Source organism: Meriones unguiculatus, chromosome 6 (assembly GCF_030254825.1).
Source record: "Meriones unguiculatus strain TT.TT164.6M chromosome 6, Bangor_MerUng_6.1, whole genome shotgun sequence".
In the NCBI taxonomy this organism is placed as follows: Eukaryota; Metazoa; Chordata; class Mammalia; order Rodentia; family Muridae; genus Meriones; species Meriones unguiculatus.
Genome location: NC_083354.1, coordinates 117,466,170 through 117,754,527, shown reverse-complemented (window position 1 = coordinate 117,754,527; position 288,358 = coordinate 117,466,170). Strand labels below are relative to the sequence as shown.

Sequence of the window (288,358 nt, the reverse complement as noted above, 5' to 3'; positions counted from 1 at the left end):
TATAGCTGGATCTTGAGGAAGTGCTATTCCTAGTTGTCTGAGAAAGCGCCAGATGGATTGCCAGAGTGGTTGTACAAGTTTACATTCCCACCAGCAGTGGAGGAGGGTTCCTCTTTCTTCACAACCTCTCCAGCATGTGTTGTCACTTGAATTTTTCATCTTGGCCATTCTGATGGGTGTAAGGTGATATCTCAGTAAGTCATTTTGATTTGCATTTCCCTAATGGCTAATGAGGTTGAGTATTTCTTTAAGTGTTTCTCTGCCTTTCAATATTCCTCTATCAAGAATTCTCTGTTTTGCTCCGTTCCCCATTTTTTAATTGGATTACTTGGTTTGCTGCTTTTCAGCTTCTTCAGTTCTTTACATATGCTGGATATTAGCCCTCTGTCAGATAGAGGGTTGGTGAAGATTCTTTCCCAATCTGTAGGCAGTCGTTTTGTTTTGATGATGGTATCCTTTGCTTTACAGAAACTTTTCAGTTTCATGAGGTCCCATTTATTGATTGTTGCTCTTTGAGCCTGTGCTGTTGGTGTTCTGTTCATGAAGTTGTCTCCTATACCAATGAGTTCTAGGGTCTTCCTCACTTTTTCTTCTAACCAATTTAATGTGTCTGGTTTTATGTTGAGGTCTTTGATCCACTTGGACTTTAGTTTTGTGCAGGGTGATAACTATGGATCTATTTGCATTTTTCTACATGTAGACATCCAGTTAGACCAGCTATCTTTGTTGAAGATGCTATCCTTTTTTCCATTGTATGGTTTCAGCATCTTTGTCAAAGATCAGGTGTCCATAAGTGTGTGGGTTTATTTCTGGGTCTTCTGTTTGGTTCCATTGATCCAACATTCTGTTTCTATACCAGTACCATGCAGTTTTTATTACTGTTGCTCTATAGTACAGCTTGAGATCAGGGATGGAGATACCTCCAGAAGATATTTTATTGTAGAGGATTGTTTTAGCAATTCTGGGTTTCTTGTTATTCCATATGAAGTTGAGAATTTTTCTTTCCAGGTCTGTAAAGAATTGTGTTGGTAATTTGATGGGAATTGCATTGAATCTGTAGATTGCTTTTGGTAAGATGGCCATTTTTACTATGTTAATCCTGCCAAACCATGAGCATGGGAGATCTTTCCATCTTCTTTTTTTTATTTTATTATTATTTTTTTATCAGTTACATTTTATTAACTCTGTATCCCAGCCGTGTTCCGATCCCTCATTCCCTCCCAGTCCCTCCCACCCTCCCTCATCTCCACCGTGCCCCTTTCCAAGTCCACGGATAGCGGGGACCTCCTCCCCATTCATCTGATCCTGTTTTATCAGGTATCTTCAGGACTGGCTGCAAAGCCCTCCTCTGTGGCCTAACAGGACTGCTCCTCCCTTGTGGGGTGGGGAGGCCAAAGAGCCAGTCATTGAGTTCCTGTTAGAAATAGTCCCTGTTCCCCTCACTTTGGGAAACCAATTGGTTACTGAGCTACCACAGGCTACATCTGAGTGGAGGTTCTAGGTTATATCCATACATGGTCCTTGGTTGAATGTCAGTCTCAGAAAAGACCCTGTGCCCAGATATATTTGGTCCTTGTGGAGCTCCTATCTTTTCCCCATCAGACTAACTCCCCTTCTTTCTTATGATTCCCTGTACTCTGCCAAAGGTTTGGTCATGAGTCTTTGCTTTGAAAACACTGCTAGTTAGAGTCTTTCAGATGCGCTCAGTAGACTCCTGTCATACGTTCAATGCACATCCCATCTGTCTTTCTAAACGAGGATTGATCATCTTACCCCATGTCTGCTCAATTGATTATCTTTTTTAGGTGTATAGATTTCATTATGTTTATCATATCTTATAGGCCTATATAAGTGAGTATATCCCATGTTTGTCTTTCTCCTTCTGGGATATTTCACTCAGAATGATCTTTTCTAGATCCCACCATTTGCCTGCAAATTTCATGATTCCCTCCGTTTTGATTGCTGAGTAATATTCCATTGTGTAAAAATACCATAATTTCTGTACCCATTCCTCCGTTGATGGACATCTGGGTTGTTTCCAGGTTCTGGCTATTACAAATAGAGCTGCTATAAACATGGTTGAGCAAGTATCCCTTTTGTGTACTTGAATGAACTTTGGATATATACCTAGCAGTGGTATAGCTGGGTCTGAGGAAGTGCTATTCCTAATTGTCTTAGAAAGCGCCAGATAGCTTTCCAGAGTGGTTGTACCAGTTTACATTCCCACCAGCAGTGGAGGAGGGTTCCTCTTTCTCCACAACCTCTCCAGCATGTGTTATTGCTTGAGTTTTTCATCTTGGCCATTCTGATGGGTGTAAGGTGATATCTCAGGGTCATTTTGATTTGCATTTCCCTGATGGCTAATGAGGATGAGCATTTCTTTAAGTGTTTTTCTGCCATTCGATATTCCTCTGTCGAGAATTCTCTGTTTAGCTCTGTTCCCCATTTTTTAATTGGATTACTTGGATTGCTGCTTTTCAGCTTCTTTAGTTCTTTGTATATACTGGATATTAGTCCTCTGTCAGATAAAGGGTTAGTGAAGATTCTTTCCCAATCTGTAGGCAGTCGTTTTGTTTTGATGACGGTATCGTATGCTTTACAGAAACTTTTCAGTTTCATGAGGTCCCATTTATTGATTGTTGCTCTTAGAGCCTGTGCTGTTGGTGTTCTGTTCAGTAAGTTGTCTCCTGTGCCAATGAGTTCTAGGCTGTTCCCCACTTTCTTTTCCAATTGATTTAGGGTATCTGGTTTTATGTTGAGGTCCTTGACCCACTTTGACTTTAGTTTTGTTCAGGGTGATAAATATGGATCTATTTTCATTTTTCTGCATGTAGACACCCAGTTGGTCCAGCACCATTTGTTGAAGATGCTGTCTTTTTTCCATTGAATGGATTTGGCTTCTTTGTCAAATATCGAGTATTCATAGGTGTGTGGATTTATTTCTGGGTCTTCTATGCGGTTCCATTGATCCTCCTTTCTGTTTCTATGCCAATACCATGCAGTTTTTATTACTGTTGCCCTGTAGTACAGCTTGAGATCAGGGATGGAGATACCTCCAGATGATCTGTTGTTGTACAGGATCGTTTTGGAGATTCTGGGTTTTTTGTTTCTCCATATGAAGCTGAGAATCTTTTTTTCAAGGTCTGTAAAGAATTGAATTGGTATTTTGATGGGAATTGCATTGAATCTGTAGATTGCTTTTGGCAGTATGGCCATTTTCACAATGTTAATCCTACCAATCCATGAGCACGGGATATCTTTCCATCTTCTGATATCTTCTTCTAATTCTTTCTTCAGAGACTGGAAAAGTTTTTTGTCATACAAGTCTTTTGCTTGCTTGGTTAGGGTTACACCAAGGTACTTTATGTCTTTTGTGGCTATTGTGAAGAGTGTTGTTTCTCTAATTTCTTTCTCGGCCCTTTTGTCTTGTGTATACAGGAAGGCTACTGATTTTTTGGAGTTAATTTTATATCCTGCCACTTTGCTGAAGGTGTGTATCAGCTGTAGGAGTTCCCTGGTAGAATTTTTGGGGTTATTCAGGTATACTATCACAACATCTGCAACTAGTGATACTTTGACTTCTTCCTTTCTGATTTGTATCCCCTTGATCTCCTTCAATTGTATTATTGCTCTAGCAAGGATTTCCAGAACTATGTTGAAGAGATATGGCGAAAGTGGGCAGCCTTGCCTTGTCCATGATTTCAATGGGATTGCTTTAAGTTTCTTTCCATTTAGTTTGATGTTCTTATAGGCTTGCTGTATATTGCCTTCATTATGTTTAGGTATTTGCCTTGCATCCCTGATCTCTCCAAGACTTTAAACATGAATGGATGTTGGATTTTGTCAAATGCTTTTTCAGCATCTAAGGAGATTATCATGTGGTCTTTTTCTTTCAGTTTGTTAATATGGTGGATCACATTGATGGATTTCCATATATCGAACCACCCCTGAATACCTGGGATGAAGCCACTTGGTCATAATGGATGATATCTTTGATGTGTTCTTGTATTCGGTTTGCAAGTATTTTTGTTGAGTACTTATGCACCAAAGGAGATTGGCCTGAAATTCTCTTTCTTTGTTGGGTCTTTGTGAGGTTTAGGTACCAAGGTGACTGTGGCTTCATAGAATGAGTTTGGTAGTGTTCCTTCCATTTCTATTTTGTGGAATACTTTGAAGAGAATTGGAGTTAGCTCTTCTTTGAAGGTCTGGTAGAATTCTGCGCTGAAACCCTCTGGTCCTGGGTATTTTTTGGACGGGACTTTCGATGACCACTTCTATTTCCTTAGGGGATATAGGACTGTTTAATTGATTTATCTGGTCCTGATTCAGCTTTGGTAGGTGGAATCAATCCAGAAAATTGTCCATTTCATTTAGATTTTCAAATTTTGTGGCATATAGACTTTTGAAGTAAGTCCTAATGATTGTTTGGATTTCCTCAGTGTCTGTTTTTATGTCCCCCTTTCCATTTCTGATTTTGTTGATTTGGATAGTGTCTCTTTGCCATTTAGTTAGTTTGGCTAAGGCTTTGTCTATCTTGTTGATTTTCTTAAAGAACCAACACTTGGTTTCATTGATTCTTTGAATAGTTTTATTTGTTTCTAATTGATTGATTTCAGCCCTGAGTTTGATTATTTCTAGCTGTCTACTCCTCTTTGGTGTGTCTGCTTCTTTTTTTCTAGGGCTTTTAGGTGAGCCACTAGGTTGCTGGCATGAGATGTTTCGAATTTCTTCTTGCAGGCACTTAGTGCTATGAACTTTCCTCTTAACAGTGCTTTCATTGTGTCCCATAAGTTTGGGTATGTTGTGCCTTCGTTTTCATTGAATTCTAGGAATACTTTGATTTCTTTCTTTATTTCTTCCCTGACCTAATTGTCATTTAGTAGCAAGTTGTTCAGTTTCTGTACATGTGTAAGCTTTTTGTTATTTCTGTTGTCATTGAGATCCAGGTTTGTCATTGAGTCCATGGTGGTCAGATAGGATACATGGGATTATTTTAATCTTTTTGTATCTGTTGAGACATGTTTTGTGACCAAATATGTGGTCTATTTTGGAGAAGGTTCCATAAGGTGCTGAGAAGAAGGTAAATTCTTTTGTGTTTGGATGAAAGGTTTTGTAGACATCTGTTAGGTCCATTTGATTCATGACCTCTGTTAGAGTTATTCTTTCTTTGTTTAATTTCTAGTTTGTTGACCTGTCATTTGTTGAGAGTGGGGTGTTGAAGTCTCCCACGATTAATGTGTGGGGATCTATGTGTGGATTCAGTTTTATTAACGTTTCTTTTACAAATGTGGGTGTTCTTGTGTTTGGGGCATAGCTGTTCAGAGTTGTGGTATCTTCTTTGTGGAGTTTTCCTTTGATGACTATGAAATGACCTTCCCCATGTCTTTGGATTAATTTTGGTTAAAAATCTATTTTGTTAAATATTAGAATGGCTACTCCTGCTTGCTTCTTGGGTCCATTTGCTTGGACAACCGTCTTCCAGCCCTTTACTCTCAGGTAAGGCCTATCCTTGTGCCTTAGGTGTGTTTCTTGTATGCAACAGATTGTTGGGTCTTTTTTACTTATCCATTCTGTTAGTCTGTGTCTTTTTATTGGAGAGTTGAGTACATTGATGTTAAGGGAGATTAATAACCACTGGCCATTAGATGCTTTGACTTTGTTGTTAGCTACGGTAGTGTGTTTGTGTGCTTGGCTACTTTTGGTTTTGCTGTAATGAGGTTATTTATTTTTTGTGTTTTCCTAAATGTAGTTAGTTTTCCTGGGTTCTATTTTTCCTTCTAGTATCTTCTGTAATGCTGGATTTGTGGGTAGGTATTGTTGAAATTTGTTTTTGTCACTGAATATCTTGTTTTCTCTATCTGTGATGACTGAGAGTTTTGCTGGATATATTAGCCTGGGCTGACATCTGTGTTCTCTTAGGGTCTACATTATATCAGTCCAGGCCCTTCTTGTTTTCATAGTCTCTGTTGAGAAGTCTGGTGTGATTCTGATGTTTTGCCATTATATGTTACTTGGCCTTTTCCCTTGCAGCTTTCAGTATTTTTTCTTTGCTATGTATACTTACTGATTTGATTATTATGTGGCGGGAGAATTTTCTTTTCTGGTCTAATTTATTAAGTGTTCTGTAGGCCTCTTGTAATCTTATAGGCCTCTCCTTTAAGTTAGGGAAATTTTCTTCTATGATTTTGTTGAAGACATTTCCTGGGCCTTGGAGCAGGGAATCTTCTTTTTCCTCAATTCCTATTATTATTAGGTTTTGTCTTTTCACATTGTCTTGGATTTCTTGGATGGTCTATGTCAGAAATTTTTTGGATTTAACATTTTCTTTGATGGATATATCGATTTCTTCCATTGCATCTTCTACACCTGAGATTCTTTCTTCCATTTCTTATAGTCTGTTCTTACCTTTGTAGTTCTTGTTTTCTTCCCTAAATTCTTCCTCTCCATGATTTCCTCCATTTGTTTTCTTTCATTTTTCCAATTCTATCTTCAGATCTTGAGTTGTTTTGTTTATTTCCTTCACCTGTCTGATTGTATTTTCCTGTTTTTCTTTTAGTTCCTTTAACTGTTTGTTTGAACATTCCTCTGTTTCTTTTATTTCTTTCAGTAATTTAATTATTTCTTCTCTGAAGGCTACAAACTGTTTGGCTGCATCTTCCTGTATTTCTTCACAGATGGCCATAATCTGTTTGATTTTTGTCTTCCTCTAATTCTTTATGTATTTTATTTGTTTCCTCTATTATCCTCTTCATCAGCATAGATGTAAGGTCATCTTCTTGAATTTCAATTATGCTGGGGTGTCCAGGACTGCTCGCCCCAGGATGGCTGGGTTCTGGAGATGCCATATTGCTCTGTCTTTTGTTGACTGAGCTTTTATGCTGACCTCTACCCATTTGGCTATTTTAGGTGTTGGTGCTTCCTGGAATCCTGGAGTAGGGAGAATCCCCTTTGCAGGAAGATGTTTTTTTTTTTTTTTTTTTTTTTTTTTTTTCTGAAGGAGGCCTCCTCTGCTTTTTGGGTATGGTCACTGTATGGCCAGTGTTTCCCAGGAAATGCCACTGTTCACCTCAGGCATATAGACCTAAGTAGTAGCTGTGGTCTTTGTTAGTCGGGGGTGGGGGGCTCTCCTCTCTCCCACAGAAGTCCTTGAGACAGCTGTGCTGCTGCTAGGTTTCTCGTTCTGAATTTAGTGAGCTGTTGTTTTTGTTTCACTGTTTTCCAGGTACAGCCCTCTTGAAGAACCTGCTGATTCCCTAGCTGTGTGGTTTCCCCCAACAGGGAAACTCAGTCTGGTACCCTGGGGCACACAGTTCTGTCTGGGAAGGTGAGAGGTATGCCCAGCAAGTCTCTGGGCCAGAGGCTGAGAGCTCCGCTCTGGGCTGGGAGACTGTGAGCCCAAGTTTGGGATGGCGGCCGGGGGTGCCACTCTGGTCTGGAAGCTCTGCGCTTGGATCTGGGCTGGCAGTGTGTGTCCCCTTCTGGGCCAGAGGGTGTGCACACCTCTCTGGGCTGGCAACTAAGGGCTCTGCTCTGGGTCAGACGCTTGGTGCCGCACTCTGGGCTAGAGGCTGTGTCCCCTGGTCTGAGATGGTAGCTGGGGTGGCTGATTTGGGCCTGAAGCTGTGCACACCGATCTGGGCTGGCAGCTGTGTGCCCAGCTTTGGGCCAGAGGCTGTGCACTCTGCTCTGGGCCAGCAATTGAGGTCTCCACTCTGGTCCGGAGGCTGAGCACCTCACTCTGGGCCAGCGGCTGTGTGTCTCGGTCTTGGATGGTGGCTAGGGGCACCACAGGAGGCTGTGTGCTCTGATCTGGGGCAGTTGGTGTGCCTACCAGTCCCCAGGACCTTTTCCAGGTATTGACTGGTGACCTGAAGTTGGTCACAATTGATTTCCACACTGAAAGCTTTCCTCTCACCTGGCAATCACAAATGCTGGTGTTTTAGGTCACAGAGTTCAGTCTCCTGGTCGCTGTGCCAACATTGCTGTCCTGCTCCTCAGACAGTGTCCTCCCAGCGCCACCATCTTGACATGAGAATGTTTTTGCCAACTGAAAGTTAGCTTATTCAGGTGTCACAGATGAACATACCAACAAACGAAGGCTAGAACCCAGTTAGTATGAACTATCTAACTAACCCAGCTAGAGGTTCTAGAAGCTCTGGAAACCTCTTTAAAATCAACAGGGTCAAGCATTAAAAAAAAGTCTCAGCCACTAAACACATACCAGTCCATATTCCTGTGTTCACATTCCTTCACACACTCAAACAAAAATAGATTAGCAAACACACACAAAAGCACACACTCATGCACACATGTACATAAAGCCATGTGCATACAAATGTACATAAATATGCACATACACATATACGTATTTATTCTCTCTTATCCTCGTAGTCATTTAATAATCGGCATTGAGGGAAACACTTTCAGGACACTACTTGACACAAAATCAAGATGGCTATCATCAACACAGGGGAAAGACAGGAAACATTAAGGCAGGCTGTGAGTTCATTTTTAGGTAGTATGGGGGTTTGAACGAAAATGGCACCTATAGGTTCATAAGGAGTGACACTACTAGGAGGTGTGGCCTTACTGAAATAAGTGTAGTCTTGTTGGAGAAACTGTGTCACTTTTTGGAGGAAGGGGTGGGCTTTGAGGTTTCAGATGCTTAAGCCAGACCCAATGTCTCTCTTCCTGCTGCCTGTCAATCCAGATGTTGAACTCTCCACTCCATCACCAACACCACGTCTGCCTACATGCTACCAGGCTCCCTGCCATGATGACAATGGACTAAACCTCTGAGACTGGAAGCTATAAACCCAACTGAATTGTTTTCTTTGTAAGAGTTGCCACGGTCATGGTGTCTCTTCGTGGCAATGGAAACCCTAATTGAGTCAGGCAGTAATAACAAATACTTAGGAAGGGGACTCAGATGCTCCTGAGTTCATTATTGCTGAAATTTCTTTGCATATAGTATAGAAGAATTTGATCACATTTGATTGGCAGCAAAAGCCCTTCCAAAATGAGTTGGCCTTGTGCATTTCCATATCTTTTTTTTTTTTTTAATTCTTGCACAGACACAAAACCAGGCAGGGTAAGAAGACCTTTCACCACCTGTGTAGTACAACTGCATGCTACCTGTTGGCTAATAAAGATCACAGAGAACTCTAACTTAAGTTTTAGTGGCCACATCCCTGCTTTTGATGACACGTCATCTACAGCTGCGCCTTACTGTGCTGGCAGAGCTGAGCAGTTCTGACAAATAATTTTATGGCCCGTAAAGTGTAAGATATGTGGTGTCTAGAAAAAAGATGCCACCCCCTATTCTAAATAATCTCAATTATTTTAGTTTTGAAAAAAAGAAGAAAAGCGCACAAAGAAAGTGCAGTTACATACCTGGAAGTGGCCCTCTGTGCACCCTTATAATGGGCAGTTCTTTCCATGTGTCCCCATCATTTTCACTGTCAGATATCCAGGAATCAACAGCTAAACAATGTAGTTCACGTGTGGCCATGTTTTCAAGTATAACTTCTTCCACGTACCATCTGGGATCCTCCCCACTGTTGTCATGACCAATGCGTACTTTATAGATTTCACCAACATCCTTAAGATTAATCTGTCACACAAAGAGGAGACGAAAAAGAAAAAATCATTGCCTCTCAAATTTGATTTTTTTTTCAAATGGGAAATTTATACTCAGTTTAAAATCAATATTCACTTTTAAAAACAAACACACACAAATACAAATAGTTTCTGTTATAAGTAGCTACTGGTCACAGATGAAAGGATGTTCTAGGCTAGAGTGAGGAGCATACCCACTGTGTGTAGAAACCTAGCTCTCTTTACTTCTTCGTCTTTTTAGCAACTCTCCCATGACTGATTTTGAACATGAATACCTTGCAGTAATTGTTGATACTACTAGTTTGTTGGTGAGACATGAAGAAATACGATAATTGAATTACTTGATGTAGTTAGTTGGATTTTGTTAGTAAAGTCAGACCTTGAAAAATGGAGAGTTGTAAACTAGATTTGATTACACAGCATTGAAACAGGCCCAGAAACACCAGATTCCCAAAAGAGGTAGCAATGAACAGATACAACAAATGATCAAATACATTATTCCTTACCCAGAATAATCAATATCTATCTTTTGAAAAATACAATAAGAGCCATATTTAAAATATGATCAGTTATATTCTTTATTTTTTTTTTTTACCTGACATAACAAATGACTACAATGGTAATAACTTAAAACCAGACCCATTTGTTTTCTCTTGTTCTGTGAAGCTGGATTCTGTGCACAGTGGCTCAGCTAGGGCCTCCTTTTTAAGGCTTCACAAGCCATAGCGTGTTGGCTGTGCTTGCCTACCCTCAGATGGGTCTGGAGACTTCCAAACTTTTCAGGCTGTTGCCAGACGCCAGCATAGCAACAAAGCCCCTTTCTACTCTTTTCCAGTCTGGAAAATATGAGTATCGGCAAGCACAGAAAGAATGATCTTTTGCAAGGGGGCACACCTGAATTCCAAAGACAGCTCAGGGAACACTCTGGCACTACAGAAATGTAATGCTTGTACAGCATCCTTCCATAATCATTTACAAGTAGTTAGTTTTACCAGCAAAGTTAACAGAGATTGCCAATTTTTTTTTATTTCTTCTGTGAGTTCTTATTTGATCCTTTCTGTTGGCATTAGATTAAGTTATATTCAGACATTTATTTTTCTTTGTTATTAGTACAAAATTCTGATTGGCTGAAGCAATAATTGCTAATATTTTTAGAGCAGTGGTTTTTCAACTGGTAGGTCATGACCCCTTTAAGGGTTGAACTACCCTTTCGCAGAAGTTGTCTAGACCATTGGAAAGCACAGATCTTTACATTATGATTCATAACAGCAGTAAAATTACAGTTATGAGGTAGCAGTGAAAAGAATTTTATGGTTGAGGGTCACCCCAACACGAGGCTCTGTGTTAAAGGGTTACTCAATTCCAATGTTCACTCTTAGGAACCAGTGAGTTTCCTGGGCTTCCTTGCAGTGCCTGGCGGAGTTTTGTACAGAGTGTGCATATTCCTTCTTCCCCAGCAGGCTGTACCTGGAAAGCCTGAACTCTGTAAGGACAAGCAACATTTTGTTGTTGGCACCTGAGGAAGTAGAGTAGACATTGTCTATGTCTCGCTGTGTGAAGAAATTTTAGCAGTAGTTAACCACATAGCACACATGCCTGAGTCAGCTCATTCCAACACGAGCTACGGCAACCAATCTTCATCTACACATCAGTCAATGGTTAAACAGTTTCAGTTTTATATAGCCAGCCAGGGTCACCTCAGCTTAAATCAAATGAAAATATAACCTGTCAAGGAATTATTCTTGTACATGATTGCTCTTGGATTCTATATTTAGTTCTCAAAGTTTGAAAATAAAAAGGACATTGCTTCCAAAATGTAGGATAACTTTCATCACAAAGATGTGCCGCACCACAGCTCAGCAACTTTATGTGCTCAAAGGAGACCATAGACACAGGTTAAAACAAATGGTTTCCAACTCAAGGAGCAAAGGGACTATGGTCGGAAAGACAAAGTCAGAGAAATCTGGAAATGTACTCCATTCCTGATGTTCTAACAACACATTTTGAAAATTGAAATGAATAAAGTGGAACTGGAGTGCACAGGAAATAAAATTGGGATGGAAGGATTCTAATTTTTTTTAATTATTATTGTGGTACTAGGGATTGAACCTAGGGCCTTGTACATGCTAGGCAAGCACCCTACCAACTGAGCTGCCCCCAGTCCCCAGATTCTAATTTTTGAAGTTGAAGTTCATTAACTTTTAAAGCCTCATTTATTATTATTATGAAGTGTGTGTGTTTGTGCATATGTGTGTGGGGTGTGCAGGCAGCACTGTGGAGATCCAGTGGTTCTGTCTGTCAGGAGGAGTTCTATATGGTAGCTGGCCTAACCTGGTCAGAGCTTGCTACGTATTGGAGAATAAAAAGAAAAGCGTGAAGCTGGTCACTGAAGAGTCTGTGTGGAAGCCTGTGGACAAAAGTGTCACCACATTTGTTTTCATTTTTGTCGCTTGTTATCAGTGTGTGTTCATTGTATGAAATGAAGAAGTTCACTATGATATCATCACCCACAGTTTGTGTCTATTTATATTCAGCCCTAATACCTTCTCTTGTCTCTCCTTTCCCCTCAGTGGATCCTCTGTCCCTTCCTTCCTGCAAATAGTTCTCCTTCTACTTTGAGCTAGGATATACACGTATGTTCTAGATTCCACATATGGGATAAAATTTGTGATGTTTATAATATGCATCTTTCTGAATCTGGCTTATTTTGCTTAATTAAGTGACATCCACTTCTATCCATTTTATTAAAAATTATATAATTCCTTTCTTCTTTGTGGCTGAGGAAAAATGCCATCATCTTCTATATATAACATTTTCTTTATACATTCAGCTTTTGACATTTCACTCATCTCTTTAATTTTCCTCAAGTGTGGCTATGATTTAAAATAATAAGTAATGTAAGGACCAAATTAGGGAAGCTTTAGGACACAGTGTTGTCCACAGATGTGTCATCTACACATCTGAGGACAGAGGAGGTAGAGGGGACATGGGGAGAGGTTTCTACAGTGAATCCAGAAAATTAATTTCAGCAGCTAGTGTTCAGAACACCACAGTCCTTTTCCTGGTGCTCATTTGATCGACACAATTGGGGAACATCATAGAGTAATTAGAAGATTACTCAAGAGGTAATTTGAAGATGAGCACAGAAGAGGATTTTTCCATTTGTTAATAAAAATGGAAATACTAGTGCATAAAAATAAAAGAAAAAAAAACCCTCAAGATTCTCACAGCTGAAAACTGTATCCCAATAAACTACTTTCTCTTGTCAAATTCCACAGTACAAGTACATTCTACATTGTCGACCGTGTAGGCTTTTCTTATACAAAATTTCAGATCTTATAAAATAGTCAGACTGAAAAATAGGAAGGAAGGCAAAAAGGATCTGTGACTATTTATCCAGGTTAGGGTTACTATTGCTGTAATGAACCACCATGACTAAAAGCAAGTTGGGGATAAAGGGTTTATTTGGCTTACACTTCCACATCACAGTTCTTTACTGAAGGAAGTCCGGGAAGAACATCAAATAAGGCAGGAACCTGGAGGCAGAAGCGGATGCAGAGACCATGGAGTGCTGCTTACTGTCTTGCTCCCAATGGCTTGCTCAACCTGCTTTCTTATAGAACCCAGGAACCCTAGCCTAGGAGTGGCACCACCCACAATAGGCTAGGCCCTCCCACAGCAGTCACTAATTAAGCTTTGAGGTTACCTACAGTTTAATCTTACGATACTGTTTTCTCTTTTGAGGTTTCCTTCTCTCTGATGATTCTAGCTTGTGTCAAATTTGATAGAAAACTAGCCAGAAAACTATTCATACTAACAGTTTATGAAAAAAAAAGTCTCTTCTAGATGAACATAATTGTAACTCTTTTTAAATTTTTATTTATTTTTTATTAATTACAGTTTATTCACTTTGTATCCCAGCTGTAGCCACCTCCCTAATCCCCTCCCAATCGCACCCTCCCTCCCTCATCTCCTCCCATACCCTTCTCCAAGTTCATTGATAGCGGAGGTCCTCTTCCCATTCCCTCTGACCATGAATTTAACTCTTAAACTTTCCATAGGTAATGACTGCTCAGTGGATTTTCCTAATGTGGATACTCTGAATCTCTCTGTGGGAAATTTCTTTTTTTTTTTTTCTTTGTAGGTACTACCTATATTACTTTATAAAATTCAATCCTAGATGGGAATCACATGTCACTCACAGTGTGTACTATATTTTAGGGACACCTTTTGATCTTGAATAAAGATATAGTTTTGTGGGGCTGGAGAGATGGCTCAGCAGTTAAGAGCACTTACTGTTCTTGTGGAGGACCTGGGTTCAATTCCCAGCACCCACACGAAAGCTTGCAATTGTCTATAAATTCAGCTTCCACGGGCACCAGGCATACATATGTTACACAGACATACATGCAGACAAATGAAGAAACAAATAAAAACACATCTTTTTAAAAACTGATAGTTTTGTGATTACAGAAATACAAACATCGTGGAAGTTGATATTTAACATGACATTTCTTTATCAGAAAGCAACACTCATTTTATGCATTTACTACCCATCCATAAACTATGCTAGCTCCTGTAAGAAGAAAAATATGTGTGTGCTGACTGAACATTTGAATTGGAATAATTTAGAAAAACTGGAATCCTTAGGTATAATTTTCAGGAAAACTTGCGAGTCCACTAAAAAAAAAAGCCACAAAAACAGCCAACTTTGTCAAACACAGGCAATTACAGTATACACGGCACAAAAACAGAAAATGTTTGTTTTTCTCCCTCCCTATATCATTTCCTGGGAGAAAAAATCTTGGCATATTCCATCATAGAAATATGCAAAGTAAGGAATATGTTCTTTGTCTTGGGGGTGCCTTCTCCTGGGGCCTTGCTGTACATCCCTCATTGACAGTTTTCTTGTGAGAAAACTGGAAAAAGAAACTTTTCTGGCTTAATGATTACATGGTACTTATATATGAATGCATTATTTATTTACTTAGTGTGCAGGCATAGTGACTCCCAAAATCCCCAGGTTTCCTTCTGAAATCAAACAGGAGTCCTGTTTCTCCTGCAAAAGGGTATTCTTGGTTTTCACACTGCACTCTAACAATAGGATGTGAAACCAGGGTAGGGTCACTGAGTGAAAGTTATATGGGACCATCTGTGCTATTCTTATGACTGTAAATACATAATTTTAAAACAAAAAATTGAGTTCAAGATCATTGTGCTTAGTGAAATAAAGCAGTCAGAGGAAGCAGTGTCATGTGACTTCACTCACATGGAGTCTGAAAAGGCAAAGCTCAAGGAAGTGAAGGTAGGAGGTGATTACCAGAGGTGGGCAGGCAGCAGGGTTGATCTGTGAGGACCAAGTTCCAGTTAGATAGCGAGAAGCAAACAACTCCAGTGGGCTGTGTGCAGAAGGGAGACCATTCATAACATCGACGTGTGTATGTCAAAAAGCTAGGAGAGGCATTGTGGGAGTTCTTTCCTTTCTCATTCCCCAGTCATCTTGTTGGAGATTGTCCCACACCTAAGGCAGGAAGATGGTGGCCGTAAAGAAGACGAAAAAGTCTCTGGAGTCGATCAACTCTAGGCTCCAGCTTGTTATGAAAAGTGGAAAGAATATTCTGGGGTACAAACAGACTCTGAAGATGATCAGACAAGGCAAAGCGAAATTGGTTGTTCTCGCCAATAACTGCCCAGCTCTGAGGAAATCTGAAGTAGAATACTATGCCATGTTGGCTAAAACTGGCGTCCATCGCTACAGCGGCGATAATATTGACTTGGGCACAGCGTGTGGAAAACACTGCAGAGTGTGCACACTGGCTAGCATTGGCCCAGGGGATTCTGATATTACTAGAAGCATGCCGGAACAGACTGGTGAAAAGTGAACCAGGAAAGTTTTCCTTTAGTAAAACTTTACCAGAACTCCTTTAAAGAAAAAAAAAAAAGCTAGAAGAAAGAATTTTGAAATCTTTTGTTGTGAAGAAATATTAATTTTTTGAGCAGATATAAATGTTTAACAGGATTTTGACATTATAGTGTTATCAAAAAATAATACAGTACTACATTAATTGTGTAGTTTTTGTTTGCACACACACACACACAATAATAATTGGTAAAACTTTAGGTTTTTGAAAGATGCTTATTAGCATTTTGTTGTGATCGGGAGCTTTGTCCAGGAGATGAGAACTGGTTTATGGCCAGCCCTTCCCGAGCCACTCGGCTGACTTGCCATTTGGAGCTCTGGGTAAGCTGTGTGAGCGGCCATGAAACTGAGGCAGGAATGTCTTCCCAATCTTATATAATTTCCTTTCTTGGACCCACATTTCAATGCTTATTCCCTCCCTTCCCACAAAGATAAAAACCAGTATATGTTGGGACTTGTGTACAGATACTTAAAGAAAGTTAGAATGTGTAATAGGAATCCTAGTTAATACATTTGCATCTATGGAGAATATTAACAATTTTCATCATGTAGAAAAGATGAAATGTACTCTCTAAACAAAACTGTTAATGATTCGTCTTTTTAAAATTTTTTTTATGCAGCAGGTATTATATACTATACTATGCTTAATGACTTTGGTATCATTATCCAAAGTCGTAATGGATTGCTGAGAACAAGATTTCTGCAGAGACACATGCTGCTCTTTGGGTAAATGTCTTCAGCAGCATTTCGCAGATTGTTTACATCTTTTATGGAAGTGAATTTATTAAAATTTCAAATGGTACAGGGCTTTACAGGAATTTCATTTATTAACATTCCTTTATTTATTAAAATCAATAAATAATTAAACATGTACCGTTGTATACATCCGTCTTTACATCTATATTTTGTACATTTTATATTCACTTTTCTTTTTTGAATATGATTATTAATTCATGGCCTTTCACAGTCTCCATTTTTTCAATTAACAGCTGTAATTATTATCACTATTAAAATGATGGTACTTGCTGCTTGCCAATGGAAGCCCCTTTACACTTGTGTTTCTGTCCTAGAACGGTACCCTTCACTGTTGTAGCTTCATTTTCTGTTGCTGTCATAAAATACCCTTACCACTTAAGAGAGAAAGTTATTTGAGCTCATAATTTCAGGTTACAGTCTGACATAGCAGGGAAGTCACAATGCCCAGAGATTGAGAGAATAGTCACTTTACACCCATAGTTAGAGCAGAGAGCAATAGATTCATTCATTCACACTTCCAGTGTTCAGCTTGGTTTCTACACTCATACATTTCAGGCCTAGGGAATGGTGCTACCCTCAGCGTGTGTGTATGTGTGTGTGTGGGGGGGTATCTTCACACCTCAATCAAGAGAACCACTCACAGTCATGCCCATCTAGTCATGCCTGATCTAAACAATGCCTCACTAAGATGTCTTTCTAGAAGATACTAAATTGTGTCACATTCACAATAAAAACCAACCCATACAATTAGTTTTCCATTCTATTTCCTCTGTTGTATTAGAAATCAAACCCAGGACCCTCCGCACTCTAGGAAAGCAAGCTGTCACTGACCGACATACTCAGCAGTGCCGTTGATGTGTTTTAAGTTAAGTTTCGATCCAGGCAAGAAAATTCTATTCCAGGCCAATTATGTGTGGAATCAACTTTTCTTCCAGATCCCTGGTTCTTTGAAGGGAGTCCAATTTTAGAGATACAGTATGGGCACTTCATAACCCATGAGAAGTCAGTATTGAGACAAAGGTGACATTAGAAAATGTGCAATTTTTTACACCATGAATCTGATGAGTTTTTCCAATTAAACCCATGAAGTTTCTCTCCTGTCCCCCTCACCCCCCAGATATGTGACTTATTGATCTCTGGACACATGGATAGCTTCACCCTCCCGACCAGCACATGAGGTTAAGTGTTTGTGGCCCTCTTGCACAGGTCAGAGTGCCTGCCAAGGTAGAACGAGCAGGCCTCCATTACTCAGGATAACACCATGCAAAGCTAAGTCCACAGCTCACGGACATGCCTTACACAACACAAGCTCATGGAAACTGGGCTGGACTGTGCACAGAAATTATTCGTATAGTTTGGCAAATCTGCCTCTCAAGCGGGAGAAAACCACTGAAATTAGCCAAAAGTCTACCCAGGTGTCTCTGCATGCATGGGTCTCTTGCCTCTGGCTTGTGTGGGACTTACGAGGCACATTCCGGTTTCGGAGGCACTGTCTGTACCTACAGCAAGTCAGGCCCATTTCGTTTAATGGTTATTATTGTGCACCCCTCTGCTCTTCTTCCAAAACACCTTGGTTTTTGTTCTTGACCCTGTACCCCCAATTTCTTTTTATTTTATTTTTTTCATTTTGGAAGACCATTACTAATTGAGTCCTGAGCAGGGGTCCCCAACCCTAACCCTCCCATGTGCAGCATTGAAGTTCAAGATGTTTCTTCATTGCAAACATGCCTTTCCCTTACATACCAGCCTGCGGATTCCTAAATGCCGGGTATTCTTTTACACTTCTGAGCACACCACCGACCTTCACGCGAGTGTGGTCTCAGCTATGTGTGACACGTTAGCTACCCCCTCCTCTCTGCTCTCCGGCGCCCAGCTCTTTCTTTGGACCCAGGGCAGTACTTGCTGTGTTCTTTCCTTCTGATTGGCCCAGCTTGAGTGCATCACCCTGGACCACCTTATCTCCCAGAATGCATAGTGCATCCCACCACTGCCAATTTCCTCTTGCTTGTTGCTCTGTGGTTGCTGTTCGGAGATGCTGGCTTGAAAAGGAAAAAGCAAATGGTAAATCTCATTACAGGAAAGTTTCGCACAGGCAGTGATGAGACACGGATCTTGGCTCTCAAGCTCAAGAAACTAGTACATGGGTTCTCTTAGCCCTTCTGCCTGCCTTTCCTTCAGCGGCCAGCTCTCAACAAGTGGAGCTGAGCCAGGACGCTTACCAGCTCTTTTGAAATCTCTCATCAAGAGACCTGCTGTAGAGTTTCTATGTTCAGAGTTTTGCCCTGTTTCTGATTCTTCATGTCGTGAGATTGAGGATATTTTGGACAAAAAGTGTCGACTTAATCAAATCTGATGGGCTTTTATGAAATAGCATCTCTTAGGGTTGATAGAAGTGAAAAGATAGGAAAGCTCCTGTCAGAGAAGACCATAATTAGCATAAGGCTTATTTCAGCAAGTTTGCATTTGTTTTTGAGGGTGCTATTTGTTGAATCCACTTCACAGTTGAAGAAATCAAGCTAAATGAGCCAGTTGCAAGTTTCACAGGAAGCATGCACAATGAGGAATTCTAGCCTCCAGTGAGCATTTTCTTCAACACCGTCAGGCAAGTTCACTGCTAATCAAAGGAAGGTAAGATGACCTTGGCATAAAAAGTACCCTCAGCAGTTAATCCACTGCATCTGCCATATGGAAAACGGTAAAAGAGTTTGTACATTTTTGTGGTTGCTTGTTGATTTTTTCTTGTGATTTTATAGATATCTCTGTGAAAATTATTCTGGGTCAAACTTAGTGGAAAAACTACTATTTCTTTCAGGGACTGTCAACATCAGGAATGTTAAAGGCCTTTGTGAAATAACATCAAGCAGACTGAGCACTAAGATTTTCTTTAGCAATAGAAGTTTGTAATGCTGCAGCCTGAATGTGAGCAACTGAAACAAAAACACTCTGTTACTTACAGAGGAAAATTATTTTATACACATCATACATATATGATCACCAGGAGATTTAGTCGATGAAATAAAAATACCACACTTCAGCATAAGCTACTAAGAAAACCATTTCTACATTAATATGAAGATTCTTTAGAATATAGTTATGGTGTAATTGTAGCATAATTCCTTCTATATTAAGCATAATTTTATTTTGCACGCAAACATGCAGAAACGTATGCTAAATTTTGTGTGGGAACACTGAACTTCTCTGTGTAGTTTTCAAACACTCTTCATCATGCAACTGTTCCTATACTATGTGGGTCAGTCCTCACTTACCTTCACTGCTTGGATGGGTTCATTTGGCAATAGCTCCCAAGCTGCAGGCTTTCCCAGTCAGCATCTTCCTTCCTCCCATGGCCCTGGGCTATGATATACACCATGTCTACCTTCTCAAGCCACCAGCAGGCCCTACACAAAGTTTTAGCTCCAATATGCCACGTCTTAATCCTCAGGACATCATCACTAGCCCACGTGGATCTACTGTGTCTTAGAACTCCCAGGACATTGTTGTTGCTATCACTCAGTTTGAAGTTGCATGCCAGGAGTCAATCCCAGGGCCTCTTCTACACCAAGCACATGATCTGCCATTGGCCACATATGCAGCCCAAATGTGCTCAGTTATCAATCACTAAGTCAGTTGGTTATCCAAAGTTTGAGTCTGTTATATGCCAGACATTGTTCAAGGCATAGAGAAGAAAGAGCAAGAAATAAAGTAGGCATTATCTGACCTTGTGGTACATAGCTCCTAGCAGGGTATGATAGACAATAAACACAAATAAGAGCAAAAGCAATGATTTGCTCAGTCCTAAGCGGAAATGAATGGGGAGGGATCATTTTAGATAAGCAGTTCTCAATCTGTGGGTCGTGATCCCTTTCAGGGGTCAAACAACCCTTCCACAGGGGTAGCATATCAGATATTCTTGATATCAGATATTTACATTATGACTCATAACAGTAACAAAATTGCAGTTAGGAAGTAGCAATGAAAATAATGTTATGGTTGCAAGTCACCTCAACATGAGGAACTCTATTAAAGGGTTGCAGCATTAGGAAGGTTGAGAACCATGGCTCTAGAATGTTTCTGTGAGAAGACAATGTTCAGGCTATAACCTCAATAACAGGAACACTTAGCAAATACTACAGGAAGAAATGATACGTACCATCACCTTTTAATAGCATAAGTCAGGGAGAGTTGGGAGTGCTCAGGTTTACAGCTGACTGAAATTATCTGGGTTGTCCAGATCCCAGAGAGGCACAGACTGAGTGAAGGACAACATAGAAAAATCACATTAGACAGGACTAGACCAGTCAGGGCTTTAAGCAGGAGAAGCATGACCTGGTTTCTTTGCTGTAAAGACTTCTCTAGTGTCTGCAAGGGAAGAAGAGTGAGCATGGGGACTATGAAAAGACTACAGTGTCAGTCTGAGTGAGAGAGGATAGGATTTAAAAGACAAATAGAGAGAAGGGGACGGTCCTGAACAGACTTGGGACACGTTCCATGCCACATATTTTTTAAATTGCTTTATTTTATGCCACTGAATCCAGTTGATTCACTTAGTGTTGGTCATCATTCGTATGGATTTTTAACCTTTCCTTTTCATTGTTTTTAGAACACAGCTTTCAAAGAAGGTAGTTCATCACAGAAATCAAATGTCATCATAATTACTTAATTAAATACTTTCTCCTTTCCATCACTGGGTTGTGAGAAATGGAGGGTCAGAGTTTTATTTTTAAGAATTAGCCTTCTGTGTAAAGCAGGTCCCCAAGGCTTCACATTCACACCTGTGAATGAAGAGAACCAGGTGACTCGGCAGCCATCACGCACCTAGCAGATGACACATCTCAAACACTCAGGCAGTGTGATAGTCGAATTGGAATGAATATGCTAAAGGCTTATATCCATGTCTCATTAAGATTGCTCAAGTACTAAAGTCCCAAGGAGCAAAAGTAACATGTGCATGTCTAGACATAAGCTAATCCCATTGTTATAATTAACTGTACTCTGGCCTAATATTGAACTCTTTCCAGAAAATATTGGCATTAGCAGAGCAAACTGGGAGGGAGGGAGGCATCATGATGAAAACTAAAGTATTAGCCTTTTAAAAAATTCCTCTTTTTCTCTACTTTCGTAAAAGTTCTTCAAAACTTTAAGGACTGCACAGGAGCTCATGATACTGTCAGAACCATATGTCAACCATGACATGATCTAAAACTGGGTATCACAGACTATGGAGAAAATTTTACACTTTCTTGGTAATTATGTCAGTATTCACACTATAGGCAGGAATGCCATCCCCAAGCTACACTGTCTGGTGTACTGGCTCTGTTCATAGGCTTGCTCTAAAAATGTCCCTTTCTTATTAAGTTTGTGCAAATACAAATTAGGATTTAACAGGTCATTCCTGTAATTCACTCAATTGAAGTACAGAAGGACTTTTCAGTTTTTATTTTGAATAGACTTGTTGAGGTCTGGCGGATTATAAACTCTCATAGGTTTAATGTCTATACACAATTTATACCTGTGGTGCTTCTGCCACTAACCTACCGAAGAAACATTCCTACTGGCCTTAAAAGCAGATTCTTACCTGAGAACTAAACTGTTTCTCTAAGAAGATGAGTCATTCATCATGTGTGCTTTGAAATATTTCTTCTACCTGACATTCAAACATTCTTTCAGAAGCAAAGAGCTCTGTGCAGTGGCTTTGATGGTGGAGTTGGTCCACGGAAAGCAGGGCTGACTCCTAGATTACTTAATCTCTGGAACAAACACTAGATACTAAGGTTTTCCTTTTTTGTTGTTTTGTTTTGTTTTAAACAAAATTTCCACTTTTTCGAATGGCACTTCTATTTTAGGATCAATGATAAACTTCTCAAAGCAGAGATAAAACACCCAAAGTGATTTGAGCATCACCAAACATCAGCTTTACAAAATTAATAATTTATCGAGTAAAAGAGTTAAGTTATGAAGGCATAACCAAAGCCTTTCCTTCACAGGCGAGTCAGAAGTCCACAGCACAGGTCACGACCTCTGCCAACAGCTCCATTTCAAGACTAGTTCACTACAAGGTGACAGAGCAAAGCCTCACAGCTCATGGTTAGAAAGCAAAACCAGAGAAGAGGGAGGAGCTGGAAAACCAAAACTCTTTGTAGGTTGTCCCCAATGACCTAAGGATGCACCTTCTAATTAGGGTGGCTGTACCTTCTTCAGGTTCTACTATTTCCCAGCAATAGCACTCAGGGGAATAAGCATTGAACATGTGAGCGTTAGGATAGCATTCAATGACCACATTATGTTAATAGGAAAGTTCTCAGAACTGCCAAAGAACAGCACAGTCCCTGTGAAATGTTTTGAATCTTGTTTGTACTTTAACTATTACCACATGTACTCATTCTTCCCTTACTGAATTTATTCTAAGGCTCATTCTTAATGTTTCATGAGTAGCTTAGATCCTTCTTCTGAGTATCATTCAGATGTACTCCAAGAAAACTAAGCCAAGATGTTTTACATGAAACTCCCTGACTACCTAATGGATAAGACTCAAGATCTTTCAAGGTTTCAATCTGCTCTGACTCCAGCAGCAAAGCCAGGTGCAACAGGGGCGATTTACACAGCGGGGGTTCTCTGTCAAGCTCTGTTCAGAGGCCATCACAAATCCCAGCAGAAACTGTTGGAGATACACATAATTTTCATCACTGCACAAGAAAGGAAACAGGGCTTCAGGTCATGTCATGTGCTCAGACTCCAAAGTTTAGGAGCTAGGACTTTGGGGGTGGAAGTCAGAACCTCATGCATAGTGAGCACTTGAAGCACCCTCAGAGCAGAAACTTGAACTCCCAACAAGATTCTATAGTACATTACCTGTCCACAAAAATGTGGAAAATTCCACCCTAAGACCAGAACCTGCTCTGTCTAGGAAAGCAGACAAAATAAAATAGAAACCTTCAGTGGTGTGCCCTGTGTGTACCTCACATCTCCAGCCCCAGCCTCCTGCATGGTCACCCACTGTGAATATACACCTTGAACTTCTCAAGAGGCAGTGTGGGGATGCAGGCATTATTCTGTTTGTGAGGTCTAGCTTGTAAATATCCTAGTGTTTCCCATAGCATTAGGTCATATTTTGCTGCTGGAATGCATTGAATTAACATGTGATTTATACTCACGGAATGGGAGGGCATACTTGGGATTCTTCTCTGAACAAAGTGTCAGCGTGCCCACAGCAGATCCCTGCTTCCTAGCCTCAGTGCAGCTGTGTCACAGGAGTTTATTTCTGTTTCCATTAAGGGCGGAGGTACCTGCTCACAGGCGCTAGCACCATTCCCGCACATTTCCAAGCTCAGCTGCCATGATGCAAAATTTAAATGGTGTGAATAAAAAGACACCACCTGGAGGGAAGAGCATCACCTTGATAACTGAGGGGAAGGCAGGATAAACACTGCACAGGGGCATTGAGGATTCACTGGCTCCTGAGCAGGCTCCTCATGAACTACAGATCCCTCACCACAATTACAGTGAAAGGAATTGTGAGCCAAGGAGATTCCTTTATTATTATGTGTTGTTGCTGTGGATTAGCACAGTCTCTGGATCCAGCTAAAAGAGAAGGGCAAGTATCCCACAGGACTCCTGTAGATACTGATTTGATCACCTACTGTTACTAGATTTAGGAAACTGCTCAAAACAATTCAAATATAATTAGAGTTCAAAACCTGAGGTTTCACTTTCATGCTTGAACTGTGACTCATCTGCTTGACCTTCAAGCCACAGAATTGGAAAGGGTTTCCCCTGACCATACTCTTCGCCATTACCCACATAAGATTCCCACAGAAAATCAGAACACAAACTAAAATTTGACTTGTGGCACAGAAGCGCTCCTACCAATAAAATCTGTTGGCCAGATGGATTCGTGAGAATGGGTTACGACAGGCATTTAAGAAGTTAGAATAACAAACAAGGAGCTGTAGGAGGCTGTGTAGGGTTATTGGGAACATAATTCCCACTTGCTTAATATGTAATTCAGTAGAGGATAGATGGATTATAGTAATTGTATAAGCTTATATGTTAGTAGAATTTTAGAAAGGCAAAATTAGCATATGCTTATAATACAAAGGAATTGGGAGTAAACATTTAAAATGCACAGTCTTTTAGATGTTTCTAAGTTTGATTCTGTGAAGCTATGCATTTGGGTTAGATATTTGAGCAGGCAGCTAGATATTATCACCATTGGAACCAATGCAGCTGACACTAGGTATGGTTTCAACAAGCAAAAGTTGGGTAAAGGTTGACATTTCTGACTGTGCTGATGACATCTGTCAGTTGTCCTCAGAGCCTACATGGCATGATGCTAGCACTCTGTTGACTGTCTTTAGAGAAGAGGCTACAAACTTCCTGAAAATGAATACCTTTATCTTGTCCTTTCATAAAACGTCCTTCTTTAATTACAACTAAGCTTCCTCAAAAGACCCTGGGTCAGATCTTTGGTGAGGAACAGTAAGAAATGGAGCTTTGAAGAATAATAATAAAACAGATGGAAATAAGGGGCAGAGGGGTTTTATTTGAATTTATGTATGTGAGCCTGAATTGTGCAAAAATCAAAAATGTCAAAACCAGGCATAAACTTGAATGGAATGAAAACCTGGAGACTTTAGCAAATGTTTCTCATACTAAGCCTTTTAAATCTCTGATGCAGCCAGCCCTGAAGAGACCTGATAGGCTAGGGTCAGATAGAAGGGGAGGAGGGCCTCCCCTATCAATGGACTACGGAAGGGGTATAGGAGTTGATGAGGAAGGGAAAGTGGGACTGGGAGAAGATGAAGGAGGGGGTTACAGCCAGGATACAAAGTGAATAAATTTTAATAAATAAATAGATAGATCTCCAGAGTCTACGTAGGACTCTACAGGAGCTCAGGAGCTGCTTGGTTATGAAGGACCTGCAGTGCAAGCATCAGAACTCTTTGCAAATGCTAGGCACTGTGACTCATATCTGTAACCCCCAGTATTGGTAGGCCAGAGACAGGCGCATCTCTATAGCATCTATTCTATTCTAGCAGTGAGCTCTGCCCTCTTAAAAGTACGGTAAAGGCCAATACAGGGAAATACACAATATAAGTCTCTAACATCCATAACATCCATACCCGCATGCCCACACGTGAGCATGCACATACAGACATGCACTTATACACTCACTACACACACACACACACACACACACACACATAAGTCATCATCGTCAGATAAACTCTGAAGTCAGTAATCAGAAGTTGCTATCTCCCTCAAGTTTACCCCTTTCCTTGATAGGGAAGAGGGTATCTGTCTGCTGAGTACTGAAGAGGGGCTCGGAAAGTTCCATGTCATTAAAATTACCAGCAGTGCTGGTGATAACACATGAAAGGTGGATTTTTGACAAAAGGCCTTGCTCTGGGTCCTAGAAGACTCGGCCAAAAAGCAGAGCAGAGACAAGGCCACCTTGAGCCTTCGTGTTTGTCCTGGCGGTTGGGCTGCTTGCCATAATTGAATCAAATGAAAAGAACCACCTGTGTGTTTGGTCAATGTCCGGATTCACCCCTTTTCTGTACTAGGCTTTAATTCTGATCTCTAAAGATAAGTAACAAGGATCACATTTCAGAGCAGAAGGAGACCTAAACACAATTCAACAGTTTCTTAACTGTCTCTACAAAGCTGTTTCCTAGCACCCAGGGATCAGCAGGTTGTGTTGGCCTTCTCTATTTGTTTTGGGTCATGTTACACAGGTCTACACAAACGCAGCAAACCTCTCACATTTGGCTGGCAAAAGCAACTGAGACTGCCTCTGACAATAGGTTCTTCCTTAAGCCAGGGGTTGGAAGGTATTCCCTTCCACAGTCCTGTGACCAGCCCCTTCCCAAATCTTGTGTAATGGCAGACAGGTCCTTCCTGCACCTCAAGAGCAACACCCAGCAGCAGTAGGGTGGAGCATGCAGGCATTGTGCTTCATCTGCTCCTGGGAAATGGAATCATGGGTACCAGTGGAAATTACTGGAATCAGTAGTTTGCTGTTGAATTATCAATTTTCCAACAGAAGGAAAAAAAAATCCAGTGTGGCAAGCTTTAGGCGACTGCATGCTCCTAAAGTGGCTACATGGAATGTGAATGGTCCCAGCGAATAGCACTATCACAATCGATTTCACTAATTAATAATAGTAAGGACAAGGAGCAAGCAGTAAGATGGTAAACATTTAAACATCTATTTAAACAATGTTCGCTTTCCACATGTAATGAAATAATTACCCCCCAAAAAGAACTAATATTAGGAATGGCTACAGAGACTCTCTTCAGCTTCCATGTGGGAACAGCACATTTGCCTGAGTCTTTCTCCACATACAGAACATTTTAAAGTACTGTTTAGCCCCCAGCTGGTACCAGATCCTTTCTAAAAACCACCACAGAGTTTTACATGGCACTCACTAGAACATATGGTCAGGTGCTCGATTATGAATGGTTACTCACATGTATGTCCCAAACATGTGTGCTCTCAGTTTAATGAGAGTCACTGTTCCAAGCTTGCATCGATTTATTTCTCAGATGAGCTGTTACACCGACTCTCAGCAGTATCGACCTATTAAAATGCTACCACTTGCCAACTGGAAAGCTGTCAAACGTTGTTTCCTGCCTTCTTTATTACATTCGCAATTCAGAAGAAAAGGCTTTCTACCACACTGCAACACAGATGATAGTCTAATTCCCACCACAGGAGAAGGAGCTGAAGTTGCTGCTTGATTGTCAGCATCTACCTGACCATTGTAAGTGATGAGCCTGAAGCCATTGGTGTGAAGGTATGCTACCTGCCTGTATCAACATCCCAGAGTTACTATTTTTCCCTAGCAAAGCCACAAAGCAAAGTGCTTCTCTATTCCTTTTATGGAACAATGACTCTGAAAGACATAGTCATCTTTATTTACAGCATGTCATTTTGGCATAAGGCGAAATTAAATGAAAAGATGTTTTGAATCTAAGGCATCTGTGAACAGCAGTATCCCATTCCTTATGAAGTGTGGGAGTCTGATTGGTCCAGAATTCAGACACCAACAGCAGGTCCCTCTTCTGCTGAATTTCTGTTGCTGCTAACATCTCACCAGGCTACCTTATTGTCCTGTGAGAATCATCCCTCCCTGGGAAGCATGCACATAACTCGCACTGACGTGATTCCAGTTGTGCATTGCTGCATAAAGAAAAGGAGCACACACACAAGAATACACCCTTCCTATTGGTGAACACTTATGGCACACCTACATTTTGGAGAGATCTTCAAGTTAATTAAAGCCAAATCAACCTGGTGTAGGTCCATAACACTGATGATATAAAAACAATGAAAGAAGTTAAATGTATTCTTCAAAATTTAAAAAGAAAGACTGGAGAATACAGACAAATTCTTCATAAGACTAATGAAGATGAACTACCCATGAAGTTAAAAGGTCTTGTGAACAGTAACTTTATGATTTATGGAAATGAATTCACTCAACATTAAACCATAACCACTCAAGACTCGGCTAGCAGTACATCTGTAGAAAACATAAGAATACCAAAGATGGCTTCCTTTGTCTTCATGGTAAAGGATGCTAGACAATAAGCAAGGGTTCAAATCATCTGTGATTCACATCAGACATCCTAAAAGAGCCTTCTAGAGAGATGAGTGACAGCCAGACCAGTTGGTGCATTGACCCTTGAGCATGTGCCATTTCCCTCATCCTGACAAATTCTAGGGACAGAGGAATTTTTTTGTACCTTTATGAATACCACAGCTTGTGAACCTCTGGTCATTCGGTTGATGAAAAAGGCATTTCAGAAACATGAGAGTTAATTTTATGTGACAACATAGCTGACCCATGGGGCCCAGATAATCTGTGGTCAGACTTTATTCTGAATATATATGAAGGTTATTTTAGGGTCAGATTTAATCAACAGACTTTAAGTAAAACAGATTATGCCCATAATGAAAATTGCTTAATGCAAAGAGTTGAAGGTTTTACTAAAGTAAAGACAGGTCTCCTTTAAGCTAGAAAAAAATCTGCTGGGAGATGCTCTTTGGATATTAAGCCCTTCCTTGCAAATTTTAGACTTACACCTCCACAATCAGTACAGTGAAATTATGAGCTTATTTCTTAAAAAGAAGCACACACACACACACACACACACACACCATATTGTATACATATATAGATACATACACACATATACTAAATTGCATACATAAAGACAGATGTGCATATATCATATCGATACATAGGTAAACTCCCCACAGACACCATATTGTATAGATACATAGATACATTGATGAGTATACATATACATATATAGACATATACACACACTATATTGTATATGTGTATATATATACGCACTATATTGTAAATACATATGCAATAGATATATACACACATACTATATTGTATACATATACAGGCACTCACACATTCCATATTGTATACACACAGACAGAGACACAGATACATATCCTATTGATTCTGTTATAAACACACCCTATAACTTGTGTTCCCTGAAGAACCATGATCATTGCATGCCCTTTCATTTGGTCACCTGTCTTAGTTGAGAGATGACCTTAAAGTCCTTCAGTTGAGCTGACAGAGATCGATGTGTCCAACATTTCATACACATATTGCATTTCTCATGCAGTAAAAATGGTGTCTGCACAGTAAGATCTTACCTCTGTCATGGCAGAGTTTAGCAAAGCAAGGCTCCAAACAAACAGGGTCCTGACCTCCATAGATTTAGAAGAATAAAACAGCACTTGGGCTTTGGTTAAGACTGTCATTTGAAGGAGAAATGAGTCTTTCCTGCCTCAGTCCCTCATCCAAGTGGGCAGCATGATATTGTAGAAGACTGATGCCCGTCCACAGACCTAGACTCACTAAGTGTGTGTCATTGCTCTTAACAAGGGCTCTTTTTACAGTCCATGTTTGGCAGATGGAAAAAAAATGAGATGAACTTTAAACAGACCTGGCTTTATGCAAGAAATTGATAAATTTTACTTTTCAAGCGAACATACAAACAAGAATAAGATTTCACCATATCCAAGATCACTCTTGTTATATTCACTTCTCTTCAGATGTAACTCTATATCACATTTGATTTCACAGACAAATGCAACATGTCTCCTTCCCAGCTGATTTTGAGCACATGGTCACTTGCTAACCTTCAGAACAGTACTGTTTCAGAGGGAAGAAAATTACTCCTCCCCCTTACCTATTATCAGCAACAATTTGTTTAAGATTGTTTTTCACAGAATTACAAGGTAGAAAATAGAAAAGAATATACTTACAGGATAGACAATAGGCTACCTTTGAAACTGTTACCAGGGTCTCCTGAAGAGAGGACCCTGTGTTGAAGGCTTAGCCCACAGATTGAGAGGTGATGGAAACTTCACAGGGCAGGGCCTAGTTAGAAGTGTTTAGGTTTCTGGAAAAAAAGATACCTCTAAGGGAATTGTAGGGCATGACCCCTTCCCTTTGCTTCCTGGCTTGGTCTGCCACGTGTTCGTGCTATAATACACTGTCTCACCACAGGCTAGGAGCAATGTGGCCAACAAATCATACACTAGAACATCCAAAACCATGAGCCAGAATGAACCTTTTATTTTGATTAGCTGATTGTTGCAGGAATTTTGTGATAGTGATGCAAGCCTAACATGATATGTTGACATATAACAAGACATACACTCCCTGGCATTGTGCTCGCGAAATAAATGTGGAGATGAAGAAACGACAGCTCTGAGAAATTTCAAACTTTAAGCCAGCACCAGATTGATTGCCAGATGGTAACTGCACTTCTTTGCTGTGATGTAGCCAAGGAAACCTTATAGAGATGCCTTTTGGGTTGATGTTAGTAAAATTAGCTCTACCTAAGACAAATATCTGTGATGGCATCCTGAAAGCACATCTGCCTCTCCGCTCTCCAGCTGATCCAAGTTCAGGCAGGATCCCAAACAAACGGAACATTCATCACACTCTTCCCTTTTGGTATGTGATATAATGTTCTGCAATATATAAGGTGTGTCCCTCATAAAATGAGTACTTGTCTCAGCACCCAGCAAGTATCCCAAACTTCCAGGTTCTTTGTGTAATGGCTGGGTTCTCCAACAGCTGATAATAACCATTTGCATATATCACTGATAATAGCCATTTGCATTCTGTGGCACCTCCAGGGAAAATACTCCAGAGAACATTTCCAGCCCGTGAGCAAACATCTGGTATCATTGCCAGGATGTTTTAAGCACTGGACAGACAGAACACTCAGAAGTCAGCGAGGCTCTGTGTACCGTCCGCTAGCATAACCTCTGACATTTGTTTGATCACAGTCCAATTAACCTGGCACAGTCTCACAGTATATACTACCTATAGGTAATGCCATTAAGAAAAATGGTATTCGTGTCAGAGGTGTGAAAGATATTTTTATTACTTTTGTTTTGTTTTTGTATCTCTACTCCCGTGCTAAAGTTAAAAGCAAAAATTCTGTTTTACTAGAGCCCAGTATTCAAACCTTGCAATGAGTGTCAATAGTGCCACTGTGAAACACATATTTCTCAGGAAGATGATTTAAAGTTAGAAATAGATAACCATCCAGGCATCTCTAATGCACAATAAATAACTAAAATATGGACACATTTATTAAAACAATATTCAGAAGATGGTTGAGTGATCAGAAAAGACAGAAGTCAGGGCTGCTTAGAGAGCTCATAGATGCTCAACCTCAGCATCAAACACTTTCTTGCCTTGCTTTGTCAGTGCAATTTCCTTGCTCAGGAAACATCACATGATGCTGAAGGTCACAGGGATGTGAGTGGCTTTTCAGACCTTAGACTGTATCTGAAAACTCCACAGATGTTTCAAATGACACTCACATATTTTTAAATTTTTTTATTTATTACAATTTATTCACTTTGTATCCCAGCTGTAGCCCCATCCCTCATCCCCTCCCCATCCCATCCTCCCTCCTTTATCTCCTCCCATACCCCTTTCCCACTCCACTAATAGGGGAGGTCCTCCTCTCCTTCCATCTAACCCTAGTCTATTAGGTCTCATCAGGAATGTCTGCATTGTCTTCCTCTGTGGCCTGGTAAGGCTGTCCACCCCTCAGGTGGAGGTGATCAAAGAGCCAGCCACTGAGTTTATGTCAGAGACAGTCCCTGTTCCTATTACTAAAGAGCCCATTTGGAGACTGAGCTGCCATTGGCTACATCTGTGAAAGGGTTCTAGGTTATCTCCATGCATGGTCCTTGGTTGGAGTATCAGTCTCAGAAAAGACCCTTGGGTCCAGACCCCTGGTTCTGTTGCTCTCTTTGTGGAACTCCTGTCCTCTCCAGGACTTTCTATTTCCCCCTTTTTTCATAAGATTCCCTGCACTCTGCCCAAAGTTTGGCTATGAGTCTCAGCCTCTGCTTTAATACCCTGCTGGGTAGAGTCTTCCAGAGGCCCTCTGTGGTAGGCACCTGTCCTATTCCTTGTTTTTGCCCTCTTCTGATGTCCACGTTTTTAACAACTGTGTGTGCATTTTAAAATATCTTTCCTGTTCACAGAGCAGTATTTTATAAAGAAACAAAAGATTTTTACCTTATTTTTACATTATTACATCTTGAAATATGGATACTTACTTTTGTCTGACCTGTCATGGAGTAAGAGTCATGTATTACTCTCTTTTAATCTGGCAGCTATTCAAAGCCCTGTGGGTGTGGCTATGGCTGTGCTCTGTGACACACTGGTGTTACCTTTAGTGAAAATTTTGCCATTGCTGAATATCTTTTCTCTCACTTAAGGTTTTTTGGCATAAATGGCTTTACTATCGGATTGTCGCCCTTGTTTTTCTTACTGGTTTGTTTGTTTGTTTGTTGGCTTTGGCTTTGGAAATTCTTTATCCCACATTGCACCAATAGTCTCCACACAAGTCAAATCACTGGTCTTAAAGTGGATTGGAATAATCCTGCCTGTGTGGCTACTGTCACTTTTACACATAGGCTCATGTGATGTCTTTTCTTTTTAGGGGCTCATTCCTTTTAGTTAATTATAAGACAATATTAAATATTTATGTGATTACAAGTTAAAACTTGAAAATGTACATACACACACATTAATCTTGCTTCTGTGCAGGAGTCCTTAATTTATAATCTATCAGACAGATAGATAATTATTTATTGTCTTATGGTTTGTTAGTTTTTATTTTTAATTAAAAACATTTATGTGCATTTGCATCTCTCTCAGGTGGGGTTTATTTTTTAAATATATAGCATAATGCATATATTATTAATTTTACCCAGCAAATAATCTATTATGTAAACAGTCTTTACTATAAAAATATCATTTGCTTCTGTAGTAAGCAATTCTTTTAAAGGAATCATCCCACAATACCTCTTCCTGTAGTATTTGGAGTATAATACTCAGTGATGACAGTATCTGTCATGCTTTGTACCCATACGTCAAATTTCAGTAACCTCAATTCCACTGATGTTAATGATAGTCAAAGCCATACACACAGTCTCCAGAAACCCCTGTTGACCTCTGGTGTCCCAGGCATGCCCTAGCAGTTATTTTCTGTGCTTACCCATGAATCCTCACTGCAGTAGCAACATGGAAGACTCCTATACAGCTCTCTTTCCAGTCCTTTCTATGAACCATGTCACAGAGTCTGAGTCTATAAATCACACAGAAACTCCCTTATAGCTACAAAAGATGACTTAAAAAAAAACAAACAAAATCTGGTTAATTATTGGTTAATGTAATGACCCATGAACTTTATACCACATTGTGCCACTAACAGTCTCCATATCCAGCTAACAACTTAATAATTATTCCTTCGTAAACAAAAATCACCAAAATGTATAGACTTGTAAGATGACACTTGGCAGCAATGGTTTTCTGGTAAGTTACAAACCTAGAAAATAGTCAGCAGTGAGTGGTTTCTGTTGCATGGGGCCAAGATCTGTGGAAAGCACAATGGAGAGCCGAGCTGCAAACCCACAACTTCTTTCTTTCCTGAGTTTGATCTCAGTAAGTTACCTTGACTCAAAGTGACATCTTGTACCCAGCTGAAAGGTCCATTAGTACCTCTATAGATTTTCCTTCACCCAAACTCGGAAGAGAACTGTCAGTCCTTTCCCTAGGCCTTAAAATATTCTGTAGTAAACTGCCTAATGGGCACCAACTCAACATTTCTGAAATCCTATCCTTGACATGTGTAAGGATCCTTTCTCAAAGGAGTGATTGCTTTGTTTTATGGTTCTACACTGATTTTATGAGCACTGTTGTGTAGAATGTGTGTTCTCTGGAAACACTTGAAAAACACTTCTTGAAATTGTGACATTCACCTTTAGAAAAAAGTAGCAAGGGGATGGGGCTGTGCTTCAGTGGTAGACTACATACTTAACCCTGAAACAAAAAAATTGCATAGAGAAAAATAATTATGTGATTGTCCTAAAATGTTTTATGAGCAGGTGTATGAAATGCTCAATTTAGATTTTTATCTTATTTATCTAGGAATCTTGATAGTGGTTTTCTGGTCTACCTAACTCCCTATTGGCATTTAAACATTTCTTTTGCTTTTCTCATTATATTTTTTAAAAGTCTATGTTCTGAATGTTTAATACTCTGAACTAAACACAATGGTTACACTGTTTTTTTTATAAATCCCATCTCTTGTTTATGTTTGATTCATCTAAATCAGGATATACTGAAAATGTCCAAATAAAATTGCTTAATTGTCAGAGGAAAAGAAACTACAATAAATATCATTCCAATATTTGTTTACCTTGACTATTTAGGTATTTCTTGAAATATTAATTTCTAGTTTTCATATAAGTAATTTGTACTCTTGTCAGAGAATATAGAGCAGAATTGACTTAAGTTTCTGCACAATAATTTGTGTTCTTGTGTATATTTCAAAATTGTATATAAGAGAGAAGTAAACAAATCTACCTATACATCTAAATATTCATTGCTCAGAAATGTAAAGTCTGGAAGAAAGTTATTGCCATAGTTTCAGAAAAGTAAAAGCTAAACAGATTGCAGTCAGTAACCGCATTGGTGAGCTGTTATCACTGTAATAAAATGATTGAGTGGCAATTTAACAGGAGTAGGGGTGGATTTTGGCTCCTGTGGTCACTTGGCTCTATTATTTTGGGCCATACTGGGATGCAGGGCAGAATGTCATGAAGACAAGCAATAGGCAGAACAAAGCTGCCCACCTCACAGCACCTGGGGAGCAACAAGAAACAGTTCCCAAGGACACGCCCCCAGAGATTTATTTCTTCCAGCTAAACCTCACCTCCTAGAGTACCCAAAACCTCCTGAATAGCACCACAAGCTGGGGACCAAGTCTTCAATATGGAAGTGCTGGAGGGACACTTCATATCAAAACTGTAACAATGGCTTTCTATGAAAAAGTGGGGGAAAAAAAACCCTAACCCAAGCTCTTGGTAGAGACCACAGGAAGAAACCAGACCCAAGGATTTGCTCAACAAGGCCAGGGGTCAACAGCTATCATATAAATCATTAGAAGAATTCACCAAGAAATTTTCAATAAATTGCTGAAGCCTGGGTGAGAGCCATACCCAAATTCTGATCAACCATACAGACATTTCCTTCCAGAATTCTGATGCTGCAGATGCTTTCAGAGTGGGTCCTTTCCAGGTGTTGGCTACCACTGTTAAGGCCTTAAAACACATCTCTGGTCTCTGCTCTATAGAAAGGACATCTGGTCTGCAGGGAGAGGAGCAGCAACAACATCAACAAAAAGCCCTTTAGCCATTTGGAGAAGTCCGCTTCAACACGGTGAGAAAAATGTGAAGAAACAAACCCTCTGACACACAAGGGGTGGTGGGGTCCATGCTAGGTCCACCTTTCTGGAAGGGGGTAGGAGCGCTATGAAGACAATGTCCTCCAGACTCGGGTTCCCAGAGCCTGTGTGAGACAGAGGGCAAACCACAGCATCAGAGAACATATCCCATTCCCCTTCATCACCACGCTAACAACTATTGGGTTAAAATACCGTAAATTACAACCAGTGGAGCTACGGTGCACATATCAAAGTGAGCTACAAGACTGAACCTAGCTGGAAAGCAAATATCAATGAATTAGTTTGTGTTTTAAGCATCAGGAATCAGTCCAGAAATGAGAAAATTGGGATACACTGAGGGAACCACAGCCCCGACACATGAGACGGGGCTGGAGGGTTGGCTCAAAGGTACCCACATGACAGCTAACAACCATTTATAACTCCAGTTCCATGGGAACTGATACCCTCCTCTGGCCTCCATAGTCACCAGACATACAAGTGGTGCAAAATATACATGCAGGCAACATGTCTGTACACATAAAATAGATAAATTTTGACAAAAAGAGAAAGAGAGGGAGAAAATGGGAACTTAAAAATGGCATTGCACTTTTGCACGTGTTGACAGTAAAGAAACAAAAGAGTGAAATGCAAGCTGGTGTTTTCACCTTGAGAAGACATGATATATTTTATGGAAGGAATTTGCAAAGTGTATTAGCATCAGAGTTGCTGTCAAGTGATGGAAGGACGCCATCTGGAACTAGAAAGAAAGCTTCACCCCCAGATATGTCTACCTGTAGCTCATAACACACACAGTGACCTGAAACAGGTGACGAACTTGAAGTGTGTGTGTGTGTGTGTGTGTGTGTGTGTGTGTGTGCATCCATGCATGCACAAGCATGTGTATGTATTTTCTGTAACCCTTCATGAACTACTTCATCTGGGTAGAGTTCTAGCATCCTCCTAGCATTTTTTCATGGGTAAAATGTGCAAAACAAAGTGGAAGTTTTGAGCCTATGCTCAAATTGCACTTCAATGCATCAGTCCTGTTGGAACAAACTCACATTTTTCAAAACTAGTATTTCAGCCAAAGTAAATGTGCTCTGTATCTTAACATCTGTTATTACATCTATTTCATATCCTAATTTCTCATCTCAACACTTAGAAGTGACATCTTCTAAGTGATAAAAGTGATTCTTCTGACTTTATCCTTGATAGTTGTTTAAATGCAAAGACCTGAACATTTCCCACAGAAAAACTTCTCCAACCTGCCAATCTGGCTGTCCATTCACAATGGGAATTCTTCTTTATCCTCTTGGACAGAGCCAGTCTTAATGTCTACCTTGACAAGCCTTCTCTCTAGTCACCTGTTCTTGTCTATAGTAAACTTGAAATTCCAGTGTTTCAGTATCTATAGCTATCATTTCTCTTCATGCTTGGGCAGATATGTTAGTACATGGACCTTATGCAGGGGCTCAGCAAGATCAGCAGATCAGATCTAGAAAGTACTGACACACCCTATCACCCTCCCAATCACACACACCTATCACACACTCCCTATCACCACACCCTATCACACATCTCAAGCCCTGCTGCAAATTCATTTCCTTCCCATTTGTCATTTCCAGCTTTGTTAGAGATGGAGAAATCATTGCTTTAATCAGGTGCTTTGAAAGGAGCTTAGTCAATAATTTATTTGCTTCAATTCTGGAGGCAGGGTACTTCTAATAGGACACTAACAGGCCCAGCACAATTTACAGATTCTATGCTAACAGGCCCAGCACAATTTACAGATTCTATGCAATCCCAGCAAAATATCTACAACATTCTTTAGAGAAATAGGAAAAAAACCCAAAACAATGACAAAAATTTCTGAGCAAAAAAAAAAAAAAATTAAAAACAAACAAACAAACAAAAACAAAACAAAAAACAGGCAATTCTGGAGAAATTACCAGTTCAGATCTTAAGACATGTAACAGAGCCATAGGATTAAAAACAATATGGTATGGGCACAAAATAGACCTGTAGAAATGGAACAAAATAGAAGAAGTAAACATTAGTACATAAAACACCTGGTATTTGACAAAAATACCAAAAACACACTAGAGGAAAGATAGTCTTCAGCTCCTGGTGCTGATAAGACATGGTGTTCACATGGAGAAGAGGAATTTAAACCCATATTTATCATCGTGCACAAACTTTAGCTCCAAGTGCATCAAGGCCTCACTTTGCAACCTGAAATGCTAAGCTTGCTAGAAGGATAGGCAGTATTCTACAAGACATAAGAAAAGACAATCTGAACAGGACTCCATTTGCCCAGAAGTTAAAGCCAACAATTGACAACCAGAACCTCAGACAACTAAGATGCATCTATTCAGCTAAGGAAACAATTGTAGAAAGGAGAAACTCACAGAATAGGAGATACTATCTGTCAGCTGCACATCAGACAGAGAATTAATATCCAGAATATACAAAGAACTCAATAAAGAAGCAGTCAAGAAAACAAATGACCCAATGAAAAATGGGCTAGGCATAACTGCGTTCTGAGAGGCTTCATCCAGCAGCTGATGGAAGCATATGCAGAGACCCACAGCCAAGCAACAGGCAAAGCTCAGGGAGTTCTGTGGAAGAGTGGGAAGAAGGATTGAGGGAGCCTAAGGGGTCAAGGGCACCTACATGAAGACCTACAGAGTCAGCTAACTTGGGCCCATGGGGGCTCAGACAGGCTGAAGCACCAGCCAAAGAGCATGAGTGGGCTGGGACTAGGACCCCTACACATAGTAGCAGATGTGCAGCTTGCTCACTGTGTGGTACCCCTAACAACTGAAGTAGGGGCTATCTCTGACTCTGTTGCCTGCCTTGGGATCCCTTTCCCCTAGCTGGGTTGCCTTGTCTGGCTTCAGTGGGAAAGGATGTCTTTAGTCCTCCTGTAACTTCATGTACTAGGGTAGGTTGGTACCCATGGGGAGGGGTTCCCCTTCTCAGAGAAGGGGAGTAGGAAAGGGGGGGAGAGAAGGGAGGGAGATGCAATCAAGTCTGCAAAATGATTAAATAAATAAATTAATGAAAAAAATTTAATGGGCTAGGGATCTAAACAGAGTTCTCAATAGAAGTAAAAATGGCTAAGGAATACCTCCAAAAGTGTTCATCGTCCTAAAAAATTAGGGAAATGGAAATCAAAATGCCTCTGAAATTTCATCTCATCCTAGTCAAAACAGCAAAGATCAAAAAGACAGTAAATCCTAGCACATATGAAGGGAAAGAGAAACCCTTAGTCAACATAAACTAGTGCAACCATTATGCCAATTATATGTTTTAACTCCTTTTCTCTATGTTTTCTGTATCTAGAACAGGTTTTTCTTCCTTTGTTTGTTATTACTAGATCATACATTGGCTCCTTTAAGATACCAGTCATTCTAAACTGGCTAGATCTCACAACCTCAAGAGATCAGTCCATGCCTTGACGCCCACTGCCACACCCACCCCACACTCTGGTACAGAGATTTAAGAAGCAATATTGTGCTGTGATTTCATGGGACCTAATTTATGGATCTATCCATTACCCGCATTCTCCATGTTTGTAGCCATTTGACTATGAAATGTCGTCCATAGTCTCAGACATTTGCATGTTTGGTCCCTTATTGGTGCTGCTAGTTGGGGAAGTTCAGTATATGTAGTCACTGGAGGAGGCTTTGAAAACTTTGAAGACACCTCACACCCTTTGCTGTTGGCTTCCCCCAATTTGTGCGTACAGGTCAAGATGTGAGAGCTCAGCTTCCTACTCCAGCCTCCAGTCTGCTGTCTGTCGCCAAGCTTCCACTCTCCCAGCATGGACTCTTTTCCCTCTGGATGGAACTGTAAGCCAAAATAAACTCTCTCTTCTTTGGGTCTCGATGGTTTTTCACAGCAACAGAAGAGTGACTAATATAATGCTCCTTCTCACATAGGCTGTCCTCACTAAATCATGTGGTACAGAACTTCTGGCCAGTCCATGAAAAGATATGGGTCAGATTTGTGTGTGTGTGTGTGTGTGTGTGTGTGTGTGTGTGTGTGTGTGTGTGTGGAATTCCTCTGAAAGCTCTCCTCTGAGCCTCCTCCTACTATTCTTTCCATAATGAATATCTCTATTACTCTTCCCTTAACTTTTAACTTTTACCTCTTAATGAAGTACCTCTCCGGGTTTTAAAAAGAAGTGCTTATTTCCGTTTAAGGCCTGATCTCTGCTGTGATCTATAATACAGTTTTAAAACTCTCTCATCTCAAGGTCCAATATTGACTCCCATGGCAACAAGGTCCTCTTCTCTTTCTTTTCTTTTTCTTTTTTTCCTTTAAGAAAGTGATTTTTTTTTATTGGAGAAAGGCTCTGAACCAGTAAAAGCAGGCTCTGGAAATTGGGCTGAGGGCATGGACTAGGCACCAACTGCCATTTCTTGCCACAGGGGTTGAGAGGAAGGTGAGGGCACAGCCACACCCTTACACACTGACCCCTTCTCTTAATAAAGTTCATTTCTGGATGATAATTGTATATCAGCTCCTTCACTAAGCTAACTTACTCAGCTTACTTAAAAAAAAAAAAAAAAAAAACAACAAAGAAACAGGCCCACCCTCCCAACAGTGATCTACTCCTGCCTCCTGCTCCTTTCCCAAATTAATCATTGATAAAGAAAATACCCCTTCAGACTCACTTGCAGACCAATATGATAGATGCACTTCTCTCTCTTGAGATTCCCTTTTTCCAATTGACTCTCTCTTGTGGGAAATTGACAAACAACAAAACAAGTAAGCGAACAATTAAAACAACCACAAAACCACAACCAAACCAAAAAACCTTATCCTTCAAGAGACTATGCTTTTTGGCCAATTAGTATAGCTGCTTGGATTAATTATTAGGCAGGGAGTCAGGCTGGGCTTGATAACCGTCCTTGAGAAGGACTTCAGCTATGTTCTCTGACAAAGCAGTGCTGTTAGCCAAACTCCACAGTCAAATGGAATAGGAGTCAGGGCTCTGCAGGCTACAGGTTGGATTCTCCGACTGCATGGAGCTGCAGGTCCTGCTTCACGATAATAACCGCTAACTAGGTTCTCTGCCTGTGCTGAGTTTGGTCTGTATGCTACAACCAGTAATGATTAGTATTAAGCTTCTAAACTGAAAACATCTGCAGATTATATGCTGCAGTTAGGCAGGACTGGCAGGCTGCGGTTTTGTATTGGCTTGACTCTGGCCTACCGAGGCTGTGAACTATACAATATAATCAGGCAAGGTAAGAGTTGGGTTTTGTGGGCTACATGGCCAAGCAGAATTTCTAGCCTCTCTCCCTGATCAGGAGCCCCAGAATTGGGAAAACTGACTTGTTTGTGACAACCATCACTGTCTTGGTCCATATTTAGGTAGAGCTTTAGACTAAGCTCTGTGACCAGTCTTGTACCAGTTTCTGGGCACCCAAGAAGGAAAAACTATGCGTGGTATTCCCTGGCCAGTCAGTTCAGCTTCATGAGGAAGAAGTACCCATGACTAACATCCCTGGTCAGGAGACAATAATGTCATCATGGGTGCAATTCTTCTCTCAAGACCTGTGCATGAGTACCTCAGGACCTTACCACATTTGTGTGTTCATGTTTGGCCTTAGATGTTCTAGCCCTGCACATTTTTCCCATTTTCCCTGTGAAATAAAACACAAATGGACATCCTACCCAGCATAGAACAATGGGATGTCTTCCCCGGATTCTCCTTTACCCACTAGAACTCATGAAGGTCCAGGGAGCCCTGTTTGTGAAGAGACGTGCACAGCTGTCTGAGGGGAGTAAGACACAGGCATAACTGTGTTGACATTTTTAATGCTCCTCTTCTAAGGATCTGTGTTTCAATGAGTGTTTCAGCCTCACCCTCAGGTTCTCAAGTTTTTACAAAGATATTTTAATCCATTGATAGTTGGGAACTGGTTTTCCTTTCAGCAAATATAAGGTTGTAGACCGGAAAGACCACCACTGAATATAGATAGATCTGCTTCAAGTTTCTATTGCCTTGATTTCCCACAATGATCAATTATAACCTTGTACTGAAAGCCAAAATAAGCCCATTCTCTATAAATTGCTTTTGACAAGGTATTTTATTACAGCAACAGAAAAGAAACTAACCAGTATCCATTTTGAAGTTCATTCTACATTAGAGAGGAAAAAGATCATTGACTTTATTGATGAGAACCCACAGGTTAAAGTTTGCTGGTTCGAGCTTAGATGCCATTTTAAAGTTTCAGCTTCTGCAATTGAGGAAAAAGCTCAAGGCAAACTATCTCTATAATCAGCTCCATCCAGCAGTTGGTATTGTGTATTAACAAGCTCCAAGCTTCGGTTTCACCAGACTGGGGGAAAGAACTTAAAAGATAAGATAAGATGAGAAGTTAAGGGGAGACAAGAAAAGGCATAGAAAGAAGAAAGTTGAAACACTGCCAAATCAAGACAGCATGCTGACATCTGTCTAGCTAATGGGCAACAATGTGGGTGCACATGAAAATCTAACTTTTAAACACTGAAAAGGCCTAGAATAAATGTTCCTGCTATTACTCGTGCACTCAATGACATGATCTATGTTGGACAACCTACTCTTGGCTTCCTCTATGCTTTACTCCTACTCAAGCCTCCAGACTCTTCTATACAGACCCCCATGCCAGCAATACCCACCTACTAACCATCTGCCAAAGCTGCCTTCCTGCCTTCATTCATTTAAAAAAACTGTCTAAAATCCCACTCCATCAACATCCTCTCCCAACTTGTGGGTAGGATCAAAAGAGTCAGTCTCAACAGAGTAATGATGTTTTATACTTTATATAAAGTGGTTTAATATTAACTCTTTTAGTCTATACTGCAATAACAGAAGAAATTATTGTTAACTACTTTGCATTAATTCTGAAATGATTAGTTGAGATCACTCTATAAGTCTGCTCTTCCACAAAGGAATAACAAAATTTTTTTTAAATTATCAAAATTTATCAAAGGCTACCTGAAAAGCAGTTATTTAATGATAATGAAAACTACATGCTAGTAAGAACCAGAGTCTGTGCACTGTAACTGGACTGACTCTCCCCTGACCGCAGGTCTTCATTATCATTGAAAGCCAATAACCCTGTATGCGTAAAGGCTGTAGAAACCAACAGTAAGGCGAACCACATCAACACAACATAATCACACCACTGACAGGCACAAAGAAAAGGAATCTTCTAAGTAGCACAGAGAGACAACTTATCACATACATAGGATCCTTGGTGAGATCATGAATGACTTCCTGGCATAAGCCATGAAGCAGCCAAGTCCTTTATGTTCAGGTTGAGATATTCTCAAATAAAGAAAACCTCGAATTCCCCCAGCATATAATTCTATAAGGTACACTAACAGGAAGACTCAGGACAATTTGGAAGGGCACTAGGTGCCAACAGGAATGCATGCCAAAACACTGAAAAGATAAAATGAGGTAAATATTTGTGAATAAAATATAATTCCAGAGAGTCATATTTGGACCATATGATCACTCATTCATTTTTTAAAAATCCAGTCAAAATGGATAAGAGACAAGAAAAGACATGTCTCAAAGATGCACAAACTATTGACAAGCACATGAAAAGATACTCAATACCAGTTGTTGGGGTTATAGTTACAGTTATTGGGGAAATGCATCAGAAACATGTTCAGATAAGACTTTGTCCCCACTAGGATGCCCTTTTAAATACAGTAAAGGCAATTAAGAATTTTGATGAGAATGTAGGAAAAGAAGAATCCTGCACATCCTTGTCAGGAATGTAACAATAATTAAACCACTTTTTTAAAGGACGGTCAGCAGTTTCTCAAAATGTTAAGTATGGTGCTACCATGTGAGCCAATAATTATACTCCCAGTGAAATGATAACACTCCAACAGCTACAACAACTTCCACAGGGATATCCACAGTAGTTGATAGTTGGAATTACTAAATGTCTAGCAGCAGGTGGATTGATAATGTGCATTGTATCCAGAGTAGAATATAATTTAGCCACAAGATAATGAAGAGCCGACACAGGGTCCAACATCGACTTTGACAACATTATGGAAAGTAAAAGAATTCAAACTCTAAAGTTCTATACTTATCACTCCATCACTCTTTTTATGAAGTGCCCAGAGCACGCAAATTTTATAGAGACAGAAAGTAGAATACTGGTAATAGATTCCCAAGGCTGAGAAATAAGGGATTAGAAGAGAAGATGATCCCCTATCTCCCAGCCTTAGAAATCTATTACCATTATTACTGCTTTTGAAAATGTCTTTTAAATATTATAGTGAAAACAGTCAAAAATGAGAGTGTGCTGATTACTGTACAAATCATTGGTATATGAAACACCATGAACTGGGGTGCAAACATGTAAATGTTATAACACACACACAAACACATTCCAATAAAGCTTTTCAAACAAGAAGGTAAGGTTTAGCTTTTTTGGTGTCACTGTCTGCAACTGGAAAAGGAACTCAGAAATTTAAGTTAGAAGGTATTAAACAGGGCATATGGCAGGAAGAGAGTGCACTGTGGCATGTAGCATGGATCGATAACAAAAGAAATTTGTCATTTGTTCACTGAATCCCACCAGGCCAGTGTGCTGTATAAAACAGATGTTTTGAAAATGAAATTGATAAAAAAAATTTTGATTAAAAAATACCATGTCTCAGATTTTGTTATAAAAAATAGTTTTGGATAAAGAAGGGAGAAAGATAAGGTTAAAGGCATATTTATCGCAACATTGTTTATAAATAGCAAAAACCCTGAAGCCACTTACATGTTCACTTTGACCAAAGCAATGGTTAAGAAAACTATGTGGGCTCCTTCCATGAGCTGTAAAATATGTACAAAAATCTGCTACACCATTACTTATGAGTTATAATCTTCGTCATAAATGGTTGAGCAGTTCAGGCAGTGTACTAAAGGTCACGAAATTGTCTCCTTGGAGAGGCAAGTTAAGGGTGAGACTGGAGGAAACAAAGGCATATGAAGTACCATATACAAGCCACCATGTTTTTAAGTATCAATGGTGGCCTTCCAATCCTGACCACACCACGTGCCTGTTTGGATCACTCCTTTGCCATATGCCTCTTTCCACCAAAGCATGCCCACGACTTATGGCAGGTACTGCTCTAACACTGGCTGGGACTTCAGCAAGGGCTGAGTAAATATTCAGAAACAAAAGCACTCAGATTACTGGGAGCGTTAGCAGTTAAATGTCATGCTGTGTTTGTAAGACTTCTATATTCGTGTGTTTGTACCTTCATTTATAGAAATAAAAAATGGTGAAGAGACAAAAAAAATCTTATATTCCTATTACCTGTTTCATTTCCAGACTGCTTTAACATAATCATTTTCATGCATTTAAAGAAGATGTAATGCAAACACATCACCAAAACAGTGAAAGTCTGTTATCAAGTCCATTTTAGGAAAGAGATAAAATAATATATCATAGCAAGCAATTCATGGGCAAGTGAGTCATACCTTGAATATGTCTGCGCTGTTGGGGTTAAACAGGTGGTGCTTTCCAGACCCCAAAATAATTTCTCCTGAACATCTTACTTCCCCATAGACACAAAGAGACACTGTTGCTGTGGTGCCAGCATCTTCAAGATCTCCAGTAACAACGGTCACCTTCCAGTCCCCATCTGCAAAGGAAAAGGAGAGTGATGGAGGAAAACCCCATTAATGTGAGAAGACAAGGAATTCTGCTTATCCGACTTAGTTGGGGATAAAGTTTGTGATCTAGAGGTGGTAAAATAACTGCTTATTGTGTACCTCCTCTTTGGAGGCTCGAGAATGAAACGGTTTTGGAAATGTTACAGCATGTTAATTACAGGACAAAGCACAGCAGTCCCTTGAGAACAATAGCTGCTCCTCTGAGGAACAAAGTGGCTGGAGTGGAGGCATTTAGTGCTACACATTTGGCCGAAACACGCAGAAGTGGGTTTCAGTGTCACAGTCAAATCCTTGGCTGGAGATAAATGACAGACAGATCCTGATAGACTGAAGCGAAGCCATTATCTGTTCCAAGGAATAACCTTGTAAAGCTGGGGTTAATGACAGATGGTGAGCTTGACAGAAGAGCATTAAGGATAGAGAAGACTTAAAAAGAGACGAAGACAAACTAAGATTTTTTTTTCCAGGAAAAAAAAAATGCTAAAGTCCCTTTCGAGTTAAAACAAAACCAGCAAATGAGGAGAAAGGTGGTTATAAATAAATAGAACCTTCCAAGTAGGAGGAGTTGAGCTGGAGAAGAATGTGTTAAACACACACACACACACACACACACACACACACACACACAGTGAAAACAGAGAAAGACAATGCATCCTGTAAGTAGAACAGATAATTGATCTCCTGCTTCGGGGAGGCTGAGCACAGAAAGGTTGAGACTAGCAGCACATGACAGGAAACTTCTTTTCAAAAGATCTGTGCATTGTTCTATGATTGGGAAAACAAGTTGTTTAGCATTTTGCTTCTTGGGAAAACCAAACCATCAAGCCCACAGCTGGAAGCTGCCCTGACTTTACACAAGGCATTGGGTCCACAGAGTGGCCCAGCAGCACTACAAGGAGGCAGTGTGATCTGCCTTTGCTCTGTAACACAAGCCCCTCTGCTCATCACAGTCATTCCCCTGAGGCAGGGACAACTTAAAGACATCTTTATTATCATTCTCACCTGTCCCATAAACACTCTTGGAATTGTAAAAATTCTACACAAGAGTGGTAACACCTGCCACTGATGGCCACTGTGGACACAGGGGTTCTCAGTACTTCTTCCACTAAGATGTCATCTTCCTTTGCAATGTTTACTTCTAGCCATTTCCCCAACCACATAGCCACAACGTGGATTTAAAGGGCTCTCGCCACTGTAGTGAATAAACCTCAGAACAGGTAAAATTTGCAGTGTAACATTTAATAATAAAGATGAAGTGAAGCCTCAGCTCCAAGTTCCAAAAGTTTAGCAGAACCTAACTGCTACACTCTACCCTTTAGCCTGTTTGTTTTGAGGATCTTGGACTTGTTTAAGAAATTTACCAGGGGATTTTCAAGATGCAATCCCATTGAGAAGCCTATGGTTATACTAATTCTTTTAGAAAACCTCACACCTGGGCTTTGATGCATAATCCAAGAAGGTAAAGAGTATCTCTTTTTAATTATTCTTTATGTTTTAGGTCTTCTTTCCTCCTGCATCCTTATCTCCTTCCCTCCACATGCAACAGCCATGTAATTTTCACCTCACACTGTCATGGAAAGAGGGACACACATGGATTTTTGTGCACTAAAATAAAGACGACTAGCAAGGAACTGCTGATTTATACAAAACTGTGTCCTTCTCTTTTGGTTCCAGCATGTCACCATGACATAAGTGTTAATGAAGAAACACTAACGAAGTTTTTTCTACAGTTACTTCTGCCGCTATTCAAATTTCCCTAAGCATAGTCTTCTTTTCTGAAGGTGGAAACTATTTCTCATAATTTCTATAATGTACTTTTAGAATGTGATAACTCCATTTTTTTAAGGATATCTCATTACAGAAAATACAAAACAGTTAAGGACAATTGTAGTTGAGTGGAGTGTAAAAGCACACAGCTAAAGCCCAGGCACTCTGGAAGCTGACAAAAGGGATCCTGAGTTCACCATCAGCATAATGATACTATGTCACAACACTAAAGGAATATTTGTAGAAAGGAAGACAACAAAACATTGAGTCAATATCGAAATGCAACTGTCCTGTGAAATAGTTTATTTATAACAGGGCTAAAAATACCCTTACAGTTTTTGAATTGCTTATTTGTCAAAAATTGCAAGTAATTTAAAAAAATAATTTTCTAATGTACAATTTCCACCAAAAAGAAAAATCCCCACAAGCTGTTTTTGTTTGTTTGGGTTGTGTGTGTGTGTGTGTGTGTGTGTGTATGTGTGTGTGTGTGTGTTCACGTTTCTCATTCTTCCGATTTCCACACAGCTGCTATGAGTTGACTTGACCTACTCAGCTCCTAGGCCTCATAAAAATGCTGTCCTCTGTTAATATCTTTTTGAAAATAATTTCTAATGTAAATTTAAAAACAAAGAAAGAGGATGGTGCTACAGCTGGGATACAAAGTGAATAAACTGTAATTAATATAAAAAATTAAAGTTAAAATTAAAAAAAAAAAACAGAAAAATACCCTGAAATTGAAGTCTAAATATTTACCTTACATTTACATGTTTTCTGACATGTTTCTAATGTCTTGGTTATGTGGTGAACTATGACTTGCTCATTAGCTAGAAATGGCCCCAGCTCTGTATCAGTGGCTTCGTCCAATACCCCAGCAGTCAGTGGCTTCATTTACAGACACCCCACTTTATAAAAGAGGATATGTTTTCCTTTTGAACACAGTATCTAGGAAACGGAAAGGTAGTCTAAACTAAGCTCTATAATCTTCAAATATTATATGATAAATTTGGATTTTGTCTCAATGATAAGTGAAATCCACCAGGAAGCTACCCTTCTTTGTTTCTGCTGTCATGCAGCCAATACAGGTCCACTTGAAGTAGAAAACCCCAAACTCCAGCTCATATAATAAGTAAAATCCAGTAATGGAGGACCAGCTGACTTACAGCTCTTATATGTCCATATTTCATGTTAAATAATAAAGAGACTCTAAGGAACCACATGTGTCGCAAGACCAAATCATACCTGGTACAATTTATAAATCTTACCTCATAACTAAGTTGACTAATGGTTCAGTAGCAACACATCAAATGTGCTTCCTTGGGAGAGAGATTAGAGAGCAGGTAAGCACATGGTAGCCCTTGGGTCAAAGCTGCTACCTATTTTGTCATCTGAGGTTCACTTACTTGGTACTGTGCTGTCCACGGGTCTTCCCACACCACAACAGCAGAATCCTGACAAAGACCACATGGCCCATAAACCCTCAGATGAGTACATCTGATCACATATCATTAAAGTTATCTGGGGGCAAGGAGATGGCCCAGTGGTTAAGAATGAGAATCAGAGGTGGAATTCCAGCACTCTGGTGTCTGAACATGGTCAAAAGAATGATCCATGGTAAACTGTGCCTTATAGAACTGTGAGAGAGGCTCCAGGATAAAACACAGAGGGCCCTTTCTCTCAGGTGCATTTTGTTCCCTGGATTGTTCTTGCATGTGATTTTGTGCCTCTCGTGACAAACATTTACACTCAGTTTATAAGATGGGTTTATTCTTGTTGAATGTCATAACATAGCTATAGAACCCAATTTTCCAGTGTACTCTGAGTTTGAATTTGGTCTTCTGCCTTGCTTTCATGCTTCCCAGATATCATCTATAGCATGTGCCAGGCAGTTGTGTTAAAATTGGTCTGTGTTAAAAAAAAAAAAATGTTCTGGGAAAGGGTTGCTTTGTTAATGTTTAGTATGTGATTAGTGACATTCATTTACATGTTTTTCTCATAATATTTTTCTGAACTCAATCAACCTTTTTTTGGATCATTGCTTTCTTTGTTACACGCCTCTATAAAAGCACACTATAACTGAAATAAGATTGTCTACAGCATCAGACTGTAGGCTGCCCCATTCTTTCAGGTCCTCAGATCGCAGGTCCAGCAGACAGGATCTGCACAGGTTGGCTTCAGGTTGTCACCCAGATAACAAGCTGGGCGTCCTGAAAATGCCTGCAATCCCAGCCTTAAGAGATCTAGCATTCACTTCTGGCTTCTGCGTATGCCCAGGACTGAACATGTACACAAACATTTATATATACTCGCAAAGGTTCGTGCATGCACACATGACAGAGACGTGTATAAACTCAATAAATCTTTTTTTAAATGGTTGTTTCTTCCTCTGGATACCACTCTACTTCAAAAATACCCCATCTGGGCTGTGTTGGGACATGTGCTTGTTCGTATTAAGTATTCAGGAGTTAGCAATAGATGGAGAGTTAGTAAGTGCTATTGATTACCATGCTTACTAACAGTCTTCAGTCATGTCCTATCCATCCATAAGTACCAGGTTTATTTATAATTGGCAAACTAAACAGACCACAGACATTCTGCCCTGGCATCTTACACTATTCATAAATGTCCTCAGTGAGGTTTGCCAACCTCCTTACTATTTTGCAAGATGTCCATTTAGACAGTGTTGTTAAGACATGAGATATTTCCATCTCTGTGAGTGAGAGGCCTTTGGCCAGTAAAATTCCACAGACTGAGATTCTTGGGGGCTAACGCCCCCTGGCTCTGTGAGAAGTTTTTCTCTGGTCTATCCTGTTAGAACCCGACGAAAACTCTGAATAGAAGAACTGGCCTCTGAGCCCCAGCCTCATCAACAGGCAGCATGTGCAGGGCCTCTGAAAGCCCAGCACAACCACTCCTGTCTGCAGCTATGTCTTACCCAACTAAAACCACAGAGGGGCTCCTTCAAAACTGCCCGGGGGAGCTATAACACCCTGCTGAATAATGAAAGAGAGTTTAAGCTAGGAAGTTTGGGGTGACTCTTCACATAGAAGTAGATGACTGGAAAAACTGATTTTTTTCTTTTTTTATTCTTTTATTATATTTATTAATTACAGTTTATTCACTTTGAATCCCCCCTGTACCTCCCTCACTCCTCCCCTCACAATCCCACCCTCCCTCTTCCCCACCCGTGTCTCTCTCCAGTCCACTGAAAAGGGAGGTCTTCCTCCTCTTCCCTCTGATCCTGGTCTATCAGGTCTCGTCAGGAGTGGATGCATTGTCTTCTTCTGTGGCCTGGTAAAGCTGCTCCCCCCTCAGGGGGAGGTGATCAAAGAGCAGGCCAATCAGTTCATGTCAGAGACAGTCCCTGTCCCCATTACTACGGAACCCACTTGGACCCTGAACTGCCATGGGCTACCTCTGTGCAAGGGTTCCAGGCCATTTTCATGAGTGGTCCCTGGCTGGAGTATCAGTTTCAGAAAAGACCCCTGTGCCCAGACTTTTAGGATCTGTCGTTGTCCTTGTGGAGCCCCTGTCCTCTCCAGGTCTTACTATCTACACATCTTTCAAGTGTGTTTTCCAAGTAAGGCCTCTCCATTGTCTTTTAATTTATATCTCCACCTCTTTTGTTCAACCCAGTATTCTGAGACAGATTCTCACTGAATTGCACAAACTTGAAATCATTGTGTTGTCTGGGAGAGCCTTTAGCTTATGTCAGTTACCAAGTATCTCAAATAATAGGCCTGTGCCACCTTCCTGGACCCCATTATCTTTTTACTTATAAATACTATGGTTTGCCTATTAGCATGCATGCAGGGGAATTTAGCTAAAGTGAGTCTCTTGGGAATGCCAAGTAAAGAAAGAAGGAAAAGAGAAAATTGCAGGCCTGCCACACGCGTTTCCTTCACAGTGTTCTTACCAACTGGAGGGTCATTCTCAGTATAGTGTCATTCTGGCACACCAAGTCCTTACAGCCAGTGAAGTTCCACAGTCTTCCCTGAGATTGTCACATCTTGTCTTCCCCTTAGTGTGTACAAGCTGTCGCAGAGGTTATGACTTTGCAGCTCAGGAAATCAACCTCTTCGTTGAATATAGAAACATGCGTCTAGACACGTTTTCACTGACTTGGCAACTTCCTGCTGAATACTCAAAGATGTGCATGGAAATTAAGCCCTCCCCGTGTATAACTGTTAGTTTCACCTAGTGAAAAAAAGAAAACCTCACAACTTCCTTCTTCAGGTCCTCCGTAGCACACAGAAGAACCTCCAGGCAGCTGCTTAGATCCAGCTGTGCATCGGGCAGCAGTCATAACTCTGTGAGGCTGCAACAGTGAGACCCAGTAGGCAATGAATTCGAGAAAACCCAGTGGGCTTCTGCTTCTGCAACCTTCTCCTGGTTGCAGTTGGGGTGAGACAGCCTGAGAACAGCCCTATCATGGTTCAGGGATTGCTTGTTTGGACCTGGTTGTTGGTGAAGGAGAGTATTGTAGCGGAGAAGGATGGAAAACTGCAGGTAGCTAGATCCTGTCTACCTCTAGGACTTGGTAAATGCCTTTCTCAGATTTCTGTCTCTCACCTCTCTCTCCCTCCTCTGAATGTCAGCCTTCCTCGTGCTCAGCTCACAAATTATCTGCCCATAGCCAGAAGAAACAACACTCCCTGGACTACTGTGAGTCCCTTGAAGGCCAATTTGCCCTAACTGTTTCTGCATCTCTGGTGTTTAATACAGTATGTACATAACAGCTCTCAGAAAAGGAACGAGTCACTGATGTCTAAAATGGCATGGAATCTCTTACGAAGTAGTCTAGAAAGCAAAAGCTGCATGTGTGAGGAAAGGTGTTCAAGAGAATGTTAAGAATTTTATCAAAATATATAGATTTCACCACTAACAAAGAACACACCTTGAGGGTGATGTTATTATACAATATACAAGGCCAGTGTCACTGCCTTGTAATTGGTCTTATTAACAGCGCAGAGATAATGGAAATACAAATGTCCTTGCATCACTTACATTTTGAAGGACATATAAATATATTTCAGTTAGATTAGCAAAGATCCTGTAAAAACCCAAGTTATATAATTCATTATAATTTTTATTATTTTATCACCAACAAATTCTGTGTATTTAGGCTCACAAGTCTTTCAAAACAATGACCTTTTAAGAAGATCATGCGATATTTTAAATTTTTAAGTACTTTAAAAATATATTTTGTTTTTTCAAAAGACAAATACCACTAATCCTATTACTTATATAAAGCAATGTATAAATTATGTGCTGATTTCCACAGTAGTTAAGATAAATGTGTCATGGGATTAGAAATGGTCATGTTTCCTAGTCTATAATGATTTCAAGCTTTCTCGATTATATGTCCAGAAATACAGAACTACCAGAACGCATTCCACTGTGTATTTTATCTTGTTATTGCTTTACTGTGAACCACATGTCATTCCTGTGATCCAGCTCACCGTCTGTTCCTAGGTGATGAGGGACACCCTGCCTTCTAAGGCTACAGAGAAAACTCAAGGTGCTAGAGACAGGCCAGGTGGGCATGCAGCCGCTGCAGCCAGAGAGCATGCTCAGGGAGACTGAAGCTGCAGGGCACAAGGCCAGGTACATTCTGTATACGAAGAGATAACCTTAAAGATGAGCATATTTCAGACATCTCAATTGTCCTAGACTCTGTTCAATGTCTTATAATTCCATCAAATTTCCACAGCAACCCTGAGAGGGTTTTTAATGAGGCCTTCATTATATATAGGATGTTGCCAAATGAAGAATTTTGCAAATAAATGGTTTGGTTGGGATTCAGAATCTATTGTCTTAACAGGACAGGTATTTGGGCCATTACACAGCAGTATCGATTTAGGCTAGCTAAACTTTTGCTTTAGCTGCCCCTCTCCAGAGCCTGCAGTTCCACAGCAAAGTGTCATCACTGCAAAGAACAACAGTGAGGCAGAGAATACTAAATTTGTTCCAGTGCCTCAAGCATCTGCTGACCATTCTCAGCCTAGAGATTCAAAACTGGCACGTCCACATTATCCTTATTCTAAAGCCCTTCAGGTTCAACCTGCATCATTGCCATCTTAGCTGTCCTGTGACTGTGACATCCTCTCTGATCAATACCTTTCCTTGGCTTACATGGAGACTTTGACTTGCCCCTCTGGTTTTTGTTTTGTTTTGTTTCTTGGTGGTGGTGATGGTTGATAGGCTAGTTTTTTTTTAATAAAATATTTAAGAATTCTCAAACATTTTGGGCTCAACCATCCTGAAAAATCAATTTTTAAGATCACTTTAGTATGTGCTGGCCAAGAAGGTAATATACTTAAGATGAGAGTTTTGGTTACATACTAAGAGTCAGCAAGCTCAAAGTCCTGCCCTGGTTGAGTCCATCTTTTCAGAGGAGAATGATGAGGTTCCAGAAAGACACATGGGACAAGAAGAGTTGTTGCAGTTACAGGCATTTGTAATTACATCTGCCTTTTTCAGACTTACCAATCTCAACCGTGTTCAGCAGCCTCTTCAAACAGGACCCTCGGTTATCAATGGTTATGGTTAATGGTTATCAATTGGAACAGAACTACTTAGGGACATTTAGTGATGATGAAGACATTAGTTTTATAGTCACAACTCTGTGTGTGTGTGTGTGTGCACATATGTGTGTGTGTGTATGTAGAATATCTAATATATATAAGCAGGCATTGCTAAACATTCTGTGTTTGAGGTTTCAACAGTTCTTCACAACAAGAGTTAGCCACAGTAACTCTGTCACTATCCCCAAGGTTTAGACACCTAACCTCTGATTCATCCTGAATCCTGTTGTGTTCCATGGTTTCTGTGCAAAAAAAAATCCATAAATGCAGATTAGTTGAGAAGTTGACTTTTGTGACTGTGTTTCTCCAGATGCTGATAGCTTATTGTTATGTTACCATATTACTGTCAAATCCACTCCATTGCCATGTTCATTTAAAAGTACTGTCTTAAATAAGGAAAGATGTGAAGAAATGCTCTAAAATCAATATCACCTAAGTGAATATCCAAATATTAACTATTGAATGTCAAGAGAAACAAAACAGGCCAACGGGCACTTGAGAAGCAGTGTGCTGTCCTGGCGTCTCATTTAACTCTTCTTGGCTATGGCAAATTATCTAGGAAACAAACTCTAAGATAACTCAAATACTGATGTTTGCTAATTATAATCCATCAAGGCTTACCTTCTTCCATCTTGATTCCAAATGTGTTCAGACACTGGTTACTTTTCCCCACTTAGCTTCCCTAGAATTTGTTGCCATAACTTCATGTTCTTTGTGTTGGGACTAAGGAAGCAATCCTGGGTCTTCTGCCATCTTAGTTTCTTACGATTTGACACTTATCTAAGTCACAAATCTCTCAAGTACCCACTCACTGTCTTCCTAGGCAAGAAACAAGAATGACCCACTAGGCAGAATTCTCCCATTCAGGAGTTCTGCGCACCACTTCACTGTTATCCACATCATTACAAAACAGTGTGGCCTAAATGACTCAGAGCAAGAAATAATTGAAAACCATCAGAATGTGTGGTGATAGTTTAGGATACTTTACATATTGGTTATGCTTAATGGAAACAAGTCGTTACATTTAATTTTCCTCAAGTAGACACTATTTGGGCACTAAGAATAACCAAGCATAGAAGGACAAATAAAATCTAGAGAACAGAGACAGTATTTTAATAGTCATTACATATAAGTCAAGGCAGGAGAATTACCACAAGATTGAGGCCAGCCTGGGCTATACAGTGAGTTTGAAACCAGCCTGTGATACATAATGAAGATTTTTGTCTCAAAAATAGTTAAAAAAAATCTAATACTAGTTCATCCAGTTACAAAATAGTTAATGTTAGACAAGGTTCTTTTACTTCTGAGCCAAGAGCAAATATTAACAGAAATGGGCTCGTAGGGGCCCCCAGACACTGAACTGCCTTGTCAAGCTGCAAAGGAGTATATGCCCTAGTCCTACTGCAACTTGATGTGTCAAAGCTGTTTGCTGTCCATGGGAGGATAGCTTTTCTAGGGAGAAAGAGCGGATGGGAGAATGGAGGCAAGGGAGGGGAGATGATGGAGTGGGAGAAAAGGAGAAAGGGGAAGCTGCAATGAGAATGTAAAGTAAGTAAATTAAAAGTAAAAATTGTCAACCAAGTTCTGTCTAATTCGCAGTTAGCTCTATTTTTAAAAATTATTTTAACTACAGAATTATAGAGGTTTAAGGTTCTAAGGTGTCAAGCTTAGATAATGTCTTAAATAATTGTGGGAATTAATTAAACATGGATAGATGTTTGTAATAATATATAATTGTATTTAGTATTAATCATGACAATATAAAATTAAAATTAATCCATTGATTCCCGCTTTTCCCCTACCATTTTCAATCTGAAGTAGCACTTCAGCTTCTTTCATCTACAATGGGATTGTACAGGAAGGTATTAATTACATGAACACATTGAACATCCTTTCAGAATCTTCCACTCCTTTGTTCTCATCTTAACAACAGTGATTCCTCCTCGATCAATATGCCACATACTCCTTCCCCATGTGATTTTCATAACACAAATTATTTCCTTTGTGTAAGCATGAAACTATTGTTTTCTAAATCATGTCAATAAATATTAAAATTAACTAATTTACTCTTTAATAAATTAATAATATTATTCTTCACAAATTTTAAATTAAGTAAGAGAACAATTTGCAAACAACAATAGCACCCCACGAACTAAGGCCTCTGAACAAAACACTTTTGCATGATCAAAATTCGTAAACTTAAAAAGGCTATTAAGTACCTAATTACCAAAAAGATACAAAAGTAGCTTACTCCAATAAAAAGCAAAGTTTATGAAACTTATCTAAGCAACTCCTCGACAAACAGTTCTGTGTAACACATCTTCATTCTGCTCAGTAGTGCAGTCCATACTATGGTTTACACAACTGTCATTTTTAGGTCTCATCACAGGGACAAAGCACATGGCACAAGCAACTTATAGAGAAAGAACTGATTTTGGTTTTGATAGGCTATAGTCCATGATAATGGGAAAGGCGTGGAGGAATTCATGAGTGCTGGGGGTGTGTAGCTGAGATCTCACATCTCTATAAGACACAAATTAGAAAGCTGGGGCCAAAAGAAACAACCCTCAAGGCCCACCCCACCAGTGATCTACTCCCTGTAGGTGTGCCTCCATATCCTAAATGGTCCACAACCTCTTTTTATTTTTAAATTATAGTTTATTCACTTTGTATCCCAGCTGTAGCTCTCTCCCCCATCCCCTCCCAATTTTCACCCTCCTTCTCTCTTCTTCTCCTATGCCCCTCCCCCAGTCCAATGATAGGGGAGGTCTTCCTCCTTTTGCATATGACCATAGTCTATCAGGTCTCAACAGAACTGGCTTCTTTGTCTTCCTCTGTGGACTGGTAAGGCTGCTCCCCTCTCAGGGGGGGATGATCAAAGAGCCAGCCCATGAATTCATGTCAGAGATCATCCCTGGTCCTATTATTGGGGAACCCTCTTAGATACAGAGCTGCCTGTTCCACAACCTCTTAAATGAACACTACTAGGTAGAATAAAGTGTCCAAACACGGAGAATGAAGGGGACATTTCATATCCAAGCTGTAACATCCAAACTGGTCCTTATGATACATTTAATACATCTTCATGAGTTCCCATAATCTTAACAGTGCTCACATGGATCAGAAATTTAAAGTTTCCTCTGGGACTGAAGGCTCATTCTTAACCATGAGACTCTAAAAAAAAATGTTCAAAAATTAAAAAAAAAGGTTATGTACTTCTAATACATAATACCATTGACTAAATAAAGAGGCCAGAGACATTGAGAAAGGACTAGAGAAAAACAAGATGAAAATCCAGCAAGGTTTGCTGCTTTGTAACTTCTTTAGCTCTTTATATATTCTGGATATCAGTCCTTTGTCAGATATAGGGTTGGTGAAGATCCTTTCCCAGTCTGTAGGCTGTCATTTTGTTTTGATGACTATGTCCTTTGCTTTACAAAAACTTTTCAGCTTCATGAGGTCGCATTTATCGATTGTTGCTCTTAGAGCCTGTGCTGTTGGTGTTCTGTTCAGGAAGTTGTCTCCTGTGCCAATGAGTTCCAATGTCTTACCCACTTTTTCTTCTAACCGATTTAGTGCATCTGGTTTTATGTTGATATCTTTGATCCACTTGGACTTTAGTTTTGTAGATGGACATTGGATGTAGGAGCAAACAAGTAACAGGACAGGAGCCTACCACAGAGGGCCTCTGAAAGACTCTATCTAGCAGGGTATCGAAGCAGATATTAAGACTCATAACCAAACCTCTGGCAGAGTGCAGGGAATCAAAAAAGAGGGAGCAGGGGGTAATATGACCTGGAGAGGACAGGAGTTCCACAAGGACCAAATATATCTGGGCACAGGGGTCTTTTATGAGACTGTTTCTCCAAACAAGGACCATGTATGGATGCAACCTAGAGCCTCTGCTCAGATGTAGCCCTTAGTAGCTCAGTATCCAAGTGGGTACCCTAATAAGGGGAATAGGGACTGTTTCTGACATGAACTCAATGACTGGCTCTTTGACATACACACCCCCAGGGAGGCGCAGCCCTGCACAGAGGAGGATTTTGCAACCAGTCCTGAAGACACCTGATAAACCAGTATCAGATGGAAGGAAAGGAGGTTCTCCCTTATCAATGGACTTAAAAAGGGGCAGGGAGGAGATGAGGGTGGGAGGGTGGGATTGGGAGGGAAAGAGGGAGTGGGATACAGCAGGGATACAAAGTTAACAAACTGTAACTAATATTTAAAAAATAAAAATTAAAAAAATAAAAATAAATAAATAAAATCTTTTAGGTACTAAAAAAAAAAAAAGAGGAAAGAAAAAAAGAAAATCCAGCAGGGGGCAAACAACAAACCTAGCTTCTAACCCAGCATCCAGAGCTCATAGCAGCATCTCCTGGGCTCTCATCCATTTGGGAAGCCCTGACCTTACAATGTTGCTGAACAGAACATGTAGACTCTTTCTGTGCCATCTGTACTCAGTGCCTTCCTGGGCAGTTAGTCCATGTTCCCAGGATCTCCAATATCCTAAGTCCTTCACTGAAACTTGGATATCAAATTCACAGCTTCATGTACAACCTACACAAGTGCTCCAAGCACAAAATTCAATTTTACTATGTATTTCATCTTCATTAGCTTTTGCTAGAACACTGGTACAAGCTCCATGACCATCAAATCTTTAATTCTTCATATCTCTGTAACTAGGAGCGCCTGGATGATACCAAGCCTTCTAACAGCTTGGAATTTATAAGGACTCCTTGGACCAATGCAGCAATGGCTTCTCAATGTCTACATGGTTTTATCTGAACTAGGGAGAATATTTTCTTAGGTGGCTTTCTAGTCAGTGTTCTACTGCTGCAGAGAGACACTGTGACCAAGGCATTTAATTGGGGACTTGCTTGCAGTCTCAGAAGCTTAATCCATTATCATTGTGTCAGGGTACCTGGTAGCATTCAGGCAGATATGGGAGCAATGCCTGAGAACTTTACATCCTGATTCACAAGCAGGCAGGCAGACAGAGAAAGAGGCACTGGGCCGGGTATGGGCTTTTAAAATCTCAAAGCCTAACCCTAGTGACACACCTACTCCAACAAGGCCATACTTTCTAATCTTTCCAAAATAGTTCATCAGCTCAGGACCAAGCATAAAACTGTATGAGCCTGTGGGAGCCATTCACATTGAAACCACCACAGTGGTCTTATTCTGTATAAATACAAAGGTTCTGATGCCCCAAGTATTATCTTTTCAGGTGTTCTCCTTTAAATACATTTGCAATTTTTTATACCTTGGAGACATCAAAAGCTGAGGTGCAGCCATCAAGTCATCTTTCCTGTTTCTCAATACAAAGTGTAATATTACTCTTTTACAGCTACTTCCATTTCCCACTGGGCACTCCTTCCTTGTGTGCAACTTAAAAGTCAGTAAGCATCTTTCTTCACCAAACTGTGCATTTTTACAATGTTCTGTTGCACATTCTGGTATAACTTTTCACTAGAAACCTAGATAAATGGAGTGAACAACAACCATGCCAAGGTCTAAATGTCTGGCTATCTTGAAATATCCTAAATAAAAAAAAAATGTTCCATAAATTTATCCTCACTGAAAGGTTCCTGAACATGGACAGAATCTAGCCAGACACTTTGCCATAAGGTACTATGAATAGCCTAAAGTCTAACTTCCAAGACAATCCCTGTTCCCTACCTGAAACCTCGTAAGGCTGGTCTTCACTGTACCTGCTTTCATCTTGGCCTCTTGTACTTCCACTAGGATGGACAACTAAACTCTGATTACACTATTATAGGGTTCCTTTACTCCACAGCTAAAAAAAAAATTCTATATTCTTCCCTCAAACTAGTTTTGAATGCTTATGAACAAACAATATTTTTATCACTCTGATGATCTTACTCCTTGTTACCAATTTCATATATTTGCTACCGTCCTAGTTTGCTTTACTAGTTCTATGATAAATACTACAGCCAAATGGAACTTGAAGAGGAAAGGGTTTATTTCAGCTTAGAACTTCAAGATCATAATCTGTCACTGAGGGGAGTGGGGCCAGAAACTCAAGACAGGGACTTGGGGAAGATGCCACAGAAGAACATTGCTTACTGTCTTGCTATCAGGCTCTTCTACACCCCAGGTCACTCTCCTAGGGTTTGAACCACAGTGGGCTGGGCTTTTCCACATCAACTAGTAATCAAACTTCTGCATCACTTAGTAATCAAGAAAATGCCCCCCCGGACATGTGCAAGGTCCAATCTGATGGAGGCAGTTCTTTAACCAAATTTCCTTCTTCCCAGGTGGCTTTCACTTTGTGTCAAGTTGAGTAGGTGTAGCTAACTATGACAATTATTTTCTGTAATAAAATCATCTGACAAAGGAACTTCGAAGAGGAAGTGTTTATTTGGGCTCAGAACCCGAGAGAGTACAGTTCATTTTGGTGAGGAAGGCATGGGGAAATTCCCAGTAGCAGGTGCACATAGGTAGGATTGCTTGTAGATCAGTGGACCAGGAAGCAATGAGGGTGAACCAGAGATATGGCTGAGATTTAACACACAGTGCCTGCTTCCTAGTGAAGTGTTTCCTTTAGCTGGACCATACCACCTACAGGTTCCACAAATTCAAAACAGCACCCTCAGCTAGAGGCCAAGTCTTCAAACAAATGAGCCTGTAGGAACTGTTTTACATTCAAGGAATAGTAATCATTGACAGAATGCTTTCACCATTTCAGCCATAATTATAATCTTCTGTTTAAAACTATCACACACATAGCAGCTCTCTAATTTTCAGAAATAATGCACTCACTTTCTATTTAGAATGCCAGTTTAAGAGTTATTATTTAAAGATTTGTAATTTGTCACAGATGTTTTAAATCCCCTTAGGACTACAAAAATTTCCCAGAACATTGGTGAAATTTAGCCTACAGTACATACATGCAAAATATTTTTTATAAAGTCATAAAAAGTAAAATACAACCTGAAGTACAGTTTCTAATGTAATTAAATTCAAATGTTAGTCTTAATGAAGCCTTTGTCTTTTAGTATAAAACCTGATGAATATAATCTTAATGAATGTAATAATATCAGCATGAACCTTGCCTAGTGCCTAATTACTGAAGAGCATACACATAGTCTTTATAATGTAGAGATTTATTAGCCTGTTATGCATACTAACAATTTATCCATTTCTTCAAGATGCACTTTAAAAATATAAGCATATTATTAACATGACTTCAGGTTGATCTGAAGAGGACCTGACAGAAAAAGCTAATCAAAAAGGACTAGCACAGAAAAAAATTAAATCAATACAAAAGCACAATTAATAAAAGTTTATAGAAATTAATTGCTTCAGAGTTTTAAAGGGATCCATTAGTAGCTTCTTAAGCCTGGTCTATAATAAATAAAAGCAGTCAGGGTAAAGAAACACAGCCATTTCCTAAGAGGCAAATGGAGGGAAAGAATAGGAAAACATGAATGAGGTGACAAAAGATTTAAGTAGAAAAGAAAGGAAGGAAGGAAGGAAGGAAGGAAGGAAGGAAGGAAGGAAGGAAAAAAGGAAAGAAGGAAAGAAGGAAAGAAAATTAATGTAAAGAAGTAAAAACAAACCTTATCCAGTAGGGAAATTTGGTATGATACTTACTCCTCCTACGTGGTGGTCATGATTTTAAATTGACTATGTCACCACTGATACATAGGAGTGCTGTCTCTGAGTACCATCCTGAGGGAGGGGCTTTTGCTTGAGATTGGTTTATTCTAGATACCTGGAAACAAGGGACAATTGCAAGGCAGCAAGCACTCCGACCTTGCCACTATGCCTATGTGGGAGATGGCTGGACCCAGAGATGGTTAGGGTCGGAAACAGGCATTCTGAGAACTTATCAGTGTTAGTGAGCTCCAGTAAAGGAGATGGTCATTGGTGACTTTATTCTCTGCTGTAAGTAGTAAACGCCAACTACTCATGATTACAGTGATAACCATGATTACATGGTTGACATCTCTGAGCCCACCATCAGGAAATCCTCAAGTTCTAGAACTGTGTTCCCGCTGTAAACTGTTTATTGTAGTGAGAATGGAAGCCTTGAGCCCCACATCCAATGTACCGCTCAATGTTTCCTGCCTCTACACCTCTACATGAAAAAACTGAGGCTGTGAAATAAGTGGGTCAAGAAATAGGTGCCAATATGCAAAGGTGCCAATATGTAAAAGAAGAGAAGTCTCTACAGTGAATCCAGCCTAAGGCTGACATCTAACCTGTGAGATAGCCAGCAACCAGCTTATACGTTGTTTTGATGCTGTTGGTTTATGAAATAGTATATACTGGATATTGATACTAAGGATTAAGCACACAAGAAAAAGTTGCTAAGAAGAATGTCAAATATAGCCAAACGAGATTTCTATCCTAACAGATGCACAGACTGCAAGTTAAAAAGATGAACAAGAGATATTAACAAACAAGGCAAAATGACCCTGCCAAAAATACACAGTCTGTCAATAACCAAATCCAGTGATACTGAAATGGCTGAAATGTCAGACAAGAAAATACAAGTTCTATTTTAAAAGTCACCTTTGACCTCACAGAGATAACAACAACAAAAAAAGGATAGTTTCTTCAATAAAAGGTTGTGGTGGAAAAAGTGGTATCTACATTTAGAAGAATGAATTTATCTCCTTATCACTCACACTATAAAAAAATCAATTCAAAATGAAACAAAGTCATTAATATGTGTTATTTATAAAAAATAACAAGTTTCATCACTACATAAGACTTGAAACGAGACTTAAAACTTTGAAACTACTAGAGAGAAAATACTTCAAGATACAGGACAAGGGAAAGACTTTCTAAAAATCAGTACTCCGACTCCTAGAAGATAATATCAAGAATTGACAAATGAGATTAGATAAAATTAGAAAGCTCTGTACAGCAAAGGAAGAATTAGTAGATCTAAGGCTACGTAGTTTGAGAAAGTCATTGCAGCATTCATGAGGAAGGGCAGTAATATCTAGGGTACATATAGAACTTTAAAGTAAGCGCTAAATGAATAATTAGTTCCTTCAATAGGTGAGTAAATGAACTCAGCAGAGAGTTTTCAAATTATGGAGTACAAGTGTCTAATTAGTACATGAAGACTGTTTTAACATACTTGGCCATAAAGTAAAGGCAAACCAAACTGTACCATCACCCTTATCTCACCCCAGTCAGAATGATTATCAAGAACAACAAACAAAACCACACAATTCAGCAAGGGTGTGTAAAAACGAACCCTATACAGGCTTGGTGTAAATATGAACTAGCTAATCACTTATGGAGAATCCTCAAAAACTAAAATTAGAAGCAACATAGGATTTTTCTATGCCACCCTTAGAAATACAGCAGATGAAACAAACTCTACACAAAATTGAGATACTTGAACATTGTCTTTCTCTATAGACTGGCAAGGCTACACCCTCCATGGGGAGGTGATCAGAGAGCCTGCCACTGAGTTCTTACCAGAGACAGCCCCTGCTCCCCTTACTAGGGGCCGCACTTGGAGACTGAGTCTAGAGACTCATAGCCAAACTTTGGGAATAGTGCAGGGAATATTATTAAAGAACAGGAAGACAGAAAGACCTGGAGGTGACAGGAAACCAACAGAGCCATAAAAACTGAGTCCTGGGGGCCATAAAGAGAATAATACCCCAACCAAGGACAATGCATGGAGAGAACCTAAAACCTCAGCTCAGATATAGGCCACTTAAAGTGTTTTTAATCAATTGTTTAAACTTACAGTAATGTACTATAAAAAATATGCAAAGCAAGATATCTGGAAATATTAAGAAAGTATTCTAGATGATTAGAAGATGAAAAGTACAACATTTACCATTTGCTTCCTCTTGTATTTTAGGTGGATGACTTATTTGCATTTCTGCAAAAGTAAAAGTGAAGTTAATATTAGATCTGTTTGATGGCATTTTAAGTGAGAACAACAACAACAATAAAAAGAAGTGTGAATTTAACTCCTTAACAGTGTCAAATCCTGCAGCTGATTCCTAACTGAGTAAGGCATAAAACATCACCAAGACACACTTCTGTGCATTTGAATATCCTCTGTAAGAAATAGCTGCCCATGTCACATTAGCAATGGGGACATTCTGGAACGATAGGGAGGTCATCTTCCTTGACGTCCAGTTGTAACAAAATCATCTTGCACCTTCTTTCACTGCATTTGCCTTAATCCTCACCTTGACAATACAGTTCAATTTCTGAATGCATTAAGCCTTGGGACATGAAGGGAATCCATCTGAAGAAAACAGAAAACAGAGAAAAGAAGGAAACAAAAGAAAATCATTTTCTTGTTTTTTATGATCAGCGTAATTTGCTTCTTTTCTGTACATTGAAATGTAACTATATTAAAAAACAAATTAAAAAAAAGCCTCTGTGGTGGCGAATGCCTTTAATCCCAGCACTTGGGAGACAGAGGGAGGCAGATCACTGAGTTCAAGGCCAGCCTGATCTACCGGGTGAGTTTTCCGGACAGCCAGGTCTACACAGGGTAATCTTGTCTCAAAAAACAAAACAAAAAAATATGCAAGCCCTCTTTGATCTCCTCCCCTGAGGGGGGAGCAGCCTTACCAGGCCACAGAAGATGACAATGCAGCCACTCCTGATGTGATCTGATAGACTAAGATCAGAAGGAAGGAGAGGAGGACCTCCCCTATCAGTGGACTTGGGGAGGGGCATGTGTGAAGAAGGGGGTGGGAGGATGGGATCTGGAGGGGAGGAAGGAGGGGCTGATGGGGGGATACAAAGTGAATAAGTGTAATTAATAAAAATAAAAATTAAAAAATTATTTAAAAACAACAGCCATTTTTGCAATGCCAGTCTCTTGACCCAGACTGCCCCTCCTCCTCTCTCTCTTCACATGGGCTGGCTCAGGGTCATGTTCATTCTGGACTATCCCATGTCACAGCATGGTCTGGTGTTTTGTATTTTATTGTTAACTGTTTTGCTCTCCTAGGTCTGCTTGCTGTCTTTTATGAGCTGACACTCATGTAACAAATGACATGTGTAAACTTTGCCTCCCAGGTTACCCCTGATTGGCTAAATAAAGTTGCCTACAAACCTGGGTTAGGCAGAAGTGAGGTAGGTGGAGTGAAGGTTCCAGGGCTTGCAGAAAAGAGGATCAGGAGAGGAAAAAGAGGGGAAGGAGGGAAGATAGGAGAGGAGGAAGAAGGAGAACTGCCTTGGGTTAAGCATGAACTAGAACCATGTGGCTAGAAGGAGCTTGCTCTGAGAATCTGAGGTGGAGAAAAGCAGCCCGGATGAAAAGCATGATTAAGTATTTACGGGAATGATGGATGTGGAGTAGCCCAGCTAGGAATAATTAATGCAAATGAGATGGTGTGGGGTGGGAGAGTAACAAGAAGGCTTAGGGAGTTTATATCTGCCCAGCCCCTTGAGTTTAAGGCATATTAAAATTTGAGAGCAACAGAACCAGAAATTTGAACACAGGGGTCTTCCCAGAGACTCATACTCCAGCCAAGTACCTTGCACGGAGATAACCTATAACCCCTGCATAGATGTAGCCCATGGCAGTTTAGTGTCCAAGTGGGTTACATAGTAATGGGGAGAGGGACTGCCTCTGATATAATCTGATTAGCCTGCTCTTTGCTCACCTCCTCCTGAGTGGGGAGCAGTCTTACCAAGCCACAGAAGAGGACAATGCAGCCACTCCTGATGAGATTTGATAGACTAAGATCAGAAGGAAGGAGAGGAGGACCTCCCCTATCAGTGGACTTGGGGAGGGGCATGCGTGAAGAAGGGAAAGGGAGGGTGGGTTCAGGAGGGGAGGAGGGAGGGACTTATGGGGGGATACAAAGTGAATAAAGTGTAATTAATTAAAAAATTTTCAACAGATGCCTGTGTTTTTTATTGATATGAGAGTGGGTTAAATAACACTGCAATAATAATTATATGTAATTAATGCTAGATATTAATAACATTTTATACAACAGATTTCTGCCTCTGCCTGTTCTCTCCCTTTTATCTATAATAAACCTTCTCCATGACCATACCTAGGAGCAGTCAAGTTCTATTTTTTTTTTTCATTCACTCATCATTGTACTTATATTGTAGCTGTAGCTTGTGGAATCAAATGCCCCTCAGCCTAAATCACCAACTCCCACTGAAAGCCACAGGAACTGCTGCAAGCTGCACTGAGCCAAACTAGAACCCAAGGAAGTCTAACCCACTCGCTGCCTGTGGGAAACTTTTCACAGAAAAATGAAATGTCACCATTTTAATGTTTCTTCTGTGGAAGTCTGTTTTGCTGTCACATGCCTTGATGTAAAAGTTTTTCCTTAATGACTAAATAATATTACCTTAAAACACATTGAAACCATAACCAACTTGGGGAATGTGCATAAGGTAATAGTGCGTGCTAGCAGCACCCATCACCCCACTCCCACACATCAACCAAACTTCTGTGTCACAAGCTTTCTGCTGCAGAAAGCTTCTCAAGACCGGTCTTACCCAGATAGCAGGTCATTTTTTCAGTGACTAGATTATAAGGAAGAAGACCAGAATGTTAGCAATAAAGAATAGAGGCAAGCAAAAGTCCTTCTTGTATGGTTTAGCATCTTTTGGATATATGCCCAAGAGTGCTATAGCTGGATCTTCAGGTAGCACTATTCCTAATTTTCTGAGAAAGCACCAGATTGATTTCCAAAGTGATTGTGCAAGTTTACAGTTCCACCAGCAATGGAGGAGGGTTCTCTTTTCTCTACAGCCTCTCCAGCATGTGTTCTCACTTGAGTTTTTGATCTTAGCCATTTTCAATTGGCATAAAGTGGAATCTCAGTGTTGTTTTGATTTGCATTTCCTGGATGACTAAGGACATTGAACATTTCTTTCAGTGTTTCTCTGCCATTCGATGTTCCTCTGTTGAGAATTCTGTTTAGCTCTGTACCCTCCAGGTTTTTCTATTTAATTTGATTGCTTGGTTTGTTGTTTTTTAACTTCCTGAGTTCTTTACATATTAGCCCTCTGTCAGATGTAGGGTTGGTGAAGATCCTTGTTCAGCTATGTTCATAGCAGCTTTATTCATAATAGCCAGAAGCTGGAAACAACCTAGATGGCCCTCAACCAAGAAATGGATACAGAAATTGTAGTACAGCTACACAAAGGAATTCTACTCAGCAATTAAAACCAAGGAAATCATGAAATTTGCAGCCAAAATGGATGGAACTAGAAAAAAAATCAAGCTGAATGAGGTAACCCAGAAGCAGAAAGCACACATGGTATACTCACTTATAAGTGGATATAATATAGGATAAATAGACTAAAATTGATTCTCCTGAAGAAGCTAAACAAGAAGGAGGACCCTAAGGAAGATGCTTAATCCTCATTAAAGAGTGAAAACAAGATAGACATCGGATGTAGGAGAAGACAGGGAACAGGACAGGAGCATTCCACAGAGGGCCTCTAAATTATTCTACCCAGCAGATGCAGAGACTCATAGCCAAACTTTGGGCAGAATGCAGGGAATCTTATGAAAGAAGGGGGAGATAGGAAGACCTGGAGGGGACAGGAGCTCCACAAAGAGACAGATAGAACCAAAAAAATAAATCTAGACCTGGGGAGGGGAGTTCCTGCAGAAACTGATGAATCAACCAAGACCATGCATGGAAAGGACACAGACCCTTGCTCAGATGTAGCCCATAGGCAGCTCAGTCTCCAAGGGTGCTCCCTAGTAAGGGGAGCAGGGGCAGTCACTGGCATGATCTGAGTTGCCTGCTCTTTTATCAGTTCCCCCTGGGAAGGTGGCCTTACTAGGCCACAAAGAAAGGATTCACACAGTTCTGATGAGACCTGATAGGCTAGAGTCAGATAGTAGGGGTGGATGACCTCCAATGTCAATGGACTAGGGGAGGGATAAGGAGGAGGAAGAGGGAGGGAGAGGGAGAATGGGAGTAGATGAGGGAATAGGCTAAAGCCAGGATACAAAGTGAGTAAACTGTAGCAAATAATAATAAATAAACAAATGAAATAAATGAGGAAGATAGGAAAGTTTGGCTCAGAAAGGCTTTCACAAGCTCTGACTTAGGCCAAGCAAATTTATTGAGAATCACAGAATCTTCTTTTTTACTTTATTTTTTTAATAATTTCAGTTTATTCACTTTGTATCCCAGCTGTAGTCACACCTATCCTCCCCTCACAATCCCACCCTCCCTCCATCTTCTCCCATGTCCCTCTCCAAGTTCACTGATAGGGAAAGTCCTCCTCACCATCCATCTGACCCTAGCCTATCAGGTATCATCATGAATGGCAGCATTGTCTTCCTATGTGGCCTGGTAAAGCTGCTTCCACATCAGGGGGAAGTAGTCAAAGAGCCAGCCACTGAGTTCATGTCAGAGAACATGTTCCCCCTACTAGGGAAACCCACTTGGACAATGAGCTGCCATGAGCTACATCTGAGCAGGGATTATAGGTTATCTCCATACACTGCCCTCGGCTGGAGTACCAGTCTCAGGAAAGACCCTTTGCCCAGATTTTTTTGGTTCTGTTGCTCTCCTTGTGGAACTCCTATCCCCTCCAGGTTTTTTTATCTCCCCCTTCTTTCATAAGATTCCCTGTACTGTGCCCAAAGTTTGGCTATGAGTCTCAGAATCTGCTTTGATACCCTGCTGGGTAGAGTCTTTCAGAGGGTCTCTGTGGCGGCTCCTGTCCTGTTCCATTTTCTCCACCTTCCAATGTCTACTCTGTTTGCCTTTCTTAATAAGTATTGAGCATCTTACCCAGGGTCCTTCTTTCTTAGCTTCTTTAGGTATACAGATTTTACTATGTTCATCCTATATTATATGTTTAATATCCACTTATAAGTGAGTATATACCATGTGTGTCTTTCTGATTCAAGGATACCTCACTCAGAATGACCTTTTTTAGTTCCCACCATTTGCCTGCAAATTTCATTATTTCCTTGTTTTTAATTGTTGACTAGTATTCCATTTTGTAAAAGTACCACAATTTCTGTATCCATTCCTCCATTGATGGACATAAAGGTTGTTTCCAGGTTCTGGCTATTATGAATAAAGCTGCACAAACATGGTTGAGCAAATGTCCTTGTGTACTTGAGCATCTTTTGGATATATGCCTAGGAGTGGTGTAGCTGGATCTTGAGGAAGAACTATTCCTAATTGTCTGAGAAAGTGCCAGACTGATTTCCATAGTGGTTGTATAAGTGTACATTCCCACCAGCAATGGAGGAGGGTTCTCCTTTCTCTGCAACCTCTCCAGCATGTGTTGTCTCTTGAGTTTTTGATCTTAGCTCTACTGATGGATGTAAGGTGATATCTCAGGGTCGCTTTGATTTGCATCTCTCTGATGGCTAAGGATGTTGAGATCTCCTTACGTGTTTCTCTGTCATTCTATATTCTTCTACTGAGAATTCTCTGTTAAGCTCCATACCCCATTTTTTAATTGGGTTACTTGAATTATTGCCTTTTAACTTCTTGAGTTCTTTATATATTCTGGATATCAACCCTCTGTCAGATATAGGGTTGGTGAAGATCCTTTCCCAGTCTGTAGGCTGTCATTTTGTTCTACTGACAGTGTCCTTTGCTTTACAGAAGCTTTTCAGTTTCATGAGGCCCCATTTATTGATTGTTGATATTAGAGCCTGTGCTGTTGGTGTTCTGTTCGGGAAGTTGTCTCCTGTGCCAATGAGTTCTAGGCTCTTCCCCACTTTTTCTTCTAACAGATTTAGTGTGTCTGATTTTATGTTGAGGTCTTTGATCTACTTGAATTTTACTTTTGTGCAGAGTGATAAATGTGGATCTATTAGCATTTTTCTACATGTAGACATCCAGTTAGACCAGCACCATTTGTTGAAGATGCTGTCTTTTTTTATTGTATGGTTTTGGCTTATTTGTCAAAAATCAAAAGAACTCTCCTATCAGTGGACTGGAGGAGGGGCATGAGTGGAGAACAGGGAGGAGGGTGAGATTGGGCGAGGAGGAGGGACGGAGCTACAGGTGGGATACAAAGTGAATAAACTGTAATTAATAAAAATTAGAATTAAAAAAATCAAGTATCCGTGGCTGTATGGGTTTATTTTAGGGTCTTCGATTCTATTCCATTGATCCATCATTCCGTTTCTATGCCAGTACCATGCAGTTTTTATTACTATTGCTCTGTAGTACAGCTTGAGATCAGGGATGGAGATACCTCCAGATGGTCTGTTGCTGTACAGAGTTGTTTTAGCAATTTTGGGTATTTTGTTTTTCCATATGAAGTTGAGAATTGTTCTTTCAAGATCTGTAAAGAATTGTGTTGGTATTTTGATGGGAATTGCATTGAATCTGTAGATTGCTTTTAGCAGGATGGCCATTTTCACTATATTAATCCTATTGATCCATGAGCATGGGAGATCTTCTGATATCTTCATCAATTACTTTCTTCAGAGAATTAAAGTTTTTTTTCAAACAGGTCTTTCACTTGCTTGGTTGGAGTCATACCACAGTTTGCAGGCATGAATTGAAACAGAGTCAGCAGAAAACTTTCATCCAGTGGTACAAAGCCAGTCAAAGCTAATCAACGTTGCACAAAGAGAACACGGGGTATCTTCTGTGTCACTGACAGAACACTAATAATCACAACCCTTTAGGGAGAAAGAGTTTGTCAGGATCTTAAGCTGAAGCTCCCCCAAGATCCTAGACAAGGACCTGAATTTCTCCAAACACCAGGGCCACAGGGAAGCCTTAGATCAGCCTGAATTCCAATACTATACTCAGAAAATGAACTTTTTTTTTACTGATTTGTGTCCTGTTGGGACTTAGTGTTGCTGACTCAACTATCTGCCTCATTCATAAAACTGCTGTCAACCTGAAATGAAGACGCCATTACAAGGATTTTATGTGCTATTAAGTAGAACAGAAATGTCATTATGGTACTCTGCCCCCTCAAACCACAGTTACTACTACTCCTTTTTCAAATGTGCATCTATTTTCTTCTTCTATTTGCCTGTCTGCTCAGTAAAGACTTAGAGTGACCATTTGTGTGCCAGACAATGTGATGAATACTGAGGCTATACTAGCAGCAAAAACGTGGATACTGACCTAGAGTTTCCAGCATCACAGCAATATAAAAAATATGCACGACAAAAAATAGTAAATGTTTTAGGAACTACAATGGAAACATCTAGTCTCCCTTGCTACTTACAGTAAAGAAAATGACCAAGCCTGAATGGCAGGGATCAAAGGTACATAAAAATCGGCAAAACTATTTCAACAAAAAGGCAACATATAACTACAGGCTGAACAATAAGCAGTTGCCTGACTGGCACTGGAGAGGCCAGAAATGGTGCTACAGAGTGAGGCAGCAACAGTGGCAAAAACACATACTGGTCTGGCTTCATGTGCTAGAGCTCAGGAGTAAGACTGTTAAGTAACAGCCTTATTCCTAAAGCACTGGAGAGTACAGGGCACTTGTGTGGGGAATCTAAGAATGTCAAGGGCCAGAGCTACAGGGCCAGTCTACCACACTAGCCTTGCGGAGACCAGATAATGGCCAGATGGCCAGTTCATGCTCCTACATGAACTGGGAGCATGCACAGTCCTAGCCAGAGGTCAGGATCACTTATCTCTCCATTTGCAAAAGCTACAAGAGATCTCATTTCCTGATTGCTGCAACTCATACTGAGATTATTCTTTATCTGCTGCAATCTAGTCACACACACACACACATATATATATACATAACTAAAGTATAACATACACACACATATATATATATATGTGTGTGTGTTATACTTTTAGTTTTTCCCAATTATGCAATAGTGATTAATTAGATGGGTTTTGAATGCTTGTACCTCCATCTTTCCAGAAAGAGTGACTCCACAATAAATTTCAACTACTAGGTGTAGTAAACCCATTATCATTCCTGCACTCAGGAGATGGCGATAGGAGAATAGTGAATTTGAGAACTGAACTTCATTGTGAAATCCTGTTTAAAAAATATATATACATAATTCAGGACTAGGGATGAGGCCCATTTGGTAGACTATTCACACACACATAAACTGGGCAGGTTTATGAAAGCTGTAATCTCAGCATCCAATTCAGCAAGTGAAGGCAAATCTTCAGATACACCGTGAATGCAAGGCCAGGACTACATTAGACCTTCTTTCTTAAAACACACACACACACACACACACACACACACACACACACACACGCACGCACAGAGAGAGAGAGAGAGAGAGAAGGGACAGGGGAGATATGATAGGACCTGGATCTCTCTAAACCTCGGTTTCCCTATATGTAAGAAAAATAATCTACCTATAAACAGCAAAATGGGATTAAACAATATTAATTAATCATTATTTCATAAAGTTATAAACAAGTGATACTCTCAAGTGTCATTGCCAAACACAGTACTTCATTCTTAGTTGACATTACAATAAATATACTCAGGATGATTGTTAGTCAACTAACAGAAACACATCCTATCTCATCCTATGAAGAGGCAGAGCCTGGATTTTGCTGTCGGGCAGCACCAGGAGACATCTGGCTTAGTCAATCAGATGGTCTCTCTTAAGAACTCAGCCTAACAGGCACAGAAAAGGTGACCAGATGCACCTCAAAAGGAGATTCCACAGTATTGCTGAAGCTGATTGAAAAGATGAGACCAAAAGCCAGTTGTGACTCAACAACATGGGAAAAAGGAATCTTCCCATACAGAAAAAAATGGAGATTATTGTCTTGGCAGAACACCACCACCCAGGCAACTCATAGAAGAGTTTATTGAGGCTTAAAATTCAGAGGATGAGTCAAGACCATCATGGCAGGAGCATGACACCATGCAGGCGAGTAGGCAAGTCATTGGAGCTGGGAGCTGACACCTTACATCCTGAGACACAACCACAAGTCAGAGAAAAGGCTAAGTGGGAATGTTGTGGGCTTTTGAGACCCCAAAGTCCAGCAACACACATCCTCTAACAAGACCATACCTCCAAATCCTTCCCAAACAGTTCATACAACTGAGGACCAACTATTCCAACCACAACAGAAAGCTTTGGTAAAATGACAACGCTGACAACCCAAAGGAAGTGAATAGTTTTTTTGATGTTCTAATATATAAAGACTTAGATCTCTTTCTTCGACCTGAATTACATGACAGTCCACCTTCAAGGTTATCTTTCAAAAACTAGTTTTACTAACTTTTGCACTTCTGACTCCAAATCAGGGTGTATTGGCTGACTTTTTAAAAATATGCTCTTTGGCTTAGCCTCTTGGCCCATTTCTTTTGTCACCACTCACTCTTTTCTCTGAATAGACAGGATAAAAGTGGTATAGTGACCCAAAGGCTACAACAAAGCTTGAATATTATTAGATAAAATCCCCTCTAGATTCTGCTAAGTTCAGACTTGACTGAAATCAAGACTATTACTTAGGATCTTTTTCACTGGGCATCTCATGTAAAATAAATAAATTTCTCAGAATTGATTCTAGGGAATTCTTAGAAAATGGTTTTGTATGCTAGACACTGTAAAACGTACCTGTGACACAGATAATCAGAAGGCTGAAAAAAGAGGATTCAGAGTCTAAGGCCAGCATGAACTACATAATCAGTCTCTCTGTCAACCTGTCGGAGTTTTTACTTTACCTCCAAGTCTTCACTCCAGAGTCTCTGCTCATGAAGACAAGAGGAGGGATTGAAGCTGCCTTAGAATGATCTGTCTGAGTATATACCATGTGTGTCTTTTTGCTTCTGGGACAACTCACTCAGGATGATCCTTTCCAGATCCCACCATTTACCTGCAAATTTCATGATTTCCTTATTTTTCATTGCTGAGTAATATTCCATTGTGTAGATGTACTACAATTTCTGCATCCATTCTTCAGTTGAGGGGCATCTGGGTTGTTTCCAGCTTCTGGCTATTACAAATAAAGCTGCTACAAAGGACAGGGTCTCCACAAGGAGAGCAACAGAACAAGAAAATTTGAACACAGGGAACTTCCCAGAGACTCATACTCCAGCCAAGAACTATTCATGGAGATAACCCAGAACCCCTGCACAGATGTAGCCCAGGGCAGTTCAGAGTCCAATTGGGTTCCATAGTAAAGTGAAGAGGGACTGCCTCTGACATAATCTGATTGGCCTGCTCTTTGATCACCTCCCCCTGGGGGGGGAGCAGCCTTACCAGGCCATAGTAGAGGACAATGCAGCCACTTTTGATGTGAACTGATAGACTAAGATCAGAAAGGAGAGGAGAACCTCCCCTATCAGTGGACTTGGGGAGTGGCATGCATGCAGAGGGAGGAGGGAGGGTGGGATTGGGAGGGGAGGAGGGAGGGGCTTATGGGGAGATGCAGAATGAGTAAAGTGTAATTGATGAAAAATTTAAAAAAAAGAGAATGATCTGTCTGCAGCAGTCACCTCAATCCTTTCATATGTGCACTACTGCACGAAGCCAAGGCTCTCTAGTCTTTCACATGTCTGCCGCTGCATGCCTGTCTAAGCATGCAGCTAAGCCACTCTGTGCATACTTCAGTTTATAGATCAGATTGTCTTATGAGAAAGCCCTCAAAAACACCAAGTTCCTCAAAGCTCCAAACAGAAGTGTTGGGCAACTGAGCTTTGAGGTGAAAGTTTGTCTGAGAAAAGCACTGAGTCAACGATTAAACATGCTTGCTTGCAATGTAATCATTATAGCTTACTATATTCTGTTCTGTGAGTTCTTGGGTACAATCACTGTACCATGTATGTAGAGTACAGCTGGCTAGATTCTGTTTGCTCTTATCTGTGGGACTTCTGGAGAAAAACAAAAGGGTTTTTGATCATGTAGAAGAAAATGTATAAGGAAATGACTTAACAATAAAAGACTGGGATTGACTCTCTGCTCCAAGGAGAGGGAGAGAAGAAAAAGAAGAGGAAAAAAAAATGAGCAGACATCACAGAGACAGCTTCCAGAGAACAGTCTCTTGAAATGAGTCATCTGTCAGCTTGTACCTGCTCCCCCATCCCCCACCCCATGGCTGAAGTAATTTTCTTTTGCATCCATACATTCCTCCCATTCTCAAGACTCACAATTGGCTGACACTGGTCCCTGGCACTGGGGATCCCTCCTCCTACCCTCAACCTCTCTCTGCCAGGGGCTGGCCTTCTACTTCCCTTTCCTGCCTGATCCCCTCTATAACAGCCATTTTGGCTACGCCAATCTCTTGGTCCCTTGACCCAGGCCACCTCTTTTTTTCAATGGTTCTTCTCTTGCTCTCCCTCCCCTCTTTCCTTTCATGATCCAGTTTGTCTGCCAGCCAAGTTCAGTTTGGACTCTTCCCCCTGACTGCAATATTCCTTATATCTATAATAAAATAAATTTAAAAAAAAAAACTTCTCCAGACTTTAGTGGCAGTTGAAATGCCCTCCTTTTGTTTCATTTTTTCATTCAATAAGTTTTCAATGGTGAAGTGATTACTGGTATTAAAAATAGTAGAAGCAATACTTGAATCTATGTCTCTGCCCCACCTCCAAACTGAGCAAGACTGATCCCTGTGCCTCATCCTGTCAGTTTCCTACCAAGGAATGGCTCCAAGTGACAAAGAAGAGTATGAAATAAGTGGCAGCCAAACACATGCTTAGAAGAGCAAGGGATGATTAATATTGGCCTTTTACAGAAAAGTCAGTGAAGTTAAATGATTGCTCACTATCTCTTGATAATTTTTATTATTTTTTTCTCCCTATAAAAAAGAGTATTTTACATTTCTGTACTTTATCAAAATGTCTACATTTAAAAAAAATCTATATTGCTCATCATTTTTCTCTATTTTCAGAAAGGAAAAAGGTAATGATTTGTCCATAAGTTATTATTTTTAAAATAAGTAGCTGCATAAAATACTTTTAACTAAATACCTGATGCTGTTCCTTAGGTGGAGAACTAACACAAATATGTGATCTCTAAGGTTTCCCAAACTTAGGATTCTGTGGTGCTCACCCTCTCCTTCCTTCCTTTCTTCTCTTATTTTTTTTCCAGAAATACTGACTAAATCCCTGCTTGGTACAAGAAACCATGCTGCAAATTAAAATAAAATGCATGAGGCCCTGTCCTTAAGAAGCTTATCATCTGCCCAAGGAAAAAAACACTTTCTCAATGACAGTGATACCATGTGGTACATACTGAATGGAGTGCAAATGAAACATTTGGGGATTTTAAGGAGAATAAACATGAGTTCACTCCTGGTGAGAAACTAGGGAAAGTTTCATGGGATGGAGAGCTGCCTGTCTTGCACATGAGAGGATGAAGACTTCAATAAAAAGAAAATAATAAAATAAACAACTACAAATGAGGTCTTGAGAAATGACCAGTGTAACACGGAGAATGTTTAAGGAAGGGTGCAAACTGTACTTTACTGGTAGGAATTTAAAGGCTAGAAAGTCAACAGCCAAGGAGGTCGGCTGATTCTTTTGAAACTCATCACTGCAACTCCTGCACACAGAGGCAGTCCAGTTATAAGGTCCTCCTATTAAATGGACTTATGCAAAAGAAGGGCACAGCATCAAAAGGGCTGCTCTCAGAGTCTTGTCCTGTCTGCACATCACAGGACTGAGCCTATAACTTATTTGTAAGTTCTCTAACCTAGAAAACACTTCCTGAGCACCCATGATGTTTTATCTGTCCTATGAATAAGCTTTCTTTTTACAGTATCTTGCAGGCATAGTCATTTTCTGTGATCTTCTGGTAATGACCTCCAGAACTTGCAAAGACATTAAGCAAGGGAAATGCTTTGTACATCCAAACACTGGGAGTTGATGGGGGTAGGTAAGGGTAGGTTGAGGGTAATAATCAGGCCTAAAGAATGTCTTGCTCTAAGAAGTAGCCCTACCTGTACTCAGGGGCCTTCCAAGCACAGAATAGGAGTGGAGAGATAGTCATGGGAGAATGTCTCTTGCTATAGGTTAACAGATGATTTCCAGTTTTCAAGATTAAATTTTCCTGAGACAAATAATTGTGCATTGTTTAACACTTTACATGAGCAAGACATCAGTCTTACCTTTTTTTTTGTAATTTTAAGAATTATTCGTGGGCTTTGTTATTAGCACTTGAAAATAAAAATTAAATGATCATTTTGTTTATGAGTCATAGTGAGATTGAGAGATAGTTAAATCTTTAAGATTTTATATTCTAATTTCAAATATTTGCCATGATTTCCATTAAAGATCATGGTGTCCTGAGTGGCCTAGTATATTCCAGACAAAATGGTAGAAACTGAAAGTAAGAAGAGACGTTTTCTAACCTTGAAGGAGTTATTGTCAGGTGAAATAAGGTAGGGAAATAAGCACACACATCTGGTTAAAAACATCAAGTTCTGTATCAACAGCCTGTGTTCTGTGAAAGGTGATGATAGAAGCCACAAGACATCAAAAAATGCCTCTGGAAAAGGTTATATAGCTTCTAGAAATGCCAAGTGGACTTCAGGCACCAGTGCCAGGAATTGGGCAAATATAGAAAGACGGCACCGACTGGAAAAGCTGAAGGCCAAAGAGCAGAGAGCGCTGTCTACAGCAGAGTGTGCTTTCTGGTCCTGCTCTGTGGTGGGGGCAACTTCAGCTTCAGCGGCTCTATTAGCCTTCCTGTCCGGAGACTGGCCTCATCTGTCCACAAGGCCTGCAGCTATTTCAGGTAGACAACAGACTCTGTACAACCGTCAATAAGTAGGTTCCAAGGAGATCATGGCAATATACAAACTTCAGGTCTTGGTAATTTCAGCATGTGGTGTTTTTTCATTTGAAGAGTTTTATAATAATGTTAATTCTAAAAAGAGAAAAGAAACTGAGGACTGTAGAGGGATGTATGGGTTAGGACCCAAGTAGAGAATACACACTATACCCTAGGATTTAGGATTTGCAGATGGTTAGTCTCATCAACTGCAGAAACCTCTTTCTGCCTTTTCTTTTTCTTTCATGTTTACCCAAAGTATGTGTTTTTAACCTTTCTCAAAGAGAAGAAGAAAAGAAAAAGGAAAAGAAGAAGTAGCAAGAGATGGAAGAAGAAAAGTAGAAAGATGGAGAGGAGGAAGTGAACTAAGGCAAGAACATGTGCCATTAAACCTAAGAAGCATCCTCTTTTATAATATAATTTTTTATTTGTTACAATTTTTTCCCTTTGTATCTCAGCTGTAGCCTCACCCTTATTCCCTCCCAATCTTGCCCTCCCTCATCTCCTCCCATGCTCCTTCTCCAGTACACTGATAAGGGAGCCCCTCCTCCTCCCCTTACATCTGATCCTAGCCTATCAGGTCTCATCAGGACTGGTTGCATTGTCTTCCTCTGTGACCTGGTAAGGCTGGCCCCCTCCTCAGGGAGAGGTGATCAAAGAGCCAGCCACTGAGTTCATGTCAGAGACAGCCCCTGCACCTCTTACTTGGAAGCCCATTTGGAGACTAAGCTGCCATGGGCTACATCTGTGCAGGGGTTCTAGGTTATCTCCATGCATGGTCCTTGGATGGAGTATCAGTCTCAGAAAAGACCGCTGGGCCCAAATCTGTTGTTCTCCTTGTGGAGCTCCAGACCCTTCTCCAAGCAACATTCCTGAGTCTCCCATTGCCTCTCTGACCACAGTGTTTGAGGTCCACAAACCTTGATCACAACCTCTGAGGAGAAAAGGCTGGTGCTGCTGCTATTCCTTGAAAGGTCCATTTAGTTTTTTAAATGAGTATCAGTTATTTTTTGCATTTGCCTTTAAAATGCCTTTAAAAGCCCTACCCCAGGTAGGGCTTTCATTTCAAACTTGTTTTGTGCAGGTTCATGTCAAGCCATCTTAGAAACAGGTAAAGAACATCATGTCTGATGATGGTCACCCTGGGAGTCTTGGCAATGCTGGCCTTTAAGCCGATTAGGTTACCGCAATCATAATTGTGAATCACAGTGTTTCTATTAAATATATACTAACTCATTTTTAATGATTTCATCAGAATCAAACATTCATAATGCTTCATGACTGTTGGTAGTTTAGGAAACTTGGAGCTTTTCGTGCACAGTATGTTGCAAGATTCACTCCAGTAGCATTGTGGAGGATTCAAGAATCCTCCCAAACACCATCTGTACCTAGAACCTCACAATATTCAAAGCAGGGCCTGTTATATGTAATCATTAAGTTCTCGCTAGAGTAGGAGAGACTTAGTCCAGTGACTACTGTGTTATCAATAAGACACAAACACTCTTAACAGCAAAAGTAACATGACTATGGCAACAGGTTCCTGAGTAATGTTGCTAAGATCTGAGGAGCATCAAGGATCATTAGCAACCATCCGGAGCCAGGAGAAGCCAGCAGGAATAAGATCCCATAGGTTTCAAGAGCAGCATGGCTTAGCCAACTCCAGAATGCCTAAATTCCTGCTGTTTACATCTACCAGGTTTGTTAGGTCAGCCAAAGAAAGGTAACACAAATAGTAAATACATTTCATAGTATGCATTTTCATCCATGTTACACATACAAAGGGAAGCATAGAAATAAAGCAAAACCATGCATATATGGGTGTTGAGGGGATATGAAAGTGATGTGAAATTCCTAGGAAGCCTCTACAGTGCAGTAGCCATGAGTGATGCTCTGTGTTTTACCTAAGGATTTCCATTTGGCTCTCAGAAGGCACGAGCAGCTGGCAGTCTTCCACCCACATGCAGTTTCCCTGTGAACGCTTGCTCTCTTGGAAAGCTCCAAGGGGCATGACTAAGATGATCTTGCTTTTTTCTTTTGTGATGTGGCAACCTGAGCATTTCCATGCCACATCTCAAAAAAAAAAAAAAAAAAAAGGCTCACTGTGTATCCCACCCAGTTCCTAAGGCCTAGACTATAAGGACCTCCTGCAGGCCAGTTCTTGCTCAGTTGCTGGCTGCTCCCACCGTGAATGTCACTTTTCAGAATTCATCTGCCCAGGCTATTTTTGATGGCTTCTGGGTAATCTCTTTTGGCTGTGGTTTGTTCTATTTCCAGATTTTCACTCCTGCTTCTTTCAGAACCAAGGAGGCAGGCTATGTGCCACTGCTTTGTATCTTCAGAGTGGGAAGGAATGAGCATTTGGAAGTATGTTTCACATCAGAGTATTGAAAGGATGAGCACTGGCCATCAGTCCTTCAAGACTTGCTCCATTCAGTCATCAAATATTAACCTTTGCTGTTCAGGACATCAAACACTAGTATTTGCTATGTAGCATGGTATGTATCGTTTAACCACCTTTTGGCTGCTTTATATGTGATGTCACTAAACTTATCATAGCTCCAACTCAGTTGGCACTAATTATCTCTTCCTTTCAGATGATGGTCTTTCAGCATCATAAACAAGAATAAGGAGATTTTCCCATTGGAAAAAAATCACCAGAATTGGTACGACTGGTAAGACAGAGTAGAGGAAGAACATGAAAACTGAGGGTCAGGTGAAGTACTCTCCAGCCCTCTGATGTGGGGTGTGAGATGGAATTGCCCACGAGACCTGGAAACCGTGGTTGGAACAGGCTGTCTATCTTCAGTGCTGTGTGCTCCTGTCACATGGAGAGGCTGGTAGCTTCCAGTTGACCACATTATGCTAAAGGTCAAGTCTGAATGAGGCCCTAAAGGAGGAACTCCTTATGACAAGAAAAGGAGAATGAGGAAAGGAATTCATTCCATGGGGCATAAGCAAGGTAGAGCAGGGCCTTTTTAGGTGATAAAAGATGCTCTTAATTCACAACATCTTTCTTTTTTTATTTTTATTAATTACACTTTATTCACTTTGTATTCTCCCCATAAGCCCCTCCCTCTTCCCCTCCCAATCCCACCCTCCCATCCATTTCTTCATGCATGCCCCTCCCCAAGTCCACTGATAGGGGAGGGCCTCCTCTCCTTACTTCTGATCTTAGTCTATCACATCACATTAGGAGTGGCTGCATTGACATCTTCTGTGGCCTGGTAAGGCTGCTCCCCAGTCAGGGGGAGGTGATCAAAGAGCAGGCCAATCAGTTTATGTCAGAGGCAGTCCCTCTTCCCATTACTAGGTAACCCACTTGGACACTAAATTGCCATGGGCTACATCTGTGCAGGGGTTCTAGGTTCTCTCCACGAATGGTACTTGGTTGGAGTATGAGTCTCTGGGAAGACCCCTGTGTTCAAATTTCTGGTTCTGTTGCTCTCCTTGTGGAGTTCCTCTCTACTCCGGATCTTACTATTTCACACTTCTTACTTAAGATTCCATACACTCTGCCCAACAGTTGGCCATAAGTCTCAGCGTCTGCTTTGATAGTCTGCAGGGCAGAGCCTTTCAGAGGCCCTCTGGGGCAGGTTCCTAGGTTGTTTCCTGCTTTCTTCTTCTTCTTCTGATGTCCATCCTCTTTGCCTTTTGGGATGGGGATTGAGTCAGAGTCCTCTTTCTTGATTAGTTTCTTTAGATGGACAGATTTTAGGTTTATCCTATAAGTCTATATGAGTGAGTATATACCGTGTGTGTCTTTCTGCTTCTGGGACAGCTCACTTGGGATGATCCTTTCCAGGTCCCACCATTTACCTGCAGATTTCATGATTTCCTTTTTTTCATTGCTGAGTAATATTCCATTGTGTAGATGTACCACAATTTCCGCATCCATTCTTCAGTTGAGGGGCATCTGGGCTGTTTCCAGCTTCTGGCTATTACAAATAAAGCTGCTACAAACATGGTTGAGCAAATGTCCTTTTTGTGTACTTGAGCCTCTTTTAGATTTATGCCTAGGAATGGTATGGCTGGATATTGAGGAAGTACTATTCCTAGTTGTCTGAGAAAGTGCCAGATTGATTTCCAGAGTGGTTGTACCAGTTTACATTCCCACCAGCAGTGGAGGAGGGTTCCCCTTTCTCCACAGCCTCTCCAGCATGTGTTGTCACTTGAGTTTTTCATCTTGGCCATTCTGATGGGTGTAAGGTAAAATCTCAGGGTAGGTTTGATTTGCATTTCCCTAATGGCTAATGAGTTTGAGCATTTCTTTAAGTGTTTCTCTGCCACTCTATATTCCTCTACAGAGAATTCTCTGTTTAGCTCTGTTCCTCATTTTTTAATTGGATTACTTGGTTTGCTGCTTTTCAGCTTCTTTAGTTCTTTATATATACTGGATATGAGTCCTCTGTCAGATAAAGGGTTGGTGAAGATTCTTTCCCAATCTGTAGGCAGTCATTTTGTTTTGATGACGGTGTCCTTTGCTTTACAGAAGCTTTTCAGTTTCATGAAGTCCCATTTATTGATTGTTGCTCTTAGAGCCTGTGCTGTTGGTGCTCTGTTCAGGAAGTTGTCTCCTGTACCAATGAGTTCGAGGGTATTCCCCACTTTTTCTTCCAACCGATTTAATGTGTCTGGTTTCATGTTGAGGTCTTTGATCCACTTGGACTTTAGTTTTGTGCAGGGTGATAACTATGGATCTATTTGCATTTTTCTACATGTAGACATCCAGTTAGACCAGCACCATTTGTTGAAGATGCTATATTTTCTCCATTGTATGGTTTTAGCATCTTTGTCAAAGATCAGGTGTCCATAAGTGTGTGGGTTTATTTCTGGATCTTCTGTTTGGTTCCATTGATCCGCCATTCTGTTTCTATGCCAGTACCATGCAGTTTTTATTACTGTTGCTCTATTGTACAGCTTGAGATCAGGGATGGAGAATACCTCCAGAAGATCTTTTATTGTAGAGGATTGTTTTAGCAATTCTGGGTTTCTTGTTATTCCATATGAAGTTGAGAATTTTTCTTTCCAGGTCTGTAAAGAATTCTGTTGGTAATTTGATGGGAATTGCATTGAATCTATAGATTGCTTTTGGTAAGATAGCCATTTTACTATGTTAATCTTGCCAAGCCAAGAGCATGGGAGATCTTTCCATCTTCTGATATCTTCTTCTAATTCTTTCTTCAGAGACTTGAATTTTTTTTCATACAGGTCTTTGACTTGCTTGGTTAGGGTTACACCAAGGTACTTCACACATTTGTGGCTATTGTGAAGGGTGTTGTTTCCCTTATTTCTTTCTCAGCCCTTTTGTCTTTTGTATACAGGAGGGCTACTGATTTTTTTTTTAGTTAATTTTCTATCCAGCCACTTTGCTGAAGGTATTTATCAGCTATAGGAGTTCCCTTGTAGAATTTTGGGGGTCACTCACGTATACTATCATATCATCTGTAAATAGTGATAATTTGACTTCTTCCTTTCTGATTTGTATCCCCTTGATCTCCTTCAACTATCTTATTGCTCTAGCAAGGACTTCCAGAACTATGTTGAAGAGATATGGAGAGAGTGGGCAGCCTTGCCTTGTCCCTGATTTCAGTGGGGTTTCTTTAAGTTTCTCTACGTTTAGTTTGATGTTGGCTAAAGGCTTGCTGTATATTGCCTTCACTATGTTTAGATATGTGCCTTGTAACCCTGATCTCTCCAAGACTTTAAATATGAATGGATGTTGGATTTTGTCAAATGCTTTTTCAGCATCTAAGGAGATTATCATGTGGTCTTTTTCTTTCAGTTTGTTAATGTGGTGGATCACATTGTTGGATTTCAGTATATTGAACCACCCCTGCATACCTGGGATGAAGCCTACTTGGTCATAGTGGATGATATCTTTGTTGTGATCTTGTATTCGGTTTGCAAGTACTTTGTTGAGTATTTTTGCATCAATGTTCATAAGGGAGATTGGCCTGAAATTCTCTTTCTTTGTTGGGTCTTTGTGAGGTTTAGGTACCAAGGTGACTGTGGCTTTATAGAATGAGTTTGGTAGTACACAACATCTTTCAAGAGGGTCAATATCAGGGCAAATAGAAAGTGTGGGTGGGTGGAGTTGAAGGGTAAAGCTTCTAACAGTCAGAACAGCATGGGGTTTTTGTTTGTTTGTTTGTTTGTTTTGGTTAGCTTTGCTTTTTTGTTAGGCAATTAAAATTGCTGAAAATTTACAAATGTCGAGTGCTGTAATTAAAATGCAGCTTTCAGAATATGTCCCTTCTTTTTTATTCAAAAGTTCAAAAGGGAAACTTACCTTATAAGATATTAAAATTCAAAATTCAAATTACAACAAAGAACATTTTAGGTGATGTTTGAGCGATGCTGGTAATCTTGACAGTTGATGTTGTATAGTTTCTGCTGCTCTGATAAAACACTAACCAAAAGCATCCTGGGTAGGAAAGGCCCATTTGTCTTGTAGCTTACAGACTATTATTGTACTAGGCCAATGCAAGAACCAAAGCAGAGGCTATGGATGAATGCTGCTTACTGACTTGCTCCTTGTGGCTTGCTCATCCTGCCTTCTTATACAACCCAGAACCACATGCACAAAGGTGACACTGCCTGCGGGAGGTTGGACACTCTCTTTTTCAATATCTTCCAAGAAAATGGCACCACAGATGTGCCTAGTGGTCAATTTAAAGGAGGCAACTCTTCCCCTGAGATTCAGTCTTTCCATGTGACTTCCTGGGTTGATGAAAACTAACCAGCTTAACTGGATAATTGGTTTGGAAGTGGTGGGTAGGGTAAGAAAGAAGAAAAGGAAGCTAATGAGATGATGATTGTGATGATCTAGTATTGAGAAAACAAGGACATTGGTCAGGGTGGAGGTAGAGCACAGAAGAAAGGAACTCAGCAAGGCTTCACAGAAGGAACTGACTGAACTTAGTGAGTGAAGAGGAAAGCAAAAGAGGGGGTCTAAGAAGGGTCCTCTGCTGCCACTTCTTCCCCACTGCTCTCCTGTTTTCAGACTTCCCTAGACTTCCCTGGCTTTTATCATTAGTTGCCTCACCTCCCTAGTTTGGGTTCTGCAGATACTCAAAAGCTGTCTTAGAGTCTCCAAACCTGTGCCCTTGGGTTTGCCAATGCTTTCATCCTGACTCTCTCAGCAGCATTCCTGCTGATTAACCATTAGAGATGGGAAGTGTAGGGAAACTCAGGACATTGGATATTCAAAATTTCAAGGTGGGGCTGTGAATGTAGCTCAGCTTGCCTCAGCATGAGCAGCATCACAAAAGCAAAAACATTCAAGTCAGGCACACAACTTTCCAATGCTGCGTTTATGATATTTTGAGGCTCAATACAGAAGCTACATCATGTTCTTGAAGTTGAGGCCTGATAGGTGACTGCAAATGAGAAGCTAAACAATAATTAACATAATGTCATCTTTAAGTCTGGAAGTCCTGAGGTGGAATGTGTATGAAAATATCTGAAGACCAAGGCTGCCTCCTGTGTAAAGGAGTGCTTTCAGCAAGGAGATGTGGTTTTTTTTGGAGGCCCTGGGATTAAACCAGTGCTGGCTAAGGAATGGGAGGAGCTGCTTTCAGCACCCAGGAAAGCATAGGCATTAGCCGGGTATGAATCTTTGTCTACCACATACTTTGTTCTGGAAGTTCCCTCTAGACTCCATTCTTCATCTCCTTACAAAATTGCTTTGACTCTACAGTTTTAGTAAAGACTGCAATATTTCAACAACTATTCTGACTGCTCACATAATACATTCCAGGGTTAAACATTGGACCCTTTTTTGACGTATCAAGCAGAGAGCCAAAAAAAAAAAAAAAAGAGAGACGACTTTTTTTTTATTCATAGTGAAAGAGCATTTACTGAGGCCACCAACGAGTGGTCCATGATGCCCAGCCCCAGGGAAGGATAAGACCCATGACCTGACAGGGACACACACTGGCTCAGCCTCAGCAGCGCACTCCTGAAGAACATCAAGACCAGATTACCTTTCACATGTGAAGATGAACTCTGAGGCAGCTCCTGGCTCTTTGACGATGACCTTCTCACAGTACCAGTACTGGGGTTTCTCTCTGGCATCGCAGCGTAACAGCACCTTCTGCAGGTTCCCAAGGGAAACTGCTTCTATTTGAAATGTATCAATCTGGAGGACAAAAACGAAAAAAAAAACGTGGAAATAAAGTTCAACAAATGACAAAATCTGGCAGTAGGAGTAGCCCAAGGCTGCCAGGAGCAGCACAGCACTTGGAGAGAAAAAAAAAAAAAAATCTTACCTCAGCTAACAACAGAATGGTAATAAAGAAAAGAAACATAAGCAAATTACTTTCAATTGATTAAAATACATTTCTGGCTGTTTTCTCTTTCCAACTTTTACTTTCTTCATTGTCCTCTCAGATGTGAAAAAAAGAAGCACAACTAACAAAGGGACCTCTGGGTGCAGACCCTGGAAAGCATCTGCTGACAGCATGACCCTTTCAATGTGTGCTAGTGATTCCTGCAAAGGCAGGAGGGACAATTTGGCATTCCTCAGTTTCCTTCAACAATACCACTCATTTGCCTTCCTTTGGCAATGCAAACAGAGGGTGTTCTAGAGTTTCTTGTGAGAGTGCACCCTGTAATCTTCATTCCTAAATAGAATCAGTTTAGCACATAAAAAATGTGCTGACATTATTTTACAGATGCAGGACCTTTATGAAATGTTCTGTTAATTAGAATAAGGAAGACTCCTTTTATAGGCCTTCCTCGAGACTACCTGTTGATATGAGAAAAGAGTCCTGAATTTAATTAAATTCGGCAAGTATCCAAAAAACAACAGCTGTCTGTTAGCTATGGTTACTCTATTTCCTGGTTAAACGTGAACTCAGAATTGCTTGTGCTGCCTTGAAGGGCTATGTGGTATTAGCTGTGGTCTACGGTGTCACTAAGTTAAAGTTCAACTTAGTCACTGCAAATACATGCCTGACTCTGAACTGTTGGTTGTGATTACTAAACACCTTCTCTTGCTTCAGCCAGATTAAAGCTGCAGCTAGTTCACTGAGAATGTGTCTCCTCCTGAGTGTGTTTTGGTAAGCTCTTGCACTGTCCAGGACACATTTTGAGGGGATATTTCATGACAAGGGTCACTGATTGCAAGCATGGCCAGCAGACTTCTTAACCCTGGGTGGCAAGTCCTTCATGTGCTGTGCACTAAAAGAAACACTTTTTAGAAAAGGATATGCTCTACAGTGAACCAGGAAAGAACAACGTTTATTTGTCTCTGGTGGTAGACTTTAAAGATGATGCCATTTTCATCCAGAGAGCAACTATGTCACCTATTCAAGTTCAGTTTCAGCCCAAGGTGCACTGTCCCTACTCTGTAGGAAACACTGTCCATAAAGGTGAACTGAAGAAGACCAATTCTAAGCCTGACATCTTGACTAGTTCACTTGATGCTGTGCTGTCTCGTCAGCTGTACATACCAGCTGGGTGCAATGGTTCCCTTACCATTTATCAGAAAGCAGGAGGATAGCAATCTAAACCTTATACAAAACCAGTCAATTAATTCAGAGGACATTGTCACTGACCACTGAGAGTAAGAATAATAATAGAACATTTACATTTCTGTTTTGTTATGAATTAGTTCACAAACGAAAGCAAAAATTGGGCATAACACTTTTGGTTTCATCCAATCAGAACTCATCCTCGTGGCAGTCCAAAGCTGTTCTATAACATTCACTAGTAAAAGACATAAGTGAGTTTGACTCTCTGTGATGTTTCATAATTCACAAGGCAAACAAGTCTGAGAACAGCAGCATCAACCCCATTCAAGGTCCCTTTCTCTTAGGAACACAACTTTGGGGAACTTTCCTCATTAATTCCATACTTCCACATAATGTTTTCTTTTCAAATACAACCAGGTTTTCAGGAGTTCAGCCCCTAGAGAACTTGCAAATGTTCAAATACACATTTATGTAGGACAAAGGGGACTAACATGGGGGTTGGCTTTATTCTAGTTGTCTTAAAGGGAGGACACTGTAATAGATAGGACATGAAGTAAGTTGCAAGTTCTTCTGTGGTCTGACCTTCATAGGAGTTTTCAACTATGGGTCACAATCCCCTTGAATCACAGATCAGATATTTATATTACTATTCCTAACAATAGCAAAATTATAGTTATGAAGTAGCAAAAAAATGAGTTTATGGCTGGGAGTCACCACAACATGAGGAACTGAATTAAAGATTCCCAGCATCAGGAAGGTTGAGAACCACCACTCTAGAATATTGCTTTGAGTCTGTTAGAAGCATGTCCACATATATTCTCCTTTAAATCTTTTCAGCTCAGTTTGTTCTTTTTCTCACTCAACTAATTTAATGCATTTTCTTTGTTCTATTGTTTGCTATAGATTTAGTACTTCCATTTGTCTTTCAAGAACAACCTCAAAGAAAAACTTTGAAAATGGATAAAAGCAAGACCCTTGAGTAGGTAAAGTCGGGACGCTTTAATATAAAGCTGCTCTAAAGCTCAGTTAAAGACCACCAAGCGACTTTCCCCTTTGAAAGTTCACATGGCCCCACCTCAGAGATGGCACTGCACAAACTCACCTGTCCTCTTTGAAACCTTACGGGCATGTTGGATGTGTGCAACAGTCGAAGGCCAGAGTCTCCCCTTTCGCCATAGAGACAGAGGGAGACCTCAGACTCTGTCTCAGCTTGTTTCAACTGCCCAGTATAGACATCAACACGGTATCTCACTACTAACAAAGCAATGGGTGGGGGGGGGAGAAATCAAGAGAAAACCTATTACTTCAGAATCCAAACAAATGGAGCCTAGATTTACATGTTCTTGGGCAATATCTAGAAAACCTTACACTGCAGATCTGTCTATATTTTTGACCTATTGAAAAACCTTTGATCCTTGGATTTTAATTTTATTTTTAAGTAGACATTTTTCAGATGGGGAAACAAAAATTACTTAAGAGGCTTGCATACAAACGACATAGAAAGGTACTTTATCCTTAATGAGGATAAAATTGAGATGGCCAACGTTTAAATGATGCCAACTGTTCTGAGGAAATAAATCAAGATTGCAGTGATGGTGAGTAGCTGGCTCTAGGAAAGTCAGACAAAGCACATGCATGACATTTCTTATCTTCACAACCTTAGCTTTTGTGACTATCGATGAACCATAAGACCATTTTGAGATATGCTTAATCCCGTATCTACTCGTGACTAATGCTGTGACGCTGAGTAAGTCACTTCTTAATAAGTAAAACAAGAATCTGAGAAGCAGAAAAAAAAATCTTCAAATGCATAGTTCAGAAGTCAATTCTAGCACCTATAAAACAGTCAACATATGCAACAATGCTACCAAATATCAATAACATACATGGGAAAACAGGCTCTCCATCTTTCATTACAGGAAGCTCCCAGACAAGGTCCCCATCTGCCCGGTTCTGAGAGAGACACATGTTTTTGACAAAATTTAGGGTCTTCTTGCTCTTTATATGTTCCATTGTCACCTGGGATTAAAAGGAACAGGGGTCAAATAGAGTGCTTTATAATTTTTCATCCATCCCTACGTACAAAACACACAACAGACATTCCTTGAAGCAGTTACTGTGGTTGCAATTGGCTGGTTGTTAGCAGTGGTTTGCTAGGAATATTGACCAGATCTTTATTTGACAAATGTTTCACTAAGTGGCTTATTTTCATCTTAAAAAAAAAATTTAACCATCACCAAGCAGGTTGGTAACATTCTTATAATTTTATCAGTAAGAAAGGAGAAACTTGGGCATTTGAAGTGGACTCTGTCCAACTGGACTCTGCCTTCTGTCTGTGGCAAGTACCAATAGTGTAAACTACTGGAGAAACTCAAAAGAATTCATCTTAATCACCAGAGCAAGCCACACGACAGAATGTTTTAAAGTTTCTAATGTGTTACAAGCTCACCCCAACACATGCAGGCTACAGAGAAGCCCAAAAATGTCTGTTCGTTGTAACATGGCCTCAGCACTTTTGCCTCCCCAATAGAGGAGGATTCTCAGAAGAAGCCTTGCCTCTTTAAGCCATATCCCCATGTCATTGTCTTCATTGCCCAGTAAGACCCAGCACAGGTCTTCCAGAAGGAACTTCACAATTGTTTGTCTTTCCATCTACACAAGAAATAAAATGCCCATCTTTTCAAGACTGGCTGCATCCTCTTCCTCTGTGGCCTGGCAAGGCTGCCCCTCCCCCAGGAGGAGGTGATCAAAGAGCTGGCCACTGAGTCCATGTCAGAGATAGTACCTGCTCTCCTTACTAGGAGCCTACATGGAGACTGAGCTGCCATGGGCTACATCTTGCAGCCAGTCCTGATGAGATCTGATAGTGTAGGATCAGATAGTAGGGGAAGAGGACCTCCCCTATCAGTGGACTAGGAAAGGCGTATAAGGGGAGAGGAGAGAAAGAAAGGGTGGGACTGGGAGGAGAGGAAGGGGCCTACAGCTGGGATACAAAATTAATTGTAATCAATAATAAATCAATGTTTATAAAAAGAAATGTCCATTTTTTGATGACTTCCCCGGGGATGATCTCTAAGAGGTCTCATGGCCCTCTGTATCCACTGTTTGTTGTCCTCTGCAAGAGCAGCTGCAGCTATCCCTGAGGCTTCCTCTGAGACTCCTCTGTTGGAACCCACCTTCTGCTTTATTCCAACACTGGTATATTATGTAGATCTACTAATCCAGCTCACTTAAGGAGTCTCCTTCCAGTGGCCACTTTCTAAATTCCTGACAGCTAAAGGGATTTTAATTTGAAGATAAAATTAGAGATATGAAGCTAGGACTAACACATGAGAAAGAACACATGAAAGGAAATCTGGCACTTCCTCTTCTTTGACTATCTGCTTTAATACATGTGTTTTCCCTTCTATTTACCTGAAAATGGAACAAGTGCTGGAAAAACATTCATTCATTCATGAATTCATTCAACATAATTCATTCATGAATTACCACTTTGTCATTCATTATTCAATAATCAGCTTATAAATTCTAGACTGGTTACATTTTCCAGCTATTTAAATTATGGTTCAGTTTCTTTTTAAACGTCCAAAGTCTTCCATATCCAAGACACTAGAACATAGGATGAAGGATATAGGCTCTAGCTTACTTCTCTATGTTCAATGACTTGTGTGGATGTTGTCCTCACAATGCATCTCCCCCAGTGCCACCCACCACCCTACATTCAGTCTGTAGAGAGCAGGCCACTGTCTTAGAAACAGCCCAGGTGGTTTGAAGGTTTCCAAGAATCCTCCCACCCCTTGACCAACAACTCAGCTGAATGCAACTTAGTCCCAAAATTGGAATAAATTGCAATAAATGATAATAATAAAAAACTAAAAACAAAAACAAACAAACAAAAAATTCCTCCCCTCAGGGCTCAGACAACCCACACTGAAGAGGAGGCAGAAAGAATATAAGAACCAGAGGCAATAAAGGAGACGAGGAAAACAAGACCCTCTGAATCAACTGAGCAAGGCTCATATTAACTTACAGAGACTGAAGCAACAAGAACAGATCATTCATGAGTCTGCATCAGGTCCTCTCTCTCTGTCTCTCTGTCTCTCTCTCTGTCTCTCTGTCTCTCTGTCTCTGTCTCTGTCTCTGTCTCTCTCTCTCTCTCTCTCTCTCTCGTATGTGTGTGTGTGTGTGTAATAGCTTTCAGCTTAGCATGAATGAATGGGTCTCTCATTCTTGTCTCTACTCTTGGGACTATTTTCCTTCTGTTGGGTTGCTATGTCCAGCTTTAGTGTGCTGGTTTTCATTCTATTATATCTTATTTTGGCATGTTTGACTGTTGTGTTTTAGAAGCCTGTTCTTTTCTAATGAAGGACAGACCGGGAGTAGATCTGGATGGGAGGACAGGTGGGCAAGGACTGGGAAAAATAGAGAGAAGAAAAACTGTAACCAGGATATATTGTATAAGAAAAAAAATCTATGTTTAATAAAAATAACAATAGATAGTGTTTCATTGAAAAATCCAAAGTCTCTTTTAAAATTCAAAATGAGATTAGAATTTTCAATTTGGGGGATGTTTGGGGCTCCTTTCTAATATCTTCTTGTACTGTGCAGAAATTACTTTAGATATAAAGGCAATTCCACACCAACACATTTGATGAACAGTTGAAGTATGGAAGACATGCTATAAGCTCTGGTTCTAGGTGGGGAAAGCCAGTGCCAAGGTCAGGGATTAACAGTTTCTTTCTGGTGTCAGAATGTGAAAAAGCCACAAGACCTTAACAGCTCTTTAAAACATTTTTATGTGTCCTTGCAAATCAGATGCAATATCCGCCCTGGATTCTGAAGACTTACATTTCCTTTTGTACCTCCTGCTACTCCCATTGGTTTCACGCACTGAACAAAGAATCAGCAATGAATGGATGGTGACTCTCTCAAATGCACAAATTCATCTTTGCTTCATATAACCCAGCACAACTTTGAGAGTGTGTCTATAAATTGCTGGAGTTTTCCAAGATTAAACTTTTGACTACAGATTTTCTGAAAAGAAGCGTTCTTCCTGCTGCTCACTGAGCCAAAAACTATTTTTCTTACTGCAGTTTGCTACTTGATCTTTTCTGTCAGTGGATCTTTCTAGAATGCTGAAGTGAATAAGTAACCAAAAAAAAAAAAAAAAGAAAAAGTGGAAATATTTATGAGATAATTCAGTTAAGTCGGAAGATTCCCTGGGGTTCATACCAATTATATTATCATTTCATGTAGTGAAAGTGCTAACGGAGTCACCAAATCTATGACACGGTTCAAAGGCTCAGAAGAACTGAGAGGTTCCCAGTAGAGTTTTATGTCATTTGAGTTGCTTGATTCGAGTACTGTGTAGCAAAGGCAGCTAGCAGGTGGGAGAAGAGGCTCTGGGCCAGCCTGGCCTCTTGAAGTACGAATGAGCCAGGCATTACAGAATGTTCCTTCACCTGCTTGTCATATACAGCCATAGATTAGCAATAAAATTCCAAGCAATACTGTATGGCTTCCCTTTACTTAACATGAACTTACCAAGTATTTCACATAGTTTATGAATATTTCTTAAGTGAACAGTATATGTTTTGTCAATTTGATGAGCACACCTAATGAGCACTCTTCTAGGCTGGGAATCTTGTGGCATAGTTCCTGTTCTGTTATTGACTTTCCAATGAGGTTCAAACAGGAGACAAACAGGAAAAGATCAGGTAAGAACTGCGATACATAGGAAAGAGACAGGGTTGATATCATTGACAGCCCCTGGGTGCTCACTCTCAGTTTTGAGTCAAAGGGCAGGCAGTCTGCGGCATGAGACCAGTGAGGCTTGAGTGCCATGACCAAGGGCAGAGAGGTCACAGGAGTGAGCAGGGCCATCTGGGGATGGAGATGATGTGATTCTTTTCTTTTATGAAAGATCATGCCTGCTCTCTGAAACCTGCATACTAATGTTTGGGGAAAGAAACTGAAGCAGTATCACAGGAGACATTCAGCAGAAAGAAAGCAAACAAACACACACAAAAAAAAATGGAACTTGGGCTAAAACGATGATAATACAATGGAAAATAGATGAAATAAAAATACATTTCAGCAGTGAGGTCACGGAGAATTCTGGGATTTAGGAAGTGTCAGGACAATGTGCCGGGCTCTGACTTGGCCATCTACGTGGATGGCGGCACCAAGCGTGGGAAGTGGGTGGGTGACAAAGACTTCTGAGAGAGTTTCCCTTAATCCTTTCACTTGGTGTGTAGAATATGAGGGGTAGCACATAAGTAAAACTGTGCCTTACTTAAAAGTAGAAAAGCCTTAAAAATGGCAAACTATGGGAAATTAAATATCTTCTTTGCCTTTGATTTCAATTCTAAAGTCTATAAATGATTTGAAATAAAATAAACTCCAAAGAAGAAAATATAAAACAGCAAAGATTAAACACAATCATAAATTTTATTTGACAACACTTGCTAAAATGCATTCTAGTCTTTCCTTCCTCAATAATCAGACTTAATTTCTGTCTGACTATGTTCAGTCAGTCATAGCCTTCTTTTGAGTCCAAGTTACTCAAAAGGTAAATTAGAATCAATTCAATCACCTAGATTAATATTCTATTAAAATATCATAGGCACTGACTGGCGCAGTTGATCAACAAGTATCAATATGGCTCGAAAAGGAAGTCAGACCTCCAAAATACCCTAATAACTGCTGTCAAGAAGAAAGAAGAGTGATAGTGCATGTCACAGACCCATTAATACACAGATAGCTCTCAACTGTCGGGATGTCAGGGTATAGGTGGTGGTCCGTAAATTTTCAGTTTGATGTTTTCCTGATTTTTTCTTTTTTTAATGTATATTTTTATTAATTACAATATATTCACTTTGTTTCCCACCTGTAGCTGCCCCTCTCCTCCCTTCCCAGCCCCACCCTCCCTCCCCCTTTTCCACCTATGCCCCTCCCCCAGTCCACTAATAGGGGAGGTCCTCCTCCCCTTCCTTCTGATCCTAGTCTATGAGGTCTCATCCGGAGTGGCTGCATTGTCTTCCTCTGTGGCCTGGTAAGGCTGCCCCCCGCCCCCCGCCTCAGAGGGAGGTGATCAAAGAGCAGGCCAATCAGTTCATGTCAGAGACAGTCCCTGTCCCCATTACTATGGAGCCCACTTGGACACTGAACTGCCATGGGCTACCTCTGTGCAGGGGTTCTAGGTTATCTCCATCAATTAAAAACAAGGAAATCATGAAAATTGAAGGCAAATGGTAGGACCTGGAAAAGGTCGTTCTGAGTGAGGTATCCCAGAAGCAGAAAGACATACATGGCATATTCTCACTCATAAATGGGTATTAAACATATAATATAGGATAAACATATTAAAATCTGTACACCTAAAGAAACTAATCAAGAAGGAGGACTCTGGCTAAGATGTTCAATCCTCATTCAGAAAAGGCAAATGGGATGGACACTGGAAGAGGGAGAAAACAAAGAACAGGACAGAAACCTACCACAGAGGCTCTCTCTCTTTCCACAAGGAAAACAACAGAACCAAAATATCTGGGCACAGGGGTCTTTTCTGAGACTTATACTCCAACCAAAGACCATGCATGGAGAAAACCTAGAACCCCTGCACAGATGTTTTCCTGATTTTTAACTTGAAACTCTTAGGAAGAATCTTGGCAAACACCTGCCAGACTCACTGGCTTTCCCCAAACAATATTGCCCTCTAAGTAAATCCATTGGTAACCACAAGATGCTATGGACTGTAAGCAGTGCATCATTACCAGCTAGGGAGGCAAGCCTCACCAGACATGACCTAATGATGGCAGGTGTTCAGATTTCCTCACTCTATTATAGGCTGCCATGGATCATTATAGAAACAAAACTTCTCTTTCGGTTCTTTAAAATTATTTTCTCCTGGCTTTCATACTGAAGCATGACCTCATACTAGTCTATGATATTAAAAGGTCTAAGGCTTTGGCTTTTGCTCTAGCTCTGATATAGAGCTGCTGTGTGTGAACACTATCCCACAGTCAACAGGACTGAGAAACTGTGCACCAGCACCAAGTCTCAGTATCACATGAGGGAAAGGAAAGGGGTGACTGTCTAGAAGTCGTTTTTCATTGCAATATGAACTACCCATTTCCCCTTTTAGGTAAAAAATGAAGAAAATAAATGTGGTCTTTACAATAAAATATCCAGCACTGGCTTTAGTTTCCCAAATGAACAGGAAGGTCTAGAACCACCTCGATAGAAACTTGTTTGCAGAGCTCTCCTGGATGAATCATAGTCCCAAATGTGAGTGGTTTCATAAGCCAACATTGTCTTAAAAAGTTACTTTGTTTCTTGGAGACTTTAAATTCTTGGATTACTTTAAGAAATTACATCCAGTAGACAAATATCTAAAACTTAAAAATATCTGAGAGACACAGCAGCATTTCCAATGACCGAATTAACAGTAGAACTGAACACCTAAATTATAATATCTCATTCAACCAATCTTTCTACTCAGAACCTCAGAGAAGGAGAGGAATAAATTTTCTCCAAAAATTTTTCAGGATGGAGGGAATTACACTGGCTTATAAAAATTAACATTGCATCTGCAAGAAAAGCCTAAGTGTATAGTCATGTCAATGATGGAATGGTATCTCAAAGACAATGACTATACTTGTGTCATCCTGGCAAGTTCAAACATCAATCAGAAACATTTTTCCCAGTGAGTGCACTGGTTATGCTTGAAACATTTTGCATATGAATGCAATTTGTGCATCTGTGCTGTTGTTTATTTTAGCATTGGAGTCCAAGAAAAAAGTTATAGTTTTCTTCTTCAAACTGTGAGTTATTAAAGTATGAGATGAAATTGCCATGGGTTATCTGTCCTAAACCATAAAGTTAATATGACTAGTTCAGGCTATATAAGAAAAAAATATTAGGTAGGAAGACTTATAGGAGAAAACACAAAAATTATCAAATTATGCTATTGAGCACAGCATGTAAATGAATAAATATTTGCTTAATGGTAAATGTCCAGTGCAATCATGAAGCACCAAGCAAAGGGACTATTTATCAGACAGATAATGGCAATGTTTGGCACAGAACTGTTTCTACACAACTAAGTAGTGCTTTAAAAGACAGTGGTGAAAGACTGCTACACTTATCAGCTGATTATACTTTAATAAGGTCAAGGAACATATGTCTGCCAAATTCTGTTCTGTTTCAGCTACTTCAGTAACAGATAATTCCACTTGCCATGGCTAACACATCACGTAAATATGTGTCTACAAACATTCTGTGACAGTTATGCCCATCGCTGACAACTGGGAGATGCAGCCTCTAAACAACATTTACTGCATCTCCCCGACCTGTGCCCTCCTCGCTCACACCTCTCCACTCTCCGGAAGTCTTTTCTCCACATGTCATTCCTAGCCACTCTGAAGAAGGCATTTACCTTTCTTGCTTGAAATTACTATGACTGCACCCATCAGAATGCCTAAGATCAAAAACTCAAGGGATGATGGAGAGGATGTGAAGAAAGGGGAACCCTCCTCCATTGCTAGTGGGAATGTAAACTTCTACAACCACGTTGGAAATCAATCTGGCACTTTCTCAGACAATTAGGAATAGTGCTACCTCAAGATCCAGCTATACTACTCCTAAACATATACCCAAAAGATGCCCCACCATTCGATAAAGACATTTGCTCAACCATGTTCATAGCAGCTCTATTTGTAATAGCCAGAATCTGGAAACAGCCTAGATGTCCCTCAATGGAGGAATGGATACAGAGAGTGTGGTACACTTACACAACAGAATACTACTCAGCAGAAAAAAAAAAAAAAAAAGAAATCATGTAATTTGCAAGCGAATAGTGGGAACTAGAAAAGATCATCCTGAGTGAGGTAACCCAGAAACAGAAAGATATATATGATATATACTCACTAAACATACTAAAATGTATAGTTTTAAAGAAGCTAAACAACAAGGAGAAGGTGCTTAATCCTCTTTAGAAAGGCTAACAGGATAGACATCAGAAGTAGGAGAAGACAAGGAACAGGAAAGGAGCTTTCCACAAAGGACCTCTGAAACACTTTAACCACCAGGGTATTGAAGGAGATACTGAGACTCATAGCCAAATTTTGGACAGAGTGCCAGAATCCTTATGAAAGAAGAGGGAGACAGAAAGACTTGGAGGGGTCAAGAACTCCACAAGAAGAACAACAGAGCCAAAATACCTGTGCCCAGTGGGGCCTGCAGAGACCAATACTCCAACTAAGGACCATACATGGAGAGGACCTAGACCCCCTGTTCAAAAGAAGCCCATTGGCTGCTCCGTTTCCACCTGGGTTCCTAGGTTCCTTAGTAAGGGGTACAGGGGCTGTCTGTGACCTGAACTCAGTGGCTGGCTCTTTGATCACCTCCCCCTTGCAGGTATAGCCTAGCCAGACTACAGAGGAAGACTATGCAGCCAGCCTTGATGAGACCTGATAAGCTAGGGTCAGATAGAAGGGGAGGAGATCCTCCCCTATCATGGGACTAGAAAAAAGGCATAGGGGGAGAAGAGGGAGAGTGGATGGGACTGGGAGTAGACAAGGGAGGAGGCTGTAGAGGGAATACAAAGTGAATAAAATGTAATGTATATAAATAAAATTTTTAACAAAGAAATTGCTATGACTGGGGCTTCAATTTTATCCACCCTCTAATTTCTGTTTGTTACTCAGTCTTATTTCTCCTCCAAATTGACCAACAGACCCATTTTCATTCTAATGTGGGATCATTTTCATAGCTATGGCCAGACTCAGGCTAAATCTAAGACTTTCTCTCAAATATGCCATAATAACTCACTAATTCACCCACATAACTCTTTCTAGATCAAAATGGTTGTGCTCTCATGTTTATCATCTCATCTCCTCAGTCATGTCAATGATAAACACCTATCATATATATCAGGAGTAGATTCATACAAATATCTGCCGTTTACCCAACATATATTTGTCATGTTAATGACACAAGATGGCCTCTCAATCTGGTCCCTATGCTGCTTGTTCCTCTGTGAAACTTAAACCCTGGGGGGCAGAAGGAGGATGGGCAAGGAAACTCAAAAATTTAAGCAACCAATATAATTTAAAAAGGTCCAAAATTTTTATTATACTAAAACAAATATCCTCAGTGATGGAGAGGTGGCTCAGGAGTTTTAAATGTGTACCACTTTTGCAGAAGCCCCAAGTTTGGCTCTAAGAACCCGTATTTGGCAGCTCACAAGCACCTGTAACTCCAGATCAAACAGGATGTGCCACCTCTGGCCTTTGCAGGCATCTATACTCTCAACTGCATAGTCATGGAGACACATTCACATAATTTGAATTAACAAAATAAATCTTCTTTAAAAAGAAAACAAATCTCAGCCAGCAAGCCTTAAGCCGTGTAAACTTTGCGTTCCATACAAAACTGTACCCACTGCTGATAAGTATTTACAAGATGCATTTTTTTTTTTAAAATATAAGGCCTTGACTCTCTGAGGCCTTCTCATGCTCATCCCTGCTGTGTAAGATTCCACCCAGACTCCAGAGAGCCCCTTGTTTTCTTCCACTCCTGAGCATCCCCTACAATACCTTAGCCAGGCACCTCAGTGCAAATTTGGCCACAGTATCTTCCAGTCCTATCGGACCTTGCTCTCTAAGCAAGCCTCACACGCCTTAAGCCCTCTCATAAGGAACAAAATAAATGTCATATGATGCTAAGAGATTTGCTTGTTTCTTTGTTTTTTTGTTTGTTTGTTTGTTTGGTTTGGTTTGGTTTTTTTTTTTTTTTTTTTTTTTTTTTCTGATGTAGTTCCTCTATGTAGCTCTGGCTGTCCTGGAACTCGCTCTATAGAACAGGCTGTCCTAAGAGATTTTCCTGGCTCTGCCTCATGGGTGTTGGGATCAAAGACATGTTGCCACGAAGCCCAACCATGCTTATAGATTTTTATCTGAAATGTTTTGTCAGTGGCAAATTTAGGTTTTTTTAATTTTTTTATTACAATTTATTCACTTTATATTCTAGCTGTAGTCCCTCCCTCATCCCTCCCAATCCCACCCCCCTTCCTTTTCTCCTCCCATTCCCCTCCCCCAGTCCAATGATAGGGGAAGTCTTCCTTCCCTTTCATCTGACCCTAACCTATTGGGTCTCATCAGGACTGTCTGCATTGTCTTTCTCTGTGACCTGGTAAGGCTGCCCCCATCCCCCCTCAGGGGGAAGTGATCAAAAAAACCAGCCACTGAGTTCATGTCAGAGACAGTCCCTGTTCCCCTTACTAAGAAACCAGCTTGGACACTGAGCTGTCATGGGCTACATCTGTGCAGGGGTTCTAGGTTATCTACATGAATGGTCCTTGTTTAGAGTATCAGTCTCAGAAAAGACCCTTGGGCCCAGATTTTTTGGTTCTGTTGCTCTCCTTGTGGAGCTCCTGTCTTCTGCAGGTCTTTCTATCTCCCAGTTCTTTTATAAGATTCCCTGCATTTTGCCCAAAGTTTGGCTGTGAGTCTCAGAATCTGCTTTAATAGAGACTTTCAGAGGCCCTCTGTGGTAGGCCCCTGTCCTGTTCCCTGTTTTCTCCATCTTCTGCGGTCTATCCAGTTTGCCTTTCTGAATGAGGATTGAACATCTTACCCAGGGTCCTCCTTCTTGCTTAGCTTCTTTAGGTGTACAGATTTTAGTATGTTTACCCTATAGTCTATGTTTAATATGTACTTATAAGTGAGTATATACCATGTGTGTCTTTCTGCTTCTGGGATACCTCACTCAGGATGAAATTTTCTAGTTCCCACCTTTTGCCTACAAATTTCATGAATTTCCTTGTTTTTACTTGTTGACTAGTATTCCATTGTGAAATGTACCACAATTTCTGTATCCATTGCCATGGCAGTTGTGGTGGCAAATTTAGTTTTAAAAGCACTGCTAAACACATTTCTTTACTATCAGGAAATACAGAGCCTTTCTTGTCTTTACTATGTACCTTGCCCCATCCATGATAGGACTAAAACTCTCAGTGATATTATAGGAGTTTATTTCACCATGGAAACATTAACTATGGAGCATCTTTTGAAAGCATGTTCAGGTTATCACAACGAAAAAGCATCCTCTGGTTAAGCCCAGAGGCATTAGTGGAAAATAACTTCTCAGATTGTCTCATACAAATACTGTTTAATCTTAATATCTTTTTCTCCTAGGGTTTCTTAGAAATATAGCTGACTCCAAAACTTGACAAAAAGAAAGACTAAATAAGCCTGAAACATATTTTTATATGACAAAGTAAAGAATCCCTCTTAAAATGGATAGCAACAGGTCAAAATGATACAGACGCTTAAAGGGTCAAGGATAATTTGAGTATCAAAATAAGTCATGATCAGAACAGAGTAAGCCTACTAAAATAAGATTTGGCAGGGGGAGCAGCCTTGCCAGACCACAAAGGAGGACAATTCAGCCAGTCCTGATGAGACCTGATAGATTAGGGTCAGAGGAAAGGGAAGGAGGACCTCCTTATCAGTGGATTTGGGGAGGGACATGGGAGAAGAGGGAGGGAGAGTGGGATTGGGAGAGGACAAGGGAGGGGCTACATCTGGGATACAAAGTGAATAAATTTTGATTAATAAATTTTTTATAAATTAAAAAAAGATTTTGATCATATAGGCACCCTTGATATGCCAGAGATTGTTTCAAGAACCCCCATGAACACCAATATTAATAAATATGTATGTCCATATAGTAAACAGTTTTGCATAGAGTCCAGCTGTACCATCATAAATAGCTTAAATAATCTATAAATTATTTATAATAACCACTATACCAAATTGCAATATAGATTTTAGATAATTTAGCAAATAATTATCAACAAATATTAATTATTAATTAAGTAATATTAATTTTCACTAAAGACCTTTTTTCAAAATGTTTTTCAGGTATAGTTGACTGAATAGACAGAGGAAAAGTCCACAGATATGAAAATCTGGCTACACAAATAAACAAAATCTTTAATCAAGGGAAAGAGAAAGTTCTGCTTCATAGACGAATGACAGAAAATACAGAAGTAAAAACGCCGTCAGAAAATCACAATTTGGCAACCCTCGCAGTGATGACTGGTTCAAGCTGGAATCACCAATGCATCCCACACTTAGTGGGTGAGCGGGTGGGGGTTTTATGTTGAGTAATTTATGCCACTGTTCTGAAACATCCTGTAAATCACAAAACACACATTAAACACACACCTCATAACTAAGACTAAAGAAGCAAATGGGCACAAGGTTAAAAAAGTGGGGACTGCTTTCATCGCTACAACTTTATCAGCTTGAAACCGCTCGAAAAGAAAGAGGCTCCAACCGTCCCTTCCTGCATATCGCTTTGGTGGTTACAGTTCTAGCTGTAGAATTCATGTGCTGGATCTGTTGTTTGTTGTCCTTCTACTCTGCTAATTGCAGAGGACTTTAACATGGAGCGATGGAGAGGAAACCCCCTTTATTGATTTCTGGAACTTCCTATCTCCTCCTGCAACAGGTTCCGCTTGGGATGTTAATTGGAAGGCCCCAGGAGTTCTATATCTTCTTGAATGCTAGCTCCTGTCTCTGTTGAATTCTCTCAAGGTCAATAATATCCGACCATTCTCTATAACATCAATAGCAATTCTGGGCTATTCCAGTTGCTCAGAAAAGTTTTGGATTAACTAACCACATGTACTTATTTGTTATGATGCTAAAAAGCGCATTTCTCTTTATTGGGAATTGTGCTAAGCACAATTCAGGGGTTCAGAGGTGGTCCAACTGGTTAAACCCTTTTGCTACTCAAGCCTAAAGACATGAGTTTTATACCCGGAACCATATAAAGTTGAAAGAGATCTAACACAAAATTACCCTCTGATGTCCATACACTGTGACAGGTACATCCACAAAACATCACACATATACACAAACACACATACGCAAATAGCAATGAGTAAAACTTAAACGAAAATTCATCAAATATTTCAACAAAATTAACATCTTCTCACTCACCTACATTGTACAAGAAAAGATACAGTAACTAAGGTCACAGATAAGATTGTGAAATACTTGAAATGCAAATAGTTTTTCAGATTTTACCAATGGTGACAAAATTTTAGACCTCAAATATTTTAAATAATATATTACACTGTAAATAAATCCATGACAGATGTAGGTGTTAAAGCAGAAATAGTCTATGATTCAACTATATCATTTTTTAATTCTTTAGTAATTACACTTTATTCACTTTGTATCCCCCACGTAGCTCCCTTTCTCCTCCTGTCCCAATCCTTCCCTTCCTCCCCCCTCTGCATGCATGCCCTTCCCCAATTCCACTCATAGGGGAGGTCTTCTTTTCCTTCCTTCTGATCCTAGTCAATTAGGTCTCATCAGGAGTGGCTGCCTTGTCTTCTTCTGTGGCCTGGTAAGTTGATCACCTCAGGGGGAGGTGATCAACTATATCATTTTACTTCAGTATTATTTACTGTTTCCATTTAGAAGTTTAAAGACTACTTAGGGTTTAATTACTATTTTTTTTAAAACAATGGTCAATGGTAATGCTTAAGATTCCCTAGAGACCCATATATAAGTTGACTGTTTACAAAATGACTGTAGCTAAATTATTTGACTTTATTGAGCCTCAGTTTTCTCATACATAAAATAGGAACATCAGTATTAGCCAAATCAAGGAGTTAATGCTATGTAAATATACAATAGCATTAGTAAGGCATCTGGCAAGCATTCAGCAGATATTATTGACAAAATTAACTGCAAACATATAAATAAATAGGATATCCAAGTGCACATATAAGATTATTTTTATAGTATTTGTATAGTATAGTTATAAATTATATAGTATAAAAATAAATTGTATAGTATGTGTATTTGTGTTAGTATTTATACTAACAAGCACATAGATTTACCTTTTATACAATTTTTTTTTTACAAATAGATTATATATACATATATTTTAGAAAGAGAGAGTGAGAACACAAGCCTACATGGAATAGGTTCACAGAAAAAGTTCTAAAGATCATGAACTAGTGAGGTGGTCATAGAGATACAGAATAAAAATGCCCTTTGATTCTTACACTTTGCTATTTTCTTCAAGTTTTGACCCATTAATAAAAATTCCTTTTACAAATATCACTATAAAATACTATTGTTAAAATGTATTTCACCACAGTGAGGCACTTTAGGGTGCTGTGACCACAATTTTGTGTTTACATTGCTTGGGAAAATATGTAAACTATTTTCCATTTCCCACCCTCTGTGTGCCCTGCTTGCTGCTCATCAGCATTAAGTAGTTAAGTATGATGAATAAGGGAGAGCCATTACCCTCTGTAAGCTCCACTCTGGCTGCCCACCAGTTCCGTCATGTCCTATCCTGATCTTGTATATCTCCCCAATGCTTCTTAGTACAACCTGGATGAAATGCAAAGGGGGAAAGTTACTAAGACATTTTAAATTAAGCACATCACAATATTCTTGTTAATGCAGTTTACAGTTGTTGCTGGTGACTGAAACGCTCTTGGAGGACCTTGCAGAACAAATTCTTCTCAGACACTCCTGCATAGAACTCATGGATACATGAGAAAGAAATGTCCTCTAGCCCCAATAAAAAGATGCAAAAAGATGTCAGAAGAAGGAAAAGGATAAAGAGCACACTGTGTTCTACTACCACCACAAATTTCTTACCAGAACCAACACTTTTGCAAGCCAATGACAGAAAAGTGGGTTTTAATTTTAAGAAGGAATAAAAAGAAATTTTTACCAAACAAATGTATAGAATTTTTATAAGATTATAGAAAGTGCCTGTGAGTCCAGATCTTCCTTCTGCTTTGAAAATCTTCTCTGATTCCTCCACTACAATGTAGCAGATATCACAGCTCAAGGGAGAGGAATAGTTCACCCATGAATACATGCACTCAGTTAGTTGGGTTTTTGTTTTGTTTTGTTTTTTTGTTTGTTTGTTTGTTTTGAGAACTGGCTTTGGAATTGCTGTGAGCTCGGTGGAAATGCCTGTGATTTTAAATTGAGCAAATTACAGTAAATATCTCTGGCTCATATTTTGTTTATATATTGAATGGACATTGTCTTAGGATTTCCATTGCTGTGAAGAGACACCATGACCAAGGCAACTCTTATAGAGGCAAATATTTAATTATAATTTCAGAGGTTAGCCCATCACCCTCATGGCATCATGGCAGGAAGCATGGCAGAGATGGTGCTGAAGAAATAGCTGAGAGTTCTACACCTTGATCCAAAGGCAGCCGGGAGGAGCTTGCAATTCCATGCTAATAGAGCTTGAGCATAGGAGACCTCAAAGCCTACCCCTGCAGTGACACAAGTCCTCCAACAAGGCCACCAACAAGGCCGTACCTCCTGATAGTGCCACTCCTCATTGGTCAAGCATTCAAACACATGAGTCTATGGGGACCAAAGTTATTCAGACCACCGTAGACATAATACTTTTAAAACAAAAACACAAACATTGTGCAAGGTAACAGACATAAAAAATCAAAAATAGTGGTGTAGTCCCCGTCTTGAAAAAATGTATAACACAACATGTAAATGTACCACATTTTCTTTACCCATTTTTCGGTTGAGGGACTTCTAGGTTGTTTACTTTCTGGCTATTACGAATAAAGCTGTTGTTATGAACATAGTTGAATGAATGTCCTTGTGGTATGGTGGAGCATCTTTTGGTTATGTGCCCAGGAATGGTACAGCTGGGTCTCAAGGTAGAACCATTCCCAATTTTCTGAGGAAGCACCAGATTGATTTCTAAAGTAGTTGTACAAGTTTTCATTTCCCGCCAGCAATGGAGGAGGGTTCCCCTTGCTCCACATCCTCTCCAGCATGTGTCTTCACTTGAGTTTTTGATCTTTGTCATTCTGAGTGGTGTAAGACAGAATCTCAGAATCGTTTTTATTTGCATTTCTTTGATGAATAAGGACACTGAACATTTCTTTAGGTGCTTCTCAGCCATTCGAGATTCCTTTGTTGTGAATTTTTGGTTTAGCTCTGCACCCCATTTTTTAATTGGATTATTTGGTTTGTTGATGTTTCATTTCTTGAGTTCTTTATATATATGTGCTGTCACTTGAGATTTTGTTCTTAGCCATTCTGAGAATGTAAGATAAAATCTCAGAGTCGTTTTGATTTGCATTTCCCTGAAGACTAAGGACATTGACCATTTCTTTAAGTGCTTCTCTGCTATTGAAGATTCCTCTGTTAAGAATTCTCTGTTTAGGTCAATACCCCATTTTTAAATTGGATTATTTGGTTTGTTGTTGTTTAATTTCTTGAGTTATTTATATATTTTGGATATTAGCCCTCTGTCAGATGTAAGGTTGGAATGCCATACTGCTCAGTTATTAAAAAAAAGAAAATCATAAAATTTGCAGGCAAGTGGATGAAACCAGAAAATATCATGCTGAATGAAGTAACCCAGACCCAGAAAGACACACGTGGCATATACTCACTTATAAGTGGACATTAGCTATATGGTATAGAATAATCATACTACAATCCACAGACCCAAGGAAGATAATTAACAAGGAGGGCTCAAGGGAGGATGCTTGAATCCCATTCAGAAGTAGAAACAAAATAAACATCAGAAATAGTTGAAGAGAGGGAACTGAGTATGAGAGGATATGGGAAGTGAATGAGGGTGGGGATCAGATGTGGGGAGACTGAGGGCTAGGAGTGGGAGGTGAGAGGTCTGGGAGAGAAAAGAAAAACCAAGGAAGGCATCTCTGAGACAAACTGGATACCTGTAACAGGGTAGGTCCCTGGAAGGATATGGACTCTAGCTGAGGCTCCTAGCAGTGGGGGACATAGAGACTGAAGTGGCTACCTCCTGGAAGGCAGGACTTCCAGTAGAGGGAGGGGGACACCAACCCACACACAAAGCCTTGGACCCAAAATTTACCCTGCCTACAAAATGTGCAGGGATCAAGATGGAGCAGAGATTAGGCAAATGGCCAATTAATAACTGGTCCAATCTCAGACCCACCCATTCGAGTGAAACTACCCTGACACCCCGCAATGCTTACAGACAGGAGCCTACCATAACCATACTCTGAGAGGCTCTACCCAGCAGCGGATTGAAACAGATGCCGAGACCCACAGGAAAACATTAGGCAGAGATTGGGGAGTCCTGTGGAAGAGTGGGGGGAAAGGGGAGGACTTGGAGGGAACAAGAACTCCACAAGAAGACCAACAGAGTCAACTAACATAGCACACAGGGGCTCATCTCGGCAAGGACTGGACCTATGCCTCCTAACTATATATAACTGATGGGGAGCTTGGTCTTCACATGGGTCCCCTAGAGCAAGTGGAGCAGAGTCTGTCTCTGACATGGACTCTGGTGCCCAGCACTGTTTTTCTCTATAGACTATCCATTAGAACAGCTCTGGGCCTGAAGCAGCACCAGCCCAATATGGATTGGGCTAGTGTTGACTGGAAGAATACAAAGCAGGGATGAACCTCCTTATTTCCAGAATTGCTCTCAGTTGCAGAGCTTGTAGGCTAGCTCCTTCCATGAAAGGAAGTAGGAAGTTGTTTAATGTTTGGGACCCATTTTGTCTCAAAAAGGGAAATCAACCTTTAATTATTCTTCTGTAGTCCTAAAATTCAGTTTGCACTTGAGTTAAAATTCCCTTTTGTCCACACTCTAAGTAAAGGCACTAAATGAGTATCTATCTGAGCAGTCAGAGCACTTAAAATATGTGAACTATACTGCACAGCAACCGACTCCATTAACAGCCAGGTGCGAGGGCTTCATACACATTGCTGCTGAGCACAGCGTGGCTCCAGAAATTAACCTGACTAGGCCAGTCAGGGAATAAGGAAAATACAAATGCACAGACACATAGAAAAGCTGTCATCAGGTGGGAGGGCTCAGTGATGAAGAAACTGCTGCAGACAGAAAGATCGCCATTTTACTATATATAGCTGAACATGGAGATAGAGTTTATAGTCTACCGTTGAATCAGTGAGGCAGGTTTAATTAATCTCTACATGCCGTCTCTGGAAGAGAACACCTTCAGGGTGTAAATATCCAGGGGGAGAAAGCTATGATGGGCATTTTGGGTACATGCTAGTACCATCTGCACGTAGACCTGAGGAAGGGTACGCCATCCCTCTGGACCTGGGAGGAAGGTTTAGCCAGATTCTATGGGTCTGAGGCTTTGGTGCCTGACCCAGTCGGCTCTTGGTAGTGACACACACACACACTCAAGACTTGACAGATCCAGAGCTTTCTCAGCTCCCACAGTGCATGGTTTCTTCCAATGGCCTAGCAGCCTGTTAAAAAAGGAAGGCTCTTCAAGGAGTCTACTTTGTAGGATGGAGACACTCAAATAAGTTAATAATTTCCTTAAGCATGCACACTGTATTCACATCAGGCTTGAGGAGTATAAAATGTGAACTCAAGTCTATTTGATCAGGTATGCCACAGTGTCCTTAAAAATAGGTATATGAATACCTGAATGCTGAAAAGAAAAATTGAAGATGAATTCAGAAGTGTGAAATTATGCAATACAAAGGAGTACAGGAAACAGTCCTACAGATTAAAGAGTGGAGATGAGCTAACTAATCCTAATTTCAGATTGTCTAATTATCAAGAGGTGCTGGCCCCAAAGCCTCATAATCCCCAGCTCAGTACATACTAAAATCTGTACACCTAAGTAAGCTAAGCAAGAAGGAGGTCCCTGGGTAAGATGATCAATCCTCACTCAGAAAGAAAAATGGAATGGACATTAGAAAAAGGAGAAAACAGGAAACAGGACAGGAGCCTGCCACAGGGGGCCTCTGAAAGACTTTACCCAGGAATGTATCAAAGCAGATGCTGAGACTCTTAACCAAAGTTCAGCAGAGTGCAGGGAATCCTATGAAAGAAGGGGGAGCTAGTGGGACCTGGAGAGGATAGGAGCTCCACAAGGATAGCAGCAGAACCAAAATATCTGGGCACAGGGGTCTTTTCTGAGACTGATACTCCAACCAAGGACCATTCATGGATATAACCTGGAACCCCTGCTCAGATGTAGCCCATGGCAGCTCAGTCTCCAAGTGGGTACCCTAGTAAGGGGAACAGGGACTGTCTCTGACATGAACTCAGTGGTGGGCTCTTTGACCTGAGGGAGACGCAGCCTTGCTAGGCCACAGAGGAGGACAATGCAGGCAGTCCTGATGAGACCTGGTAAGCTAGGGTCAGATGGAAAGGGAGGAGGACCTCCTCTATAAGTGGACTTAGAGAGGAGAATGAGAGGAGATGAGGGAGGGTGGGATTGAGAGAGAATAAGGGATACAAAGTGAATAAACTGTAATTAATATAAAAATAAAAATTTAATTAAAAAAAGAAAAAAATCTTTAGTATACATACACTATTACCTGAGAATTTTACTAAAGCTTAGATTTTGAACCAGTGGGTATGTAGAGAGACCTGATATTCTGAAGGCCTTACTGGTATTATCTCTGCTCTGTTTTGGAGTCCACATATCTGCAGAGTCCAAGAGGCTTCCTATACCTGGCATTCATCACTAGAAAATGGATAAGCAATTTATCCAAAGTAAAGTAACTATGATAGGTTCATTTAATCTTAATTTCATATTCATGACACCAGGGCCTCTGTTCTTACCCAATTTACAATTATGTTTATACAAAAGATTTCTGCTTGCAGATTGTGAGGTTTTTGGTTATTATAATTAACCTTAAATACATCTTAATTAATCAAATTAAGAACCATTATATATTTTTGCTGATAATGAACAAATTTGCTTATTCCTGTAACATAAAATGTGTGTTTTGCGAGAGGGTTTCCCTGCAAAAAAGCAATGGATGCGCTTGAAGACGTTGTAATTTGTTGGCAGAAGTTAGGGCAATGCCATGGGTGAGGCAGAATGTTCTAGCCCAGTGTCTCCAGCCTCGGAAGCAGTGGTTGTAACATGTGCAGTGAAGGATGTGGGGCGTGGCAGAAAAGAACCGAGCCCATTCCCTGACCAGCAGCAATGCGCACGTTACAGTTATGGCTGTATCCCATAAACTGCTGAGCGTAACTCTCAGACGTGGTTTCCCTGGGATTCAGAAAGCTGTCATGGATCAGTCCTGCAGCAGATGACCCAACGGGGACCATGACTGTTTTTGTGCAAGTCTGACACTGAGATATGTTTTGGAACTTCTTGGTGTGTGCAGTCTAGTTTTTGTCTCACAGCACAGTCTCATCAGGAAACCATTCATTAGCAAATAGAATGCAGAGTGAATGACAGTTCAAAAAATGTTTCAGCCAGCTCATGGGCACCCAGTCATTGAGTCTCTTCACCTTTTTAGTTTGCTTCAAATGGTCACCTCGAAGTTCGTTGGCTGCTTCTCCTATAGTTGTGAAAGGAGCAGGTTTGACAGTGGCTCTTACTTGATCAATGCCAATGCCCGCTGGTGGGACACCGGTTCCTCATGATAAGGGTTCTCACTCACACTAGTAAAACTACATGAACCTCCATTGCACTGCACATTCCTCAGCAGCTCCTGAGACAAATGTGTTGTGATATCACAAGTTCCTCTACTGCTTTAAGACCCATTTTGAGCTCAAATGAGAATATAGCTTGAATGTGCTTTTTATCTAATATCATGTACATGCTATAAAATAAATATAAAACAAACACCAAGTCACTAGCCAAAATCACAAAGGAAGGGAAGCACACATTTAAAAAAAAAATGTATGACTCAGTTACAGTTATTTAAGGAGGAATTCCAATAATACACAGCAAATTTTTAATACTGCAAAAGCTGCCACAGTTACTTTTGCACTGACCTAATACATTTGCTATGTATTGAATAGGATTCTTTATTAAGGTTTATGCCGTTCTTTCTGGCATACATCATTCCAGGATTGATAAGGAATGGAAGTCATTGCCTCCATTCTGCACATAAAGAGAATAGTGGTATGGAAGAACTAAATGACATATTCAAGGTCGCAGTTGATATATAGGAAGCCAGAACCAATCCAGCTCACCTGCCTTACAGTCTGGTGTTGGAACCAGAACTAGTAATGGTGGCTGCACTTTAGAAGCACTTAGAAAGCTTTTAAAAACCTCAGTGCCCAGGCTGCACCCAAGCAAAATGAACGGGTTCTCTGGAAGCACAGGCAGTTATCATTAGTTTTTAAAGCTCTCTAGCTGTTCCAATATGCAATGATGAGCCTCTAAGTTTCAACCCTAGGGAAATTTTTCCTGAAAATCATTGAAAGACTTTATCAACACATCAATACGTGCTGTGTATGACATATTAGCAGGAACACCGTGCTTCTGTAGATGACTTAGGGTTCTAACTCTAACATGCATCCTAAATTATGAATTATTATCTTCAAGAATCCAGTTTTCAAATATGTTATAGGGAATGACCACCATAGGTCACATCAAAGTGCCCCTCCATCATTGTCAACCACCACGATCCATCAGTAAAACTTCATTAATGACTGTAAAAGTAGATTTACCAGCTCACAGCTAAAACTATCCGGGTATTAGTGAGGTCAGGTGCTGAATTCCCCAAGCAGCCTTGGCAGCCTGGTGACTACGGTTGGCCTACATAATTCTCTGTGCCCTAGTGGGCAAAGGGACACTCTCAAGGATAAGCAACTGCTGTTCAATTCACGTACTTATGAACCACTCAGCTTCCACCTTACAGAAGAAAAGAACTTACTAATGTAACTGTAACTAAGTGCAACGTAACTGTCCTAATTGAAATTTGGCCAGGGCACCTACCAACTGTTCAGACAGACAGCTGTATTCAAGCCACAGCAGCTCAGAGCTCTCACAGCAAGAAATACGGGAGAGAACAATTAAAATGGGTGTGGGCAGAGCCTCAGAACAAAGTCTGTGAAGATGTCTAGGAAATGATTTAATGCACATGGAGTTCAGCCGAACAGTGTCCAAGAGTACGCATGGGAGGCTTCTATTACTCTAAGTGTCTCCCAGACCTTGTAATCAGGGTACAACTTGAAACGAACTTCATGATTTTTAGGACAATGGCTTTAAATAAATTTTCTTTAAAAAATAAGAAATTTTCTTCTGCAAATTTCCTCAATTCCTTGTATAAGAGACATAAGCAAATATGTTTACTTTGATTTTATAGTAGGAAATAAATTAATTAACTTGTGTTCATGACAGACAAGGTTTATTTTATGCAGTCTCTTCATCATTCTCTCTCTTTGTCTTTCTAAGTGTGTGTCTCTCTCTGTCTCTCTGTCTCTCTCTGTATGTCTCTCTCCATCTCTGTCTTTCTGTGTTTCTATCTTGCTGTGTCTCGTTCCATTTCTGTCTCTCTCTGTGTCTCTCACTCTCTTTCTCTCTGGCCTATATTACATGTCTTTGTGATGTTAAAACAATAACATAACTGTTAATTTTTCTTACCTGAAACTCATCTTCTTGTCCTGGTAGGAAGAGCTGCTCTGGACCGTCCTTGGTAAGACTGATTGGTCCAGTGACTCCTTCAGTTCCATACACCCACAGTGTGACATTTGCCTGAGTACCTGTATCTCCAGTCAGCACCAAAACCTTCCATCTGTCATCTGACTGAGGCGTCTCAGAACTGCAGGAATGCCTGTTTTCTTCTGTATAGAGTGGGAGAAGAGCATAAGGGGAAGATCGGGTACATTAATTAGGCTAACAATCCCTGTGTCACACTGGAGTCCCAAGAATAACAAAGAACATCAAAACACGGGTGGGTGATGTGGGGTGAGAGAGGCGCTCAAATGTGAGGACTCTGGGGAGCTGACTTGTGCTTATCTCATCGCAGTATGGTTCTGGGCAATCGAGACTCAACTACTGAAAAAAGCCACATTAGAACAATAATCATCTGTCAGGCCCAGGATCATTTACTTGCACTTGGTGCCACAATACAGGAGAGTATGCTACAGCCACCAGTGAGGCCACAGATTTTTCACAAAGTTGCTTGTTAGCTTTGCGGGTTTTGTACATAATCAATAACTACAATAGAAAGGAACAAAGTGAATTAAAACATGTTTTCAAATAACATGAAAATAGCATGTCAAGGATAGAGAACTATTTAAAAAATACCTGACTACAGAGGGCAATAAAAAGGATTTGAAATTATACAACTGTCTACAGTAAACTAATTTTAAAATAATACTATGCATGTAATTAAAAAGGGAAAATTCTATGGAAAAAAATAAACTAATGTATACTTTCTGAAAGTTACTTTCTCTTGGCCTTGATGTTCTTATTTACTTACCTCTCTCTCTCTCTCTCTCTCTCTCTCTCTCTCTCTGTGTGTGTGGGGGGGTGTGTGAATGAGTGCATGAGTGTGTATGGTTTTTAAGTGTTTGGGCTGAAGCTCAACACTGAGTGCCTTTCCTCGATTGCTCTTCATCTTTATTTTTTGAGACAGAGTCTTTCAATGTACCTAATCAATTTGGCTAAGGTCAATGAGCTTCTTGGCATCACCTGTCTCTGACTCTCCGTAAGACCAATAGTTTAGGCACCACCACAGATTTTCAAGTCAGTTGTGTAAAAAGTCAGGTCTTCATGCTTCCATGGCTGTTACTTTACTCACTAAGCCATCCTCTAGGCCCAACAATCAACGTTTATTAAGTCTCTGCTATTTCTGGACTCTGTGTTAAGTGTGTCATACACAATTCTCACTCAGTCAGCACTACTAAGTTCTAAGGTGAGTCAGATACTGAGGCCTGTTTGAAAATGTAATAAAGAGGCAGAAGTTAAATAATACAGTGACATGAATACACAGAGAACTTAACTCCCAAAGCCTCCGAAGTCAATCAAGATGAGTGGGTGCTAAAAACAGTTTACCAGGTCATAGCAGTCATGCATTGCTAGTGTTTAAGATGTTGTTTTGTGCTAAATGCTACTCACAATACTTACTCATAATAGCATCACTCTCATTCTGTTATCACATTAGTCCTACAAGATCTTTCCCTCATTAAGCAGGTGGAAAAATCAGACCTCACAGGCTAACGACTTACCATAGCTGTGCATGCTGGGCTTCAGCCCAGGCAGAGCAACTGTGGATCCTGAGATATTTGGGCATAATTCCAAAGGTAGTTAGCCAAGAAATATTGCAGAAATTGGCCCAACAAAACCTCATGACACAATCTAATTTTCAAAACTGTAATAGTACCTACAAACTGCTCTTTTTTTACCATTTCTTCTCAAGAACGCTGAGAACTTCCTGTTCAGCACTGTAACCAAATATCTAAAATTTCTACCAGTACATCATGCATCAAAAGAGAAATTAGAGATACTGTAACAGCAACTATCCCTGAAGATACTGATAATATATTTACCCAGAATATCTCCGTCACCTGAAAGGATCACTTTTATTAAGAAAACTTTGGTTCATACTACTTAGTGAGCACTAGTTAAGTGCATCGCTCTCTTTTAATAATGGCAGTGACTAAAAGCCAAAAATTAACTAATGAGCATCTTTCCCTAGAGATTTCTGCAATCTAGTAGAGAGAGCAGGCAAACTGCTATTTTTAGCTGAAGCATGCAAATGCACTCATAGGAAACACAAAAAGTATTGTAAAGTACGGATGTTGCAGAGACCAGAAAGTGAGAAAGAGGGGGATTGGTATGAAAAGCTTCCTGGGACACCTCACTGTATCACTAGATATAAAAAAGGAGGAATCCAAATTTTGCAAGTAGACAAAAAAAAAAAAAGAGTGTATACAGAGATAACAACAAGTTCATCATGACTAAGGGAAAATTGTGTAGGTGCCAATGTATGGCTGAACATAAAATGAGTGAGGAAGAGAGAAAGGAATGTGAGCCCATGAAAATCATAGCCAAAAAGAAAACAAGTTGAGAATATGCTTGTGCAAGTAAGAGGGAGTGGTGTCCAGTGATGTTCTTCCACAGAGTGGGCTGGGGTTTCCGTGTGTGTGTGTGTGTGTGTGTGTGTGTGTGTGTGTGTGTGTGTCTTAGTTGTTTGACATACTCCACAAATAAGTTGGTGGCCACTCAAAAGCCCTCTACCCTAGCAAGTTCTTACATCATTTCCACAAACACAACACTAAGGGTGTACTCATAAAAATTGATAGTTTAATCTATAATGCAGAGTGATGTAGAAAGGTCTGCCCAGTGATATATTAAAAATGAATGCCATCTATTGCCATGATCGTTTGGAAATGAACCAAAGTCTATTAGTCTCAGACTATAAATTTCTCCAGCTGAGGCCCATAAAAGGCTCTGCTTTCTTGACTACAGATTTAAAAATACTTAGACCTGTGAGAATATTTGAAGAGATTGTTACTAGATTAAGCACTAATCTTCAGGAGGGTCTCCCTGAATAAAATCTAAAGATTTGCATGATTCAAGCCTCTTCTCTCTGAGCATTATGAAACACTTTAATCAGGCTAACTTAAATAAAACAAAGAAACAAAAAAAATATTGCCTACTTGATCCCCTGAAAGTCAGGAGGAAAAAGATCACTAATATTGATAGTAAACAAGATGGTTTTACTGGTTCACAAAAAGACAAATAAAAAGGCAACTAAACACATATCACTAACAAAATGTGGCAATAGAGAGCATACAAATTTTGTACTATATTTAAATACAATCTTTGATAAAAAGTGTTTTATAATAAAATGTAAAGCAGCTATTGAAAACAAATGATATCTATCATTTGATAGGACACCATCTCAAACATGGTACCAGTTTAACCCTAACTTCAATAAAAGTACCACTACACAGAAAATATTCCAGGCTAAAAAATGCTCTCTATAGTTATCTTAAAATGAAAATAAAATTTACTAAATTGACATCAAAGTGTTGAGTAATTATCAACTTATCGGTTTTTAATTTAAGATCAAGCAAGTACTTATACAAAATCACAGGAAACAAAAACTTTATACACACAACTAACAAATAGATCGGAACATCAAATGTCTTCCAATTTACCAGAATACTGGATTGAAACACAGAATAAATAAATTTTTAAAAACTAGCTAGGATCCAGGTAAAAGTCTGTCTTTCTACTAAGAATATTAGAAACAATTTTTACATTCAAAGGATATGATATATAAAATATCCAAATATAGAAGAAATACAATGACGATATTTAAACAGGTACTTACAAGTAAATGCACTATGTACAGATTTTCCCAGTGACATTAAAGAAATATCATCATTCTATACCATTCCCATTTCATGAGAAGAGATTTTTAAGATACACAGTTTAAGGAAAACATTCATATAAGTAAAATCTAGAAACCATATATTCAGAGGAAGTAGATAAGCTTGAAAATAATATTACAAAAACAGCAGTGTTTACATTTTGGGATAGATGAATGGGAGACTGGATTGATGGAGAGATGAATGGACAGATAGATAAATGGAAGTTAGGAGATATGCATAAATAATATGTTAAAAATAAAAATTACCAGCCCCCGAAAATGCCAGCAAGGTTTTCTATGGAAAAAGAATTGATGAATGAGAAGAATATGAGTAGCTTTCTTCTTAGTACTGAGAAAAACTTTAAAGAGAATACATTTATTTTTCAAATGAACAGAAGAGGCAACTTGGTATTTTTGGTACAGACCTAGAATCACCCTATTTCTTCCTGGTTGTCCTCTTCAGCTTTTCCTTATAACCCATCTTCTTTGCAACTACTCTAACAAACAGACTCAATCTCTAAAATAAAAGAACTTATATAATGAACTTAATATAATATAACTTAATATAATGAACTTATATAATGAATCTATCTATCTGTCTATCTTTTATCATCTATCTATTATATACTGCAGAATCCAGAAGAAGTAGGCTTTAATGCCAGTGAAGGAATGGATTTGATAGTGAAGCAAGAGCAAGCAGGCAAAAAGGAAGCTTTCTTCTTCCATGTCCTTATGTGGGCTGCCAGTGGAAGGTGTGGTCCAGGCCAGAGGTGGGCTATCTTCCCACCTCTAAGATCTGGATTAAAACCAGGAATTCCCACTTCAAATGATTTAATTAAGAAAAAAAATTCCTCCACAGTGTACTCATAATTTGGATTTTAGTTCATTTTAGATGTAGTAAAGTTGACAGTAAAGTTGAACATCCATCAAACTCTCTACCAGGTACTCACAGCTGCCCGACTAAGATAGGACTCTGGTACAGAACCATCATTGTCTTTCTTGTTGTTCTTCATCTCAGTCTCTTAAGATTCACCCCTAGTCCTGCTCCAAAATGTCCACAGGAGTCCCTTCCCTCAGCCCATCCTAGGTACTTAGCTCCTTCTTGAAGACTCAGTGTCCCTAGTTTTTCTCAACCACCTCTCTAAAGTTGTTCATTCCCGAACGCTTCCATTTTTGTGACTCCCCATTAAGCTGTGAATCCTAGAACTACTCTCTACCAGAGACTCCACAGCTGTCACAGTTGGCTAGGATCCAGGTTGGGCAACAGTGACTAAAGAATGAAACACTAACCAAACAAAGAGAGCACGTATCGCCATTACCAGTATATACTTCAACTGTATTAACTGTAGACACTACCATAAATAAGACAATACCTCTCCTCCAGATGCCAGCAATCCTCTTGTGTTAGGTCCTGAGACAAACAATTTAATAAAAATCACAAAAATAGAAAATAAAATTATCTATATTTTCAAAGACCATATTGAGGATATGGATAAATATCTTTTTTTTTTCAATGCAGTTTATTCAGGAACCTTGAACAATCCTCGGACCCTGGGGAAAGCCAGCCCACAGCTTAAATAGCCTCTGGGTAGGCAACCCAGGCATGCCACGTGGGCAATGCAGATAGGTCCACATACATGGAAGCAAGCCAGATCCTCAGCCTTAGCCAAAGGTGGAATTGTTCGTGACAGAGAGCACTCACCATCGGGAAGGTGGAAGGCAGAAACCAGCTCCATCTTTAAGGCATAGCATTCCGCAGCTCTCTACAGTTCCCCCTTTTTGTTTTAGATGCATCAGGCAAGAGTAGAGGTCTGATCTCTGATATTAGAAATAAATTGGGACTTTGTACAGATGTTCATTTAGGTGTCATCCACCCAAAGAGCATCAGACCCGTCTGATACCTTTTTCTCAGAGGTGGGACCTGGGGCATCAACCCGCATGCAATCAGACATGCTCTTCTCTGGGTCCAAAGCGGCTGACCCTGAGTGCAGTGCTTAGCCTCGCATCCTGAGTGTAACATTTTAGCTTTTTATGGTATCCAACCATGCTTGGGGAGAATGTCCTGCTTCAATGGCTGTAAAGGCCTGAATGATCATGGCTGCATCACACTGTTGTGAGACTCTAATCTTGCATATATACCACAGGCAAACCAAGGAGACCAACACCAGAAGGCCTGCTAATGCTCCCATGCCCGCCCATTCCTTCAGATGATAAGGGTCAAGAAAACACAAATAGTGGAATGAAATAATGAAAACCAGTCCACTTATTAAAGTAAATTTAACATAGAAATAAAATTCCTAAGTAAAAACTAAACTGAAATGAAAATATAAAATAAATTCACAGCCTTCTAGGGAGAGTTTGCCCCAGACCCAGGGCCTCTCCACAGAAGCAACCAGACGAGATCCCTGCCACCCACACCCCTAGTGTGGGCATCATAGGGATTCTTGGGATAGCGACCCCAACATTGAAGCCTCTGCCTTGCGGGTCCACCAGTGTAATCCAGGCAAACAATCCCTGGATCTCAGACAGAACTGTGTAATAGTGGCTTGCAGGCCACTGCAATAGTCAGAGAATCTGGGCATGCACACTGCGCTCACTAAAAGCGCACGCGAATAGAGCCAGCGTCACATTACTTACCTAGGCAAAACTGAAACCACAGTGCACACTCCCAAACCAGAAAAAACAGTCCAGAAAACAGAAAGAGAGGATCATAGCCCGAACTACAATCTCGAGGAACACACAATGAGGATTATAAATAACCAGATGGCTAGAGGCAGACATAAGAACACTCGCAACAAAAATCAGGACATAATGACCTCACCAGCAACCCCACAAAACAATGGACACTTCAATGCACTAGATATACAAGAAAATGACCTCAAAACTATGTTTCTCCAGCTATTAGAGGCCCATAAAGGTGAAATGAACAAGGCCCTCAGAGAAATAACCAAAGAAATTGAGACGAACCAAGAGGAAACAAATAGAGCTCTCAGAGAAATGACCACAAAAATTGAGGCAAACAAAGAAGAAATGCACAAAGCTCTCAAAGAAATGTCCACACAAATGAAGGCAAATAAAGAAGAAATAAACAAAGCTCTCATAGAAATACAGGCAATTATACCCAAAGAAGTAGAGACACAACTAGTGATACATAGAGAGGAAACGAACAAAAAAATAGAAGCTTTCATTGAAAAGCAGGACTCCACATTCAAACAGATGAAGGAAATGGTGCAAGACATGAAAACAGAATTAGAATCAATAAAGAAAACACAAATAGAGAAAAACCAGGAGCTGGAGAACATAGAGAAAAGATCAGGAACTACAAAGGTAAGCATCACCAACAGAATACATGAGATAGAAGAAAGAATCTCAGGAGCCAAAGATACACTTGTGGAAATTGACATGTCTCTCAAAGAAAAAAATAAAATCAGAAAAGTTCCAAACACAAAACATCCAAGAAATCAAGGACACCATGAAAAGACAAAACCTAAGAATAATAGGAGTAGAAGAAAAAGAAGACATCAGGCTCAAAGGTCGGGAAAATATTTGCAAGAAAATTATAGAAGAAAACTTTCCCAACTTAAAGAAGGAGATGGCCATAAACATACAAGAGGCCTACAGAACACCAAGTTGACTAGACCAGAAAAGAAATTCTTCACATCACATCATAGTCAAAACACTGAACCTACAGAACAAAGAAAAAAATTGTAAAAGAAGCAAGGGAAAAAGGCCAAGTAACATATGAAGGTAGACCTATCAGAACCACACCAGATTTCTCAACAGAAACTATGAAAGCCAGAAGGGCCTGGACAGAAATCATATGATCCTTAAGGGACCACAGATTCCAACCCAGACTACTATACCCAGCAAAACTTTCAATCAACATAGAGGGAGAATTCAAAATATTCCAAGACAAAACCAAATTTAAACAATATCTACATAGTAACCCAGCTCTACAGAAGTTGCTAGAAGGGAAACTCCAAACCAAAGAAAACAATTACATCTAAGGAAACAGAGGAAATAGATAACCATGCAACAAAAAAACCAAAAGAATACAAGCAATGAAACTCAGTGACACCACCAACCCCACATCTAAAGTAAGTAACAATTGTTGGTCACTAGTATCTATCAACATCAACGGACTCAACTCCCCAATAAAAAGACACAGACTAACAGAATGGTTGCGGAAACAGGATCCAACATTCTGTTGCATCCAAGAAATACACCTATGCAACAAAGATAAACACTACCTCAGAGTAAAGGGCTGGAAAAATGTTTTTCAAGCAAATGGTTCCAGAAAACAAGCGGGAGTAGCCATCCTAATATCTAATAAAATAGACTTTCAACCCAAGTTAATCAAAAAAGATAAGGAGGGCCACTATATTCTCATCAAAGGAAAAATCCACCAAGAGGACATCACAGTTTTGAATATCTATGCCCCAATTACAAGAGCACCTACATTCATAAATGAAACAATACTAAAGCTTAAATCACACATTGATCCTAATACCCTAAAAGTGGGAGACTTCAACACTCCACTCTCACCAAAGGACAGATCAACTAGACAGAAAACAAATAGGGAAATAAAAACACTTACAGAGACCCTAAATCAAATGGACCTAATAGATGTATAAAGATCTTTTCATCCAAAAGAGCATACCTTCTTTTGAGCACCGCATGGAACCTTCTCCAAAATAGACCATATAGTTGGTCATAAAGCAAGCCTAAACAGATACAAAAAGATTGAAATAATCCCTTGTATTCTATCTGACCACCATGGACTAAAGCTGGACCTCAACACAACAGAAATAACAAACAGCCTACACGCATATGGAAACTGAACAACTTGTTACTCAATGACAGCTGGGTTAAGGAAGAAATAAAGAAAGAAATTAAAGACTTCCTAGAATTTAATGAAAATGAAGGCACAACATACCCAAATTTATGGGACACATTGAAAGCAGTGCTCAGGGGAAAATTTATAGTACTAAGTGCCTGCAAGAAGAAATTCGTAACATCACGTACAAACAATATAATGGCCCAACTGAAAACACTAGGAAAAAAAGAAGCAGATACACCCGAGAGGAGCAGACGGCTGGAAATAATCAATCAAACTCAGGGCTGAAATCAATCAATTAGAAACAAATAAAACTATTCAAAGAATCAATGAAACAAAAAGTTGGTTCTTTGAGAAAATCAACAAGATAGATGAACCCTTAGCCAAACTAACTAAAAGCAGAGAAAATCTATCCAAATCAACAAAATCAGAGATGAAAAGGGTGACATAACTACAGACACCGAGGAAATTCAAACAATAATTAGGTCATACTACAAAAGCCTATATGCCACAAAATTTGAAAACCTAGATGAAATGGACAATTTTCTTGATAGATTCCATCTTCCAACATTAAGTCAAGATCAGGTAGAAAGACTGAATAACCCTATATCTCCTAAGGAAATTGAAGCAGTCATTCACAGTCTCCAAAAAAAGCCCTGGGTCAGATGGTTTCAGCGCAGAATTCTACCAGACCTTCAAAGAAGTGCTAACACCAATTCTCCTCAAACTATTCCACAAAATAGAAACAGAAGGTACATTACCAAACTCATTCTATGAAGCGACAGTCACCCTGATACCTAAACCACACAAAGACCCAACAAAAAAAGAGAACTTCAGACCTATCTCTCTTATGAACATTGATGCAAAAATACGCAATAAAATACTTGCAAACCGAATCCAAGAACACATCAAAGATATCATTCACCTCGACTAAGTAGGCTTCATCCCAGGCATGCAAGGGTGGTTCAACATACGGAAATCCATTGATGTAATCCACCACATAAACAAACTGAAGGAGAAAAACCACATGATCATCTCCTTAGATGCTGAAAAAGCATTTGACAAAGTCCAACACCCATTCATGTTTAAAGTCTTGGAGAGATCAGGGATACAATCATATCCCTATCTAAACATAGTAAAGGCACATATCTAAACATAGTAAAGGCAATATACAGCAAGCCTATAGCCAATATCAAACTCAATGGAGAGAAAATTAAATCAATCCCACTGAAATCAGGGACAGACAAGGCTGCCCACTCTCTCCATACCTTTTCAACATAGTACTTGAAGTCCTAGCCAGAGCAATAAGACAACTAAAGGAGATCAAGGGGATACAAATCGGAAAGGAAGAGGTCAAAGTGTCACTATTCGCAGATGATATGATAGTATATATGAGCGACCCCAAAAATTCAACCAAAGAACTCCTCCAGCTGAAAAACACCTTCAGCAAAGGGGCAGGATACAAAAATCAAAGACAAAAGGGCCGAGAAAGAAATTAGGGAAACAACACCCTTCACAATAGCCACTAATAACATAAAGTACCTTGGGGTGACACTAACCAAGCAAGTGAATGACCTGTTTGAGAAAAACTTCAAGTCTCTGAAGAAAGAAATTGAAGAAGATATGAGAAGATGGAAAGATCTCCTGTGCTCATGGACTGGTAGGATTAACATTGTGAAAATGGCCATCCTGCCAAAAGCAATCTACAGATTCAATGCAATTCCCATCAAAATACCAACTCAATTCTTTACAGACCTCAGAAAAAAGATTCTCAGCTTCATATGGAGAAACAAAAAACCCAGAATCTCCAAAACGATCCTGTACAACAACAGATCATCTGGAGGTATCTCCATCCCCGATCTAAAGTTGTTCTACAGAGCAATAGTAATAAAAACTGCATGGTATTGGCATAAAAACAGAAAAGAGGACCAATGGAACCGCATAGAAGACCCAGAAATAAACTCACACACCTATGAATACTCGATATTTGACAAAGAAGCCAAAACTATTCAATGGAAAAAAGATAGCATCTTCAACAAATAGTGCTGGTCCAACTGGATGTCCACATGCAGAAAAATGAAAATAGATCCATATTTATCACCCTGAACAAAACTAAAGTCCAAGTGGATCAAAGACCTCAGCATAAAACCAGATACTCTAAATCTCTTAGAAGAAAAAGTGGGGAAGAGCCTAGAACTCATTGGCACAGGAGACAACTTCCTGAACAGAACACCAACAGCACAGGCTCTAAGAGCAACAATCAATAAATGGGACCTCATGAAACTGAAAAGCTTCTGCAAAGCAAAGGATACCGTCATCAAAACAAAACGACTGCCTACAGATTGGGAAAGAATCTTCACTAACCCTTTATCTGACAGAGGACTAATATCCAGTATATACAAAGAACTAAAGAAGCTGAAAAACAGCAAACCAAGTAACCCAGTTAAAAAATGGGGAACAGAGCTAAACAGAGAATTCTCGACAGAGGAATATCGAATGGCAGAAAAACACTTAAAGAAATGCTCATCCTCATTAGCCATCAGGGAAATGCAAATCAAAACAACCCTGAGATATCACCTTACACCCATAAGAATGGCTAAGATGAAAAACTCAAGTGACAACACATGCTGGAGAGGTTGTGGAGAAAGGGGAACGAACCCTCCTCCACTGCTGGTGAGAATGTAAACTGGTACAACCACTCTGGAAATCTATCTGGCGCTTTCTAAAACAATTAGGAATAGTGTTTCCTCAAGACCCAGCTATACCACTACTAGGTATATACCCAAAGTTTGCTCAAGTACACAAAAGGGATACTTGCTCAACCATGTTTATAGCAGCTTTATTTGTAATAGCCAGAACCTGGAAACAACCCAGATGTCCATCAACGGAGGAATTGGTACAGAAATTGTGGTATTTTTACACAATGGAATACTACTCAGCAATCAAAAAGGAGGAAATCATGAAATTTGCAGGCAAATGGCGGGATCTAGAAAAGATCATTCTGAGTCAAATATCCCAGAAGGAAAAAGAAAAACACGGTATATACTCACTTATATAGACCTATAAGATATGATAAACATAATGAAATCTATACACCTAAAAAAGATAATCAAGAGAGTGGACATGGGGTAAGATGATCAATCCTCGTTTAGAAAGACAGATTGGATGTGCATTGAACATATGACAGGAGTCTACTTTCAGCGCATCTGAAAGACTCTAACTAGCAATGTTTTCAAAGCAAAGACTCATAACCAAAGCTTTGGCAGAGTACAGGGAATCATAAGAAAGAAGGGGAGTTAGTCTGATGGGGGAAAGGATAGGAGCTCCACAAGGACCAAATATATCTGGGCACAGGGTCTTTTCTGAGACTGACATTCAACCAAGGACCATGTATGGATATAACCTAGAACCTCCACTCAGATGTAGCCTGTGGTATCTCAGTAACCAATTGGTTTCCCAAAGTGAGGGGAACAGGGACTATTTCTAACAGGAACTCAATGACTGGCTCTTTGGTCTCCCCACCCCCAAGGGAGGAGCAGTCCTGTTAGGCCACAGAGGAGGGCTTTGCAGCCAGTCCTGAAGATACCTGATAAAACAGGATCAGATGAATGGGGAGGATGTCCCCTCCTATCAGTGGACTTGGAAAGGGGCATGGTGGAGATGAGGGAGGAAGGGAGGGACTGGGAGGGAATGAGGGATCGGGACACGGCTGGGATACAGAGTTAATAAAATGTAACTGATAAGAAAAAATAAAATTAAATAAAAAAAGAAATTCACAGATGTCAAATAAAAATATTAAAGGTAAGCCTCACCAACAGATTAATTGACATGAAAAGATAAAATTTGAAGTATTAAGTATGAGATAGAAAAAAATAGATGTCAGTCAAACCAAATATCAAATCTAAAATAATACAGGCATAAAGCATCTAGGAAATCTATGATACCATGAAAAGACAAAATATTCTAACAAGTATAGATAAGGGGCTGGAGAGATGGTTCAGAGGTTAAGAGCACTGTCTGCTCTTCCAGAGGTCCTGAGTTCAATTCCCAGAAACCGCATGGTGGTGCACAAACATCTATAATGAGATCTGGTGCCCTCTTCTGGCATACAGGTGTACATGCAGACACAACACTGTATACATAATAAATTAATAAATCTTTAAAAAAAAGTATAGATTAGGGAGAAAAAAACCTGGGTTAAGGCACAGAAAACATTTTTAATAAAATCACAGAAGAAAATGTTTCTAATTTAAAGAATAAGTTGTCTACTGATGTAGAATAAGCATACAGAACACCAAATAAATAGGACCAAAAACTAAACTTCCCATTACACATAATAAGCAAAACACCAAGTGTACAGAATGAAGAAAGAAAATTTAAAACTGCAAAGGAAAAAGACTAAGACTTGGAAGGGGGCAAGGAGGAGATGAGGGAGGGAAGGGGGATTGGGAGGGAAAGAAGGAGGGGACTATGGCTGGGATACAACTGAATGACCTGTGATTAAAATAAAAAAATAATTAATTAATTAAAAAAATACTAAGTAACATATAAAGACAGGCTCATCAGATTAACTCTTGACTTTTCAATTGGAGATTCTGAAAGCCAGAAAGGCCTCGACTCATGATCTAAAAGGTCTGAGAGACCACAGATGCCAGCCAATTACTACTATACTCAGCAAAACTATCAGTCATAATCAACAGAGAAATACAAACATCTTATGATAAAAACAATTTTGAAGGTTTTCTGTCCACCAATCTAGATCTACCGATGATACTACAAAAATAATGTCAATCTGAAGAAAATGTTACCTGTATCTGACAGGTCAAAAGGAAAAAATAGTTGCAAGAGGGGAAAAACAGACCAGTACAACAAAATAGCATGATTTACTTAATACCCCGTTAATAAGCCTTAATATTTGTGCTTTTAATTCCTCAACAAAAGGACATTCACTAACAGATTGCATTAGAAAACAGGATCAATCTTTTTGCTGCATTAAAAAAAAAAAACAAAAACAAAAAACAAAAACAAAAAAAAAAAAACACACTCCACCATCAAAGAAAGAAATCACTTTAGGTATAAAGATGGAAAATGGTATTCCAAACAAGGGGAATCAAGAAGCCAGCCGAAATAACTATTTTAATAACTGACAAAATAGATTTCAAATTAAAATTAATCAGAAGATATAAGGAAGGACACTGTTCAATTATCAAAGGAAAACTTCACTAAATACTTGCAAGCAAAATTCAAGCATATATCAAAAAAAAAAGATGATCAACTTGGCTTCACTCCAGAAATGCTTCTATACAGCAAAGAACACATTCATTGACAGCCTATTTAATAGGAAAACTTCTTAATCCACTACATATATACTAAAGTGTTATCATACACAGTACATAAGGAACTCAAAAATCCTGGGCATCAAGAAAACAAATAACTCAATTTAAAAATGGGGTATACAGTCCCCAACACCACCCCCTTCCCTGACCCACAATTTCTACTGGCACACAACTCCGGCAGAAAGCTCCCACTCTACCTGAGTCCATTCTGGTATTAAGAGTCCCAGCTAAGACACTGCCTACCACCTACTAACACTCTCTAAATCCCACCCAGCATTCCCCAAAATCATCCTCTCCCATTGGCTTCATATCCTGGCCAACAACCTTGGTAGAAGGCTCCTGATTTACCTGAGTCCAAATCAGAACTAGGAACCCCAGATACCTAGAACCCAGAAGCCACAACCCTATCCATAACCCTAGAGGTAATATCAGTTTCTAGAACTCAGAATCCCAGAACCTCAGAGGCAACACAGGCACCCCAAACCCCAGCAGCAATACTACTGGACCTAAAGACTCACTGGTCAACAAAACCACAAGCCACTCAGTCCAGAAGATCAGAGAAGAAGTGGAAAAAAATCTACCTAACAAACATAAACCCAGAAATTGACACCTAAACCTTAATAACCCTAAATCCAGATGACTAGAGGCCACCATAAGAAGATAATCAGCAACAGGGTAATATAGTACAGCTATCCTCCTACAGCAATCCCTGGATATTCCAACACAGCTGAAGCACAAGAAAATTACCTTAAATCCGACCTCATGATGATGATAGAGGCCCTTTAAGAGGAAATGAACAAAACCCTTAAAAATCCAAGAAAACACAAACAGGTGAAGGAAATTAATAAAAATGTTCAAGGTCTGAAAATGGAAATAGAAGCAATAAGACAACACAAACCAAAGGAATCCTGGAGATGAAAAACTTATATAAGCAAACAGGAACTACCAATATAAGCAGCACCAACAGAATACAAGAGATGTAAGAACGCATCTCAGATTGTAGAAGAAATAGATATACCTTGGGTGACTGGCCAGGCAGCCAGAAGTCTCTGTCATTTCTATAAGTTTTGGAGGCTGTTTACTCTGCACTTCCTGTTTATTCATATAATAGTAATCCTTCTCAGGTTTCTGATGGGGTTGAAGATTAGTTATAATCTTACAATTAATGCTAAGTTCTTTAGGCTGGAGATGTGTTAGTTCTAAGAAGATGGTTTTTGATTGGTATTGCAGGTTTTGATACAAAGTGATTTACTTACGTAACTTTGGATTCACCAAGATAAGATAGAATACTTTCTTCAAGGTTGCTAATTACTTATGGACTCGATATTGTGAATGTAATGTTTAACTGATAGTATACAGTTTATTGATGTTAGAGAAAAAGACTTATATTTAGACAAAAATGGGGAAATGTTGCAGGATATTTGATCCGATTGTGAACCCCAAAATTGTTTGGTATTGTTGAGCTCTGTCATGCAGCTTTAATCCAAGAACTTTCTGTTTTTTTGTACACAGGTGATTATGGTGTAGTTCAGTCAGCCCTAGCACACACCTTTAATCCAAGAGCCTTCTGCACACTGCATTTAATAAAGTTAACCGTAGGTCAAGAGTCAGAGCAAGAAACTAGCTGACAGGGATTAAGAGTATGAAGGACTTTGAGTTGGGGGTATTTAAGACAGCATGGAGAAGTAGAAAAAGCTTTTCAGCTTAAGCTCTGGTTTTAGCTTAGGCTTCAGCTCCTCAGCTCCCTGGCTTTTGGGGCTTTGAGCCGGCAAGCCTTTGGCCTTGGGTTTTAGGGCTTTTCCTCCATGGCTGTCAGGTGAGCTAGTGAACCTTTGGGTTTTTTTTTTTCCACCCAGAACTGAGCTGAGAAGTAAGGTTAGCTGGGTGCTTTCTCTGCCTCTCTGAGCTGTCAGGTTTTCACACCAGCATCTAGCTCCTGAGCCTTTATTGGTACAATAGGATGGTTAGAATTTTCATTTTTGTTTATAACAACAGTAGACAGTGATGGATAATGGGGAAGGAGTGGACGTCCAAGGATGGGGGAATAGAATACGGTGTTATAAAGATATAAAAGGAAAACTAAAATGAATTAAATTGGGAGGAACATGGGAGGGCAGGGTAAAGGAGGGAAAGTGAGGAAGGACATCTAAAGCTAAAGGCCTATTGAAAAGCCATATAGAAACCCACTATTGTAGAAGCTTCCTGATGTATATACATATATGAATAAAATTTTAGTGGAGTCACCATATAATGGGGGAGAGAATGTCCATAGTTGTCATGTTAATGACACCAAGTAAAGCCTCCATGTTAGAAATGGGCTACAGATTGTTGATGCATTGAGCAACAGAGCTCCATAAAATCTCCCAAACATCACAGACTATTGTCAAGGCTTTTTATACCCTGATAGTAAGAACCTATTGCATAAATACAACTTATTTATGGCATTAAACATATAAAAAAATCAAGCTGGTGGCCAACTAAAAGACTCATCCCTACTGACTAGAATTCATGATGGTAGAAGGTGGCACAGGGATCTTTTCTGAGACTGATACTTCAACCAAGGACCATTCGTTGAGATAACCTAGAACTCCTGCACAGATGTAGCCCATGGCAGCTCAATCTCCAAATGGGTTCCCTCGTAATGGGAATAGGGACCATCTCTGACATGAACTCAGTGGCTGGCTCTTTGATCACCTCCCCCTGAGAGGGGAGCAGCCTTACCAGGCCACAGAGGAAGATAATGCAGCCACTCCTGATGAGACATGATAGACTAGGGTGCAATGGAAGGGGAGTGGAGCAGGGGCATGGGAGGAGATGAGAGAGGGAGAGTGGGATTGGGAGGGGATGAGGGAAGAGGCTACAGCTGGGATACAAACTGAATAAATTGTAATTAATAAAAATTAAATAATTTTTTTAAAAATATTATTTGCATGCTACCTGAGGAGGAAAGTAATCAGTTTAACCCAGTTAAAAACCTGACAACCTACAATTGAGACATGTCTGCAAGACATACTGATAACATTAGTGTTAACTCTCATTGGAGTAATAAACCACTTTTTGGCTAGATTTAAAGCATGCTCCATAATATGGAGCCATACACAGCACTGCTAACGTGTCCAAAAAACTAAGACTAGACAGGTCAAAGGTTACTACTATCATTCTGCTAAATAGTAGTAAGCTTACTACTATTATTCTGCTAAAGGAACATAGCAATGAAATGACTCCTAACAACATGCAGCTCTGCATATAAAGCAGAGCATTGCTCAACCATCATCAGGGAAGCTTTTTGAGGTCAATGCTAATTACAAAGAGATCCACAAATGTACAATGTACAGAGGGGGAGAGAATTTGGAGCACTCAGCCCTAAACAGGGTGTCTTTTTCAAATCCCTCCCCTCAAGTTTCAGATATCTATGCATAAGAGGAGACAGAAAGATTGTAAGAGCCAGAGAAGGTAAATGACTCCAAGGAGCTAGCATTTTCCAGACATAACAGGACTGATGCACATATGAACTCACAAAGACAATGACGGCATGCACAAGACCTGCACATGTTCAAAACAGATAAAATGCCAAAACCGAGAGAGGGAAGTGAACACAGAGTTCCATCGCTAGCCAAAGAGCTATTGATATCATCTGGGAAATTGAGGACATCAGTTTTCACCAATGGAGTGTCACAGATATATCAACCCTAGGCCAGGGCAGGCCAGATGGCTACGAGTAGTTGGTCAACACAAAAACACTCTGTGTTATTTCTTTCAGGCTTTTTTGTTCAGTTGTTTGTCTATTTTGTTTAATTTTTATATTTTATTGGGTTTTTTTTTTTATCTTTAATTTGTCTTGTTTTTAAGAGAGAAAAAAGAACACCAAGTTGGGCAGGTAGGGTGAGGGGAATGGTTTGGAAGGAGTTGAGGTAGAGGAAAGAAATGATCAAAATGTGTTTTGAGAAACAAATATATTTTAAAATAATAAATGGATAAAATGAATGGATTCTTTTTGCATTGTTTATTTGAACTTCTACAAATCAAAGATTCCTACAAATAATGAGGACTTAAGTCAACTTTCAATGTTATTTACTACAATAGAAGAAGCATGAAACAATAAACACATTTCATCCCCAATGCTGAGAGGCTTTTTTTTTTTAATATGGAAAGGGAAAATTAATACAGTGTATTACCCTTTGGTTTACTTACCAGTTGGGATGAAATGATAGGCTGTGAGGAGCCATCAAGAAAGATTACATTAAACCAGGTAATAGCCTAGCCAGCCCACAGAGGAAGATGATGAAGCCCTGATGAGACCTGCTAGGCTAGAGTCAGATAGTAGAGGAGGACTTCCTCTATCAGTGGACTAGGAGAGAGGGATGGGGAAGAGAAGAAGCTTGGGACTAGGAGGAGATAAGGGAGGGGACTACAACTGGGAAACAAAGTGAATAAATTGAAAATAATAATAATGATTATTATTATTATTATCCAAAAAATAAATAAACCAGGTAATAGGTACAAAGGGAATATAGTATACCGTCTCTGTTTTTGTGTATGTTTTATATAATAAAGTATATAGACTTTTAACAAAAATGAGATTTCTTCCTCCCCTCGTCTGTTATAAGAAAACTGGTCATAATTCATTTTGATGTGAAGAGAGCTCTGTTCCAGCAACGGTAGAGACCCTGCTATACTGCAGTGCACTGCGTGTTACACTCTTGGTGGAAGCTTCTAATCCTCATAGCCCTTGCTGTGAGAAGTTTTATCCTTCTTGGTAAGTAAGAGCTTTTAACAAGAGCAAGTTTATTTTTAAATAATTTATAATTATTCAAGTTTATAATTAAATAATTTCTATAATTCTTAAGAGACTGTGTTGGGGGTTGGTCTGGTACTATGTATTCAGTTGTTAAATACTGGTACCCAAGATCTGGTTACAGCCCAGAGGAGCACATTTTCATGTACACCATCATGTGATGCTGTGTAACCTTTACTTGTCAATATTCTCTGACTGGTTAAATAAAACTGTTGACAGTCTGTAGCTCAGCAGAAGAGAAATAAATGGAGTTTAGGTTCCCAGGCTCTGGGTCTCAAGGAACCATGAGGCAGAGAGAAGGGAGGAGGAAGAAGAGAGAAGATGAAGGATCTCGCCATAGGAAGAATTAAGAGCACACGAATGAGAGAAATTTGCTCTGAGGACATACTGATGGAGCAGAAGCCTCCCAGGAGTCAACAGATTGGGAAGTGATGGGAATTTATGTGGATTTTAGGGGCAGTAGGATTAGACTATCTCAGAACCTGCCCAGCATACCAGCATAGTACTTACTGATTAATAATAAAATATAGTTTCTGTGTCATTTACTCAGGTGCTGATACAGAAAAGAAGTGGGGTAGATACCCCTCAATATACATAAGGAATAAGACAGGTCAAACTAATCCCTAAGAAAAATAATTTCATGATATAAAGCTAGATTGATAAACATAATCTTCAATAACTTATGTTTGCTTTTAACTATCTTTAAAGGGAAGAAAAGGTTTTCCAAAAATATTTAACATAATTTAATATGAATTTAACCAACATTTTGTTTTTATATGATTTCAATCATAACATATGCAGCGTGACTTCATATGTTTGGTTTCACAGCATGTGTGGTTGTCAAACCAAAGAGAAAGTATTTCTTGAAAAAGGCAGTGTATATGTAGTTTCATCTTTCTGGTGGGGGTAGGAAATGACACCCAAAGGGGTGGAGTGGTGAGGCCTTAGGAATACTCAAGGCATTTCTCCACTTACGCTTGTACATGCTCTTAAATCCACTCCCCTTAGCAGACTAAGAAGGCCAAGTTCAAGCAGACCAGGCATGCATGCCTGGCAGCATCATCTCAGGAGATGCCTCTGTGCCTGCCGTCTGGGCTGTGCCTGCAGTTTCAGCAGCTTGTGAAAAATTTAAACTCAGACTCCTCCTTTTTTTTTTTTTCTTTAGCCTCCACTCCCACATTGCCATTAATTACTAACAAAAAAACTTACTAAATTACACTAAATTCAGGACTCAATTTTTATTTTGTACCTAAGATGCCCATTATTAGTCTATAGCTTTCTTTTTTTTTTGTATGGTTTAATGTTTGACCTAACCTACTCAGTCATTAATAAGTTTCAAGACAGCTGAGGCCAAATTTATTTTTCTCCTCACTAATTCTCTTACTCATTGGCTAGTTTTATGCCAGCTTGACAAAGCTAGAGTCATCAGACAAGAGAAAGCGTCAAAGAGAAAATGCCTCCATAAGATTAGGCTGTAGAAAAGCTGTAAGGCATTTTCTTAGTGATTGATACAGGAGGGCCCAGCCCATTGTGGGAGGTGCCATTCCTGAGCTGGTGGTCTGCTTTCTATAAGAAAGCAGGATGAGCAAGCCATGGGAGCAAGCTAGTAAGCAGCACCCCTCCATGGACTCTGCATCAGCTCCTACCTGTAGGTTCCTGCCCTGTTTTAGTTCCTACTCTTGCTGCTTTTATAAGGAACAGTGAGTGAAATAAAGTCCACCCACTAAGTTGCTTTGATCATGACCTTTCATCACAGCAGTCATAACCCTAACTAGGATACCTTTCATTGCCAATCAGTTAGGCATTTGGGGTGTGTGTGTGTGTGTGTGTGTGTGTGTGTGTGTGTGTGTGTGGTAACTAAGCAAAAGAATGGTGTGAAGCATTCTGTGTTTATCATAAAGACTGGTTCTTTCATTTGCTCAAGTCATTTGGTATTTTGGTTGAGTGAAGACAGGTGTCTGGCCAAAGTCCATTGACATCGATCGCCAGGGTGGTGTTTTTGCTAGAGGAAGAATATTTAGGTAGGTCTTATAGGAGCTCCTCTCTCTCTCTCTCTCTCTCTCTCTCTCTCCCTCCCTCCCTCCCTCCCTCTCTTCCTCTCTTCCTCTCTCTCTGTCTTCCTTTCCTCCCTTCCTCCTTCCTTCCCTCCCTACCTCTCTCCTTCTATTTCAATTTGAAATAGTAATCACGTGCTTGCTTCCAAAATTCATTCCCATCTTTGACCTACGAAGTGATGCTGTAAAAGGACATTCCTGGTTCATACTACTATATGGACTTTGTACTTCCAAAACTTTGAGCTAAATAAAACTTTTTTCTTTATTGGGCAGTTGTCTGTAGTACTTAGTCATAGTAATACAAAGATGATGAATACGTTTCATTTGCTTCGTTCAAAAATTCCATAGTTCCTACCACTCAAAATTTTAACAATGGCAACGTTTTAAAATGTTCAACAAGAACAATTTTTATAAGAAATGTGACAGTTTTCTTTAAGCTTTCTTCATTCACAAAAAAAGGTCTATTTCTGAAGATGTCAGCTAGCATGCTATTTTGAACCATGTCAAATTTGCTTGAGGTAGCCAACTCTAATTTAAAAGTCTTTGCTTCCTGACACAAATTGAATCCTTCTGTGAGAAATTTTAACTAACCACATGATTCTCACAAGAGTAATTCTTCACACTGCTCTGTGAATCTAGGCTGTATGGAAATACAGTTAGGACTAGTCCACTACAACAAAAAGTCACAGCGCTGACTTCCTTATGGCTGGCATTATAATGATGGAGGCATTCCAAGGAGACTTTTTATTTATTCTTTGACAATTTCATACATGTATTTGTTGCATCTGAGTTGGGTTTACGTTACGTTTTCTTTCCCTCCTTCTACTTTGATGTTCTTTCTTCTTTTCTTCCTTCCTTCCTTCCTTACTTGTTTTTTTCTTCCTTCCTTTATTTCTTTTCTCTCTCTCTCTCTCTCTCTCTCTCTCTCTCTCTCTCTCTCTCTCTTTCTCTCTCTCTCTTTCTCTTTCTTTCTTTCCCACAGTGTTTAATTGAGGTTGCCTGCATGAGCATATTGGGCATAGGATGTGCATGTGGTTACTTACTAGAACAGGGTCCCCTCAGAACCCACTGCCTTCCCATAATCCCACAGTTAATGGTGAAACCTTCAGAGCCCCTCTTCCATGCATGACAAAATAGTAACAGCTCTGGTCTTTTGCAGAACGTAGGAAGATCACAGGTTCAGTGAGTTCACAGATGCAATGATTTTATCGTGTCTCCAAGACGCTTTTGTAGCAATCTTTGCCAACCTCTAGCTCTTGAATTCTTTTCATCCCATATTCACAATGTTTCTGAGGCTTGGTGGGGTGATATACATAACCTCTTTCAAGGTGAACATTCTACATTCACTTGTTCTCCACAGTCAACTAGCTATGGTCTACGCATTAACTGCCACTCACTGTGGAAATATGCTTCTCTAATAAAGTTTGAGAGATAACAATTTGATATCATCTCTATTTAGCAAAATAACAGCAGTAGCTTCTCTCTTTGGGCCTGTGGCCTTCCTAGCTACAGGCTCCTGACCACATTTACAGTATAAGGCATCAACTTTGTCTTGTATAATGGGCATCAAACCCAATTAGAAATGGTTTGGCTACCCCCATATAATGTTCTGTCATACCCCCATTTGCCACCATTGCATCAGTGAATGCATCTTGTCAAGCAGGTCATTCTTATTAACTAATATTTAAAAGAAATAATCGTGTACCAAATAATTAATTTTCAAAAACTATTTTGTTAAAGCTTACATTCAGGTTTTATATTCATATATATATGAATGAATTATGTATATATATTTATTTACATATATTTATAAAGAGGGAACAGAAACGGAGCATACCATAGTTGTCCTTTGAAAGACTCCTCCCAACAGGGGATTGAAGCAGATGCTGAGACTCACAGTCAAACTTTGAGCAGAGCCCAGAATGTCTTATGGAAGAGCTGGGAGGATAGAAGGACTCTGAGGGGCCAGGAGCTCCACAAGGATACCAACAAAGCCAATAAATCTGGGTCCAGAGGGACCTGTAGAGACTGATACACCAATCAAGGACCAAGCATGGAGAGGATCTAGACCTCAGATGTAGTCCATAGGCAGCTCAGTCTCCATGTGGATTCCCTATTAATGGAAGCTAGAGCTGTCTCTGGCATGCACTCTGTTGCCTGATCTCTGATCATTTCCCCCTGGTGGGGCAGCCTTGCCAGACCAGAGAGGAAGAGGATGCAGGCAGTAATAATGAAATTTGATAGGCTGTGGTCAGATGGTAGGGGAGGAGGGCTCCGCCTTTCTGAGGACCAGGGAAGGGGAACAGGGGGAAAGAGGGAGTGAGAGATGGGACCAGGAGGAGATGAGGGAGAGGGTTACAATTGGATGTAAAGTGAATAAAGTGTAAAAAAAAAAAAAAAGAAAAGTTTAAATTAAAAGAAATACAAATCAAAGAAAGAAAGAAGAAATGATTCAAAGGCTGGTGTGGTGGCACACAACTTTACTTTCAGTCTTCTGACTGAAGATTAAGAGTTCTGAGCCAGACTGGGAAAGTACTACACTGTTTCCTTCTGTTGGGTGATGGTTACAAGACAAAGCACAGAATTTGATGGATGATGTACATTTTACCTACCAGTAAGAAGAATGTATTTGAGGAAAAGAAAATGATCAAACAAATATAGGAACTAGAAAATCAAAACTTTAGGATTTGAAGTACTTTGTTCATGATCCATCTTACTTTACACCATAGAAGCAGAGATTGTTTTGATTGTGTTAAATAATATATTATCATTTTTACATTGCTTTAATTCAGTATTATTTTATATTATTTATGTTATAATAATATGATGTTATAATATTTTTCCAAAGCAAAAACAAGGTAGAGAAACCAATCAAAAGAAGAGGGAGAGGCTTACGTTCTGATGATAAGGGTGAGGGGCATCTGGCCATGGAGTCCGGTTGTGTTTCTTCCTGGTGTTTTGGCACATGGATCTCTTCTTCCCCTTGGTTTGGTGTTGCAGACATCCCCGTTGGGTTTTCTCTGCCAACTAAAATTAAGGTTTTTAAAAACTGAAAGACACTATCCTTTCAAAACCCCTGCCTCTTCTCAGAATGTTCACCATATGCTCAGCACCAAATTTAAGTTTTCCCATTGTTTGCATTTCAATGACTACTCAGATCATTTCACTCTTATTACACAGTTACCAGAAAATGACTTGTCATTCTTACCAGCCAGCTATGCATAAATAGCATTCCTATAAAACCTATTCAACACACTGTATTCCAAGCAACAGCTTAACATCACAATATGAATCAAATGACTTATTCAAGATGTTTTCCTTACAGATGCTAAATTGGAGCTAGTTGAGTAATCTTCTGCTTTGCCTTTCTCAAAAGAAGAAACTGACTAAAGCATCATTCAAAGAGAACTTCATGGAATCTTACTAGACTATGAAAACCAAAGAAATTTCACATATCTATAAATGAAGAAAAACACTAGATCCTTTTCTGTTGTTTGCTTAAAAAAAAAAAGCAAGCAGTTTGGGAGGATGATTCAAAAATAGGTACCTCCAATTTCGTTGAACAATGACTTCTATTGAAGCTATCTATTATTCAAAAGTGTTATTTATATTTAGAATTTCAAAGTTAAGTTGTGGCTGTTCCTTTGGATCAAGGATAGGATGGGTGCTGTCTCTTAGGTGACAGTCATTTAGACTACGGATGTCAAGTTTTAGAGAATGCATCCACAACAGCACTTATGAAGGTGTCTGACTATATAAGATTAGATGCAGTCAATAACATCATAACTCCCCTCAACAATATGGATGACTCATAAAAACAGAAAGCATGCAAAGCTCCTAGGTGTGGGGTGAGTGACAACTTAACAACATGAATGACACACAGACAGCAGTACACTGGTATCTGAAGAGCTGCCTGAAGACACTGGGCCTCATTTATGTCCTGAAAGGGTATAAACTCGCAATAATGTGCTTTTCCTCACCAAGTGCTAGGAAGGACTGGTTTTACCATTTAGTTTGCTTATAGTATAACCTTTAAGCACCAGAGATGGATGACAACAAAGAAATATTAAAAAGGAAAGGTGTCTAGACCTCTACATGTTCACTGGGAGGAAATAAGAGCTTGAAGGAAAAAGATTCCTAAACACCTGACTTAGGGTCCATTTGCCTTTGTACATAATAAAATTTGGCATTGTAAGGAAATATGAACCAATCTTTTAACTATTATAATCTTATACACATGGAGAGTGATTCACAAAACCTGCAAAAGTAATGCAGGAAGTATTCATGAAGAAATGAATATTCCAAAGACTAGAAACAAGCACAAAAGGGTTTGCACATAGGATCAGCACAGAGAGTGACTATGAAATAAGAAATAACCTCTCCAGTCACTCTACCTTCCCTGAACTAACCTCTCAGTGTTCTTCCTGGGATTCTCTAAAGGGCTGATTGCATCTATTTCTACAACAGTGGAGAGAGGAGATTTGGACATGGAAAGTATGTTGTGTAAACACAAGAGCTAGGAATCTCCTGTCTCTCTGTGCAGAGGGAGGAGGTAACTCATGGAAGGTGGTTCAGACTCCAAGTACCGCAACAGGCCTCCAATAACACTCTAGATTGGAGCTATACTACCATTGTGCCCTCCTCTCAAATTTTAAGAAAAGCAAAAGGAGTGTGAGAGTCTGTGGATGTAACTCAAGGGCTATAGTGCTTGCCTAGGACACATAAAACCCTAGGTGTGATCCCTAGTACTCCATAAAACTGAGCATTATGGTATAAATCTATAATCCTAGCACTTGGGAAGAGGAGACAGGAAGCTCGGTACTTCAAAGGTTATCCTTGGTTATTTGGGTACATAATAAGTTTGAAACCAGCCTGGAGTACATCAAATACTGCCTCAAAAATCAGCTCATTAAAATTTAAACTTACAAAGTCAAATTTTTAAAAAAATCAAAATTTGAATGTGATAATTAAGTATTCACATCTGATGATATCTCATTGTATGCACGATGTCAGTTATGTCAAGACTCAATCAGACTACAAAGTTAATTAGTAAAAACGTGTTTTCCCAGGAGGGAAGGAAGGAGGGGCTTATGGGGGATACAAAGTGAATAAAGTGTAATTAATAAAAATAAATAAATAAATAAAACATGTTTTCCATATTTAAAAAAGAAAAAAATAGAAACATTGATCGCAACAATAAACTTCTGTCATAGTTAATAAGTGAGATTATTGTACACATAATTAAGATCTGATGAGTTGGCTTCCATTGCATTTGTGTTTTATATATAATCTTTATTTTTAGATTTTTCTTAAAAAAAAAGCAAAAATGAAATTATAAACACATTTTAACACAAATATCTGTACGACTTTGTAGGGGGAATGGAGGCCTTTGTGCTCACAAACCTGCACTAGAGCAACCTGGAATGGTAGGCACACAGGGTTATTCCTTCTAGAGAAGAAATCCAAAACCTGTTCTTCTCCGAAACGCTGGAGCAGTCAAGCTTTCTCACCTAGTGGCCTTTGTGCTATCTGTATGGCTGTGGATTTTCTGATACTGGATCCTCCCCCCCAGATTGTTATCAGAAATCTGATTTTCTTAGTCTATTTATAGAACCTGTCCTTTGGACTTTACAAGGAGTTTGGGTGCAGTCGCTTCTGATGCTTATGTCTTCTTTGTTGTGCATGCATGGCTGAGTTAACTATCACCAAAACAGTTCTTGCCAAATTGTGCTTAAATATGCCTAAAATAAACCACTTGGGGGCAGACTCCTGAAGTTTGAACGAACACCAGCTACTGAGTCTTGCTGAGCCAAACTGCCTTTTGGCCTCCTGTGGCTCATCACTTTGCTGCTCATCAAGGTCACAGAGTCTCTCTCCAACGAGCCTTAAACCTGAAATTTCTTTTTTGAAATCTTATTATTGTTATTATCATTATCACCATTACTATTTACTACTGGTGTGTATGTTTGGTTTGTGTGATTATATAAATATACACATTATGTATATAATGTGGAGTCATGGCACAAATATGGAGTAACGAAACAGTTTTATGTACTGTTTTTTTTTTCTTCCACCTTTACACGGCTTCCAGAAATTGAATTCAATTCTTCAAACTTCTATAGAAAGCAGCTTTATCCATTGAATGATCTCAATGGACCCAACAAATTCTTACTGTAACAAAAATGTTATATTTAAATCACATCTTTAGTTCTACATTTTTTTCAGGCTGTTGAGCTAGTGTCCATTGCTTTTTTTTTTTTATAAAGAGGGTTTTTCATACCATAATACATGGACAGAATTAGAACAAGGAGAGGAAAACGTCTGTACATGAATGAAGCCTGTGTCCTAACGCTTTGAATGCGTTCATGCTGGCCACAGTGTTCTGTGTAAGTAGGGGGACACTGAAGCTAACGGAAGGTTCAAGTTCCAACTAGCCTAAGGTTCTCTTAACGACACACAGAGGGAGGTCATTATCTGAGTTTGTGAGTGTTATTACTTGGAATAATAGGAATGAGTGAAATTGCCAAATAACCCATTTATCTAGATAAGACATGGAGAATCTCCTGACAAGTTCAGCATAATAAATGCTCACATCAATTCAAATACTTTCCTGTGTGTGAGGTTCATATGTTCTGAGTAAAAATTCATAAAAGAAGATGAAGTTTAGCTTTCCAAACTTTCTGTCTCAACTAAATAATAGCAAGATACATGGTTTTATTATAAACTCTGTATTTGCAATAATTAAATCAAATCCTAACCAAATTATACATGAAAAAAAAAATCAAGTTACAGAGAAATAATGTGACTTGCCCAAAATGATTAGAAGGGATCATGAAATACCATTTCTTGCCCTCTAGAAATCAATCAGCTCTGTTTAAATTATGAAAGACACACAACGAAATACCTTTGTCAATTACTCTAACAGCCAATACTTGCTCAGCACCCACAGAACGTCAGCCACCCTGAGATGTTAACTCACGTGGCTCTCACACCAGCGCTGAGTTAAGGCATTCCTGTCGTCATTTTATAGAAGAGTGACATGTGGCCCAGTAGCTGTGTGGGCACACTGCTGCCAAGAGGCCAAATAGATATATATTACAAATTTTATATGATCCAGTCTGTCAATCGTATTTACGTAGTACAGATTCTGTAAAATTCCAATATTCTAAAATTATAAAAATTAATGGGGTAGTTACTTAAAAAGTTTTAATACACACCCTATCACACAAAACCTTGCAAGAGCTTCCTGGGAGGGAACTGTTTGTATTTGTCATACTTGGGAAAAAAACTAAAAACTAATACTTTCCACTAAAGGAGCACTCTGACAGCAAGTTATCTCCCAGCCCGACCTAGAAGAGTTTTCAAGCAGTTTCTGCATTACTGATCATTTTGAAGGACCTAAGGAAAATCACCATCTTTTCATCTCAAGCACACATCTCCTCATATTTTCTTAGGATGTATTTACTAAAAATATGCACACTTGCAATTTCAAATGTTCACATATTCAAGTAAAAAGAAATCTTACCACGGTATAATGTTACTTACTATTCTTCTGTGCATATAGCAAAGCAGAATCTGAGATGCTTATTTAGTGACATGCTGCTAACACATCAAAATAAAACCCAGGCGTGACATGCTACCAGGTGACTGTAGCAACAGTTGCTTATTCAACAAATACACCCAGTTTACCTACTGCGAACCAAGCACTATGCTACATCTACAGATGTCACAGGGCGGGATCAGTGCTGCTTTCAAGTAAGTACTCAATGTTCAGAGAAGCCAGGAAATACCAGAGCAGGAAAAGAAAGGAAGGACGGGTTACAGGTGAACACCCACGCCTGTGCTTTCTGGTTCGTCGGGTAACTGGGCAATTTCTAGAAAGCTGAAGTGGGTTGAGGGTAAGATCACACAGGAGGCTCCTGGAGGCTCCTGCACAGCAAAGGGCGCCCTGTACACAACAATCAAGCTTTGTGCTGTCTTTCTGTGGAGTGTTCAGTATTTGTTAAGAGTCGGAAGTGAATCTCTGGGAGCACTCGCGGGTGCTCGCTCTGCAGTTTCGCTCTTCATTATCCCAGATGAGATATCCGAAAATCGGCCATAGAAGCCAAGGGGCGTGCCCGCTGAATGTTTAAGCATGCATTTCCCTTATTCTGGGATTCCCCCCCCCCGCCCCGCCCCCGCCTGCAGCTGGAAACCAGGAGCAGGAACTGCATGTAAGGAAACGCTGATGCTTCCATCCACTTCAGGATGCTTGTAGTTCAAAGAGCTGTCATGAGGTGTCCCAGGCAGTTTCCTGTATTTTGCCCTTACTGAAATAAGAAGATGTGCCTATAAACGGGGGTGGGGTGGGGGGGGGAATGCAAACTGCCCATGTTCTAAAACAGAATTGAATTGTAGAATTTGTAAAGTGACTTTTGCCTGTAAACTGACAAGTGTGGGCTTCTTAATACCCTTCATTTCTCTTCAGACCATCCCTTCTTTTTATCTCCTCTTCTATGTACTTTTATACATTTATTTAAAATTAGCACTATTCATTCATGCCTATCTTTTCTTCTCTGCCTCCTTATCATTTGCCTTTCGTTCTCTTTTCTTCCAGAAGCTTGCTGCCTCCTGTCGGCCCTTCCTCACTGCTCTGCTCCACCCTGTACCCCTTCTGTGAGCTCTCAAGTCATCTGCTGCCGTGCAGAGTCCCAATGGACAATTGCACACCCATCCTGCCAAGTGATGGTGTCACTCTGTGACAGCCTGTGGGGATCAGAGGGTGGAGTGACTGGTGTTTTTACTAGCCCAACCGTGTGGAAACTAAGTGGACTTTAAATGGAGTTGATACAGGTAAATGAAAATAAATAGGTCAGATATATAGCCATGAATTCAAACTATATTCCTGCTTTTAACCATCTTTTGCAAGATATCACACATACATGGGTGCACACACACGACACACATGCGCAAACACACACTCCACACGCTTGTGCAGAGAATACTGGGTACACGCTAACAAGAAAACAGAAGCTAAAAGTCGCAGTGACTAAAAAAAATTAGATTTTGGTTAAGCCAAAAGTCATAAAATGGCATAAGAAAAAAAAAAAAAAACAAAACACCTCTGAGACAATTTTAAAATGTATTGTTAACTGCATTGGTCTCTTTTGTTCAAGCCAGTATACTTCTAACTTAAATTATTTAAACAAAGTTCTTAAATCCCCTATTTGTCAAAGAGCCTGAACTTACATGTATGAGACACCATTTCAAAGCATTCCCAGGTCTTCCTTGTCCTTGGGCCTTTTTCCCCTTGCATTCCATTTTTAACACAAATCCCATTTATTTTTTATCTTTAATACTAATCTGCACCCCCTCCTGTTTCTTTAAAACCGGAAGTATTAAAAATTATCAGCTATGATGCCAAGAATTCTAAGAGCTTTGCCCTCTCTTGGCACATATAGAACATTCTTCAAGACAAAATATTCAGTGTGGATGGTGGTGGCTAGTTTTGTGTCATCTTGAGAGGAGGGAACACCAATTGAGAAAATACCTCTGGAAGATCAGCTGTATTCAGGCAAGTCTGCAGGCCATTTCCTTAATTAGAGATTGGTGTGAGGAGGTCAATACCGCTGGAAGACCTACTGTATGCAGGCAAGTCTGCAGGCCATTTCCTTAATTAGAGATTGGTGTGGGGAGGTCAATACCTCTGGAAGACCTACTGTATGCAGGCAAGTCTGCAGACCATTTCCTTAATTGGAGATTGGTGTGGGAAGGTCAAGCTATTGTGAGTATTTTGGGCTGGTGGTCCTGGGTTCTGTAAGAAAGCAAACTGAGGAAACCAGTAAAAAGCAGTCCTCCGTGGCCTCTACATCAGCTCCTGCCTCCAGGTTCCTGCCTTTTTTGGGTTCCTGCTCTATTATATATATATATGGAACTGTGAGTGAAATAAATCCTTTCCTCCCCAAGGTGCTTTTGGTCATGATGTTTCATCACAATGACAGTAATCTAACTGAGACAGAAGTTGGTAACAGGATCATTGGACATTGCTGTGACAGACTGGACCATGTTGTTTCGGGGAGGATGGTGGAAAGTAGGGGATTGTGAAAGGATTTTGAAATGCTGGGCTGGAAAAGTCATTGAGTGTTCAAAGTTTGGTGACCTGATCTGTGAAATCTTGGAAGATAATAGTATTGAGAAAAATGCAGATGATAACAGATGCCTGATTTGTGAAGTTCTGAGAAAAGTTTGAGAGTCTCTTAAAGACACTATTGGGGCTATTGCATATTTTGAATTAAGGATCTGTGGTTCTGGTCAGCTGAGCTAAAGGACTGACTTTAATTAACAAGATTCCAGAACCACTACAAAAAAAAATTTGCTTTTCTAGGACAATCAATGCTGGTTAGCCAGGACTGAGAAATTAGTAGTGATTAAGACAAGACCAGCATCATTGAGGTGAAATCTTCTGGAAAGTATTTTCTCAGAGAAACTGTGTTCTGGAGCCAGCCAAGGTTGTACTTTATGCTGGCAGCATAACTTGGTACTATAAGAGTCACACTGATGACTCTTACTAACTTTGCTGGTACTAACTTTGAAGGCCTAAGGGGTCATGGAGAACAACTGAGGCTTGGCACTGTACTTGGCTGGAGTTCCTGAAGAAAGCCTAGGAGAATCCATTGGTGAAAATGCAGCCCAGATGCACTATTTTGAATATGCCAGGACCATGGGATAACTGCCAAGAATAGCAGCAGCCATGGAGTAGAGACAGCCTAAGCCTAGAAGACAAGCTATGCATACTGCTGAGGGAAGAGCCAGAGAGGTGACCCAGGTCCTTTGGAAGAGCCCAGGAGACTATGAGTATAACCCAGCCATTGGATAATGAGTTATTTATACTGTTGGGAGTTTGTTTGCTTTGCTTTGTTTTGTTTTTAACTGATTATGACTGTGGTCTGGTGTTGCCCTTTTGGAATTAGAAAATAGTGAACTCTTGTTTCTCTTTGTTTTGTTTTGTTTTACTTTATGGTCATCCACAGTTGAGAAATGTTGAACTTTCAAATAAATTTTCAAGTTTTATAGAAATTGAATCCTAAAAGAGAGTATACTTTAAAAAGACTTTCAACTTTTGAATGTTTGAATTTTTAAAGACTGTGAAATTTTTAAAGTTGGGACATTTTATATTATGATTTTGATATTAATGTGTGATCTTGGAAATGAACAAGAAAAGTTATTGCTTAACAATGATGTTTGATTGTCAGTTGACCAGGGGTCAACTGTGCTGACTAGGTTTGTGTCAGCTTGACAGAAACTGCACTTATGAGCATGTGCAACACAATTTAATGTTATGAAGGACCTCAAGATAGCCAAAACTCTGTACTTCATATTAACTGCTTGAAAACTAGAGGGGAGCAGTCATCATTGTTTTCATCATACCATTTTTAGTATTATTATAAGGAAAAATGTTCAAGAATGGGGTATTTTCTATTAAAACTGCAATGAAATTTTCAGACATTCCACAAGGACCATCATAAAGCCGACCAACTTTAAAATATTTGAAGTAAACATACATTGGATAACACGTGGATAGAAGCAAACACTCTCATCTTTAGTATAGATGATGGCTTTTGCCTGTCCATCTGGTTGAAGCCCAACAAAGAGTCCTGGGCTCTTCAGAGATTCCAGACTTACAGATGCATTTTCCAGGTTCTTTTTTATTTTAAAATGACAATCAGCATCTCCAGTACCCTAAAATTAAAATAACATGATTTCACAAATTTGAGCAAATATTACACTGAACAGAACTGAAAATCAATCATTCTCAAGAAAATAATTTTTCTTCTTTTTCAAGCCATCTGCTTGAAAACTCTAGGACATTTTCACACTTTCTCAATAATGTCCAGAAACAGAGACCCCATCATAGGTAAAGGAAGGGAACAGGGGTAGGAACAAAGGGCTCTGAATCACAAAGGAGCTCCACCTAAAGAAAGGCTACTATGTGTTGTTTATTTCAGAGTTGCTCACCATTAGTCTTCATAAAGTCATTTTCTTCCTCTATTTAATTACAGTAACAAGGAACTGACTAACGTATATACCACTGGTCTGTGTAAAGACAAACAAAATCATTGATACTGGAAACTAGTATGGGTCTACAGAACAGAATCCTGTGCTCCTAGTCTTTGACTTTATGAATTTTTTTTCAAGTTTTGCATCTGGATAGCACCCAGGGAAGAAAGGGGAGAAATAAAAAAATAAACAAACTAATAAGATCAGTACGCATGTATATGTGTAAACTTCTATTTTATTATTGACCCTGTAACAGACTAATCTTTGAACAGAAAAGAGAAACCAAAATGCATATATAATATTTTAGAGGGTAAAAATCAATCAGCTTAATTAAGCATGCTGACATGTACTTGTACTTTAGTGTATTGTAGGTTTTAGTCAAACTGCTTTGTTTTTATAGTCTAGTCTCCTACACCTTAGGTTCTCCATAAATAAGTCCATTTTCTACACAGATAACAGATTTATTAACTTTAATTTTATTCTCAAACATAGCACAGCTGTCCCGTTGAATATTAGTATCACTTTTTACTAAAGGGCCCAAAAAAATTCCCCTTGACTCATACAATTTAAAAAACCTTTCCTGGAGACATATCTTCCATACGAACACTAACATACACACCTACTTCCCTTGTTGCTCTTTCACACTGAAGCATTACAGCCTGCTTACACCCTTTTAACTGAAGTTAAACAAGGGCAGAAGGCCAGCCTTACTACATTTACTACAGGCCTACCAACAGGCAGGTCTTCCCACCAAGCTTGTCTCTTTGTTACCACTGTTAATTGTCTCTGTTTTGCCAGTGTGACTGGTTTGTGTAATATATTTTCTCTCTCTTGTAATAATGAAAAGTGAGACTATTCTCTCTAAAAGTCAACATTCCAGGAAATTTATTCTGACTCCTGTTCAAATCCATCCTCTCTCTCTGTGTGCTTTCAGATAAGCAGTTGAATAATAATTTAGATAAAATTTCTAGTTTTCTATTTTTTTCTAAATAATGGTTGTATACATACTTTTTCAGAAGCACCTCAAAGAATGGTAATTCTATCCTTCAAGCAAAAAACTAAATATTAAATTTAACATAACTAAATTTTAAAACACCAGAATTGCCTTTATTTCTTTTTCCTTTAAACAAACAAACAAGCAAGCAAATAAACAAGCATACAATCTGCTTTATCCCTAATCCCATGGTCACTGGTTAAAAAATTTCAGATGGAAAATAAAAGAAAGTATATACAAAAGGGTCTTGTGTGGCCTCTAAATATTAGAAACAATAGCGAAGTACATAAAAGCTGCTGTAGGGTATCGAGTGCATGTTCTGACCATGCATTCCATGACCACATCCTCGTGGCTTGTTAGAGAAGAAAAAGTCCTAGTGACGTCACCAAAGTGACATTTTTAACTTGTCTTTCATTCGGTATTTGCTGAGCACCTATCAGATATCAAGGCTTCTGAATTTAGGATATTTTAATAAATAAAGCAAATATGCCTTTAATATTAATATAGATTCTGTAATTCAACATTACTAATGCTCCAAACAGCCTTCTCTTCCAAAATGGATGAGTTGATATTGTATTCCCTTAGCAAATCTGTTTGATCCTGATAAGGAAAGCATTGTTGCTATTTTCAAGGCCCTCTCTATAGCTTTGAAAATTAATATGTAGATTGTGTTCTACATTAGCATTAAATATGAGGCCACTTGATAGAAAAGTCAACTGAAATAATTTATCTTGCCATTGCTTGTATACAAACATGACATTATTACACTGATTTTTTTTTAAAAATGTTTGCTTAAGGAAAGTATGATTTGTAATTATTTGCCTAAAATCAAGCAAAACTTGTCAATGATAGAACGGTCTTTTTCTTCCAACTGAACTGCCCTCCACAAGCGTCCTGCCGATGCAGGATGTGCCTGCCTTCTGGTCTCTAGGGTACACTAATCTTGTTTCTCTTTCAGTGCCTACAGTTTTGTTTTGTTTTTTTAAATTTGCCCACCCATGTTGTTCTGAGGCTGCTGCTTCATGAAAGTAACTCCCTTACAACTGTCCCCGGTGAGCTGCATTGTTGTTTGTTAGGAGCCTGAATCTCTACCACATCGCATGATTTACTCCTACAGAACAAACATTTTCTGGTGACAGAAATAGAAACATTTATTAAAGGATTGATATCACTTGGTTTGAAGATGTGTTTACCTACAAGAAAATGTTCTTAGATGTATGCTGGCAAACACATTAGAACTAGTCATGCTTTTATTTGATTCAATTTATTATAGTGAGCATTTGTGGAAGAGCAGTCAGCACCAAAGCACTTTTGGACTTTTAAGGCATAGTGATATGAACACGCATTACCATTTACCTCAGAGTGCATTTTACATCGCCTTGGAGACAGTAAGTGTGCTTTACCCCAGCCTCTAAATATATACAAACTACAGTAATTATGGTAACGTTCTCATTTGTTTTCAAAAGCAGTGAAATTCCAGAGTCTACTGATTCATGTCAGAGACAAGGAGAGAAATGATGCTCTTCACTGTTACACATTAATAGTCACAGGAGGAGAGGAACACAGGCATCTTGGCTAGACAAACTCACTGCCAAAACCTTGCACAAAGAATTTCAAATCACAACCAAACTGAGTCATTAAACACATCATAACACACAGAACAGGCTCAAGGAAAGTGGCTAGACTTTTTTTTTAACTCTAAAAACAGAATAGGTTGTTTTTGCCCTTGGTTACTCCCCAGAAGTTGAAGATAAGACTTTATTGTCAAAGGCACTATGCTTTTTGAACACAGGACTCAAAGAATTTGAGCTGAATCTGACCAAAAAGCATCGTCTCTGAGGACCACCTTTCATAGTGCCTAAAGGTGCTATGTACACTGCCAAAGATAGCAAGCAAGCAATTGTCCTGCCAAGCTGTGACTCCTATAAACCAGGACAACGTGGCTAGTGAAGCCCTGCCACGTTTATAAGCAGGCGTAATTCCACACTGCATTCTAAAATTTATCCTTACACACAGAGATAAGTGTAGCTCTCATCCTTTAGCAAAACAGCTTCTGTCTGCCACAGACAGAGACCATTACAGAAAGCCACAACTGGACAAAATGCAAATGAAGAGCAACAGGGTAACTAATGACTGCTGAGAGAAGGAAAATCAGTCTTCTCCAGCGAGGAGTCCCCTAATTGGTAATCCAATATCAAGTGGTCAAGTGGTCATGCTTAGAACCATATCACTCAAGCAACGCTAAAATGACTCAGCAGGTTCCAGTTACATATTTACTGACATACATATAACAATAATGACTGAAGACAAAGAAGCCATGAATTTGAGAAGAACCGGGCAGTATGGCAGGACTTGGAGGGAAACGGAAAATAGTGTAATTATATTTTTATTAAACTTTAAAAAAAAAAACACAAATTAAAATGCTATCCTTTAAGGATGAGCAAAATTGTTAAATTCTTTTTTTTGTTTTTAATGGTGGACTTTCCATGGAAACTCTTCTGTAAAAAAACAGTAATTGTAAGCATCCCATAGAGACACTTCAACATCACATCGACTGCTGCATTATTCACAAGATAATGAAACCAGCATAGATGGTTATCCACAGGTGTGCAGACATAGAACAAATACAGATACACCATGAAATTTTATTTGGTTATAGAAAAGTGAAATTATGACATTCACATGAAAATAGATGGAAATAGATATCATTGTGACAAACAAAATGAATCAGAAACAGAAAAACAAATATTGCATTTTTTTCACATTTGGAATGTAGATTTAAATGTACACGTGTGCATATGTGCTTATGTGTATGTACAGGAAATGAAAATAGGATGGGGACTATGAGAGATAAATAAAAGGTATAAAGACAGATAGCAAAGGGCACTAGAACTTGTGTGTCAGGAAAGCATAAGATGGATACTCTGCTGGAATAAAGGGACCAGCAAGAAGAGGACAGTGAGACGAGGGAGTAGGAACAAAACAAAATATGATTTGAGGGTATGAAAATGTCACAGCAAAAGCCAGTTCTTTATATGTTAGCCAAAAAAAACCAGCAAGAGAGCCTGGATACCAGCGTCAGTGCTAGAGTAAAGGTTTAGAAGGTAGCCTTAGGGACTCATGGTAGTGACTTAGGCCTTGTACGCTCAAAATAACTTTCTATGTGGAGGCCAGGAGAACTCTAGCTGATCCTAAAGTTCTGTTCCATCTTATATGAGAGGTCAAGGACCCAAACCCAGTGAAAAGCTAGGCTAAAATTTATTTGGACCACGTCTGATGAGGTGAGAAAACACGATCCCCAAAAATGGCCCTGTAACTAACACTTAGAAGCTGCTTTATCTTCATTTTGTATCTGTCTCTTTTATTTTCGACCATCCATATGCTTAATTCAACAAACGAGCATGTTAATCCCTCAGGATGTCCGCTGAAAACCTGCTGATATCTAACTCCTCTCATCCCTTTTCAAGGCTAAAAGTACATTGCTAAGACTAGTGGGCCCATCTTACTGTCATCTTTTACAGCGTCCTATTTCACACCCCAGAAAGGCCTCCAAATGATTCTAGTCATTGTTCTAAACCTCCGTTCCAGGAATTAGAGAACTGATTGATAACTACCTGCTGCCGCCAACAATGAGATAATGACAATATGGCTATGGTGAGCCTCAAAATCTGACCAGCTCTCAAGTGAAGGCAACTGAGGCTGTATCCTGAAGGACAATTAGAATAATCATCTCGTGGCAGCCGGATTTCTCCCCTTTAGCAATGACAGAAAAACTACTTTTCAACACCAGAACTGAGACAATGGTCAACCATTACCAGTCATATCTTGACCAAGACTGCCTAAATATTCAGAGTTCTAATCCTCTCCTCTTCACTTAAAACTCACATTAGTGTCCTAAAACAGACCTGGGGGTCACCAAACCTCTTATCTCTGCTTCACAGTGTCATTGTGATTAAAATTCTCCTACTCTATAGAAACAAACAAACAAACAAACCATCAAAACAAAAGGAGGAACTACCCACTAACCTGACACGAGCCTGAGCCAAGCATGGAAAGGCCATGCTCACGTTTTTCCTCGTTTTCTAAGATCCTTGGTGAAAGATAACCTTCCATATAATCAGAATGAAGAAATGTCACGCAGAGACTCCAACAAGAATTTGAACAACTGGTCTTAGCAAGTTCCTACTACTCAGCAGCTTACACCGGTGGGTAACAAAGCTTAGTCCCCATTACTCGCCATCTTATAACATTGAAAAAGAGGCGATGATAGGTCTCTACTTCCCGTTTTCCAGACCTGTACAGCTACTGATCCCTTTGGCTCTCCATCTTGCATACAGTATTGAAGAGCTATTCAACCTAACATAACGAGTTCCCCTCACAAATGCATATATTCTGTGGTTACAGGAAAACCTAACACAGCTTTGAAAATGAGCATGAGGCAGTTAAATTAAAAAATGAATGATCACTGTCCACGTTTCTATGTTTGCCATGCAGAGTAGATACAAATTGCCAGTTTTGACCAATCCAGACATAGGAGTCATGCTTATTTGTATCCCAGAAACCCTGCCCAGTGATTTTTAACATGCACATCACAGCACGTTACTCCAAGGTTTGCACACCTTGTACATGTTAATGATAAGCCAACTCCCTGATGCTCCTCCCATAGAATGGCTGAGCATTGGATGACATCATACTTAAATAGTTCACACCGTCATTGTAATGTTACCTATGTTTATCCCAATTAGCTTGTTTATCTGTTGAAAGACCATGAGCACGACAGTTCATCTCTTTAACTCAGCCTCAGCCTCTTCTGTGAAATTATAGTATAACTGATTTTATTATGCCCTTGTAAGCTAATAAGGAATGTCAATTAAGTGTGAATGTGTACACAAACTTTTTGCTTTGCTAGTATTAAGTATTACATGTATACATTTCAGCGTGCTGCTAATACAGGAACCTGGAAGATCAGGAAAGTTCTGAGCCTTTCCTCTCACTATCTGCATAAGTTCATGTATGATCCCCTATTTAGCCAAGTGTCAGACTTGGAAGAAGGAAGAACTTCTGAATTGACGGCCATTCCTTTTTGTCAATTGGACTACATCTGGAATCAACTAGAACCCCCAAATGGAGAGCATACCTATGAGGGATTTTTGCTAATTTGAAGTGGGAATATCTACTTCTAATCTGGATCTTTGAGGCAGAAAGACACACCTTTAATCCTGATCTTCTGAGCTGAAAAACCCTACCTCCACTCTATACCATGCCTTCTGCTGGACACCAATATAAAGACATGGGAAAAGGAAGGTTTCACTCTTTGCTTGCTCTCACATTGCTAGCAAGTCCATTCCTTCACTGTCATTAAAACATACTTCAGCAGGATTCTAGTATTTACTAAATACTAGCTGAGGCACGCAGCCTCAAGGACTGTAGAATGACTGGATTCTTGGACTTTCCATTCATAACCAGCCCTTGTTGAATTAACTGGACTATAGCCTGTAAACCATTCTAATAAATTAAATTGGTGCTGGGAGCAGTGGTGTATGCCTTTAATCCCAGCACTCAAGAGGCATAGACATGTAGATTTCTTTATATTTGAGGCCAGCCTGGCAAGTTCCAAGCTAGCAGGGCTACATAATGAGGCTCTATCTCAATTTAAAAATAGAGAGACAATCACATAAGCTCCCTTACCCAAAGAAAATTATTCATCTATATTCCGTTCAGTGGCCTTCCTAAGGCTCAAGATTGCTAAAACCTGATTTCCACTTAGAATTTAAAAGCACTTGCTGACAACATGTGGGTTTTCCAGTGGTGGGATCCAGGCACTAAGAAGGAAACAATGAGCTGGAACTTTTAAGAGGCTGGGTTTGTGGAGTAGGCTTAAAGATCAACAACAGCAGCAAGTTCAGAGCTCATTAGAAATGTGGGCTTTCATTTAGGTATGGTGACTGCACATGCCTGAAAGCCTGGCACCCAGAAGGCTAAGAAAAGAGGACAGGGTCACGAGTTCAAGGCTAGCTTGAATGGGGAGGGGAGGAAAGAGGAGGGGAGAAAAGGTATAGAATAAGGAGGGAAGAAATGGAGACCTTATCTCCCAGCAGTCTTTGACTTCACAATCTGCTTTGAACACAAACACAATTCCTAGTGCTTTGTACACACTAATTCAAAATCTCTGTGGAGTCAGTATTTGTCTAAACACACCAGGCTCACAGTTACCTCTCTACTTACTGAAATACCAGACAAGGAGAACATGCCACATATAGTATCCAGTTTCCAAAGAATTTGTAGGTAAAAGTTAACATCCATTCACTCAGAACGGTTGTTCTCATGGCTATTACAGACAAACATCTGAACATTTGCTGGTAGGAATAAAAGAGATGCTTACCATGCCATTACAGTGCCCGTCTTTAATCCTCAGATACATTCGTGCAGTTTTCACACTTTCAAACATGCAAATCTCAGAACTGACTCTATGCACTCTCCAGTGGGATTGTTCTGACTGGTTCCCTGCTCCAGTGCACGTTCCATTGGGCTGCAGACACAGAGCCTGACACAAGCTTGTAGCAAGTATAACCACAGCACTGTTGAGGAATATGCCCTTCAGAGAAACAAACAGAAACGTGGTTAAGTACAAGGCTCTCTGTCTGCTAGGATGGAATGGCTAAGAGAGGGTGCAGTGACCAGGATAGTACCAGCAGCTAGTAAATGAAAATGAAGAAAAGAAATAAACAACTTCACTGTCGTTTCAGTGAAAAAGAAGTTGTAGGTGGATTTATGGCTACAATTAGTTATTGAGAGGGTAATATTCAGATGCTTTGGACACTTTGAAAAGTAAGATACAAACACAAATATTTCTCTTATGAAATTTTAATCACCATAAGCAAATGATTTTAATGTTTATACAAAGCAAAATTTCAAACATGCTGGGAGAAAATTTGGAACAGCTCTACCTTAAGATTCAAATATACCATTCCTGGGTATATATCTAAAAGATGCTCCACTATACAACAAGGACACCTGCTCAACATTCATACTCTTTATTCATAATAGCCAGAGACTGTAGCCAATCCAGATGTCCCTCAACTGAAGAATGGATAAAGAAACTGTACATTGTACATCTGCACAATGGAACACTTCTCAGCTATTAAAAATGAAGAAATCATTAAATTTGCAGGCAAATGGATGGAATTAGAAAAGATCATCCTGAGTGAAGTAACCCAGGACCAGAAAGACATGCATGGTTTATACTCACTTATAAGCAGATATTAGCCATATAATACAGGATAACCATGCTAAAATCCACAGACCTAAAGAAGCTAAATAACAAGGTGAACCCTAAGGAGGATGCTTAACTCTTATTCAGAGGAGCAAATAGAATAGACACCCAAAGCAGATGAAGAGAAGGAACAGGAAGGGAGCCTACCATAGATGTCCTCGGAAAGACTCCACCCAGCAGAGCATCAAAGCAGATGCTGAGACCCACAGCCAAACTCAGACAAATTTGAGTCCAGGGGGGCCTGCAAAGACTGATACACCAACCTAGGACCATGCGTGGAGAGGATCTAGATGTAGCCCATAGGCAGCTCAGTCTCCATGTGGGTTCCCTAGTAAGGGGATTAGGGGCTGTGTCCGACATAGACTCTGTTATTTGATCTTTGGCCACTGGCCCCTGGTGAAGAGGTCTTGCCAGGCCACAGAGGAAGAGGATGCAGGCAACCTTGATGAGGCTTGATGGGCTAGGGTCAGATGGTAGGGAAAGTGGCCTCCTTTCTATGGGCTAGGATAGGAGGATAGGAAGAAAGAGGGAGAAAAGGTGGAACCAGAGGAAATGATTACGATGTAAAATGAATAACTTAATAAAAGAAAAATCATGCTGGGTACTTGAATTATAGAAAGCATTATATGGATAATAGTTAAATAGTTGAATATAGGAAAGGGTGAAAAAAATAGCAAATACAAATATACTTAAATAATCCAATGTAATCCTATCTTCAGAAGAAAGTATTAAAAGCTCTTGACGTTTGATCAGAAGTATACTACAAAGAGTTGGCTAAGACCAGCCATGTGGATGCCCTAAAGCAGAATCTCAAAATCACAAGATATGAACATGGAGAAGGAAACAAGGAAAAGTAATCTGTACTAGTAATTGAAAATATATATATATTTATTCCTCTAGAAAACTGACAGCTAAATATTACTTGAGGAAAATACACACAACTGAAGTTAATGCAGTTAATGCTGAAGTGAAGAATTTAACATTACACAAAGAGGCCTAGCCTTTGCCTCAGTTTCCGGCCTGTAATCTCTAAGTCCCTGGAGCACCACATCTGATAGAGTGTGTGACTTTGTATGCACGCCTTGAGGCGGCCAGAAATGGTGGTGCAAACTGGGGAGGGGATTTTTGTGTCGTACATTGCCAGTTAACCTACAGAGGGCCTAGAGACTAAGTCCACCCACATGGACTCCATTTGTAGAAACTGGACACCAGTGCTCGGGTCAGGGTTCCTGGGGAGGCAAAGCTCTTGATATAGCCCTGAAAGCCAGCCCTGAGAAATCACCTCTGCCTGACTCTAGGAGGAAATGACAAGGGCAAGTTCTGTGTTTACTGCTTTTCTGGGGTTCTGCTCTACATTTCTCCCACCTCACAGATCTGATCTGTATCTTTTCTCGATGATAAGCTGAAACTGTGAGCATGATAGCTTAGTGATTCCAGGAGTCCGTCTAGTGAAGAGCAAAGCCTGGACATTGAGTCTGGTGAACCCAAAATGCAGTGATGATAGAAGTAAACAAATTCCCCTCTCACCTCACACCTGCCTTAGCTTTCATAGGAGCAAAACTGATACATCTCCAGAAAAAAAAAATGATGAATATTTTCCTTCAGCCTTAAAATTTTGTATTTTTGTCCTAAAACTCAATTTCTAGTTTTCAAAGCTAGGCAAATAATAAGACACAGTGAAGTTATGTATCAAACTATATAGTAAACTATCATATGCATAAGTGTAAAATAAAGAGAAGTTTTTAATACTTTAATTTTAGTAGTTTAAAATACATCCTTGTTTCAATGCTATTGAACTTAGAATGAGTTACTTTTATTTTTTTGAGTAAAGTAATATGAGAAAGTACTTATAGAGAATGATGATAAGGGCTGGAGAGATGGCTCAGAGGTTAAGAGAATAATGATAAAATATTTGAAAGGCAGGCTTGGATTGGAATCATAATACAACCTTTACTAATTATGCTATGTTAGCCAGAACTTTCAATATCCTTGAAGATCTTCCCTTTTAAAATACAGATGATTTTATTAAATTTAGCCTTGTATATGGTAAAGCTTCCTGTAAGGAAAACTATAAATTATAGCTACTATATTAGCTTTAATTACATATGCATATTATATCAAATAATTTTAAGTATTCATAAATGCATGCTATAAAGAGATATGAGCATTAGGTCAGAATCACGCATATCTAACAATCAAAGAGCACAGATGCTGATGGTTTGGAAAGTTCCATAGAAGAACCGCTAATGCTCCGTTAGGAATTCACATCCATGGTTTAACCTCCAACTCCTTTTAGGTATAGGACTTTACTCCCACCACAATCTCATTGTTGCTGAAAATGCGGCCCCAGGGCTTTTCAAAGGCCATAAATGGAATGGTAATGCCATCAGTGCCCCCTGGTGGAAAGAGATCGGACTAGTGACGTATGAGTCAACTCTCAACTTTTCAATAAGGCAGAGAAAAGCTGGGACTTGAACTCTGATGATTTTTCCTCGAGTTTACCTTAACAAAAACCAAGAATTCTTTTGAACGCTCTGCGTAGCCTGCAGATGACTCATCGGCTATTTTGCCGTGACGGTCAACAATCAGGGTGTGCCCAGGAAGCCGCACGGACTCAAGAACTACACAGCGGTTTGGCTGAGAAAGCACTCGAAGCTCGGAGACGGCTCCTCCACTAGCCTGAAAGAGAATGGGAGACACCAACCCCGAGCTAGCACCGGAAATAGAGTTTAAAAATCTCTTGACATACTTGAATATGCTACATAACCATTGGACTATGCACATAGGCTCATGCCCTTGTCATTACCACTTTCATTACTCAGCCTTATTGGCAGTGATTTGTGCCAGAAACCCATGAAAGACCACTGCACACTGCTGTGGAGATGAATTCATGAGATTTAATGTGCATTTCATCATCCCCACTTATTCATTTAATTGAGTGCTCCTAACTTGGAACTGAAAAGTGACATTAACGAGAATGTTGTCTCATTCCTATAATTTTGCTTTTGATCTACAAAACAACTTTAGGAGAAAACATTCCTTAGAATGTTTAAGAACCTATTCCACACCCACGGTGTGCCTTAGGAAGGAAACACGGCTCACTGATAACTCCTCAGTGGTCTACTATCCTGAGAAAGTTCTTCTAGCCAAGTCTGATAGATATTTACAGAGCTATTGACCTTTCAGAAACCATTCAAAGCTGGGCAATAGTGTCACATACCTTTAATCTCAGCACTCTGCAGGCAGAGGCAGAGGTGTGCAGAGAGAGTTCCAGGATAGCCAGGGCTATACAGAGAAACCTTGTGTAAGATTAAATGAAAGAGAAAGAAAGAAAGAAAGAGAGAGAGAGAGAGAGAGAGAGAGAGAGAGAGAGAAAGAGAGAGAGAGACCATTCAAGGTTCCATGAGAATATCATGGTAGGCAGAATAGACCAAACTACTATAAAGTAGGAGGCTCCATGTCAGGTAAGACCTTATGTGAAACAGATAAACTCAAACTGTAGCTGACAGAATTCCCCACTGGCCAATTGTTTCCTAGTGAGTAAGAGTTTACAATTTTAGAAAAAAATGTAGTGGAATTATTTTTTCAACTGTTTTTTATTAAAAACATAATGAGATTGTTTTCTAAGTCTTTTTTTTTCTTTTGTTCCCTTTGTGTGGTGTGTGTGTGTGTGTGTGTGTTTGTGTATGCTGGGATGGTATACAGGGCTTTATAGACACTACACACTGAACTACATATACAACCCTATGCTTCTCTTCATAAATGAAGACACTCAGGAGAGTCTATAGCCATCAGATTCATATTTACTAAGCACTCACTATGGCCTTCTTCATGTGCTATGGGTATCTTCCAAAGTCCAAAGTAGAAGAGAAATTACTTCATAAGGAATGTTAGACTGATTAATCACTTAGCCTGAATACTAGGCCTAAAATGACATTAAACATTTATTTAATGATATTTTTCCTTAAGCTAAATGTGGGTTCAGATCACTAATATCGTCTAACATGTGTGAGTCAGACATAGCATGACTCAGATTGCTGCTTCCATTGACTACATTACAACCCTGAGACCCTCAGTCCTGCATTTCATGCCCCACTTCTGCTAAGTCACATAACATGAATTCTCTCAGCAGGTAAATTAACAAATCTAACATCATAATGCGCATTAGGACTCAATTCACTGCTTATCAGTTATCCTTTGTGGTGTCATCTTTAAAAAGAGATGCCATGCTTGTGGGCAAAATTGATTTTTCGCCTAACAATATGATCCCTAAGCCATTAAAAAGTCGGCTAATCTTCTAAAGCTTACTGGAAATTTTAATGTTTCAGTCTATTTCAATTGTTGAAACTTAAGGCCATGTATACCTAAAATTTTCAAAAGTTCACAAAACAAAAATAGCAATTTCAGTTCCCTGAACCCAATATAGAAAGTAAAAATAACAAGCCAAAGGAAATGCTTAATTTGATAATCTTATGAAATTAATTTAGGTAAGATTTGTCATATACAACGCATAATGAAGAGAAAATTTATTAGACACAAACATGGCTGAGCACACCTCTAACCTCCACACTCACTAAATAGTGCAAGGCCAGAAAGCTGGGTGCGAAAGACTAGACTGAATAATATAAGTGTGATCAGTATCTCAAAAATTCACTGCTACTCACCATTCCAGTGGCAGCACCATTGTCAAGGGTGAGAGAGAGATGCCTCATCTCACGGCTTTGGAAAATGCATATATTCCCTTTGTTGAAAATCACATCAAAGAGACCTAGAAGATATTCTTAATTATTTAACAAGTAGTGCAGTCCTTAAAAGCTCCTTTTCCTTCAATTACACACTACAATCTTATAATAATATATTTTATATGTTTTAATTTAATGTTTGTAACTAGTAAAAAAGTAAAACGTCTCCCATAATGTATATGAAAATTCATAATACATGGTTTGTACTTTGGTTAGCTGAGGTATGGAGTATTTGAATAAAATAATTTTTAAAATAAATGGCTTCTTGAGACATGATTCATTTCCTAATAAGTTTCTGAAATTTATTTCTTAATTATTTTTTAGGTATATGTGTTTTATAGCCCATACAGGTACAAATGGATAATATAAAGTACATATATTAGGACAAATAATGTGTCTATAGAATTACTTCACTGTAACAAAATTTGGTTTTTTAAGTTGAATTGCTCTTTGCAATGAGTCCTACCAACGTAGCCTACTTGGCATTAATTAAAAATTTGAAGATAGTCAAAACATATCAGATGAGGAGGGGATTATAGTAACCACTCAGTGATATAAGTTCCTAAACCTCAATTTTTGACAAGGAACTACCCAACTTATTATATGTACATATTTACATAGCATCGAGAAATACAATTTATAATTTCTGTATTTAAATCTTTATTATAACTAACTACAGGGGTAAATACCTTTAGCTATGAGCCAGATCTCACAAAGAAAATAGCTACAGATCCCTACATTTTTTAAAAAAAACCATTATGCATTTACAATTTAAATTCATTTTTAAAAGTCACAGTTTTAAAAGTGAAAAGTTCAGCAAACCATTCAAATTAGAAAGACATCTATTTAATCTTTAACTGATGTTTTGTCTGCACAATAAAATATATCTTAATGGTTAATAATTAAACACCTTTGTGAAAATATGACATACTGCTGAGTAATTACAGATAGTCCCAGAGACTGGCAGGTTATGGAAATGAGAAATAAGCAAGGAGCCTGGAACCCTGACATGAGTCTGACATGCTGTTAAGGAACCTTGAGCAAATAACTTTGTATCTCTCTCAATTTTCTCATCAATAACTCAGGATAGTGACTCCCAAAGAAATATTGTTCAGTATGACAGGAGTCTATCAAAGAAGGCATCTGAAAGACTCTACCTAGCAGTGTTTCAAAGCAGATACTAAGACTCATAACCAAACCTTTGGCAGAGTACAGGGAATCATAAGAAAGAAGGGGAGTTAGTCTGATGTGGAAAGGATAGGAGCTCCACAAGGACCAAATATATCTGGGCATAGGGTCTTTTCTGAGACTGACACTCAACCAAGGACCATGTATGGATATAACCTAGAACCTCTGCTCGGATGTAGCCCGTGGTAGCTCAGTAACCAATTGGTTTCCCATAGTAAGGGGAACAAGGACTATTTCTAACAGGAACTCAATGGCAGGCTCTTTGACCTCCCCACTCCCCAAGGGAGGAGTAATCCTGTTAGGCCACAGAGGAAGACTTTGCAACCAGTCCTGAAGATACCTGATAAAACAGGGTCAGATGAAAGGGGAGGAGGTCCTCCCCTATAAGTGGACTTGGAAAGGGGCAAGGAGGAGATGAGGGAGGGAGGGTGGGATTGGGAGGGAATGAGGGAGCACACCTCTAACAGCTGGGATTCAGAGTTAACAAAATGTAACTAATAAGAAAAATTTAAAAAAAAGAAATATTGTTCAGATGATACACTAATTGCAAGAACTAATGAGCTAATAATGGAGGGGTCTAAGACTTAGGGAACCATTTCTACAAATATGCTAACACATATTCCCATAGTTTAATAATTCCATAAATACCAAAATCTAAATCCATTGAGGCATGTTATATTTTATTGGTTTTTAAACATCACAATCATTTTATTCCATTTTTGAAAATAAGATTTTAAAAAATTATGTGTATGAGTGTTTTGCCTGCATCTATGCATGTATGCTATAGTGAGAATTTTGGAATTTCGGTTTCTAAAAAAAACAAAAAAACAACACAGAAACATTATGAGAATATGTTTTTTGTTTTAACAGCAGGTATGGGAATGTGGAGATGCTTCACAGCAGCTGCCCGTGGTTTGCCTCATGCTCTAGCAGAGGCTTGTGTTTGCCAGCTTCAGATAGTCTCTACAATTGTGTGACATTTGGAATTCTGGGGACTTTTCTGAGGGTATGCTAGGGTCCCAGAGGTGGGGATGATTGTAGGTTGGTTGATGGTTGCTGTTGGTCGAGGTCTGTTAGGTAGTGATGTGCAAAGAAGAAACATTCTGATCATAGTCCTCCCTCCTCTCCTCCTGGTCTCATCCTCCCTTCTTTGATGTAAAGTGAATAAATAAATATTTTTAAAAAGGGCTAGAAAGAAAAAAGAAGGAACAACAAGAACAAGAAATTGGATATCCTGAAGGCAAGGATTGCCTTCATTGCCCCAAGGAGCTCGATGCCGCTGATCAACAGGAAGTAACCTAACAAAACTGTTATCCCTTTCCATCCCCAGACTTTATTCAGGGATCTCTTTCCTTTCCTGCCTGTCGCCCTTTCTCTCTTATCTAGTGTTAGGGAGTTGAAAGGGTAGAAAAAGAGTGGAGAAGGATGGAAGAAAAAAGAACCCACAAAGTAGTATTACAGTGCACCATGTACATTCTTGGTGCCTGTTAAAAAGAGGACGTCAGATCCCCTGGAACTAAAGTTACAGAAGGTTGTGAGATATGGGTACTAGGAAACAAACCTGGGTCCTCTGCAAGAGCAGTAAATGCTCTTAACCACTGGGCCATCTTCCAATACCGCAACCCTTTTTAGTGTTACACGGGGCTATAACACATAATATCCCAGTTAGTTTTTATTGTCTGATTAACACAACCAAGAGTCACCTGGCAGCGGCAGACTCACTCAAGGGAACTGCAAGTTGACCTTTGTCAATCTCTGTAGGGAATTTTCTTTATTGATGATTATTTTGGGGAGGGCCCAGCCTACTGTGGGCAACGCCGGGTTAATCCTGGTTTACCTAAGAAAGCTAGCTGAGCATGAACTGGAGAGAGCCCGTAAACAGCTTTCCTCCAGGCCATTGCCTCCATGTCCCTGGCATGAGCTGCTGCCTTCACTTTCCTTGCAAATGGACTGAAATCTGTAAGATAAAATAAACCTTTTCATCCCCTAAGTTGTTTTTGATCCTGGGGTTTATCACAGCTACAGAAAGCAAACAAGGACATACACTATCCAGTTCTTTCTTTCATTCATTCATTCGTTCGTTCATTTAAAAGAAATGTCAACAAAGTTGTGCAACCATCATCACAATCAAGTTTAGAGCTTTTATCATCCCCAAATCATTGGCAACCATTTCCTATCTCTTACCCAATAGTGCCTCCTATTTTTCCCCCTAACTCTTAACCCTAGGCAACCATTTATCTACTCTTTCTACATCTAGACAATAGTTTCTTCATATTTTATTTATGTCCCCTGGTCAACTCTCCCTGGCATGTCCAACCCTCTAATGGTGTGGGAACCACCATTCAGTAGAATGGAGTACCATCTTATGGAATCGGTACTTTCAGATTTCCCACAAGTCTTTCTGTTCCAAGATGATATTTTTTTTTTAACGTTAGTCGGTTTCTACTTTAAATCTTTGTGGACCCACTCTACTGTTTCCCAAAATGGCTGTCCTAACATTCCCACCAACAGGGTTTCCTTTTCTCCACATCTTCCACCAACATGCTTATCTCTTTTGTTTTGGTTTCAGGCTTTGGGGTTTTTTGTTCTTGGTTTTTTGTTTGTTTGTTTTGTTTTGATAACTGTCATGCCAACTGGCAAGAACTGCCATCTCATTGTGACTTTGATTGGCATTTCTCCGACGATTAATGACTCTGAACGTTGACTTGGTCCATCTGCACATCTTCTTTAGAAAAATGTCTAAGCCAACTAACCAGAGCCAAGAGGGGCCTGTTGGGCCTGAAGCACCAATGAAGGACTTTGAATGGATAGTCCTGGGCGCCTACAGATGTAACTGATGGGCAGCTCAGGCCTCGTGTGAGTTATCTAATAAGGGGAACAAATATTCTTTATGACGTGGACCCCCTTGCCAGCGTTTCAGTTACTTCCCCCTGGAGGGACTGCCTTGACACAGAGGAAGAGAACACTCTGAGCCATGATATGACGTGATAAGCTGGGGTGGATGGGAAGGAGGACTTCTCTTTTCTGAGAAACAGGGGAAGAAGGAGAAAGGAGAGAGGGTGGGACTAGAAAGTAAGGGGAGATGGGGCTATGACGAGGATGTAAAGTTAATTAATTAAAAAATAAAAGGAAAATGTCTAGTCAAGCTTTTTATAATATTTAGATATAAGATATATGGGGTTTATTTTCCTCATTATTTAGTTGCCAAGCAGAGCTCCTTGTATATTTTGATATTAACTCTTTATTAGGTACATCAGTTTTTAAATACATCTCCTATTCTTCAGGTTGCTTCTTTATTGATTATTTCTTTTGCTATACAAGAACTTCATAGTTGGCTATACTGTACATTTGTCCATGTGGGGATTTGTTGCCTTTGCTTTTGAATAGGTCATACCCAAAGAAATCTCTGTCCATGTATAATTTCATGCTTTTGTAACTCTTTATTGAATTATAACTTCCTATCATGATGGTTAGAAAATATTCTTGGTATGATTTTTATCTTCTTAAGTTTGTCAAGATGTGTTTCATGGCCAAATATATTATCTTCCCTGAAAAATGTGCAGCCAAGAAAAAAATGTGTGTCTCCAACTGTTGGGCATATAAATGTGTTGGTCCCATTTGGTGTAGAATGCAGTTTAAATTTAGTAGGTTTTGTTAATTTTTTGTCTGAAGGAGCAGAACACTGCTGAGACTAGGATGAATTAGTGATATGCTGCAATCACCTTCCTCTCAGGACTATGTGCTTTATATATTTGGATCCCCTGATATAAATATATACAATCATGTCTCACTTGATACTGAAAATGTGCTGCTAGGTGATGTCATCATTGTACAAAGACTGTATATTTATACAAGTATAGATGCTGTATGTACCAGCCACGGGTATGACTAGGTCTGTAACTAAATATGTGTATATAATATAGATTATACTGATGTACTGTCAAGTGTCATTTGTGCCAGCTGAAAGTGAACTCTGGGACAATGATGTGTGTCAGACTCAAGCATATTTATCTCAAGTGTCCTCTAAGACTCCATGTCCTGGAGAAGGCTGGCAGCAACAAAGAAGGAGAACAATAGAAAGAGATTTTTAAACATTGTGCCTTTCAGTACAACTAGAAGGAAAACACAACAAGGGTTACTACTTTTATCCTACATTTAAAATCCCTACAATGCAGAGGACCTGTGAAAGACTCTACCCACCAGGGTATTGAAGGAGATACAGAGACTCATAGCCAAACTTTGGGCAGAGTGCCGGAATCCTTATGGAAGAAGAGGGAGCTAGAAAGACCTGGAGGGTACAGGAACTCCACAAAGAGAACAACAGAGCCAAAATACTTGGGCCCAGGGGTACTGCAGAGACCAAAACTCCAACCAAGGACCATGCATGGAGAGGACCTAGACCCCCTATTTAAAGGAAGCCCATTGGCTGCTGAGTTTCCAAGTGGGTTTCCTAGTAAGGGGTACAGGGACTGTCTCTGACATGAACTCAGTAGCCAGCTCTCTGATGACTCCACAGGGGTGCAGCCTTGTCAGGCCACAGAGGAAGATAATGCAGCCAGCCTTGATGAGACCTGCTAAGCTAGGGTCAGATAGAAGGGGAGGAAGTCATCCCCTATAAGTGGACTAGGAAAAAGGCATAGGGGGAGAAGGAGAGTGGGTGACACTGGGAGGAGACAAGGGAGGCGGCTGCAGCAGGGATACAAAGTGAATAAAATGTAATACATAAATGTATAAATAATTTTAAGAAAAGAAAATGCAACAAGAACAACAAGTCAGTATCTCATTTGAGGAGAGGATGCTTTGCCAGTCATTTATCAGTCAGGAATCCCAGCATGACTACTTCTCTGGGCTACCCCAGCCATTTTTTTTGGATATTGTAAATGCATGATTTAATGATGTTTTCCTAGTATCTTCCTTCTCTCTCTTCATTGGACAACCTCAACAGGGCTTCTCCAGTCGTTGCTGTCCGTGTTGTAAATACCCGATTTGATAATGTTTATCCATCTGCTTGCTTTTTCAACAAGGCTGCTCCATTCATTCTACTAGATGTTGCAAGTGTTCTGGTTTTCTACCTGCCACTTGCTATTTGTTCTTTTACTTTTACTTGCCACATGTTTAATAGACTTACTTATTCAAAACAAAAATCCTATCATAGTTCATCCTCAAAAATTTGGCAACAGTAAATGTTTTGGATACAAAATAACAAAATAATTCAATTAAAAAACAAAGATGCAAATCAATCTGGAGCTTTCTCAGACAACTAGGAATAGTGCTTCCTCAAGATCCAGCCACCCTAGGCATATATCCAAAAGAGGCTCAAGTACACAATAAGGACATTTGCTCGACCATGTTTGTAGCAGCTTTATTTCTAATAGCTAGAAGCTGGAAACAGCCCAGATGCCCCTCAACTGAAGAATGGATGCAGAAATTGTGGTACATCTACACAGTGGAGTATTACTCTGCAATGAAAAATAAGGAAATCATGAAATTTGCAGGTAAATGGTAGGACCTGAAAAGGATCATCCTGGGTGTGCTCTCTCAGAAGCAGAAAGACACACACGGTATATACTCACTCATATAGACATATAATATAGGATGAACCTACTGAAATCTATACATCTAAAGAAACTAATCAAGAGAGAGGACCCTGACTAAAATGCTCAATCCCCATCCCAAAAGACAAAGAGGAAGGACATCAGAGGAGGAAGAAAACAGGAAACAGGCTTGGAACCTGCCACAGAGGGCTTCTGAAAGGTTCTGCCTTACAGACTATCAAAGCAGACACTGAGACTCATGGCCAACTGTTGGGCAGTGTGCACGGAATCTTATGTAAGAAGTGGGAAATAGTAAGATCTGGAGAGGACGGAAACCACACAAGGAGAGCAACAGAACCAGAACATTTGAACACAGGGAACTTCCCAGAGACCCATACTCCAACCAAGTACCAGGCATGGAGATAACCTAGAACCCCTGCACAGATGTAGCCCATGGCAGTTTAATGTCCAAGTGGGTTACATAGTAATGGGAAGAGGGACTGCCTCTGACATAATCTGACTGGCCTACTCTTTGGTCACCTCCCCCTGAGGGGGGAGCAGCCTTACCAGGCCACAGAGGAAGACAGTACAGCCACTCCTGATGCAATCTGATAGACTAAGATCAGAAGGAAGGAGAGGAGGACTTCCCCTCTCAGTGGACTTGGGGAGAGGCATATGTGAAGAAGAGAGGGGGAGGGTGGGTTCAGGAGGGGAGGAGGGGGGGCTTATAGGGAGATACAAAGTGAATAAAGTGTAATTAATAAAAAAAATTAAAAAAATAAAACGAAGATGCAGTGACTCAGAAGTATTTCTGGCGGTGCTCACCCGTGTTGTTTCCCTTTATTTCAGTTACATTTTGGACACACAACAGACTCACTTTTCCTATGAAACAACTACTTTACCATATTTGTCTGTCTGCTCCCCAGCAGCATCCACCGTGCCATCTGGATGAAGACGGACAAACCCTCCTGTAAGCTTGTTGTAAAACTGGAGGGTATTTCCTTTCATAAACTTCCAGCTCTCAGCAGCCCACTAAGAGAGAAACAAAACAGAGACCATCTGAGATGACACGAAGAGAAGAAACTACTAATCATAGCCCTTACCAAACAGTTTTTAGAACATTAAACAGCTATTTGAAATTATTTGTACTAAGTCATTTGAAACAAATCTTACCGTTTCTTTTCTCTTAAGTTCTAGCTTTTTCCCTGGAAATATAAAGGAGAAGTTGATTAAATCCAAGAGTATTGTGTTTTCTTCAGTTATTATAAGACATTATTTTCCAAAAAAAAAAAAGTGTATTTATGATACTCACTCACAGAGAAGATAGTGTTATTTCTGGCATATATTTCTCTGACAATTTTACCATCATCTTCTCCTTTATCCAGCCACCTGTGGAAAGAAAAATGTGTCAGTCATTTTCAAGCTTTTTATTTACCCAATCCATTGGCATTTATTTTCCCAAGTCAGAAATAACAGATAGCAGGAATGGGGGAAATGCATGGACGCTGAGTTAAGGAAGCCAGAGTAGTAGAGACAGAGATGAGCACCCTTAGATGACAGTAAGATTGTGAGGGAGGTGGAAGAACCATGCATCTACTGAAGAGTGAATGCTTTCTTCAATACACAAGCATGTCAATCAATTCTACTGCTAAATTCCGGTGCCATAGATTTTTATATCCATTGAACTAATAATTTTGTCGTGTTCTTTGGCAATCAGCTCTAGTTCAAGCTCCAGTTTGTTGTTTAGAAAATGGCTGGTACCTGTAGCATTAGGAAGAGGGAAGAGTGTTAAAGAGACAGTAAGTCTAATCACCATAGCTGGAGAAATGAGGCAGCAGTCAAGGCCTGTTACAATTGGACAATGGTTTCATAAAAATTAAAATTAGCACTTATAATACAAGTTGATTACTTTGAAGATAAGTTGGATCCTCATCAAAGAGACCATATTTTCACATCTTCAAACTATATCTTCTACAATATAAAGGCAAAAATCATGCTTTAAGCTCTATCAAACTTTTCCGAAGTATTCAATTTCAATCATAAGGAATGATTGTACATATAATTGATAATACTTCTCCTTGGAAAAAGTGGCCTTGAAGAATAATGTCTTCAGATTTGATCAAAAGAGCTTCATTTTGCAGTGAATGATGGATAATGTAGACTTACAGCTGGTCAAGGTATTAAGACCAAGTAAGTGTTCTGTACTCTGCCTTAAACAGGACACCCATATTACAAGCTCCAAGGCTCAAAGAACAGCATGAAAGAGTGAGCAGAAAGAAAGAGCTGGACGATAGAGAAGGCTATGAAGTCCTTATAATAGATAAGACATGGTCGTGACTCTCATGAACTCATAACAACTGCAGTTGCCTGCCCCAGACCAAGTCTGTAAGCATTCAGTTATAAATGAGATTCCTGTGGCCATGCCTAATGGAGCCAATGGCAATCAATGTCTTCTGGAAGAGAGTCATTGTCAAAAGCTCAACACACTCATGCACATATGCTTGGTTGAATCTAGTGAGACACAAAGCTAAAACAATACTAACAAAAAAAACCCATAAAAAGTGAATGGCAACTTGTGGGAGGAGAGTGGAAGTCAGTGGGATGGGAGAAAGATAGAAAGCAGAAAGGTGGGGAGATCACTAGGACAATGCATTGTAAATCACACAAACTGTCAACGAATAAATCAATAAAATGGTTAATGTTCATAAACATAATGTTATGTAATGTTTTATATAATTTTATATAATAAGATGATTAATAAGCTATCTAGTTCTCAACAATATATGAACTTACAACTGTCCAACATGAACTGACTTGCCAATGTTAACACACCTGTGACAGAAGAAGGCATACTCATGGTTGGTCGTGGGATCCCTCACCACAACATCCTCAAGAAACCAGCCATTTCCTAAGAACAGATTGAAGAAGATAAAATGTATTAATGTATATTTCTATTGTGAGTATATTACTGCATGCTGTGAGAAACAGGCCTCAATTCTAGATAAGTTCTGTGCAACATAAAGCACTACTATTTCCAAAAAGCTATTTGTAACAGAAGTTAATGATAAACACTTAACAGTTCTAATACAACAAAAGCACAATATTGTTTTAAGGACTTTTTTTATTTGATGACATATTTTAATATGATTTTCCAAATACTTACAGTATAATTATACTCTTAATTTCAAAAATTATGTTCACAATTCTAGACTTAACATCTTCAGGAATATATATTTTATGAGTTAGTAATACTTTATATTTCCATAAAATTACCAAGGTTTCCCAAATACAATGTATGCCTATATAAACTAAATATACATTTTTAGATATGCTAAAGATGAATAGTTAGTTAGATATTGTATCTGAGCACTCAGACTGGTAAAGATTGGCACACATAAAGGCTATGGTCTCTTATGAAACATTTAAATTCATATTAACTTACAAACTAAGATTGGATAAAATAGTTTATTTATTGGAAATAATAGAATATTTTAAGTACTAGTAGCAGTTTTGTCTGCATAAAGATCCATCCCAAAATATACCCTTCTCGATTTAAAACTCCTTAAGCTGATGAGCCAAGACTGACAGCTTTAGAACAAAGCTTAACAAATCCAGCATGTCCTCCCGTGTTTGGTTTCTGCCTCGCTTCCTGTCCCCTCATGCTTCGCTGCTGTGCAGTGATAGGCTCCTCAGTCCTTCCTAGACCACTGGTTCTCAAGCTTCAGTGAGCGTTTCTGTCATCATGACCGATAATGAGAGTAGGCACTGTTGAGCCTTACTCACTTCCTCAATCAGGAGTGTAGGGAAGCAATATCCCACCAAGACCAAAGGTCCAGGCTGTGAAAGAAGGAGAATTCCACAAGCTGGGATTTTCTGTACTAAAATGGTAACAAACCCAAGCAAACTAGGATGGTTGTCTAATAACTGAGTCTTTGTCAAGTTCCCAGGTCCCTTTAAAAAACCACTGTCAGGTGAGGTGCTTTACAATCCATGGGCCATTCCCTCTACCTCACTGTCACTCCTCAAAAAGGTTATTTTAATTTTATTCTGAAGTGCTACAAAAAAAAATATATTCTTTTCATTTACAAAAACCAAAAGGTTACTAGAATTCTGAAGCAGGTTTAAAAAGCAACTGTGAAGCTTAAGTAGTAACTTTTTTAAAGGTAAACTTTTATGTTTTATTAAGCTGTTTTTAAATTATTTTTATTCAAATTTTTTCATATAGTACATTTTGATCCTGTATTTCTCCCAGCTCATCTAGATCCTTCCTACCCAACTTAATATTCTTTCTCTCTCTAAAAAACAAAACAAAAACCAATATGACCAAATGCCAAACCAAAACAAAAGTTCCCAAAAATAACATGGAGTTCATTTAATGTTGTTCTCTGGCATGGGGCTTGCCCCCACAGTGTCGTTGATATACCTTCTGACACTCCATTGGAGAAAACTCATTTTCATTTCCCACCTGGTATCAATTCAAATAGCGTCTTGGTTAGGGCTAGGACTTTGTGACCACTTCTTTCCAGTGTTGGGATGTTTGCACAGCTTGAACCTGTGCAGGCCTTGTGCATGCTGTCTCTGTGAGTTCAAATATGCATCAGTACTGCTGTGCCTGGAAGACACTGTATCCTTGGAGTGACTGAGCACCTCTGGCTCCTCGGCCTCCTCTCCCACAAACATCCCTGAGTCTTGAGAGCAAGGGTTTGAACGCATCCCACTTAGGACTAAGTGCTCTGAGGTCTCTTACTGTGAACATCCTCTAAATATCAGTCTCTGTTCTAAAACTTATTGGCTGCCAGAAGCGTCTGTGCTGACAGCGGGAAGATGCCTAAGTGGTAATTCTTGGAGGTAATGATGAACTTCCCCTACAATACAGACTTGTAATTTAAGAAGTTAGCACAAAGCTATTCGTGTAAAAGAGTATATTGTCTTTATTTTCTCATCTTTGAGAAAACTCAGGAGCAAAACTAGAACTAGAAAGATTGATAACAGTAATAAGAGTTAGAGCTTTTTAGGGACTGCCTACATGATAAGGCCTCTGCCCTCAGGACTGTGGTAAGGATCTTACAAAAGGGTTCAGTAGGACAGGACAGACCTTTTTGCCTTTCCATCAAATAAGAACTAAGACTTTCACCAGATACAAGTATGTGTGCATGCTCACGTGTGTTTCAGTGCCAGGGATCAGACCTAGGCTTTTCCGTGTACTAGAAGCACTAGGCATTTTAATGCCGGACTTCCCAGTTACTGCAACAGTAAGATGTGAATCCGCGAGATTATATATTACCATATCTAGGACAGTTTTGAAATGGACTATAATAGAGATTTTGACAGCTTGTTTTCTATTATTTTTGAGGCCACTGCAGGAAATCAGACAACAAAAATACTACTGTAACTCTGTATTCGAGGATAATTGTAGTAAGGATTTGCATTTTGTTTCAAAATTGTAGAAAAAAAAACTGAAAATACCAAATGGACTAAATTGTTAGAGCTTTTATCTTTTTTATTAATTTGTAGCTTTTATTACATTGTAATTAGAGAACCCTTGAGGAAATTTCACTGAGATATTTTCTTTTCATTTTAGAAAGAAAAGAAGGGTATTTGGCTCACAGTTTTGAAAAACAAAATCGGAACAAAAGCGTCTGGCTCTCATATTGTCCACAGAGATCTCATGTGGGGCCTGATAAATTAGAAAATGGTTCATGGAGTGTTAGGTGAAGATGCCACTGTCCGCACAGCTCGTACACTGGAGGGTACAATGAAGTATCTGGCTAATCTTCCAAATTTCAAAACATCATAAAATTCACCTGTGTGTGTGTGTGTGTGTGTGTGTGTGTGTGTGTGTGTGTTTAACTTCTTCTTGACTTTTCACGGTATTTGTTATTAAACAAAGTCTCATTGGTATTAAGCCTCATTGGGAATCATGAATGTTAACAGAAAATAATTTTCTTTCTTGTACCTTTTAGTGATTGTCACCTTGAATTTTATTCCATTGTATAAGAGTATGAATAAACTCACTTAATTTATTAATATATTCATATTATATCATAACTGGAATGGCCGTTTTCAATATTTAATGTCTCCTGAGTATAACATTTGAGTCCAGGCTGAGAATTTCTACCCTTGTTTAGAAAAACTAACTCCTAAATAAGGTGAAATATGCTATGTGACTCTTCAAAAACTGTATTAGGGCATTATGTTAAAAGCTACTTGAAATCCCTGTGACTCTCAGAGAAGTAAATCTTCATTTGACTGTTAAACTTGCTGACAACTAACAAAGATGACAATATGCAAATGATTGATAGCTGATTAAACTAGAAATAAATTTTGCCCAGGAAAAGACTACTTCAAAAGTATATGTTTACTGTCTGTGGAAAACTGGCCCTATTTTATTTACTTTATTGATCTTATTCATTGCTCTTTGTAGTCTCACTAGTGGTATGTTTATATTTTGGGAGCTTCATAACCTCTTTAACTTGACAATCCTCTCATTCATTGAAACACATATTCACTACATATAGTATGAGACTTTTGTTCCTGATATGAACATTATATTTGACATATTTTGGTAAATTTCTGTTTTTATCCTTTGTAGTTTTGTTTTTCAGTCTATGGCTTTCAATCAAATGGCATTTCCTTAGATTATGATTGTTTATATAAAAACTGGAAATAAGTTTATTGGAAAGATCTAAATCATCTCACAGAGTTAGTGGGAAAACCGGGGCGAAGCATGAACAAAATGGAAGCAGGAAACACAGCTAAGTCCTTGCTGCAAAGCCAGATGCGTCAACCCACCACTGGTGGACAAGAATAGCCTTTCAAGAAATATTGCTGGGGGACAGTATGGCTGCTCCCATCACCAGCATGCTCCACAACATTCACATCACAAATGCCTGTCTAAATTATTCTCTCTGGCACCCTAGGCCTATCATGAGGCACTCAGTCAGCTTACATCATTTTGGGAAAAAAAAATACATCACCTGAAAAGGAGATCTGATCAGCACAGGAGTTTTGACCTCCATTTCTGACCTGGGCCAGCTCACCCCTCCTTAGGCAACCTACGGGTCCCTGATCCCTGGAAGTCACCATATTGATGCCGAACTTAGTGTGGACACTCAATCTGTAGAGCACACTACAGCCCAGAACTCCTGGACTCAAGAGATCTTCCTGTCTCAGCTTCCCCAGTAGCTGAGACTACAGGTGAGTGCCACCACGCCAGGCAACACATGGTGGAAAGGATGTGAAGAAAGGGGAACTTTCCTCCATTGCTGGTGGGAATGTAAACTAGTACAACCACTTTGGAAATCAATCTGGTGCTTTCTCAGAAAATTAGAAATAGTGCTACCTCGAGATCCAGCTACAGAACTCCTAGAAATATATCCAAAATATGCTCAACTGTACAACAAGGATATTTGCTCAACCATGTTCATAGCAGGTCTATTTGTAATAGCCAGAAGCTGGGAAAAAACCTAGCTGTCCCTCAACAGAGGAATGGATACAGAAATTGTGGTACATTTATACAATGGAATACTACTACAAGGAAATCATGAAATTTGCAGGCAAATGGTGGGAACTTGAAAAGATCATCTTGAGAGAAAGAAGCAGAAAGATACACATGGTATATACTCACACATAAGTGGATATTAGCCACATAATAGAGGATAAACATATGAAAATCTGAAGTCCTAAAGAAGCTAAACAACAGAGAAGACCCTAGGGAAGACGCTCAATCCCCATTCAGAAGGACAGGACAAATGCTATAAATATTGGAAGCAGAAGACAGGGCACAAGACAGGAGACTACCACAGATGGCCTCTGAAAGACTCTACTGAAGCAGAGGTATCAAAGCAGAGGCTGAGCCTCATAGCCAAACTTTGGGCAGAGTACAGGCAACCTTATTAAAGAAGTGGGAGGTAGAAAGACCTGGAAAGGACAGGAACTCCAAAAGGAGACCAACAGAGCCATAAAAACTGAGCCCTGAGGTCCCTGAAAAGAATAATACCCCAACCAAGGACAATGGATGGAGAGGACCTAAACCCCTGGCTCAGATGTAGCCCAGACTCAGTCTCCAAGTGAGGTCCCTAGCTAAGGGTAGCAGGGACTTTCTTTGGCATGAACTTAGTGGCAGGCTCTCTGATCACCTCCCCCAGGGAGGTGCAGCCTTGCTAGGCCACAGAGGAATAGAATGCAATCAGTCCTGATGAGACCTGATAGGCTAGGGTCAAATAGAAGGGGAGGAGGACCCCTACTATCAGTGGACTAGGGGAGGGGCATAGGGGTAGAAGAGGGAAGGAGGGAGGGGACCACAGCTGGAATATAAATGGAATAAATTGTAATAAATGATAATAATAAAAAAGGAGAAAAGATCAGAGAAAAACATTATTTCAATAATATGTAATAGGATCCTTCTTTCTTTCCCTCCTTTGTTCTTTCAAGATTAGTTTTCTGTAAGTTTTTTTCTGACTGTGTGATAGATTCATGCAGATTTCATAAAATTGGAGTAGAAGCAGATATTCAGTAGAGCTCTGTGAATAAGCCTTACCTGGGCTAAGTCCATCATGGCCTATCACAATCTTGCATAAATCTCCAAGGTTTACAGCTTCTAAGAAGAAGGTGTCAGTCTACAACCAGTTTCAAAAAAAAAAAACAAACTTCTAATTAGATGTAGATTATAATTTTTATTTTACCAAAAATATACATTAAGATGTTGCAAAAGTCAATTGTCAAAAGTAGGTTTATTAAACAAATGAACTCTCTACAGTAAGTAAATAAAGAGAGAAAGCCGAGAGTGGTCTGGCTGTCACGTGTATTACCTGATTGATATCCAGGGTTAATTCAATTGATCTGGCTGTTGATTCTAAATCCAACTGAGTTGACAATTAAGATTAATAATCACATCCCTGAAAAAGGATTTGACTATATACTCAATGCCCCAGCTTCCAGCCATTGTCCACAGGTCAAGCATTTTGGCCTCCATTTAAGAGCTGACAGCACAAGCAATCGGGAATAACACGTGGGTACTTCATACAGCTCTCCCCTGTGACTTGCTCCATCTTGGAACCAGGCCTCCAGCTAACCCTTTGTCTTTAGAATTGATGGGATCTAAAGGTCCCTGGTTGTGATAAAGAACATAGCAAAAGTGTTGATATTGTGCTTTCTGAGCAGGAATACAAGCATTGGCCATAGAACGTCTTCTGGGCTTCATAAAGACAACCAGAGAGAAACTATCACTCCCAGGTTCTATGAAGGAAGGAAAAGGAACTAGATTATTTGCATCACATTCAGCTGCTTCTCACAGGCTGGCTTCCATCCTGTCTGGTTAAGGGCACTGATAAACTTAGCAATACCTTAATGTTCTTGGGGAGAAAAAACAGACAACATTTCAGTATGAACAAAAAGTTTTAACTCTCTCTTGTGGTGCAGGCCCATAACCCCCTACCAGAGGAATTAAGACAAGAAGATTTCAAATTCAAGGCCACCTTCCTTGGCTACAAGGTGAGTGAGGGCTGTCCTAGACGAACTAATTGCAGCCCAATCTCATTAAAAACATAAAGAGGATAGATGCCATAACAAAGTGATATAGCATATGCGCAAAGCTATCTATTCAACACTAAATACTAAAATAAATAAATAACAATAAATAAAAAATTTGGACTAACACTAAGTCTAGGGCTGGCAAGCTTACTTCCTATATTAAACCAGAGTGTCAAGAGGGGACATGTGGTCTTATCTAGTGTTTGAACCAACACATAAAATCTGGAAAAATAAAGAAGCAAGGTGATGTGTTATAAACAAAATTAGAAGTGCAGGGATAAACAGGGAACAAAGATTGAGGGAAAGTCCAACCAGTAATTGGCCCAACCAGAGACTAACCCACAGTAGACAGCCAGCCCCTGACACTAATCATGATACTCTGCCATGCTTGCCTACAGGAGCCTAACTTGCACGGGAGTCATCTGGGAGGCACAGGCCAGCAGGCAATCAAGACATACAACTGGAGTCGAAGCAGACATCCAGTAGAGCATGGGGCAGAGCTCCAGAGACCTTGTGGAAGTGTTGGGGGAAAGATGGAAGAACCTGGAGGGGCCAGGAACCTCACAAGAAGACCAACAGGAGACAAATAACACAAGTCGCTTAAGGGCTTTCAGAGACTGAGACAACAACTAAGGAGCATGCATGGTCTGGACCTAAGCCCCATGCACATCTGTAGCCGATGGGTGGCTTCATCTTCATATGTGGCATCTGGCAAATGGAGGAAGGGGGTGGCTGTTTCTAACATGGACTCTATTGCCTGCTTTTGGATCAGTTCCCCCAGGCAGTTCCTTGCCTGGCCTCAGGGGATGAGGATATGCTCAGTCCTGATGTGACTTGATGTGCTTCTAATATGGGGGTGAGGGGCTCCCTTTTTCTGAGAGGAAAGGAAGAGGGAAAAGAGGAAGGGGAGGAAGGAAGTTATTTGGAGGACAGGAGGGAGCAGGCACCCTTGGGATGTAAAGTAAATAAACTGAAATTTGCCCAGGGCAGTTCAGAGTCCAATTGGGTTACATAGTAATGCGAAGAGGGGCTGCCTCTGACATAATCTGATTGGCCTGCTCTTTAGTCACCTCCTCCTGAGGGGGAGCAGCCTTACCAGGCCATAGTAGAGGACAATGCAGCCACTTTTGATGTGAACTGATGGACTAAGATCAGAAAGGAGAGGAGAACCTCCCCTATCAGTGGACTTGGGGAGTGGCAGAGGGAGGGTGGGATTGGGAGGGGAGGAGGGAGGGGCTTATGGGGGGATGCAGAGTGAATAAAGTGTAATTAATGAAAAATTTTTAAAAAAAAAGGGAAAAAATAATTTAAGAACCTTAAATGACTTTCAAAAGTGGAGGAAAACATGGAGTTAGTCAATTTACATGGAGCACGTCTCGCCCCTGGGGGCAATGGTCTCCTGAACCTACTCAGACCTCGGACACCACCACTGCTAGTTCTAGAACTGATGCAGGATATTCTAACGAGGGGGTTAAGACTTCTCATAATATTTCCTATAAGCCCACACTTGTTTGTTTATATCCCCCATTTTTATTCATTATTAGCCAAATAGAGCCAAGTAATTGTGGTAATGATACTTGCTTTTTTACCCAATGCTGGAATGGGCTAGTAAATTTACTAGCTGGTTACTCGCATGCCTCGCTGGGTGCCTGTGCCCGTTGATGCCCCTCACGCTATGACTCTCTTCAGACAGAAAAGGGATCTTGGAATTACAGCTGCCATTGTTACTGCCATCTCATTGGCGGCTGTTGGAGCTACCACCGGGGCATTAGCCAGGAGTCATACTGGGCAGACTGCTCAGACCCTGAATAACCTTTTAGCCAATGTAGCTTATGCCTTAGATGTACAAAAAGGAATTAATGCTCAACTAAAAGGAGGCTTGATGGTGTTCAATCAGAGGATTGACCTCGTGCAGGAGCAAATTGATACCCTATGGCAAATCACTCAACTTGGCTGTCAATGAAAGTATGCTGGACTTTGAGTCACTAGCATATAACATAAGAATTTTCCCTGTGCTGCAAATGTGTCTAAATAATTGTCTAGCTATATTTTAGGTAATTGGGCTAGAGAATTCGATACTACGATGGAGCAGCTGAGAGTGGCCATTGTCACGGTAAATTCTACCAGAGTGGACGCAGGACTAGCCACAGGATTATCATCATGGATTGCTGCAGCCATGAATCATCTGAAGGAATGGGCGGGCATGGGAGCGTTAGCAGGCCTTCTGGTGTTGGTCTCCTTGGTTTGCCTGTGGTATATATGCAAGATTAGAGTCTCACAACAGCGTAATGCAGCCATGACCATTCAGGCCTTTACAGCCATTGAAGCAGGACAGTCTCCCCAAGCATGGTTGGCTACCATAAAAAGCTAAAATGTTACACTCAGGATGCGAGGCTAAGCACTGCACTCAGGGTCAGCCGCTTTCGACCAAGAGAAGAACATGTCTGATTGCATGCGGGTTGATGCCCCAGGTCCCGCCTCTGAGAAAAAGGTATCAGACGGGTCTGATGCTCTTTGGGTGGATGACACCTAAATGAACATCAGCACAAAGTCCCAATTTATTTCTAATATCAGAGATCAGACCTCTACTCTTGCCTGATGCGTCTAAAACAAAAAGGGGGAACTGTAGAGAGCTGCAGAATGCTATGCCTTAAAGAAGGAGCTGGTTTCCGCCTTCCACTTTCCCGATGGTGAGTGCTCTCTGTCACGAACAACTCCACATTTGGCTAAGGCTGAGGATCTGGCTTGCTTCCATGTATGTGGACCTATCTGCATTGCCCACGTGGCATGCTGGGGTTGGCTACCCAGAAGCTATTTAAGCTGTGGGCTGGCTTTCCCCAGGGTCAGATGATTGTTCAAGGTTCCTGAATAAACTGCATTGAAAAAAAAATCTTAAATAGACAGAAGGGGAGGAGGCCCTCCTCTATCAGTGGATTGGGGAAGGGGCATGAGAGGAGATGAGGGAGGAAGGGAAGGCTGGATTGGTAGGAGATGAGGGCGGGGGCTACAGATGGGATACAAAGTGAATAAATTGTAATAAAAAATCTTAAAAGAAAAATATGCCAAAATAAATCATAAATTAGTCCCAGTGAAATGGAAGAAAGTATTAGTCAAGAGAGAATTCAATGTATCAGTCACAAAGATTTCAGACCAGGAAGTGAATAAACAAAGTGAGAATTTCAACAAAGGGAAAGTGCAAAGGAAGGTTAGGTCCAAAGCACAAATAAGTTCATTTCTTCATCATTGTTGAGCTGTTTTATTTTCCTTTTGAGATTATAATATAATTACAACATTTCTTCCTTCATTTCCTTCTTTCAAACCCTCTCATATACCATTTGCTCTTCTCCTTCAAATTCCTGGCCTCTTTTATTCAATAATGATTATTAAATATGCATATCTATATGCATATATAACATATTCCTAAATATGACTTGTTGAGTCCATATAGTGCTCCTTGGATGTGTATTTTCAGAAATGAGCATTTGGCACTGGCACTGGACAGCAAGTTCTGTCCAACAAGTTCTCTTCTCTAGAGAAGACCACCTCTTCCAGCTTTACCTCGGTTGCCTAAACTTCTGTGTGAGAAGTTCAAGCTTTGTGAGCTTTCCCCTGTCCACTCTGGCATGTGTACTGGTGTCATCCGTATTCAACTCACGCATAGGCAGCCATGCTGGGGAGAAATTAGTGGTGTAGCTTCCGATATTGCTAGGAGACACAATCTAACAGCAAACTCCCTGATCCAACTTTTCTGCCTGAGTCTTAGGCACTAATAATTTCTATAACTAAACAATAAAAAACAAAAGTACCTGAGCATATTTTGGGTATATGCCTAGGAGCGGTATAGCTGGATCTTGAGGAAGCACTATTCTTAATTGTCTGAGAACGCGCCAGATTGATTTCTAAAGTGGTTGTACAAGTTTGCATTCCCACCAGCAATGGAGGTGGGTTCCCCTTTCTCCATATCCTCTCCAGCATGTGTTGTCACTTGAGTTTTTGAACTTGGCCATTCTGATGGGTGTAAGGGGAAATCTCAGGGTCGTTTTGATTTGCATTTCCCTGATGACTAAGGACATTCAACATTTCCTTAAGTGTTTCTCGGTCATTTTTAATTGGGTTACTTGATTTGTTGCTGTTTAACTTCTTGATTTCTTTATATATTCTGGATATTAGCCCTCTGTCAGATATAGGGTTAGATCCTTTCCCAGACTATAGGCTGTCATTTTGTTCTGATGACAGTGGAAGAAAACAGGAAACAGGACAGAAGCCTACCACAGAGGGCCTCATAAAGACCCTACCCTGCAGGGTATCAAAGCAGATGCTGAGACTCATAGCCAAACTTTGGGCAGAGTGCAGGGAATCTTGTGAAAGAAAGGGGAAACAGAAAGACCTGGAGAAGACAGGAGCTCTACAAGAAGAGCCGCAGAACCAAGAAATCTGGGCCCAAGGGTCTTTTCTGAGACTGATATTCCAATCAAGTACCACACATGGAGATAACCTAGAACCCCTGCTCAGATGTAGCCCATGGCAGCTCAGTATCCAAGTGGGTACCCTAGTCAGGGGAACAGGGACTGTCTCTGACATTAACTCAGTGGCTGGCTCTTTGATCACCTACCCCTGAGAGGGGAGCAGCCTTAACCAGGCCACAAAGGAAGACAATGCAGCCAGTCCTGATGAGACCTGATAGGCTAGGGTCAGATGGAAGGGGAGGAGGTCCTCCCCTATCAGTGGAGTTGGAGAGGGGCATGGGAGGAGATGAGGGAGGGAGGGTGCAATTGGGAAGGAATGAGGGAGGGGGCTACAGCTGGGATACAAAGTGAATAAACTGTAATTAATATAAAAAAATAAAAAATAGTTTTAAAAAACCAAAAGTAACCATTTCAAAACTATCAATAATCCTCTCTTTGCAAATAGACAGTAAGCAAATAAATGTTGGGCATTGCTAATTATTAGAGAAATGCAAATTAAAACTAAAATGAACTACAACCCAAGCTCACAAGAATGACTGTTGCTTAAGAAAGAAAAATAGCCAGGACCCCTGGCATTGTCCAATATTGATAAAACTGTAAAATATTATAAACAGTATTGGAAACAAGATGGCAGCTTTTCTAAAATTAAAAATAAACCACCATATAGCCCAATGATTCTTTATTTTAAGTAACCGAAGAAACTATCTCAAAAGTATTTGTAATTCCATGTACTATTAACACTACTCAAGAAATGGAGACAGCCTGTGCATTTATCCATGAGTGAATTAATAAAGTGTTGTTTTATATTCAAGCAATTTAACACTAATCAGTGTTTAATAGAAAAAAATAATATTGCATCTGACTTCATAGATGCAGTTTAAAGACATTTTGTTAAGTAAAAAAAAAAAAACGAGTCATAAAAAATTACTGTAATTCAACTTATTTGAGGTAGTTAAAGTAATCAATTCATATTAACAGAAAAAATGGGAAGAGTAAATTATAGAATTGTTACTGAATCTTTATAGATTTATAGCTTTCGAAAATGAAAACTCGCTAGAAAATGTGTTATACATGTGACTATAGATGCTTCTCAGTTTATGATGTGGTTACATATCAATAAATCCATTATCAGTTGAAATTGCATTTAAGACATCTAGTCTACTGAACATATGAGCTCAAAATATGTAAACTGGAAAGCTTTATCTGTTGCTCCCATGAATATGTGGCTGGGTAGGTGCTAAGGTTCATGGCTGTTCTTCAGCATTTCTAAAGTGTCCAACTGTGTATCTCTAGCTTACAAAAACAAAGAAAAAATAAATAAAAGTTAAAAATCTAAGGACTGATTTCTACCCAGTGCCTGACTTCCATTCCACCTTTTTGTTTTATTGTTGGAGCTTACTGAGTCAAGTCGTCTAAGTGGAGTACTATCTACATGTTTAAACTACTCGTCCTACTCTGTTTTCTATTGCAACAACAGAACACTATGACCAAAATCAACTTGGGGAAGAGAGGGTTTGCATGACTTATACATCTCAATCACAATCTTTTGTTGAGAGAAATCTAGGCAGGGACTCAAGTACAAGCAGAGGCTTGGACCATGGAGAAAAGCTGCTTACTGGCTTGCTGTCTCTGTATACAACCCAGAACCACACGCCCAGAAGGTGCAGTACTTACAATGGGTTACACCAAACATCAGTCAACAAAATGTCCCACAGACATGAGAACATTCCAGTCTGTGAGGGGCATTTCTTCTGTTGAGGTTCTGTCCTCCAGGGTGTCCTTAATTCGGTGCATGTTGACAACTAAACAGCATACAAGTGAACTACATGTTTCAAATGCCAGTGTGCAAAATTCCATGTGATTTTTCTACTATAATTTTTTTTAAACCAGACAAAATAATTTTTGTTTACTTACTTGTCCTCTTAAAAACTTTAAAGAGCTCTTGGATCTAAAGAGTTTCCTGGATCCTGTGTCTCCTTTTCTCCCATAGATAGAGAGGTAGACATTTGCTTCTGTTCCAGCATTCCAGAGATCGCCTGTTGTAATATACACTTCATATTTTGTCACTGACAACAAAAGAAAATAAATTTAAGTGTTAAGTGCCAAGAATTACTTAATAATTGAAAAGTAAGGTCATAAATATAATCCAGAATCCAAACCTTAGGTAGCAATATAATCCACTTAGGTACTATCATGCAATACAGCCAAGAAAGCTCAACAGAACACATGGGCATTCTGGATTGAGCAGTGCAGGGCACTTGGGAAGAAGACCACATGTTGAAGTGACACCAAGCATCAGTTTAACATCGTTCTTTATTCACAGTTCCCCAGCCTGGACTCAATGCACAGGAAACCTGAAGGTAGACGCTAGCTAGAGCTCAGACTCAGAGTGCTCTCAAGTCTGGTTTTGACTCAGAAAACAAGAGATGGAACTACTGAAAGAGACAAAGTAAAGACATTCTACCCTGCACCCCCATTTGTTCAGCCCCTGGAAAACCAATGTCTGGGCCAAGAAGCAAAGAGCCCACATTTTGAGAGAGAAGAATCTTTCTTTTTGTTCAGTGAGCTAGACTGCAATAAACTGAGCCAACAACTGCCAATGCCTACTTGACTTTTTCTTCCCTAGACACAGGAAGACTGGAAGTACATTAGGCAATGCAATTAAACTCTAGCATTTTAGCCACAGAAATAAAAATATCTGGCAACTATAAAGGCTTTAAGAAGTAAACAGATATTGAACCACAGTTCATGGAAGACAGATTGGGATTTATGACCTAGAACTAACCAATATACTCAACTACATTCTGAGGCAAAATTATTAACAATCTTGATAAAATATATTATGTAGAAACACGTATCTCCAGTACCCAAGATATAGTATGAAATTACTCAAGACAATTAGCAATTTATTCATAATGGAACATTGAATGATGACTCCTTTGTAGGAGTTTTCACTTAACTTTGCCGCGACCCACCAGAGAAATTAGTATCTGTGGTAATCACATGAAATTTATTTCTTAACTGCTATGAATTAAGTAGAAACAATTCTTCAGCCCACAGACTACAGAAAGGATTTTGCATTGTAAGTCTTGTGTGCATCTTCATTCGAGCTATTGGCTGCCAGTAGTATTGTCAGTGGGCAATAATATTGCTAAATGATTTTTTTCTGAACAGTGTGCTTCAACAGCAGACTTAAAATATTCAACAATTCTTATTGTAAACAGATGTCCTGTCGTCTGCGCTTTGCTGTTCCATTTGCAGAATACAGACAGGTACAGTAGATTCAGTGTCACCCATAAAAGCTCTGGGATTTTTTTTCAGAATAGTAAATGACCATTGACTTTAATGTAAAGTGGCCAAATGCATATCCTAACAAGAGAATCAGTCTGTTCTTTGAAGTTTTGAAGACAAAAAAATGGCTTTTCTCTAGGTATGAAGGACATAGATAGCATTTTCTTCCAATACAGAGTGATTCACATACAACTACCATCTTACATGAAGGCTTCATCTTAGTGTACCTGACAATCTTCATCTGTTATCTTAACTGGATCTTCCAGATAAATAGCCTTGGATTCTTCACCATCAGTGCTAAAAGCTTCACAATACCTTCATGTTAGGAATACAGTTTCTTTGATTAAACTCAACGAAAAACCCTGATTAGCTTCCAAATTTTCATCAAAAATTTCCATACAACCCTCAGCACTTACAGAATTCAAGATAGTTAGGCTCTTGGTCATGGCCAAGCTATGACTTAAGAAAACACTGGCTGGATGGATTTTCTGTGCAGACCACTAAAACTTAACAGAATTGAAGACATTTTGTTCCTATCATTTGTGTGTTCACTAAGGAACAATTTAAATTTTCTTCAAAAGCTTGTGCATTCATTGACTGATTAAATGGTTGTTTTCAGGCTCCCTGGGCCTTTGACATTCCTCCTTCCCTATGTTTATTCACCTCTTGCTTTTTAATTTGAAACCAGGTATGCAAATTGTCCTTACATTCAAACACGTAAAGACCACGGTAGCATTATTAATTGGCCTACCTCCAAAAATGTTATTTTTCAGGCAATAGAGAAACCTAAGATGAGAGAGATAGGTAGGGAGATGGCTTCTCAGCAGTGCAGTGAACACGCCCCCCAACACACACACACACACACATTGTCCATTAAGTTTGTTAATTATGTACGTAGTTTGAGGCACGTTAAAAGAATTATAATAACATCAAGATCATAAATCACCATAACACAATTAATAAACATGAAAACATTTGGAAAGATATGGGAAATAGTAAGCATATTGAGACATAGAGACATACACCAAGTGAACACACCATTGGAAACATGGCACCTATAAGTCTGGGGCAACAAGGTTGTCCAAACCTTCAATTAAAATAAAAACAAAACATCGGAAAAATAAGATATGTTTGTATTTTATACTTCGAATTTCTTTGAGAAAATTAAAAGCAACTAAGCAGCTAATATTTCTAAAATAAAGAGGAAGAAATAAAAAAGGGAGGTCAAAATGGTAGTCTGTCACCTTATAATCTGGAGTGTTTATTTTGCACATAAGAATGAAGAGGGAGTAGAAGTGAGCTATGTGCAGTCCCCAGAGTTTCATCATCTGTCCCATGGCTCTGCTTGCCCACCTGAGGAGGCATTCTAGGCCCTAGGAACATCCAGATTAGACCCTTTCCTGCCAATCACCTGCCTGCCTTCTGAGTCTATGTGGGGCCCAGCCAGCAAAGGCTAGCAGCCAAACAAGATACAATAAATCTAAATTTAGGAAAAGTGGAAATCTGCCTTGAACACATTGGTAGAGGAGAAAACTTTCTGAACAATACCAACAGCTCAGGTACTAAGATCAGCAATTAACAAATGGGAACTCATGAAACTGAAAAGCTTTTGCAAGGCAAAGGACACTATCATTAGGGCAAAAAAAGCAACCAACAGAATAAGAAAAGATCTTCACCAACCCTACATCAGACAGAGGGCTAATATCCAAAATATATAAAGAGCTCAAGAAAGTAGACACCAAAAAACCGAATAACCCAATTAAAAACTGGGGGTACAGACTTAAACAGAAAATTCTCAACAGAAGAATCTTGAATGGCTGAGAAGCATGTAAAGAAATGTTCAACATCCTTAGTCATCAGGAAAATGCTAATCAAAACAACTCTGAGATTCTATCTTCTACCCATCAGAATGATAAGATCAAAAACTCAAGAAACAGCACATATTGGTGAGGATGAGGAGCAAGTGAAAGACTCCTCCATTGCTAGTGGGAGTGCAAACTTGTACAACCACTCTGGAAATCATTTGGAGTTTTCTCAGAAAATTGGGAATAGATCTGCTTCAAGAACCAGCTATACCACTCCTGGCCATATATGTAAATGATGCTCCACCATTCCACAAGGACACTTGCTCAACTATTTTCACAGCAGCTTTATTCAAAATAGCCAGAAACTGGAAACAACCTAAACATCAATCAAAGAATGGATAAAGAAAATGTGGTACATTTACACAATGGAATACTACTTAGCAATTAAAAACAAAGACACCATGCAGTTTGCCAAGAAATGGATGGAATTAGAAAAGATCACTTAAGTGAGGTAACCCAGACCCAGAAAGACACACATGGTATGTACTTACTTATAAGTGGATATTAGCCATAAGGTGCAAGAAAATCATGCTACAATCCACAGACTCAAAGATACCAGGTAACAAGGAGAGGCCAAGGAAGAATGTTTGAATCTCCCTCAGAAAGGGAAATAAAATAAACATCTGAAATAGATGGAGAAAAAAAACTGGGTAGGAGAGGAAGTAGGGAAAGAAACAAGGTGAGGATCAAATGTGGGGAGAGAGGAGAGAGCTAGGAGAGAGAGTAGAAATGGACACCATCACTGGGATGGGTTTCTGGCAGTCTTATGTTGGTGAACTTACTGAGTTTCCTAGCAGTAGGGGAATATGGAGCCTGAAGTGGCCACCTCCCATAGCCAGAAGGGACTTCCAATGGAGGAAACATACACCCACCCACCAACAAAACCTTTGACCCAATGAACCAATGACCAGTCCAACTTGAGTTGCATGCCATGAGAGGGAGCCCACCTCTGACACTATTAATATTCTGCTGTACTTGCAGACAAGAGGCTACCATAACAGTCATCTGTGTGGCTTCAGCCAGGCAGCCAATGAATGCAGATGCAGAGACCCTCAGCCATATATTACACAGAGCTTGGGGAATCTTACAGAAGATGGGGGAGGGGAGAGATTGAAAGAGCCAGAGAGGTCAAGGACACTACAAGAAAACCTACAAATTCAACTAACCTGAACCGTTAGGGGCTCACAGAGACTGGACCACTAACCAGCGAGCATCCATAGGACTGATCTAGGGCTCTACACACATATGTAAGAGATGTGCAGCTTGGTCTGCATATGTGTCCCCTTACTACTGCAGCAAGGGTTGTCTCTGACTCTGTTGCCTGCCTTTGGATCCCTTTCCCCTAACTGGGCTCCTCAATAGGAGAAGATATGCCTAGTCCTACTGCAACTTGATATGCCAAGGCAGGTTGGTATCCGTGGGAGGCCTCCCCTTCTCTGAGAAAAAAAAAAAAAAAAGGAAGGGGGTGGGGAGAGGAGATGAAGTAGAGAAAGTTCTGATCAGGATATAAAGGAAAGAAAGAATGAAAGAAAGGAAGAAAAAACGAAGAGGACAAACATACAAGAAAAGTGAACTAGAGACTTTCTCATCAATTGACATATTCTCTCAGGAGCCAATTTTAGAAACTAAAACACAAAGTATTCTAAATGCTCATAGGCCATCAGCAAGAGAGTAAAACAGACAAATAAACATAGATCCACACTCCCCTAGAGATACCATCATAATAAGACCTCGCACAGCCAGCTTCATGAAAACTACAGAAACTAAGTAAACTTTTCCACATCCAGTTCAGCTCAGTTATTAAAAGGATCCTCACTGAGGCTAGTAGAAACATGAGTGGCATTCTTCTGTGGCTAGGTTCTTCTCCAAGCCAAGCACATCAGGTTTCATTTGGGTATGCAAGGATGATTTAACATCAATACAGTGAAATATATTAGCCTAATCAAAAGACAAGCATTGTAGTGATTATGTAGAAAATGTTTGTTTTAAATATCTTTTTTTTTAAAAAAAAATGATAACCATCTACTAAAAAAGAAATTCTCTGATTGAATCCTGGTTGAGAAATACTCTACTCTACATGTATATTTATAAAAAAAAACTTATGGGCAGTTTATTACTATACTCACTTAGCAGAATAACAGAAGGTTCTAGGTTTTCCCCTAAAGCCTCTGACTAACCAGCACGGGATTGGCCTAGTTAATAGTATCAGGGATGGGAACCACCTTGTAAAGCAGACTTCAAATCAGAAGTTGGTCACTTCATAACATTCTTGGCACTAATACACCTGTAGACATGTATTACTAGGCCAGTAGTTATTCTAACCCATACACTTCACAGACAGTACCAGCTTGATTCCTCTATACTGTATGGCTCAGGTATCCAATTTATTCAGCAACAGGGTCTTATCAAGTTCTGTAGGGTAGCCGAGAACAATGGCAATAGCCTGTAATATCTGGAGTGGTCTATGAGATCCCAATGACCAACAACTCAAAAACAAGTAACACACCCGGTACTAGGTTTTTATTTGACAGACAATGGTGTCTGGGAGAGACACTGTCCCCTATTATAGGATAAGTCTATTTAACTCATTTTTATATCTGTATGTGTAGATGTTTTAGGAAGCTTATATAGAAGCAGGTTTTCATTTGGCATAATTTAAGGTTTTTAGTGTTAGTTATCCCTCCCCCATACTTTCTTTTTAACCTGCCCTACCTGCCGCCCATTTATCCCTTTGTTCCATTGCTCATTCTTCCCCCTTATGACTTCTTGCATTCTACTCCTTTTTCATGAAATCCCACACACCATGGTCCCTTCTTAGATTTCTGACTTTTACAGATCCTCCAGTGCAAGCACACATGTATCTAAAGATTCAAAGCTGAAATCGCTGTATTTATTTCTTTGAAACCCTCAAAGAGAATGAAATACTTAAAAGTAAATTCAACCAAGGCAGCAAAATATTTTTCACTGAAAACTACAAAACATTTCTGAGATAAGTTAAACAACATAAAAACAGAAAGATAGTACAAACTTGTGGATGGAAAATTAATATTGTTAAGAATCTGTACTACACAGAGTCTAAAGACTCGGTGCAATTGATATAAAAACTCAGCATGAACTATTACTGAAATAAAAAGCATCATAAAATACATATTAAATATACAGGCACTCCCTAGATAGTTAAACTATCTTGAAGAATAACAAAATGCTTTCACTTTCTTCTTGATTTTAAAACATACTACAGAGAAAATGTAATGCAGCATGCTACAAAATGATATACTATAACAACAGAGAGCCCATAAATAAAACTTAAATTCAAAGTCAAGTAATTTCAACAAGTATGAGAAGACTATATACTATGGGATGAAAACCTCTTCAGTAAAAAGTATTGGTAAGCTAGATATCTATTTGACAAACAACGAGTTAGTCCCTTATATGATACACAGAGAATAACTCAAAATGCAGGCAACCAACATGCAACATCTAAGACAGTAAAACTGCACTAAAATATATAGAAAGGGTTATTATATCAAATTTCACAGTTATTTCTCATGTAAGACAGCAAAATCATGGGCAGCAAAAGCAAAAGCAGAGAAATATTAAAATATTCCACAACGTGGAAGAAACAAACAACAGTGAGAATAATGAAGCCATAAAATGGTCAGAAGTAATTACAAACTGTGTGTTTACTAAAGAGTTGATATCCAGAAATAGAGAGAACTCTGCAATTAAACAAAAATAACAATAAGACAAAGAAATTCACAATTTGCAAAAAACAAGTACAGACAATTCCTCAAATAAAATGTAGAAATGGTTATGAAACATAAAAACTCAGCATGGCTACTGGAACAATTCAAATAAAAAACATGGTATAAAACATTGCACAACCCATCTGCAGACCTAAAGAAGCTAAGCACTAAGGAGGACCTAGAGAGGATATTTGACATTCTGAATGAAACAGGATGGGAGGGTCTTCTGAAAGGATTCACCCAACAGGAGATCAAAGTAGAAGCTGAGTCTCATGGCCAAACATTGGGTAGAGCCCAGGGAGTCTTATGGAGAAAGAGAGGGGTGGAATTAGAGGGACATGGAGGGGACAGGAGCCCCACAAGGAGACCAACAAAACTAAAATATCTGAGCCCAGAGGTTCCTGTAGAGACTGATGCACCAAAGGAGGACCATGCATAGAGATGACCTAGGCCCCCTGTTCGGATGTAGCTAATTGGTAGCTCACTCTCCATGTGGATCTCTGAGGGAGGGGAGTAGGGGCTGCCTCTATCATGAACTCAGTTGACTGCTCTCTGATCACTCAACCCTGATGATGCAGCCTTGCCAGGCCACAGAGGAAGAGGATCCAGGCAGCCCTGATGAGACTAAACAAGCTATGAGCAGATGCCAATAGTGGAGAACTCCCCCCTTCAGTGGACAAGGGGAAGGGCATGAGGGGAAGAGAAAGGGAGAGTTGGACTGGGGGAGTTGAGGGAGGATGCTTCAATCGGGATATATAATGAATAAATTGTGAAGAAAAAATAAATTTTTAAAGAAAAACAAACAAACACTGCACAACCATTAAGATAATCAATATGAACAGAACAGAAACAAGTACTAAAGAAAATGAAAGGAAAAAACTAGTAGCAGACAGTAGTTTTAACACTTGTGGACTACTGTTGAAAAGTGATATTCTGAAATTATCATGTAAACACTACAGAGGATCCTCCAAAATATGAAATATTACCACATCATCCTGCAGTCCTTTTGGTATTGCATACTACTTTATTTGAGGTATATACCAAAATTCCATTACCTGCCATTAGGCACTGAGTTTTCTGAATGTCCTAGCTATTGTCCACAGATGGCAATGAAACTGTGTGCTCAGATTTAAATATCTCTTTCAGATTTTGCTTTGTATTCTTTATGGGACTGTGGGTCTTATATTAATACTATCTTATTTTGTAAACATATGTTGTCTTTTTCATGCATTAAAAGAAATAATACTATCACAAAAATGGTAGATATGATAATGATACATTAAATAATTAAAACAATTAAAAGCATAGAAACTGATAGGAGTCACAAGAGCTCTGGTGAGAGGTAAAAGAATTGCTCTCCAACAGGCACAGAGATTCACTTTCAGAGTTCTAGAGGACCGGTGTACAACAACATATACAGAATGAATGGTATTAAACTTTATGCTTAATATAGGTATGATGATAAAGTTAATGTTCGTGTGTTACCGCATTAATACTGAAAATTGAAAGTATACTTCACAGAATCTACGAGAGCACATTGTTCTTGGTAAATAATTTTATAATAACAAGCTTTTTTTTTTCAGGTACATATAATAGCACCCTGGAAAAGCAGATATTTCACAGTTCCCTCTCTCTAAGTGACTAACACTCCCATAACCATGGGAATTGTGCACCTAATTCAGAGGTTCCTGGGTTAAGTCCAGGAGTTTATGGGAACTTCTGTCTGTCATGAGATCCACTTGGTTGAAGGTACAGGCTTTGACAAGGTCTGGGGGAGAATTCTGGGAATTTCTACTGGCCTACCATTCAATCAGCCCAGCACTCTGAGAACGTCCCCTGCTCCTATAGTTTCTTAACCAAGAATTGTAAGAGTGTGGTACTGACCCCTACTTTCCAGGCACAATTGGTTAAATCAGCTGGATTTGATCTATTTTACCTCGCTTTCTATCCACTATGGGTTTCATCGAGTTCTTCTCTGCTACCAAATTCTAGGTTCCTTTTCTCTCTCACCAGTTCATCTCAGATTGGAAAATGCCTGGGTTCCTGCTCAGCCAACTCTTCCAAAGGGTTTCATTTTCTTACCCACTACTATGATTGCACTTACCCTGATCTCTACGTGGCTATGTCCTCTGACCTTACTAAGACGAGTGGGAATATGTTTGGGTTGCCGCTCAGGTTCTGAGTATCACAGATCAACAATTCCAGGATGAAGTTGTTGTGGTCCCTACAGTGGGTTCTAACTGGGACTCTCAGATTCCTATCCACACAAAACACAACCCAAATTTTGTCTTCCCAGGAAGGGCTGCCAGGATGGTTATTTGCACACTGGTAGATTTTCAGAAAGCTTCCCGGAAGATGGTTAATTTTGACATACTCTAGATCTTTCTTTCTTTATTTCATCACTTTACAGCCTGATCCCGGCCTCCTTCCTTTTTCATCCCAGTACTGCCCTCCCGCTCCCCTTCCCCCATAAGACCTGGGGTCTCACAGCTCAGGAGTTCAATCACGCCCTTCCCAGAAACTCCCCTAGACCAAGACTCGTTGCAAAAGCAAGAGGTTTATCAACCATTGTACAACAGGGTCACCCTTGCTGGTCAGCAAAGAGTGGCACCGGGAGACAAAGGCCTTTAGGTTTTTAAAAGAAAAATTGTGGGAAATTTGAAGTTTTAGTTTTGGCAATTTAGGATTGGATGAGGAAGCTATAAAGTAAGATAATTGGTTAGTCTTAGGTGCTCAAGCTTGGCCAGTCCTGCCAAGTGTGGATGCAGCTGCAATTTAAGGTGGGGGTGGTTAGCTCATCCTTGAAGATTAGGGCTGCGGGCTCTTGGCTGGAGGTCAAAAGCTACTCAGAAGAAGTCTAGGTTCGTTGCTAAGAAACGCTATCTCAAGGACAAGGGTTTGGTCATTCTTTTGCTGAGTGAAGGTCATTGTTTGCTTGCCCTTTTTTTATATCTATCCTCACAGATAGGGTCATATTCCTTTACTCTCTGGAAAGGTACTAAGAGGCTTTAGCTTAACCTGGACCTAAAACTCAAAACTATAGGCTTTAGAGGACATATAGGTTACAAAGTTAGCCTAACCCTTTCAAACCCACCCTGGCATCTCAAGCCACTGAAGGACTAAGTTGCACCCTCTCCCACTGGGGCCTGACAAGTCATACTCTAGATCTTAACTCAAAAAGGAGAATTCACTGAAAACAAAGAATGTGTCGTTTTCACCATCACAGATACTGGGATGTCAAAGGACGGTGAGTGGAAAAGGGATTGTGGTTCTTCCTTTGCCAATGGTAAACACAAAAATTCTGATATATCTGCAGACCTTTTACAAGCTGACCCTCCTTGGTCCCCTAACTGAAGTACTTGGTGGTATAGCAGCTGCTAAAAACCAGTTACAACGAAATCTCTCAGATCATCCTTTGGGAAACATTCTGGAAGGATACCCTCAGCGCCTCTCTGGAACTTCTCAATCACTCAGCTACTTCCTCTGTGGTTCTCTCTAAAACCCTGTAATAACAGCAGTAAAACTGCTTATCAGCATCCTCCTCCTGGCCCCATATGTCTCTGAAAATGCGATCAAAAAAAGGTAACCAAATCACCCACCAGTTTTAACCAACTCCTTCTAACCTGCTCCGCTTTCTCCCTATAACAGTTCCTAGGCTTCCCTGAGGCAAAGGCCACCTATGACTTGGCCCTTATCCAGCAGGAAGAAAATAGATGAGACCAACAACCGCCCTAAAATCAATAAAAGGCAAGTGTGATAGGCTGACCCAAGTCCCTGGCCAAGAGGGAACAAGTCTCTTTGGGGAAATGAAAACTGCACATTCTGTTTCTCTCAGGAGTCTGACCCAAGACAACAGCATCCTGTTATCTTGACTCCCACAGCATCCTGTTATCTTAACTCCCACGGCATCCTGTTATGACCAGAGGTACACTCATAAAAAATTTATGTTTACAATACTGTCTTTGTTTGCAGCAGTTCTCTTCCTCCTTAATGCTCTCCCACAACTCTCCTGCCAAACTTAAGCCAGCCTATAAAAACCCAAATTCTATTTTGGTGTGGCTGGGCTCCCATCTCTCAGAGACAGCCCTGTAGTTTGTGCCTCAGTAAAGCTTCATTCTTTGGTCTCCATGTAGCTCTGGTGGTCTTGCTCTCCTGTAAACCTTAATTAGGGAAAACTAGAACCAAATAGTAACTTCTGTACATGAAGATACTGCTGCACTCATGAACTCACACTATCCGTATGTGCCTACACAAGAACCTACTCAAGAGCAGTATTACAATATATATACATGGACAGCATCAAGAGCTCATACGCCTCCAAGCCTAGCAGAAGTATTCATGGTTGATGACCCCTGGGGAAAGGAGAGTCAGTTTACTTGAAGGGTGTGACCCCAGGTCAGTCAATTAAGCTTCAATGGGTAGCCCCGAAACTCTGAGTGCAAAGGCTGTTACAAAATAAAAATAAAAGAAAGGATAGGAAGTTGAGAGAGGGTGGGCAGATGGAGATAGGTCTGAGAGAAGTTAGAAAAGTAGGGAATGAGTACGATTAAAATATATTCTATGAAATTCTCATAGAATTCATAAAATATTATCTTAAGAAAAAAATGGGGAAAGATATCCAAAACAAATGAAGACACCAAACTGGAAGAAGCAGCTGTACTCAGATCTAAAAAGGGAGCTTCAAACTAAAATCAGTCAGAAGAGATAACGAATTAAAGCAGGATATTATTAATAAAGGCAATTACTCACTGAGAAGACATAGTTACTGTAAGTATATGGAAGTCAGCATGTCCAATTTCATAAAACAAACACTAATGAACAAGAAATCAAAGATACAACAATAAGACTTGCCTTCAACATCCTGTTCTCATCAATAGATACATACCCAGATGGGCAAAAAAAAAATCACTTAAAATATCCCATCTAATATTTGTTGAAGAAAATTATTTTCCACAGCTATGTTTGTTTCTTTTATCACTATTATGACAAGTACCTGATAAATAAAGCTTTAAGAGGGGGGTGCGTTTAGGGGCCAGGAAGACTGCTTATCAGTTAAAAGAGGCCGCTGCCAAGCCTGATGATCTGAGTTTGATCCTCAGATCCTGTACGATAGATGGAGTGAACCAACTCCTGCAAGCCATGCCCTGACCTACACATGCACATACATATGTAAACACACACACACACACACACACTCACACACACACTACTGTTGCCTATACAGATGTGTACATATACACACACAAAATAAAATAAAATTAAATGTGTGATAAAGGAGGTAATTTTGCTCATACTTTGTCTTAGTCAGTGTTCTATTGCTGTGAAGAGACACCATGACTATAAGACCTGGGGTCTCACAGCTCAGGAGTTCAAGATCGCGCCCTTCCCAGAAACTCCCCCAGATCAAGACTCGTTGCAAAAGCAAGAGGTTTATTAACCATTGCACAATGGGGTCACCCCTGCCGGTCAGCAAAGAGTGGCACCGGAAGACAAAGGCCTTTAGGTTTTTAAAAGAAAAATTGCGGGAAATTTGAAGTTGCAGTTTTGGCAACTTAGGATTGGATGAGGAAGCTATAAAGTACGATAATTGGTTAGTCTTAGGTGCTCAAGCTTGGCCAGTCCTGCCAAGTGTGGATGCAGCTGCAATTTAAGGTGGGGGTGGTTAGCTCATCCTTGAAGATTAGGGGCTACAGACTTTTGGCTGGAGGTCAAAAGCTACTCAGAAGAAGTCTAGGTTCGTTACTAAGAAACGCTATCTCAAGGACAAGGGTTTGGTCCTTCTTTTGCTGAGTGAAGGTCATTGCTTGTTTGCCCTTTTTTATATCTGTCCTCACAGATAGGGTCACATTTCTTCACTCTCTGGAAAGGTACTAAGAGGTTTTAGCTTAACCTGGACCTAAAACTCAAAACTATAGGCTTTAGAAGACATATAGGTTACAAAGTTAGCCTAACCCTTTCATTAAAGGAGGTAATTTTGCTCATACTTTGTCTTAGTCAGTGTTCTATTGCTGTGAAGAGACACCATGACCATGACAACTCTTGTATAAAAAAAAACAAAAAACAAAAAAACTACTTAATTGTAGCCTATTTACAGTTTCAGGAATTTAGTCCATTATCATCATGGTGGGAAGCATGGCAGCATGCAGACAGACATGGTGCAGGAAAGGGACCTGAAAGTTCTAAATCCAGGTCCATTAGGGAGCAGGGAGAGAGAGAGACACTTGGCCTGGCTTGGGTGTCTGAAAAGTTCACCCTAACACACACTTCCTCCAGCAAGGCCACACCTCCTTGCACACATTGGGACAGGAGGCAGCTTCCCTAACAGTGCACCAATCATGCATGCACCAAGAGCAACAATTCATAGATGAGCCCTCAGAAAACTGAAAAGCTTCCATAAGGCAGAGGACACTATCAGTAGGACAAAGAGGCTGCCTACGGCTGTCTCTGACTCTTTCGCCTACTTTAGGACACTTTTCCTCATACTAGACTGCCTTGGCCAGCCTTAATAGGAGGGAGGGAGGTCCCTGGGCTTACTTCAATTTGATATGCCATGCTTGCTTGATATCCGTGGGAGGTCTGGCCCATTCTGAAAAGAAACAGAGGAAGACTTGAGGTAGAGAGAGGTGGAGGGAAAGACTGGGAGAAGAGGGAAAAATGAAAAAAAATTGAATGAATGATTGAATGAATGAATGCCTAGAGAAAAGGAGAGGGAAAATCAGTTTTCTCCAATGAAGTGACACTGGGTATATCAACCACTCTAAGGTAGGCCTCATGTTCATGAGTAGTTAATCAACATAGAAGAAACTCCACTGTTTTGTGTGTGTGTGTGCATTATTTAGTTACAGTTTGGTGGGGAGGGGTTGTTTTATTTTGCTTTTTGTTTTTCTTTTTTTTGGGGGGTAGTGTTTTATTTTGTTTTTTTTTTGGTTTTGTCTGGGTCTTTTTTGCTTTTTTTATTTTAGAACTTTAATTTGGGTAGATAGGGAGTGGAAGAAGATATGGAAGACCTTAGGGGAAAAGAAGAATATGATGAAAATATAAACTATACATATACAAATATGTGGAGAGAAAAAACAGAACTACAGATTGTGATGGGAATGCCAATAAAGCAGGTTTCATGAGTCATCACCCGTGCTTTGTGATCTTTTCATTGATGCCAGTTGTCTTTGAGTCATCTGTTTCCTGAGAAGTAGTATCGAGAGGCTCACTATTCACAATATATTGGGGTAAAATTGGGCTTTCACTGTTACTGTTGTTTGCTTGCCATTAGTGCCCTAACTGGATGAAGAGTTTATATATATATCTCCCCACTGAAAAATTCTTCACAGAAACAAACTCTATAGAAATACAAAAGACCTCAAATAGCCAAACTGACCGCAAACAAACAGAGAGGCATTGGACATATAATAGTAGCTGATTACAAATTATAAGACACACAGTCCTGCCTCCCTGCAAATCGTACCGCAGAACCAGAATAACAAAAACAGCCAGGTGCTGGCACAAAATCACTGTGTAGACCCAATAGATTAGAGGAGAGAACACAGGAACAAATCCATGTAAATGCAGCAGTTAGCTGGTGCTCAGAAAACCAGTGGCGCACAAGCAGAAGAATGGAACTAGATTGTCTTACCCCTCTTTTTGAAATTAGTCGAAGGCCTTACTTAAGTACTAGATGAGAATACAGATAAAACTGCTTTAGGCTGTAGGCAGAAGTCAGTTCGAGCTTGGATCGAACCGCCATGCTCTTTGTCCAAAGTGGGCAGGAAGATCCAGCAGTAGCTTCCTACCTTCAAGTTCTGATAATAGTAGATATAGTGACAGCTTACAATGTTTGGGGGAGTCTCTCAGCCTCTCTTGACCAAAGAGCAAAAGGAGGTTTCCATTATCTGACACCAGAGTTTTAGTTAGTCTGTGGCTCTTGTGGGGAGCATTATTTTAATGTTTCCACAGCTTTTACAAACATGCCTAACGGTATTTACCTCTCCACCCTCCCTCTTCTCTGTACTACTTTCCATCTCTCCTCCCCAGTTAGTTCTCTCCTGCTGTTTTCCCCTTTCCCCATCCTAGCACCTGTGTCTGCTAAGCCCCTCTCTCCAACGGCCCTTCCACCCACCCTCTCCTGGGTTCTTTACTCTCTGGCTTCTGTGGTTACTTCCGGTTACATACTCGAATCTAAAGATTCAGAGCTAGATCGGCAAATGACACATAAATAAAGCTTTCATCTTTCTAAACCCAGATTACCTCACTCAGCATACTTTTTTCTAATTCAATCCATAGGTCTGAAATTTTGATGATTTTATTTTTCTTTACAGCTGAATAATGTGCAAGCACGTTTTTATGATCCACCCATCAGTTGAAGGACACCTAGGCTGTGTCCATTTCCTGGCTTTTGTGATTAGAGCAGCAAAGAACATGCCTGAACAAACATGTCTGTGATAGGATATTGACTCCTTTGGATAAATGCCAGAAAGCGTTACATCTAGATCCCGCAGTAGATCTATTTAGAATGCTTTTGAGTATTCTCCACATTCATTTCCATAGCGCTACACAGTTTTCAATAATCCTTTCCCTGAAGCCTTTCCAGTATTTGTTGTCTTTGTTTTCTTGATTTTAGCCATTCTCAATGGCTTAAGATTGTTGGATATTTTAGCTTACACGACCTTCTTTAGTAAAGATATCAAAACTTGCCATTTTTATTTGTTATTTTGAACATTCTTTGTTCAAATTCATAGCTCATTTTTAATTGGATTATTTCCTTGAATTTTTTTCAGGTTTTTGTAGTCTGACTTTTAAGTCTTTATTGAGTGTATAGCTGGGAAAGAGTCTCTATTACTGTGCAGGCTCCATTTGCATTCGGCTTATACTTCCCTTCACTTTACAGTTTAATGGACTTTCTCAGTCAACATCACTTAAAGGCAGAAAGAACATCTTCCAGCAGTGGGAGAAGGAGGTGCAACAGGAAAACTTCTTTCTCCTATTTGCCTTAGCGCTTCTCTGGAAAGTTGGTTCGCCCTGTTGATGAGTTCATCTCTCCTCTTGCTACTTCTGCTGCTATACTGCTTTACTGATAAGATACCACAGTTTCTTCAAGGCTCCTGCACGGACTGAAGACAACCACCTCTCTAGAAATCCTCCAGGCCTTCAGTCACAGGAAGGAGGAGCCAACCTTGGGACTCAGGAGCCAACCTTGGGAAGTTACCCTGCTCTCAGTGTGGACGCAGTCAGTACTGGAGTACACTGTAGAAGCTGAGAGGGACAGCTGAAAAAGCCCGCTTTTGATGTGTATCTATTCACTTACTTCTATTTCTCTAGAGCAGCAGTTCTCAACCCTTTGGCAAACCTTTATCTTCAAAAATATTGACGTTACAATTCATAAAAGCTATGAAGTCACAATGAAAATAATTTTAAGGTTGGGGGTCACCACATGAGAAACTGTATTAAAAAGTCACAGCATTAGGAAGACTGAGAGCCACTGTGATAGAGGATGTTGGTCATTATTTTTGATGAATTAATCTTATTTTTATTAAGTGCTGTTTCATCCTTCCAATAGGACTAACTACAATAATAACCTATTACTGAACACTGATGTATGAAAGAATTTTAAAATATTTGTATGCATTTATCACAACAGCAACAGTAATTGATTTAAAACATTTACCATGCTCGGTGTCCAGGACTACTTGCCCCTGGATAACTGGGTTCTGGAGATGCATGGAATCTTATGAAAGAAGTAGGAAATAGTAAGATCTGGAGAGGACAGGAACTCCACAAGGAGAGCAACAGAACCAGAAAATCTGAACACAGGGGTCTTCCCAGAGACTCATACTCCAACCAAGTACCAGGCATGGAGATAACCTAAAACCCCTGCAGAGATGTAGCCCATGGCTGTTTAGTGCCCAAGTGGGTTACCTAGTAATGGGAAGAGGGACTGCCTTTGACATGAACTGATTGGCCTGCTCTTTGATTACCTCCCCCTGAGGGGGGAGCAGCCTTACCAGGCTACAGAAGATGACAATGCAGCCACTCCTGATGAGATCTGATAGACTAGGATCAGAAAGAAGGAGAGGGGGACCTCCCCTATCATCGGACTTGGGGAGGGGCATGCGTGGAGAAAGGGGAGAGAAGGTGGGATTAGGAGGGGAGGAGGGAGAGGTTTATGGGGGGGATACAAAGTGAATAAAGTGTAATTAATAAAAGTTTAAAAAAATTAAAAAAAACATTTACCATCTTAATCATTCATTCGATTACTTATCTAACATGAATGTATTCAGTTCCTTGTTCTTTCACATTTGGACAAGCTGATTTTATCTCTGGTACCTGGAGCTGTATCTTTCTTACCTGGCAGGACAAGTTGTCCTTTGTTTAAAATAGGAAATTCTCGGCAGATTTCTCCATCTTCTCGCTCTTGTGCTAGCCATCTTTGAACAGGAATATAAAACTTTTCTCCAGAATTCATGTTTTGCAATTTTATCTGTAATAGAAAAAAAATCAAAGAATCAAATGGATTTTGTCCAAGTCTGATACTTAGGTCACAGTTCAAGCAACCCATTATCTAGAATCTTATTTAGCCAAAACAACAAACTATACAAAGTTTTTTATATACTTGCAATAGGATTCTGAGTAAAGAATGTGTCTTGGAGCAGTTGTGTCTCAGGACCTGGAGGTAGCTCAGAGGTAGGAATAAGTTTATCATAAACAAAGCCTTGAGAGAAAACTCTTTTTTTCATGGGCTCTCAGGTAAAAAAAATTGTCTTTTTAAAAATAATTTATTTTTTGTTTCATGTGCATAGGTGTTTTGCCTGCATGTATATCTGTGTGAGAGAGCCAAATCCCCTGGAAATAGAATTATGGACAGTTGTGAGCTGCCATGCAGGTACTGAGAATAAATATAAATTATGTCCTCTGGAAGAGGGGCCAGTGCTCTCAAACACTGAGCTATCTTTCCAGACCCCAAAAATTGTCTTTCAATGAGAGTGTATTTGTGTTAGAGAGAAAGGAAAGAGAATATTTCGCTCTAATTGTTGTGTTTTTCCATTGCAATCTTGCATGTTCTTTGTAAACCATCTGACAAGTGTGCCTACATTCCAGCTTCATAGTGAATATGATAATATTAGTTATTAACCAAGTGAGACGGCAACACCATCCATAATAAACTATTATAAATTTGTTAAACAATAAAACTGAAAAAAAATTAGGTAATTATTTAAGTATCAACTTGAATATTCTACTTTGAAAGGCCTAAAAAGGAAAAAGAGAATTATTTTAGACAAAAGTCAGGGAGTAATTTTGAACTCTAACCACTATTTTCTACAGTTTCTCAAACTTAGGTTTTCATTATGCTTCAAGAAATTTTATGACTTTAATGTAAAGGTGATGGCCTTTCTAACAATTATTCAGCTCTAATAGTATAGCAAAAATGTGCTTTAAGTAATGATTCACCTTCCATGAATTGTTTAATAATTTTCTCTCATATTACAAAACTACAAGAGAGAAAATGTACCAAATGTCTTAGTTACTTTTCTCTTACTGTGATGAAACACCATGACCAAATGATAAAGAAAATTGGCCCATGGTTCCAGAGGGTCAGAGTTTATGATGCAGAACAAGGAATGGTGGAAGGAACCCTGTAGCACTCACATCTTGATCCATAAGCAAAAGGCAGAGAGAGGCACACTGGGAATGGAACCATTATTTTAAAACTTCAAAGTCTATCCCCAGTGATATGCCTCTTCCAACTAGGCCAGACCCCTTAATCCTTCACAACAGTTCCACCAGACTGAGAATCAAGTATTAAAACATATGAACCTGTGATACCTGTTCTATTTTTTATGTTATCTTGAATTACATATATGTATACATATAATATATGTGTATGTATATATGTATATAATACATATATATATATTCTATTCACTTTATATCCTGACTGTAGCATCCTCCCTTATCTCCTCTTGGTGCCACCCTCCCTCCCTCTTTCCCTCTATCCCACTCCACAAGACACACATGGTCTATACTCACTTATAAGCAAATATTAGCCATATAATACAGGATAACCATACTACAATCCACAGACCTAAAGAAGCTAAATAACAAGGAAGACCCAAGGGAGGATGCTTAATTCTCATTCAGAAGGACATATAGAATAGACACTGGAGCTGTTGAAAAGGGCAAACAGGACAGGAGCCTACCATAGATGTCCTATGGGGCCCATCTTCATGCAAACCCCCACATGCCACTTCCTGGCTCCTATAGGCTCCTGGCTATAGCATACTGCAAAATGCATTTAGTTCAACTTCAAAAGTCCTGTAGTCTTGCATAGTCTTTTATTTTACAAATGTATTTATATTTATTGGTGTACAAATAAAAACACAATACAAATATAGTAGACTAATTAAAAATAATTTATAATACACAATTAAGTCATAAAAACAGATCTGCCTGCATCTGACAACAGATGCTTTATTAATGATAAATTCTACCTTTCTCTATCATCATTTCTCATATATTGACTTACCCATGGTTTGCCAGCCTAGGCATTCAAAATACTTTTTCATTGTTTTGACATGTCTCCAAGCAATTTAATGTTCTTTGTTTACATGCCATTTAAACTGGACTTATAAACCATTTCTGAGAACATTACTTCATGCAAAATACAAATGCAAAATAAATAGATTATAAATACAAAATAAATACATTATAATTATTATTAAATGAAAGATTGTGATCCAACTGTATTTACTCCATAAGTTATTCATTTCCAATAGAATTTTGTCTGTGGTTTTTTTAATAGGTTTCATCAGGCTATCTTCAGAGTGTGTATAATTACACCTGTACTCATTGGTTCCTGTTGTCTCACTGACTCCAACATTACCCCTCTGCATTCCTCCAGCTGTTTCCTTTATGCCTGTCCCCCAGGAATGCCAATTGTGTTCACCGCTTTTTATTGATAATTTTCTTCATAAAATATACTCTAATCATGCTTTCCTCTCCCCAACTCCTCCCAAATCTTCCCTATATCCCTAACTTCCCAATTCTACAGTCTTTCTTTTTCTCTCTTTAAAAATCAAACAACCAAATAAAGATAAAAAATGAACAAAATGAAAGAAAGAAATATACACTCTCCTCCTCCTCCCCCCCCCAAAAAAACCCACAAACTCACAATTTTGGAAATTATAATATACAAGCAAAGGAACAATAAGGAAAAAAAATGCCAAAACAAAGCTGTATGAAACAAAAGTCTGTAAAAGTCTAAAAAAAAATACATAATGAATTTGTGTTATGTTGGTCATTTACAACTGGGCGTGAAATCTATCCTGAAGTGTAGTAAATAAACTTAATAAGACTTCATTAGAGTGATGGGAAGAGGGACTGTCTCTGACATAATCTGATTGGCCTGCTCTTTGATCACCTCCCCCTGAGCGGGGAGCAGCCTTACCAGGCCACAGAAGATGGCAATGCAGCCACTCCTGATGAGAACTGATAGACTAAGATCAGAAAGAAGGAGAGGAGGACCTCCCTTATCAGTGGACTTGGGGAGGGGCATGCATGCAGAAAGGGAGAGAGGGTGGGATCGGGAGGGGAGGAGGGAGGGGCTTATGGGGGGGGATACAAAATGAATAAAGTGTCAGTAATAAAAGTTAAATAAAAAATTTAAAAAAAAGAAAAACAGTTTTTCCTTTTTTTTTCTTTCAGTTTTTCCTTTTTAAGTGTCAATAGCAGATATCCTTTGGGATCTTTTGGGTTAGGAATGGGAGCCCATGTCCACTCTCCATGTCAGCATTGGAAACCCATGTGGCTTGAACCTGTGCAGTCTTCATGGATGCTGCCATAGTCTCTGAGTTCATCTGTGCACAAGTCCTACCGTGTCTGGAGGACACTGCTTCCTTGGAGTCATTCATCCCTTCTGGCTCTTACCATGTTTCCTCTTCTTGTTCTTGTTCCCTGAGCATTGAAAGGAGAAGTTTCCTGAAGCTATACTCAGCAGGGTGGACTATTCTAAAATCTTTCATTCTCTGTACATTGTCCAGTTGTGGGTCTGTATGTTAGTTTCCACCTACTGCAAAAGGATATTGTCTTGACTATCTATGCCTGAAGGAGGCACTGATCTATGGGTGAAACAGAATATCAATAGGAGTTTCCTTGCTACGTTCCGTTAGCAGGAAGATAGTATTTGGTTTTCTATTAGGCTATGGTATATCCAATTTCACTTTCTGGGCTACATAAGCAATGTTAAGCACACATTCCATCTTGTGGGGTGGGCCTTAAATCCAATCAAAAGGTGGTTGATTATGCACACAATGTTTATGCCACTATTGAACCAACATATAACGCTGGCAGGTATGTTGGAGGTTGGTCTGATGTGTGTTACTGGCAGTCAAGATCTAGTTACACCTATTGTTTTTTTTTTTTCTAAGATGTATCTGATTGGTTGATTAAACACCCTATGCCTGGTAAGGCAGAATGGGGAAGGCATGGCTAAGTTTCCTGGGCTTTGGACAGGGACAATCACAGGAAGCAAGCAGACTGGAAGAGGGAAGGAAGAAGGACACCACGATGGGCTGTCATGGAGAAGGAACCACATGGGCCTGGAAAGAGAACTCCAATGATGGCGAGGAAAGGCTCAGATAAAAAAAAAAATTAAAAAGTACCGTAGGATTATGAATGAAAGACAGTCCAATTGAGGAGGACTAAGGTAAATGGCATTAGATGGAGATTGGGAGATGGATGATTAGGATATTGAGACAGTATAAGTGAAATACCTGCCCTTCCCAAGGTAAATAAGGCAGTTATAAACTCTAACAGGTGTCTGCGTTTTATTATCTGTGATAGCAGCTTAGATAAATTGGCTTCTCCATGCTAAATAATATATGTAAGTGTTATCCTAGGCAATAGGGCCTTAGCATCATTTTACAAAGAGAAACTAATAGCATTAGCAACAACCTGGGGTGTTGGGGATTACAATAGAGCCCCTGATCCAATGATTTAAATATTTGTAAGCTATTCCTAGAAAAAAAATGGTAGCAAAAGATAACTAGTCAGGGCATTATCTCCCTATTACTTGGTAATACCACTTAGATTTTTTAATTTGTATATAGTTTGGGAAGATTCTACATTAGTGGGTTTCCGAATGGCCCTCAAATGGCATTTAATTTTATTTCTCCCTCATTAGTAATCCCTCCCTTACCCCTTTCTTTGATTCCCCTCCCCATTTAATCCTTGAATTATAGTTTCTCCATAACTATGTATTCTATTTCTTCTCTTGGGAGACACTCCTCTTCCCTCAAGTAATTTATTCTACACCTAACCTCTGTGGTTATTGAAAATATAGCAAGCATATATTGAGAATATAGCAAGCATATTATGTATTGAAGGTTTAAACACTAACATCCACATATGAGAGAAAACACACAGTATTTGTCTTTTTGAATCTGGGTTACCTCACTCAGGATAATTTTTCTTTCTAGCTCCAAAATATACCTGTGGATTTTCTTAATTTTTTAAATATCTGAATAATATTCTATTGTGTAAATGTACCACATTTTCATTGTCCATTCATTAGGTGATGGACATCTAAGCTGCATCTGATTTCTAGCTATCAATAATAGAGCAGCAGTAAACATGGATGAACAAGTGTCTCTGTAGCACAGTGGAGTTATTGTTCTATGTACCATTTGTTGAAGATGCTGTCTATTTTCTAGTGATCTTTTGACTTCTTTGACAAAAAAAAGTGTTCCTAGGTGTGTATATTTATGACTGCATCTTCAATTTCATTCCATTAATCAAAATGTCTGTCTTTATGCAAATACCATGCTGGTTGTATTACTGTATCTCTGTAATACAACGTGAAATGGGGGGGGGGGTGATACCTTGAGCAGTGCTTTTATTATTCAGAATTGGTTTAGCTATCTTGAGCTTTTGTGTTTCTATACAAGGATGAAAATTATGCTTTTGATTTTGTGAAGAATTGGCTTAGAATTTTGATGGGAATTGTATTGGATATGCTTTTGTAAGATGGACAGTTTCTCTATATTAACCCTACTAATCCATAAGCATGGGAGATTTTTATATGATCTGGTATCTTCTATTTTTTTCATCAATATCCTAAAGTTCTTATTAACAAATTATTCACTTACTTGAATAGTTATCCCAAAGATTTTTGAGGGTACTATTAAGGTACTACTTCCTTGAAAGCCTTCTCAGTTTATTATCTGTATATAGGAAGGTTACTGGGTTTTGTGTGTTAACTTGGTATCCTGCAACTTTACTGACATAATTTGTCAGCTGTAACAGTTCTCTGGCAGAGACTTCAGGGTTTTTATGTATAAAATAATATCATCTACAAATGTAGATACTTTGATTACATTAATTATAGTTTATTCTATTTGTATCCCAGCTGTAGCCCCCTCCCTCATCCCTTCCCAATCCTAACTTCCCTCCCTCATATCCTCCACATGCCCTTCCCCAAGTCCACTAATAGGGAAGGTCCTCCTCCCCTTCCATCTGACCCTAGCCTATCAGGTCTCATCAGGACTGGATGCACTGTCCTCCTCTGTGTCCTGGTTAGGCTGCCCAACCCTCAGGGCGAGGTGATCAAAGAGCCAGTCACTGAGTTCATGTCAGAGATGGTCCCTGTGCCCATTACTAGGGAACCCACTTGGACACTGAGCTGCCATGGGCTACATCTGTGCAGGGGTTCTAGGTTATCTCCACACATGGTCCTTGGTTGGACTATCAATCTCAGAAAAGACCCCTGGGCCCATATTTTCTGGTTCTGTTGCTCTCCTTGTGGAGCTCCTGTCCTCTGCAGGTCTATCTCCCCCTTCTTTCATAAGATTCCCTGCACTCTGCCCAAAGTTTGGCTATGAGTCTCAGCGTCTGCTTTGATACCCTATTGGGTAGAGTCTTTCAGAGGCCCTCTGTGGTAGGCTCCTGTCTTGTTCCTTATTTTCTCCATCTTCCATCCCATTTGCCTTTCTGAATTAGGATTGATCATCTTACCCAGGAGCCTCTTTCTTGCTTAGCTTTTTTAGGTGTACAGATTTTAGTATGTTTATCCTACATTATATGTCTAATATCCACTTTAAGTGAGTATATACCATGTGTGTCTTTTTGCTTCTGGGATACTTCACTCATGATGATCTTTTCTAGTTCCCACCATTTGCCTGTAAATTCCATGATTTCCTTGTTTTTAATTGCTGAGTAGTATTCCATTCTGTAAATGTACCACAATTTCTGTATCTATTCCTCTGTTGAGAGACATCTGGGTTGTTTTCAGATTCTGCCTATTACGAATAAAGCTGCTATGAACGTGTTTGAGCAAATATCCTTGTTGGATACTTGAGCATATTTTTGATATATGCCTAGGACTGGTATAGCTGGATCTTGAGGAAGCACTATTCCTAATTGTCTGAGAAAGCACCAGATTGATTTCCAAAGTAGTTGTACAAGTTTACATTCCCACCAGCAATGGAGGAGGGTTCCTCTTTCTCCACATCCTATCGAGCAGGTATTGTCACTTGAGTTTTTGATCTTAGCCATTCTGATAGGTGTAAGGTAAAATCTCAGGATCGTTTTGATTTGCATTTCCCTGATGAATAAGGACACTGAGCATTTCTTGTGTTTCTCTGCCATTCGATATTCTTCTATTCAGAATTCTCTGTTTAGCTCTGTTGCCCATTTTTTAATTGGATTACTTGATTTGTTGCTTTTTAACTTCTTGAGTTCTTTATATATCAGACCTCTGTCAGATATAGGGTTGCTGAAGATCCTTTCCCAGTCTGTAGGCTGTTGTTTTGTTATGGTGACAGTATCCTTTGCTTTACAGAAGCTTTTCAGTTTCATGAGGTCCCATTTATTGATTGTTGATCTTAGACCCTGTGCTGTTGGTGTTTTGTTCAGGATGTTGTCTCCTGTGTCAATAAGTTCAAGGCTCTTCCCCACTTTTTCTTCTAACAGGTTTAGTGTGTCTGGATTTCTGTTGAGGTCTTTGATCCACTTGGACTTTAGTTTTGTGCAGGGTGATAAATATGGATCTATTTGCATTTTTCTACAAATGTAGAAAAATGTAGACATTCAGTTAGACCAGCACTATTTTTTGAAGATGCTGTCCTTTTTCCATTGTATGGTTTTGGCTTCTTTGTAAAATTCATGAATCCTAGGTGTGTGGGTTTTTTTCTGGGTCTTCTGTTCATTTCCATTGATCCACCATTCTGATTCTATGCCACTACCATGCAGTTTTCATTACTATTGCTCTGTAGTCCAGCATGAGATCAAGGATAGAGATACCTCCAGACAATTTGTTGTTGTATAGGATTGTTTTAGCAATTCTGGGTTTTTTGTTTTTCCATATGAAATTGAGAATTGTTCTTTCAAGGTCTGTAAAGAATTGCATTGGTATTTTGATGGGAACTGCATTGAATTTGTAGATTGCTTTTGGCAGGATGGCCATTTTCACTATGTTAAGCCTACTGATCCATGAGCATGGGAGATCTTTCCATCTTCTGATATCTTCTTCAATTTCTTTCTTCAGAGACTTAAAGTTTTTTTCAAACAGGTCTTTCACTTGCTTAGTTAGAGTCACACCAAAGTACTTTATGTTATTAGTGGCTATTAGTTTCCCTAATTTCTTTCTCAGCCCTTTTGTCTTTCATATATAGAGGGCTACTGATTTTTGTGCTGTTGTTGTAGTTTTAAAGTTATCCAGCCACTTTGCTGAAGGTGTTTATCAGCTGAAGTTCTCTGGTTGAATTTTTGAGCTTACTCATATATACTATCATATCATCTGCAAATAGTGATACTTTGACTTCATCCTTTCTGATTTGTATCCCCTTGTTATGCTTTAGTTGTCTTATTGCTCTAGCTAGGGCTTCAACTACTATGTTGAAGAGATACAGAGAAAGTGGGCAGCCTTGCTTTGTCCCTGATTGCAGTGGGACTGATTTAATTTTCTCTCCGTTTAGTTTGATGTTGGCTATAAGCTTGCTGTATATTGCTTTTACTATACTTAGGTATATACCTTTGTATCCTTAATCTTTCCAAGGCTTTAAACATGAATGGGTGTTGGATTTTGTCAAATGCTTTTTCGGCATCTAAGGAGACGATCGTGTGGTTTTTCTCCTTCAGTTTGTTTATATGGTGCATTACATTGATCGATTTCCATATACTGAACCGCCCCTGCATGCATGGGATGAAGTCTACTTGGTCATGGTGGATGATATCTTTGATGTGGCCTTGGATTCAGTATTTTGTTGGATTTTTTTGCATCGATGTTCTTAAAAGATAGGTGTGAAGTTCTTTTGGTTGGGTCTCTGTGCGGTTTGGGTATCGAGGCGACGGTGGCTCATAGAATGAGTTTGGTGATGTTTCCTCTGTTTCTATTTTGTGGGTGTTCCAGATGTTCTGGATGTTTGGAACCTGACTTGTTTTTAAGCTCTAATACTGTCTTTGACTGGTTTATCCATTTTTTCTACCTTGTCTGTAATGCCAGGAATTCTCTCTCCCATGCCTCTTATTTTTTGTACTTTTTGTTGAGGCTTATCTCTGAGTAAAATTTTTGTTGTTGTTTAATATCCTACTTTTTTTCATTTAGTTTTATTTCATTTTGGATTTTCAGTAGTGATTCTATTTCTTCTTTCATGCCTTGAACTCTTTTAATTATTGCATTCCACTGTTGGTATTTCCACAGACTTAATTAATGAATGTATTCATATCATCTTTACAGTTCTAAAGTCTGTGACTTGTGCTTCAACTATGTTGCATTTGTCGGGCCCTAATATTGTGAAGTTACTAGCTTCTGGTGGAGGTACATTATCTTGGCTGTTCATGTTTGTGTCTGCACTGGGGTCTAGATATGCAGAGTTATGATGACTGAAGTGCCTGTAAGGTGTTGATATATGCCCTTATCTTTGTTGGATGAGTGTTCCATTTTTGGTTGTTGTTGTGGCCTCTAAGAAATTATGGTTGCTATGGGTTGCATGGTTGAGAGTACTTCTGGCGATTTGTGGGGGAGGCAGAGAGGATTAGGCTGTGAGAGGCTATAGGAAGGAGCTGGGGAGATCCTGTGAACACCAAAAGCTGGAGTCCCCACTAAGTTGGAGTGTTGGTAGGTAGGGGGAATTCCTAAAGTGGCCTGCAGTAGGATTGAAGAATATGTTTGGAGAGAGGAAATGAGGGGGCTAGGGAGACACTGTGTCTGTACCAAGTGGCAGAGTCTACAGTATTTGGAGTTGGGGTGGAAGAAAGGTTCACTTGAAAGAAGATTTTTACAGGTGTGAGAACAGAGAGACCATAATGAAGGACAGAGGAAAATGAAATTTGCTTACCTGAGTCCCAGCCAAGTTGTCAGTACTAGAGTTCCCTGGCAGAAAGTGTTTCTGAACAGAGATGTGGATAGAATGGAAGGCTGAGAGGTCCACAGGAAAAAAAATAAGCTGGATCAACACTAAGTGTCACAATTCTCAGGGATTGGAGGTAAAGATGAGAAAAGGTACCTGCAAGCAGACTGCTACAGAACTGAGGGTAAGACTAGGGAGGTTCTAATAGAAAAGAGAGTACAGTGAAAATCACTTACCTGAGGCCCAAATAAGTATGGCCATTTAGAGTTTCTGTTAGAAAGTATTTCTAAACAGAGATGGCTAAGAGGGAAGACTGAGAGTGTTCATAGGAAAAAGCTGATCCAGGTCCACACTAAGAAGCAGAATATCCCTCTATTACAGTCTTAATGCTGGTTAAAAGTCCAAAGTCTCTTTTGAGACTCAAGGCAATGTCTTACTTGCAAACCCCTGTAAAAATCAAAAGTACTTGAAGACTGAGCTGCCATGTCAGGGGTTGCCTTGATGTGAATTCAGTGGCTGGTTCTTTGATCATCTACCCCTGAGGGAGGCAGGTAGCCTTACCAGGCCACAGAGGGAGACAATGTAGCCAGTCCTGATGAGGCCTAATAGACTAGGGTCAGATGGAGGGGGAGGAGGACCTCTTCTCTCAGTGGACTGAGGGAGGGGCATGGGAGGAGAAGAGAAAAGGAGGATAAGATTGGGTGGGGACAAGAGATGGAGCTACAGCTGGGATACAAAGTGAATAAATTGTAATAAATTTTTAAAAAAAAATTAAATGGGGGAAAAAAAGAAAGAAAGAAAAAAATCAAAATTACTTCCAACATACAACTCATATAATATGTTTTACCATTCCAAAAGAGAGTAATCTGAGAATGGTGAGGAAATGCTGGACCAAAGCAACATTAAAATCCAGGAGGTTAAACAGCAAGTCTGCTACCTTCATTTGCAATGTTAAAGAGCTTAGATGGCTCTGTCCTTCCTGTTTTGCTGTCCATAATACACTCCTTTCACCTTCGCTGGTTCCATTCCTTGCATGTAAGATTTTTTAGCAGATACTTTATGGCTCTGGCACTTTCAAATGTTTTGCGTTCTCCAATGCAGTCCAGGCTTTACTTCCATAGCTTCATAAACTGGCCCTTCAGGGCCTCATGCCCTTTCATAGCCTTCATGCAGACTACTCTGCCACAAATTCTCAGGCCACAGCCACTCTACTTAACATTAGAGGAAGATTCTACAACCCCTCTGTAGACCAGGCTGGCCATGTTTTGTTGTTTTTTTTGTTTTGTTTTGTTTTGTTTTGTTTTGTTTTGTTTGGGGGGGTTGTATCCCTCCCTTTAGTTCATTGTAGACTGGATTCTGCCCTATCTCTTTATCTTTCAGCATAAACCTGGGCTCCAACAATAAGTCTCCTGGTTTTTTCTACTCTTTAAACTGTACTTTTTAAATTTCTTTTTGCCCTGCTTGCTTTTTCATTGTAGTCTTGTTTATCAGTGATTACTAATAACCATGCAACAGAGTCAATATTAGGCTATCTTAAAATTTCTTTTGCTGTAGACTTTAGTGCATTGCTTTTCAACTTAGCCTCAAACAAATTCTTATGATAAGGACAAAAGGTAGGTACATTCTTTGCCAAATATAGCACAAGATTAGTACCTAGCCCAGTTGTTAATAGTGTTCCCCTCTGAAAGCTCTCAAGCTCTCAAGTCTACAGTCAACATAGATGTTAGCATTACTGTCTTCCAGGTTCCTACTTAAATGGGCCATTCAGCCCTGCTTACAACATTCAACCACTTTCCTAGCCCAAGTCCCAAAGTCTTGCGTATTCTTCCAAAAAGCCACATTATCAGGTCTTTGAGAGCAATAGCCTACTTCTTGGAACCAACTTCTGTCTTTCTTTTCTACTTTATAATTAAACAAAGCAACTTGTGAAAGAAAGTATACAGTTGCCTTATGGTCACAGAGGGTTGGCAGAGCAAAAGAATGATGCCAAGAACAGCTCAGCGATCTTCTCTTCATCTGCGAGTAGGAAGCAGAGAGAGGGAATGCTAGGAATGGCATCAATATATTGAAATCTTAAAGTCCATCCCTAGTGACATACCTCATCCTATAATACCAGACTTCCTAATTATTCCAAGACATATCCACCAACTGGGGACAAAGTTATCAAACGTATGAACCTATGAGGGCCGATCTCATCTAAACATCTATAACAAGAATACCAGGATTCAATGATCATTGCCTCTTGACAACTTTGCTTAAAGATTCCTAACTTTTAGTGATGGCAGAGGTAAATACATCATTTACCAAAACACAAAACAGGAAATAAGGGTCTAGTCTGGAGTTCATATTCACTGCTAATCATGGAAATAAGCAGAATTATTAATTTTAATCAGCATAAAATAATTAAAGGGTTTTTTTTTTCCTCTTAAAAAAACACTCAAAGGGCTTTATCCTAATTAGCATGTATTCCCAGAGCTGCCATCCAAGCCTAACAGATTACAACATCACTAAGGGTGTATCTTCACATCTTCTTTGAAGATCTTCTTTGAAGCATCTGTTGTAGAGACAGTCATCTTTAACTTTTAACATCATATCATCTTTTAACAGTAACTATCACCAACATTTAATTCTCGTTTCTGGTCTGGTCTCCTTGGTCTCAGTGACAGAAGCAAGATGACGAAAGGAACAGGAACGTCATCCTTTGAAGAGCATCACAATAAGACACACGCGTTGTGCTGCCCCTGTGGCTCTAAGGCCTACCACCTTCATAAGCCAACCCGTGGCTACCCTGCCAACCACAACAGGAAGTATAACTGGAGTGCCAAGGCTAAGAGTCGAAATGCTAGTGGGACTGTTCGGATGAGGCACCTAAAAATTGTCTATCGCAGATTCAGGCATGGATTCTGTGAAGGAACATCACCAAAGAGGGCAGCTGTTGCAGCACCCAGTTCATCTTGAGGATTTCAATCAGTCATAAAATAATTGCTCTGGTTTCAAAGAAAAATAAAACATTTAAAGAAAACAAAACATTAAAGAAAACAAAACAAAAAGATCAATTAATTATCATCTTTTAACAGTAATACAAGTACAGCCACAGTTCTGTGGGTTCCTCACTGGTTCCAAGTATTCTCTTTTCTTTACAGAAAAGGAGAAATATTATTTAGTTGAAGCTTTTCATCTCGAGTCAGTTGGGACTAATTAGCTAAAGAGGGCAAGTGATACTGCTTCATCGGCTCATCGCATTTACAAAATGTCTCACTGAAACATGATTCCTGGAAGGAATTTACAGAAATTTTTGAATGAAATGGTATCCTTACCCCCTTACAGTGCCAGGAAGGGGAGCACCCAGAATTGGTGTGGCCAACACGAATCTTAAATGGCATTCCTATATCCCCAATCGTGAGCTAGAAAAGAGTCAAGAAAACATGTTATACTTTTTAATATAGCTCATACAAGAACATTACACACTGATAAAGAGATCGATTCATAAAGACAACAGAATGACAAACACACAAAGCCGAAAATGTAGTGCCATCAATGCTGAGAACATGCTGTATCTCTAAGGTACATACTCATCCCAACAAAGCAAGATTTTAGCAGATCATATAATGAAACACAACGTCCATTATAATAAATTGTAGAAACGTGGCTTAAGTAATAGAAAAATAAATAAATAAAACCACAAGGAAGTAGAGCATAAGCAACTATTTACTCTTCTCAAGTATGCACAGACATTCCTTAGTATAAACCATGTTTTATATAATACAACTCTTTCTTGAATTTTTAAAAGAACTGTGGTAGGCATGGTGTTACACACCTATAATTCCAATGCTCAGGAAAAAAAAAAAAAAAGGATTGCGAGTTTGATGCCAGCTTTGTCTTAGGCAGTAAATTCAAAGCCCAAACTATATAGCAATACACTGACAAAAAGGGGGGAGATTTTAACTTCTACATTGGAGATATTTTACATCAAAACACAATGGAATAAAACTAGAAGGAAAACTGGAAAAGTTATGTATAAAATAACGAGCATACTCACGATGAGTTGGTCAAACAAGAAATTAAAAAAAAATTACACAGTAATGATCAAATGCATGGAGATGAACTAAACCAAAATGCAACATATGGAAAATAGTGAAATGAAGCTCAGAAGGAAATTCATAACTATAACCACATAAATAAAAAAATAGAAACAGGGGCTGGAAAGGTGGCTCAGGGGTTAAGGGCACTGTCTGCTGTTCCAGAAGTCCTGAGTTCAATTCGCAGCACCCACATGGTGGCTCACAACCATCTGTAATGGAATCTGAGTCCTTCTTCTGGTGTGCATGAAGACAGAGCACACATATAGAAAATAAATTAATAAATATTTTTAAAAAAATAGAAACACCTTAAATGTATAGTGCAACTTTCTACCTTAGAAGAAAGTTCAGGGTAAGTTAAACCCTAATCAAGTACAAGGAAGGAAACGATAAAAATATTTCTGGTGATAATGTAAACTTGCGCAACCACTTTGGAAATCAATCTGGTGCTTTCTCAGAAAATTAGGAATAGTGCTACCTTAAGATCCAGCTACACCACTCCTAGGTAAATATCCAAAAGATGCTCAAGTATACAAGGACCATGTTCATAGCAGCTTTTTCAATAGCCAGAATCTAGAAACAATACAAATGTCCCTCAACAGAGGAACGGATACAGAAATTGTGGTACATTTACACAATGGAATACTACTCAGCAATTAAAAACAAGGAAATCATAAAATTTGCAGGCAAATTGTGGGAACTAGAAAAGATCATCCCGAGCGAGGTATCCAGAAACAGAGAGATACACATGGTATACACTCACTTATAAGTGGATATACTAGATATACAATATAAGATAAACATACTAAAATCTGTACGCCTAAAGAAGCTAACCAAGAACGAGGACCGAGGACCCTGGGTAAGATGATCAATCCTCACTCAGAAAGGCAAACAGGATAGACATCAGAAGAGGGAGAAAACAGGGAACAGGACAAGAGCCTACCACAGAGGGCATCTGAAAGACTCTCCCCAGCAGGGTATTGAAGCAGATGCTAAGACTCAGCTAAACTTTGGGCAGTGCAGGGAATCTTATGAAAGAAGTGGGAAATGAAAGACCTGGAGGGGCAGGAGTTCCACAGGAGAGCAACAGAACCAAAATATCTGGTCACAGGGGTCTTTTCTGAGACTGATACTCCAACCAAGGACCATGTGTGGAGATAACCTAGAACCCCTGCACAGATGTAGCCCATTGCAGCTCAGTGTCCAAGAGAGTTTCCTAGTAATGGGAACAGGAACTGTCTCTGACATAAACTCAGAGGCTAGCTCTTTGATCACCTCCCCATGAGGGGGAAGCAGCCTTACCAGGCCACAGAGGAAGACTGTGCAGCCAGTCCTGTTGAGACCTGATAGGCTAGGGTCAAATGGAAGGGGAAGAGGACCTCCCCTATCAGTGGACAGGGGGAGGGAAATAGGAGGGGACAAGGGAGGGGGCTTAGGATACAAAGTGAATAAACTGTAATAAATTTAAAAAATTAATTAATTTTAAAAATGTTAAACTGGTGAATACATAACAAAACTCTGTCAAAGGCAGTTCTGCAGAAGAAGAATCAACAGAATTTACAGTCATTTGGCTACTCCAACTATTTTTTAAAAAAAGAGAGAGAAAGATTTAAATTGATAAACCCAGGAATTTAAGATGAGACATTATTTTAAAACCTTGCAAAAATTAAAATGTTATAAAAATACTATATATAATTATAAAAAATATTGTGTATAATGTCAACAAATTAAATTTACTAGTAATTAAATTTATTAAAAATTAAATTTACTAGAAAATTTATAGAAACACACAAATCATCAAAACTTATACAATAGACAAGACAAAAAAGTCTGTAACAAGAGATTGAATTTATAGGTTTAAAACATAGCAACTAAGAGAAGCATAGAACAGAAGTCTTCCCTACCGAATTCTACTAAAGGTGAAATAACACCAATTTTCTCTCAAACTCTCCCAAACACCAAAACAGGCAAGATCATTTTCTAATGCCTTCTACAAGGTCAGCACTGCACTGCTGTCAACCCCAAAGGGAATATGACTAAGGAACAAAGCCCCAGACAGGCACCCTAATAAACCTAGGGACGAAGTCGGCAGTGCTGGGCAGCTGAAGCCTGAAGCATAAAAAAGTAGTCAAAACTGTAACAAACTGAAATTCATTCAAGGAATTGGCATTGGTTAAACATAGAAATAATGTAACAAGGATAATATAACAAATGTTAAAAATAAGATAAAGAGGAGATGTGTATCATGAAGACACTGCTAAAAAATTGACAAAAAAAACTTTTAGGGGTATACTGGGTGTTGTTGTTGATGTTGTTGTTTAGAAAAAAAAAAACTAGAAGTAATAAGGAACTCCCTATCCACGATAAAAGGACATTTGTATAAAAACCAAATATAACATCTTCAAAGACCAAAGATTGGAGAAGGGGAGGAGGACCACCCCTACCAGTGGACTGGAGGACAGGCAAGAGAGGAAAATAGGGAGGAAGGATAGGTTTGGGAAGGAATGAGGGAGGGGGCTACAGCTGAGATACAAAGTAAATAAATTGTAATTAATAAAAAAAAGAAAAACAAAACAAAAAAGATCAAAGATTAGCAGCTTGTTCCCAATCAAGAACAAGACAATGATTCCAGATTTTTGTCACTTCTGCGCAGCAATGCACTGATAATTTTAAGTAGAGCAATTTATCAAGAAGAAATTAAAAGCATCCAAATTAGAGAGAGGAAAGCAATTAGAAATGGTTGTCAGGTGTTGGAGAAAGAAGAATGGGGTGTGACTAAAATGTTCTGGAAGCAAAAACTTGAAAATTAATACTGTGACTATACCACAAACCAGTAAATAGAATGCTTTAGAATTTTTAAAATGCTAACACTTGTTTGTATACTGTAAACAACATAAAAATAAAATATCCATTTTAAAAGCATAAAACTATAAAAAAGGAGAGAAAGTGAAGCTTTGCATAAAATACATGTAAGAGAAGAATTTATGAGAATGAGTAAAATTTTGATCAGAACTAGAATGGAAGTGGTAAACATAAGGAAGCCAACACCTTTATAAACAAGGAAGAAATGTCAACATTCCAGAAATAAAGCAATAGAGGACAGGAAAGTAGAGGGTGAAGGCAAATAGCAAAATTCAGAAAGCAAGGGCTAATGAGAAGGATCCGCACATTAAGGCACTTGCCATGATGCCTGATGACTTGAGTTGCATTCCTACTACCCACACAGAAGCAGAAGAGAACCAACCCCTGTGGACTGTCCTTTGACTAACACACATGCACTCAGACACATGCATGTACACAGAAGCACACACATACACAAGCACATACACATACACAATAAGTAAGGAGAAAGCTAAAACTAGTTTTGGAATATAGAAGACATCGTAGCAGACCATCACAATGAGAGAAGGAAATAAGAATCAGAGATTGAAGTGTTCCTTTCATAATGTAAAACAGAAGCTTATTCAGCTCTATAAATTGTATGAATTTATAATGTGGTTAAAAAGTAAACATGAGACAACAGTAGAATAACAATATCAAAAGTCTCATACTCCTTTCATAATAGTAAATTCTATTTCTTCCACATGAAAAATAAAAATCTTCATTTTTCTTTTTTTATCAAAACTATATTTTCCATATTCTGATTATGGTTTCCCTCCTTCATCTCTTTCCAGATCTTCTCCACCTGTTCAACTCCATGACTTCTTTCTCTCTTTAAAAAACAGTCAAAAAGAGAAGAAAGAAAAATTTGAAGAAAAGGCATGAGAAAAGCACACCCACACACAGAAAACAGAGAATCAAAAACTATACTATACAAGTAAAACACCAGAAGGTAAAAACCGAAACAACAAAATAAAACAAAAGCACCTCTCCAAAAATACCATTGAGTACATTTGTGTTTGCTTTCTACTACCAGGCACAGGGCCTACTCGTGTGGTTTATATACCCAGTGACTCTCCTCAGAAGGAGACTAAATTTTCCTCTCAAAGCAAGTGTCAATCACGAAAACAAAAAAAAAAAAAACCAAAAAAAAAAAAACAAAACAAAATCTTCCTACGTAAGGATAGAAGCGCTTCTCCACTTCCCTCTCTTAACACTGGGATCCCTGGCTTGGAGCCAGGCAGGCCTATGCATGTTTCTAGTCTCTTTGGGTTCACATAAGCCTCACTCAGTCCTGTCTGGAAGACACTGTTGAACTGGTGTCACCTCCCCCTCTGGCATGTACACTCTTACTGCCTCCTCTTTACATATTTCCATGATACCTGAGGGGGAGAGGTTTAATGAAGACATCCCATTTAGGACTATGTATCCCAAGGTCTTTCCCTGTCAGAACACTGTCCAGTTGTGGGTCCCTGTGGTAGATCCCATCTACTGAAAGAGGAAGCTTCTTTGATGGCGGCTGAGAAAGGTATTGATCTATGGGGATAGCAGAATGTTTGGGGCAGTCGTTTTGTTACTATGTCTCTGTAACAGAAATATAGTATTTGGTTCTCACTTTGGCCCATGGTATATTCATACTAGGGTTCTGAGCCACTGACGCAGTGTCAGGCATGAATTCTATCTTGTGGGGTGGGTATTAAATCCAATCAGAAGGTCTTTGGTTATTCAGACAATGTTTGTGCCACTACTGGATCAACATATCATGCAGGCCGGTCATCTTTATAGAGAGCACGATTTGTAGCTGGGTTGATACCTACCTTTCTCTTCTGGTATCTTCCAGAGTACCTTTCAGTAACGTGAGCAGTAGTCACTAGGGTTGAAGACTGAACCAGGTAGATTTTTCCATGTCAATGAGCTATGTAAGTATTGTCTTCAGTAACAGAACCTTCTCATCAATTTGGAGAACAACCAAAAGCCTTGGCAATAACCTGAGCCACTTGGTGCTTTTCATGGGGCCCTTTTGGCCAAAGACTCAATTAGATATAAACCTTTCCTGGCACTGGAGGTTTCACTTGGTAGAGAAAGATGTATATTTTGGGTTTTGTCTCTTCCATATTCAATGACCCCATTTGTTTCATATTTATATATGTGTGTGTGTGTGTACACATTTATATAAAAGCTTCTACTGTAATAAGTTTCTATGTGACTCCTCAAATGAAATGATCCTTGGTGTGGGATGTGCCTCCTTATATTCCCTCCTTTATTCACCCTTCCCTTCCTCTCTGTGTTTAACCATACTGTTCCAGGATAACTCTTGTCTCTTTATATTGTCCCCACCCCCACCCCACCCATAGCCCCAGCCCCAGCCTCTTGCTATGCATATAACCTCTGTGGTTACATAGATGGTAGCATCCCAACTGAAGGCTTAAAAGCTAACCTTTATATATAAGAGAATACATATATTTGTCTTTTGGGCAGTCTGGGTTACCTCATTTGAGATAATTTTTTCTAGCTCCATATAGTTGAATGTGAGTATCATGTTTTCATTTTTATCAGCTGAATAGTATTCAATTGTCTATTGTGTAAATGTACACACTTTCATTATCCATTCACTTGTTCCGGTCATCCATGCACATCTGTGCTGTTTGGACTTATGCATCTTCAACTTGATTCTGTTGATCAGTGTGTCTGTTTTTGTGCTAATACAGTTATGTTTTTATTATTATAGCTCTGTAGTGTAACTTGAGATCAAAGATAGTGATATTTCTAGCAGACCTTCTAATATTCAGGACTATTTTAGTTATCTGGGTTTTTTTTTTTTTTTTTTTTTTACTCCCATATAAAACTGAAAATTGACCTTTCTGTCCCAGTGAAGAATTGTGTTGGAATTTTGATGAGGATTGTGTTGAAAGAACACATTAACTAACAGAATGTCTTAAAGGTTTTATTATACAAGTCTTCTACTTGCTTCGTTGGAGTTACTGCAAGATAATCGGGTTTGCAGCTACTGTGAAATGGATTGTTTCCCTGATTTCTTTCTTAGTCCATTTATCATATAGGCTATGGTTTTGGTGTATATATTGTATCTTGTTTCTTTACTGTAGAAATTTTCTGGCAGTTTTTTTGGGGGGGTCACTTTTACATAAAATCACATCATCTACAAAGGAAGATACTTTGACTTCTTTCCTAGTTGTGTCCACTTCACCTCTTTCAGTTGTCTTACTGTTCTAGCTAAGACTTCAAGTGCTATATTGAATAGGTATGGAGAGAGTGGACATTCTTGTATTGCTCAAGTTTAGTGAAAATTCTTTGAGCTTCTCTCCATTTATGATGATGTTATCTGTGGGCTATTTGGTTATTGTCTTTATCGTGCTGAAGTATGTTCCCTGTATCTCTATTATCTATGGGACTTTTATCATGAATGGATTTTAGCTTTTGTCAAAGAAGTTTTCTGCATCTAATGAGATGATTATGTAGTTTTTTTCTTTCATTTGGTTTTTGTGGTATATTACATTTGTGGATTTACATATGTTGAACCATCCCTGCAGCTCTAGAATGCAGTCTATTTGATCAGAGTGGATAACATTTTTGATTTGTCGTTGAATTCAGTTGATGACAATTTTATTGAGAGCTTCTGCATATATACTCATAATGAAAGTTTGTAATTTTCTTTCTTTGTTGAGTCTTTGTATGATTTAGGTATCAGGGTAATAGTGACCTCATAAAAAGAACTAGAAAATGTTCCTCAGTTTATAATTTGTAAAATAATTTGAGAAATATTTGCATAAATACTTTGAATGTCAGTAGAATTCTGCATTGGAATCATCTGGCACTGGGCATTATTTTTTTAGTTAGGAGGAATTTAGCGACTGCTTCCTTTCCCTTAGGGGTGAGGGACCTGTTTAAGTTACTTGTGTAATCTTGAGTTAACTTTGATAAATCTGGCAAGTCATTTATATCAAGAAATTTATCCATTCTTTTTAGGTTTTCCAGTTTGGTTCAGTACAAATTTTAAAAGTACCTCCTTACGATTGTCTGAATATCCCTAAGTGTTTTGTGAAGTCCCCCTTTTCACCTCTAGTTTTATTAATTCATGTCTTCTCTTTTAGTAATTTTTTTCTTTTTATTAATTACATTTTATTCACTTTGTGTTCCAGATTTATTAATCTTCTTGATTTCTCTTCCTTTCGTTGGTTATTTCAAATGTTTCTTGTTTGCTTGCTTGTTTCTAGTTAATTGATTTCAACTGTGAGTTTATTTCTTGTTGTTTTTCTTTAGGGTTTTATTTCTTCTTTTAGTTTTAGGGCTTTCTGGTGAGCATAGCTGTCCGCTGAGAGGATACATCCAGCAGCAAATCCAAACCGATGTGGAGACTCATAACCAAACATTAGGTGAAGTTTAGAGAGTTGTGTGGAAAAGTGGGAGGTGGACAGAAGGACCTGGAGGTGACAGGAGCTCCCTAACAAGACCAACTGAGCCAAATAACCAAAGCCCAGAGGGGTTTGCAGAGACTGAAGCACCAGTCAAGGACCATGTATGGACCAGACCTAGCCCCCTTCACAGATATAGCCAATGGGTAGCTTGGTCTCCATGTGGGTGTCCTAATAAAGGGAGTGAGGGCTGTCTCTGACATGGACTCGGTTGCCTGATTTTTTATCTCTCCCTCTGGTGAGGCTGCCTCAACAGGCCACAGGGATGTGGTCTGCACATATTGAAGTAAAGGTCTACTCTATTCTAGGTCTATAGCTTGTCACAGATATGCCTCTGCCCATGGTTTCTCTTCTCTCTGAAAGCTCTATGTCCTTCCACACCCAGCTCTCCCCAGGTCTGATCTCCACCCTCATTTTTCTTTGCATTCATTCTCCAGGCTTGTTCTCTCTCTACAACCACTTCCACTATCCTACTTCTCCTTCTGAGTGTGATTTAATCATCCTGCCTTGAATCCTCCTTTAAAAATATAATGTCTAAAAGGTTACATTCCCACCAGCAATGAAGGAGAGTTCCCCTTTCTCCACATCCTCTCTAGCATGCATCATCCATTGAGTTTTTGATCTTAGTCATTCTGATGGGTGTGAGGTGAAATCTCAGGGTCGTTTGGATTTGCATTTCCCAAATGACTAAGGACAGTAAGCAGATGTCCTTAGACATTGCCTTCAAGATGTGCAGGGATAAAGATAAACAGCTGTCCAATCAATGCCTGGCCTAACCTGAGACCCACTCCATGGGAGAAAGCCAGCCCCTGACACTATTAACAATACTCTGCATTGTTATATAGTCTGCATAGTCATATAAAAACAATGACTATTAAACAAACTATTTCTCTCTGGCTTTTGTTTCTTCCCATGTGGTAAATCTGCTAGAACAAAGACAACCATTAATTTCTTTTAACTGATCATCTACAAGATGTACAGTATTTAATAGAAAGAACCTACTTGACAAGCTGAACTCATTCCAAAGCTCCAAATAGCTGTATTACTTCATTAATTAGTTTACTCCATCTTATGACTTACAATGAAGATGTCTTCATGTCCATTTTGAAACCGAGTTCCATCTTTTCCATAAAGATATATAGGTACCGAACTTCTACATTGCCCATATAATACAATATAAATCTGTGAGCTGGTCCCTGCATTTGGAAAGTCACTTGTGACTATTGACACTTTCCAGTTTCCACCTACAGAAGCACAAATAAAATACAATGTTATAGCAGGCCATTATAAAAACAGGGTTCAAGATAGATGAAAATTACTTTTTTCAACTCATCTGGAAAAGTTTCATAACAATGGGTTTCAAGTTTGCTTCTATACATTCTCAATATAACTGACAAAACTACATTGTGATAGAAAATATGTCCCATAATAAATTCGAAAACAAATGTACAGACTATTGACCTATTTATTGTTGTTGGTCATGTCTGAACTCTGAGAGTCACTCTAGAACTTCCATAAAACTCCCAGTATAGTTGTTGGAAGCTAAGGTAGAAAAGGATGAAAAGTATAAAAACAGAAATTTTAAAATGAAATATTATGTCTGTTTACTAAAGATAGCTGCCCTTCCATAAATCATTAAAACCTTATCCTTGCAGGAGGATACTATAAAACTGGAGTCAAATCTAAAGATTATGAACCAAGATTCATTCCTATTTTGATAAAGTATGTATGCCCAGAATTAAGCATTTTAAGTGTTCATTTTCTGTATGTATTTTCTAAAATAATCAGAAAGAATTTGATACATCTTGCATCCATTATTTTAACTGTCCCAGATTAACAGATAATGCAGAGGTCCACAAAGATTAAATAAATCATGTATCAGCAGCAATAGGACAGAAATGTTATAAATGATTTATTGTGAATATAATAATGTTCACAGTATCTTACTGTAGCTTTATTTTAATTTGGCCAGGTGTTTTAGCGGTTCAAGATCTGAAATGTAACCTACATGGTAATTAGTGAGAAATTAGAAGGCACATTCACAATTCTACGAAAGAAAAATAACAATAAATTCAGAAACAGATGCCAATAACATTAGACTGTAATTTTTTGTTCCAAACTTGAATTAAAGTATATTTTACATTTAATCATTATGATAAATAAACAAATTCTAGATTTAAATTCTGTAAATATGCCAAGTAAATGCTATATTTGTAAAAGTCTTAAAGTAGACTTTTAGACTTAAAGTAGTTTTAAAGTAAACTCAAAATTTTTATTTTGCTTGCCCAACACAGGATAAAAAGGCACACCAGTCTACCATATCAATTTGGTGATGTTCCTTTTGTTAAAAACCATTTTTTTAAATTAGTAGAATATACCAACAATTATTAAAAAGAGCAGAAATAGTTAAATTTCAATAAATTAGAGCTGGTGGACTCCAGCTGTTGCTGGTAGATTCCAATAATATTAGTGATTGAAGGAATAAAGTGTAACTAAGCTTTTCAACCACTACTGCCTTAGGAATGTAGTGAGTCTCACAGAAAACCAACTGCTAAATGTGCAAAGGCCAAATCAAAAGGGAAAGAAATTACATTTCCAACAACTAAGGTGGAAAAGAATAAAAAGTATAAAAACAGAAATTTTAAAATGAAATGTGATGTCTGTTCATTAAAGATAGATGCCCCTCCATAAATCATTAAAACCTTATCCTTGCAGGAGGATACTATAAAACTGGAGTCAAATCTAAAGATTATGAATCAAGATTCTTACTTAGTTTAAAACTTAAATGCATTCAATCAGAAGGCAAAAATATCAATGAGTTATAGCTAGGAATCTAGGACACACAAAATGTTTTCATTCTTAATTTGCTTATAGTCTACATAAAAATACAAACCAAAACAAAGAAGAAAAATTACTACTTCAAAACTAGAAAAATGCAAATAGATCCATACCTTATCGCCCTGCATAAAAGTAAAGTACAAGTGGATCAAAGATACCAACATAAAACCAGAAGCACTAAATCAGTTAGAAGAAAAAGTGGGGAAGAGCCTTGAATGCATTGGCACAGGAGAAAACTTCTTGAAGAGAACACCAATAGCACAGGCTCTAAAATCAGCAATCAATAAATGGGACCTCATGAAACTGAAAAGTTTCTGTAAAGGAAGGAACACTGTCAATAGAACAAAATGACAGCCAGATTGGGAAAAGAATTTCACCAACCCAACATCTGATAAAGGGTTAATATCCAGACTATAAAAAGAACTCAAGAAGTTAAACACCAACAAACCAAGTACTTCAATTAAAAAGTGGGGTACAGAGCTAAAAAGAGAACTCTCAATAGATGAATATTGAATGGCAGAGAAACACTTAATGAAATGCTTAATGTCCTTAGTCATCCAGGATATACAAATTAAAACAGCCCTACAATTCCACCATACAATCATCAAAATGGCTAAGATCAAAAACTCAATGGATGACACATGCTGGAGAGGTTGTGGAGAAAGGGGAAACCTCCTCCATTACTAGTGGGAATGTAAACTGGTACAACCACTTTGGAAATCAATCTGACGCTTTCTCAGAAAATTAGGAATAGTACTACCTCAACATCCAGCTATACCACTCCTAGGCATATATCCAAAATTCGCTCAACCTTACAACAAGGACATTTGCTCAACCATGTTCACAGCAGCTTTTTCCTAATACCTAGAATCTGAAAACAACCAGATGTCCCTCAACTGAGGAATGGATACAGAAGTTGTGGTACATTTATACAATGGAATACTACTCAGCAGTTAAAAACAAGGAAATCATGGAATTTACAGGCAAATGGTGGGAACTAGAAAAGATCATCTTGAGTGAGGTAACCCAGAAGCAGAAAGACACACATGGTATATACTCACTTATAAGTGGATATTAGAACTATAATATAGGATAAACATACTAAAATGTGTACACCTAAAGAAGCTAAACAAGAAGGAGGCCCCTGGGTAAGATGATCAATCCTCATTCAGAAAGGCAAATGGGATATATATCAGAAGAGGGAGAAAACAGGACAGGAGCCTACCACAGAGGGTCTCTGAAAGACTTTACCCAGCAGGGTATCAAAGCAGATGCTGGGACACATAGCTAAACTTTGGGCTGAGTGCAGGGAATCTTATGAAAGAAGGAGGAGAGGAAAGACCTGGAGGGGACAGCAGCTCTACCAGAAGAGCAACAGAACCAAAAAATATGGGCACAGGGGTCTTTGCCAATGCCAATACTCCAGCCAAGAACCATGCTTGGAGAAAACCTAGAAGCCCTGCACAAATGTAGCCCATGGCAGCTCTGACTCCAAGTGGGTGTCCTAGTAAGGGGAACAGGGGCTGTCTCTGACATGAACTCAGTGGCTGACTCTTTGATCACCTCCACCTGAGGGGGAAGCAGCCTTACAAGGCCACAGAGGAAGATGATGTAGCCAGTCCTGATGAGACCTGATAGACTAGGATCAGATGGAAGAGGAGGAGGACCTCCAGTATCAGTGGACTGGGGGAGGGGCATAAGAGAAGAAGAGTGAAGCAGGATGGGATTGGGAAGCGATGAGGAAGGGGCCTACAGCTGGGATACAAAATGAATAAATTGTAATTAATTAAAAAATTAATTAATTAAGAAATAGTAGTAGGAGAAGACAGGGAACAGGACAGGAACCTTCCACAGGGGGCCTCTGAAAGACTCAGACTCCTAGCCAAACTTTGGGCAGAGTGCAGGGAATCTCTTATGAAAGATAGGGGAGATAGAAAGACCTGGAGGGTACAGGAGCTCCACAAAGAGACAAACAGAGCCAAAAATTCCAGGCTCAGGGGGTCCTGCAGAGACTGATGAATCAAACAAGGACCATGCACAGAGAGGACCTAGGCCCCCTGCTCAGTTGTAGCCCTTAAGCAGCTCAGTCTCCAAGTGGGTTCCCTAATAAGGGGAGCAGGGGCTGTCTCTGACATGGACTCAGTGGCTGGCTCTTTGATCAACTCCCCTTGGTGAGGTGGCCTAATCAGGCCACAAAAAAAAAAAAAAAAAAAGAGGATCCAAACAGCTCTGATGAGACCGGATAGGCTAGAGTCAGCGAGTAGGGAAGGAGAACCTCCCCTATCAGTGGACTAGGGGAGGGGCATAGAGTGGGAGAGAGGAAGGGAGAGTGGGACCCAGGGGGACCTGGAGGATTGAGAGAGGGGGCTATAGCCAGAATCCAAAATGAATAAATTGTAATAAATAATAATAAAGAAACATGTTGAAACAGAAAAGAAAACTATGTGGAAGCAAGTATAACCAAAGCAATCCTGATCCAAGGGAGCATTATCAGAGACATCAACACACCTGATTTCAATTTTACTACAGGATTGTAGTAATGAAAATGCTTGAAACTTGCATAAAAACGGACAACTGAATCAATGGAACGGAATTGAGGACCCTCGTGTAAGTCGACACAGCTAAAGTTAACAGATATTTTTTTTAAGGATGCCCACAAAATGTACACTAGAGAAAGGTGTCTTTAACTAATGGTATTGGGGAACTAGATTTCAACATGCAAAAAACAAAAGAAAAGAAAAGAAACTAGATCCTTCTTTCTCACCGTAACTCAGTTCCAAATATATCAAGGATCTCAATGTAAAGCTATATACCCTGAATCTGATAGAATAGAAAGTAGGGAATATGCTTGAACTCGTCACAGGAAAGAACTTTCTGGATAGGTTTACATGAAGTAAAGCAATAACTGAGAAATGGTAGTTCATGAATAAAAAGTTTCTGTGCAGGAAAGGAAACTGTCAAAAAAAAAAAAAAAAGAGGTACCCCACAAAGCAAGACATCATTGCCAGCTATTAATCCAGTGGAAAATTAGTGTCTTGAAAAAGAACTTCAACATTAAACATTAAAAAAATAAAGAGGCCAATTAAAAATGGGCTGTCAAGGGAGCTGGAGTGAAAGGTCAGCTGGTAAGAGCACTTATTGCTCTTGCAGGAGAGCCAAGTTCAGTTCCCTGTACCCACATAGTTATTCACAACCATCCATAACTACCATTTCAGGGTGCCTTTCTTCTGATCTCCCCAGGCACCAAGCATGAAGGTAGCAAGCATACATACACCCAGGAAAACACTCGTAAACATGAAATAAAATAAATTAGTTTAAAACATTGCTAATGGGCTAAATAAAAATTTCTCAAAAGAAATACAAATAGATAGTAAACTACTTTTAAATGCGCTCAATATTCTTACCCATCATGGAGGGCCTGAGGTCTCCAAAACAGCCTGTGTTGACAGGCTATTGTCCTTGGACTACATGGCAAACCCCTATTTTTCAAGATACCACATACTTTTCACAAGCATATAGAGACATGAATCTCAAAATGACCTGGAAAACACCCCACTTACTGGCTAGATTTCACAGTACTGGGAAGTTGTTATACAGGCTGCAAAGGGTAACAGTCATTAATGGTCCCACCCAATGCTGGGCCCTGCATGTTACAAGCCTGCCAGGCAAGGTGGATCCTGTGTAATTGTGGCATGACATATTGCTGCTTGTTCTGACTGTTATAGTCCCTTAATAAATTATCATAGAAGCCATTGAAAGGTATGAAGAAGAATGTGAAAAAATGGGACTAAGGTGTGAGAGGGATTTGTGTAGGGCGAAGCAATCTGTGTTCAAGGGGAAACTGGAGAAGACGAGAGTGAAAGAACTGTGACTATAAGACTATCAATGCAGATGATGAGACTTATGGCCAACTTATGTTGGGCAGAGTGCATGGAATCTTATGAAAGAAGTAAGAAATAGTAAAATCTGGAGAGGACAGGAACTCCACAAGGAGAGCAACAGAACCAAAAAATTTGAACACAGGAGTCTTTCCAGAGACTCATACTCCAACCAAGGACCATGCATGGAGATAACCTAGAACCCCTGCACAGATGTAGCCATGGCAGTTCAGTGTTCAAGTGGGTTCCATAGTAATGGGAACTGTCTCTGACATGAACTGATTGGCCTGTTCTTTGATCACCTCCCCCTGAAGGGGAAGCAGCATTACCAGGCCACAGAAGAAAACAATGCAGCCACTCCTGATGAGACCTGATAGACTAAGATCAGAAGGAAAGAGAAGGGGGCCTCCCTTATCAGTGGACTTGGGGAAGGGCATGTGTGAAGAAGGGGGAGGGAATGTGGGATTAGGAGGGGAGGAGGGAGAGGTTTATGGGGGGATACAAAGTGAATAAAGTGTAATTAATAAAAGTTAAAAAAAAGTTAAAAAAAATAAGCCATTGAAAGATTAAAACCTTTTGCTGGAAAAAATATAATACCTAAAATTGAATGAACAAATTATATTCTTTTACTTAGTAGTAGTTAACTCTGATTTTCATTTTTAAGTTATCTTATAATCATATAGGTTACAAAAAAGATGAAGAAGTAATAAAGGAATATAAAGTGGTTGTATACAGTGAAATGCAACTAAATATTATTCCAGATAGAGCCATATACCATCTCTTAGCAGCCTGCTTTTGGTGATACTTTGAACTCTCCTTTCCACCCATTGCAATATGCTAACGGGTTGCCTAGTTAATTTGCAAGTTAAAATATTTAGCATATATCTGTGTGGAATCATGGAGTAGGTCTAGTCTAGCTGCCTTGAGTAGCATTTTTCATGAGTTTTTCAGATTAGAGTCTCTGGCTCCTGGGACATGATGTGCCTTTCAGTTCTTAAGAAAACAAAGTACACCCTCAGATAGTGAAACGTTCAGGCTGCCTCTGTGTTTCTCTGTCCTCCTTAGAAGTCAATGAAGCATACAGAAGCTTGACAGGACAATTTGTGCCAGACATTAATCTTGTGTACCCTGTATAGCTTGCAAATGTCGTATCATGGAAACTACAGTTGTATTGATTCTGGCATCAGCCATTATATTCTGTTTCTCATAAGGGGATAAAAAGTCTGATTGCTTATAATAAACTTGTCACAGCCTCAGTCTTGCTGTGATTCCTCCAACCTGGCCTAGTAAAAATTCATTTCTCATTGGCCGTATCAGGTAACCTTGGCCCAGTAAGTAAGAGCTGGTGCTTGCATATTTGCACACTTCATCTCTCAACTTCAACATGCAGGACATAAAAAATAACTATGGTATTTCTATAAGCAGCCTAAGGTTGTAGAGATCATGAAGGTCTTGTACTGACTAAGAGAACCAGGAATGTTAAGCACACAGGATCCCTCAATGGAGGGGATAAAATAAAATATCTGAATTCCACCCAGAAGAGCTGAGAATGGAGATTATTAATGGCTTGGTAACATTTCTGCTATCTATCAGGACAGACCTCATACTAATTCCCCAGACGCTTCCCTTCCTAAACCATTACCTATCGTTAGTAGAGATGTCACAAGTATTTTTTTCTGTCCTGCTGACCTCTATGCTATCTTGGTCAGAGACGACACTAGATTCTAGGACTTTTAGATAGAGAACCCACACTCATGGTCAGTCACATGGACTTTGTAAAGGAGTTTCTATATGATCGCACATTAAGATGTATTATGCACCTGGAATTGGACTGATTTTTGCCTGGAAGCCTTTTCCCAAAGTGTACTGTGTTTCAAATATGCTGACAATGAACCACCTGGTATTAGACTCCCCAAAGTCTGATCGAGGTTGACAAAAGCAATCTGCACCAGGTTTTCATTCTCGCCTCTTCATGTGGTTTGCTTCCTGACACCTTCAGTGACCCCCCTCATCAGATGACATGTGAAAAGGCTTTGCTCCTTTCTTGACCCAGAAAGTCCTACAAAATCATGCAAATCAAGAAATTTAAATATTTTTGTTCACTTTAATAAGACCCATGAAACTGTGCAGACCATCAAGAGTATGCATACCCATAATGCCACCAAGTGTCTGAAAGATTCTTTAAAGAAACAAAAATGTGCCATTTGGCAATATAATGGTAAAGTCAGTAGAAGGTGTGCCCAAGCAGTAGAGCTTGATACAGAATTGGTGGCCCAAAAAGAGTGATGAGTTTTTGCTTCACGTGCTTAAAAATACAGAGTAATGCTGAATTTATAAGTGTAGATGAAGATTCTCTAGTCGTTGAAATATCCAGGTGAACAAAGATGTGGCATTGAATTTAGAAAACCGATGGCCAGATTAGCCTGTACATAATACCACAGTGAGATTATCCTTCCTCAAAGGAAAACATTGTTCTAAAATCATGAAAGGGGGCTGAACAGAAGAAAAAAGATATCCCTGAAGTAACTGAATAAACAAAATCTTGTGACATGAGATTAAATTCAGCATAAAATAAATGCGAATAAAAACTTTTCAGTAGATACATTTTCAGGTTAGATGAGAATTTGGAGGGTCGAACTACAGAGCTCAGTATTACTTAGAAGCACAGAATGCAGAGATGAAATCACATGAAAGTGTTTCTTTCCTGGTCTCCTTCTATAAGCTTTAGTCTCCATCCAGAAACACTGAAGATACTATTAGCATTGAGACCATATTGTCAGTACCAACTGAGACAGTATTATATAAAAATCCTGAAACATTTGGTACCAAGTAAGGCTCAAAATGTTAGTCAGCTTTAACTGATAAAAAGAGGTAAGGATCCTGGAGATGAAGCAGCTACCCAGGTAGGACCCAGGGCAGAACAGGGACCACTGTATAACCTTACTGTGGACCAGGCTGGCCTCAGACTCAGAGATCTACCTGCCTCTGCCTCCCAAGTGCTAGGGCTAAAGACATCCCTGACTTCATTGGCCTAAGGCTTCTCTTTCTGGTGATTTTCACTAGGCACTCACTTTCTTCCAAAAGTCTCCCTTGACAAACAAATAACAGAATTGGTAAAGAATGAAAACCACTCAGGTGTGATGCACACCCTTGTAGTAGTTAATTGGGAGATTAAGGTAGGAAGATCACTTCATCTCAGGAGTTCAGCAGGAATCTAGAGCTAGCCTTGGCAAAATAGTAGACAGCACCTCTGAACAGTGGTGGTGGGATGCAGTTCCATGTTCAAGTCTTGCTTAGCATGTGTAGGGCTCTAGATTTGATACCCATGATCATAAATAAACATACAAAAACAATCCTGAACAAAGCCAAGCACATTAGCGCATGTCTGTAATTCCAGCACTTGAGGAGGTAGATACAGGTACTACTCCACAATTGCGAGGACAACCTGAGCTACATAGAAAAACAGAACCAAGTGGGTTACCCTAGTAAGTGGAACAGGGACTATTTCTGACATGAACTCAATGGCAGGCTCTTTGACCTCCCCACCCCCTAAGGGAGGAGCAGCCCTGCTAGGCCACAGAGGAGGGCTTTGCAGCCAGTCCTGAAGATACCTGATAAAACAGGGCCAGATGAAAGGGGAGAGCCTCCCCTTGGAAAGGGGCAGGGAGGAGATGAGGGAAGGACTGGGAGGAAATGAGGGAGTGGGATACAGCTGGGATACAGAGTTAATAAAATGCAACTAATAATAAAAATAAAAAATAAAAAAGCGATGTTAGTCACGTTGATCATATTCCATTTAAATATCTTGGCACCCAGCAGAGCTAATACTTCTCTACTGCAAGATCTGACCCACAACCTTTGAAAACAATGTAAAAGAATTTACTCACTGATGAGTTTTTAAAAACAATGGCTAAAACATGATCCATAGTTTGTTGTAAAAGTTCTAAAATTTTGCAAAGCTAATGAGCATCTTATGAACTTACAAGGTAGTTTCATAGAAGAATTTACAGTATTGGCCCATTTATCAACAATTGCCATAAATAGGAACTGAAGCCTCAAGAACTGTGTAAATCTTGGAAATGAGTTATTGGACTGAAAAGTGGAAGGGGACAATCTGAATGTATCTTGTAAACATTACTCCTACCCATTGAGAGAACAGCTCGTTAAGTTATCTTCAACTTGTGCTAAGACTCTTTAACTTTTTAAAGTCCATTTATTTAACTTTAATTTATATTTATATTTAACTACTTTACAACCTGATTGCAGCCCTTATGCCACTCTCTAGCCTCCCCTACCATCTCAGTCCCCTATTCCCTGTCCCCTGCCATGGTCCAATGCCTGGCCCAACTTGAGACCCACCTTATGGGAGAGAGCCAACCCTGACACTATCAATGATGCTCTATTGTGCTTGCAGACAGGAGCCTAGCATAACTGTCTTCTGAGAAACTTTACCTAGCAGTTGATGGAAACAGATGCAGAGACCCACAGCCAAACAACAGGCGGAGCTCAGATCTGTAGAGTTTTGTGGAAGAGTGGGAAGAAGGATTGGGGGAGCCAGAGGGATCAAGGACAGCACTAGAGGACCTACAGAGTAAACTAACCTGGGCCCATGGTGGGCTCACAGAGACTGAACCACCAACCAAAGGGCATGCATGGGCTGGACGTAGGCTCCCTACACATGTGAAGCCAAGGTACTAAAACCTTTAATGTTTCACATGGACCTCAATTGTTTTCCCTGGGACCGAATCTGAACGTGATAGTGAAAGGGTTAGACTAACTTTGTAACCTGTATGTCTTCTAAAGCCTATAGTTTTGAGTTTTAGGTTCAGGTTAAGCTAAAGCCTCTTAGTACCTTTCCAGAGAATGGAAAAATGTGACCCTATCTACGAGGACAGATAGAAAAAAAGAGCAAGCAAACAATGACCTTCACTCAGCAAAAAGAAAAACTCCTGTCTTTGAGATAGCATTTCTTAGCAATGAACCCAGACTTCTTCTGAGTAGCTTTTGACCTGCAGCCAAAAGTCCGCAGCCCCTAATCTTCAAGGATGAGCTAACCACCCCCACCTTAAATTGCAGCTGCATCCACACTTGGCAGGACTGGCCAAGCTTGAGCACCTAAGACTAACCAATTATCTTACTTTATAGCTTCCTTATCCAACCCTAAATTACCATAACTGCAACTTCAAATTTCCCGCAATTTTTCTTTTAAAAACCTAAAGGCCTTTGTCTCCTGGTGCCACTCTTTGCTGACCGGCAGGGGTGACCCCATTGTGCAATGGTTAATAAACCTCTTGCTTTTGCAACGAGTCTTGGTCTGGGGAAGTTTCTGGGAAGGGCGCGATTGAACTCCTGAGCTGTGAGACCCCAGGTCTTACAATAGTGGCATTTTACTTTATAATCCTCTACACTGGAGCTGCAAATCTCTTTACTCATAGAGTATTTCCTTTTGTTCTGAAAAGTGCTGTGCCCTACAAGTCTAATACTAGGGAAAACATCTATACAGTTATTCTCCACCCAGGTGGGCGCTCTGGTCTGCTTCCATGCAGTGGCGGACTGCTCAGGCTGCCCCTGAAAAGCATTCTACCTAACAGAGTGAGCTCAGGGTGCTCTGATAAGCTTCTGATAAGGCACAACTGCCACCTGGCGGTTAAAGGCATAATTCCACCACCACAGTTTGATACAGTGGTCCCTGCTTTCTTGTGGCGCTCCTGTTACTTCCGGGTCCTTTTCCCCTTCCTCCCACTATTGCCCACGACTCCGACCAATGTCTGGCTGTGAGTCTTGGCATCTGTTTTGATGCACTGCTGGGTAGGGCCTCTCAGAGGACAACCCTGACAGGCTCCTGTCTGCATGCTTAGCAGAATATCTTCCATCATGTCAGGGGTTGGCACTCTCCCATAGGGGTGGGGTCTTTGGTTGGGCCAGGCATCAGTTGGCCATTCCTTCAATCTCTGTTCTATCTGCTCTAGCCTTATCCCTGCATATCTCGTAGGCAGGGTAAATTTTGGGTCGAAGTTTTTGTGGTGGGGATGGGGGTCCCTGCCCTTTACTAGAAAACTAGTCTAGTTAAAGGGTGTCCTCTTCAAGCTCTATGGTCTCTGCTACTAGGAGTCTCGGCTTGAATCCCCCTCACATCCTCCCAGGAGCCTACACTGACATGTAGGGGACATTGTCACAGAGATGTTCCCACCCTCAGTTTCTCTTTTCTCTACAGGCCTTCTGTCCTCTCTCCCTTGCTCTCCCCAGGTCTGGTCTCCACCTTCTTAACTCTTTGTGCTCCCTCCCCTACCTTGTTCCCTCTCTTCAGCCATTATCTGTCTATTCTATCTCCCCTTCTGAGTGAGATTTATGCATCCTCCCCCAGGTCCTCCTTATCACTTATATTCTTTGGGTCTGTGCCCAGTAGTATGCTTATCCTGATATATATGGCTAAAATCCACTAATAAGTGAGTACAACCACGTGCTTCTTTCTGGGTCTGGGTTATTTCACTCAGGATGATCTTTTCTAGTTCCATCCATTTGCCTGCAAATTTCACGATTTCTTTGTTTTTAATAGCTATTGTACCACATTTTCTTTATCTATTCTTTGGTTGAGTGACCTCTTAGGTTGTTTTTAGATTCTGGCTATTAGAAATAAAGCCGCTATGAATATAGGTGAGCAAATGTCCCTGTTGTATGGTAGAACGTTTTTTGGGTATGTACCTAGGAGTGGTATATCTGGGTCTTGAGGTAAAGTTATTCCCAATTTTCTGAGAAAGTGCCAGATTGATTTCCAAAGTGGTTGTACAACTTTACACTTCCACCAACAATGGAGGAGGGTTCCCCTTTCTCTACACCCTTGCCAGCATGTGCTGTTGCTTGAGATTTTGATCTTAGTCTTTCTGACTGGTGAGAGATGGAATCTCAGAGTCATTTGGATTTGCATTTCCTTATGACTAAGAAAGTTTCTGAGCATTTGTTTAAGTGCCATTCATGAATCCTCTGTTGAGAATTCTGTTTAGCTCTAAGCCCCATTTTTTGATAGGTTTATTTTGTTTATTGGTGTTTGATTTCTTGAGTTCACCAGGGCCCAGGGTGGTTTGCTGAAACTGAAGTGTCAACCAAGGATCATGCATGAACTGGACTTAGGCCCCCTACGAGATATAGCAGATCGGCAGCTTAGGCTTCAAGCGGGTCCTCTAGTAAGGGATGCGAGGACTGGATTGGACACGAACTCACTTGCTTGCTTTTAGATCACTTTCCCCTGGAGGGACTGCCTTGACAGGTCATGGGGGGGGAGAGAAGGGGAAGAGAAACACTTTCAGTCCTGATGCAACTCAGTGACCTGGAGTGGATGGAAAAGGGGAGGGCACAGGGGGAAGATAGGGTAGGCCTGGGAGGGGAAAAGGGAAGGGACTGCAAGGATGTAAAGTGAATAAAATAAATACTGAGAAAAAATAGTCCCTGATGTCAGATAAGCCTTCACTAGCTTAAGGCTATTAATTTATCAAGATGTGTCTCCTCATACATTTAAAGACATCTGGGCTGGATACAAGATATTAGACTTCCTTCTTTTGCCTTTCAAGGTACTTCATTCACTGCAAAAGTAAGAATGAGAACTATATGGTCACAAATTTCCTTTAGGGTTTCCTTAATATTTTTAATTTTACAATGTTGTAAGATTTTTTTTAATTGGGCATCACATTGTAGCTCAGGCTGGCCTGAAACTTACTATAAGATATTTTTATAGTTTAAGTCTTTTGAAAATAAAAACATCCTTTAATGTTGAAGAGCAAAAAAAAAAAATAGTATTTCTGAAAACTGTTGAAATACTGCTTTGTAAAAATACAAGAGAATTACTGCTGCCATTTACTATTTTTAATATCACTCTAAAATAAAGATATGAACCTAATGACAAGCAATAAGAAAACAAAGCAATCAACAGCATTTCTCAGCCATACAGAATACACTACACATATGTTCCAATGATGTGCTGGTGTGGCATATAAACAGGAACATTAATTGATGCTGCCTCAGACCCCCAACGTCAACACACACACATGTCCATTTGAAGCCAGAAGTACACCAAGGGTCACCTATCGCCAGTGCAGCACTGTGTCTTCAGTCTCATTTGCCTGTGCTCCTGGGGCCCCTGAGGAGCTCTGTCTGGTCTTGGACACTAAGGACATTGTTGTGGACAAATGACCACAGAGGACATTTGTGTGGTATTATCCATTAAGGAGAGTGGAATTAGCGCTAACAACATTATGTGGCATTATTGCCAAAATTCATACTACCTATCTATCTCAACTTTTCGTTGTTATGCTACTTCCCCCTAACTCAGCCATGTGCCCAAATATTACACTTTTCAAATCAATGTGTGCACATATAAATTTCCTTAAAAGCTAATGTATTGAAACATTTTATTTTTGCTTCCTTTAGTGAAGAAAACTGAGTACATGGAGAGAATAAAACACTGATTTGTGAGCAAAAAAGACAAGGTTGACGTAGTAACTGTTATATACCAACAATGAAACAATTCACCTCCTCATTTCCACATTCTGACTGAAAAATTCTCACTTCCTAGTTCTGCTATATGGAATAATATAGGTATAGCGGGGCCAAGCTAATACACATAAATATTACATGTAATGAGGATAACACAGAACATACCCATAGCTGTACCATAATCTCTGATATACAACAGGCACAACATCAATGCTAATTCTTATTATTTTTCTCTCCAAAACTTACATCTTTTCATTACAATTTCACATTGCTCCCCTATACATCAACTGTGACTTCCATACTTCAGTGAGCAGAGCGCATTGCTTTAGGACAGAAACAGCGTGTGTCATGAAAAGAAGAAAATTTTTTCAGCCTTTATGCATTTATCCCTTATGTTCAGTGACAAACTTAGGTTATTTTAGCACATCCATGTGCTGCTCCCAGCATATTACTCATTCTATTTTTCAGTCACTTTCAGACAACAGATTTCTAAGTTCTATCAAATGTATTTCTATAATATCAGTGGGTATAAGGAGTCACAGGGTTTCCAAATTGATACACGGGCAATATCCTATAATTATTTTTAAATGTTTTTCATACTCGAGTGTATTTATACATCTACATAGCATGTTTTTATTTACATGTAATTAAGTGTTTCCATTATGCAGGTAAGCCTACACAATTGTTAATATCTTCAAAGCAGTTCTCTTTCAACTTAAAGAGGCGTTCAAGCCCCTACTCTAGGTTAAATCATTCCAGCTCCTTTTCCTTTGCAGAATGTTTGTTTCCCTTGACAGTTGGCAAATTTTTAACATTATATCCCTCTCCAACCCTGGTCAAGAGCCACTTTTTGGGGTAATTCATTTTTCCCTTTCCCATGTCCCTCCCCGCTGTGTTCATCTTGGCACCCACAAGTAGCCTGCTTTGTTTGGGAACCACTTTTGATTGTGATTTGCTCTGATCCTCTCCCATCCTTTCCTCCACTGCTTGCCATCTCTGCACCCACTGGTCCGCCATAGTTTGGCAGCCGTTTTTGCCTAGACTAAATAAACAGCTCATTCACCAGATTTCACGGGCCTAGCTCCAGTTGCACATCTCCTGCAACGGTTTCCATCTAAGGCAGGCCAGATTCTCCCACCAGACACACAACCAAAAGAAGTCCACGCGCTTAGGTCAAACTGCAAAAGCAGAACATGAATGTACAAGACAGCAAGGATGTCTCCCTTCAAACCCACTAGTTCTGTAGAAGGGTTCTCTAACGGTGAATCCCTTAGATGAATCCCAGGCCACAGAATTTTAAAGAACAATCATAAACTTTACAAAGAATTTAAGAAATTTAAAGACAACATCAACAAACACATCATTGTAAGCCAAGAGAATAACAATAACTGTCAGAGTGATGTTCAAAACAATGCAAATATACAGAAGAATGAAATGATGCTGAAGAATAAAACAGCTGAAGTGAAGATGGAAGTGAAAACTAAATATCCCAGTTAGAAAACTCAGGGGAAAACTTTACAAGTAGAATGTAAATAATAGAGAGTGTCAGAACTTGAACGTACAGTAAAGGATCTAGACGAAATAAATAAGCAAACAATATGGGAAAAAAGAAACATTAATAAAGCTTAAATCACACATCAAACCTCACACATTAATAGTGGGAGACTTCAACATACCACTCTCACCAACAGATCATCAAGACAGAAACTAAATGGAAAAATAATGAATGAAGCTAACAGGCATCATAAATCAAAGGGACCTAACAGATATCTACAGAACATTTCACCAAAACACAAAACACATTCTTCTCGGTACCTCACAGAACCTTCTCCAAAATTGACCATATAATCATGAATTTTTTGTAATAATAAACAGATATACACCAAATGGTGATATCTCTAGTTTCATAACAAGTGTACTAAAGGAATTTAGAATACAGATTAACACAAACCAAATAATAGTAGTGATTTTACCACTCCATTTTCTCTAAAAGGTCATCTGGAAAAACCATTAGAAAAAGAAAAAAAACCCTCAGAAATAAAATGACACTTTACATTAAATGGACCTAACAGATATCTACAAAATATTCCACTCTAACACCAAAATATATGCATTCTACTCAGCAGAACATGGAAGTTTCTCTGAAAAAGACCACGTGCTGATACAAACACAGAAAAACTATAGCAACTGTATAAAACTCATGGAAACTAAACAACTTATTACTGAATTATGATAAGTCAAAGAACTCAATGCATAAATCAAAATAATCCTGAAATTAAACAAAGATGAAAACACAACATACTAAAATATCTGAGACACAGTAAAGGCAGTCTTCACAGGGACACTTATAGGTCTACATGGCTACATTAGAAAATCAGAAAGAGCACAAATAAATGATTTCATAACTCAGCTCAAAACCTTGGAAAAACATTAACAAACCAAACCCCAAATCACTAAATAACAAAAAATAATAAAAAAAGAAAGTGTGAATTAATGAAATAGAAACCAATAATTCAAAGAACAAACAAGCAAATTTAAGAGCATTTTCTTCTAGAAGATAAACAAGAATGACAGACCCTTAGCCCAACTAGCCATAAGACAGAAAAGGATGACCCAAATTAACAGAATCAGAACGAACAGGGAAGAATTACAAGGCATCAAAGTCAGAATATTGTAAGGAGAGGCTTTAAAGACCTGTACTTCATTAAAATGGAAATCTAAAAGAAATGAAGGATTTTTTTTATTCATCCAAACTATTACAGAGCATCTTCAACAATAACAATGGAAAAACTGAATGTCTAAAAAGAAAAAAAGAAAGGAAGGGAGGGAGGGAGGGAGGGAGGGAGGGAGGGAGGGAGTTAGGAAGGAAGGAAGGAAGGAAGGAAGGAAGGAAGGAAGGAAGGAAGGAAACTCCAAGACAATAAAAGACCTAAATTTGAAACTAAAAATTCAAAAACTGCTAAACTCGGGGAGGGGAAGCACATAGGCGGTACCCTACAAGATGTAGGTACAGGAAAAAGACTTTCTGAGTAAGACTCCATTTGCCAAGAACGAAAGCCAAAATTTGACAACTGGGACCTCATAAAACTAAAACTTGTCTGTTCAGCTAAGGAAGCAATCAAGTGAGTGAAGGAGAAACACACAGAATGGGAGAAAAAAATCTTGCCAGCTACATATCTGAGGATTAATATCCAAAACATACAAAGAACTCAAAAACAAGGAGCGAAGATAAAGATGACCCAATGAAAAAATGAGCTAGCAATCTAAACCAAACAGTTCTAGATAGAAGAAATAAAAATTGGCTAAGCAATAGCTTTTAAAGGTGCTCATCATCCTTAGCAATTGGGGAAATGAAAAGTAAAATAACTTGGAGATTTCATACGACCCTACTCAGAATGGCTGATATCAATATAAGGCCTGACAACAAATGATGAAAAGCTTGTGGGCAAAGGGCAGTTCTCATTCACTGTTGAAAAAAAAAAAAAAAGGCAAATTTATGCAGCCACTCTGAAAACTAGTATGAAAAATCCTCAAAATATTACAATTGAATCTGTCATGTGACACAGCTACACAACTCGTTGGCATATGCCCCAAAGACTAGACAACCTGCTCTGTTTGTTCAGCCATGTTCAGTGTTGCCCTATTCATAGTAACTATAAATGAAAACAACTAAATGTCCTCGAATAGATAAATGGAAAATGAACATGTGTAGTACGTATACACAATGAAATAAAATCCATTTGTAAAGAAAAGTGAAATCACAAAATTTGAAGGTAGAACAGATTATATTTTATGAGTTATACCAGACCCAGAAAGACAAATGTTGTATGTGCTCTCTCATCTGCAGTTCCTAACTCAAAGTTTTCAGATGTGAGCATATAGCATGGAGTAAGCACAAAAAACTAGGAAAGTATACGGGATCACAAAGACAGTGGGAGGCTAGAGAGGGAAATAGCAGAAAACACATTTAGGGAGAAAGTAAAAAATGAGAAGAAGACTCCAACTGGGGATGGGAGAGAGTTCAATACAGAAAGATGAGGAACAAGTAACACCAAGGTTATTTGATAAAAACTCAAATAATCATTTTATATTTACCTAAAATTATTTACATATGTATGAATACAAATTAGCTGTAAAGAAAAAACAAATCATGAAATTTTCAGGTAAATGGATGGACCTAGAAAGGATTGTTTTGAGAGAGATGTCCCAGACCTCTCAAACACCAAATGTTCTCTCAATCTACAGTTTCTAGCTCCAGTTAGAGATAGAGAGATGGATGGATCACAGAAGATAGATAGATAGATAGATAGATAGATAGATAGATAGATAGATAGATATGATAGATATGATAGACATAGATGGATAAATTTATTTTTAGAAATGTATATATTTGCAGTTAAAATATAATTACATCATGTCTTCCTTTCCTTTTCCCTACTCTAACCCCTTACATTTCTCTTCTCTCTGACCTCCCCCATATCCCACAATTATGTTCATAGCAGCTGTATTTGTAATAGCCAGAATCTGAAAACAACCTAAGATGTCACTCAACAGAGGAATGGATAAAGAAATTGTCACACATTTACACAATGGAATACTACTCAGCTATTAAAAACAAGGAAATCATGAAATTTGCAGGCAAATGGATGGAACTAGAAAAGCTCATCTTGAATGCGGTAACCCAGAAGCAGAAAGATAGGCATAGTATATACTCATGTATAAGTAGATATTAGCTATATAATATAGTATAGCCATACTAAAATCTACAGACCTAAAGAAGCTAAACAAGGAGCACCCTAGGGAGGATACTTACATCTCATTCCGAATGGCCACCAGGATAGACAGCAGAAGTGGTGAAAGAGAGAAAACTGAATGGGAGGGTCCTCTAAAAGACTCCACCCAATAGGGGATTGAAACAGATACTGAGACTCACAGCCAAACTTTAGGCAGAGTACAGGGAGTCTTATAGAAGAAGAAGTGAATAGAAGGACAAAAGGAGACAAGAGCCCCACAAGAAGACCAACAAAGCTAAAAAAAACCTGAGCCCAGGGGGTTCTGCAAAGATTGATGTACCAACCACGGACTATGCATGGAGAGGACCTAGGACCCCTGCTCAGAAGTAGCCAATTGGCAGCTCAGTCTCCCTGTGGGTTTCCCAACAAAGGGTAGCAGGGGCTCCCTCCTGGCAAGAACTCAATTGCCTGCTCTTTGATCACTGCCCCCTGGTGGGGAGGCCTTGCCAGGCCACAGAGGAAGAGGATCCAGGCAGTCCTGACAAGCTATGAGCAGGCAGCAGAGGAGGAGAACTCCCCCTTTCAGTGGACTAGAGGAAGGGGATTAGTGGAGAAGAGGGAGGTGGGAGGGACTGGGAGGAATTGAGAATTGAGAGTGGGGACTTCAATCGGGATATATAATGAATAAGTTGTAAAATAAAAAGAGAGAGAGAGAAGAAGAAGAAGAAGAAGAAGAAGAAGAAGAAGAAGAAGAAGGAAAGAAAGAAAGAAAGAAAGAAAGAAAGAAAGAAAGAAAGAAAGAAAGAAAGAAAGAAAGAAAGAAAGAAAGAAAGAAAGAAAGAAAGAAAGAAAGAAAGAAAAGAAATTTTTTAAAGATTTTAATTTCTAGAAAAAGAACTGTAGGTGCAACTTAGCAGTGATTGATAAACTCTTTTTCCGTGAGAATTTGGTGAATACTGTCTTATAGAATACTTAGAAATGTCAATGAAGATTTTGAGGAGACTAGAGACAACTCTCTGAAATAAAATACTGGAAGATTGTACTGGAGACTTTGCAATCATGCTTTTTATTCAATCACCACTTACATTAATAAATAATTTAGTTTAAAGTTACGTTTATTCAATGAAATATTCAAAATATTACATATATATAATTGACAATATTTTTAAAGACACATTTCTTGTCCTGATTATATTTCTGATATATTCATGAAAAAAAGTCATAGATACAAGAAATTATATAAGTTTAAAATAAAACTACACAGAACTTTAATTACTTAGAAAATGAGTAACAAAGCAATGAAGAAAGTCAAATCATTTTTATCCAAGACTATGATTTCCGGGGTAGTCTCAATTTAAAAGAGTAAGAAATTCTTAGAGAGAATCTACCCTGAATTCTATCCCAGAACTGCATCTTTTTTGGAGAAAACATATTGACAGGTAATAATAATGCTAATACTGAAACTATATATTACCTTGCTCATTATTGTTTTCAATATCTACTACATTTAATTGATATTCTTTTTCCCAGATTAAAAGAATTTCACCTTCTAAAATATAATGTACTTCTAATTTATTTCTGTTCTTTATATTTAAAGATTTCTCAGCTTGGCAAATATCTAACAAGTAAACTTGACCAAACAGTTCAAGGGGGAACTGACAACTGGTATTTTCTCTTTCTACTTGGCTGGGAGTTTTTCTTGAGTTCTGGAATCTGTTGATTATGTTGTTATTCTCATCAACACTTTTTAAGTTATCTGTCCACTTGCTATGGTTTATTGTAATAGAATTCACATCCCCCACAACTAACAATGGTGAATGCAAAAGATCTGAAAACCTTTTCTTTAAATGTAATTGGAATTTCTTCAAACTAATAGCTTCCTCAAAAGACTTGCCATATTTGTGTTTCATTCTTTTATCCATCGAGTCAATCATGTTTTTAAAATAAAGTTGATCAAACAGATCACCAATGGCCTTATCAGTAAATTCTTGGCCTGCACTCACTTTGTTGCTTTCACTTTTAAACAAGTTTTTGTTTGACTGTAGCAGAAATGGGTACATTTTCATCCATAAATGAAAACCCAAAGAATTTTCAATATCAGAATCTTTGCGGTAAGCAAAACCTCGGTCTTCCTCATTAACAGGCTGAATAATAACAGTTAGTATTGGACAATGTTGACCACAAAGAGCATACAGTTTATCCAAAGAGTCACCTTCCTGGAGTGCACCATGAGTTATATTACCTCCAGGTAATGGCTGAGTTTTAATAGCACCATCATCCACAGGGTGGACTTTATTACCAGCAGGAGCAAAGGCTTGAGTAACAGATGTACATATTCTTTCAGATGGGTAATTACTCTTCTCTTCTTTGGGATGATTGGGTAGTCTCTCTTTGGAGCAGGTTTTATTTTGCACATCTAGAAAATCTTCACCAAAAGGCTCAGAGTCACTGCCATGAGGAAAGTTAAAATAATTGCATTTCACTTCAAGGGGTTGAGTCATTTCCTCCACTTCTGAAGAGGACAATTCAGCCATTGTTGGACCAGGAGCCAAATCTCCAAAATGTGAATATGGCACCTCAATGCTGTTCTTATCAGTTAGAGTATCCAATGATGTGGTGTCTGCATTGCCGTACATGCCAGGATTGTCAGACGACACCCTCCACAAATGATTTTCTCGCAGGAGCCATTTGCCATTTTCAATCAGTTTCCCTTTCTCTTTTTCCACAAAGACCTTCTCATGCTCAATTGGTTTTATAACCTTTTCTATGCTGTTGGCCCCCAAACTGTCTCCTGTACCATTAACATCCACTTCACCTTGTCTTTCCTCCTGGAATTCCTGCAACATGAGTGAACGTCTAGATACTCCTTCAGAAGAGACCAATGACTGGCATTCAGAATCATAAAAATTTGTTTTCTTAGCACCTTGAACTTCCACAGGATTATAAGGACAAACTTGAGATTTATGGATAGACCCATGAAAAAATGGTGGTTTGATAACCTCTGCTTTGCCATAAAGCTTTTCTATTGCCCTTTTAACAATTCCTTTATTGTACTCTTTCTCTTGGGCAATGCCATCACTGTCATTGTGATCACCACTGGATGCTTTACAAGGATGTCCACTCTCACTGTCTGTTCTATAATCTGACCAGTCTGAAGTCACCGGGCTTCTGTGGTGTTTCTTAAAATTAAGAGAAGACTCTGTGTGACTTACATTTTCCATGCTTTCTACCATCATTTTAACTCTCATTTTCCTTTCCCCTACACTGATCTCCTTTTCTGTATTTTTATTGGAATTGTAGCAAAAAACTAAAGATGGTGGTGTCACCAGATCCCTGCCAGTTGTCTCCAAAATCACACTATTTCTTCTTTCCTCTTCTATAATATTCCTATCTGATGTGTTCATCAATCCCAAAGTCATCTCAGCCTCTAACTCTTTTTGCATTGATTCCTCAGTAGCTTTTTCTCTAGCACTTGTCTTTATATTAAAGATATCTGTGTCTTGGCTTTCTAATTCTTCAAAAGATTCTAATTCTGAGGTGTTATTTCTTTCACTTGATGTCACACTATTGGTTATTGACCCTGGTTCTTCAGAAGTCCTTGATTCTTCCTTATCAAGAGATATATATTTCTTTTTATTCAAAATTTTCTTAAGTGAGCAATCTTTAAATTCTTCTAGTGGACTATAGTCCTTATCAAATTCTGGGTCTGTTTTACTTAGGAAAAGATCATGGGAGCTTAAGTTAATGACATTTTGAGATGATATTGATACATTAGAGTCATTTTTATACACAGGGTCTGCCAAAATATTTAGATCTTTTGGAACTTCATTGACTCTTTTGAGTTCTTCAGTTAATTCCAAATCATCAGTGCATTTGTTTTCTTTTGAATCCACAGAGTCAATCGTATTGCGGTCTCTGATGAGAATGTGAGTCTCATCACTCGGGCAAGCTGCCTCATAGATGTTGTTCTCCTTCTGAGCACAAGCCTTATGGGAACACACACCATTTGTATGTAAACAGGCCCCTCCTAGGAGAGAAGCATCCTTTGTGGAGCGCTGACTCACAGTAGAACTATTACTGGTGACAAAGGCATCACTCAGATTACCTGTCCCTTTTGGAGGATAGCTCACATTCCCAGTGCACATCTCACACAGAGAGTTATGTGACTTGCTAACCATTTCTGAAACGCACAACTCAGGGCCACAGTCCTCCCTGATGGAGTAGCCTTCGTCCAAGATGGTCGTCTGTGTGCTTTCATTGTCATCACACGTGACAGCATTCTGAACGCTAGCTGCTCTACTATTTGCTGGTACTGTACCTTGTTCTCTCCCACTGGGCCCACTGTAATTTTTGGTTGATTCCACTAAGTTGGCAACAGCAGCCTTCAAGTCATCAGCTTCCTCTGTGATGGCAATGTGCTTCAGAACTTCCAACAGAGCAACTGTTTCTGAAGATCTGCTGGTGATCATATGACCATCACTTTGACAGAAGCTGTTCATATTTCCCTTTAGGTTTAGTACCAAAAGCCAAGCTAGAAGGAGATTAGTGGATGATTTATATATTGCAGAAGGGAAGACAACATCTGCTATTGAACCTGGCATTTGAGCAGTTCCATTCTGATTTTTCTGATTATTAGAAACAAAAGCTTCCAGGTGCTGAAGCAAAAGGGCTGGTAAGTAGTCTTTTGAAGCATTCTCTCCCATGGTGTCTACCTGAATGGCAACCTCAATACTTTGCCTTTTTGTAGCTAGATTCATTTCTTGGTAAACAAAACTCTTTTCTGATCTTGACTTTTCAGTACATAAATTACTTTTAGTGCTATGATCGTTAATAGTTGTCTGTGACAAAGTACAATGGTCATGCAGAGTAACCAAGTAAGAATCATTCACAGACCCATCCTGGCTCTCACAGAGATGTTTATTAAGCTGTTCACCATTGTCTTTAGCAACAAGAGATTTACCTGCCTCTTGATTCTTATTGCCTATCGAATTGGCACTTTTAGTTTTGTGCCTATTACTTTCCATAACAGAACTATTTCCTTTTGAAGAAGTTGTGTGGAGATTATGTCCTGGAAAGATATTACTGGTATAATTTGCCACGTTACTTCTGTCTTGGCATAGTGGAACTGACTTTCCATGCTCAAAATCTGGATATGGATTTACACTCTGCAACCATCTCTGTACATAGCTCTTAACTGAATGATGGGGGATACCCTCAGGAAAATCAGGTTTTCTCAAAGCTAATGGATCTGCCCTGGTTGTATCATGCTGATCACTTACTATAGCACCTGATGTCAATTTATTTCTCTTTTGTTTTTTCTGGTTTTTTAAAGATACATGTAAATCATTAACTTTTGGTACTAAACTCTTTTTCGTCATTCCTCTTAAATTTCCAGTTACTATCTCCATTTGTGACTGTGATCTCTGCAAAACTTTCTGGTTTTCTTCAAGGATATTAAACACATGAAGTAAACTTTGATTTTCCAAATTATTTTTACAAAGTTTAGATTCACTGTGGAGAAATACTTTATCTCCTTGACCAGTTTCTTGTTTTCTAACTCCTCCTACGCTTATAATATTTAATGGTCTGAATTTTCTTTTGGCTAAAAGTTTTTGAGTCTTTAGATTTTGAGAAGTATTTAATTTATTTTTATGGAAATTCTTGGAAATTTTGAAACTACTTTTGGAAAAAAACTTATTTGATTCAGTTACCACATCACCTGTATCAAGGCCTTCCTCGCACACTCTACCTTCTTTAAGAGTACAGTCTGAATCTTGCAACACTATTTCTTGTGCAGTTACTCCTGCTCTGTTTATTTTCCCAACTTTATTAGAGGTTCCTTTGGTTTCAGTCACTTTTTTCTTATACTTATACTTGGAATTTATCATTTTCTGCTGTGATTTCTTCTTTTTGCTGACAAAAGAGGACGAAGCCTGCTTTCCACTTTTTGGAAGTTCTGTTAAACCAGAAGGAGCAAATCCATTAACAAGCCTGTCCACTCTTGTGGAAAGGGTAGAAGATCCTATAGAAGGAACCTCAGAAATACATTTGCCATTTTGAGAGTTGGTACCTGAAGAAAGAGTTGTATCTGCTGAAATGGAATTGAACATGTCATTGGTATTGCCATAAGTTCTGAAGTGCTTGATACCAGCTTTGTCTGACACCACTCTATCATCTATGCCTTCCTCTGCGAGTGAGTTCTCTGACACAGTTACTGGTAAACCGTTGCTATGGCACATCTTTAAGACCTGTTGACTTTTAATTTCTACAGCACCCCCATTTATGGCATTTGATTTGAGCAGCCCACTTTCCTTTGTTCTTTCTAATGCTGACTCCATCTCATCGTTGCTACTGATCTGAACAAGTTTATTAGATACTGAGGACATTTTACTGCAAGAATGTGTAAACATGTGATATTCAGACTTTTCTCCACCCTCTCTCTCTTCACTATAGGAAAACTGTTTTTCTTGAACCTCTGTTTCTGATACTACAGTGACAGTACCTATCACAGATTTCTTTTGTCTCATTCTCGTTCTCCTTGGCCCTGGGGTTGGAGGCCTATAAAAACGTTTTACTTGTTTCTGGCTTCCCTGAGTAATGTCTGTTTCCACAGAAGCATTCTCCCAACCAGCAGAGCTACACAACTCAGCCTGCTGCTCTGCCATTTGAGTGTTTTCTTCCTCTGTCAAACTGCCTTGCTGGGTAATGTCTGTGATGTCCTCAGACAATGAACACGCTGCAAGCTTTAAGCTAGGTGATCGATCATCTGGCTTTCCTGGGTAACTACTTAGCCTACTCTTTTCGTCATTAGTAGAAAGACTGGCTCTGTTGACAGTGGTCGTCCACTTAACGTTTTCTTCTTCTTTTATCTTGAATCGAACTTTCATCACAACTGTCATAGTACCATCTTGATTAAAAATAATTGACTTCTCAACACCATCTTCAGAAGGATATGTCGACAGTGTCTGAGAATCACATTTTTCTAAGGCCAAGAAGTTCTCGGGAGCTACAGAACAGTCTGAAATACAATCGTACGTTTTCTCAGAAGCCAGAGAATCAGTCTGGGACCTTAGGACTGGATGGATATGTGTGCTCACTTTCAAGATTTTAAGAGTAAAAGGTACCACATCAAAACACCAGGAGGAAAGCAAAGAAGTTGTAAATATCCCAAGGGAGAAGCAGTAAAGAAAGAAGAAAAGGAAAAGTTAGTACAAAATACCATTTTTCTGTTTACGATAAAAACGTTAGAGTTATTTCTAAACTGTATGTAGTAAATGGTTTATTCGAAAAAATTTTACTGAACTTTGTTTTTTTCCAAGCTACTATTAAAAAGTAAACTAACCATACTTTAATGGAGATATTTACACAATTTTAATTTTAACAACTTTGTGTTAATAAGAATGTTAATAAGAAGTATATAAAGTACAAATTCCTAATGATTATGTTGGATAAAAATATTTTGTGTGGTTTTATTTGTTTACCAATACTAAAACTGGAATCCAAGAAATTTCTGCATATTTATGTAAGAAAGGGAGGCAAACAGCCATTTATGGTAGTGTTCCATCTGTACATAAGAGACCACAGAAGCTTTATGAAAGCAGAAACATCTTTAGTATTTGATTGATCAAATAATATTTAACTTTATTTGTGTAGTCAGTGCAGTTGATTTAATATACACATAAAGAAACAGCTGAGTTAGATATGGTGCTGTGCTCCTTTTTGTGTGAGGTTTCTGTCATTAACCCTGGCAGTTGTGCTTCTTAATATAACAGATTTCCCCCAACGAATCCTTATAGACTTGTATACAGTAATTGCATTTGAAGTTTTCGGAGCTAAACCTAAAAATATTTTTACAATTTTTGATAAATAAAAATGTCTCTTTCTTAACTTTTTGAAGCAAAACTTAATTATCAAAGCTCTCACAGCCTGAAAATCACAGCCCGGAAAAAAAAAAAAAAAGCAGCTGATAAGAGACACAAAAAGAGCAAACCACTTCAGAAAACAAATGACCAAGGTAAAACAGTACTACTATATGCAAAATATATATTTGGTAGTTAATACCTACAAAATTAGGTACACTGACAAGTAAGATTGAAATAATAGATGAAAGCAATAATTATTTCAGCCATATTAGCAATAAGAACAGGGATTACTATCTCTTAAAATAAAGAGTATTCCAAGTTTAAAGAGAATGAAAATTCAAATTAAAGTATAAGTGGCAACCAGCACACTGCCATAGTTTACATGTCCTTGGAAATATGAGCGCAGTGAATAATGGGTTAGCCTCTCGCGCGCTCTTGGGCCTCAAGACATCTCTTTCTTCCCTATGGTAAGAATAATACCACACTGTTAAACAAATCTTAAACCTTCCGCAATTTAGGTTATTATTGCTAGCATGAGCTGGCTGCATAAGCCACTTTGATCAAAAAGTGTTTCTGAGAATTGGTAATTTCACAGGAATACCTTCCAAGGGGAGGGCATATAACTAGATTTTTTTTTTTTTTTTAGAGAGAGAGAGAGAGAAAGCCCACTGATTTGCTGTGGTCAGCTATGAATACTCATTCAGACAAACATGTACAACTACCAGAGGTGTCAAATTCAATTCCTTAAAACTCTTTCCAAAGCAAGAAATTCTGACACTTTGTTTTATTAAAAATAAAAAGTATACTTCATCCATTTAAAAATGTATATCATTGATTCTTTTGGAAAAGTCTTTCAAAAAATCACCAGATAACTTCTGTGACTGTTTCCAACTATAAATTAGCCAATTTCATTTTGGGATACTTTCAGTCCTCACACATTTTGTCTTTTCAGATGAATGAGCCTGGTCCTTTAAATATAATTTTTATTGTTGTGCCAAAAAAAAAAGTTTCAGCTCTAAAAATAAGGTTTATTTATAAAGTACTTACTCTTTCTTTTTTCTAAGATAGCTTTTCCCTTCCGGTGCACGCGCTGAGAGATCCCTGGTAACGTGGCAGGAAGCGAGTACTTTTGGATGTCGTAATTTCCTGGTTTAAATGGCTCCCTTCCGGCTGCCACCACAGCCCCAGAGCTCAGTATCACTGCCTGGAGACTAGGAACCTGGAAGAAATCAGAGTCGCGGTCCTCACATGAGCAAGTACTGTCATTTCCACGTGGCATATTTATAACTTATAGCTCAACTTGACAGCTTCCCAGAATTGAAAGAAAAAAAATCACCAAGCGGTTTTGTTTGTTTGTTTTAGTTGCCAGTCGTGTACACAGAATAATCTAGGCAGGTTGTGGGGATGGGCGTAAACAGACCAGTGACTCTCCTGAGCCTGTGTAGTAGTTAGAGAGTGACTGGCTAATTTTCTGACAGATCTAAAGGAATCTTTAAAAGCTGTGTGGTATTTCTGACCAAAGCCTACAGTTAGCGCCAAGTGCCTGCCAATCCAGAGCCTACTAGGAAAGGGCTTGGTGGAAGAGCAAGCAAGTCTGGAAGGTGATCTCTTGGGCATGTGCTGTTGGCGGCAGGCCCTGCAGACCCGCCACAGGGACACTAGGAGAAGGATTTCTCTAGATAGGAAAACGCTATTCTTGGCCACTCCCTTCCAAGAAAAACTACACAAATGGCATTCTTTAACAAAACAGAAAGGGAGAATACCCATCCCTGCCAACCCAATGGCCTGTCAGATCCTGACAAGAAGAAAAAGACTACTAAAATACATGTACATGCACATGTACACGCACACACAACCACACACACACACACACACACACACACACACACACACGCACGCACACATGCAAGCACACATGCACGCGCTCTCGCGCGCACACACACGGGAGATGGCTTAAAGCCACCAGAACACTCACTTTTCTTCCATCTGTGGCATACAGCTTAGCCACCGGCCACTGCATGACCTGCGTCAGGTGCTGCAGAAAGACCTGGAAGCTCTGAGTGACCCTCCGGCTGAGGAGGACCACACGCTTGGTCTTCGGGTCACCGTTCCGGAAGACCACGAGCCTCCTTGGGGCGCGAAGCATGCCGGGAGCAGTGGTGGCCACGGTCGTAGTAGCCGAGCGGAGGTGCACATGTGTGCTCACAGAGCGGCTGCCGAGCCAAGGCCGGGGGCGCCTGCGGGCCTTGTCCAGGTCAACCGGCAGCACCTTCCTGTTGTGGGAGCACAGGTAAGACTCGCCGTCCTCCAGCTCCTCCAGCCTGGTGATGCTGTGCCTTCCGCGGGGCGTGCTGATGTTCCTCACCCCGAAGGGCAGGGGCACCTTCCTGGATAAATTGTCCAGCAGAGCGTCAAACGTCTTAAAGGAACGAGGGTTGACCACCACCCTTACACCGCCAAACTGGGGATCTCCGCTCTTGTAGAAGCTGATGCGTTTAGCCACTACGGGATGAGTGACATTTGAGTGGCGAGGGGAAGGAACTTGACCTTCCGAAGAAGTCAGATGAGCCATGGAGAAACTAGTAGGCGTCTCACTCATTTTGGATGAGACCTAAAGAGGGAGAAAACGGCTTATTTCCACAATGTTCCGTATCACTGTGCCTATATGATAGTGCTGACACTTGCTCATTACCGCCGGAGACATTCAGAATAGTCCTAAGATTATATTTATTAAATAGATTGCCAAATTTGAAAGACAGTCTTAAGAGACTACCAAAATAAGTAAAACCAAGAGATTTAGTTCAATGGTAGAGTAGCTTGCCGAATTCAAGGCCCTGAGTTGGATCCTCAACTGGGGCTGGGGAGGAGACTAGGGATATTTAGGACAAAAATTTAGAATAGCATATTGACACTCAAAAAGATGAAGGTAAATACATTATGGTATATATGTCAGTACAACAAAACCCTATGCAACTGAGGCATCTATATTTTTGTCATAGAAAGATAATCATGGAATATAATTGAATGAAGATCTTATTATCTCGTTATTATGACACGGATTTGAATGTGTGAGGTAGAGTAAGGTGAAAACAGTTTACTAGATATCAGTTTATTTAGTGATTCACTTAAGGCTCTGCCTGTGCTGCCTGCTTGTCAAGCCTAACGTCACTCGCTGTCTGGAACAAAATGACCTGGAGGTCATTCTGCTGAAACAAACGAGCCGTTGCCCTTACAAATAACTGCTAACTGCTGTGTAGGCTTCTGTAGGAACTTGCTTGCTTGCCCTCCCCTCCTTGTGGTTTTAGAGTGTAAAAGCATACAAACCGGACTAGGGATCAAAGCTGTCCTGCCCTTGGTCTAGCATTGACATCTCCCCTCTTCTACTCTGATTGGTATCAGAGTGCTTATTCCAGAAAGATCCCCGCATTTCTGAAGCCTCCCAGGGAGATCTCCTTCACCATGACCCCGGTTAGTTCAGCTGCTGCTCTGGGACCTCGCAGCCCACTGAAGCCTCCGGAACTGAGAACTGCGCACCCCAGATGGGATTCCAGGGTATTCTGCCCATGGCCAAAGGGACTGTGAGACCCAGAATTGGAGTCTCAGAATGTAAGAAGATGGGACTGGGCAGGGACATCCAGACCAGATAAGAACCCCCAGAGAGATAGACTGGGACTTCATGGTAAGAAGCCCCGGGAGATGGGCAGGAAGTGCCAGTGTACACTGGCTCACCTGCAGGAGACTGCATCTAAAGCCTTGACGTGATTGCTGAGGTGCACTGGTCTCCAAGGAAAAGGTAGTAGATTGGTCTCCTGTGAAACAGACTAGGAATTTGCTGTATAACTTCTGAATGAATGATGGGTGAGTGTGCAGATGCCTGTGGTGGTCCTCCCACAGCTCTGTGGCCATGACCTATGACTGGGACCCAACCAGGGGTTCTGCTGAGGTTGCTTTATTTAAATGGACAATCACCTTTCTGTAAAAGAAGGTAACTGAGCACAGGGACAGACTGAATGCTAAGGTAAGACCTCTAAAGTCACTGTAAGGTTGGCACCTACTTGAAGGAGAATCCTGTCTTCTTGGCCTTGGCCCCTATGTACCACAGCGGGCTAGGCACATACAAACTCCACCAGCTCTTGCTTAGGAACAGTTCTCCTCATGGGGTCTGCACAGTCCCAATGTGAGATTCACAGTCTCACAGACTGTCAAGCCTGAAGACCCAAGAAAGCACCCCCATTAGCTTCCCCAGAGGATAAAATCTTGCACGTGATGCAACCTTCCGACTGGCTCCAACTTCCAGTGCTACACAGAGCCAAGGCAGTCTCAAAACCACCTGGTCTTGCCCTTTCAGTGGAGTCACCCTGATGCCATGCTCACCAACCTCCACCAGCCTGCCAGCTCCTCCAAACTCCTGTTCTGATGTGTCAACTAAATGAAATGCGCAGTCCTCCCTTCATCCATTACACCTCAGAAGAGATGATCACCCTACTAGTGTTCCCAGAGTTCCCTTGTGTAAGTCAGAAGAAAGAAAAAGAGCAACCGCTGAGGGGACTGTTGAAAATCAGGAGGGTTGGCTGATTACCACAGACAGGAAAATAATTCCAGCTATGACGGCTCCCAGCTTAATCCAGCAAGCCGTGAAGCAGCCCATCTGGGAAAACTGCCCTACGAGAACTGTTGCAAAGGTATTTGGTGGGCTGAACTTGCCAACACTGACCAAACAAGCTAGCAAAGCCTGTGTGCAGTATGCTTGGAACACTTCCAAGCAGTGACCCAAGCCCCCCTTGCTGACACAAAATCAGGGATCCTGCCCAGCTGGCCATTAGAAGTGGACTTTAGAAACAGTCGGTCCAGCAAAGGTTGCTGATTCTTGCTGGTTACATAATGGATTTTTTTTTTCAGGCTACATATTAAGCAACTGAGCAACATCCTCAGCTGAATTTTTTAGATGTTACCAAACTTCGTAAATCTTTAAAATTAAAAAAAGAAAGAACATAAGATTTCAAAAAACAAAAGACACAAGAGAGACACAAACCAGAGGTCCTCCAATGAGAAAAGTTAGTTTGACGATTCATCAATATAATTCTTCATGACCTAACACAGAGATGCGGGGGGAAGGGGACAGAGGAAAAGACTTTTCAGATTGACATTCAACTGTAAGGGAATGAGTATCATTAAGTAAAGACTGTGTTAAGGAAATCTGTAATGGGTATATCTAGAGGAATATGTATCATTAAGTAAAGAATGTATCGTGGAAATCTGTAATGGGTATATCTAGAAGAATAAGTAACATTCAGTAAAGAAGGTATCTGTAATGAGCATATCTAGATAGATATGTGTCATTAAGAATGAATCATAAAGATCTGTAATGAGCATATCTAGAGGGATAGGTATCATTAAGGATGTATCATGGAAACCTGTAATGAGCATATCTAAAGGGATAGGTATCATTAAGCAAACAGTATATCATGGAGACCTGTAATGAATATGTTAAAACAGAATCAAACTCTTCCTCTGCAGATTGGAGGAAATGTAGATAAATCATCCATCATAATGTTGAGAGCTGTTCACTGAATAAGTGACAGAATTACTAGGAACTGACCAAAATGGTGTCATCTAACTGCTGCATGCACCACCTGTTCTAAAGCAAAATAGCAAAGGGGAATTAAAGAAAGGCTACCTACCCCCACTCCCCTCCCCTCAAAACAAAGTTTCTCTGTGTAGCCCTGGCTGTGCTGGACTCCCTTTGTAGATGAGGCTGACCTCAAACTCATAGAGATTCACCTGCCTCTGCCTCCTGAGTGCTGGGATTAAAGCACCATGCCAGCTAAAGAAAACAGTTTTAGTAAGCCATAGGTAGAGGTGTTTCTTAAGGTCAGAATCTGAGTGACAATGTTAGAAGCTGTAGAAGGGCTTTATCTAGCTGTAGGTCTTCCTTTATAATATACTGTGGCTGTTTCTGTTGTCTTTAATCATTTTAACTGTTAGGGCTTTTAAAAGCATAAGAAAGCCCGGCAGCCTTGAAGACAAATGAAAGAAATATGATTGGTAGTGTAGGGATAGCAGAGGCATGTTTGTACTGTAAATCTGGCCCAAATCATCTACATAAATATTTGCAAGCTATGCCTCTCCCCAACTGACTTGCAAATCTTTATGTGCAATTCAGAAGAGAAAAAAAGAAAACAAACCAAAAACATTGTGATCAACCTGAAAATGAGTTGTTCTCCCCCTCTCACTTCCCCGGAGATTTAAAGTGATTATAGTTTTTAAGATAATAAAGGTGGCTAGCAGGCAAGTGCATGAGCAGCAGGGAAATCCAGCTTTTCAAGAGAGTCAGCAAAACTGAAACCTCCTCTCATCCTCTGATAATCACTGACCTGACCTTGGGCAGCCTATTTAATCTCTTTTCCCTCTTCAGCTATAAGAAGGTAAGAAGCTGATTCACCAGGGTCTGAGTACAAGTGGACAGGAAGAATGACTCCTGTCTGTTCTGTTCACTGTGGCTAAGTTAATTGGATATTTCAGCTAGTTATCAGAGATGTCGTATCTTCCCAACAAAAAGAAAGGGTTACTATGTTCATAGCAGCTTTATTCATAATAGCCAGAAACTGGAAACAACATAGTTGTCATTCTAACAAAGAACAGATAAAGAAAACATACATTTACACAATAGAATACTGCTCAGCTCTTAAAAATGAGGAAATCATGAAATTTGCAGGCAAATAGATGCAACTAGAAAATATTACCCTAAGTGAGGTAACCCAGACCTAAAAAGACACACATGGCATGTACTTGCTTATAAATGGATATTAGCCATACAGTACAGGTTAACCATAACTATAGATTGTAGAAAAATCCATAGACCCAAAGAGGACCCAAGGGAAGATGCTCAAGTCTCCCCTCAGAAGGGGAAATAGACATCCAAAGTAGGTGAGGAGAGAGAGCTGGGTGGGGGGAGGAGGTAGGAAGAGGAATGAGGCTGAGGATCAGGTAGGGATAGAGCAGGAGTGGGAGGTGAGAAGCATTGGCAGGAAGAAGGGAAACCAGTGGAGGAACATCTCTGTGAGAAGCTGGAGACCTGTGACAGGGTACACTCCTGGAAGACTATGGGGTGACTCTAGCTGAGACTCCTAGCAGCAGGCGATGTGGAAACCGATGTGGCCACCTTTTATACCCAGGCAAGACTTCCAGTGGAGGGAGTAGACACCAACCCCCACCACACACACACACACACACACACACACACACAGAATGTTTAATGCAAACTTCCAACAAGGGATGAAGATGGAGCAGAAATTGAGGGAAGGACCAAACAATTCTGGCACAACTTTAGACCCATCCCATGGGAAAGGGCCAACCCTTGACACTATTAAAAATACTTGGCTAAGCTTGCAGACAAGAGACTGGCGTAACTATCCTCTTAAAAGCTCCACTTAGCAGCAGGCCGAAACGTATGCAGAGATCCACAGCCAAACATTAGGCAGAGTTCTGGGAACTCTTGTGGAAGAGTTGGGGGAAGATAGAGGGACTTGGAGGAGACAAGAACTCCACAAGAAGACCAACAGAGTCAACTGACCATGGGGGCTCACAGAGACTGAACCACCAACCAAGCAACATGCATTGACTGGACTGTTATCCTGCACACATATGTAACTAATGGGCAGTTTGGTCTTCATGAGAGTCCCCTAGCAGTTAGAGCACCTTCTGTCTCTGACATGGACTCTGTTGCCTGTCTTTGGATCACTTTCCCCTAGCTGGGCTGCTTTACTGGGCCCAGTGGAAGAGGAGTTGCTTAGTCCTAGTGCGACTTGATGTGCTGGGGCGGGTTGGTGGAGGGCTCCCTTTTTCTGAGGAGAAGGGAATTGGGAAAGGAGGAAGAGGGTGGGGGTAGAGCTAGGAGAAAAGGAAGAAAGGGGCTTTAATAGAGATGTAAAATGAATAAATAAATAAATAAATTTAAGGGTTTTTTTTTAAAGAATGGGCAAATATCTGAGGAACTAGTTACACCATTCACCTTGGTCTATCACTGTATTGTATTGGGTTGAGACCACACTATATCTCATAAATCTGTACAATTACTCTGTGTCTATTTTTAAACATCCTTCACTGTTTAAATAAAAGACTTCAGAGCCCTTTACCTCCAGCTATTTTTAGGTTTGTTCACGTACATGTTTATTTGAAAATTCATGAATAGGTATTTTGAGACTCAGTTTTAATTTATTTTGGAAAAATGAAATGCATCTTTCTGCAAGGGCATTGTGATGATTTTAATGTTACTAGTCTTCTGCATCTTGCTGTTTGAAATGCTGTTAACTCGGTGGCCATTTGGGAAATAGATTTGTGCATGGTCAAGGGTCTTGAAAAGTTTTATATTTCTTTGCTTTGGGGTTAATACATGTTACATAGAAGTTTGTACCACAATCAAATGGGAAAAGATGTGAGACAAAATCCAAAGGAGAAAGAACTACCACCCTCCCTCAGCCTTTTTCTTATTTCATTACTGCCAGCCCTGTTTTAAGCCAAATCCATGAAGATGAGCTGAAGATTGTCACGCTCTGGAAGATACAGCAGTGGAATAAGTCACTTAGGGGAAGCTCTAGGGAGCTGGGTGGTTTTGCATTTACAGAAGTTAGGCTTAAGAGCCCACACTAATGTAGGTAGGCCCAGTATGTACAACACAAAACATAATGAAGATTCAGCATGAACATTAAATAAAAGGGCTGTCTTCACTGGGTGCAAAATGCAATCACTGGGTAAGAGGTCACAAACCAAATTCCTTTCCAAAGAAGTGGGTCAGACTTTGCCCCCATTGTAATCATGTGCCTCCCTGGGAATCCATGAACATTAATAGTGTAATTCGGGAGTGACCCGATGATGTGTCAGAGTATCAAGGAAATGCTCATGAAGGGATGGCCAGTCCCAGTTGAAGGCAGGAAATGGAAGGTAACACTTTCCAGAGGAAATCTATAAAAAGTGTAAATGCCGAATGCAGAGTAGCGGGGATGCCCTCAGGAGGAAAGGGAAACCAGGGCAACGTGTGACCACCACGCAGGAGCAGGACCAGCTACGTGAGCGCTGTCTTGATGGCAAAATGTGCCATTTGACAATTGTGCTTCTGTCTTGGTTTACAAAACTAATCAAAGCTTGGGTAGAAAAGTTTTCTTACGAGCATTTTCAAACATACGCCCTCTGACAATGGGATAAGGCAGTAATAAACTTTGGACTTACTGAGAAAACCAACCAAGTAATTCATTCCGTTCACACTGAAGATTAAGTGGAGACAGAGGTAATAAGGAAACTGGAATCTTGAGACCTGCTTCTTTCCTTCCCACTGACTCCCTGGAGACAGCAAGGGAGCTGACTAACAAAATTTATTTATCTCCAGCCCAATTTACAGTGAAATCTATTGCTGCTGATGGGACAGCTTGCTATCAATATTGTCTCTCCTCTGTTCAGAACCCTTCCATTGCCAAAACTTAGACAAGAGAACAATTATGAATTCTTCCTGAGATTAAAGAGGAAATTGTGATACTCTTGTGATAGGCTTACTTGTGGTTATGCTTGTCTGTCTTGTGATGGGTCTCAGTCAATAATACATTTAATCCTGCGCCGCTCCTCAGACCTGAACAGTTGCCTCTATCAATATGACACATCTGGTCCCCAACTCATATGGCAAAATAAATGATGGACCTAAAAGATGCGTATGTCATTTCACTAATTACACTATATTTTCAATTTGAGTTTCTCCCACATTGTAGGAATTCAGACAGTTGAGGAAGGATGATATAAGAAATTGATAAAGTCAGAACGGTTATTCTCAGAGCAATTCACAGATGATATTGTAGTAAAATTAATTCATTTCATCACAGACTTTCATAGACCGGTTGGGCTGGAGGGTAAAGACACTCAGAGAAAATATATAGCAGTTATTCACTGTGGTGGCCATAACACTTGAATGAGAAAGTTTTTTTTTCTTTAATGCACTGCAGTTTTCTATAACAAATAAGTAATGGTATTATAAGCAAAAATACAATAAACTTTCCTCATATTTCACTAAAATGGAATACATAATTTCCTGACACTAACGCTTTCTCTTACTTCCATCTCAGCATATTGTAAAGATTGCTGTCAGATTTGCATTACAGACAGTAATTATTAATAACATTTATTATTCTAGTAGTTAAAGACAAAACATGTTTATAATCTAAATATGAAAGGGAAAATCAGAATAAAATGAACACAACATAATTCTTAGGAGAAATATTTTAAATAGTTTTGTACTTACCAGAAGTTGAACCCTTCTTTATGAAGAAAAGGGTAAGTAATTTGAGTGGTTCATATAAACATCACTGAATATGCAACCTGCTCATTTCGTGTAAAGAAACAAATGTCTTTGGATTTATTATTAGCATATGCACTCAGGGATTGGGTACAGCCAATTAGTTTAATCCAAGGTGATGTTAATCAGCAGAAGGAGCTCACCTCAAGGGTTCCACAGTCAGGAAACAAAGTGGTTCCTAGCACGCTGAGCATCTGATGTCTGTCTGTTCAGAATCCTGCTTAGACTATCTCTCTTACAAGCATCATTTTCTGCAGAAAGTACTTCACCAAATATCTCTCGTCTTAGTACTTCATTTATTTATGTAAAAGGTTACCTATGCTGCTGAAACAAAATGGTCTGGCATTGAATCTTTCTTTAGGAGTGAGAGGTCCTTTTTATCAGTTTAGCTTTCAAAATTTTTTAAATTTGGATGTTATAATTACATCACTTCCTTCGTCACTCTCTTCCCTTCAAACCTTCCCATATATCCCACTTTGGTCTCTTTCAAATTCATTGTCTCTTTTTCTTTAATTGGGGTGTGTGTTTTGTGTGTGTATGTGTGTGTTCATACACATATAAATGCAACATGCTCAGGCTATATAATGTTGCTTGGAAGTATATGGTTTCACGGATGACCATCTGCTATTATATAATCAGCTTGTGTGCTGTTCCCTGGGGAAAACTATTTCCCAACTTTCAACATTCCTTAATTGCAGATTCTGTGTACGGGTAAGGCCTTGTGAACTCTTTCCCTCCCAGGTAAGCATATCCATTGCTGCAGTTCTTCTTCAGGTCATGTTTGGGCAGCCATGTAGGTGAGACATCACAGATGTAGCTTCTTTGACATTTCTAGGAGACATGATCTCACAGAAAACCCCTGTTGCTCTGGATCCTAAAGCTCTCTGACTGGACTTAAATAAGGGGAAAATTATGTGTACTACAGGAAACCTAGCCAGCTATCCAGAGCTAGTGAGTCCATGTTTTTGAGGGTAACATACAACCATCGCTTTACGAAGCCAAGAGGATACTAACCACATTCTAAATATTTATCCCTCTACATGCAGGTGAAGATAATTCTCACCCCTCATCAAGAAAAGTTTCCAGCAGATGAAGACCATGACAGAAAACTACAACCAATCAAGATACAAAGTTGTGAAGCCCAGTCCCAACTGATGAAACATTCTTTGATAAATAATTCCACAATGTTATTTGCCCACAATAGTGAAAAAAAAGAAATAGACCTTTTTCATGTGACTTATTCATTCTTTATTATGACCACAACAGGTAGAATTATGATGCATATAGCTGCAAGTGTAAACAATGTGGGTACTCAGCAAAGCATGCCATAGCAAAATCTCTCTGCTCCTGCACTTTCCACTGCTGCTTGATTGCAGTGGAATTTGAACATGCCACTCATGGAGTCCCATTTAGTGCCCCCCCCAGCATTCCAAAGACGAATATGACTAAAAGAAGCTTCACCTAATCAGGTTTCCCACTGGGCTTCCTACCTCTCCTCTGACCAAGAAAAAATAAATAAATAAGAGTTCTCTGGAAAGAAAGAACCAAAGTTAAGCATGTGTCCCAAAGACGTTGTAGATCTGTGTGTTTTGCCTGTGCATACTGACTTTGTCCCAAGCCATCTATTTAAAAGGGAGAGAAGTCATGAAAGAAAGAGAAATGTAGACAAGAGGATCAACAGTGTTTAACTTGATATTAACTTCTAATTATGGTTATCACTTTCCCCCGACACAACTTGATATAAACTGCTAACTATGGTTATCACTTTCCCCATAGACATGGCTCATGAATCAAACAAATCTGTGTTTTCATTGTAGCAGTAAGCATAAATGGCATCATTACCAGCTCCAACACAAAATACAGTTATAGAATTCAGGCTAGATATTACCTGCATTTGTAGCATTTCTACTTATGAATCCTACAGTCTGTGGCTGATAACAGCTCACATGTATCCGTTATATTTCAACACTGGAAAAAGTGAAACTTCTTAATTATAAGGCTGCTGCAGAAAGTAGGTTGTCCTTTTCTAAGCACCTCCTAGAGTACACACTACACTCCCACAACTTTGGTTAAGAATGGAGACCCAGTAAACCTGGTGCCCAAGCCTCTGTGATCTCTCAGACATCGCAATGTGTCAAATACTGTGGTTTCTGATAAGCTGGTGCTTTTTCAGGCTGATTATCCTAGACCATAATTTGGAGTCTGGAAAACTCTGGAAACCTCTATTTCAGAGTTCATATTAAGCTTCATCCCTCTAATACCTTCAACAGTCATGAGACTGCCTATTTGTCACTTCTGAACTCATAAATTTCATCTGGTTCCTGCTGACATAATAGGAAAATCATGAGGAACAAGTTGGCAGTGGTTATTCATTCTTTGAAGTTGGACAAACTTTGGTTCAACTCCTCCCTCCTCAGTTTAGTTTTGTAACCTTGGGCTATTCTCTTAATTCCTCCATGTCTACTTCCTTTGTTATGATACATGGGGAAACTTGTACTTTATAAGCCTGATGTAAGAACCAAATAAATAATGTGCACGGTATCACTCTCTATGCATGGGGACTTGGTTACAAGCCCCTGACCCCTTCAGACACCAAACTCTGCAGGTCCTCAAATCTTTTACCAAAAAATGGTGTGATGTTTTCTATAACCTACAAACATATTGCCATAATTATTAAGTCATCCCTAATGTGCAAACACTGTCTAATGAAATGTAAATACTATTTATCAAATCCTTATACCATGCTGTTCAAAGAATAATAACAAAAATGTCTATTGAATATTTTGCACATGGGTCGTTTTTTGCCTTTGAGAATCCTAAAGAATAAATGATGTTCATGTATTCAAAAAGAGAAAATGTGTAAACATGTTTACTATAGATGAAAGTTCTGGTGTTTTTTATTTGTTAAATCCACAGATGAAGAACCTATGGATAGGAGAGCTGACTGAATTCATGGACAGAAAAGACAACAGGACTCACTGCCAAAATAAATGCTAAATAATTAAATAATCATTCTTTCCATGTCAGTCTTCTTATAAAACATATCCTTACTCATCACAGCCTTTAATAAGCATGACACACAAACTGTGGTCTGACCCAAGTTTACAATCCAGATTTTGTGTCAACCCATCCATCTTGTGCCATAGTTTTGATCACTTTACATTTTCAGTATGCTCTGAATTTTGCCTAAATTCTCTCTTTTTTTTTCTTGCTTTCATTCTTGCATTCTTTCTACATTGAGGATTGAAACCAGAGCCGTAAGCATACTGAGCAAGTACCCTACCACTAAGCCAGATCCCCAGATTCTGCATAATTTCTCTTTCACTTTGCCTGTGTTATGTAGCAGTTTCCTCTAAGATTGAAATGTTCCATCTCCCAGGGTTGTTCCTTAAAACAGACGTTAAATTATTCAAGGGAGCTTCCGGAAGTCCCTGAAACAGACCAGATTCACTAGACGTGTCCCTCACAGAGTAAGCAATGACGACACCTGGGAAGTGTCACCCTCAGGCAAGTCATACTGCAATGGAGATTCTTAGATGAGCCAAGATGAAAAGAACACTGAGAACAGATCAGCTGCCTGGAAGAAGCCTAAACCAGCTGAGCTGCCTGGAACAGACTTAGACCAACTTGAGTCACTTGGTAGAAGAGATTTAGACCAACTTGAGTTATTTGGAGAGGACTTTCTCTAACCTGTTTAGCTCTCTGCAGGCTGTGAAACATGCTCCGGGTTCCCAGCTTTGTGAAGATGGGCTTTGGTCATACAGCTGTCTTTGAGTCATTTCTGCTCTTGGAACTCCTTACCCATATTTCTGTAAGTAACCCCAATAAAATTCATTGATTCCTCAAGTTAGGCTTGGTGGCATCTGTACTTTGGTCTGTAATGGTCTGTATTTGGGTGAGTAGATGTGTGTGTTGCCTCTCCTCAGGCACAACAGACCACCTCCTTACCCAAACACTGTACTTTTTTTAAGTTTAATTTTCTTAATTTATTCACTTTACATCCTGATTATAGCTCCCTCCCTCATCTTCTTCTAGTCCCATCCTCCAACCCTCTTTTCCCCATCCCTTCCCCCAGTCCGCAGAGAGAAGGAGCCCTCTTCGCTTGCCAACTGACCCCAGACTATCAAGTCTCTTCAGGACTGTCTGCAGAGACTGATGCACCAACCAAGGACAACTCATCAAGAGGACCTAAACCCCCTGCTTAGATGTAGCCAATGGGCAGCTCAGCCTCCAAGTGGGTTCCCTAGTATGGGGAGCAGGGGCTGCCTCTGACATGGACTCTGTTGCCTTCTCCTTGCTCACTTTCCCAATGTGGGTGGTATTATCAGACCACAGAGGGAAAGGATGCAGTCAGTCCATACTTTTTTTTTAATCACACATCTCTTTCTTTCTTCTGTTCTAGCTTCTCTTAGAACTCTTTCTTGAATCCTTGTCTTTCCACACTATATTGGCATTTGCTGGTAAACAGAATGGGTCCCATGTGCTCTCTTTATAAATCTATTTTCCAAAGCCTTCTACACTGTCCCATCATTAACGACTACACTCTCCGTCTACACTCTGCTTAGACATCAGAAGCATAACTTGAGTTTCTAGAAACATTTCAGAACCTTGTATGTATTAGGTAAATAACTACTGAAGAACAGCATCACTGACCACATCTGGAATCAGAAACCTTATGTGAATGAACTGTGTTATGGAAAACCTGGTCAGCAAAGGACCAAGCAACACTCCAAAAGCTGGAAAACTCAGGTTTATTTTATGCTAGTGGGCCCAGACCACGCTAGTGCTCTGCAAGTCCAGCCCCCACCTTCACCCGCAGCGTCTTACTGCTTCCATAGCCTCAACAATGGTGTGGATATCTGCTCCTATACAACTGCCTATGGATGGTCTGTCCCTGTGTTTCATGTTCACTGGTATGAAGAGGTATCCATTGCAGTCAGGCTTTGGAATTGCTAAGGGCAGTTTTTGCAGTTCAGCTGCCTTAAGATGGTTTTATAGCATCCCTACCCCAGGCTCAAGAGAAAGAGAGTTTCAACTGAGGCAAACAGAAATAAAGAAGCATCCTTCACTACGGTAGTGGTAAATGTTTACATCATTTTTGACTCCACATAATCTTATAACCTGTAGGCAGGAATTGTTATTTAACCTACCACATAGTAAGAAAGCTGTTTAATTAAAGGACATACAAAAGTTAATAAGTATATAACATATATTCCTTTTTCCTTCAACTGCAGAATACATCCTTTGTCATTTCTAGACAATCCACATGCTATTCTGGGTATGAGCCACTCTAATGAAGCCAAATTGTTCCACAATGAATATGGATGGCTGCTGTAGAAATCAGTCCCCTTATTACAGATTTCCTAGTTGCCGAAATGATGGCCCATTTTAGACTTGGAGGGTTCACACAACCTTTACTTAGTCATGCATATGTAGATTCTGTCATTGAACAGATATTTAAGGCACACTCACTGTGTACCAGGGACACACAGAAACAGACACAAACACAAAGTTCTCACCTTCGTGGAGTCACATTATCCAGCAGAAACAAGTTGTTTGCAATTAAGTCTAAGTGTGTTAAATAATTTGAATTGCTACTGAGAAAACCAAAATTATGTGGGGAAAAAAAGTGGTGAAAATCAGAAAAGAACTCATCAGGAAAGTAACATATTAGAAAAGGTCTACCATTGATAAAAAGAAATGAGATTTGTTTAGCCCGTGGCAACTCAGTTTCCAAATGGGTTCCAGTAAGTGGAACAGGAGCTATCTGACATGAACTCAGTGGCTGGCTCTTTGATCACCTTCCCCTGGGAGGCAGCAGCTTACGAGGCCAAGAGGAAGACAATGCAGAGAGTCCTGATGAGACCTGATAGGCTAGGGTCAGATGAAAGGGGAGGAGGACCCCTACTATCAGTTGATTAGGGAAGGGGCATGGGAGGAGAAGAGGGAGGGAGAGAAGGATTGGGAGGAGATGAGGGAGGGGGCTACAGCTGGAATACAAAGTGAGTAAATTGTAATAAATTAAAACATTTTTAAATAATAAAAATATGAGATTTGAAGAATTGAGATATTTAAGGAAAGACTGGGCATGGTACAGAGCTGTAATTTATAGTCCATGAAAGGAATCCCAGCAGTAGAGAAGGACTGTGAGCTTGAGGCCAGCCTAGGATACACAGCAAGAGCATCTAAGAGAACAAAACAAAATAGATATTTGAGAAAAGAGTATTCCTGACAGGAGCAGAAAGCACGTGGTCCCTGCATCAAGAGTGCCCGGGAGTGTTTGATGAATTGGGTACCAGGTAGGAGTGAGTAAAATGGCTACGGGGGTGGGGGGGAAGGGGGGACACTTGATTACATGAGCTGTATAGCACTTGGTAAATACTTTGGTTTTAACTTTAAGTGGGATGAGAAACCAGACAAGCGTTTGAGGGAGAAAAATAGCTATTCTGATTGACATTTCAAAGGATTGCTGCAGCAGTTATACTAAAATTTTCAGCTAAAAGCACAGGTACGTGAGAGGAAAGACTTCAGGTGATATCAGTAGTTCATCTCTCCTCAACAACTATCGCATAAGCAGGAACATATCGCCTATTTTGGAACTCTGAGGCCTATTTGAATAATTTCACTTTTTGATGGAAGGCAAGGCTGACAAATAATAATTAAATTCTGCTAGTTTAGCTTATGAACACCACAGAGTCTCCCTGTCCCTACTCCTCAGCCCCACTACAGGCAACCTTTGATGGGTACTAATTTGAGAAGATCTTATCCTCTAAATACTGAGATTCTGTGTCTTGATTGGTGGTTGCTACTTCTGATGGCAGAGTTATGTGCAGAGGTGGCCAACCATTGGAATTTCCATTCTGCCCAGAGACAGAAAACAGCATCTGGGGAGATTTCCTTGTTAGTTCTGTTTCCTCTTTAAGAAGTCAAGCATAGAAAGACTAGAAGAGTGAAAAGAAACTATACACACATACACACACACACACACACACACACACACACACACACACAGGAAACTAAATGTTATTTTGTATAAACAACAAAAGACACAGGCTCAGAATAACCCCAATTTTAGGCTTTCTTTTGTAGTCTGCAAAAGAGATATCTTATGAATAAAAAGCTAAAGAACAGCAAATTGAGTAAAAAGAGAATTTGATATCAAGAGTTACCATGTTACAAGTTTCAAGCATGCCACTTAAAACACACACACACTAACAACAGCAACAACAACACACCAAGAAAAGTACTTTAATAAAAGTAAGAACAATAAAAATTGCCAGAAGATTCTCACATGGCAACAGAGCAGACAAATACTTTGAAAATAACAGCCTAAAAGAAGCTCAAGTAAATAAAGGTAAATAAATAAAAGGAGGTCAAATAAATAAATATAGGTAAAGATAATAAAATTATGTATGGGCAAAATAAAAATATCAATGATGGTAGGAAGTCTAAAAAGAAACCCCAGATCTAGAACATAGAATAACTAGAATAACAATTCGACACACAGATGCAAAAAAGAATTAAGAGAAATGAGTGAGCAGAGCTTGAAAAGCAGATGCTGAAAAAAATCCTTAAGTTTAAAAAACTCGGAAAGAAAGACATGTGAATATAACTTAAGAAACTGTGGAGTCCCATCAAATTGTAACATGTGCATTATAATGGCTTCCGAAGGAGAAGAGAGGGAAGAAGCTATATTTAAAGAAATAATGGTTAAAATTTTCCCAAATCTAATGGAGGACCTGAATTTAAAACTTTAATGAATTTCCATGAATTCAAGTAGGACAAGGTAAAAGAAATCCACTCCATGATAGACTCTGATCGAACTATAGTAATACAAACACCAAGAGTATTAAGGTCAGCCAGTGGAGCAAGTGTCAGGTACAAAATAACGCTCAATATGAGGTCAGAAATAGCATAATGGTTGTCCAAAGTGTTAAAAGAAAAAGATTGTCCACTGAAACCTAATGCGGAAAAATTAATATATTTTCAAATAAGCAAAACCAGAGAGTTGATTTCCAATTTTATGTGATTTCTGAGTTTATTAAGTCCTATTTAAATAGTAATAACAGCAGAATCACAGCTGAGACCCAGGAACCTGATAGCTCCTTGGTGCTTGAGGTTGGACACCTCAGCAATTGTAATCATCCCACAATGGCTGTCTCTTAAAGGTTTGGGGTTGGGGACTGACAACTGGTTGTTACTCAGTCTTCAAGGCTGGGTTCCTTTTTAGTTCCGAACTAGTGCTAGAAGCCCAGAAGATTCAGGAAAGCCACTGGTCCCTAGACCAACAATGGAAGCTTAGAAATGCTGGTTCTCATAGCAGCAAAGGAGGCAGCAGCAGCAACAGGACAAGTTAACTCAACCACAGCAAAGAAAGTTGAGTGAGCCAACTTCCTTCTTACACACTCTTTTTACCTGGGCTGCTGCCAGAAGCTGCTCTCTATAACCATGGTGGGTCTTCCCATGTCAATCACTGCAATCAGGACTGTGTTCAGTTGAGACTCCCTATCCAAGTGATCCTCATCCCTGGCAAGCTGACATTGAAATGAACAGAAATGATCGGCGTTGCAAGAAATGTTAAGGGTCTCTTGGGAAGAAATAAAAGGTTAGGCTAGATTGCTAAAAGTCAAATCAAATTCCAAACAATGAAGATGGTATTGAAATAAGCCAAGCAGGAAATTAGGATAACTCAAACCAAGACTCCAGGCTGTGGAAATGATGGAAACATTCTGAGCATTTTGACTGCAAAGCCCAGAACATTAACTGACAGCTGACATATAGAATGCCTGTGGCTTGTCTGTGGGGAATGAAGCAAACAAACTGTCAAGGGTGACTAACAGGGTTGTGCATGGCAGCAACATAAAGAGTGGAATAATGGTTTAAATGGGGAAAAACAAAAAAACTAAAAATCACACCGGAGCAGGACTGGAGAGATTACTCAGCAGTTAAGCACACTGGCTTCTCCTGCAGATAACCAGGGTTTGATTCTCAGCACCCACATGATGGCTCACAGCCATCTGTAACTAAGTCCCACCCCAATCTGAAGGTCCATTGGCATTCGCTAGCTGCTGGGGTCAGGGAGGGTTGCTTTTCTTCAGGGATGCAGGCCTAAGAGGCTACACCTGCTTCAGTAAATGATCCCTGTCTTAGTTATGGTTGCTATCTGCTGTGACGAAACACCACGATCAAAATCAATTTGGGGAGGAAAGAATTTATTTCGCTCATGGTTTCATATTACAGTTTATCATCAGAAGCAGCGAGGGCAGGAACTCAAGCAGGCCAGGAACCTGGAAGCAGGAGCTGGTGCAGAGGGCATGGAGCAGTGTGGCGTATTGGCTTGCTCCCCCTGCCCAGCTCAGCCTGCTTTCTTATAAAACTCAGGACCATCAAGCCCACGCACAATGGGCTTGGCCTCCCACATCAATCATTAACTAAGAAAATGCCCTACAGGCTTGCCTACAGCGCGATTTTATAGAGGCGTTTTCTCAATTGAGAAAATAGAGTCTTCTCTCACATAACTCTAGCTTGTGTCAAGTTGACATAAAACTAGCCAGCACAGTCCCACACCCATGCACACACAGACAGCACAAAATCAACTCTGTGGATAGTAAATTATGTATTTAAAAAACAGATCAGGGGCCAGGGAGATAGACTAATCATTAATGTGCTTCCCTTAAGAAAGGAGAGGGCACAGGAAATCAGGATGTTAAGAGGGGTGACAGGGGAGAAATTTGAGAGAAAGGAATGGGGAGTGGATTGGACCCAAACACATTATATACATGCATGAATATTAAATAAATATTTGATAGAAAACAAAAATTACACATACCTACATATTGAACATACTTTATGTTTTATTTCTTTAAACTTGATTATTATGATAGCATGTTAACACTTAACTTTCTCAGTGAAGAGCTATCTCTAATGAACCTCATTACCTGCCTTTTGCATGGCAGTTTGCAAGCTCTTACGTATCTTGCAAATGAATACATCCACAAAGGAGGAGCCTGAGCAAGATTGTTGCTGTCATTGAACAGTTCTGCATATGTATTGTGGCAGCTTTTACACACATGATAAAAATTGCATAGAACTATAAAAACCTATTTTCATCAACTCAAAAGAAACTCCTTCTCATATGTAGTTATTTCTCATTTCCACCCATATCCTAAAGCAAGCACAAACTGATTATGTCCTGAGTTGCCTAATCTGGGCATTTCCTGTAGAAGGCATTGCAAAAAAAGTGTACTCTCTTCTATACTGAGAACACCATTTCAACATAGGTTAGTGCATTGTTCGGGTTTAATAAAATGATAGATCACCCTTTATTTGTGAAATTAAGCATTTATCAGTAATTTTGTTAGACAAAGACATGTAAAAACAATTTTAACATCTTCCATAAAGTACAACAACCACAAAGCTTTCTCTAGAAGTAGTTGCTGATAAGAAATCCAGGGGTGGCTAGAGAGATTGTTTCGTGGTTAAGAGAACTGACTGTTCTTCTGGAGGACATAGGTTCAGTTCCCAGTGCCCACATGGCAGCCCAGTCTGTAACTCCAGTTTCAGGGGATATGACTGTGATACATGTGTCACATGCGTGCACATGTGACAAACATACATGCAGGAAAGACACCCGAACATGATAGATAGATAGATAGATAGATAGATAGATAGATAGATAGATAGATAAAAAGAAACACATGGCGTTGCTAGGTGGTGGCACATGCCTGTTATCCCAGCATCAGGAGGCTGAAGCAGAACCAGTACAAACTTGAAGCCATCCTGGAGTTCAGGGTGAGATTCTGACCCAAGCAGAAAAAATAAAAAAGAAAGAGGATGAAACAGAGGAGGAGAAGGAGAAAAAGAGGAGGAAGGAGGAGACATTAGTCTGCCATGCACAGACAGTATGCTGGGTCCAGAACAACAGAAAAAGGCAGGGTAGGAGAGGTGGAAGATGATTGAATAGTAAGCATGCCAAAGGTCTCGGTTCTACAGACATTTCAAAATTTTAATTCAAAACACAAAGTAGAACTGAACTGATGAGAAACGAAACTGACCTATTGGATTATCGAGCAGTGCTATGACAGTAATAACAACAATAATAATAGCAGGAGCAGGAGCAACTACAAGGGTGGCTCTGATGTGGCAGGTCTGTGTTTAATGCTGTAAATGAAGAGTTTCGGTCGATCCTCACAACTCTAGGAAACACAGACTATTATATATGCCCCCCAAGTAGGAAAACTCGGGTTAAAAAATTTACCAAAAATAAAAAAGAAAAAGAAAAAGAAAGAAACAGGAAATCATGAGTTTTTGCAATCAAGTGGCAGCAATACCGAATTGTATATATTGAAGTCATATTTTGGAAGGTAGAAAACAGCAGGCTACAGACTATATTTGCTCTCTAGGACATGAAAATACTCTAAAGGTTTTTGAGCAAGGACAAAACATCCCTATGTCAGATAATTTGGAGGGATGGGACTATGGTGATTGAAACCAGTGAAATGGCTCCAAAAATCATTAAGAGTCCACAAAGGCTTGACTGAAGAACAATGAATACAGGAAGAAAATGATTCCCCCAAACTGTTGAAGAGTAACATAACATAATTGATCCCAAATAGCAAAATGATGGATTGGTTATGAAAAATAAAACAATTGATTTATTTAATCTTTTAAATGAATACTGCATTATAATGCTGTATACTATAATATATTCTAAAGTAGCAATACAGTATAAGTGAAGAATCCAGCACAGAGACAGCTAATAATCTATCTATCTATCTATCTATCTATCTATCTATCTATCTATTTATCTATCTATTTATCTATCTATCTTATCTATCTATCTATTTGGATGAACAGATGAGAATAGGGCTTTTACTAAATACTTGCCTCATCCCTGTTTAAATGGGTAATTCAGACTGTACAAGCCTGGCAAAATTGTGGTTTAATAAACAACATGAAAGAAAGTAGTAAAAAGAAAAAAAGCAGTGGCCCGTATTTTTAGCATAACTCTCAGAAAAACATCCCAGTACTGCTTTGCCAAAAGAAAGTTATTATTGTATGGTGCTGGAAATTTGAGGGGAGAAGGGAGTAAGAAGAATCAAGTGGCATTCTGGACATAGTGTCATAGGACAGCTAAGAAGTGACTGTGGGAAATAGGACTAGCATTATTCATGCAGTAAAATAACTACAATGGGGCTTCCCAGATGCAATGGGCAGGGACAAAAATGGAAAAGGTTGGGTTATACTGAAGTAACAAATAGATGCGAAACCACACTAAAATTTCACATTTACATGAATGGTCAAGTAAATGAAACGGATCTAAATGCACCATAAGCTAAAATCCGAAATGAACCCCAGTACTTGAGAAGCTGAAGCAGGAGGATTAAAAATTTCCAAGGCTACATAGAAAGATCCAGCTTCATAAAAGAAAAAAAGTTAAGGACGGTTCTGACTCATGCACAGTACAGGAATGGAACATTGCTTGATGTCTGCGAGAGCCGTGCATTGCTTAGCAATGGGATACATTGTAAGAGGTGACACTGGGCAGTTCCAGTGCTACGTGATATCACAGCGTGTATCTGCGTAAACGAAGATGCTTGTGACCACACTGAGTAGTGTGATCCTGAGTCACCATCACATACACATGAAGATTAGCATGCAGCCAGTGACAGCGGCTCTTTGTACAATCCAAGAATCTCCTTAAAACACAAATTAAGACATATATTAATGGTAATTTAAGCCAAATTATTAAGTTATTGCCAGTTGATCAGAATCCAGTAAGTATAATTAATTTCAAAAAATCATGAGAATGATGCCTTTCTCCAAAGTGTTTCCCCGTCAGAGACAATGCCCTCATGCAGAGTGTATTTCAGAATGGGTGGAACACTAGCAAAAGCCTGCTTCACTTTTCCCCTGGGTGAGAAAGAAAGTGCAGCTACCCTCGATGCATATAACTGAACTAAGACATGTCAGCCTACCGAGCAGTTCCCGATAATCTTAGCAGAACAGAGCAGCAGAGCTCCCGCCGACAGTGCCTGTAGAGGCTCAGCTCATACTTCTCTGGAAATTAATAACTAATCCTTGAGATTTCACATAAGCTATTGGAAGCATCCTTAGAAAATATGAATCATCCCCGGTTGTTCTTTTGCCTTCTGCCACGGGGGAATACTAAGTTGCCAGAAGGTTCCAATTTCTTACAGAGAAACATGACAAATCTCACTCTATCCAGGCAATTAAGCTCCTAGTTTAAGGCAGTTAGAGAATCTTTCTGCTCAGAGAAAGGAGATTCTGAAATTAAAAAAAAAAGAAGAAGAAGAAGAAGTATGTGGGGAAAGGGATTATTGTAAGGCTCTTTGTGAAAGTGAGAAAAACATGCTGAAATTACTTTGACTGCAGAAGAGCAAGTGAGATCACGTTAATATCTGTACTTGAAGGGCTTTAGATGTTCCTTCCACAGAGCCCCTCTCTACCAATCCTCACCACTGGCTGCCATCATGGCGAGCTTCCCTTCTCCATTATGTTTTTTTTCATTTCAGCTGTGCAATTTTATAATTCTAGGTTACTTAACCGCAACTTCTAAGGCTCGGCTGTTAAGGGATGGAGAGGACCAGGGTCCAGTTCCTAACACCCATGTCTGGCAGTTCATAGCTTCCTGTAACTTCAGGGGATCCAATGTTCTCTCCTAGCCTCCTTCGGTACCCACACTCATGTGCGCACATTCACACAAACACACACAGATACATATGACTTAAAATAAAATTAAAATAATAATGAACAACTGGACTTGAGAGCTGTGAAGCTGATGCTGGTGTTTGCTTCCAGTCGCAACTAACCATCTTGTTTTGTTTCGAGAAGGTACAATTGCTTGTAGAGCTGTGGACCCAGCCCAAAGAACACTCATGGTAGGCTTGTGCTCTACCATTAAACTACGTCATCCAAGAAAACTTTTTCAAATATCAAACATTTCCTTCTTTTGTTTGGTTGTTTTTGTTTTATGGGATGGAGCCTCATTAACCTACATCAGCCAAATCACTTTTTAAAATATCAAGCATGTTCTTCCTTTGTTTGGCAGGTTTGTGTTTTGTGAGATAGGGTCTTACTTCTAGGCTAGCTTGGGATTCACTACGTAATTCAGCCAGGACTCAGATCCAGGATCCCTCTCCCTGAGCTTTCTTGGTATGCAGCACACAGCACCACACCTATACAGTGGGATGTACTAAAATATCTTGATGCAAAAAAAGAGATTTTAAATTAATTTTTTAACGGAAAGTCTGAATTCCGGTCTACATCCTATGAGCCGGTATTCTCTGTCCCTGCAATTGATTATCTCCAATGAGCAGCTTCTATAATAAGGGCAGTGCTCTCTGGTGGCTGTTTATTTCCTCAGAATTCTCAAGTCTTTCCATTTAAGAATCCTAATGAAGGGAGGGAGTGATAGTATAATCATCCACTGAAGTTTAATCAAAGCTTCAATTCTTAATCTTTCCTTTATGACAACATAATAATTGTATCTAGGCTTATACATTTTCAGTGTACAAAATGGGAATGTGGGTAGAGGGGCCATCAGCTTTCCCTACCCTCAGCCCTATGGACTAGTCAGTGTAAAGAGACCTTGTGCTTGAGACTGGTTTATGCCCATTTCTACTTGGAGCTGCCAACACACGGTCATGGTGAGTAGTGACTGGCTCTGTCTATTCACAGGAGCAGCTCAACCTCTTGATATCTGTGTTGAAGGTTACCCTTGCTTGGGCTCCTCTATTTCTCTCAGAGGGCAGCCCACAGTCATTGTCCCTGTGGACTTCTCTGCGTACACAGGTTGCAGCAGCACATGGCAGATGGCTCTGAGATTAGTGGGCTTGTGAGTAATCACCAATTAAACTGCTGGTGTGGGGGAGGGAACAAGCCAGTTAATACAAGGGAGAGAAAGCCAGATAGATGATAAGACTATAATATCACCATAGGTGAAGAGAACTGGTAGGGGAGAAAAGGAAAAGAAAAACATGGAATGCAGGCGAACAAACCAGCAGCAGAAGTTGTCGGAAAAGATGAGAGATGCAGAGTAAAAATGAATCTTTAGTAATACACTGTGGCCTGTAATAAAATGGTAGTTCAAGAAAGACCACAAGAAAAAAGACACATTTTGAAGACTCTCCAGACATTAATAAGGATCAGTACATCAACAAACACTTTCCAAAGTCACATATTTGCAAAGCACTACTCTAGGTTCTTTCTGTTTTATTTTTTATTTGATTGATTGACTGATTGATTGATATATAGTCTCAGTGTGTAAATCAGGTAGGTCTCAAACTCACAATCTTTCCACATCCGTCTCCTACTTGGATTATGGGTTGTACCACCACACCCACGCCAGGGGTTCTAAATGAGATTCTGAAATGCTCTCCCACTTTCAAAAGGGTCAAGTGCTAAATGTTTGGACACTGGTTTACGGTGCTATCAGAAAGTGGTGCAACCTAGCAGACTGAAGTGATGTCACTGTGGACATGCCTCTGAAGGGAAGACTGGGTCCCAGGCCCCTCTTCTCTCTGTTGCTTTCCAGGCATTGAGATGTGACCAACTTTATTCCACCACACACTCTCCACGATGATGTCCAGCTTCCTCTCAGGATCAAAGCTACAAGACCAAATGACCCTGACTAAAACCATCAATAAACCTTTCCTACTTATCATTTGATTTTTTTCACTTATTTTGTCACCGCAACAGACAGTTGACTAATGATACAATAACTACTGTTCACCATCTACACTGACGTACAATCTCAAGCTTTCTTCTTTCATGCCTTCTTCACTGGTGTCAGAAAACCAAATACGCACCCCTTAGTCACCCTGCAGTAAGGCTATAATGTACACACACTGTTGCTGTCTACAGGGGTGCTTCTTAGAAACCTTTCCCTTATGATGAATGGCATCAGCTCTACGGGTGCCATCTTCACTCCCTTGTTGCATAGAAAAAGAAGCCATGCTTGGAGCTACTTTGGGGTCACAGCATGAAGATAAAAGCACACTAAGGATGTCCAGGCAGGTAGTGAGCACTTGACCAGTGGATGGGTGTCTCCTTAGCCACAGCACACAGAAGCTAATGCTAAGCTGTGGTCCAAGGAGCTGAGCTACATCTCAAGATGGCAGCAGAACCTGGCAAAATCAACCATCTCATGATGGCTTTGAAGGCACGAATAATAATGTATAAAGTTGAGGGAATTCATTGACTGCACCTGAGGCCGGGCATTGTATGGTAGGATGGGAGTTTCAAAAGAGAAGGTTTGTTTAAGCCCTGATGTGAATTTGTGAAGGTAAAGGCCAAGTTGCACTGGAGACCCCAGAATACTAAACACAGGAAGACTATGGGCATCCACTTAGGAGAGATACAGGTATGAAGGAAGCCAGCTGTCTGATGGTTACTTTTGATATGGTGAAATACCATGACCAGAAGCAATTTGGGGAGTTCCATTTAACAGTTCACCATCAAAAGCAGTGAGGGCAGGAGCACACACAGGGCAGAAGCCTGGAGGCAATGGCTGACACAGAGGCCATGGAGGGATGCTGATTACTGGCTTATCCCTCTTAGCTTCCTCAACCTGGCCTTTTCTTTTTCATTTTATTTTTTATTTTATTTTTATTAATTACAGTTTATTCATTTTGTATCCTAGCTGTGGCCCCCTCCCTCACCCCTTCCCAATCCCACCTCCCTCCCCCTTCTAAAACTTTAAGCAAGCTCCCCAATTAAATGCATTCTTTTATAAGAGTTGCTTTGATCGTGTTATCTCTTCACAGCAATAGAACAGCAGCTTGAAACACCTGGGAAGGGAGTCTGAATGAGGACTTTTCTGAATGAGAGTGGCCTTTGGCCGTGACCGTGAGGGAATGTCTTGATTGACTTAATTTGGGTGGGAAGACCTGTTCACTGTGGTTGGTCCCATCCTTGGGTAGGAAATTCAGAATTTTATGATAATGGAGGGAGCAAGCTGAGCACCAGCATGCATGCATTTCATCATTGCTCTTGCTCCTGGACTATGATGTGAGAGGCCACTCCAAGTTTCCTGCCACCTTGACTTCCCTGGAATGACCAACCATAATCTGGAATGGTGAGCCAAACAATCCTTTTCTCCCTTAAGTTTTGTCATGGTATCTAAGCAAAAGCAAAAAAATGAAACTAAGACAAGTACCATATGAGCAAAAATTTTTAAATTCTTCACATTCACAGCACCAATAATAAAGAGAAGGAAGAAAGGAAGGAAGGAAGGAAGGAAGGAAGGAAGGAAGGAAGGAAGGAAGGAAGGAAGGAAGGAAGGACTATGAATCTGCTTTTTCAAATTTTCTACTAATTTTTGTCAACTGATACTATTTTAAAATTAGTTGATTCCTCAAACTCCACACACACCATTTTCCACTCTTTAATTAGAAAATATTTGCAGTACCTCCATTCCTTTCTTTCTGAAAATGTTCAGTAAGCTTCCTGTTACTAGGATTTTCCCAAGTCTATGGTTAGCTACACAATCTATAAAAGTATATTACTGCAGACTAGTTACAAGCATTGTTTGAACATGGACACACCTGAACACACCTGGGCACACCTGGCTTGTGCATTGTTATGTGGGTAACTTTTGCCTTGTCTCTTCTGTATATCAGCAACAAAACGCAATGCAAACTACCTCTGTGCATAGCAAACTGCAGAATAACAGTATATAACCGACTACAAACTAACCCAACAGTACATTCTTGAAACAGATAACTGAGTTTCATCCAATCACAGCAGTAGATGGTCAACCAGTCACTGGCTACTGAAAGAACACTGTATATGTATACTGTATACTTTATACTGTATACTGATTATGGTAATCACGTCACACCGTGTCCATATAAGGAGAATGCCATGATCCCAACATTAACTTCTAAATGTCACTTCCTAGTCTCTGCAGGTGTGCTGATGTCGGCTTTGAGATCAAGTGGAACACTGCCTAGTTCTTGAACATTTCTTGCTGAAATAAGCCTTGTCACATTTATCCTGTCTCAGATATTTCAGCAAGCCTCTCTCCTATTTTCCAGCTCTGAAACCTGGGTAATTAGCCAACCAGACACTACTTCTTCATCTACAAAAAGGATGAGTTATTGTAGCTATATCTCATAATAGTCTTTTAAGGATTAAATTATATCAAGTATAAGACCTGGCAAAAACTCATTCTCACATCATTACTAATAAATACAACACTTCCTTAGTAGACTGACTGATAAGAGACCACCTGGAGAAACATGAATTTGAAAATGTTTTTCTTAAAGTTCCATTAGCAATAAAGTATGTATGTATGTATGTATTGATGGCATGGGCACATTCGTGTCAAGGACCCCAGTGCTTCAGCCCCATGCAAGTGAAAGTTTTCCCCAGACTAGGCTCAGAGGATGGCAAATCTGTCTTCAGGTCAAGCACAAATGCTGATAGGATGAGGAGAAAATGTCCACTCTAACTGTCTTCCCTCACACAAATTACAGCCTGAAGACTGGTCCCCTAGGAAACTGCTCCTGCTGAGATTAGCTAAGCCTGCCTCCTAGTCAGCCCCACCTCCTTGTTTATCTGTAATAACTCTGACTCTTCGTTCAGCTCCATGCAGTAACCTCACCTCCCTTTTCAAATGTATATAAACGATCTGAGCTTCTGGGTTGCCACAACACCTCCATCAGAGAGCCCAGACAGACCAACCCTAGCGTTTCTGTATGTGTGTCCATTGTTTCTTCCTTTCCTCTTCACCCCTTGCGGTAGTGCCTGCGCTTCTGGGAAATGAGCAGCGCAAGGACTTGGCAATCCTCTATATTTAATTAATCTACCAGTAGAGGATTCATTAGGCTAGCACCGCATTCATGCTTGAACAGTTGCAGCTACGGGAAAGTTATTGCTGGTGATGAATGAAACTGACCTCTGGTTTTGCACAAGTTCTGCATTCGACTTCAGTAGAAGTTACAAGGTGGTTTGTGGAAGCCTCCTCCCAGAGGGCCCTGGATGGGGAAGCTTGTGGGGATGAGGGCTGTTACTTTAAAACCTCACAGAATAGGTGCTCAACACCAAGCACTAAGTCCTGGGTCCCCAACAACAGGCTGAGTGATGGAACCCATTTCTTTTCTCCATTTCTAACTGAGTCAGCCCAGATTGCATGACTAGTCAGAAAGAGCAAGCTTCTCTTTGAAGATGGTTAATTTTAAATTTATCTCTGTAATGGCTTCTTCTGAAACAGGAGGTAACTGGGACATGAGCATAAACTGAAATTTTAAAGTAAAACTTTATAAACGGATTGAAAGTGGTTCAAGGCTTTCTCTCATCTGTGCACAGGCTGCGAGGCTTAGATCAAAAGTCTCCACCAGCCCCACCAGCCTTAGCCTGCTTAGATTGCTGACGATCTTGCAACAAGTGTCACTACAAAGACTTTGTGTGCATCTGGTTCTCACATCTGGGTCAGTTGTGATGTCTGACCCTGTTGCTCATCACTGCAAAATCTACTCTGCTTCACAGACCTTTGTGAGTACAACTTGTGTTCTTCAACACCAAATTCTAAAAACACTTCATATCTAGCCTTGAACTAAGGCGAGGCTGCTGTCCTGAGAGCTGGTCACTCCATTTTCATGTGGAAGTCTCTTTCTCAAACTTCACCCCAGAACTGGGCTATTCTTCAGTTCTCTTTCTCTCAAGGCTGGGGTGTTTGTTGTGATTGCTTTGTTGGGATTTTTGGGGGTCCTCAATAAGAAAGACAGACACTGACACTTTGACTTCCCTTTCTCTTCACAGCAAGAACATGAAGAGAAAATGGGCCCACCTCCTGAAAGGTTAACTCCACACAGTAGACCCAGTGAAGCCTGCAGATATGGCTGTTTGTTTTGGACCATCCAAATGGAAAATAAAGTCCAAGCCTCTCTGGAGCTTCCTTACCCCATTCTTCTTAGACAAAAATAAGGTGATGATTGACTGAACTAAATGAGGCTGAGACATCTGGTCCACTTCATGTCATTCTGCTAATCAAGGGCCACCATTTTATGGCAAAAAGGAAAAAAGAAACCATTATGTTACAATGAACATTGTAACAGGCAATGCAATAGAGGGGAAGGATATCTAAATATCTCTATTTAAACTCAAGATTCTATTATTAATAGCAGTTTTTAATGCCAAGATCATCATGTTAGTATTACACCCAGAAGGCTTGATTGTCCAAGAAACAAGTGACTAACACTAATTTGATTCTTCAGCATGGTTGCAAACACAGAAATAACTTTCCAGGGCTGTGAATGTAGCTCAGAGGTTGAATGTTTGCCAGAATGTGTGAGTCCAGGGTTCCATCACTGGTGCTGCAAAAAAAGAAGTAATTCTTCACAAAAATAAATCACTGGGCCAGGGAGATGGCTCAGTTGGTAAAGCATCTGCCACCAATCCTGGTGACTTCGGTTTGGTCCCCAGGTAGAAGGAAAAAAAAAAAAAAAACAAGTCCCACAAGTTGTCCTGTGAACTCCATACACAGGCCATGGTTCACAGACACACACACACACACACACACACACACACACACTCCATTGTACAAGAAACAAGTGACAAACGCATATTTGATTTTTCAACATGGTTTCAGAAACAGAAATAACTTTTCAGGGCTCTGAGTGTAGCTCAGAAGTAGATTTTGCCAGGATGTACAAGTCCAGGGTAAATATAAAATATTTTTATATTTTATATAAAATTTCTATAGTAAAATATAATTTTATATCTTTATAAAAATATTTTACAATAATTATAATTATTTATAATAATTTCTAAAACCTATTACTTATATACTTTACAGTAAAATATAATTTTAGTTAGAAAAATTAATTATGTTGAAGATGAAAACAGCATTTTTAAAATTTTTATTTATTTATTATTTATTACAACTTATTCACTTTGTATCTCAGCTGCAGCCTCCTCCCTCATCTCCTCCCAGTCCCACCCTCCCCCCCTTTCTCTTCTTCTCCTATGCCCCTTCCCTAGTCCGATGATAGGGGAAGTCCTCCTCCCCTTCTATCTGACCCTAGCCTATCAAGTCTCATCAGGACTGGCTGCATCATCTTCCTCTGTGGCTTGGCAAGAATGCACCCCCCCCCAAAGGGAGAGGTGATCAAAGAGCCAGCCACTGAGTTCATGTCAGAGACAGCCCCTGCTTCCCTTACTAGGGAACCCACTTGGAGACTGAGCTGCCTGTGGGCTACATCTTAGCAGGGGGTCTCAGTCCTCTCCATGCTTGGTCCTTGGTTAGAGTATCAGTCTCTGCAGGCTCCCCAGGGCCAAGATTTTTTAGCTCTGTTGTTCTCCTTGTGGAGCTCCTGTCCCTTCCAGGTCTTTCTATTTCCCCCTTCTTTCATAAGATTTCTTACACTCTGCCCAAAGTTTGGCTATGAGTCTCAGCATCTGCTTTGATACATTGCTGGGTAGAGTTTCTCAGAGGCCCTCTGTGGTAGGCTCCTGTACTGTTCCTTGTCTTCTCCCACTTAATATCCCTATCCCATTTACCTTTCTGAATGAGGATTAAGCATCTTCCCTATAGTCCTCCTGTTGTTTAGCTTCTTTAGGACTATAAATTTCAGTATGTTTATCCTATATTATATGGCTAATATCCACTTATAAGTGAGTATATACCATGCGTGTCTTTCTGCTTCTGGGTTACCTCACTCAGGATGATCTTTTCTAGTTCCATCCATTTGCCTGCATTTTAGTTAGAAAAATTAATTATGTTGACGATGAAAACAGCATATTGAAGTAACACGTATTTCGCCACTGCTAGTCCACTGGAGTGGCTCCCTTGTGAGCCAGGGCTGTCCCTGTTGACAGATACGGGTGTCTTACGTGGTGGTCCATCTCTTGTACGTGGTAGATACTAAACACACAAAGGTATACAGAGATCCAAATGTGATAGTGTCCACTGGTAACTGAGCTCTCAATGGGCAGAGGGCCGAGGATCAGGAGTTCCAGCCCAGCCTGAGCTACATAGTGAGACCTTATCTCAGAAACAAAACTAGACTAAGGCAGGAGCCAAGTCTCTCTTGGACCATTGTCGGATCCACCTCCCAGTAGCTGGGGACGGTGGTGTCGGGAAACACTGTACAGTTAACTTCCTCTTCTACCTGCGAGTCCCATTTCCTTAGAGGATGTCCATCCTCCCATACTCTAAGAACAGTATGATTTTTTTAAGTTCCATCCAAAACAGGGGTCCCAGGCTGCCTAGTTCAGTTCCCAAATGGCACAAACAGCACACTGAAATCCAGACAGTGAAGAGACATGCCTAGGACCACACAGCTAATGTTCGGCAAAATTTGAATTCTAATTTCAAAGGCTTTCATTAAAGTGTGGACAAAGTGATTCTCTCTCATTAATAATTTATTACTCCATGAGAATAAAACAGTCCCTGTCTCTGGGATAGGGGGACAAGTCTATATTAAGTTACATTAAGTTAGGAAAAACTAAAGTTTTCAAATCTGGCCAAAGAGTTCAAACACGCGAGCGGACCCCCACTTCACTTAGACAGTAGCATAATCCAAGGTTCTGTATACAGTGGGTCAGTACAGTCATCTGCAAATGAGGAGACGAATTCAATGTTATGTACGCAGCTTCTGTTGTGAGTTGAGCTGGATCTTCCAAATAGATGGAAATCCCAACCCCCCAGGGTCTGTCACTACGAGCTGACCTGGAAAATGAATATCTTTCAATGATCAAGTAAATGAAGTCATTACAGCCATTAGTGCCTAATCCCATGTGCAAGAATGGAAAACTTGAACACAGCCCTGTGAAGAAATGGAGCTTGATGTCACAGGCCAAGGAACTCTCAGGATGAGAGCACAGGGGCTGAGGGAGGAAATGCAAATATGCCACCTCCTGATGATTAGGAGAAACCTGTCTGGTCATCAGCCTTGGGAGGAAGCCATAGCACAACTCTCCAGGCCCTACACATGGCAACCTGAGTTCAATTCCTGGGACCCACATGGTGAGAGAACTGACTCCTGTATGCCCTCTGACCTCCCCACATATTGTGACATGTATATAAGCACACACGAACACAAAATAAACATTTTTTTAATTTAAAGATGTTTTTGAGACTTGAGATTGTTTTTCAAGTCTCAGATATTGATGGTCACATTAGGCCCTTTCCCTAAAACTTCATGGCGGCGCCCCTGACAAAAGCAACTTAAGGAAGGGTTTGTTTTGTTGAAGGGCTTACAGGTGCTATCCACCATAGCAGAGAAGCCAGGTGGTCAGGGTGGGAGGTGCAGGTCATGCTGTGTTCAGTCCAGGGAGCAGAGAGCAATGAGTGCCAGCACTCCGCTCACTTTCTCCGTTTGTATTCGGGCTGAGACACACATCCCCACCTAGGCAATGCTGCTGCCTACACAGCAGGTGGCTCTGCCCACCTCAGTGAACCTGGTCTGGGAACTCCCTCAGAGACATGCCTGGATGTTTCCTCCTAGGTGATTCTAGAGCCTGTCAACTTTCTCTATCAAACACCATAGCCTCCCTCTGTCTGAATATCTAGGCTAACTAGTAATACAGTTCATTCTGTAAGAAAAGCAGAGACTGGAAAGAATGCCAGACACCCCTCAGCTCCCCAAGCTGAAGAGTTGGCATTTAAGCACTTACATTAAGCAAAAGTCTGGGACTAGAGAGATGGCTCAGTGGTAAAGAGAGCCTACTGCTCTTTCAAATAACCACACAACTCACAGCTCCAGAAGATCTCACACACACACACACACACACACACACACACACACACACACAAACACACACACACACACACAGATAGATAGATAGATAGATAGATAGATAGATAGATAGATAGATAGATAGATAGATAGATAGATAGATAGATAGACAGATAGATGATAGATAGGCAGGCAGACAGACAGACAGACAGATAGATAGATGATATCAGGAAATGCCCAGCGTTCCAGGCAGGAGCTCTCATGCTGCCGGAACTTGCATGTTGTTTAGATGGTTCTGTCTTCCTAGGACTCACACCAGTCCCAGGCTAAGTCCTGAGGGCTCAGCCCACTGCTAACATCAGCTGGTTTCCACCACACTCTTTAGGCCCTGGAAACTCTCTTGCCTTTTAGTGATTTCCACTGCAAGTGCCAGACCCTCATTTCTATCCTTATCACTAGATAAGGGGCCTCTGAGATCGGCTAAGAGCTGCCAATAAACCCACAGTTCATACTAGAGAAAAATATTTAACCAGCCATAACTGTCCTCGGAGGAATAGTAGTATTAGGTAGACATGATACACTTGAACGGCATGTGATGCCTGCCACTGAGAAGAACAATATGGGGGTGGAGGTGGTGTGATAGGGTTATTCGATCCCCTCGGGACTGTAGCCAGGAAAGTATGTGGCTTTCGAGTGGTATAGAACATGTGTGCACATGGATTGTGGTGAGCCCCTAATCAATATGACCATATTTCCTTGAGGGAAAATTTGGACACAAACTACACTCAGAACAGCAGGTGACGGAAGGCAGAGCCATGCTCTTAAAACCACAGAGAGCCACTGACATCCAGCAAAGCAGATGTAGCTAGGGAAGCCAGCGGGCAGGACTGCCCTCATATCCCTCAAAAGGTCTTAACACCAATGGGGAAATGGCACATGTGCTATTGATGGTGTTGTGATTTCCCCCTCGCGGTACCTGTAGTGATTTGCATGAGAGTGTCCTCCATAGGCTCTGACTTTTAAAGACTTGGTTCCCAGTTGGTAAGTGCTGTTTGGGTAAGTCTAGGAGGTATGGCCTGGATGGAGGAAGTACGTCACCAAGAAAGGGCTTTGAGGTTTTAGAATGTCACTTCATTCCAATTTTGCTCTCTGTTTCTTGTCTGTGCTTCAAGATGTGAGTTAGACCCCTAGCATTCTGTACTGCTTCCTTGTCTCTCTGCTCTAACCATCATGGATTCTCACCCCCTGGAACCATGAACTTTTTTTTTCTATAAATTGCCTTGATCGCAGTGTTTCATCACAGCAATAGAAAAGTAATTAGTACCTTTGAGTGGAAGAGCATGGCAATCCTGATACTGACGGAAGCCTACAGACTAACTGACTGCTGAGGCATCAGGCTAGTTAAAGTTTCAGCTCTTCAATAGGCCCACCTACTAGATGGACCTCAGACTTTCTTGACTTCCAAAGAATGGATCACGGTAAGCACCCTTCCTAGGACATAGCTATGAGTACATGCACAGAAACGCATGCCACCTGAGAATCCTGGCCCTTGCTACTCGTGTGCTTTCCTTCCTGAGGAGGTAAGTTCCCTCACACTCCACAGATGTATCCACAGGTGAGTGTAAGCAATCTTGCACTCTCAGTCCTCACCAAGTGCATCCCACCCCTGTGGGCTCAGGTCCTATAACACAGACAGACCTGAGTACACTTGGGCCTTAGTAGGAGCCACTCTGTAGCCTTCCAGACTAAGTCTGTGTTACTTAAACTTTTTTTTTTTCATATTTTTTTCCTGAGACCGCTTTCTCTGTCATGGGTGAATGTCATCTTCAAGGCTTCACCCTCTGATGCGCCAAGAGCCTTTAGGTGTGAATCGTGCAATTGTTTAATAAAATCCAATCGTCAGTATTCTGGTGAAAAATGATATTGTGTAAAATTATCCCTGATTGGCTAAATAAAGTTGCTTACACACCTGGGAAGGGCAAAAGTGAGGTAGGCAGAGCTAAGATTTGAAGGCTTAGAGGACAGAAGGATGATGGGAAGGAGAGACAGAAGAGAGGAGTAGAAGGAGACTGCCATGGGTTAGGGTAAAGAAGAACCATGTGGCTGGGAGAAATTTCCTCTGAGGATTGGCGTGGCTGGAGAGAAATGGCCCAGATGGAAAGCATGTGAAAGTACTTATATTATTTTGGATGGGAAGTAGCCCAGACAGGAATGATTAGAGCAAATGGCATGGAATGTGGGTCTGGGAGACAATGAGGTAGTTCAGGTGGTTAATATGTGCCCAGACCCAGGTGAATGAAATAAGGCCCTATTAAAAATCTATCAGGAATCTGTTAGTTTTGTTGATATAAAAGTAGTTGAGTAATAACCACCAAAATAATTATATGTATTAATAATAAACATTTATAGCTTTTTTATTTTCTACAACTGTAATCATGTTGGAACACAGTATTTGGATTAACTTGAATCCCTGTTCCCCAGTCATAGTTATTTTCACTCTTCTTTCACAGTACTCCCACTGAGACAGCAATTGTATATGTAATGGTATGGTATTTATTTATTGGCCTATTTTCAGATCTATAATGAATTGAAATTTAGATTCATCAATCAAGCATTAACTTATAGCTTGCTCTAGCAATAGTTGCTATTAATTCTTCTGTTCAATATGTAACTTGAAGCTCTATTTATTTAAAATGTGTAAAACTTTTGGTTAGCAGTACAGAGGAAATATATTCAGTCTATGGAATACGCCTGTAAAATATTTTTTAACTAGAGAAAAAAGATTAAATATTAAAACAATTATTTGAGTAAACCAGTGTGAAAGTTGACACACTACTAATTTAAAAACCACGATTGACACCTCTAAGCCGTTAATCATCTGCACCACCTTGTCTGTGAACTTGGCCAGTTAACCACTGCCCACTGGATGACCCCAGTGTAGCTCTCCACTACAATGAAGGACTCTCCAACAGTGCCAAGTGTCCAAATTTCCACTGAGTATACCAGTCTCCATGGGTGACACTTTGCTTTCGTATTATGTTGCTATTACATGAATCTAAGCCACTAAATAAATATAACCAGAAACTAAACACTGATTGCCATGGTGCCCATGGTAAGTATTGCAGGAGCACTGTGCTGTCTCTGAATCTGAGTTTACAGGGCATTGTTATGAGCAAGCTCTGTTTCACCGAAAAGGCAGAAGTATGAAATGGCATATTTTTGTGACAGTGTTGCGCCATTAACTGAAAAACTTACCAAATAAAGAATTTGAAGACTGTTAAGCAGCTCCGTTTATAGAAGCCTTTTGCTTTAGTTCACTTTCAGGCTGGAGCTAGATTGACAGACAATTCTTGTGAGGCACCCTGTGTGCCAGGGCTCTGTAGCTCAGCAAGGACACAGACTACTGTCACGTGCATTTGCTGCGTAACTGCGTTCAGCAGCAGCACTCTCTATAAGCATCCAGAGATGCTTTCTTTTATGGTTTCTGCCAAGTGGCTCCTGCCTCCAAGGACTAAAGGACAGAGCAAGGCAGTTATGTATAGTCCTATATGGAAGTCAGCTCCAGGCCACCTCTGGCCACTGACCGTCATCCACAGAGATGACACAGGCATTCCTCATTTGTCTCCCTGCTTGGACAACCTCACCATGTCAACTAAACAAATAGGGATCTGTGTGACTCTATACTGGGTGTTCACAGTGCACTCGGGGCCAAATGTGGCCTCGCGTAGCCATATTGTTATTCTCCATTTGCAGGTTTGGAAAATCGAAGCCCAACAGGACACTGCAGTAATTAGCAAACCGAAATGTCAATTGTGTCTTGATAAATCGCCTGTGTACAGCTGGGCACAGTGGCAAACACCTGTAATCCCAGCACTTGGCTGAGGCAGAGGCAGGTGGATCTCTGTGAGTTCAAGGCCAGCCTGGTCTACAAAGCGAGTCCAGAGCAGCCAAGGCTACACAAAGAAACCCTGTCTCAAAAAAAAAAAAAAAAGTCTCTGTGCTAACTTTTATATAAGCTACTGTGGTAAATGACCTAAAAAGGGTTTTCTTAACAAGTGAGAAATGTTGCCTTCTATTCAGAAGTCAAAGGCACCAGAGATAAATAACAAACATATCACGGAGCCAGGTACTAGAGGGGCTCTGGCCTGCATCTTTTGGATGCCTACTCGAAGATAACAAACATATCACGGAGCCAGGTACTAGAGGGGCTCTGGCCTGCATCTTTTGGATGCCTACTCGAAGACCTATCTCTACATCAGAAATGCTATGGAGGACTCAGCAGATTCCTAACACGCCCCTCCCAACTCCAGTCTTCTAGAGGCATGTGTAATGTTGCCACCATGTCCAGAGCACCCAGAAACTCAAATGAAAATAACACTCTCTTGAGCTTGTAAGACCATGAAGCATATCACTTAGATCTCGTTCAGACTCCACTGTCCCTGAGAGAGTTCAGGTGCTCACCCGCCCTCAGAAAGGCACATGCTAGGCAGAGGGTCAAGCTGAAACAGCCCTCCGACTTCACATCTACACTCATTGGTAATCCCTGAGGTTTCTCTTTATCGACACACTCCTGCAGACTGAAATACTTTGGTGGATTGATTTTTATTAATTAGACATGAGAATTGTAGTGCCAGTGTGAGAAATGAAGATCCTTCAAGTTATAAACCACAGAGCCATATAAAACTTTCTCTCTGAATTGGGAGCAGAGTTTTTAAATGTGTCCCAGACTTCATCCTCTCTGAATTCATTTCACACCTTGGACCTGGCCTTTCCAAAGCTGCAAATCCTCATCCTATAACAGATTGTCTCCACATATCCATCGGGCCCACCACACCACAAGCAGCTGTGACAGGTTCCTCTACCGTTCATGAATACCAAAGGTTACTGAAACCCTGAGCTGATGACATCTGTGCATCCCTCTCCAGTGGTTCCAGAGGATCCTAAGGATGTCCCGAATCCCATTCATGAGCCACATGCTCTTCTACATGAGGGTACTTACCTACACTCTCTCAAAGTTAAGATATCTTTTAAAAATTTGCAGAAAAAAAAATGCCTCACATGAAAAATAAGTACTCCCACATCCCACAACCACCAAGACCAGCCCTTGGCAACTTGGCCTTTTGTGATTCTATCACTGTCTTTGGCAGACCCTCTGCACCATTCAGCAGTCTACTACATTAACTATATTTACAAGCAGCCTCTCTTTCTAAAGCCTATTTATAAAATTTAATGTTGGCTATCATTCTCTGCCAAAAATAAAAAGGCAAGGAAAAAGAAGGCACATATTTTACCTGTAATTTCTCAAGCATATGCAGAAATCCCTTTGTTGCATCTCAAGAAAAAGTTGAGCCAAAGGCTGAGCTTGCTGTGAAGTTGTCCTCTCTGTGGTAGTCAGAGAGAACAGTGGTGTTTGCGTTGTCAGCAGGGTTACCTATGACAACAGCAAGCTCCCCACATGACCCCGTAGGCAAGCTCTGGCACAGAATGATGCTGGCTGGGACACCCGGTTGCTATCATGAGGCAATGAGTACAGCCCTCTCCTTCTAAGTCAGACATGTTCAGACTACAGCAGGTAAAGCAGAGAGCAGACAAAATGACCCACATTGCTCTTTTTCTGACCAGTCCATCTTTTGTGGTTTGTCATATCAAAGAAGCATTTTTACGTCATTTTGAAGTAAATATGTTTTTAATAGCTGGTTGGGAATGGTGTGGTGATCTAGTTGGACAAAGAAATGAGGTCATGAGCCCATAAGTAAGAAAACAGGTTCAACTTTCCTGCTTTCTTTAAATATGAGTCTGGGGAAAGATGACTTCTTTGGCCTTCTTTGGCCTTCCAAGAATTCACAGGGAGACAACTGTGAATAGGCATGCTCTCTCATCTTCCAACTATGCTTCCAACAGCCATGTAAATACATATTGGAGCTACACAAAGCAGATATTATGCAGTGTAGACAGACCAGGTGATGGAAACAAACCTCAGAGTGGGATAAATACACCCATGCCTCAAAGTCTCCATCATTTTTATTTTCCTCATCTGGACCCCTACATCAAGGTCTCAGACTGTTCTTATTTATTTCAAAGGCTTTACTAAGTTATAACTGATATACAAGTATATGCAGATATTTAATATCTATAATTTGATAAATTTCAATATATACTTATATCTATGAAACAATTACTACAGTCAAGATAATAAATATGTCCAAAACCCCACTAAGATTCCTTGTATCTTTTCATTGGAATGGAAGATTCATTGTGAGAACAGCTTACATAGGATATTCTCTTAACTTTTTTAGAGACAGTATGTTGTGTATTCTAAGCTAGCCTTAAACTTGTTATATAGCCAAGGCTAGCATTGAACTCCTGATCCTCCCATTTTTATCTCCCAAGTAGTAGTAATATAGGCAGACACCGCTGTTCCAGGATCCTTAAACAAACTTTTAATCACAGAATATATTATTGTTGTTTATAGAAACTACATTTGTACAGTAAATACCTGGGACTTATTCACTCCACAAAAACAAAACAGTATACTGTTCAGACAATACCCTCCCAGTCCTCCATCCCATCCCTGGCAGCCACTATTCTGCTATCCACCCCGACGATCTTGACTGCTTCAGATCCCATGCATACATGGGTGCTGTGGTTACCTGCTCTTTGCTGCCTGGCTTACTGCCCTCATAGCATGTTCTGAGTGGCTTGATGCTGATCAAAATGGCGAAGTGTCCTTTCATATGACTGAAGAGTTTTCTACTCTATAGAGAGAAGGAGAAAGGAAAGAGAGGTCCTCATCCATTCAGCTATCAGTAGGCACGTACATTACTTTTTCTTCTTGATTATGGCGAACATTGTACATAGGCGTGATACTATTCCAAACTTCAGCTCTTAGCAGCTGTACTCAGATATGAGGCTGATGGGGCAAGAGTTAGCACTCAGTGGCAGTCCACTTGCCTAGCATACATAAGGCCAGGACCAACAAATGGATAATTATTTAAAGATAAAATAGAACCCATGAACTGCTATGAGGTTGCTGGCATTTGGCATGTCTATTCATAATTTCTGAGGTGTCTTTACAACATTTTCTGTAACCATTGGGGCCGTTTCACAATCTCTCCTCCAACAGTGTACAAAGATTGCAGTTTCCTCACATCATTACAAACACTTGGAAACTGCTAATGACAGCCATGCTGTGTGAGAGATAACAGCTCAGTTTGCATTTTTTAAATGATCAATGATGTTAATCATTTCTGACACCATTGTGTGCCATTTGTACATTGTCTTGAGAGAAAAGTCTGTTCAAGTTCTTTGCCTATGTTTTCATGCAGTTATTTGGGATCTTGCTATTGTTTCGTGGTCTTCTACTCATTGTAATACTTAGAACAATGTTACACTCTGTTTGGTTTTATTTTCAAGTCAGAGAATATCTTTTGGTAAAACAGAACACACAAGAGGCAAAGTTCCTTCAGACATTGCCTTGGAATGTAGTTACAAAGGACAAGTCTATCTAGAAGAACCTATGCCTCTTGAAGCTCTAAGTCTTGACCAGTTAAGTAGATGAGTATGGCACAGGAGGGAAGCCATAGATAGTCAGCCAGAAGCCTGGGGAGGCTCTGCTGCTTTTGGAATTCTTTCTGTCCCCACCGAGATCAGGTTAAACCATCTGCAAAGCAAAGAAGCTCTAGATCACAGGAGCCAAGCATTTTCCTTTCATTGGATAATGCTTCTGTGAGGGCTGGTGTATAGATCGGTGGTAGAGCACTTGCCATGTGTGTAAGGCCTTAGGTTCAATCACAAGCTGAAAAGTGGTAATAGCATTGTCACTGTATACCTACTGTGAGTATAGAGGGAAAACAAGCGAACAGACTTCATTAACATGTTTGAGCTTACTGAGCACACTTCTCAACTCTATTCTACAAGCTAAAGTGAGCCTGAGATAGTGAATGGATATACCCTGTATCTTGGGACCATGGCACTTTCAAAAACCCACAAAAGCCACTTTAACCCTTAGTCATGACCAAATGTCCAAGTACTTAGAGCTAGCCTCAGGTGACAGCTGGTGGAAATTACAATTCTATTTTAACAATTCCAGCTTCTTCTCAAGCTCCATGTGTGGGCACAAAGAGACTTTCATCAGAAGTATCTTGCCTTTCTCCCTGCCGTCTGTGACTTCAGTCTTTCCACTTTGTTTTGGCTGCCCTATTGTGCTCCCAACTTTCCAACTGAACCTTCAGATGGTGCTGGGCTTCTCTCTCCCCTTTTCTTCCTCCACAGTCCTGACGCTGCCATATCAGTAAAATAGATCTCTAGCAGTCACAGTGCCTGCTCTGCTGGTATAGCCACCTTTCCCAGGAAAGTCTGCTGCTCTGGAGGCGGGCGGGGGGTGTCTTGTGGATCCCTGGAAAGGCTTATTCTGATCTTTCATTGCCTCCTTCCTTGACTCACATCTCACAGGGACCAGGAAGGGAGGGAAAGCACCAGGACAGTGTTTCCTATCAGTTCAAAGGGGCAGGAACTGGGGGCTCCCCCACAGGGCTGAGCCTGGCCCTCCACTGAGAAGTGTCTGCATTCCAAGGCTGGAGCCTGTCACCACCCTTCCAAACCCTTTGAAGCTGGGCAAAAGGCCTGCCAACAAGCACCAAGCTTGAGAGCGACTCTGCCTACCCTGGGA

At 39.8% G+C, this 288,358-nt stretch overlaps 3 protein-coding genes across 3 annotated transcripts; 2 read left to right on the top strand and 1 right to left on the bottom strand.

Annotated features, from left to right (window-relative positions):
- Positions 1 to 15,124: 15,124 nt before the first annotated feature.
- On the top strand, positions 15,125 to 15,520 carry LOC132654560 (large ribosomal subunit protein eL30-like). Its single transcript, XM_060384612.1, has one exon. It carries the CDS (start codon positions 15,153 to 15,155, stop codon positions 15,498 to 15,500), a length of 348 nt encoding a protein of 115 aa, XP_060240595.1. The 5' UTR covers positions 15,125 to 15,152; the 3' UTR covers positions 15,501 to 15,520.
- Positions 15,521 to 61,791: 46,271 nt separating this feature from the next.
- Rp1 (RP1 axonemal microtubule associated) lies at positions 61,792 to 285,077 on the bottom strand. Its single transcript, XM_060385925.1, has 23 exons — positions 284,982 to 285,077; positions 247,625 to 248,260; positions 246,697 to 246,868; positions 218,932 to 219,095; positions 209,780 to 209,866; positions 196,468 to 196,600; positions 179,142 to 179,293; positions 171,770 to 171,848; positions 166,063 to 166,138; positions 164,543 to 164,619; positions 164,404 to 164,435; positions 164,133 to 164,262; positions 156,431 to 156,534; positions 154,269 to 154,445; positions 150,876 to 151,088; positions 143,004 to 143,181; positions 134,359 to 134,490; positions 110,700 to 110,899; positions 102,625 to 102,711; positions 88,174 to 88,306; positions 87,390 to 87,541; positions 84,797 to 84,951; positions 61,792 to 63,398 (listed from the first exon to the last, which is right to left on the bottom strand). The coding sequence occupies exons 1-23, from the start codon at positions 284,997 to 284,999 to the stop codon at positions 63,329 to 63,331; spliced, it is 3,357 nt and encodes a 1,118-aa protein (XP_060241908.1). The 5' UTR covers positions 285,000 to 285,077; the 3' UTR covers positions 61,792 to 63,328.
- LOC110543610 (large ribosomal subunit protein eL37-like) lies at positions 209,136 to 209,420 on the top strand. Its single transcript, XM_060384611.1, has one exon. It carries the CDS (start codon positions 209,136 to 209,138, stop codon positions 209,418 to 209,420), a length of 285 nt encoding a protein of 94 aa, XP_060240594.1.
- Positions 285,078 to 288,358: the final 3,281 nt, after the last annotated feature.

What these genes read in the sequence shown, in the direction of transcription:
- Rp1 (XM_060385925.1), bottom strand. An exon ending in CTTCCTGGCACTGTAAGGGG is followed by an intron (nt 196,601 to 209,779) that starts GTAAGGATACCA and finishes TTTCTATTACAG; the next exon opens with ATAAAATTGCAAAACATGAA. An exon ending in GGAGCAGACAGACAAATATG is followed by an intron (nt 156,535 to 164,132) that starts GTAAAGTAGTTG and finishes AATATCTTCTAG; the next exon opens with GTCTCTTTGATGTGATTTTC.
- LOC132654560 (XM_060384612.1), top strand. Translation starts at nt 15,153, where the DNA reads ATGGTGGCCGTAAAGAAGACGAAAAAGTCTCTGGAGTCGATCAACTCT.
- LOC110543610 (XM_060384611.1), top strand. Translation starts at nt 209,136, where the DNA reads ATGACGAAAGGAACAGGAACGTCATCCTTTGAAGAGCATCACAATAAG.